General features: G+C 42.0%; 3 protein-coding genes and 1 long non-coding RNA gene across 10 annotated transcripts; 3 read left to right on the plus strand and 1 right to left on the minus strand.

The window, feature by feature from the left end:
- Positions 1-1905: 1905 nt before the first annotated feature.
- On the plus strand, positions 1906-65181 carry KLHL14 (kelch like family member 14). Of its 5 annotated transcripts, none has more exons than XM_075744168.1 (9): positions 1906-2710; positions 4302-5284; positions 20591-20712; positions 48427-48516; positions 53011-53089; positions 58614-58804; positions 58974-59132; positions 61838-61995; positions 62480-65181. In XM_075744168.1, the coding sequence occupies exons 2-9, from the start codon at positions 4347-4349 to the stop codon at positions 62618-62620; spliced, it is 1878 nt and encodes a 625-aa protein (XP_075600283.1). In that variant the 5' UTR covers positions 1906-2710; positions 4302-4346; the 3' UTR covers positions 62621-65181. The 5 variants fall into 5 exon arrangements, 4 of the variants coding, with proteins under 4 accessions (XP_075600283.1, XP_075600285.1, XP_075600282.1 ...); XM_075744170.1 differs by lacking the exon at positions 1906-2710 and adding an exon at positions 3078-3321; XM_075744167.1 differs by lacking the exon at positions 1906-2710 and adding an exon at positions 3502-3622.
- Positions 65182-84644: 19463 nt separating this feature from the next.
- Positions 84645-92384, minus strand: LOC142600380 (uncharacterized). 2 transcript variants are annotated; one of them, XR_012833837.1, is made up of 3 exons: positions 92166-92384; positions 89007-89133; positions 84645-86510 (listed from the first exon to the last, which is right to left on the minus strand). It is a non-coding gene; the product is annotated as an uncharacterized LOC142600380 (long non-coding RNA). The 2 variants fall into 2 exon arrangements; XR_012833838.1 differs by having other exon boundaries at positions 84645-85798; positions 86246-89133.
- Positions 92385-94533: 2149 nt separating this feature from the next.
- LOC104631780 (ras-related protein Rab-10) lies at positions 94534-126218 on the plus strand. Its single transcript, XM_075744171.1, has 6 exons — positions 94534-94812; positions 100918-100978; positions 102085-102223; positions 111000-111089; positions 116669-116770; positions 125841-126218. The coding sequence occupies exons 1-6, from the start codon at positions 94653-94655 to the stop codon at positions 125913-125915; spliced, it is 627 nt and encodes a 208-aa protein (XP_075600286.1). The 5' UTR covers positions 94534-94652; the 3' UTR covers positions 125916-126218.
- Positions 126219-133094: 6876 nt separating this feature from the next.
- On the plus strand, positions 133095-239497 carry GAREM1 (GRB2 associated regulator of MAPK1 subtype 1). Of its 2 annotated transcripts, XM_075744172.1 has the most exons (6): positions 133095-133534; positions 159745-159885; positions 217638-217768; positions 226646-227824; positions 232925-233091; positions 236312-239497. In XM_075744172.1, the coding sequence occupies exons 1-6, from the start codon at positions 133414-133416 to the stop codon at positions 237222-237224; spliced, it is 2652 nt and encodes an 883-aa protein (XP_075600287.1). In that variant the 5' UTR covers positions 133095-133413; the 3' UTR covers positions 237225-239497. The 2 variants fall into 2 exon arrangements, with proteins under 2 accessions (XP_075600287.1, XP_075600289.1); XM_075744174.1 differs by lacking the exons at positions 133095-133534; positions 217638-217768 and having other exon boundaries at positions 159753-159885.
- The last annotated feature ends 21497 nt before the right edge of the window (positions 239498-260994 follow it).

Consider the following 260994-nt stretch of genomic DNA (forward strand, 5'->3'; position numbering starts at 1 on the left):
TGCCCAGGACTTTTGGAAATATTTATCCAATGTATTTCATAAGTGACCACAAATCCTATACATAACTTAGACTGAACTTTATTTCAACTTGAATTAGTGTAGCAAAGTTAAATAAAAATTAACCAGGACTTTTCACTAATGAGCAAAACATACCAGTATGCTAGTCCCAGAAACTTGCTACACATTGGTACAGACCTATTTTGGCAGCTTACGACAGTATATGAGTGTGTGACACATCACTCAGTGAAAACTGATACAAAACCCCATAGGAATTACTTACAGCCACTACAGCAGTAAAGTTCAGCAGCACAAGTATGACATAAAAATTGTTCTTCCCATCTACTACAGTTGGGAGACAACTCGCATCACTGAAGACACCAGCTACTATCGAAATGGAGGCATCTTGTAATTCATGTTTCTCTTCACCTGAACAGGGTCAAAATCTGGGTGGCCAACAGGGTACAACTGGGAGGAAGGGAAGGCACAACGGGAGCAAAACAAAGAAAACGGTTTTAGAAGCAGATGTGATGTCTTTCTTTTGGGAAGAATACCATGCCTTAAAAACACCAGCTCCCTAGTTTCTCTTGGAAATTTCTTGCAGAAATAATAGATGTCCAAGGAAGGAGGAAGAGAGCTATCTGGTGAAAAAAAAGAGAAAGGTATGTATGGCAGAACTTCTATTTAAGGTTAGCAGAAAATAAATAAACGCAAAAACTGCCTTGATGCCTTTCAGTTCCACTCCTTTGCATTTGTGAGCAGTCTGACTCCAACTCTGTAAATGCATTGGCATCCTTGGCCAAGTCAAAGAGAAAGACCATGAGACCTGGCATTCAAAGTCCCACTCCTGGTGTGTATTTTAATTAGTGGGAGCCTGACTATTATCTGGGAAAGGGGATGGGGCTCATGCCTTTCACACCAGGTAAAACTTTCTGTAAGTGCTGGCTCCAGTCTCCTTTCATGTGCATTTCATTCAAGGGCATACATTCCACCTTTTTTTTCTTTTCCTTTTTTTTTTTTTTTGACAATTGGAGGTTTGACAACAGAAAAACAGAGCTATAAATGTTAGGGTGCAATATATCATGAGATAAAGTGTGGAGAACATGTCCTCTACCAAAATGCCCCTTGGTGGAAAGAAAAAGCCCCAAATGCCTACAATGACAATTCCCTCTGCTTGTTACAAGTATAAAGGAGCAAAAACCAAAACAAAGCCCCAATGCATGGGCTGTGTTGTGCACGTTTCTAGGGTATCAGCTCTGGCAGAAAGTTGAAAGGTTATGTTTGTGAAATAGCAGCTGCTTTCCTGCCATTTGATTCAGGCTTCTGCATTGCAAAGTCTCGAAACCGAAAGACAAATCTGACAATATGCTAATCTTCCAATAAAAAAAAAAGTGACTTCTGAACCCTTATCTGTTGAAGAGCTGACAGTGAAGTTCAGAGACGGTTGTCTAACCAGACAAAACGATAGAGAAAATATGCCTTCAAACAAGATCATAAATCTTGAACAGTGCAGGGGAACAAATGTAAAGGGAACGTTTTACCACTAACACCATTTAGTAGCCTCACTTTCTTTCTCTCCCCTCCACCCCTCCAGCCTCATCACACTTGCAAGGAAGGAGGATGTATCCTTTCAAAGCAATAATATAAATACAAGGGGGTGGGGGGTGGGGGTGACAATATATTGGGTACTGAAATCAGACATTATTTCCATCACATCTGGGGCTGTGGGGGGAGAGCACAGACACAAAACAAGTAGTGTGCAACCTGAATACAACAGACTTACCCCCCCCCCCAGCAACACACACACACTCGCACACAAAAAGTTTGCATATTGCACAGGGCGCTTTAAGATCATAAATCTATGCATGAGAAAGATGTAGTGGAAATTTTTGGGGGGATTAGAGTTTATTTTTGTCATCTCTGTGAGACAGCTACTCATTCATCCAGATCACAGCTAAGAAAAAAGCTGGTCACAGAAATTAGCAGTTTCAGCTCAGCAGCAAAGTCGCCAGCCTGTGAAGGCAGAGAGAAATTGACTAATTAGCAATGCGCACTAAAACTTGACGGTTCTTTATAGAGAGAGAGAAGAGAGAGGGAGAGCGAGAGGGAGGGAGGCAGAGAGGAGGGGGGGGCTCGCTTTTTCCCCTTCTTTCTTCCAAAGATGTTTGAAATCGCAGTCATTTACGCTCGACAATTTTTACAATAGCCTTGAGCCATAATTTTGCGAGTCTCTCCAGCATCCATCCCCCTGTATGGTCTCTCTCCACTGGCCATGCACGACCGTTTCTCTCCCCAACCGTGGATTTCCTATTACTCTCGTTACGACTCACTGAGCCCCAGGCCCAAGGATAATGATGTGTTGTTTCTTGGTAGCATAATTTGTCACACGTACATTTTTTCTTCTTCTTCTCTTGCAGAAAGCTCTGCGCTCTCTCTCTCTCTCTCTTTCTCTCTCTCTCCTTCTCTCTCTCTCGTACATTTTCTTGCTGTTGCTAATTCATGGTGATCAAATGATGTACGACAAAATAAATTGTAAAGAGTGACTGCTCCGAGTTGGGAACCAGAAGGTTTTTTTTTTCTTTCTTTCTTTTCTCTCCTTTTTTTTTTTTTTTTTTTTGGAAGGAGCGAGCAAACCTTTAAAAAGGAAGGACAATTGATTTTTTTTGGGGGGAGCTTAAGTGAACCTTTACTTTGGCAGCTGGTTGTGGAGCAGGTAAGTTTCTGGCCTTGTGTCTAACCGTCTCTGTGCATTTTCTTGTGTCTCCTGATTTGTTTGTTGTTGGGGGAGAGGAAAGGGGTGTCTGTGTGTGCGGGTGTGTGCACTGGAAGTGTGTGCGGGGGGGGGCAGTTGTGTAACGAACGCGTTTGCGGAATAAACTCCGATTGCAAGAAATGGGCAAAACGAGGAAGAAAGAAGGGGAGGGAGAAAGAGGAGGAGTGTATGTGTGTATATATATGTGTGTGTGTGTGTGCATGTATGTATGTGTGTGTGTGTGCGGTGGGGAGGGGGGGATTGACCGGGTCCACTTAAAGGGAGAGGCTCCGGGTGGTTTCTGTAGCCGGCGGCGGGGCGCGGAGCGGGGCTGAGCGGCGCCGGGGCAGGGGAAGCGGCTGGAGGGAGCCCCTCGCTGTGCCGATAAATGGGGCGGGGGGGGTGAAGGGAGGCAGAGGAAGCCCAGCGCTGGCGAGGAGCGACAGAGCGCGCAGCAATGGCAGGAGCAGGTCTCGGCGGGATCCCGCGGAGGAGGAGGAGGAAGAGCGGCGGCGGCGCTCCGCGGGGCGGGATGCGGCCAGCGCGGGTCGGTGGCTGCGCAGCCCCCGCAGGTGCGGCCGCAGCTCAGGGCTGCCCCGCCGACCCCCCCTCCTCGGGCCGGGCACGGGGCCGGGGCAGGGGGGTTGCGGCGGGGCCCGGCCGGACCGAGGGGCCGCCGGGCAGGGCCCTGCTACCCACCGCCCCCTCCCGCCTCCCCCGTCCTTCCCCCAACTTGAACTTCACGTAGTTACCGGAGTTACGGCAGCGGCGCCGTCGGCTGCGAGGAGAAGCGAGCCGGGCAGGACAGCAGCGGGCGGCCCCTCGCCGGGCCCGGGGCTGCCGGTCCCCCTCACGCCCCCCCGGTCCTCCACGGTGCGAAGTATTGCAACCCCCCGCGCTGGGGCGGAGAAGGGGGGGGACTCAACTTGGGTGCCGGCAAGCGCCGGGGCCCCCGCCCCGGGCACGCCGACCCCCGGCCCCGGGGACGAAGCGGGTCCCGGTGCCGCCGAGTTGCCAAAGCGACCGGAGGGGGCCGGGGGCTGGCGGCGGGCAGGGCGGCAGGGCTGTTCGCCTTCCAGGCAGAGTTTCAGTCACTCGATAGTTTTTCTGGGCACCGCGGAGTTGGGGGGGGGGGGGGGGCTTATTTTGTATGCGTTTTGATTGCTTGGGTGGTTGGTGGGGGGTTTTTTTCGGGGGGTGGCTCAGCTTTGAAAACGTCCCCGGCTTCCTCGCTCCTCCCCTGGAGAGCAGCCCAGTTTGCCCCGAGGAGGGAGGAGAAGGGGGGGGGGGGGGGGGGGAAGGCAAAAAAAAAAAAAAAAAAATCTCCTCCAGCCCTCCCAAGCTGCGGCCCCTCCGAGCGAACCCGTCCGTGCCCGGGGCGGGGGGGGCGGCTCGGCGGGCAGAGGGGAGCCCGTCCCCCGGCCGCTCCCCCCCGCCACCGGTGCGCACACAGCCGGGATGCGCCCTCCGGGCCTCTAAAGCTTTGTGTGTTTATTGTTGTGTCGTCCCGTGTGTCCCCCCACCCCGCTCTCCTCCCCACCCCTCTGCCCAGGTTGGAGGAGGGTTTAAAAGGCAGGTGTGTTGGAGGCCGCTCGCCATGTCCAGATCCGGGGACAGGACCTCCACCTTCGACCCCAGCCACAGCGACAACCTGCTGCACGGCCTCAACCTGCTGTGGAGGAAGCAGCTCTTCTGCGACGTGACCCTGACGGCCCAGGGCCAACAGTTCCACTGCCACAAGGCCGTGCTGGCCTCCTGCTCCCAGTACTTCCGATCCCTCTTCTCCAGCGGCGGCGGGAGCGGCGGGCACCCCCACGCCCTGGGGCTAGGGCCCGGCGCCCAGGACGGGCTGGGGGGCCCGCCGAAGGAGCCGCCGCCGCCGCAGCCTCAGGAGGAGCCCGGCACCCCGTCCTCCTCCCCGGAGGACAAGCTGCTGGCTAGCCCGCGGGCCATCAACAACCTGGTGTTGCAGGGCTGCTCGTCCATCGGGCTGCGGCTGGTGCTGGAGTACCTGTACACGGCCAACGTGACCCTCTCGCTGGACACGGTGGAGGAGGTGCTGTCGGTCAGCAAGATCCTGCACATCCCGCAGGTCACCAAGCTGTGCGTGCAGTTCCTCAACGACCAGATCTCGGTGCAGAACTACAAGCAGGTGTGCAAGATCGCCGCCCTGCACGGCCTGGAGGAGACCAAGAAGCTGGCCAACAAGTACCTGGTGGAGGACGTGCTTCTGCTCAACTTCGAGGAGATGCGCGCCCTGCTCGACTCGCTGCCCCCCCCCGTCGAGTCGGAGCTGGCGCTCTTCCAGATGTCCGTGCTCTGGCTGGAGCACGACCGGGAGACCCGCATGCAGTACGCCCCGGACCTGATGAAGCGCCTCCGCTTCGCCCTCATCCCGGCACCGGAGCTGGTGGAGCGGGTCCAGTCGGTGGATTTCATGCGCACCGACCCCGTCTGCCAGAAGCTGCTGCTGGACGCCATGAACTACCACCTGATGCCCTTCAGGCAGCACTGTCGGCAGAGCCTGGCCAGCAGGTGAGGGGGACGGGGGCGGGGGGGGAAGCTTCCCTCACAGGCGCCCCCTCGGCGGCTTCTGGCTGCGGGAGGTTGTGGGGGAGCGGGGAGTCCCCGCAGGGCGCGGGGCCGAGGCGGCGGCGGGCAGGGACCGCGCGGGGGCCGGGCCGGGCCGGGCGCCCTCCGGCGGGGCAGGGGGCGGCGCGGCGGCTGCGGTCGGGCCGGGCGGCGGGAGGCCGTCCGCGGCGGCGGCTGAAGGGCGGCGGCGGGGCCGAGCTGCCCGCCCCCCGGCACCGCCAAACTTTCCGCCCCCTCCCCCCGGCCCGGCGGGGCCGCTGCGGCCGGGGGCGGAGGGTGGCCGTTGGCGCCCCGCAGCGCCCCTCCGGCCGCCCGCCCTTCGGCGCGGGGGGAGGCCGCTGCGCGGAGAGCCGGCCTGGGCAGGAGCGGGGCCGGACCCCCGGCAGGGCAGCGGCGGGGGCGGAGGCCGCGTCCGAGGGCGGGAAGCGGCCTCGGAGGCGGCCGGCGGGGCGAGCGGCCGCGGGTGCCTCCCGCGGCGTGGGTCGCTCTGCTGCCCGCCCGGGGACACCGTGCCCGCCCCGCTCCCCGGGCTCCCGGCGTGCTGGCGGCGGTCGTAGCTCCCACAGCCGTCGTGCCTGCTCCGTGGGGCTAGCGTGTGAATGCGAAGCTTCTCCGTGCGTGTGGGAACCCGCGCCTTGGGAACCTGTTGTAATTATTTGTTATAGGCCATATTTATTTTTTTTTTCCCCCCCAGTGCCTACTCCTTAACAAGGAGTTGCATCTGCGGGGTGTCCTACATCTAATTAATTATTTTTGTCAATAACCGCGTTACTTGTGCACACCCTGGTCTTGCTGATGTTCGGGTGATGTCTGTATTGTGCGTGGAAACTTGTGACTTCATAGTCCTTACATCTATGACATGTCAGTTATTTTCAGTTAATAAGGTAATGAATCATGATGTCAAAGATTGACAATATGAGGTTGGTGTTAGGAACTGAAAGCACAGCATGTAGTTTAATGAGCAGTAAATATACCCAAAATGAAGGGGATATTTATTTTTGTCCTTTTAAAATATGTTTATACTTCATTTCATTCAAAAATGGAAAGATAATACCATCTTCCAAGTACAGTGGCATGGTAGCGCAGAAATCAAAGCACACTTTGTATTATTCAGCTTTTTAACTAATAGGTGGGTGTTTTTAATGACTTAGCAGCAGCAAGAAAAACTAGTACATTATTATATGTTTTAGATAATACGCTCTGTTAGCATTAATGCAGAGGATTCTTCCTATCTTCATGTAATAGGTACCCCGATGATTTAACTTTGAAAATGCTGTGTCTTCTTTTATTATCTCTGGCTAGCTCGCTCTGCTAGTGTTTTGTCGTGCTTATCACCTTGCTGTCTAACTGATTCTCGCTCCGAAATCCTACAGTAAAAAACCAAATGCCAGCATTTTGCAGTGTAAAGTATTTTTGAGACACCGCTGTTGTAGCTGGTGCGTACCCTTTTTATTTCAGTATTCAAAACTGTTGACTTTCAAAAATGCAAAACCCACCACCTCCTTCTCAGTGGAGATTCTGCACGCTGCCGGGGGGCATGCCGGGGCTCGTGTCCTGGTGGATTGCTGAGATACCAGCCGGCTTGGTTCAGTGAAGATACCTTCCAGCTTCACTGGTCCATGTCATTTGAAGGATATGTAGTGGTGTTCTGACCACTGAATGCTTACAAGTGTCATGGATGCTGCAAGAATCTGATACTCCTGGTGCTGGGAGCTGGCTTTGCCTGTAAGCGGGAGTGTACACAAAAGGATCGCACTTTAAGTAGGCCTAGATTAGATTCTGAGTTGTGCTTACTTAATGACTTATGGGGGACTCCAAATACCACAAGTGCCACGGGTTTTGTTTGTAATAGGTCTGTGCGTCTGTGCAGACAGTAGTATTTCAGAGACCCTTAACTGTAGTGGGTGAAAACGTACTGTCACCTTCTCGACTTTAACGCGTGCTTAATGACAGCGTGGTAACTGGCTTCTCTTGATTGGGTTCTTTGGTGGCCGTGAAATCGGAGCAAAAACATTTATATTTCTCTTAGTTATAAGCAGCCATTAGAACTTACTCAAAATGTTAAAATGTTGGAGATGTTGAAATGCTCTGTGATACAGCGTACAGTTGGTATATTTTCGGTTTTGGTCTTGGATGATATTCCTGGGAATTCATAAAGGTCACGAAGGCCCGTCTTTGAATTTTAATCATTTTAAGATTTCATCAGGCTGCCTAAGTGTACAAATGCCTTCTTAAACATGAATGGAGGAACAAAAGAAACATGCTCAAGACTATAGAGATTTCCATACTTGTCCTTCCTGTTACCCATAGTTTCTCTAAAGCTGCAATTTTGACAGGTAGACATTCATTCAGTAAAATTTTATTTTAAGGAAGAAAATCTGCAGAGTTTGTTAAGTTACTAATTTGCAGAAGGACATCTTAAAAGTAGCTAACAGTTAAGTACGTGTGCAAATAGATAATAATTATTACACAGAAAAGGACTTTAAAACTTTGATGACCTTCTCTGTGAGCAGTGGTGACCTTGGTAATTTGGGATTTAAAGTTTAATGAAAGGTCATTCACAAAACATTCTCATGTCTTTAGAAGGAGATTAACTGTTCCCCCAGTATGAGTTGGTGAAAATACAAGCAGCACAGTGCCATAGCCACCTGCTTACTGTGTGTTGAAGAAATTAGGAGAATTGCACTCAGAACTTGCCAGTAACTTTTCTGCATTTTTAAAAACTTTTTTTTTTTTTGTAACATGGTACTTAAAAAAGCGTGTGCACGTACATACGTACCTATCCATATGCGCGCTACTACTTTGGAGTACTTTGGAATTGGTACTGTGTAATGGGAAGTTCGCAATACAGTGATTCTCTTCTGAAATGTACCTGTAAAGATGGCACTAGTTGTTTCTTTAAGCTTATTCTTTATGTGGTAAATCACACGTGCCCGCTTTTCTGACAAACACAAGTTTTTGCTGTTGTTAGGGCTGGAAGAAAGCGATTTGGCATCATAAGAGCCAGTGTGTGCACTATGAGTGGAGTTATTTATCAAGTTTGTGCTACAAGTGCACATCCTGCAGTGCAAGCAATGCTGGGGCTAGTAGGCACCCAGTTGTATTTTGTGCTGCAGTGAAAAAGGCTGTCAGGGAGGGCAAATTTTTATTTTTTTTTCATGAAATTTCCTGAGAGAAGGTAACACTTGAACACCCTCATGCATTTTTGTAAAATTATTTTTCAAAGTACAGCAACTAAACGATCATCTTTTAAAAAGTTGAGGAATGATGGTCCTGACTTGCGAACCTTGCCGTGCACTCGGAGGTTTAGGACTTCACCGCGGGGACTGGGTGTTTTGGCCCTGGTCTGGCATTTGATCAGGTGCTCAACTCTAAGCAAAGTTAGTAATTCTGTTGACATTGATCTCCTTTTTCCAGGTTAATGCTGGAGCTTTCTGGCCGCTGTGATCCTCAGCTACAGTAGGGCCTCAGCACACAAGCTGCTATTAAAGGCTCTTGAGGCACAGTCAGTTTTGACATCAGTAGGAAAAGTCCCAGGTGATTTCAGCATGGAGAGGGTTGGGCCCATTATGGTGACCCTGAACATTAGACCTCAATGACATTTTTCTGTCCCTGAGAAACACAGGTGACTGTGCTGTGTCATGTTTTCTGTAGTTCTGGGAAGAAAACGCATTTAGATAGAGGAATGTTCATCTTCCGATTATTTATTTGACTCTCAGGACTTCACTGGAGTATTGAGTTGATTAAAATGTCTCTGTGCTTTATTGTGTAATATATTTATATAATACATGGTATGTGTTTTCAATTTTTAAAAAGTTCTAGGTTAGAGCATTATCATGTTGCTGGAAAGGATTTCACTTTTAAAGATGCGTGAGCTAGTGATAATTATTGCTTCCATGTTTACTTGCAACAATGAAAATGGTTAAAAACACATCACTGCGATGAAATGCCTAGCTTTTAACTTTAATTTTGCTTGTGCTAATGCACAATGTAGCTGTGGACAGAGAATGGAACATTATAAAACAAATATTTAAATTACGGGGCTTATTAGTAAATTTTTTACCTAAATATTGTTGCCTTTTTGTAGAACATTGCCATGATTTTATGGTTTCGCTCGCCTGTAACTATTGACAATGACTTCTGTTCCAGGCAGACATGAGAAGATAGCTAGGTGGGAAGAGGCAGCCCCTTACGGCCTGCGAGAAAATTTTTTTGTCGGCTGCAGGACACACGGAGCTCCTCTTGACATCAGCGGGTGTTTGGGCTGGTCAGGATTTGCGGGCAGAGCAGCAGTTAGATGTCTGTACAGCTGCATTAGGTACCTGACGGCAGCGGGGAGTGAGGAAAGTAAAGCTGGAAGAGAGGGGAAAATGCAGAAAAAGAAAGGAATTGAGATACCCCAGGGGAGAAATAAGATGTAAGTAGTGGAAGGAAAGAAGTACAAATGAGGGAAAAGGGGAGAGAAGAACAGTTTTGAAGGGAGAAAAGTGAAAGAATAGGATACCAGACAGGAAAGGAGACAAGCAAAACAAAAAAGACTCCAGCAAATAAAAAGAAGAGAGGGAATGAAACAAAAGGAAAACTAATTCTTGGCAGCAACAGCGTCTGTTGTCGATAAGAGCTGAGTATTTCAGTTTCTGGAAGAGCTGTTTCAGATGTGGGGGAGGAAAAGTGGATGGGGATCAACCAAGTGTCCTGAAATGGGAAGAGTTGTAGGCAGGAAATACGGAATTAAAGAGTGAAAGAGAGAGGACGGAAATAAAAAGACAAAGAGGTATAAGAAGGCTAAGCCTGACTGTGTTGTTTTCTGGGTTCAGCAAGGTCCCGGCATGTACGGACCCTGCTGTTTTCCTATACTTTTGTTCCCTGGACTGCTAGACCTTGGGGAGCTTAGAAGTACAAATTCTGGTCCCGCTGAAGTTAATTGTAGAGGTTTTTACATTTCTCTGATTTCAGTGGGGAGAGGATGTCACCCAGACTGTTCAGTGTTAGGTAATATTAGTGAAAGCGATAGCAAATTAAACAGTGACAGGTGATGAAGATGGTAAGGCCAGCTTTCACTCAGTAGGAAGGTTGTCCAGCAATTAAATAATTTTCTTCTTGAATCCACTATTTGCCTACAAATCTCACAGACTGTAGTTCAATTTGATTTCTTTTGTAGAAAATATTTTGTAAGATTTTTGTACGATCTCAGTAGGGCATGTTTGGTGGTTGTGAAAAAAATTGCTTGTTTTTTCACTAAAATACATAGTTGTGCATTCTAGTAACAGCCACCTGCCTGTCCCTTTGAGATCCTGAGACCAAGATATGGATTTTTAACTAATATTTGTACTCATGGTTAATTGCAAGTGAGAAATATTTCAGATCCCAAATTAACGTCAAGATAAAAACCATACCTTAAAATGCATGTGAATTATTAACATTTGTATTATAGTGTGAACGAAGTGAACGTGAGGCTCTGGTTTATTTTAGTGGGCTTTGGATCAGGTTTTACGTGCCTGAATTAATATCAGGAAATTGTTCCTGTGCCAGGACTCTCTCAGCTGAGCTGCAGAAGGGAGACTGACACGTTAGAGGCGGCAGGGAAGTGAACCACAGACCTGTAGTCAGTTTAATCCTAGTTAGTCTCACCTACTTGCCTTACGTGCATTCATTTGCCTTTGGAGACAGGCTAGTGCTGAAGTGTTAAGTGGGGAGATGTGGAGTATCCAAGAGGGAGGGAGGCCTGGAGATTAGGTTACGGTCAGAGGCAGCACCATTGTCCTAAAAGGACTGCTGCGGGTCAGGACAGTCCTTGGGAGCCTTCTTAAAGATATGTGTGTCCTGGCTGGTAAAATCCTTGAGAGCTGCGGTGGCATTGGTGATAGCCAGTTTCTTGGCCCAATTATTAGGAGAAACATGATTTATAAAGGGTATTTAATGGTCTTTCTTGTGGGCAACCGTCTTTCCAGCAGCTGTAGAGGAAGAAGGGGTGCCAAGTACCATGTGCAGGTACTCCCCTTGCCCTGCCAGCCAGCGTCCCTGTCAGAGGTACTAGCTGGGGTAGTCTCCTTTCTAAACTGCCAGCTCCTCCTGATTTATGTCCTTAGGTGACACGTAGTCCCAATACCTCCAGCTCGTTCCCCACCTCATTCCCTCTTTTGCTATGGAACTCCAGTTTCTCAAAGTCCTCTACTTCAAAGCCTTTTGAAACTCCAAACTACTCCTTTTCCCTCACCAGTCTGCCTCTTAGGCTCCTCCTTGCTCCCACGCCACGCTGCCAGATACAGCTTTTCCCCAGATCCAACTTACCTGAGCTTCACCTCTGCCTGTCCCTACTCTCAAATCCTCTGCTACCATGGACCCCTCAGTGCCCCTTCCACTGGGCTCCCTACCCGACACACACCGAAGCCGACAGCGCCAGACCTCTCAGCTTGGCCCTCAGCGGCTGCTGCAGCCGGATGTGCTGTGCTGCTCCTCGCCTTTCTGTCACCCTGTCCCTTTTAGCACTTGAAGCAGCTTCAAGTATCTGCATCTGCGTTTCCAAACTCTTTTTCCAAGAGGAGAAATCTTTCACTGGATTTTAAGCTGCCTTGTTCTAGAGAGAAAATTAGTAAAAAAAAATAATTTTACTAAGCCACTCAAGCTGAGGGCAAAGTGCCTGGGAAAATGGGAACTTTCTCCTGAAATGCTGTACTTCAGCAAAAATGCCCTTTTCCACCACTTGCAACAGTCTGTGCAACTCGTGTACAAATCTACATGTCCCTAAAAGAATGGAGCTGTCTCCCATGAGGTCCTGTGCTGTTCTTGCCCATGCTTTGGCAACACAGTGCAGGACTGCCCTGACAGGGACAACATGAGTCACAGGTTGTGCAGAGCCTCCTAGATAAGGAACTTCCCTCTCAGGCAAGTCCTCCCAGTATGATTTATACTTAGTGTGTACCTTTTTTCAAATGGAGTGCTGTAGGATTATGGTAAGCATCTCACACACTTGTCCTGGCTGCCTACATGTTTTGTCTGGGGCTTTTCTGTTCTCTTCTCCTGATGTGCACCCCCCTCACATGGAGAGGGGACACGGAGAGAAGAGGGTCATGCAGACCCTGCCTGCATTTGGTCTTTGAAGGCACATTGTGGCCTGGGGTCACTACAGTTTGTCCTTATAGCAGGAGAATATGGAGGTTCTGAAACTGTAACTGCTGAGCAGTAAATGAAACAGAGCTGCAATGGTGTAATTGTTTGGATTTGTACTTCAAGAGAAAGTACAGTGAGCTTGGGGGCAAGGGGAGTGAGGGGAGCAAACGTAGAACACAAAGTCAACAGAAAATAATTTGCCAGGAAAAAAGCTTTGGTTCTATTAAACTCATGTTACAGAAAAAATCCTCATAATCTGTAAAACCATCATTTTATCTTTTCAAACAGCTCCTATGTTTTAAAAATCAGAACAGTTCTCTAAATCAGAGCAAAGTTCGTCATTATCCTTTGCAAAGTATGGCCTGAAAAGATTGAGCAGGGAAGTTAATAGGAATCCTGAATGAGAGTTTTGAGCTGGACTCCACTGCTCTGTAAACAGCTCTGTTGTTGATTTTTGTTGAAACAGATCCTGTCTGGTATTACAGGTTTACCAAAGGACCATCTAAAGAAATTAAAGATTATGGGAAGTTGAAATCCATTAGCAGACACTTCATGGCATCATTCTTCCTATTTGCTGCCTTCCTGAAATTTTCTTTAAAGACGATCGTGCCTAGTACTTAGTAGTCAACGCTTCTTGCTGTATTCTTGGAAAGCAGACAATAAACTTTGAGCAAATATTATCAGCTGCCAAGTTCAATGGAAACAGACGGTTTGCACTGAAGCTGGAAGTAAATAGAAGTTGATGCCACAGTTGGTTCTTCCTCTCTTCCCTGACTGCCACCTTCTTTCAGAAAAAAATGGTAACAAGTCATAGCTTGGGTGAGGCAGCAGCAAGTTGTGTTTCTTCTCCTTGGCTTCCTAAAGAAAAGGAGCTTCAGCGGCGAAAACGCAGCCTCTGATGCAGAGACCTCCTGTCATCATGGACATTCAGTACAGAATCAAACAAAAAAAGGACCTTCCTGACTTTTCACAGTCTGAAAGTCAAAAAGAACAGTTGATTGAAATTTCCTAGGGAAAAAATGCAGATTTGACCACCCTGAAGCATTCTATAAACATTTCCATTTTACCACCTCTGTCTAAAACAAAAAAAAAGGAGGAGGTGAGGAAAGGGAAAGCAAATTTCAAAAGCACATAGCTTTGGCATTTTCTTCAGTTTTAATTTTAAAACTATTCAGGATCAAGGGAATTTCTTTAAGTTTTTTTCAGACGTTCCAACAATATGGAAAAATCAGGTTTTTGCACAGTTTTGTCAATAAGTTTCATGACACGGGAGGTTTTGTGACTCATTTATCAATACAGGCTTTGCTAGTAAAAGTCCTTTGATTCTAATCCCTTACAATGCTTCAGCTACTCACTGTGTGGCTAGTAAGGATATCTTTAGCATTCAGATCTCAGTGAATTTAAAGACTTGTGTTCAAATGATCTCTTTGCATAGATATTGTCTCCATAGAAGTATTATGATCTCACATAGGCAACACACCCATTAAAGCCTATCTCAAGCTGTAAGGAACAATGGTGTTGGGTATGGATACAGCAACTTTGGCAGGACTCTGTATGGGAAAACTACTGAATATCTTTCTGGGGAACTGTACCAGTGTCCTGTCAACATGAAGAACAAGATGGTAATACACGGAGACAAAGATGAACAGGACATTCCTGTGCGTTCCTCCCAAAGGAATGCTGATGGTAGATGCCACCCTTCCAGGATAGTTGCCTGCCCTGAAGCTACCTATTAGTTCAGAAGCTCTTATCCCAAAATGAAGGGACATTCACTTTAAAAATCTTCCAGCTAAAAAAATACCCTAATTCTTCAAGATTTACGTGGAGACCATTCTCAATTAGTAACGGCAGTGGGATTGGATTCATAAAGAAAAATCAGGTATTCAGAGCTCCAGATACTAATGCAGAGGATGGAAAATTGTCTGGCAACTGTAGAAATAAAGGAAACTTTAACTTGTCAGGTAACTTTGCAACAGTTGAGTGTAGCCTGTCAGACAGAAGATTCACTTACCCTTTGACTTCTGCTTTTTAGATAGAGACAAAAAGGAAAGATTGTTGTTGGAGCAAACAGTGACTCCGTTTTTTTTCTATGCATTTATTTTTAAAAAATGCATTGGACAGAAATTCTAAAAATTTCTGGTAGATTCAGGGGACAAAAACAACAATCAATGTCTGCAGCAAATCATTGCCAATTTAGATTTATATTCCTAAGCTTCAGTCTGTCAGTGGTCAGCAACATGTATTAAATGAGTAGGAGAACAGGTGTCTATTGGGCATCACTGCACCTGTTCAGTGAATGTTACGGTGAGCTTTGCTGCAATGAAGACTTGTGCTCAGGGCCTTCTGCTAAGCATGCACACATTGAGAATGAAAAGATGAAAACCAAAATCTTCATGGCACTAAAGTGAATGATAAGACTGGTTTTCAGGTACAGTATTAATAGAAAGATTTTCACATTCTTTCAAATGTACCTGTGGTAATAGGCATGTCTTAGAAGAGTCAGACAAAATCATAAAGCAACCTTCATACATTCAGCATATTTTGGAACGTATTTTGAACCTAAGAGCGAAATAATTTCATGGTCATTATTTGGAAGAGACCTCAGCATGCTTTAGGTTTTGACAAAATCGAGATAGACTTTTAGGTCTGTACTTTGCCCATAAGGAGAAAGATATTCCTGGTGAGTCAGAGTTCCAGCAGAAGTCTGATCTGCAGGACTTGGGCTGGTGGCTGTGAGAGCTCAGGCCCTTCATCTGGCAGTGCTGTGGGGTTAGGAAGAGATTCTGGATGCCTATTCACCCATAGGTTGTGGTGTTCATTAATTCATTTCGTGCAATAACAAAACCTCACAAAATTTCTCCATCCAAAATAAATTTTGCATTGTATCTTATGGCTCTCATCAAGTTCATAGTTAAACTCCTGGATAATGATATTTTCTCTCTATTAATCGTATGTTGCTAATCATGGCTATCTTTGCAGTCAACTGCGGAAGCCAAAATCCATTGAAATAAGGAGTTTTCATATGACACTTTTGTTGCACTGAAATGCCTGTCCAGGAGTGGGGAAGGTAATTGTCAAAGATCTCATCACATGTTCTGTGATGGCAGAACAGTTTCTTCAGTCACAAGCATATGAATGCTTGCAGCATCAGTTCAGATTTGCAGACTGCAACTAGATTCTTCATTATGTTTTTGTTGGACACAACACTCCTTCAGATGCGTTTTTAGAAGAAAAAGGTTGCTAAGGACCGTCCTGGTTTCTGAAGATTAAATTCAGTCTTTAGTGTTAACAAACAAAAGGTCTGCAACTGAAATGCTGACTGGGACAGTGTATTTCTCTCTTTGTCTATTCCTTGAGGTTGGTATCTAAACCTCACTGTGATTCTTTCTTTCTGCTGCAGGTTAATACAGCCACTTTTTCTGAGGTTCTTGCTACTGTCTTGTTTTGACGGTATCACTATGTGTTGGCCTCCAGTTTCTCAGATCCTCTGACACAATGAGATTTGTGGATGTAGGTAAAATTCACCACCCGTTCACCTGCTCCTGCTGGATCTGGGCTGGTCTTCTGTCTGGTTTTGTCTGCACCTGAATTCACTGAGCAAATATCTGAAGTTTGATTTGGCTCTGCTGCATTTAAGGACAGAGTTCAAGCAGGAGCGAGACATCCCATGTGTGTGAGGCCCCTGGTCTGAAGAGACACCTGGCTCGCTCCATACTCAAAGCCATGGTGATAGCCTATATTAAAGAGAATCAATGATCCAGGTTTTTTGTTTTATTATAGCCCTGAGTTAAGAATAAAGGGTAGTTGGATAGTCGTTTTCTTTTTTTCATTGATTACCATGATCACCTGTATGTCTAAGATGCAGTTTTCTTTCTGACGTGTAACACTACATGGAATGCATTAAGAACCACAGGATTGCCACTTCATCATTGTATTCTGTGTTTCTTTGCATTTGCTAATGCAGAGAGGGGAGCCTTAATTGCATTGTTTAAAAACTGGAAGGGTCTGGACCAAACCTGTTGCTGTTGGGGCTTGTTTTCTTGCCAGCCTTGGTAGAATGAACTTCTCCTAACTACCCAGTTAAGAAAATCCCATCAGTGTGAGATTGATGAATATACTAATAAAGAAAAACAACATACAAGAAGAGTATTTCTCATTCATGTGTTTGCCATTAACATGAGGCTATCAAGGTTGCAAAAGAGCTTTGGGTGGGAGTGGTTGTCAGGAGTATTGAGGTCTGTTAATGTCTTTTCTACTGATTCCTTGTGAGTTGATAAACTCTCTTGGGCTCAGCATTTTGCCCTGTGTATTCACAGTTAGTTTAGACTATGGACTAGTGCCCTGAGTTTTAGCACTGATGCACATCTGCTGCTACCTTTGAAGTGAGTAGGCTTTAGGTATGTTGATGGGTATTCAACATCTCTGAAAACAAAGCCACTTACATAAGTTCTCAAATTCCTAGGTTTGTGTGCCTGAAGGAAATGATACAAGTTTGAAAATGTTGACTTTAAAATATACTTTGATTTCCAGTCTTGTAAGTAGACAAAATAAATTTCACACCACATGGGGTACCCAGGAACTTAATTAAGGTGAATTAAGTGTTTTAAAATCTTTGCAGAACAGAAAATGCAAAGTGTGTGCAGAATAATAATAACACATGTATGTTCATCAATGAGAACTAGAGTTTTGAATTCTAGGTATAAGAAATGCTTTCAGGATAAGATGTAGATAAGTTTATCTCAGCTTTTTGCCATGAGATCAGCCTGCCTTGTCGCAGTTAACATTATTTTAGCCTTCCCTGACCGGGACCCACTACTGTTAATTGAACACAGGATGATCATAATAGCCTTGCTAGGAACACTGTGAACCACAGTATGTAACTGAATAGTATATTACACTGTGAAATAAGGACTATGAAGAGAGAGTGTTTCAGATATAATGCAGAGCATTTCACATGGTAATCTTGAGTTATCCAAATAGCAAACACGTAATAATGCAAGAAAGGGAGAAACTTTATCTTGCTAAGGTATTACACGTATTTTTAAATCCTGTCTTCATCATAGTGTTTCACTGAATTACATTTTTATTAATATTTGGAAAAGTCTTCTGCATATAAGCAGTGATCATTTCCATGTCTTTCATATTTTAGTATGTATTTTAAAATTTCAACAGTGCTGCTCAGTGCAATATGAAACACAAATATAATAGAGAACAGAGAAAATTTTTTTTCAAAACTTAAAATGTAGCGATTTACAACAAAACTTAAATAGCAGAACTGTCTCCAAGAAAACACATCCGTTTACAACGTGCATGTCTTTAGTCACTGTATTATCTTTACTTGGATCACTGGAAGAGCTCTCAATATAGACTAATTAGGTACTTTGAGTAAAAGAGCCTATCTCTTTGCCATGTGAGAGTTCCCTGTGCTTTCGGTAGGGACCATACTGGCTATTAAGTTCTTATTAGACTTATATTAAGGGCTTCTTCCCATTTTAAACATGTAAAAACACTAAATATTTTTTAAACATTCCCATGTAGCAATGCTGCTCTTTCTCAAGAAACAGTAGCTTCTCAGATTGTTTAGCTGAAAAAGTAATGTTAAGGATAGTTGCAGCTGCCAAAGTCTGGAAACTCAGAGTTACATCTGACATTTCATTCTTCACCTTAACTATTGAGCCTTGGCCATTCATTGGTTTTTCACAGTGCTTTGGAGTTAGAAGGGAGTTTTACAGATGAAAGATGAAAATCAAAATAAACTCCTTTATCAAGTAAACCTTGCAAGGGCATTCTGAATTTTACAACACACAGGGAGTTGATTGTGATATAACATACAACACAAGAGGGTTGGAATAAACAATTTATTCTCTATCGTTAGGGATGGCCATGCATAACTGACTTATGGCTCTCGTTTGCTCTACCACTTGTTACGTGTGCAGTCATCCCTAACTCATACCAAAAATAGTTTATCATACTCCTGTGTTGCATAGTTTTTATCAAATGTTCTCTCATTAAAAACTTTACCAGGGAGACTGAACACTTCAAGATGCTGGCAATGCTTATGAAAGCTTTCCCCAGAGCTTGGTCTCACTAAGTGGAGCCTGTGCCGACGGTGATTAGGAGATGGTTCCTGATACCCTATGCAGATACAGTCTGGTGGGCCGGTAACAGTCATCATTTGACAGTACGTAGCAGGTTCAGTATAGAGGTCAAAGGCTGGCTTGTCAGAAAGACTGAAGGACTGCAGGGGCTCCCCCCCGAGCTGGAAGCAAAGCAGAGGGGTAGGACAGTGTGGGAGAATACTGCAGTGTCACTGCCCCTGCGGTGTAGCAGCTCCTGCGCCTGCAGTGAGGGTTTCGTTTCCTCCACTGCCAATTCAGGACCTTCCCTGAGCCCTAAATCCATTTAAAAACAAACAAGGCCATCTGCCAGATAATTCCCGGGCCAGCCGTGTGATAGATGTATCTGCAGTCTGTAGCTGTCTTTTGGATAGCTATTTGAAAGGTTTTATTCCTAAGCATCGTTTGTATTGAGCCTTCAGCTGCCTGCCGCCTTCCTGAAGGAGGTTCCTTTTGGGTAGTGCGTGTTCATTTTGCCCAGTCTTCTGAAGAGAGGATGCAATCGTGGTACAAATGTAAATTGGTGGGTCCCCAAGACTGTCTAGGTAATAGTTGGAGCAAAGCCACTGGTGTGCCTCGGTGGTGAAACACCTGCTGCTTGAGTGAACTGCTGAGAATGGAGCTCCTGGGCAGGTTTTACCCCGTGGTGTGCAGTTGTGGTGGTGGGCTTTGGTTCGTGGCGTTCTGTACCTTTCTTGGCCAGGAGCGTTTGCTGCAGACTGACACACAGATCGCTACAGTGATGTTGTCGTGCTTGGAAAAATGTTGGTGCTTGGCAAGGGAGCTTTCCATCAAATGCACAATCCCCCTGCACATTCGTTCGTATCAATGCATTTTTTTTTCCAGGCTACGTCACCTTCCTACTTCAAGGGAGTATTTTGAGCATAGACCTTTATTTCAGTGTTATCACACCCAAGCTCAGTATCACTGATGAAAGTTCAATTATATGTGAAGTGACTATTAAAGCATCAGGGCTCATCTGGGGGTCCGGGCCTCCCCTCCCCTTTTCACTTACGATTGTGCTAAATCCCTTAATGTTGCAAAGAAATTGTATATTCATCAGGTGGAGCGTTGGAGGCCAGGGTGCAGATAACCGCTTTTACTGCATATGAGACATTGCAGTCCTGTTCTTAAGAACTGCCAGGCAGATTGGGAATCACGGTCACGGTTAATAGCAGCGAATTGCCAGCTCTTGATGGGTGGGTAGTCACTCCTTTCAGTGGTTGCCCCCTGGGGGAGAAGGTAGAAAAACAGAGGGAGGGAATTAGAGTGACTTTGCACAGCTGAGCAGGTTCATGCCGCTGGATCAGTGGCAAGCATTGGCAGGGCTCCACTCTGGGGAGGCTCACAACAACATCACAGTCTCATTTTTACCAATTGGTGTTGCTATAGCCAGTGGTGCACAGGGGGAGAGCAAAGAGAAGGGGGGGAGCCGGGGGGGAGAGTTAAAGCAAGAGTCTGGACTAAATTAAACAAACAAAAGTGCTTGTAAGTAGCATTTAACCCATAACCATTAGCCCAGTACTGCTAATTGTACTAAACTATATATCTGAAGTTCAGTGTGTGATTAAAGAGTTGGCTCACAAACTCTCTGCATAACCTTAATTTTTTCAAGGTTCTTTGAGTGTAGAATGGCTTATAATAATGATTTTGACTAATACGATTTTTGACATGCAACTTTAATGCTTAACCTTAGTACAACTCCAGAGCATTTCATGTGTATTCAGCTGTAAAGAGTGATGATTTAAAGGGATAATATAAGAAAAAGGTCGTTCTAGAATGAACCTCTAACAAATTGCATAAAGGAAGCTTATTATTCCATGAGTAGAGAGATATGCAGCTTTTCTGATCATTTTTCTGCTTGGTTCAAAAAATTGTTGAGACATGATTGGGGAAAGAAACACAAAAAATGAAATAGAAAACTGCAAGCAGTGAACATTCTTTTGATGGTTATGATTTTGTTACCGCTAAAAATACTCCTCAGTAATGTGGTTGTTCATCTTTCCTCTTGTTTTGGGTGAAGAATTCGTTCCAATAAGAAAATGCTGTTATTGGTTGGAGGATTGCCTCCCGGACCCGACCGGCTACCCAGCAATTTGGTTCAGTATTATGATGATGAAAAGAAGACGTGGAAAATACTGACAAGTAAGTGGTTTATTTTTGTACAGTTGTCTTGATGAATTTAAAAACATGGTTAATCAAATTAGACACTTTATTGATTTGTTTCTCTTCAGAGATTTGTTTATGTATCACAAGGGGCTTCACAATGGAGCAATAAATTGAGATTGCAGAAGATGCTAATTTTATAATAGGATAGGCCTAAATTAACATTGGCTTAAAATCATTCCAGTAAGTTTTTTAAGTAAACTTGTAAGTCTTTCATACTGCAACATGAATACATGCATATTTATGTACATATGAATAAAGTCTGGTTTAGAAAAAAACATAAGGCAGTGTTCAAGACAGTTTTCTTAGAGTCAGATCCCTGGTAAGCCTTAGTACTACAGCACATCTTTGGTTCGCTTTTGCATTTTCATTTCCTTCTTCCAGCTTTATCTGTTGTCCACAATCATTAAAGAAAGGTTTCCTCTGTACTGCTCTGCGTCCATTGCTGACAGAAGCATTGGTGGAATATAACAGCTACAATAAACAGTGCACGGAGGCTCCTATCACAAAATTCTTTTCCACCTTCTTTTAAAGGTTGATTGTGTTTTAGAGTAAGTATTTTGCCTCAAGCATCGAGATTTGGAACTTATTGTTATGTTGGTTGCGATTCCCAGTCTGACTTGGTCATGGAATCAAATCATAGCTTCTTGAGTGCAGCAGGCTGTGTGTGCATTAGTCCCCTTGTGGCTAAACTGGCTGCATTGGTCAATAAAACTAAATTTTAACTGTCAAAATTGCCCAAAGCAGTATAGATAAAATAATAAATGAGCAATTTTGATCCATAAATCAAAGCCATACTTCTAAAACTGGACAACTGGTAAAACCTGGATTTCCTAATAGACCTGCTTTTTTTCCCCCAGTAAAATACCTTTTACAGAATTCTGTTCTTCATCCCTTATCATTAATGGGATGCATCCACATTAATATTATATGCACTGGTTAGGATAGTAAAGAATTAAAAAGACTGCTATGATGCAGGACTTGAAATTATGTCTCTGCAAATAGCTTTCTCCCGTGGAAAATTTAGGAGCCTTTCTCAAAGTGCTGCAACATGCAGACCGCTTAGGTATAGATGCCTTGGACAAATAGTTGAGGGTTTTGTGTAGGAATGGCAATAACAAAGGGTCGTATGAACTGTACGTTAGAAAAGTCTACAGCATCTGTACTAGGGAACATGCTATGCTTCACATTTTTCAGAATAGCGAGATATGATACCTCTGTATGCTACTTCTAAGAAAATTCTGAAGGTGATAAGTCAGTGAAAAATCAATGATACTGTGTAAGGCAGAAGTGTTCAGGTTTTTGAATTAGTTGATCTAATCCAGTGGCTCACCAGGGTAGGCAGGAGAAACAGAACTCTTGCTTCAAGATCTGAAGTCTCCACTGAATTAAAGTAAAAAAACTGTATTGTGAATCTTACCTATCTGTAGATATGTTAGATTTTGTAAGAATTAAATTTATTCAGTTCTTAGTTACTTACATTGTGATGCTGCCTCCAAGATTGTGGGAAACCGGACACTGAGGGTTGATACCTAAAAAAAAAAAAAATTTAAAAAATCCATCACTAGTATTTGAATAACACCACCATCTATGGTGGTGTTGAGAGATGTTTCTCAATAATTTTATGTAATTTTATCAAAAGAACGTAGTCTTTTCTGTGTTACCTCTAACAAATAGTAAGAAATATTAAGCAAAAAATCTCTTTCTATTCTGGTTAATGCACATAACCTTCTGTGCTGTGATTAAAAGATAATGCATCTGTTACAGTCCTAGCTAGCTCACGTTCAAGCACTCGGTGCTCAGCACTAGAAGTCCTGAAGGTCCCAGGATCTCTCAGTGTTGGCTGAGACAGTGGCCGTCAAATACACAAATACGTGAGTAAACCTGTTCTTAAAAATGCTAGAAAGGGATGCCCTCTTGGCCCGGACTACTGTTCGAGGAACACAGAGGAGAATGCTTCTCTTTTCACACTGAAAAAGACTTAAATGTTAAAAAAATTTTACCTCTCCCCTGGTTCACAGTTTTGGAAAATAATTGGTCTGTTTATTCTTATCAAAGATGTACAATCAGCAGCGAAGAAGGAAGATTTTTTTTCTGTTTCTTTTTCACTTGTTTAGACAGTGCTGTCAGTCCTGAGGTTGCAGCTCACCCCCAACTCATCAGTGCAAATGAGAAGTTTGCTCCCTAGTGAACAGGGACAGAGCAAAAGCCATCTCCTGCTCATGAGGTTCTCTGATGAGAAGAATCTCAGTCCTTGTAGTCTGGTATTTTAGGGTGTTCTATCTTACTGTGACCTTAGGTATTTACGATTTCCTCTGGTACTAGCAAACATTTACAAAGTCTTTTCTTTAACCTTCTGCCATCCAGTAGACTCCCCACGCACCAACAAAAATCCAGGCTTTGCACTTAGAGACTTGTTGATCCAATGTGAATGTGCACAGAAATTCCTCTTTCCCTCCTCCAAACCCATCTACATTACTGATTTTCTGCTTTCTGTGCCAGTGGCATTTGAGGGTAGGGAAGGTGGGAAAGAAGCTTGCAAACACTTAGTCCTGGGTGCAGTGGCAGGTCCATTGAGGAGAAGATGGATAAGAGTAGACCGAATCTCCTCTTGTCGCCCTCCACTGAGAGAAGCCGCAGAAGTTACTCAGCAGTTTTGAGAGGGAGCTGCTCGCCTGTTGCCTTTTTCCTTCTCAGCATGGAGAAAGGCTGTTGCAACCACTCAGTTGCTTAGGGCTCTGTGTCCTGCCTGGTGTGATGCATAAGGAACAGGAGAAGATCAGCCATCAGAAACTACTGACTCCATGTAAGTCGTGGCGCTGCAGTTGGAGCTATGAAGACAGTTGCAGGTGGAACAGCACAAGCTATCGAGTATGACAGCTCAGCAGAGTAGCAATCTCATTTTGTTCCCGCGACAAGACTAGATCTATTGGCAGGGGATACTGCCCACCTCTCTCTGCCTGGCTACCCAAAGCACCAAATGCATCAGTACTAATGGGAGTAATTCTGAAGGTATCAGGAAAACAACTTGCCTTGTTCATAGATCCAGAAGAGGAGGGGAAGCATGCATCCATTTCCAATTTTTTAATGTCATCATCTATAGGCAAGAATGCTATGGCTCAAGGGATCGGTAGATTTTTCACAGTCTAGTATTACTGTGTATTTTCCCCATCTGGTATTTCTCAGAGAGTTATTTTTTCTATGTTGGCAACAAAGAATAGAGACAGAATAAAGAGAAAAAAAGGAGAAAGCAAGTGGGATTTTACAAACATTTTATGCCACCTAATTTTACTCAATGGGGCACCGTCCTAATCTGAGATTCATAATGCACGTGTTACTGTATAATTTGAAATATTTCTTAGTGCACAGTCATGCCTGAGCAAAGCAGTGGCAAAGACTGTATGGCAAACTACAGTCTTCACTGTGGTTTCTTTTCAGACTTGCTTACACATGCAGGAACACCACTTCAGTTTTTAACTGGTTGCTACCTATGGCATGTGGCAGCAGCAGCCTACCACTGCCCAGTGACGTGAACTGAATGGCTGATGGGTGTTTGACAGTCCTTAGTTAACAGTAAAAGTTCTGCTCTATTAATGGGGTTTCATTGTGCCGTGATATTTCACAGTCCTCATAACTCCTTACTGGATGTGGGGCAGTGGGGGTATCTCTGTGTCACCACCTCATGCCTCACTGCTCAGAACCAGCCACTGCTGCTTTGGTTTTAATTACCAGCTGCGGTCCTGCCAGGAGTCCTTGCTTAATCCTAGAACTCCTTTGGTTGTTTGTTTTAACTGCAACTTTTGAGATTAATTAAACTTTAAGGAAGTGAAACAATGTTTTGTTTGCTAGAATTATTCTATAATAATTGCAAGTTTCAAAATCCAGAGCCTATAAAGATTTTTTGTGTTCAGAATTGCATAGCTCTCCCAAAAACCCTACTGCTAAGGCAATGATGTATTACTTTCACTTTCATTATATGTTTTTAATCAGAGCGTGACTTCACACTAGACAAAGCGATGCTTTATGCATGGTCTCCCTTGTTTTTTGCTAAAATCTTTTGACATGATTAATTTTACTTTAATGCTTTTGTCTTGTTGTAATAGTAAGGATGATGGGAATAAACTAGGGCAAAAAATACATGCTTTTCTGTCATAATGCCTCTAAGCATTTAAAAAATATATTAAATGAAAGAAAAAATATCACAAGAGACTGATCCAACTGGAATTAAATTTCTTGCTACGTGAACAGAGAATGCAAGAAATAAATAAAAATGATGCAGTCATTGTTTTAGGGTTTTTTTGTATTTTTTCCATAGCAATGTATCCATCTGTCTGATTAGAAGCGATGAGTAGGAGAGAAATTGTGTCCTACAGGTTTCTAGGTATACAGCAAATCTTTCTTTCAATGCAAAATTCTTTTTTTTCTAAAGCATGAAAGGGTAAAATATTGGAAACGTTACTGAACTCTTACATGGCACGTTCCATCTCTGTTAAGCTGCAGCTGCAGCAGATCTTTCCTTCATATTAGTACTTTGTTTTTCAATAAGATGCTAATTGTAACATTTCTAGTTAACCACATCATCTGGGTAAAGCATGGAGAGGATCCAGTGAGCATCAAAACAGCAGCAAATACACGTACGGGCAATAACGCATTTATGCTTGGGGATTGCACTAGATTTGGATTTTAATCCAATGTAAAAGCCAACATCATTGTCCAATGAAAAGTATAATACAGGCAATGTGTTTGGATAGGAAACACAGGGAAATATCCAGAAGGTCACCAGATGGGAAAGTTTAGTCAGGATGACCAGCACCCCATTTCTGGTTACCTTTTTTCCTAGTTGTCCCTTAGTCTTATTTTAGTTACCTTGACCTTCCTGCCCTTTGCAAGGTATATGGTGCTCTGTTTGGTCCATATGTAAGGACAAACAATGAATCAGGCATTTCGATTTCCTTCTCCATCCCTTTCCTTCATGCCACAATATCAAGGAGTTGTCATTTATTTGTCTTCCCTCTGACTCGCTGATCATAACAAGCAGCCGGTAACCTTTTCATCCTCAATGCTCTCATAAAGGCAGTCTGCCTTCTCCTTCCTTCCCTAGGTTGGCTGTGCTTTCCTTTTTATATGAGGCAGTCTCCACCGAAGGTAGTCTAGTCTGAATACATCTTTTTATTTCTGTCATTTTGACTTTTGAAATTTCCCTTGAATGTGTTCCGTGACAATACAGCCTCCTGTACAGCAGTCAGTACCAACGCTTTGAGTGTCAGCCGGCACTTAGGCATACCGGTGGTTCTGGAAACCCTTTCAGCATCATTATTTATGCATTTTACCCACAGGGAAGTCAAGTAAAAGGAAGGTAGAATTCATGTCATAGTCAGCATCAGAGAACCTGGGTCACTCCACTCCCGAGCCTACATCCCTTCTGCTGGAATAAGTTGCATTTCTTTCTCTTCTTCTGTTTTGTTTGGCAATTGTGTAATGCTCAGTTGTGTTGGCCTTTCCTGTACAGAATGATACTTTGTCCTTCCTGGGCAAATTGATAGCAAAACTCTTGTTCCTCTGGTTTTCTGAAATGCCTTTAGAGTCACTAAGTTTCTTGGTCCTTCATGTGTTGGAGTGCTTTATCCAGTTTTCTCTTCTCCCGAGTTGGTTACTTGTAAGACAGACAGTATGATGTATATGCTCACATCAGAGGTTCTTGGGAGAAATTTTCAAAGGCATAAATGTCAGTTTAAGTACCACTAGATGCCTAGCACATGTTGTGCCTTTGGAAGTGTTACATCTTTTAAGTAAATAAATTCATCCACTTTTTACTTTTAGAAAAATGGTGGTGTGTTAGAAGCAAAGGTTTCGTCCTTCAATTTACCCCCAATTAATTGGTTACCGAATAAAAAAAGTGGTGTTTGCAAAAAGTTAATTGAGTCAGATGGATAAGTTAAACTTCTTGACATATGCCAGTTACAATTTCTTCCCCCTTTTTTTGTCACTTGTGAGAATAGCGCACACTTATGTTAATCAAAAATGTGTCTTGATGAACACTTCTTGGCAGCCCTGATGAATTTCATCTCTCTTACTCCATTTATCCAGCAGTCGGGGATGCTGCAGCTTCTGCTTCAGTGCTGTGTCAAGGATGGTTTCAGCACTGCATCGAAAAGCTTGAGCAAGCATTAGCATATTGCTACGGCAGAAGTCTTGATATTACCCACTAGACAGATCTAGTAAATGTGGTAGATGTACGTAGAAGTTGTAGAAGTACATGTACACATATGCACACTCTCACACGTATCCTCCTTCTTAAATAAACACACTGATTGCACTAAAAGCTAATTTTAAACACAAATTCCGTCTATATTTTCCATCCTTCTATTTAGACCCTTTTAAAAAGATTCAAAACCAGGAAAATATGGTCACAAGAGAGTTTCATATGCAGAAAAGTTGACGGATTGGTATAACTATCTAACTTCAAGTCTGGATTTAGGAGATTAATTCAAGGTGATCAGACACATTGCCAATAAGCCACATGCTTTACACATATAGGGAAGTGAGAATATAGAAGTGAGAAACAGAAATACAGTGAAGAGTATTTTTTTACGTGTGACATACCAGAGGTTAGCCACAACTCCCATTCTGAGGATGATGCATGGGAATTCAACCATGCAAGTGCCATTAATGGTGCGAGCCTGCGTATCTAAGAGCAAGACAGAGCTGTAAGAATGAGTGAAAATGTAGCATGTTCTCACAATGAACAGTGTATTTGTGCGTTAAATATTTTGTTCTGCACTACCATTTGAGATAACTTTCAAGAAATGTCAGCCCTCTTTCTGTGCATTTTTCTTTTTTGATTACAATGGTTTTAGCTTCTGCTTTTACACAGGTGTTACTTGACTGTGTGTATCTTTTGTGATAACCTCTGTAATCTGTGCCTGGCTTTACCAAGCAACCTGTTAACTTCTTTCACTTTCTTTCAGCTGAAACCCTCAGGGAATGAAGGGCTAGTGTAAGTAAATTATTCACAAAAGAAATTTGTATCATTTCAATTGAGACTTTCTGCTTATTTATAAAGCCGATTATTCTGCATATTCCCCTCTTATTTGTAGGTGTGGTGTATCATAGATTCTGGATAGCTTTCTCTTCCTATATTCCCAGTCCCTTTATGTCTTGCTACGCTGTGTCTTTGAAATGGCCAGTCTTACCACTGCATTTGGTCTGTTTGTGCTGAAGCCCTCAACAGTCTTTCAGCTTCTCTCGGCTACTTTCTGCCCTTTGTTATGGACATGTGAACACCCACCTCTCTGGAAACCAGGCTGTTCATTTTCATCCACATATACAAAGATGCTTGAATCTACTCACCTTCATCGTCAGAAAGTCCACTGGCAAACAATTACTTTCAGGTAGAGTCCAGAAGCGTTACCTAAATGTCCTGTTCCCTGCCTCTGCTCAGCCAGGACTGTTTGTGATTGAAAACCTGAAAGGGACAAGAGAACAGGACACAACCCTGTTCCGAGACATCCTTAGGCAGAGGACCGAGACAGTGGGTGGCTCCAAGTAAGAAGGCAGCAGGTGAAGATGCCTGGAAATGCCGCTCCCTGCTATATCCTTGCAAGTACATCAAAACCTTTGACTCAAAACCTTCCACCTGGATCACAAAACTTACCTTTTTCCACCTCATCTTTCAACTTGAGTTATGCATCTTTACAGATGGCTTGACGATGACAGTTCCATTTTGCAGCAACTTCTACAGCTTTGTTCCAAGGCAAAATGAAAACAAATTCCTTCAAATGTTTTTGCAAAACCAGTGTTGTATCAGAACATCCCTTCTCATCTCAACAACTCTTGTGGGGTGAGGAAGAGGCAGGCAGTTGAGGTTCAAGTCCCTGCTTTGCTCAAGTCAGGGAACAATTTTTTATCTTATGAATCCCTCCTGTGTGTCCCAATGAGTATTTCACAGCCCCACCAAAGAAAGTCTTGTCCAGTTTTGCAAGGCTAACTGCAAACCAGAAGCTGCGTAGCTATTAATAACAAGTTGCCATGACTTCAACAGTAAACCCAGGTGAGCAACAGAGCATATATATTTGGGCCTAACACAGTCCTAAAAGATCTGCAACGTTTTGAGTCATCTCAGCCTATGGGCATCATGTGTCTGCCATGAGCACACATACCCTGGTGCAGTAGGAACTGGGAGCCGCGTTGTCCTGTCTTCCGTCCAAAGCAAGTGTCCCACCTGGCTAGATACAGATTTCAGTAAAGACACATAATTTCTAGGGAAAGGAAATATTGTAAAAAATGTTCTCACCAGATCTGTTTGTGTAGGTCTCTTAATATTGTTTGGCCATTGTCTCTAAAATGTCATCGTGAAATAACTTCCACACAAAATGATGTGGCATTCTGTGAATTTAGTGCTTACTGCAAACATTTCTTAGAATATTTCAGGTAAAAATTTATGTGTTTATTTTTATCTAGTTGCTCTGCGATTTATGTAGCATTAATGGGAGCTAGGCGTGTATGGAGATGAAAAGGAACACTGGTACGTTTCTAGTTGCTTACTTTAGAAGGCATTCCCTTTTTTCAATATCTAATGTGACATTTTATTTATGTATGAATGGGTTGCAGACAGGACGGCAAAGCACTTCTAGCTGGGCAAAATGTAATCATAAAAGATTCTTATAGAAATCCTCAGACTTTTTTGAGAAATCGATACATGGTTTGTAAATTTTCTGCTCTCAAATGTTCCTAAAACAAAAGGCAGTTTCCTTCCAAGAAGTGTTTTGTACACAAATACTTGCAATACAGATTTCAGAAGCCTGCCTTAGCTTTCTCCGTTTTGTAAGTGCTATTAACGGCAAAAGGTTCACATTTTGCATCCTCAACTTTATTTGCTGTTTTATGTCCTTACTGCATTGTGGTGGCTCATTGTTTGTAGGAAGTCATTCTCTTTTCAATTTTCCTCTATTTTTTCACAGCTTGGTTAAGTTCCTTTCTCCCTTTCCTTCCCTGTCCTTTCCCCCTTCCCTATCTGCCCCCCTACTCCTGTACCTTCCCTCTGTTTAAGACAGAAATAAAATTTATTACAGACTTGAGAGGGTTTTTTTCTAAGCTTTCTGTCTCATACCAGGTGTTGTATGAGCTACTGCTTTCATTTAACTGAATGCTGGGGTAAGTATCTGCAGGAACAGACTAATACGTCTTTACAGGGATGGTTTCTGGTATGTTGTTTTGTCATATTTATATATTGTGATTCTACTCCCAAATGGGGATTGTGCTACTATAGGGTATGCAACTGCAGAATGACTGTTCACACCGAGAAAAAAAGTGTTAACAAATTGAATAGTAATGAATTAACCTGCAGAAAAAGCATTTTGCCCTAGTACACAGAAACCCTGCATAACTAGAGCATATAATTTTAAATGAAGCAGGCTCTAGGAATGCCTCAATGGGTGTGATGTCGACAGTAGCTCATAATTCATGGATATGAATTATGGCTGAATATCAGGAAAAAACTTCCTGACATTGAGATCTATTAGGTTGTGGAATAATCTCCCATGGGAAATGGTGGAAATCCCATTGCTTAAGATCAGACTGAGCACTAGGAAAGGTACAAATCCTGGCCTGGCCTCAATCTTTTAGGGCAAATGAATTAATTGCTTTAACATATGCCTTCCTGTCAGTCTAGACAAGTGATGTTCTCTAGTACTTGCCGGGCAGCAGCAGCGAAGGCAGCTGTAGTGCGAGCTACCCTAGCTTGCCCAATGACTGTGCCACCTCTGCTTGTGGATAGATCACTCCCAGGGGTAAAAACAACCTGAGTGACCTTGAGCCCCCTGAGACCTGCCCTGGAGAATCGCTGTGACGGCTTCGTGGGGGCCTTGGCTTTGGGACCTGGGGATCCCTGCTCAACTTGCAGCTCTGCTGCCGGGGGGCTCACGCCTGCCCTCTGCATGAGGTGCAGGATGCCTCCGGCCCTCCACCTGGGTCTCCTCCAGTGCTGCCCCAGACTCCTGCTGCTCTTGTGAGCTGCTTTAAGTTAATGTGCGTGAAGGGGTGGGAGGTGCTGTCATAGCCTCCCCGAGCAGTCTCTTTATAACAGGACACCAAGGCAGGGTGTCAAATGCAGTAAGTCACGGCACAAGAGCATTTGAGGGTGCAAGGACTAACTAAGCATGCGGTGTCAGTGGACTGGGGCGAGTGGCAAAAGCCTGACGTGGGGTGGTGTTGTCCGTAGCGCCTGTGGGGAGCAGCGTGTGAAATAAGCCAGGCTGTATTTTTGGCACAGAGAGGGCAGCCGGTTTCCAACTGTGGTGCCCCAAGCTCAGTGTGGTGTGATCGCGGAAGGAAATTGGGATGTTTTCCCCCATGTGAACACCTGTTTTCCATGAACTCACGTAAGCCTACCCAGACACTCACTGTGCTCAGGAAACACCCAGAGCTTCCAGTGGCTGATGTGAGCCTGTTGTTTTCAGTAACAAATTATCTGTGACTGAATCATTTTAAAATTTCCCGTTTTGTTACAAGTAGATAATATATTTAATGCACAAAATTCAGCTTTAATTTAGGGGAAAAAAATAGTATTCAACTCTGAGATGGCTGCAGCTAAAACTATTAAATTAAGCTTGTTTCCTTGTGTGTAAAAACTAGATAAATGCAAGTGAAATAACAGTTTTGCAGTGATGACTAACCAGCACCTCTAATGTATACAAGTAGGACAATGCTTTCAGTTCTGATTATTTAAAAAAAAAAAAAATAAATAAAAATAAAGAGAGAAAAAAAAAAAGTTTGACTCCAAAACTTGAAACTAGGAGATCGTGAAAGCTCCTCTCTGGGTTAAGCAGGAAAGGGAAAATTGATAGATGCTCTTGCATCACTTTCAGGTGGGGAGGCTTGGCAAATTATGTTATTAGGAGTCATTAAAATAGATTTAAATAGAATTACCATGATAAGTGATGTAAGAGCCATGTTTCTTCTCTTCTCCTCCCCCCCTCCCAGTTTTACAGGCAGAAGAACAGAGTGTATGGCTCCAGTCTTACCAGCAGCCGCTTGCTTGCTGGTCAAGAATTACAGCTGCTGTATGTGCACAGCCTTAACAAACATATATACCATATGTAAAAGATAATTTCCTGATTGAAATTATGTGAAAGGAATGTCAAAGAGCTGCCAGATCAGAAAGAAAAAGACATTTTTTTTTTTCCTAGATGAATCATTAAAGACCAACAAAAAACCCGTCCAATTAAAGATCATGGAGCAGTCTTCTGCCCTCATGCATGTGAAGGGCATTGTGCAGGCATAACTAAGGCAGAATTTGACTCCCAAATTAACTCATTTGCTGGATGCAAAACTGGAAGAAAATCCTTATGACCAGCTTATAAGCTTATATAATGAAAAATTACAACAGCAGAAAAATGTATTCGTATCATATCTCTAATTCAGCAAAGTATTAATCACACTGATGTTCAGCAGTGTGTTTAAATACATGCTGAAGTACTTTACTAAGTACTGCCTGTAAATAACTCTATATGACGGTGCATTAACATAGGACAGAGTTTATCTATATACTCTCTCCAGAGAACTACAATTATTTTGAGCACTGTGGCAGCCAGTAGAACAGAGCTGGATGATCTGTGGTGTCCAAATCCCAGCCTTCTGGCTAGTCCCCGCGCAGTCCTTGTCTCTCAGCTGCATTACCACTAATGTCTGCACAAGCTCGTTTAAACTTTGTTTTATTCAGCAGAATCACAACTGCTGGAATCAGCTGGGCATTTACTGGCTCCCATGAACTTCAACTCCAGGAAAGAAAGATAGATCCAGGGCAGAGGTGCCCCATGGGAGGGTCTGTACAGCGCTCAAGCCTTAAGTTTCGTTCATGTGCGGGATGCTTCAAGGGCTTCCTGCACTGGGGCACGTTTCACCCGGCAAGGTTGGAGCCACTGTCGTCCTGTCAGCTCTCGGGCTGCCTCTAGCACAGCTCCAAGAAATGATCATTTCAGTGCTCAGAAGTTTGATTTTTCTTAACTGCAAAGATTTACAACAGCAATACAGCCCTGACATATAGCATCCCTTTTCCTGAAGCCATGATTTGACTTCACCCCAGCTGCTTGATTTTAGCAGCCTAGCCTCCTCTCAGAGAGGCAGGACTGCTGTGGAAAGGGGTTTCCCCCCCAGGTAAAACAGCACTGGTGCCCACCTGGAGCAGTTGCTGCTGCTTGAGGGCTTTCATTTGAAACTTTCAATATTGGAAAATAATTCATTGTCCTCCGAGAAAATAACTGATTCCTTAGAAAAATGTCCTCTGGCTTTACATGGCACAAAACAGTAGTGTTCAACACGAACAAAGATACATCTTTAAATAATAGAAGAATTTGTTTGAATAATGCTAAACTCACTGTTTCAGGAGAAAATGTTTTTGTACAGAAAACTTCTATTGATCTGTCACCTTCTATTGATTTTCACCAAAAAAAATTCTTCCAGGGCTGGCCATTTAACTGTACGATACCACGGTTATTTGCATCTGCATCTGAAGTCACTAACTACCTTTTTGCAGTATGCAAAAAGTCTTCTTGAGAGCTCTGCATTTCCCCTGATGCTCAGAGGCTTTGCTGGGGTGCTGCAGGGGTTACGTAGCAGCGGGGTGCTGGAGCTGCTGGCTGGTGCATGGCCAGGGATGGAAGGCCTCTTCTTCACAGTAGCAGGGCTCTAGGGGTATCACCAAAGCACTAGAAGACTAACAAGTGTGCACCAATTCTGGGTGTAAGAACCCTCATGGAAGGTTTTGGCAGATGAAGGAGTAGCTGGGTTTGGTTGGTTGGGTTCACTGGAGGATGCGTAGTTGAACAAGGAGGGGCAGGCACTTGGGTCCGCAGCTGGAATTTGTTCTGGTGGGCTTCAGAGGCTGGTGCAAAAATGTCACAGGAAAAAAGCACGAGCAAATGAGAGTCTGGGCTATTGGAGGTGAGAAAAGTGAATTGTGTGTGGACCAAATTCATACCACTCCATGAAATCTATGGATGAAATCTATTAGAATTTTGTGTCTCTTCTGGTTAAAAATGATTTGTGGTTGCCCACGGGAGCAACCCACAGACAGATACTAAATAGCTGGAAAGAAGTATTAGATTTACCCATTTGTTGCTTGTTTCTATATGCCTCTGTAATGTGTTGTTTCTTGCCACCAGTTGAACCTGGGCCCCAGACCAACAGGGACCTTTAAAACAAAAGAGAACCTGAGAGTACACCAGTTTGGACTAAGTCAGTAGCATGAAGTTAGTTCAGGTATTGCTATACCATACCATAACAATTTCAGTACTCACAGTTCTACCCTGGGACTGTCCCCTCAGAGAGCAACAATAATACTGCCCTTTGTCATGTGTCTAAATAAAGCCTGCCTGAGTACCTAATTCTGATTATTTCAGGGAAGTTGCTGCAGAGTTACATTAGCAGCATTGCCAACAATTTTATCTCTGATCTTGCACATTTAGTATATTAAGACAAAGCTTTGTGATTCAATTGATTATTTTTTGAATGGGAGGTTTTGATCTTAAATTGAAAGTAATTTGAAGAAAGTAAATTGAAGGGGCATCAAGCATATGTAGTGTCTTGGGTTTAGTGGTCTAGATTGTAATTTTTGAAAATATTTTGGGTTATCAGCACTTGTACTGTAGAGTAGGGAGCAAATAACTAAGCCCACAAGATTTGTAATGTGATTTGAAGACAGGTTTTTGAAAAAATGCTCAATATTCATGTTTATCAAAACTATGTTTATGCACCCTGGTACTGCAATAGGAATGAATGTATTTGTGAACCTCCAGTGACATGGATCTATCTCAGCAAGTGTCCCAAACAGGTTTTTGTAATCATTCACAGGTTCTACATATTGCAGAACACAAAAAAGTACTTCTTTATGTCAGAAAACAAAATAAATCAGACAACTTACCATTTGAAAGTCTAGGTGGTTACAAATGCAAGGTAAATGTGCTCTTTTAAACAATCTAATCAGTGCTTTAAGGCAGTTTAAGATAGCGGCTTTAGAATTTCTAATTTTAAGAGACTAGAATTACTGCAGCCCAGCCGATAAGTGGTGACTTTCACGAGCACAGTGCTACACCAAACCAATTCTGCTGATCATCTGTTCGTGTTTTGTAATATGAATCAAAACTGTTTGTATCAGTGCTAACCTAATTTGTGTAAAAATACATTTATTTTTAGCCAGATGTGGATCAGCAATGTCCATATGAGTATATATGAGCAAATGCACTGCATTTGGGATTATGTTCTATCTTTATTAATTTCTAGGAAGACTGCAAATTCCTCAGACAGGGTCGGTCTTTATTAATGTCTGGTAACAATGCACTGCACCTTTTATCAGCATTTTTCCAATGAATTAAAAAAAGAACTCCTCAAGTGCACATTTTTATTTTATTTCCTTTGTGTATCTTTTTCTGCCACATTTTTTTCATCTGTTTCTCTTTGTGAAATCCAAATTTATCAGGAATGAAGGCTGAGTTGAGTTTTCACCTGCAGGGTATGTGACAGTATGTTGGGCAGCACAAATCTGTCTGCCTGTGCTGGTCTCCCAGTTCAGAGCTGAGATGCAATCCTGCCTGACCAAGTGCTGCATTGCCACGTGGGTGTACGCCGGTGTGTGGCTCTTTGAAGACTGCTTTTGAGACACTAGCAGGGATATAAGAATGGCTGTGACAGGCTGCAAAATTCAACTTATCTGTTGTTGGGGTAAAGACGAGAACTGAGAGTGTGCTTACCCCTGTCAGGACTGCTGCCCCGTGCTAGGAGCAGCCCCAGCAGCTGCCTTCAGGTAGTCTTCCTCTGCTAAATGACAGGAGGACTTTCTCTACCCTTGCCAGGAAATAAAAATAAAAGACTGACTTCAAAATTATCCTGCCTTTCTGCTGTCCTTCTCTTGGCTATGGAGAAGAAGAGGAGTCTGCAGGAGCTTGCAAGGCCGGGCTGGGTCATGAGAAGGTGCTGTATAGGGCATCTAGGATATCTGTGTTGTCATAGGAGGCTGGAAGAAGCTGGATGTTGGGAAGGAGTGCTTGGCTGTATTTTATATACAGGTTTAATAAGAAGTACTGTTAATGACATGCATGATGCCTTGAGAGGACAGTTCTTCCTGTAAGCAGTTGGGAAAAAGTGAGAGAAGGTGTCTTTCAGCAGTGGTGCGTATGCAGGTAAATACCAGTACCTTCCCACCTTCCTGATGGAATAGGCATGCTTCAGCTTCTGCGTGCCTTCCCAAAAAGATCGTTCTTTAGGGAGACAAGAAGAGAGCTGTAATCTGACCACCTTTATGCAGTTCAGTTTGGAATTAACCTTGGGTAAGGCACTGTGTTTCCATTGGAAAGCAGTGACTATTTTAGAAAGGGTTCTTTTTTTTCCTTTAATTCTGTAGGTTATTCTTTTGCATCGCAGTTTCCTCACGTCCTCTTTCCCCTTCCTTACCCCTGTAATGAGGAAGCACGCTCTTTGTCAAAAGCGAGCATGTTGTTTAACCCAGCTTCTAGATCATTATTAGAGAGGGAGAGAGATTTGGCGGCGTATTGACGGGGAAGGGAACTGTGCCTGCTATATTTCACTGGGACTGGCGCCTGGAGTAGAAAAGCAGATGTGTGTGGACTGCCAGAGGAATCGCTGACTGATCCTCGCGCAGTCTGGGTTCGGGGAGCTGAGACAAGACGAGGCAAAGCAGGTATGACTGATAACCGTGCCAGAGCCTGAGCACCCGCCCTGCCCATTGCAGGCAGCGGGAGCCGGGGGGGCTCAGCATCCGCCAGGATTGATGCACCGAGCGTTCGCTGAGGTTTGCGTACTCCGTTTCATTTCTTCCCTTTCACGCCGAACACGAGGAACAAGTAGAAGTTAACTGCTTGGGAGGAAGCTGGCTATGTCTTTTTTTGTGCTGCGTTTCACCTCTTTGTTTTTTGGTTGACTGCAAAACGTGAAGCCAAAAGATGATTGAAATGCCTCTCCCGGGGGAGGGGGGAGCCGAGCACGCTGCACCCCATCTAGCGGCTTAGTCTCAAACTGCCGGCCAGAAGGAAATGCGGCAGGAGGAGGAGGAGGAGGAGGAGTTGCTCCTGCAACTCCTGCCATGGGCTCGGTAGACTTTGGACTCTACCGCACCTACGTGGGTGATCCAGAGATGCTGAAGCAGCTGCAGGATGAGGAGGACGTTAGCTGCCTGTCAGACCTGGGGTGGATCACGCACAAGGAACTTGCTCTAAGCTTGAGAAGAGTGTTAGACAGACAGCGATACCAAGCCCTCCGGAGTTAGGAAATGTGAGAATTAAGCTGCTTCTGCAACCTTAATTTGGCCTCTGTTTGCATAAGCATTGAGATACGATCTCTAATGATATCACATACTATGTCACATGTCAGTGCACAGAAGGGACGGTGCTGAATTTCTTCTCACAGTATTTTGTTTTCTCTGTTGTTCGGCAAGTAGATCCCGTCTGTCACACACTACTAAAATCTTTTGAAAACAGAATTTTTTCACAAGGTTTCCTTGATAGTGTTTGCAACAACAGGTGCCAACTGCTTCACGGGCATTTGTTGTGGTATTTTTCACCATCCTCTTTGTGAGGAGCATAGGCTGTCATTGTTCCCTTTTTGTAGATGAAGAACTGAGGTGCAAGGAGGTTAAAGTCAAAGATATCCTTTGTTGTGGGGTGTCCATTTCAAGACCCCTCAGACCGTGCTTTCCAGACTGCCTCTCTCACCTACTCCAGTGAACAGCAGTGAGCACAGAGCGCTCCTGCATATCAGACACCGGGATCAGAGCAGGCTCTCCGAAAATGAAGCCCACGTAGTTAGTTTTCTCAGAACAGGGGAAACTGGTAGCGGTGGAAAAAATTAGCTTAAAGGACTTGTCTAGCATGATGGTAAAATCATGTGGCAAAGGCAGGGACAGAATCCTGTCCTCCAGCTCAGAGCACAGCTGCCTTCACTGTGAGAAATCCCATCTGCTCCTGCAGCCCCCGGCCTCTCCCTACACACCTTCCAGAAGTGAAGGATCCTCTTGCAGTCAGAGGTCTTGTTCACTGTCCCCTGCTTCATTCATAGGGTGGCTTCATCCCCTGCACGGGGGCTGTGGCCATATGGTAGGTGAAGCTGTTGCTGTTAAGTTCCTTTCCACCCAAACCCCATCCCATGGTCCTGTCTCCTTCATGTCAGTGCTGGAACTCATTTGACTCCTGGGTGAGCCTGCTCAGGGAATTAAACCAAAATGAAAATATACTCTCTTGTTTTCTGGGTTTTTTCTACCAGATTATTGCTTTGAAAGGGCTCATTGAGGAGTGCCGAGGAGAGACTGTGCTGGCACGAAGAGGGGCCTGGATTGCCTGGGATGTGGGAGGAGCAGGGCCACAGCAGCGCCAGGTTAGACCCATTTAAATGCTTTGGCATCGTGTGCTGAGGTTGTAGTTTCACAACCATGATAAGCTGATGAGCTGGCACTGCTGCTGATACATCAGTCCTTCCCTTCTTCTCATGGGCTCGCTGTCTGCTCCACCACTCCCTTGTCCCAATTTGTCAGGCCATGTGGGGAAGCTTAGCGGGGAACAGATCTGGGTTAAATTCAATGCACCTTAAAATAGTGTAGCTTCTTGTTGGTTTATTGCTGGACTGCATGCATGCATCAGCTGTCACAAGGAGTGGTGCAGCATGTGGGACCTGAGACAAGAAAGGGCAGAAATGTTTCTTGTAGTGGCAGCTTCTGCAGGTCTCTGGTGTTCGTGGGACTGAACCTTCTCCAAGATGGGCAGTTGGTAAGTGTCATGGTTACCTGTTTAAGGACCGTGCCAGCATAAATAAGCAGAGAGGTGCCAGAGGAGATGTGCACTGTAGCCTCTCATAATGGCAGTCCATAACTTCTGAGTGCCCCACATCTCCGCAACATTTACATAGACTTGGAGGTGAAACTGCCTTTTCAAGGTATGCTGAGAAACGATGTGTCATGTAGGCTGGCTTTGTAGATCTGCTGTACACATCTCTGCCTGAACTCAGGCAGTTGCTAGTGACAGGAGAGGCTATGCGCCCCATGAACCAGGGGGTGTAAACAGCACAAATTTCCACCCAGCAGTGCTGGCAGCAGAGGAGTGGGGGACTTGGGGCTCTGGACCAGTATTTGCTGCTGTGTTTGCAGATTTTGGCATCTCTTCCTCCAGTCCTGGTCCCTTCTGCCACATCCCCTCTGACCTGGCCTGACCCATTCCTGTCTGTTCATTCTGGTTTCATTCCCTTCTTGAATTCAGTCTCCACCAGAACCTGGTCCCAGCCATGGTTACTGGCACAGGGAGTCCCAGGTTCGTTCATGCAGACTCTGAGTCTCAGTTTTCGTTTCCCTTCACCTGACAATGATACTTTTATGAACAATACTGTAAGCCTCAACAAAAAATGGAAGCCAGCTGAGGATACTTAGTTATGCATATTTTAAGTATTTGTGATTAATCATAACAACTTTAATTTACTCTACATATCGAATCCTGCAGTCCAGGCATGGCCAGTGATTTAAATTAACCTGACCTTTCATCCTGTTTGTCAGCAGTCCATGACCATGTGGTAGTGTGTGATTTGTGAATTATTTGTGATTCTGTGTGAACATGGTTCAGCCCATGAATTTTGACACCACTTGATTTAAATAGCAGCTACTTGTGGTATGATATTCAGCTTTGTATTTGATTTTAAGAAACACGGTTTTGCTTCTGTTACCTGACTGGATGCTTTCTAAATCCGCAAAGAATTTTTGAGGAGACAGAACAAAATTTCTGGTATGAATGTTCATATGGGATGATTTTTTCTGATCTTCATGATTAGGCATCACAACACATTTTTCACAGCAGTTTTTCTGAAAATATTAAACAGTACTGTTATTATAGAAAGCAGAAGAAAATTAACATAAATTTAGCCCAAATCTATTAATGGATTTTTTTTTCAGGTATACATTCTCATTTCATCTTCTGTGTATAGATTTACAAAGTAAGGGAACTGTGCCAATTTTACGTAAGTATGTGGTTTTGCTGCCCAGGTCAAATTTCCTTCTCTGAATTTGAAAATTGTCTGTGTGCCTGCCATTGCCCTTCCTTGGGAGCCCATCTGTGGGGAAAGGTCTAGGAAAGCAACATTTCTGCCTGGTTTCTGTTGGAGAAACCAGTCTTTGGTGTTACCTAATTTATGTGGATTGATTCCTGTGTTTCCTTCTGTGTTTGTTTGCTTAGTGGTTAGTACATTTTAGAGGGGGCTCTTATTGTCCATCCTGAGCAAAAAGAATATTATAAATTATATTTAATTCTGTCCATTATGGAAAAAGTGTCAACACAAAGACACGCGTTTCCTGGTACTTGGAACAACTATTCTGGTGGTGATGAGAATGTTAAGCTCTGCCAGGGCACCTCCGAATGCCTTTTTTTGTCAGGGTGCTGGTAGGGACGTGCAGAATCAGGGTAAAGTCTGGACTGCAGTCCTTGCTCAGACTGCAACATTCGCACCTATGGCTATGTGTCAGGGCATGGCAGGGCTGGTGGCTCTGTGAGAACAGACCTCAACATGGGTCCAAAGTCCATCCAGGAGACCAGGCCAAAGACAGGACTGGAGACACACTACAGCGTACCTACATGGGATCCGTCCAGGCCAGCTCTGGGTGTCCAGATCTCAGCTGACATGGGGCTCCTGCACCCATGAGCAAGTGGTGTTGGGGGAGACCCCAGGCTGATCAGGGCCATTGGGTCCTGTTGGTGCCCTCAGCACCCTGACCGTATGTTGTCTGAGTGGCCTGTCCATTAAAGATTAACTCAGAGTCTTCTTGTGGTCCCTGGCAGGAACTCCTGAGCTTTCTTTAGGCAGCCTGAGTACATTAACATAAGACTACATGCACTTTTCTGCTTCTGCGTGCAGTGCTTGGGCATGCTGGAAGGTAGGCATATTGGAATTTCAGACTTTTCTTCAGATACCCGTACAAGGTATATATCTTCTGGGAAAGAAAGCATTTTTTAAGCTTTATTCCTGGTAGGAAGCATTGGACAGATCCTTCAACCCTCTTCTGCTTTGTGTCTAGTGCTTTAGGTATGTGCTGGACTTTTGTAAACAAAACCTTTTGTTTGTGAATACTGAAGTATTTAAAAGTCCAAAAATCCATAGCAGTGAAGGTTTCATTTTATGTGTTATGAGTGAACTATAGTGTATCAAAACTGCTGTTTTAATATGGTGAAATATGGGCACATCCCTCTTCCATGTAGAATTTTCCAAATGGAAAATCACATTTTTCTTCTTCCTCTGTAATCACTTCAAGGCTTTGTGGGAATTAAAAAAACTTTTGGTTGCTCTAAAATAATGTTAGTCATGAGTGGAGAGCAGGATAGGAAGTACTGAGACCAAGAGAGAAAATAGCGAAAGATTCAACTTTTGGGGCAGTGGGAGCCAAGTAAGATCTTGCTGCATGTGATGAATTCTTTTAAAGACATGGGTCCCTGAGTGGCACCAACAGGATCTGGCCAGGAAGACACAAGGAGTGGTTGTGGTTGTCCTGAGCTGGGAAGGCTACCTTCAGAGGAGACCAGGAGAATGTGTGCATTTCAAGGTCAGGTAGAAATAGAGCCATGAACGGATGCAACTGATCACAAGCAGTTGAGCATGAGCACCACTCCTGGTCGGAGTCTTCTGTCCTGTGGCTCTGTTAGAAAAGGGAATGGGTGTCCTTGAGATGCCCTGTTGGAGGATGTGGAAGCCTCCAGTGGGACACAATAGTATTTCTTTCTGGAGCATTCTGGCAACTCTGTGGTGTTTTTTTCCCATCGGGGACTATTCATCATTTCCTCTATGAGGAGATTTTGTTGTGCAAAATGTCACACATGAATGTTTCATCATGAGACTGTTACGATGTGACAAGATGTCATTCCCCAGTAATATATGTTGGACTCTACTTCAGAGACCATAAATCCAGGCCTGAGTAGGTACACAGCATATTCTACTGGGGAGCAACCATCACTGAGGTAACATAGCGTAACTCACGGTGGTAGACAAGTGTCTCCTGATAAACGATCTGTGGGAATCGGTAGGGCATCTGGGTGGCCAGGGGCAGCCTTCAGCAGGTTGGCAGCTAAGTAGGGGATAACAAAACCAGAGGAACTGTCGCTTTGAACCTTCCCACAGGACCATGCATTGCATCCCCCTGCTCCACATCATGCCAAGACGTTTGGTGTATTCACTTACGCGTGCTTCTCAGATGATGTATCGACAGTTTGGCTGCACGGAGTCATTTCCATGGGGGAGACGGCAGGGGGGCACAGCAGAGTGTGCGTTGGTTTGCTGTACACTGCACAGGGAGGATTGTGTCGGGATTTTGGTACAGGAACATCAGTTTCTAAGGTGGAAATGCAGTATTTTCCTACTTTATTGAAACACTGTTGATCCAAATAGGCAGCTTTATTCTTTCATTATTGAGATGAAATCTAAATGTGCTTGCAGCTTTGAACATATATGGGTATAATTTGTTCTTACAATCATCCAAATATATGTGTTGCTGAAAACCCAGTAAAACTTTCTGCCATGGAAGTAAACAGGTCTGTACTCGGAGCTTGCATCCAAGTAACTTGAAAACAATTTATTTCAGGGGGGAGCTGAGCATGCCAGCTATTCCTGATGTTATGTTTGCCTGATCTGGGGCTTCAGCATGAATTTAAGTGTCTTATTTTAGATGTTCACAAATGAAAAATTCAGCCCATTAAAACAATTAAACTGAGAACCCTGCTGAACAGGCCTGGCTGATGTTAATCCAGAGAATGTATCAAAATAATAACTCCTGACATTTGAATGAAAAATGTGATATTTTCATTAAGAAGAAATATCTTCATAATGTGAAATACCTTAATTAATATAAAACACCAGTCACTATGTTGTGAAGCATTCCAAGGACTTTCATCTGCTCAGATTAATTTTTTCTTAGAGCTTATGTTACCTTGAGTTGAGGGGAGGTTTGGGGTGGCAGTTTGCCTTTGCTCACCTGCGACCTCAGCTGTAGTCAGGGCTGTGTCCTAGATGAACTTTGCTGGCCTGTGTCCATCTTACCTGTGATGATGGCTTGAATGACGTTGCCACAAAACTGGCACGGGGATGAAGAGGTTGTGAAGTTTCTAGCTGAGCTGGTAGAGTTCTCTGGTGGAGCTGGACCAGAGCTATACCAGTTATTTATTCTCAAAGGTGAGTTTGAGGCACAGTGCTTCAGCCTGATCATTTTAGGATTTTCTGTTATGGTCACTGCTGTTGGATGGTCCCAGGCTTCCCCACTGACTTGAGCTCAGAGTCAGGACTGGCATTGCTGTGTTACTAGAAAAAATACTTCCCATGTATTTGCTTGAATTTGAGGTGGCAGGGTGTAGTTTGGCCATAGGAGTGCGAACAGCGGTATTTACCATCTACTGTTGACTATTCTGTTTTAACTTTGTTCCATTATCTTTTGAGCAGAAAATACCAGTGAGTGAAAACCCAATGCCTTTAAAGTCAATGGCAAAACTCCCACCATGTTCACCGAGGCTAGAATTTCATACATATTGTGGTCAGTCTTTCCCCACAGTTATTAAATAACAAACAATTGAAGTGAACAATTCACAGAGGAATCCTAGCTTTTATTTATATAACCTCCTTGGTGAGAAATAACAAGTAACATTCAGTAATAAATGCATAGTCTTCCTGCAAATGATGTATGAACCAAAGAAAGGTGAACAGTATCTGATATTCTGTTCTCAGGAAATAATTGGACCAGCTGTGGTCTGGCCAGCATTTTGGGGAGAGGGTTGGGAATGAAATGAATATTGTGTCTCTCTGCCATGAGCAAATCACAGTGTCCTAAAGTGAGTTTGCAGGTACCTTCTGTACTAAAGAGATATCTTCTCATGTTACTCTGCCCTCTGGAGACCCATGCAAATAATCATTTTTCAAGTAGGAGAAGTTGAATAGTATGCAGCCAACAGGTTAGGCTGTTAATATTGTGGAAGGTCATTATTGACTCCATATGTCCTCTGGTAATGACATCCTGGTTCTGGAAACACACTCTTGCGTCATCTGCACAGGTCATTAGAGGTAAGCATGGCTTCTTGGTGTGTACTGAGTCTTGAAGGGGCTATGCTCAAGCTGCGCAGTAGCTGAGGAAGAGATTTCTTGGCTTTCCTCACAGTACCTCCTGTATCCCAAGCAGCTGAATGGTTCAGGGCAGTGAAAAATCTATGGAATTTTTTTTTTTTTTTAAACTTTGAGTAGAAGAATAAAGTGCAGTTTCTGAAAGGAGTTTTTAGCAGAGCAGGGGAATGGCTATCAGCTGTATCACAGCTTTCAGATCTCCTGGGACCAGAGCTCATCCTTTCTTCTGTCTTGAGAAGTGCCATTCCTGTTCCCCCTTCTTCTCTGCTAGTTAGTGTTGAAGTGATGATAGACAGGGTAAGGTGGGTTGTAAGGAGAAGGAGGAACTGATGACCCCTTGATTAATGTATGGAGAACAACCAGATGCTCTTTCCTAACTGCACAATTGTTGGCAGAAACTAAGCAAAACTGGGCAAGACGAACAGCACACATTATTGTTTCTTAGGTGAATGAGGTGTGTCACTGTCACCCCCATACAAAAGTTGGAGGTGCCTGTGGAGCATCATTGCATCTGGCTGACCTCATAGCCATTATGGTTGAGAGTGGTTTCATGAGCGTTTGGCTATAAGCTGTAGACTTTGTTATTGACAGTAGGTCCCAGAACATTATCTGGTGCCTTTCATTAACTAAGTTTTGGCATATGTGAGGAGTTTTTGCCTGGGACAGCTATCCTGATGTGCAGAGTGCTGCTATGTCTTTTACCTCCGTCTGCGTCTGAAGAACATCCAGAAGTGTCACCTCCTGCACAATGTCACTGATGTTTGTGTAGTGAAGTATTGCTTAGCAAACACCACTGCAGTCTCAGACTCTACTGCCCTCCAGATCATTCTCAAGTATAAATCACCCATTTGGTTTTGACCTTGAAAGCTCTGCATGTTACCTATCTGTACCTCTGACTGCCTCCCACCTTATCGAGGCTCTGCTACTGATCATACATACATTGCATGGGAAGGGAGCGGATGGGGGTGTTGTCTTCTGTAGGGCTGCTTGGACTTGTTCATGCTCTTGGTCCAGCAAAGCACAAGTTTGTTAACCATGGGCCTCCCGAGCTTTGGGAAGGGGAGCTGAGGAGGTGCTTTCTGCCCACTCCAACTGATCTGTTTATGTCCGTCTGTCTCACGTAATTCTCTGGCACCTATCACCTTGGTAGCTAAGCATGTTTCTCAGATGACCATGGCTTTTTTTCATCTTCTCCTCTTTTTAATAGTCTTTTCTCCTTCCTTGTAAATCGGTCTTTAATATAAAGTTGAGAATTCTTGCACAGGGTTTTATAAACATGTGTTATTAAATTTTAAATCTGTTTTGAAAGTGCCTCTATCCTACTCCCTCCTAGTAAAGTGACCTTTTTAAATGGAGGGAAGTGGGTTTAGATGACAGTCATGATAAATGCGGTCATGTTCACTCAATAAAATAAGGCCCAGTGCATTTGAGGATAAATCAGTGAAATGTACAGCCCCACCTGTCTGTCTCCATCATTCATTTCCACTGTCACTTTCACAGTGGCTGATGGATCACAGTTGCTGTAAAATTAGACAGCCTTTAATCTCATTTCATCCTGATTAGCTTCTCCTTACCCTTTCCCTCTAACTCACTGACTGACACGCTAAAAACTCACACCGGGCTGTGTTTGAGCGTGGCGTACAAACTTCTCTTCAAATACCCTTTTTGTGGGGCAGGCAGGTGTTCCACTGAGTTGAAATCGAAAAATGAGAAGATGGGATTTTCACATTATTAAAGCAAAACAGCAGACAAAGGCTCATATAAAATTAATGAAAGCAGCAGCCTGGCCAGACTGTGCGATGGGCCAAATTCTTCCTGTTACACCCTGACAAGCGTAGTGAGTTTGAGAAGATTGTTCCTACTAGAGGCTGGATTTAGCATGCTCATTGTCCTGTAATTTTAACTGTATCTAGGAAAAGTTAGGTCCTATATGGGTGTGTCTGCATAAGGAATTACGGGTTACAGCACGAGTTTTCTGGTGCTTTCAAGGGGCATTTTCTGGCAGGGAAAAAAATATTTATTCCCATAGTTTTGATGTCTGTATATAACTCATGATTCTGAGGGACCCTGAGAATGGTCAGGGAGAAAGACTGCGATGTTGGCAATTTGACAAATTTTAATGCCAAAACTCTCTCCCTCTTAGATGTCCACAGTATTGCTCTGTCCTCCCTGTTTTCTCCAGCTCCCTCCAGCCCCGTGGGCAGATTCATGAGACCAAGAGCAGAGTTTTCCCCAAAGCTCTGTGAGAAACAAAGGTCATACTAAAGGTCTGCAGTGTTTTATTGCAGTCACCTTTCCTTCCGAGGCCCAAACGCTACCCTCCTTTCTAAGGCAAGATGCCCTTTAGCTTTCCTGTGAGTTACGGATGGTAGTTCGGGTCATTTGGGCCCAATCCCCTATCAGTGGGAATGTTGCCATCAAGTTAAGTAGGAGCCAGGATTAAGCCCTTAGTTTTCAAGGTTTAATTATCATCATAAGTGTGGGAGTCTTTTTGCATAGTTTATATGCATGGGAACAGCAGAAAAGCTTAAAATATAATTTCTTCCTCTACTGGCCCTGTTTGTGTCAATATGGAGGATAAATAAACAAAAGTGTTTGCAAAAATGAAAATACAACATGTGAAAAATATGCATGTGTGCTCCCTGCAGACAGTTCTTTTGATAAATGCTAGATCTCTCCAGATTGACCAACGGAACGAGCCTGGTTGAGGGTACAACCACTGGCTTGGACCTAACTGGGAACCATAACAGAGTTTTGGATTAGGTAAGAATTGAAGCCCCTGCAGAGTGATCCTGGGGAGTCTCTTCCTGAGAGGAGGGGTCCCAAAAAGCATCTAAGGAAGACAGCAAATTTCCCGTGAGAGACCCAAATTCCTTCTGTAGTAGAAGCATCTGCAAAATCAAGGGAAGTACTGGGTTTTTGAGAGAGAAGATTTTAAAATGGGAAAATTTCTGAGATCATAGAACGAGATAAATACAACATGGGGGCTAAGAAAATAACAAAAATCTTTTTCATTCTTTCATCCCACTGTAGGAATCTATAAGTAGTATAAAATCTTATGCAGTGCCTAGTATAGGATTACTTCTCAGTTATATAAAGTGTACAAGTAACAAATAACCTTAATTAATGAACTTTCACTGTACCTGGCTGCCCAATTTAAGAATTGCTTCACTTACATGACTTGTAAGAGCACAGACTATGAAAATTATATTCGACCTTTACTAGAAACTAAAAACGTACCTTACTTATTCATCATTGCCTTGGCAAAAACTTCAGTAAGAAGCTTAAATGAGCCCACTTGATCTTTAAGAAAATGTGTCCTAAATAACAAAGCTGTGCGTATTTCTTCTTATTATTATTTGCATATGCTATACTGCACAACTGCATTCTGAGAAAAATAAAAGATAATAAAACAAATGAAATGAGAGATATATCACCCAAAATAATCCAAGTGTGAGATAGGCTGCTTCTTTCTTTTTTTTTTTTTTGGCATTGGCAAAAGAGCACAAAGTAAGAGCTGGCCCTGAGTCATATTGATTTCCCACTGCACTGGTTTCCTAAGTGCTCTGTTGATCCGTGTCAAGCAATAAGTTCCCTGCCTGTACATGCACATCACCTCCCCATTTGTCCTCACCTAGATTTAAGGTGCCCATATGATGAGCTGAACAAGGACATCATTTTTCCTACTGGTGTCACTGGGCCAAAACTACTCTATGTGGTATGATAACTAATGCTCTGTAAGTTTACATTTACCATATAAGATCACAATAGTGCTGTATGACACACCTCAGTAATATGTACGTATTATGTATATATAAGCCCTTATTTCTGTGTCTTAGTACTTGCAGTGGAAAAGGTACATTTAAAAAAATCAATTATTGCAACTGTAGTTGGTCCACAGTAATCCCAACACCTCCAAAAAAAAGGGATGTTGCAAACCTAATGCCACTGTTTTGATCTTTGTTAACAAAGGGCTTCCTGATTAGATGAATAGAAAATGTGCGGTTGTGCTGCTAATGACATTGTACAGGAAATTAAGCGTATACATTTGGAAAAGGCATTAAATCAGCAGGACCTTAATTTAAAAACTTAAAACTGTATGGAAATGCAGCTTGTTCATTGCTGTGTAATAGAAAGCTACTGAACACACTGACTCTTCTTGTGGAAATATTACCAGCAGAACAAAGCTGGGCTGAGGTTTTTTTAATGTTTCCTAGCATACTAGGATTCCTAGCATCTGCTTATTTTCAAGGAAATATCAGGCAACTTCACCCCTTTTTACAAGTTGTTTTTAGAGCAGCATATACAGCAGTTGGGCAGGTGGAGGGACACCAAAGGACCAGAATTACAGCTTTTTTCCTCAGTTATTTGCAAGATTGAATAACATAAGATTACTAATAAGTGGCTTTGTCTGCTGCTAATTCAGTGGACATGGATACTTGGGGTGATGCATTCCCCTGTTATTTCGCACAGATTTAATCCCAGTGTTGTATTTTGTACCTTTGAAAATATATGATGGAAACAGTGCCCGGAGCTGACAAAGAATTCTTGCTTTACTTGCAGTTATGCCATATAACAGCGCCCATCACTGTGTCGTGGAAGTGGAAAACTTCTTGTTTGTGCTGGGAGGAGAAGACCAATGGAATCCTAATGGTATGTATAGAATATTAAAAGGCACAGGCAGCATTTGCCTTCCTATGTCTGTCTGTCCGTCAGGTCAGCTGATGTAGTCATTAGCAAGGGATTTTGAGGACCCTCAGCCAAATTGTTGAACCTAGTAAAGGCTACTTTTAGATATTCATGTAATAAATATCTGATACTTTAGCATTAGCATCTCCGTCATTCATCAGCTCCCACATCCCTTGGGAAATGCCACAGGCAGCAGAACAGACTCTTTCAAGTGCATGCACCAGGCAGCAGCTGTTAAGAATTTTAACCTTCATTTCGAGTCTCCTTCCAGTCATAATATAATAATGCAATTGCAGTAGATGAATGCATCTTTTCTATTGTCAAACCAGATACTCGCAGCTAAAGTTGTTAATGTGTTAATTATCTAGACTCTGAGATTCTTAAACTGGTCCTTTTTTTAGTCTTGTGCAAGAGCTTCTCATATAGATTATCTGCTGCTACCTTCTTTGATTTGATTACTTCATAAATTTACCGCAAAGAGAAATTAAACAATTTAACAGGCTTCTGAGCAAAGCAAAAGGAGAATACCATGCCTTGCGAAATTCACAAAATTGTCAAGACATTGTTAAAAAGCTTGCACACGAAGAAAGAGTTGTAGTTGTAGCAGTCTGTGTAACAGAGATAATTATGACTGAGAAACCATAAAACAGCTTGCAGGTACACATTTTTACTTTAAAACACCAGAGGATCCAGCTGAAATTACATATACTGCATATATTTTATTGTGAATGCCCCATTTCAGCATCTGCACTAAACCAAATTATAGAAAATGGTTACATCTGTTCACTTCCTAAAACCTGAGACAAACAATCCAGTCCACCCTATAAGCATATTTCCGGTGTAGTTAAAAATATCACTAAATGTCTTAGGAGGAGAGCCATTCAGTTCTATTGTTGAATCTCCTCTATATTAAACAGGAGATAGCGTGGTATCATTAATGACAATTATTATGAGGAACATCAGCCACATCCAACAACTGAGGGCCCCTGTTGTGCTTGGTGGTAGGCATACGGATAATAAGAGGCAGACCTTGTTCCAGACAGTTTGTAATTAAATGGCCATGTCACATAAAGGATAAAAGAAAAGAAGTATAATTACACACAATTTAAAGATGTGGAAACTGAGTCGCAAAGTGATGGAGAGATGTTAGAAGGGTTACATCTCCTGCATCTGAGATACGAGTTGAGCACAACTGTTCGTGAGATGGATAGCACCTTAGGTCTAAGGTCACCTAGATCAACTCCTGAGCTGAAGGTGTTGCTGAAGATGTCTAACAGCTTCCTTGTTCTGTGAACACCAGTGCTGTGATTTTTTTGTAGAGAAGATTGAAATAAAAGAGGTAGAAGCATTGCTGATACCGATCTCTTTACAAATTTACCCCAAGAGAAATGAATCTTACTTGTCACAAAAAGTGGACCTGAAATCATAAACTACATCCTGTGCTATTGCTGGGCTATTTCTTTCTTGGAACTGATTTGTTGTAATTGTGCAGCTACATGGGAACTGCTCACACTTACCTGCTTGAATTTACGTATTGTCTGCTATCCTCATAGCACAGAAGGGGCTTCAGATGGACCTAGCTGGAACTGTCTTGCCGGAGCATTACAAGGCTTTTGATTTCAATGAGAATGTGCCAGGTGTTTTTCCAGTGGACAGAATTATCCTTGAGATGGGGGCAATGGAAGGAGCGCCATACATTTCTTTAGCTATCCGCCTGGCAGATGCTTGAGAAGCTGGGTGGAACCCATGGAGTGCCCATGCTCCCTCTGCGCTGCCCCTTGACTTCCTGACAACTTAGAGAGCATGGGAGACATTTTTTCTCACATTTTTACATCCTCCTGTGGCTATGCCTTTCCAGTCACAAGAGATCCCCGCACGAGTGAACACTGATGGGAGCAGGTTGCAGAACACAGGCATGGATTTAAGACCAACCTTCATAAACTTCAGAACCCTTCACCTTTTGGCATGACTGCAGAGACCTTCCTGTAGAGAGCAGAGAGCAGCATCTGCATCTTTTTGTCCCAACATCCTGATTTGGTAATCCTGATTTCTGATCACTTGTCACAGTTTCTGTGTTCTGGCAGGTGCTTCCTAACATGTAACCTCCTGACGGATGAGCAAGGCAAAGTAATAGATACAGTTCTTTGTCAAACTGAAGTCCAAAATTAAACTGGAGTCAAACCAGTTAGACCAGGCAGCTTAAGTGGGTCATCAAGTCCTTTTCCTGCCATCACAGGCACCATATAGTCCTATTTTGTAGGTTTTCTAAGCTTCATTTGAAAAGCAGTTGGATTTTTAGTCCCCGTTACTCCTGCTGGAAAGCTGTTACAGAATCCAATTGCTCTCAGTGACTAGGAGCCTATTCTAATTTCCAGTAAAATGTATTCTTTGAGTGTCTAAATCACCTTGTTCTCATGCCAAACTTGGCCTTTAGCTTAATAGATTTTCCCTTCCTGGAGATTTGGTCCTCTGATGTATTACAGACCTATCCCCTTTCAGCTTTTGTTTCCCTAGGTGAAACAAGCCAACTGCTTTGTCTCGTGCCATAAGGTAAACTTGTCCTGTCACCGTAGTAGCTCTTCTTTGTGCCTGTTGTAGTTTGATTTCATCTGCCTTCCTGTGAAGTGACCAGATTTGTATCCTGTATTCCCACTCTAGACTCACAAAACCCTTCTCTTTCTACCCCGCGCTATACAATTTACTGTGTACGTGGTATTTGTAGTGAATATGTGTATGACACATTATGTTAGGAGGCCAAGGTGCCCAAATCATAGATTTGTATGACAACAGTTAAAAAGCTGCTGTATAACCAGTGACCACTGAAGTCCCCAGTAACTCTGAAAGATGTAGTGAATACGGCAGCATTAAAACCTCCTACTAGAAGTCCAAACTTATGATCAATGCTTCTATTGTTTTGAAATCCTGCTTTTTGAAATAGATTAAGAAATGTCCTTAATAGTGAGACCGAGAGCCAGTAAGATGCCTGCTGTTACTGTTTTACTGTTTATTGAATCTATATCTCTCAATGCCTCTTTTTCTAAATTGTCTGTATCGACTAAAGGAATTCAGGTAGGGACCAAGAGCAAAGCCTCGCTTCACTAAATCCAGTGGCAAAATGACCAGTTGCCCATAGTGTATGGGGATCTCACCCTGTGTCTTGAGATGTGTTTGAGTGGTGCTCAGCATAAAGGGCTTTGGTCCTCATTGGACACCACATTGGATTTGAAGGGAAATGCTGCATTATTCATCAGTCTTCTGCTTTACCCTTCTCGTATAGAACAGGCTTATACATAGCGAGGGAGTGAGTTTGCTTCCAGTGGAGTGGTCAACATGGGTTCTTTCTCTGTTTCCTTGTTAAACATGATCTTAAATTATTATGAATATAAATTCTAGCTGTGTCATTATTCTTCTCTACAGTCTTGATGGTCTATTTACACATGCTGAAGTAAGTGTGGAATGAAACAAGCAAAGCGAGCCAATCCTACAGAGGCTTTTCCGATGCAAAAATATTCACCTTGTAGAATACCCAGTGACCATTTATAGAACTGTGACATACGCAGTTGGGTTATTCTGCTGGCCTGTGAAGCCTCTAATTCAATTTTTTAGTCACACATACATAAACAAAGGTTTCTGTTTCTGAGATCCTTATCTGTTGAAGTCTCAGGTGTTACAGGAAATTGCCATACACTCTCTTGCTTCAGTTTTCTTGCTTTGATGTCAATCTGCATGTAAAATAAGGTGAAATCTTAATATCGTGAAGACATGAATACAGTTCTTGGGCTTGACAGCAGGGATAAGCTAGTTAGCTGGTGTATGTTGCTCATGTTTCATATTTTAGCTAACACACTTGGAATAAAACTCCAAGAGTGTATTCCCCCTTCGATGCACATGTGTAATTCCTTCTAACTTAACGCTGAAAGTACATGGTAGAATAAACCATCTAGTGCAAACACTGCATACCCCATGCTGATGGCTTATGCAGCTCCTGGTTATTTGCACAAGGTTTTTTTTACCATGTTTCACATAGAGATGATGTGAGGAGAAAGAAAAGCACATGTTCTCCCTTTTTTTTTGCGTGACACAAAATACTCCAATTGTAAAAATACAGTGGGGATGCCCTCTTTTGGGCAGTAATTTTGTTTAGTGTTGTGATTTATTGTGTCTGTGAAAGTACCACAGCATCTATAAGTAAATTTAAATACTCATTTTCAAGATCTTATTACCGAGAGCAAGAATAATCTCTTATCTGCTTTTACTGCTAACAATTGCTAATTCAAACCTTGCAGTGCCCCATTTGTTGAATTATTACTGTACACATAGTGTAATCATACATTGTTGTAAAAGGGGGAACCCTTCATAAAGGCTGTCAACTTGTGAAGTATATGTAATATATATTACAATCATGATGTTAAATACATGAAACAAACAGCTGAGTGTCAAAATAATCTATCTTTACAGGGAAACACAGTACAAACTTTGTTAGCCGATACGATCCCAGGTTTAACAGCTGGATACAACTTCCACCCATGCAAGAGAGGTAAAAACCTACTACTACATGTTGTTCAATATATGTTTTATCATCCTACGAGCAGCTGAAGTTTGTCTTAGTTCTGGGAGTAAGGAGGCCTACGGAAGCATTGAAAATACCGAGATAAAACTGCAGCATGCAGTTGTGTCTCATTTGTCTCTTAATGTTTTTAAACTTTCCAAACTCAAAACTCCTGATGCCAAATCCTGCAGTGCTAACTCATGCAACATAACCATGGACTTTGTGCAATTACTGGTTGCCTGAGTATGGTCTGAAGGATTTTTCTGAAGTCTTCATAGTGTCCTGTAATGTTCCCTGACTGAAACATCATGATGAGTTGGCAGTAAGTAAGCAGTATAGTCAGATACCTTACAGGGAACTGAAACCTTCATGTGTTGACCCCACCTTGTTTCATCGTGCCAGCCATGAAGACCTCTCCTCAACATGATTCACCTTGTCAGAGGACTCTTAATCCTAGGTGGTCTTTGAGTGAAATTGCTGTTAGCTAATGCATGTTAGGGTAGCATATATTTTAATCTTAAGTGTGTACCAAAGAGCAGAGGTGCATGTAGACTTGAGCAATGACTGGTAAAGATGATGTAAACTTAACTCTGGATCCCAAATCCTACCTTGGCAGATAAAAATTCCCCCGAAACTGAACTGAATGATGCATGTTTCCTAAGAGGAATCTCAAAGGCAGAATATCCAATGTTACAATGTTGGGTTTTGAAAGAGCATTCGATGTCCATCCTTCAATTCAACACCCATCTTCTCATGGATCTAACGTACAAGAGATCTCACACCACCTTTCTGAGACACTTTCCTTACTCCCTGTGCTGTCAGTATTATAGCTCTTTTTCTCTTGGCTCCCCCCAGCGTTCAGGTGTCTGGCAGTCATAAATATATTGAACTCAGTGCAACCTTGCGATTCAAGGGGCGTATTACTAGATGCATGGAAATGTGCAACTTCTGCCTCAGAAGGCAGAAGTAGGTAGTTAAGGGTTGGGGAAAGGAGACAGTAGGAGTTTTTCCACCTCCACAGTAGCCAGTTTCACTGGAAAATCAGTTTATAATCACAGGTGCTGAATATGACTTGCCTTGTGCTCTGATGGAAGCTGCCGTCCTCAGCCAAGAGTGAGAAACTCTGGTGCGCATTGTGATTGCTTAGCAGCTGCCCAATAATAAAATGTAATGCATTAGCATTTCGGTGCTTTACAGTGTTATTTAAATATAACGGTCCACTCATACATAGTTTCTTCTGCAAGGGGCTTTACTATGACAACGTTAATTGTCACCTCTTTTGTTCAGGATACATAGCTCATAGGCTTGCCCACTGTTTTTCTATAAAGACTCCTAAGCATTGGGGTTATTGTTGGAAAAAAGGGGTATTCAAATTACTTTCTAAAATGTTTTAAATGGTTTATTTGCTGATCCCTAATGACTTCATCAGAGTTGTTGCAGCCTTTAGAGGTAGGGTCTGGCCCAGATTTTAGAAGATCATACAAACAAGAGAGAGCATTTATGCAGTCTCCTTTCCCAGGTCCTTTAGTCAGGTAAAGTTCCCTTTAAAGTCAACAGGCCATTTTTTCCCCCTAGGAGTACAGGGTCACGCCCTGTCTCTGCTGGCATAATGCAGGCACCATTGACAAGACAGACTGTTTAATGGGGTTTTCTGAGTCATTACGGTCCATCAAGTCAAAACCTACTTAGGAATTTTAGTCTGAGAATAATTGGCTGGATAGACTATAATAGCTCCTTTGAAATGACTGCCAGGTAAACGTAGGTCTCATTCACAGGTGGTGTATTCTCAAGTTGAAAATCTGTATGAAATATTTGATGAGTAAACTTTTATCTCATATGCTAAAATCCATATCTGATTGATTTTACTGTATGAGCTATAAAGAAAAGTCTAATCCTGTTATGGATTCAGAGCTGTCAGTGTATTTTCTTTAAAGCCAAGTTTGGTTTCTTTTCATTTGAAGAACATCCCAAAAATACGTGCTTTTGAAAAGTATGTACTATTTTCAGGCATGCGTTTAGAGAAGCAGTAAATGACTCATCAGCTTTTGAAATACACATCTGCCTGATGATACAAGAACAGTGGGATGCTTTTTGGAGAGCAGTTCAGTTAAATTAATGTGTCTTGTGAAGGAGTGGTCTTTGTGGCAGACCTATCTGAACTTGTGGCATGAGGCTCAGCTGGACACCTGTCAGTACTGTTGCATCTTGCCAGCTCAGCCCAGAGCTGGACAAGGTGTGTGGAACATAATAACATTTAAAACATCTTTTTTTCTTACATTCCGAGTTAAATTTTTTTGTTTAAAGACTAGCAAAAACCACGGTGTATCAGGGCCTGAAGAAGCACAAGTGGAAGTGAGCAGGTCAGTGTCCTCACTGAGGCCGAGTGAACTGAGAAAAGAAGCTGCAGAAAAAGAGATAAAACAATTTCACTTTTTGTTTTATTCTTTGACTTTAATAATAGTAATGTTAACCCTTACTAAGATGACTTTTGCTTTTAAAAAGCAGAGCATGCACTCTAATACTGACTCTGAAATCAGGTCCAGATATTGCGATGATCAGTAATAGCATTGGTAGTTTTAAAACTCAGACTGGTAGTTGTATTTCTTGTTTGAGGGCATAAATTCATCATCTGTGGAAATCAGAAAGAAATTCTTTCCCTTTATGTGTGTGTACTTATGAGAAGTTAGTTGGGTTGATTATTGAGTGAAGGGATGTGAAGGAAAAGCATTTCAGAGACCAGTGAACGTTGAGTACTTGCAAATCCTGAAGAAAACCACAAAATAATTGTCTTATTGTCCATATTCAGATCCTGAAGTGCATTCCAGTTATCTGATTAGAGTGGGTAGTGTCTTCTCAGTTTTGTGGGGAAAGTTGTTGTGCAAAGATTACTGTATTATATTTTAATCTGAATCATATTTTACAGCAGTTTAAGAAGTCATCACTTAACAGCATGTCCCTTACACACCCTATCACTGAAAAGTAAAAAAACCAAAAAGCTTAAAATATTTGTGACAGGAGCTACTGAGTGAATATTCACATCCAAGCAGAAGAGTGAAGCATGCTGACACTTTCATTTTTGCTCCTTATAGTGACACTGTGTGGATGAAACCAGGAGTACATGTACAGAATAATGTTGGTGAAATCCTAGTTAAAATAGTAATGCCTGCAAGTTGTACCTACCTCTGTTTATTAAACCTGAACTAAAACAAAACACGGTGAGAGCAGTTCGTTGATGGTTTTGTCAGAGGAGGTGTGCAAGGACAGATGAGCAGATGTGTGAGCACCCCAAGCATTGACGACAGGCACCCTGTGGGTTGTTGCCTTGCGGCTGCCGGACACAGGAGCTTCAGAGAACGTGTGCCCACGATTGCCTCTAACACCTATACCCTATGTCAAATTAGAGTGAAATCAGCCAGCAGATTTTTGTTGAGGAGACAACACTCAGGCAAACGTGGGTGCACGTACAGTGTAATCAAATAAGCTTTGTTTCCGTAGAAAATCAGGCTAAAAACATAGATGCACAATTTGCTGCCCGACCATGCGGAGCAATATATGCCATCAGCTTCTATCTGCCCATTGACAGATAAATTAAATAGTCATATTTAATTCGTCAGCTGAGCTGGAGGCACTTAGCAGCATTCCTGTCCTCCTGCTTGCACCTTTTCTTTGGGTAGCCTTATCCCTGTGCCAATGTTCCTGCTCAGCAAGGGCTGCTGTCCCATATTGTCCAAGTTGTCCATGGGCAGGTAAGGTGAAAGCAAAGAGGTAGACAGGAGGTGCTCGGTGACGCAGCTCCTCACCATGTCAGGTGTGCACTAAATCCAAAAAGTAAGGCCATAAACAGGCAGTATTGCCTCAGGTCTGCTCCCTGAACGCGCAGCCAGCCCTGCTCTTTCCATGGCTGTATCTTCATGCTTGACCTCTCTTCCAACTTACAAACCACCAGCCAATCTCAGCCACATTTAACAAAGAGGGAAATTTCCCCAAAATGTTAAAGCATATTACAAATTTTCTGAAAATAGACAACTGGGTAAAGGAGAGAGATCTTATCTGTCCCTTCACTGAAGGAAATGCTCCTGAACGCGTGCCTGGCTAGATGGCAGGTTAGAAACATGGCACACCAGGCTTTGCTAGCTCACCTGGCCATGGGATGACTATAGGGAAGCCTTGGGAGCAGTTGGGACATAAAAGAGCTGTTGACTGCAGGGTGTTGTGCTCTATACGTGGACCACTGCGCATCCTCAATGCCTTGCAGTGGTCTGCAGGATTGAGCCCTTGATGGTGCAGGTGCCCATCAAGCCCCCAAGATTTACCATGCAATTCAGAAGCGCAATATGCAGCGGCTCCTGGATTCAAATTTGGGTGCCTGGGCAGGAACCAGAGCGCATTGTGTCAGCCATGGAGCTGGGTTGGACAAGCTGCAGCCACACTCCAGCGTGCCTGCTTTGCAGGAGCTGTCAGAGCTAGACCTTGCCATGCCTGACCCACCTGCTTGACTGGGCTCACACGCCACTCCAGTTTCACCCAGGAGAAAATTTGAGGTTTGAGACTGACAGTTATTGTCATTCGGTATTTTGTACAGGTCTTCATCCTAGCCTACCTGTGCTCTTTTGCAATTTTCTTTCTCATATCATTGCAGCTTAAAATTTGAGGCCTCTACCCTAGTAAACCTTTCTGCTGCTGAATAATCCAGGGAGCTTTCCCTGAAAGTGGGTTACACCAAACAGGATCTCTAAAAATTGTCTATTTTTACTTCAGCAACAGAGACCGTTAATTTAGGAGGCACTAGGAAGACGAATTAATATACGCCTAGCAATCCTGATCAGAAAAATTAATTATTTTCCTGTATACCTGAGTTGCATGTGAAATCGGACAGGTGGCTAAAACTTTTCTCAGAGTTAGTTGGATGTAGACGGATCTCTTTTGGGTTAAAGGGTGGAAATGTAATATTGCACCTAGCATAAGGAAAGTTGTTCTATTTGCAGTTCTGCAGAAAGAAGAAAAAAATGATAATTGAAGACAAATTTTGATGATGTGGTTCTCTTAGTAAATTGGGAACAATGACCCTTGAAGGACCATAAAGAAAGTGAATGTCAAGATAATTTATTATTGTTACATTATCTACCTCATTTTTCACTTTGTCTTACTGAGTTGTTATATCCCTTACAAGGTAATGCCCCAAACATTAATGAGCACCTTTTTATCTTTCACGGGTACGAAAAAGCAACAAACAGCTTTGAAAAGGGGTATTTTATGCCAAATTTATGTGTGCTTAATTGTTTCAACACCAAAAAAGAAGTACTCGTTTGATATGGAGCATGTATTCGATTAGCAAAGCAGCCGCCATCTCTAGGGTAGCCGTAAGCATGTGAAGCTCCTGAACACTTGTCTCTGAAGTAGCATTTGAAGGAGCAGGTATCTTAGTTCAGGGAGTCAACTGGAGAGGAAAAAACTGATGTGGCTAATTGGTTTGTTGTTGGCTTGTTTTGTTTTGTTCTGCCTTGTCCTCCAGGAGAGCCAGTTTCTATGCCTGTCGCCTTGACAAGAACTTGTATGTAATCGGTGGGAGAAACGAAACTGGCTACTTGTCCAGCGTGGAGTGCTACAATCTGGAGACAAATGAGTGGCGTTACGTGTCTTCATTACCGCAACCTTTGGCAGCCCATGCAGGAGCCGTTCACAATGGCAAGATATATATTTCAGGCCAGTGTCTTTTATAATTCCTGCTATATAACAAAAAGATAACCCAAAACCACCACCAAAAAAACCCAAAAAACAAACCATCCCAGAACCCAAAACTGTAGACCTAAATTCCTGCTGCAGTGCAATGTCTTTATTTACATTAATTAACAGAAGTGTATTTACTTTGCAGGAGGTGTTCACAATGGAGAGTATGTCCCCTGGCTGTACTGCTATGACCCCGTGATGGACGTCTGGGCCCGGAAACAGGACATGAACACAAAGCGAGCAATCCACACTTTGGCTGTAATGAATGATCGACTGTATGCAATTGGAGGAAACCATTTGAAAGGTCACATTTTTAATAGCGAAAAAGCGTTTCAGTGTCCCCCATCTCCTGATAAAGAATATTTTTGTTAGACAGTCATTGTTAAATACATTAAAAACCAGGCAACACAATTTAACAGGACACTTGAGCCAGCAATTTTAAAAACATTTTATGCAAATTATTTTAAAATTATAACAGTACATTAAATATATGAGTAATGAATGCTTTAGATAATAAAAATGGGAGCTTCCATTACTCAAAGGCATGGACAATTTGTCATTACCAAGAATTCAATGAAACAAACAGATTATTCTTTGACCCGAAAGTACCAGCAATATTTTCCTCTGTAAATCATTTTCCAAAATGTGCAGTTAGAGAAAGCTTTATTCAGAGCCACACACAAAAACAAGCTCCTGATTTAATGAAGAAAAAAACCCCAACCTCCAGCCATTAAATATTAGGACGAGGCTCTCTAGATCCCTTTTTAGTATTAAATGTAGCTTGTTAATTATAATTCTTTTTAGAGGTCTCTTGTTTTCATCTTTTGAAAAGGTCTCATATTAAAATAACTACTGCTTAAGCATCTGGTATTTTGTCTTAATACCTACATGCTGTTGCTGTTACTGCTAAAGAGATTCTGCTTAATCCAGCCACTTAGACAAAAAGCACAGCTCCTGCTCCTTTGTCCCCTGACAATATTTGACAGTTTATATTACATTTTTTTTCTTTCTCCTTTCTTGCTTAAAAAAAAAAAAAAAAAGCCTCACAACAACAAAAGAGAAAATGGTAATGCCAAAGAAAAAGTGATGTTAACTGCCAGTAACACCAGGCCATGTGCCTTGATTGACTGGGATACCTGAGTCCCTCTGAGGCTCGGAAACCACATGCTGCTTTTGAAGATCTGAATGCCTGTGGAGTATGTAGGGGGCAAAGTCTCAGATATAAATTTTCCCTGGTAATTAGTACTGGTGCGTAAACCCCTGCAGCCAGGTGCAGGGCTGCTCTGCCTGCACTTCCCACCCCCAGTTGCAATGGGTGTTTATGGACTGGACCTGACAGGGTCCAGCAAATTTTGTAGAGGTTGCAGAGCTCCACAGTGTTGGCTTTTTCTCCTACGGAAGTGAAAGTTACCATGTCACAGCCCTCCTACAGCCAAAGAAGATGCTTTGGTTTGCGTAGGTTCGAATTGTTTCCATCCTGCCTTCTCCTTCTTTCTTCACCCAGTTTTCACCTACCATCCTCTCGGAAAGAAGGAACTTCTAATAAACATTGCATTTTTGCCTCTACAACTGTTGCCCTAGGTGGCTTTGAATGTATGAATTGCTCGTTGTTGTGAGAGGTATTTAACATCCAGGGTTCTGAAAAGCTGCAGGCTGTCAGGATGAAGGGCTTTTTGGAAAACCGGTTTCTTTTGTACAGTGAAACAAAAGAAGGAATTGCAAGAAAAGGGAGGAGGGAGGGAACTGAAGTGTGGATGAAATGCTACAGATTCTCCAACTGGGTGGGACTAGCAGGGCTCCATGGCAAAACCCTCCTTTGTGAAGCTGGATCTGTATACTAGTGTCAGCAGTGCATTTACCGCATCACAGCTAGTCATGTGCATACTGCGCTTTATTACGGAGCTTTTGACAGATTCTGGGCTCACTACGGTGGCCTTTCTATGGCCCCTTGAAAAGTTTACAGCAACGAAAAATTATTTCATCACAGCTATTCATTCCTGACATAAATAATACTTGTACAAGCAGCATCATTGTGAAGCACCAATATCACCAAATGCCCTTTTCCAGAAAGTCTAGCTTCTCTTTTCTGTCATAACTAGATGGAGAAGACAGTAGTGTCAAGTAAAGCATCCCAGCATATTAAGAAGGCCACAATTTTACTGCAGTGCTCTGCTAAAGTAGTTTGAGATGATAGAGAAATATCTAAATAATGGAGCAGGAACCAGGACTCCTGGGTTCTATGTCTGTGTTCAGCTTACTTAATTGATGCTAAACATCACAGCTTGAGAGTCTTCAGCTGAGACCCATCTGCCCTTTGGTGATTACAGAGCAGTAGTCGCATGGAGCCTTTTTCGGTCTGCCAGGGAAGGATGGGACCACCATTGGGTTTTTTTGTTACGTTTTCTGTTGCCTTAAAGGCTTCACTTAGGGTACACCTTAAATCAGCTTGAAAATTGAAGCTGGTCCTGAACATCATGTCCTAAGCACCTTGTCTCTCTGGAATCAAGTGGCATCAGTTGTCTGAGGTCTACCTTGACTTGTTAGGCATTGGTTTCTGAGCAAGATTTAATCTGTTGACTTTTGAATAGATTAGATCTGCTGACCTTAGAGAAAGACTGCCAGGACAGTCTTTTCATACATGTTCAAACTCACATTAGCATTGAAGGATGAGGAGGAATATTGCTTGAATCCATTTTGATCATTGATAGGTTATTACTGAGTGTTACTTTCCGATCTGTTCAGGTTTTATATGTACTTGTGATTTGTAGAAGACTGTAGAACTACTGGTAAAAGCTTTTGACATATTTATTTGAACTGAAATAATGAGACATTAATATTACAGCAGATGGCTTAAATGTATATGGCAATATTTTCTAGAAGAAACTTTAACAATTATGTTATAATTGTAATAATATAATTATAACTTTAAGTTAATAAATTTAACAGTAAAACAAATCATAAAACAGTATGTCCTAATGCACGTTCTCCTTTCTCAATACCTTTATCCAGGTTTCTCCCATCTCGACGTAATGCTTGTGGAATGCTACGATCCAAAAGGTGACCAGTGGAATATCCTTCAGACTCCTATTCTGGAGGGTCGCAGTGGCCCTGGCTGTGCAGTCCTTGACGACAGTATTTACCTTGTAGGAGGCTACAGCTGGAGTATGGTGTGTACCTGCTTTCTGCAGTGACTCTTCCATTCCTTCTGAGCCCTTGTAGCCAGTCTATATATTACTCAAGTGGGATTGAGAGGAGATGAGGGATTAAGTAGCCGCAGGGGCAGGTTTTGGTTTGGTTTTCAACTCATGGAGAACACAGAGTATTTTTTCTCCTTTGCACTTTTTGATTTAGATGAATTATTATCAGGTTGTATTCATTGATATGGAGTGATATAAAAATCAGATATTATTGGACAAAAGTGAGTGACAGGATTGCATGCCTATAGCTCTGCTTATACGGCGCTTGTAAAGGAGTCGCTTGCAGGGGCTGGGCATCAACCCATATGAAAACCAAACCTCTTGAAGGGCTCCTGAATTAGGGCCCAAAACCGTAAGTCACTTCGGAAAAGAAGTGGCTTTTGATCTCTAAAGCTGATGTGTGACTTGGATTTAACTTAGGCCACATTTACTATGATTTTTTGTTCTATTACAGGGAGCTTACAAGTCTTCTACTATTTGCTATAGTCCTGAGAAAGGGACTTGGACAGAACTAGAAGGAGATGTTGCTGAGCCACTTGCAGGACCTGCTTGTTCAACTGTCATACTGCCAGCCTGCGTACCGTACAACAAATGATAGTCAAGGAGCACTGACATGAACACTGATTGCATTTGGGAAACTAATGACGGGTGACGTAAATATTTTATTAGAACAGGATTCCTGTTAAAACAAAGCTACCATATTTGACCCCTTATTCTATATTTATGCTTTAGGAGCAAACTAAAAGAAAACAAAAACCCAAGTGTTGTCCCATCTCAGATGATAGATGCCGGTGTCTTACGAAGCAAGCAGCTAAAACACACCGAACATTACATGCTGACAGACTGCCATTTCAGACTGATTTTAACTTTTTCCTGCTGCAGAGATATTCCTCACGTCAAATTTAACTTTAAAACAAAATGAAGGCTAAATGTTCAAATACAGCCTGAAGAGACAAGATCAGTATTGTGCATTGTATCTACCTGCATGTGATCTGTGTTGAAGTCCTGAGGATGTTGTTTTCATGAATGCTTCAGAATTCAGATAGTGAAAAGCTCACACTGCATTGCAGAATTGTCTCCTCCTCTATAATCCTAACCTACAGCTACTTCACATGCTCTGCAAGCAACACAGCATCAGAAGATTATAAAAGGTAAAGAAATATCACTCAGTTTTTGCACAGCTTGGCAACAAATACACTCTGCCTTCAAAGTCCCCATGTGTAAGTGCAGCGGAAAGCAGACTACAATGAAAGCCATGCTTTACAGAGCACTTCCTGCAATACCAGCTTAGGGATTAGGATCAAATTCTTCTAATCATACTTGTGTAAAGTCAGAGTTATTTCACTGAAGTCATGTGGAATGACTGTTTTTACGTTAGTACAAGAGAAATTTGGTCCTACATCTTCAATTCTGGGTTTGTAAATTAAGTTATTTCTATGACCACTTAACAAAGCACCAGAATCCTTACTTACTTTTCACTAGCCTGTTAGATAGGAGCATCCATGCTAGTTGCTTCCAAAGACAAGAAGCCTGCATTTAACTATAAATCTATTGCTTTGGACTCTTAAATGATTATGCACAATTTTGGAGAGACACTGATAAGTTAAAATACTCCTGTGTGGTTGATGGTGAAATGTTTACTATTGATCCAAATATGAGGCTAGACTTTCCACTGCCTTATAGCCTGTGTAATGATTTACACATTGCAAAGCGAGTTCATGATGCTACCAATGGGACCAGTAACATTTAGGACTTGCATCATACACAAATCAGGCTGTCCATGTTTTAAGCTTATGTCTTTCTGTCCTGGCTTCACAAAAACGGTGACAAAATCTGAGCCTGATTCGTCACCACCTTGCAGTTAACATAGTCATCTACGCCTCAGCAAAGTATATGCATAATTCTTCCGTTGTGATTTACTGGTGCTGCATCCGTTACCCTTAGGACCATCTTCTTTGCTGGTATAAACTGACGTTGCTCCACTGAAGCCAAGGGATGTGCTTTGGTTTATGTCAGCTAAGAATCTGGCCTTTAATTTGCCTAGTTGTAACTGGCTGCACCAGATAAAAGGCAAAGGAGACTCAGATCCTGCATTTTCATGCCTGCACGTATCTTTCACGATAGGGCTTAATGCCTGGTGCATTAAGCAGGGAGCAGGCAACTACTGGAGGTTGGTTTCTGCTGCAGAGGCAATAGACGGGAGGAAGAATTCATTATTTGCTTTGCAAAATAGAAAGAGGGTGAATGTACACAGAAATTACACTATATATTGAAGCTTGAGAGCAATATAAATAATGGAGAGCAAATACCATGGGACTGTTTCTCTCTGGCATCAGTCCAGTTTTATTGCAGTGCAACTCCCTTGCTTGCAGCAGAATTACACAGTTGTAAAACTGGAGTAATGCAGTAAAGACTGATACCATACAAATGCAATAACCCAATTGATGAGGTAGCTGCACGCCTGGAAAAAATTGTTTAAACAAAATAATTAGCTGAAGATGCTAATATTTGAGTGTGCCGTTGGGGAGTTTTCCAGTGAGCATCACTAAGGAACTCATAAAGGTGGAGTGTATATCCTGAAATCTCAATCCATTTCTACTATATAGTGCAATCTTAGTTGGTTTTGTATTTATTTATATTGTTCAGATCCAAGGGATCCCTTGTAAAATATATTTGGTGCAATCATGACTTTTTTTTTTCCTTTCCTGTTGAAAGTATATAAATATAAATATATATAAAAAGGAAACTGTTAAGATACTAAATGAGGAAATCTTGAATGACATTTAAGATCAGGATAAGGTCTGCCATTAAACACTGACTGTCACCTGTCTCTACTAAAACGTACCATTTTTAAAGGATATTTGTTGTCCTTTTAAGTGGTTCATTTTTTTACCAAGATAATTTAAAGATTTATGAGGACTGTATGTAAATCTTTCTATCTTTCAGGAAGGCATGACCAAGGAAAGTGCTATCTGAATAAGTCACACAAAGAATGTAAATTTTGTACAGTACTAGACTGTGTAAATGAAGCTTGCTTGTAGGGGGGAAACTTTAAATAAAACTTTATGTACTAATTCAACTGTCTGCCATATTCCTACTTACAAAGTGTATGTATAAATAATATCTACATTAAATTCTTTGGAACTTTTTTTATCATGTAGATGCGTAAACTCCTTTTATTTTGTGGCCATACATAACAGCCTCCTTGTTCTCCAAGTGTCATTACTCAGTGCTTGTAAACGCAGTGACGAAGTAAAACGTACTGAGTCGGAGTCTTCCCCTCAGCGGGGTGCCCGTCCTCTGCTTCCAGCAGGAAAAGCCCCACCTGCGTGCCCACAGGCAGGGACGGGCCGCAGAAGCCTGCTGATGCAATCGATCGCACGCCTGTGAAACACCTCTGCCTTGCGCTGCTCGGCCTTGTTCCTCCATGAGGTAAGTGGAAAGGACACCACCCGGTTAAATGCAGTCTCGCTTTGGGAAATTTAATGCTAGTTGTGGCAATTTCTTCCCTCTTCAAAGTGTCCCTCCTGTGGTGATTGACCCTTCCAACTATGGGTGTTTCCATTCTTGGAAGGGAAGTGCTGGCACCGGTGAGCAGTAGAGGAGTTGGGACAAGAGGTATGACCAGGGTGAGAAGACATAACAATGACGATATAAAACTGGGAGGAGTGGCCGACACACCAGAAGGCTGTGCTGCCATACAGTGAAATCTGGACAGGCTAGGGAGCTGGGCAGAGAGGAACCCGATGAGGTTCAGCAAGGACAAGTGCAGGGTCCTGCACCTAGGGAGGAATAACCCCAGGCACCAGTAGAGGTTAGGGGTTGACCTGCTGGGAAGCAGCTCTGCAGAGAAGGACCTGGGAGTCCTGGTGGACAACAAGCTCTCCATGAGCCAGCAATGTGCCCTCGTGGCCAAGAAGGCCAATGGTGACCTGGGGTGCATTAAGAAGAGTGTGGCCAGCAGGTCGAGGGAGGTTATCCTCCCCCTCTACTCTGCCCTGGTGAGGCCACATCTGGAAGACTGTGTCCAGTTCTGGGCTTCTCAGTTCAAGAAAGGGAACTATTGGAGAGAGTGCAGCGGAGGGCTGTGAGGACGATGAGGGGAGCATCTCTCGTATGAAGAAAGGCTGAGAGAGCTGGGTCTGTTTAGCTGGGAGAGGAGAAGACTGAGAGGGGATCTCATCAATGCTTATAAATATCTAAAGGGCAGATTTGAAGAGGAAGGGGCCAGACTCTTCTCAACGGTGCCCAGTGACAGGACAAGGGGCAATGGGCACAAACTGGAACACAGGAAGTTCCATCTGAACATGAGGAAAAACTTCACTGTGAGGGTGACCACTGGAACAGGCTGCCCAGAGAGGTTGTGGAGTCTCCTGCTCTGGAGATACTGAAAACCTGCCTGGACATGATCCTGTGCAACCTGCTCTAGGTGATCCTGCTCTGACAGGGGGGGTTGGACCAGATCATCTCGAGATGTCCGTTCCAACTCCTACCATTCTGCGATTCTGTGACTATGATTCTGTGACTGAGAAGACAACGGCAGAGGTTTTACTAGGAAGCAGAATCATTGTCAATACCACTTATATGTATTATTTATTCATGCCTACCAACCTTTGTCATGGACCAGAACCTTCCTTTGGTAGTCACTGATCCTGGAGCCTACAGTAAGTGTGAGCTGCACTGAGGGGTGGCTGACAGCACAGTGAAAGAGTCTGGTGTAATGAGAGGGGATCAGTCCTCTTCAAACCTTTTAGGAGGAAAGGAAAGGCAAGCCAGCAGTAACTACGATAACATAGCACAATGAACAGGAGTTTCATTAATGAGTTTATTTCAGAAGAGAAAGGAAGGAAGAGAGAATTATGCATATTTTTTAAAGTAATGTGGGAGAGGAAGGAAGAGAAGCTGGAAGCAGTGGGCAGAGATATGATTTAGAAAGGAGGGGAATAAAGCGAGAAAGAAGAGGTAAGAATGAAAGGAAAAAAGAAAATGAGAGCCGGCGAGAGGAGAAAGTGGGAAGGTCTTGTGCATCACAGGCACAGAGAAAGTAAAGGCTGGAGTAATGAGGAAGGCAAAGATGGTTTCTAAGGAGCACACATTAGAGCAAGCCTGGAAAGAAATGGCAGGATAGGTGATACAAAGAGCAGAAGAGAAACACAAGAAAATGCAATAAAAGAGGGCATGAAATAAACATGAAACTAAATAAGCACTTGGAGATGGTACTGTTCCTGTTTTCTTCAGCTAATCATTTACAGTCATCTAGCTGTCAAGAAGAAGGATCAAATCAGCAGCGTAGTTAGGTGTTGCCGTGTTCAAGCTTTCAATGCACGGACTTCAGCACAACAGAAATCATGAGGAAGATGCCCAGTGGCTGCTCTCTGCGGTGCCTGGGCTGCGGCAAGCACCCAACTAGAGCCAGCACCTGTGGCCAGGGAGGAGAGCTGCTGCTGGTGCGAGAACCAGAGGGACAGCAGGTGTGGCACAGGTCCCAGTCCCCACTGGGCTGGAGGGAAGCGTCTTCTCCATTTCTGATTCACAGATGAGAGTCGTCTTTGGGAGCTGGACACCCAGACCGTTCCTCCATTCTCCTCTGCTGTCCTTCCTGACAAAGGTTAATCTTCTCCTCTTTGTCCTCAGCCTGACAAACTTGCCTAGGTACTTTTGCAGAGCTGGGCCTGGAAAGCAATAGACGGGTGATTGGAGCCGTTGCCCTGTCCCTGAGCTGTGGTCCCATCCGCTGCCCCAGAAGCTGGGTTGCTGCTGACTTCCAATTTACATGCTTGCCCTTAAGGAGGGCAAAGATGGCATTTCAGAAATACGTTTTTCATTGATTAGAGCACTGTCTTCAGAAGTACTGTGCACCCACCTCCCAGAGGCTGGCATTGCTTTCCTTCACGTTTGTCCCCCTTTCCCGCTTTTAATGCGATGATTTACTCTGCTAGCTGCATCTGTGAGCCACTTTCTGAGAAAAACCCATGCCAAACCGCATTGTATAATCTGGTTTGTATTGTATTATAATCGCTTGCCAGTATAGTACTCTAGTTCTCTTGCTTTTAAGGGACAGACCATATTTCAGCTTGCAATTTAAATGGAGCTTTCCAGGTACAGACAAAGGAGACAATCCCAAAAAAATCCCAAACAGTGCTCAAGAGGGCAAAACAGTAGTTGCCAGCATACACACTCCTGAGCAGTTTTAAGATGCACTTTCTCATTTCAGTTGTTAGTGCAGCAGCGGAAAAGAGTCGGTGTTTCAGCCTCTCAGGTCCAGACCAAGGAAGGAGTGACGGCAGCGCTGGAGGTCAGAGTGGTTACCGGGAAGGGAAAGTACACTAATGAATTCTGGAGGGCTTGTAATGCCATAAAAGATTCAGTTAATCTGCAGCATAGATGTTGATCAGCGAAACTGAACCTAACTCTCTGGACCTTGTCAGATGTATTCTGTGCATGTCAGTGTTCCACACCAATTACAGATTTTAGAAGATGCTCTCATGCAAAACTATGTGCCCTAATATATAAGCCAGCTCAGATGTAACTAAAATTAAAATCTGACTGTGGCAAATCTCTGTGATCCTGATATATGAAAATCCAAATAAACGATTTGTTCCCAGAAATGAAAAATAACTTCAGCAGGAAATTTCAAAATTACTTATGCAGGATTAATCCAGTTCAATGAATGCATCTTGCGTTGATTAATAAAGCATTCCTGAATTGCAAAGTAAAACGAGAGGAGACTTCTGGTGCTGATATATTTGTGTATTTCTGAAGCTAGAGAGAAATGCGTGCTTGCAAGAGATGTGGTCAAGCAGTGTAAACAGAGATTGAATACAAATAGTGATTTTCTAATTGTCTGGTTTCTCCCTGCAGCAGGAAACTACCTTTGTGTCATTGATCCTTTCCTGAAGAACACAGGTACTATGTTACCTGCCACGATATTGAATGAGAACAGGGCATCTAACATGATTGTACAATGACTCCAATTAGCATCCAGATGACATCTGCAGTCTTAGCTAGCAAAGAAAAGCAAATCTTGGAACTACTGTCTGCTGGTTTTCTTGCCACACAAGAGTACAAATTTTGGTCAAGTAGCATTAGCTTTTGCGATTGCTGCCCTTGAATTTAATTGGGCTTAGAGGTGAACAGATTTAGGGAACCTATTTAGAAAGCGAAGACAAGGGAAGGAGATTTAAACAAATGTAGCATTTTCCCAAATTTTTCTTCAGCATACACACAGACACACAAAATCAATTGAATTTATTCAAAGTACTCTCATCATTTAATCTACAAACCTGTTCTTCAGTTTGGAAAACTACATTGCAGTGTTTTCAAAAGGAATATTTATTAATGGTTGAGGTATTTTGCAAAATACCTTTAAAATCCTTTAAGAAATGGTTCCTCACATCACCCTTAAACATCTTCCAGAAAACCACACTGGAAAGATCGTATTTGTAAAGCTTGCTTAGTATCTTGGTATCTTGTGTGGTGATTCTTTGCAATCTGGTTTCCATTTTTGTTTGCATTTGTGCAAAATAATTCAGTTTTCAAAAAACTTTGGCCAATCAAGAATATTTTGTATGAATGGAATAAAGAACTTTAAACATACTTCACTGTGAATAGTGAATACTGAGACTGATGATCCATTGCATAAACAATAACAGAAAAATTATTGCTTCCTATGTGTTTAGGGATTTTGAGAAAGGTGTATAAATACACACGTACACATTTGCACCCAAGAAGTGTCAAGTTCATAGGCCATAGCAGGGACTGCTGTGCCGTTGTTTTTGCTAAAACTGTAAACTCAGTAACAGCACTGAAATTTGGATGTTTTTCTTTAAAAACCACCTCTTTAACTGCAAAGATGCCATTAGTCACAGCAGGGAGCATAACCAGAAGGAGGATGTCTGTAACTATAGCAAGAGAGCATATTAAACTGTAGGTCAAAATCACGACTGACTGATTACCTTCAGGGTGAAAGTAAATCTTCAGACTTGCTGGAGTGATAGGAAATAGGACTGACTGGGGCTTGCCGAGGTCATCCCCTGCCTCCCCCACACCACGGCGGGGTCGGCGATGCCCAGCGCGCTCCCAGCAGACGTTTGCTGACTCGCCTAACCTTTGTAGCGATGTGTGACGGGATGTAGTCATCGTCATCATTAGAAAATGCTTCCTAATGTCTAGCTTAAATGTCTCATTAGTTTAAAGAGATGATTCCAGGAAGAACCTAAAAGACAAAACAAATATTTTCCAAAAATTTAAGTCCACAATTAAATCATCTAAAACTTTCACAAATGACAGAACCTTCAAAGCTGCTTTTCCTCCTCCTGCTCTCAGCGGATAAGGACAACTGTTTATTCCCACTCTTTGCAGCAGCTTTTTTTTTTTTGCAAACCCAAAGACTACCAGTCTTCACTTTTCTCTAGGCCTGTGATTCAGTCTCTCCTCCCTGACTATGGATTTTACATCTACCAGCAATCTGATTTTTCGCTTTTTAGCTGATCTCCAGCTGGCCCACATCTTCAGCTGCCTGTTGACCAGTGCAGAGAAGACTAGAATATTTCTGTCTAGCTCGCAGTAATGCAGTCCAGGGTTGCAATGAACTGAAGCTTTGCAATGAGGTCTACTCTGTTTTAGGGAATTAACTGTGCAAAAATTTTAGGACCCAGCTGCAGAGCAGAATCAGCGCCCTCGTACTTCACCAGAGGACGCATTGATAGCTATGGAGAGGATTCACAAAATCATTTTTTTTTAGACCTGGAACAACACTTAATTGATGAGAAAGAGAGTCTTAATTCTGTACTCATTGGTTCCAATTAGAGGATGAACTGTCCTCTATTTTCCAAAGCATGTTTAATTTTGAATGGATTTCTCATGGACGGTAGGCTACCATAGGCAGATCTCATTTTGACAAGTACTAATTATGGACAACGCAGTGGCAGACTGTAATCTCTGTCATGAGAGCTATCAACAGGGATGCAGCGAAGGCTTTAACAGTGGGTGGCAGTACTCTGGGTCAAATTAATCACCACCATAATGACAATGAAATCAGTAGAGCTTTGGGATGTTAAGTTTGATAAAAGAAGCCATTCTGTTCTCTGTCTGGCTATTTACATTGCAGCCTGGCCTCAGCTTGAGCTAATCCTCTGTCACGGTGTTCAGGGCTGGCTTTTTTTTTGGCACGGGGCAAGAGAACAAAGAGTAGCCCCCCCCCTTGCAGAAGCAAAGTTTTCATGTACAGATCTGAGTTGCTGCAAGTAGATTCACCTAAGTGTGAAGCAGACAGCCCCAGATTTGCACAGGCAGAAGCACATGAAAGGAATCAAAACTGTAAGTGGAATTTTGGGGGGATGCAACCTCAGAAGCGGTGATGTGCACACAGTCAGTTCTGTTTGGCTTTTGCCAAAGAGCTTTAGGAAGGTCTGTTCTGCCTCCTTTGCCTCCTTTCGCCAGGGCTCGAGGTCTGAATGAGTACGCCGTTAGAGCATCAACTGCCAGATGAAGAGACATGCAGTGTCTGCAGACACAGCTGAAAAAAAGAAGTTTCTAGCAATACCCAGGTGAGGAGATTCTGCATATAATGATGCTACACTAAACTCTGACAAATTTTAGCCCAAGCCAGCCTTGCCCTACAGCTATGGGCTTGCTCACTCAGAGTGCTTCATACTGCTTTATTCTGCTTTAGACACGTTTCATGCTCTGCTGCTAATGGCTGTTTCTATAATGCTGAGCCTTGGAACATTTCTCAGCACCCGTATCCATGTGCAAGCTTCCTCTGGACCCCCAGAAATGACACGTGCAGGGGCTGGACAGGAGCTGCCGCCCTCCCTAGCCAACAGCTCTTCAGGCTGCATGAGCAGGGCAGCGGGGCCTGAGGCATCATCCGGCACATCCCAACAGGTTCACGTGGACAGAGACACAGCAAGGGACTTTGCAGCTTGTGCACCGGTGTGGCACAAACACAAAGCACCTTCTCGTTTTGCCACGCAGGCCTCCCCCATCCCCTCTCCTACCCCACTTGAGGTTATCTCCCCATGTCCTCTATGTCTTCTGACAACTTAGGAAATACTGCTTTGATGAGGGCGAGGTAGCCCAGCTTTTTTTCTGGGGCTACAATGGAGAATTTTCATTCCTACATCCGCAGTCCCATATAATAGGAAGAATCAAATGTAAAACAATGTCTTTCCATTCACCTGTTTAGTACCAGACTGATCACAAAAACATATAACTACCCTAAAATCCAAATAAACTGCCAACCATCCATTTTGGATTCATTTTGTAACTGTGCAGAATAATCTATTCTTTTATTCGAGCGGTTAAAGGAGATTTAGAGGGAGGAAAGAGCATGGTGACTTCCAAGGGAAGAGTGAGTGATTCAGTGCAAAAAGGGTAAATTTCATCTGCACATTCTTAACTGCGAGGACATTCTGCACATCTCAGGAGTGCACTAAGTGGTGCAGTAAACCAGTAAATTAGAAGAATGTAAATTCTTTAGTAGGAATTGCACGCAAGGGAAAAATGCTTCCTCATGCTCATATTTGTTTTCATGAAAATAATGTACACTCTTCCTAAAATGATACTGGTACAGAGCTGAGTAAGACATCAAAACCAGTAATAGATATTACACTGGACTAAGAAATGGCAATGACACAATTATCTTCCATGTTTCTGATGATCACTGCGATAAAGTGAGGAGCTGGCGTATTTTAGAGCCTGGCACTGAGTAGGGAGCCTTGTAGCTCCCTTCCCCTCTCTGTCTGTCTTATTTATCTCTCATTAAACTAAATTGTATTCTTATTGGCTGACTGACCTCTGATATTGTTATTAATTGATTTATATAGTGCCTTTTGCAAGCCTCAGGGCACTTCAGAGCATTGCAAATATATATAGGGATCACTTCACCAACCCTCTAAGTGCAGCCACCTTTTAGGATGGAAACTGGTGGCCATTGCAGTGGCACTGGAAAGACTTTGGGTTAGAAAAGAAGGCGGACTAGCAGAGCCAGCACTTCTAGCGGTCCTACTGCCAAGCAGCTGCCTTGAAATTGGACTGGAAGAGTCGGAAATCTTTAAGAAAAAAGACTAGTTGTAGTAAATGATGAGTCGATAGAGCGTGTTCAAAAACAAACAGAATATTTTCATGGTGAATTCAGTGCCCGAGGTTAGTCGTGGTAAGGCCTGTATTTTTTTACGAGGTCCTGATGGCCACAGAACCCCCCCGAGCATCGGTCCCTCGGAGCTGTGCCCAGCGCCAGCCCTTCCTGCAGCACTGCCTGACCTCCCCGCTGGCTCACGCGTGCACGGAGCGTGCAGCTGCAAACCCCGCGGTGCCCCAAGGACTGCTGGAGGTGCTGGCACAAGCAAACACCACGTACAGGCGTGATCATTGAACAAGGAGCCAGGACCGGCGCTTCCTCCTCAGGCTGGGGTCACCTGGCTGCCTGAGCCGTGTTTAGCTCAGGACCCAGAGCATCCCAGACAGTGTGCAATGGCTGCTGGCACCACGTCTGTGTTTCCTTGATGTCTACAGTGTTACGAGTGAAGAAGACAAAAAAGGTTAAAATAGGCTAACACGCACTTAGCAAGTGGCCACCAAGAAAGAAAGGGATCGCATGCACCAAAAAATGGCACAGATCTCCACAGAAGAGCACCCAGCCCTTCTCTCCTCACCCTCAGCGGTGAGTCCCAGCACCACAGTAGGACATCTGTGGTCCCTGTGGGCAGCAATGCCAGCTTCTCAAACGTGGGGAGGCTGTAGTTTTTCGGTATAAGAGCTTGAGCATTCACAATAAACATTTTTAATACTTTCCCATCAATTATAGATGAGACGACTTTGTGTTTTTTTCAGAATATTATAGTTTTGTCTTCATTTGAAACATCTGAATGCCTCTAATTAAAAAAAAAAAAGTCTTTCCAAAGGTGCAAACGTAGCAGAGAATATCAGAAATATCTTTGTTATGTTAGGTCATTAAAGCTACTTAGACCTGAGTGAAACGCATTGTATAGATCTGAAGGTTTTGAACCCTTCTCCATTAACATGAACCCTGAATATGAAAAAGTGCACCCCTTTCCAAAGCAGAATTAATTTCACTGGCTCCATTAACAAGCAGGTCTGCTCTCGTCTTATCTTTCAAGAATTCTATGCCTGATTGCATTTATGTTCTCATTTAGCATCTCAAAATGGGCACTTTCTTTCAAGAAGGGTTAGTGCATGACTCACCCGCTTAGTTAATCTGACTAATTAGCATACTGTCGCCCATTAACAGCATTAGAACAACAACTGTAGCTCTCACTACCTTGCTGTCTGGAAAACAGACCTCTTCTAGTTTGCAAGGACATTGGTTGCTCCTCATCTTTTGGTAACTGTGGGGTTATTTATCACACCAGCACAGGATTTGCAGATAGCTCTGGAAGGGGCGATATAATTCTTAATATCCTGCAAAAACCCTCAGCCCATAATCTTTCCTGGTGACTTACTGGAAATTATTCTAAAATTAAGTCCTTACCTCTGCAAGAAACGCCTCTGGCATCTGACCTACTCCCATGCACCTCTTCCAGCTTCATTGAAAGAAACTAACGGTGGAAATTAAAGAAGTTTTTCTTATGTATGATAAGTCACAATAAGCATATCGATATTAAAATCTTTCATACCTCAACCAGCCACAGCGGTCTTGGACTTATTTCCCACAGCTATCCTAGGTGTATCAAGCCATGCTCAGAGAGAAGTAAGATTTGTGGGTCTTTTTTCCGGGAAGAATGCCTTGCAAACCAGGAATGTTTTTATTCATGGAGGTGACGCTGGGAACAGCAGGTTAAAAGACTGAACTAGGGAGGCCAAGGCAGCGACTGCCAGAGCTCCTTAAGACAACTGCAGAGTACCCAAGGTGCTCAGGGAGATTTACACACCTAATTTCAGCCTTCCCCAAATAGGCTGAAAAGCTGTAGGACCCACATAGGTGTGAATTTCTATTATTTATCTCAAAGGGTTGTTCATGAGAAGCCTAATTATGGTCACTTAAATGCCAGGACAGTTAATCATTTCAGCGCTGCTCGCCGTACTAGAAATACCTATCATCTAACAGCCTTCCTCCGAGCCACCAGCACGCCGGTGAAACCCGCCGGTGCCACACGCCTTTGCACCACCCTCCTGAGGGACAAACCTGCAGCCTGTGGAGGCCAGCGCTGCCTGCGCAGTCTTTGGACAGTCCTCAAAGCGCGATGGGGAAGTATTTCATCTGCCTTGCTGTTGGCATGGAGCTGTTGGACGTTGGTGTTGGGCTGGGTTATTCGAGCGGTGCTGGCTTTGTCGGGTGCTTCGGAGCCAGTGCCGGCACCGGCAAGGTGTGCCCAGAGGTTTTGTCAGTAGGGCTCCTTGCCTCCTCCTCAGCCAGCAGTGAGAATCAGCAGACATAACGGTGGAAAACATGTGTTTTCAGCATAATATCACAAGCTTTAGAAATATGAAATGTTTAGTGGACTTGCAGGTTTTACCTGATGGGAGTGTCACTGTTTGATGACAGCAAATCCTCTTGCCAGGGAAGCTCACGTCGGACAATGCCAGAGCTCATGCCGAGTGAAGTTTCCACCTGCTTTGAGTAAAAGCTGAGCAACAGATCCCCTGACCAAAACTGCCTCACAGAGTGCTGGTCCCCGCAGGAGGTGAGGCTGCTCGTACACCCCTCCCGCTGCACAGTCACGCCACCGCCACTCGTAATGACTGTCCCTGCTACAGCTGAGGCCAAAAAGCCAGAGCTCCTAGCACAGATGGAACAACACCAACACGTCTCAGGAATCTGAGTCTTGGTTTCAAAGTGCCCCTGATGGTACCGACAACGATTTTGTCCAACTCACATTAGCAGCTAAACTAGTTTCAGGACCAGTGGAGGGCAATATTGCTTTGGCTTCCTAGAATAAAGGGACCTAGGTACCAGCTAGGGCACTGAGCTGGTGAGCTCTGGGCACAGGATGACTCTTTTTGCACCACAAAAAACAGTCCCCAGGGCACACGGCCGCTGGAGCACCAGCACCGCCTTGTGAAATGTCTCGCTCCCCAAACACCAGCTTGCTGTAGGAATCGAGGCTTTTGTACAGGCACCATGACCCCAGACCAGTGCACAGGGAAATACAGAGGTAGAAGCAGCTCCAGGGTGAAACAGATTCTCTGTATGCACCAGCTGCACTATCCCCGATACAGACACACCACAAAACAGCAGTTCTGCATCCTCTTTACCATTTACCCCCCAGGTCTTTGCCATAAATAGTTTTACTGCAAAGGAACCATAGAAAGGACTCTTCCTCTTATGACTTTTGTTATTTTCCTCATTACGACCTTGACTCAGCATTTAAAAATTTCCCAGTTCTGCATTTAGCACAAGTTCAAGTCTAAGTAAATATATAAAGGAGGTCGAAAAGGGGGTACTTAGGCTGTATTTTGTGGAAATACATTCTAGGTAATGCAGGACCTGAAGGACTTCTGGACTTCAGCAAAATGTTCAGAAGGTGAAGTCACCAAGCCTGCAAAAGTAGCAGGTGATTGAAACCTTTGCCCTTTTTAAAAATAGTTCCTTAGACTCCTTCTGCAATATTAAACCCCTTATTTTAGCATTAAGAAGGAATGTTGATATTTTGTGTTGCCTCTTTAGCACTTTTGAACCAGTCCTACAGTCATATGATTTATTCTGCTGTAATTTCTCTCTCCTGTTTAAGACTTTGATTCATTAAGCATTTCCCTGAAAAGAACAACTTTGAACTTGTGCTCAGTGAAGATCTGTGGTGTTTCTCCTTTTTCGTCTTTGGCGTCTGTGGCAAGCGATGGTGGCTAATCGGTTACCCATGGAGCTGCTGGGTTACCGCCGCTGGGCTGGTGAGTGGGCTTGCCGGGAAGATGGAAGGAGAGCATTGGGGCTGAAGGCTGGTCGGATAGAGATGGCAGGGATGTTGTCCAAACTACGGGCAAAGCTGGGGTGCCCGAGGGCTCAGGGGAAATTAAAGCCTGATGGAGGTTTGCAGTGTAGAGGTGGGCTTTGTGGGGGCAAATGGTGAGGTTTTTCCTCTGCTCTCCTCACTCACCTCCTGCTGCCACCTCCCCACCCTGTCCCACTCCTGCCGTGTCCAGGGGAACCACAGTCCCCATGGATGCTCCCACAGCAGGTGCCGGTGCAGCCCCAGCACACACCACCCGCAAGCACTGATGAGTTCTGCTGTTCAGGCTCACATCAGGCAAATCTGTCAGGAGAGATGATGTTAGACCCACTGATTTGGCTGTAAAAACACAGACAAGCTTTCTAGCTTTTTCTATATACAGAGAAGTTCGTGCCTGAAAACTTGGCTATTTTTCCAGCTATATCAGTTGCTCCAAGAAAAAAAAAAAAAAAAGGCATCATTTCTTCCTGCAGTCTCTGTCTGTCATATCTGTAGATCATCACAGCTACAACACATTTAGAAATTTAGCACATGCTATTCATGTGGGCTGCAGATCTGCGCCTGCTGAAATGATGTCCAAGCGCCAGAAACTTGCACCTCAGACCATTTTTGAATTGTGACCTGTATGTATTCAACCTTGCCTTTATGGGGACCAGAATTTATTTACACAGCACAGAAAGTGATAGAAGATTGGAACTGAAGCCTGGAGAGCCTTAACATGCTATTGGGGTTCCTTTTTGCATGAGAGAAGCGTCTATATTATTTATACATAATTATTAATGATAGGATAGCAGCAAAGATAAGTGAGTCTGTGGAGGCTAAGTAATTTCTCAAAAGCCATGGATTGACAGAAAATATCTCCACTTCATCTTTAACATGTGACTGCAAAGAACAGGTTGGCAATGCAAAAATCATTCCTCTTATTGATCCATTATACATCCATCTTTCCAGGAGAGTTTTGATGTTAGAAATATTACCGAAAGCTTTAGTGAAGACCTGAAACCTTTAATCACCAAATAGGTCCTTCAAAAACCTAAAATCAATTTGGGCTTTGAACTTTTTGTCTTGTGATTCCACCAGTGGAACCACGAAGGTTCAGCTGCTTTTTTATCCCTTGCTGTGATATTTCTGTCCCAAAGAGTCCCATACTATGCATTACATATATAACGTTTCTGGCTCCAGCAGACAGGAGGGAACTCTGTTGAAAAGCCTCCACTTTTAATGACAAAGAGGTGCTCACTGGTCAGTGATCACAGACTTCAAGAAGTTTACTGGGCTTACAAAGACTTGCACATCTGCATACCCGCAACTCTGATCAAAAACGGGGGGATGCAAAGGGGCTGTGCGGTGATATGACTGTTGGCGCATCGCATGGCATGAGTATGTGTTGGGTTTACTGTACTGATACCAGTTAGAGTCTCTTGTAAATCCATGCCTGTCCATCTGCTTAGATTCACGTATCTGCCAACAGCCCTGCTGAAGCCAGGCTAAGCATGCAGGCAGGAGTGTGCAGGGTTAATCTAACTAGCCTGTGAAAAGCTGAGAAGGAAGACATTCTTCTCTTCTATTACATTTAGTGTTACATTACCAAAAATATCTGATTAGAACTTTATTTAGATATAATTATTAATTGTCACATGGGTCTTTAGCTCATTGTATCAGTGCACCCAATTATCTGCAATTGACAATCTAGTTGGCTTATAATGTGTGATCACAAGGAAGGACTTTATACATCCACAAATTCTCTTCTGAGATGTCTGTATTTCCCAGACAAAAGTGACTTTAGAGAAAGAATTGCTAGAATTTGGGCTGTTGAGAAAGTCATAGAGTGAAAGTTTATTGGGAATGGTATCTCCCTCTTCTGCAAAGCTGGCACAGGCTTCTCAACAGGGTGAGCAACACACAAGCATGTTTCTACTCCTGCCTCAGGTAAAGCAAAAGGAAAGAAAAGGACAGTGCTGGATTGGAGCCAAGCTGTTGATACACCCTCTTCTTCCATTGGATAGAGATGATGCAGATGGGAAGGGTCCTTCACCCCAGCACCAGCTCAGTCTAGCTACCTTGCCCTCTCCAGCCTGGCTTCCTGGGCTCTGGAGTAAGCAGCACAGCGAGCTGGACCGTGCTGTTTTGCTGGGCTCAGTGATCTCATAATTTAACCAGATGTCTGCACTGCCTATGCCAAGGGCCAGTCCCACTCTACTTTGCCGAGGACAGGAAATTACAACATTACAACACTGATGTTCTGCTACTGAAATCCTGTTATCACATCTAGTGGCTGAAGACTGTTGTAAGTATCTTTTATTACACTGATATTTAATCCAACATATACATAGAGTCATAAACAGGAAGGGAATTGGAGAAAACATCTATCCACTCATCAGCTATACCTAATCTTTCCTGAGTCATGTTTGCTGAGCAGATCCTAACCCTAACAATGAAGATGCCAGTATCTGCCTAGATAACCCATAATAGTGCCTTGTTGTTGCTGCTCTCAGACATGTCCTAATACCTAAACTAAATCTCTCCTGATGCAATGAAGACTTCTCACTGCTTGTTGACAGGTTATTGTTGTCCTCTTTGAGGTTATTCCTGCCCTCCTTGCCATTTATGTTTTTGAAAATGGTTAATCTGTCTGCTTTAACTTATCTCTTCTTTAGGTCAAACAAGCCTGGTTCCTTTAATCTTGCCAAAGAGTTTAAAGGAGAATAAAGAAAATGGCTGGATCCACCTTACTTTACCTGTATCTTTCTTTAAGTCCTCAAAGTATTCAAAACTGGACACCATTCTTCAGCTGAACACCACACTTGCACTGAGCAGAGGAAGAAAACTTCATGTACGTTGCAGACAAAATGCCTTTTTTTATACAGCCCAGTACAATATTTACCTTTTTGCCATATCATTAACTCATATTCTCTATAACTTCCAGATCTTCTCCATGCCTTTTCAGTTATTCCCAGTTCTGTGGGGTTTGGAGTGCAGTTTTTCCTTCCTGAGTGTAGGCTTTTTCCTTAAGAATTTGCACAGTATTTTGTTCTCATCACCTTCTCCAAGATACCAGGTATAGTCTGGATTCTAATTCTGCCTTTCAAAGTGTTTGCAGCTCTCGCAGCTTGGTGTCTTCTGCAAATTTAACACATGTGCTCTTTATTTCATCAGCAATGGTGTTACTGGAATTTACTCTGAATGTGTATTCAACACAGTATTACCAGGTCCATGACAGACCTCCGGGACATTCCCCCTTGAAACATGCTCCAGTGTGACAGTGATCTACTAAATGTTCCCTTTAGTTTTCAAAATGGTTTTGAACTGACTTATCCGAACAGTATTTCCCTTAGTTGCTGATGGGGATTCCACAAGTTACCATGACAAAATTCTCCCCAAAGTCATGATTTACGGACTCTATTCCTTCTTCCCTAATCCACAAGGCCTGTTATCCCATCATAGAAGGAAATTAGGCTGGTTTAATACAATTTGTACTTGACAAATCCAATTTGTCCTTGCAGCTAGTTTGATTATTTGTTCCATAAGTCTCTGGCTCTTCCTTTCCCTGCTTTCTAAAGATAAGCATTAGGTTTATCATTTTCCAGGCTTATCCCATGTAACTTATCTGCCACACATTTCATTACTTGTTTTCATCTCTAGCTTCTTCTGAAGATGACATTTGGTCAACTTCACCAGTCACCAAGCAGCACTCTTTTAAGCTGACACACTCTTATGTGCTTTCTAATGTGCATGATCAATGGCTCCAGAAGAGCTTTGGAGCACTTCCTCAATGGTGACTGTCCTTATTTCAGAGAAAATGTCAATGCTCACACTTGTGGATAAACAGTTGCCTCAGTCTCCGCAACCACAGCACCGCTGTTGACTTGTCAGCTCCGCTTTGGTTAGCCACAGCCTGCAGTAATTTTGTTCCTCAACCTAAACAACCACAAACTCCAAATTTCAAACAATGTCATCTTTGAGGCAGGTGACTTCTCGGATTATGATTTAATTTAAGAAAAGCCATGCCCCCCCAGTATAGCACAAACAATTATAGTCTGTAAAGGACACAAGACTCAAGTTTCACAGTCTGCTTCAATTTTCTCTCTAACAACTCACTAGCCCTAGTGTCCTCCATCCTGGCTTCTCTCACCAATTTGGTCCTCCCATTACACCAGGTCCTATCTATGCCTTGTGAAGCATAATGTTGGAGAGATAAGCAAGGTGGAAACCCCAGAAAGGGTCCAGGAGATGATGGATGAGGCAGCTGTGAAAACAGGGTAAGCAGAGTTGTACAGAGTAGCATATGGGGACAATGGGAGCTGTGCGTGGGACTGGGCAGCACATCATCAGCTCCCTCAGCCATACTCCTTTAAAAAATCTTAGCAGCAACTTCAAAATTTTGGTGTACAAATAACCAGAGAAGGCCAACAAAAATAATATTGAGCAAAATGGTGTTCCTTGAGAAAGCACCAGTTTGATACTGTTGGAGTGTTCCATGGCAATATTAAAACTTTCCAGGAAAACTTCAAATGGACACATTTTAGAAATGCGAAATGAATTATTTGCTTTCTGTTGGAAGGGGAAGTGAGGTTGTCATGCACAACCTGTGGGTCCTGCTGCAGGAATCTGTTTCACTGAACAAGGCATGTGGGCCTTTCTCAACATTTTATTACTGACTCTCCAAATGACATTCAATGCTTGATTAATATTTCAAATGATGTGCCAAATCACTCTTTCACTTTTGTGCATGTGTGTGGACCTGGATGGAAGTTTGATTTGTTTTAATTGTAATCACAGAAAATGTTCTTGATTTAAAACAAAACTTTTACTTAAGGGAGGCATGTCTTCAAGAGGATTAGGTTGAGTTAGAACTGAGGATTGATCATATCATACCTTTGTGGCACAACTGCATCCTCTGTTACACCTCTCTTCAATGCGTACCAAATATTCATATTCATATAGTTTCCTTCCCCTCCACACCTCCCTCAGGATTTTTTTCCTTTTTTTTTTTGGAGCAGAAGATACCATCCACATTTCTTCGGAAGCTGTAGAGGCCAAAAGACTATTTATTTATACCTGCTTGTTCTACAGTTACTGTTCTAATAGCTCATCAGAGGGTGTGAGCTACTTAATTACATTTCACCTTCACGAAGTGTTTTATTTCAAAGAACAGCATGAGAATACTAATCCCCAAAGTAAGGCTAACCGGCTTGTGAATCAATGTCACAAAAAAGTAAAACATGAGATAAACCATCAAATTTTCTCATGTATCTTCCACCCTAACGTTTCAGGCACTCTCACTCCAGATTCCCAAGGATCGAGTGCACCCTCAGCAAGTTTGCCGACGACACCAAGCTGTGTGGTACGGTCAACACGCTGGAGGGAAGGGATGCCATCCAGAGGGACCTTGACAGGCTGGAGAGATGGGCCCGTGCGAACCGCATGAAGTTCAACAAGGCCAAGTGCAAGGTCCTGCACATGGGTTGGGGCAATCCCAAGCACAACTACAGGCTGGGTGAGGAATGGATTGAGAGCAACCCTGAGGAGAAGACCTTGGGGGTATGGATTGATGAGAAGCTCAACATGAGCCGGCAGTGTGCACTTGCAGCCCAGAAAGCCAACCGTGTCCTGGGCTGCATCAAAAGCAGCGTGACCAGCAGGTCGAGGGAGGTGATCCTGCCCCTCTACTCTCCTCTCCTGAGACCCCACCTGGAGTACTGCGTCCAGCTCTGGGTACCCCAGTACCAGAAGGACATGGAGCTGTTGGAGCGAGTCCAGAGGAGGGCCATGAAGCTGATAAGAGGGATGGAGCACCTCTCCTATGAGGACAGGCTGAGAGAGTTGGGGTTCAGCTTGGAGAAGACAAGGCTCTGGGGAGACCTGAAGGGACCTATAGGAAATCTGGAGGGGGGCTGTTTACAAGGGCATGGACTGATAGGACAAGGGGTAATGGCCTTAAGCTGAAGGAGGGTAGATTTAGATTAGATATTAGGAAGAAATTCTTTACTATGAGGGTAGTGAGGTACTGGAACAGGTTGCCCAGAGAAGCTGTGGATGCCCCATCCCTGGAAGTGTTCAAGGCCAGGCTGGATGGGGCTTTGGGCAACGTGATCTAGTGGAGGGTGTCCCTGCCCATGGCAGGGGGGTTGGAACTAGATGATCTTTGAGGTCCCTTCCAACCCAAACCATTCTGTGATTCTATGATTCTATGTTAAACTTCTTAATCTGTATCCAAATTATCTTGGAAAAACACTCAAAACAAAAATGTTTTCTGTGGATGCATGTGGGCAAAATTATTTTCTTTCACCAGGGCAAGACGGAAGCCATCTACCATCCCAGGGTCCAGCACCAGTTAACCTACAGCTGCATAAGCGGCAGCAAGCAGAAAAGATGCCGTGACCACAGCGATCCAGTCAGCCCTTACAGGAGCACCACAGGGGCTCAGCAGTCTGTGACTGTATCTGGGCCCCAAGACCTTTGATCCTGACAGAAATTCCAAATGCAAGGAAACCACTTACTTACACTTGCGTTGCTCACTTGAGGCAATACATCGCTAAGATACAGAAAGCTACATCAAAATTGTTTAGACTTTCAGTATATTTAAATTGCTTTTAAAAACTTGTAACATTAATCTATTTTTTAAATTTTAAAAAAAAATCTAAGGCAATAGTTTAACATTTTGAAATTACTATTAAACATTTTACAATTTTGAAAAGCTTGAATACTGTGATTTAGTGAATAGTTTTATCTGCTTTCAAAGGTTGTCTCAAATAAAAACTACATAAGAACTCAATAATAACTTAAAAATCAATAATGTCTCCTTGCCAAATACTTACGACTCAAAGTTGTTTCAGTGGAAATATTGTCATCCAAGAAATAAAGAGATTGCATTTGTTCATACTAAAAAGACATTGTCTCATAAATACTAGATATCCAAATAGTGCAGGCAGTGATAACAGGATAAAGAGGACGTCCAAGAGTCAGCCTAAGCCAAGGGAAACTAGGAAGGAAGGGAGACAACAGCAAAATAAATCTAAAGAAAGAGGTGAGCAATGAAATGTATCCCACAAAAATCCTGTGTTTCAAGGGCTGAAGTTCTCACGTTTAGAATATCTGCTTCAGACCAGTGAGGAAAAACTGAAGGATATAATAGGGGGGATTCCAGAAAAGTTAATTTCTGTCTTTCTAGCAGATTATAATTTCATTTTTACAGAACTGTCAGGTTCTTCAACTTCTGTGTTGACAAAATATATTTCTGTTTAGCTGAATCATGCAGTACAATCCCAATATGTCTTCTTTCCAGGGCTGCTTTCTGCAGCCAGTGGTTTTATGGGACTTAGATGAGTTTTTGGTGATTCATAGTACTTAAACTACTCAAGAGCATTTTTTCAATTGGAAAATTCACTTGAAGTAAATGCATCATCAGCATGATTGTCCATGCATGAAAGAACTACAAGCAAAACAATGAGAACCATTTTTTAAAACCTACACTTAAGCCAAGAAAAACAGTTATCATGAACTATTAAAAGACCTTATTTTTCAGTTTTCATGAATCTCTCATGGAAAACATGGGTTATCCTTGTCTCTGCATCTCTTATTCTGAGAATCCCAAATTGCAAATGAAAAAAATATAGTGTGCACATTGTTTTAGAATCGTTAGCGTGATACATAGCAACATAAATTATATTATCTACAACAGATTAAGCTACTACTGACTTAGCCTTATTCTTGTAGCAGTCTTTTCTAGGAAGAAGCCTATAAGATCTAGATATTGAAAACTCTTATTATTCTCTTTTGTGCTTTCAGAATGCTAAATATAAATACAATGATATTTAAATCTTTTAAGGATTAATGGAAGATGCCTTGGTATCTGCCAAGTGCACTGTGGATTTGAAGAATATGTCAGGTACTTAAATGAAAACAGACGTTTGCATTTTTTACATTTATCTGAAGGAAAAAAATCTTTCTGTGGGTTATGTGTATGTGTGTGCCTATATGGCATTTTCACAGATGATTTGATAGTGATACTTCCAAAATATTTCTACTCCTAATAGCATCAATGCAATCTTTCACTCTTACTCCATTGTGGCACTGCTTATTTATTTATTCACTTAAATAGATTTATATTATACATAAAAAAGGTCTATCCACAACTCTGCTTGCTTTTGATATATAGGAAAATACAGTCAGACTGGTGAAAACAAGTATAAAACCAACAACTTCCATTAAATCAAAAAACAGTCACCGAAAAATAAATTCAAAACTATTCCCTGCTCTGGACAGTCATTCAGATAACCTGCACTAACCAAGAGCACGAGGGCAATTTGAGAAGGCAAGTTCAAATTGTAAGAGCTTTTATAAAAGGGGCCTGGTAAGCCCCCAGCTCTGAGGGCACCCAGCCCAGTCCCAGCTGTGCGCCCCATGACCGATGGGGACTGGAGATGGGTCCAGCAGATCTGAAGGTCAGAGGAACCAGGCGATTTCACAGCAGAGCGGTACAGTCTAAATGTGAGGGCTCCTCGCCAGGACCTCCCTGCCACCATCGCTTGTTCCTGATGAAAAACAAGAGGATGGGTGCTCATGTTGCCCTTTGGGTAGGGTTTGGGGGTAGCTGGGTGCTCTTGGGTGCAGAAGAAGAATCCTGCCCTGGAAAGCTGACCTTTCTGGGGAGCTGCCGGCTGCCAGACAGTTTGCTAATCAAGACTCAGAGGATCAAATGCCGCCACCAGCAGATACTGGCGTCTCTCCTCCAGAAAGAAGACTCCATTGCAGGCAGTAGGGTTGTGTCCTTGACTCTGCCTGTGACGGGCTGACAGACACCTTGGGGCTGGAGTGGCAAGTCCAGCTGAGGAAGAGGAGCATCCGGGAGCTAGTGGGACCAGCTGCATCAGGACACAAGGAGATGGGAGCAAGCAGGTGAGTTTGGTTTTACTCCTTCCAAAATCCAAGTTAATGGAGCTAAGCTAGCACCTACGGGGTAGATGGAGCATCTTTGCTGGGTTACTCCTCCACCAGCTGTGCTTGGTGAACTTGAACTGAAATATAGGTATTTCTACTAAAGGTGAAACAGATGTAGACTGTGCGTGCTCAGGCTTGTCTATAAGCAGACTACTTGCATGGTTTCCTCTTTGTTTCCATTACTAGATAAAAAAGCAGTGTGAAGAGTATGTAAAAGCTTCCCATCAAAACTGTCTGTCATGGCCTCTTGGCCTTTGGTATGTGACCTCTCTAAGTCACACACTCCATTGTGATCTTCTAAACATGCTATAGGAAATCATTCCCATAAACTGTGCCTACAGGCCCCTGCAAGGATAAATTCAGTCCCTCACCTCTACATCCACTTTAATTTTCTACTCTTCATCCCCATGATTTGGAGATCAATCAACCCCCTCAGTCAACACTGCTCCTGACACTGCAGGTGCTAAGAAAAATCAGAATAAGCACATGTACTTAGCATCCCCTTCCTAGTCCTTACATCTTGATGATAATGTACTTTTCCACCATCTCTTCCTATTCCAGGGTTCTTTTTGTGATGTCTCCTTTTTTTTTTTCCCCCCAATAGTATAGATTCCCGTGGCACAGTCCCCTGCAGACCTGTTTTCCACAAAGAAAGAACAGAGTAGGTCATTAGATGGCTGCTGCTTCCAGGTGCGTAAGTGAGGGCACTTTCAGATTTTGCTTCTCATGGACAGAGATGCCTGGAAGTCAGACATACGACACTTGGCTAAGAAAACAGGGAGCAGACCAGAAGATAGGCAATGATGCTGTTTACCAGGATGCCTGCACTTCCGGAGATACGAGAAGTAAACATGGGAAGTAACTTGCAATGTGCAAACCAAAATAAAGCATAATTTTAGCCCTAAATTATCCTTTATAATACACACACATTAGCATAAACTCTACTAGAAAATAAATTGAATTCTGCCGTAGATATCCGAGTCCAAGGACTTCCCATGGCTACAGATGACTCATACTGACCTCAAGCAAACTTTGCATTTTGAAATGTCCATGAAGCCTAACTAGAGCAACCTGAGGCCATAAAAATCTCAGCACACAGATGAATGATTTGATGAGTGTGAGCAATGTATAAAACTTGACTTTTTTCCCTTTTTTTTTTCCCTCCTGTGTCTGTCGATGCTACAAATGTAATACCTTTTTAACTTCTATGATGTAGTACCTTTACCGGGGCAGGAGAAGCCAAGGCAGGCAAAGAAGCAATGAGGAGAGGGAGGGATGAGGGAAGAAGACCAGGAAGCCACTGAAAAGACAGGTTTATGTGAATATTGGGTGCCTCTCCCTTTTGTACATCAGTCTTCTCATACTATCCATATACCTGAGAAATAAGCAACTTTCATTTACTGTGTCATATCGGAACGAATCCTTCCCAGTTGTCTTTGTAACTAAAGCATCTCTCTCTGGTTCAATCATCTCTCACTCTGGTTTCAGAAATCCTCCTAGCTTTCATTTATTCGTCTTGCCTCTCTTCAATCAGCTGACATTACCTGTTACTGTGATCATCATGCTGCCTCTTTTGAACACATTCAGACCTTGTTTTTCCTAGTTTATCAGCCTTGATTTCTTGACTTTGCCATGACAGAACTGGTCGGTGTCTCTCACCTGCCCCATTCTCGCAGCCCTTCCCACCGCCGCTAGCAGTACCTTCTGCATAAAATATTCTCCCTTCTCCACTTCACTAAGCCACTGACCTACCAAATCTCTCCTAAAACAATCACTGCTTTCACTGTGGCCAAAGAGACGTGTTAATAGCACATGGATTTTTTTAACAACACTCGCCGGTCCCTCTGAACTAGCCGAGGCCAAACAGCCTTTAGTGCCTCCTGCTCCCCCGAGCTCTCCTCTCCCCAGCATCCCTCCCGCTGCTGCTGCTGAGCCTGGCTCTGCACTGACCCGCACCCCCCTTCCCCACGCGCAGTGTGCGTACGCACAGCGGGGTTGTGTCTCCTATATACCATGGCCACGTGTCCTTGCCTCTCAGCCTGTCAACTGTCTAAATCCCGAGAAATGTTGATTTATTTTTTTCTTGTCGAGCTGAGCACATTCTCAGCACAAAGGAAATAATATCAACGTGCGCTGCATGCCTTTTGCAGCGCCAGCCCGAATTCCCTGCGTTGAACTGTTTTATCTACTCAGATTCATTTGCCTTTGAAATAAATTCTATTCTGTAAAGTTTTGCAGCAGTGCTTCTGCTAGGAATATAGTGCCTGACATTTCCCTAGTTTTGAGCCAATGATGTAATTTATTTAACCATCTAATAAAACTGGTATAATAGAGTAAAGAATCAGGACTATGATACTCCCATGCATGTTCTGTTAAAACCTTAATCCCTTTTTTATCAATTTGTCATGGTAACACACAGTTTTATCAATATTAGTTACATAATTGTCTTTCAGTTTTCTCTTGCAGTAGTTTCCTTATTTGAATAATAATTTTCAAGATTAATATAGTCCTGGAAATATGCAAAAAAAACCTCTGCATAAAATAAAAGAAATAATTTTAGCATTTCCCCCTGAAAAGATGTTTCCCCCCACTGAAATAACACCCATGTAACTTTTAAGGTCGGGTTGTTCCAAATGAATCCTATTCTTATTATAATATGTTTCAAGTTTTGTTTCGAAGAGTCATAAAACACTTATTTGGCAAATCATAACAAAACCCCTTCATTTGTATTAAATTTAGAGAAGAGACTGCAGGCCACAGGAGGAACAACCTGACGAACTTCCTGGAAACCTAGAAAAAACAGAAGCTGCTAACTGCCATCCTGCAGATGGGCAAAGCATTTATTTAAAAAAAAAGCTAAGAGTGGAATTGTGAAATTACAGACAAGTGGTCCAATGTCAACACCCAAAAAGACTGGGATAAATATTTCTTTAGTAAACTCACAGAGGTGAAAACCTAGTCTTGACAAGGACAAGTTGTATCAAACATAATTTCCTTTTCTCTCAGAGTAACTGGCCGCTTAGACTATGCCGTCTTCACTTTTTTGTGTTTTTACGCGCATTCTGATGGCTTTTGAATGGCAAAAATTGCAAATATAATATAAATGAGAGGTACAGGTAGTGCTTGAGACACCTGAAACAGCTCTGAGCGATGCAGAAACTCCGGAGCGTGCAGCTGGAGGTGCTCACCTGGGTTGCTGCAAGAGTTCGCTCCCCATGGTCAGGAACTGCCTGTCCAAAGACGTCATCTCCTTGTTCACCTGCACGGAGATAAAATTGGAAACCTAGCCCATAGAACATTTCAAACAGTTCTATCTGATAAAAAAACATGTTAATCTTGATGAAATATCTGGAGGGTAAATGCATCTTTTAAAGAATTAGCTTCTAATATCTTATTTTCTAAAGCTATATGTAGGCAACAAAATTAATTACTAAATTTCTGAGGGCCCAGCAGTTTCCATTTAGCATTTAGCAACTCTGGGAGGAGTGGATGGATTTAAAGCTCATACTTTTCAGGCTGTTCAGTGAGTAAGGTTGACAGTGAGTGACTGACAGCAGTAGATCACTCAGATACTAGAACTGGTCAAATGTTTGGTTTTCCAGACCTTTCGGTTTTCATTTACAGTGTACTGATAATTTCAGTAATAGAGATGAGGCAGGCTCAAGCTAAGAGAAAAAATAACATTTGTGACCCTGCCATAAATGTTGTGAATTTTTCTGAGCAAACTTCAGGTATAATCAGGATTTTAAGAACTGTACAGATGGCAGTCAGTATGGTCTCTTAAAACAGCTATTCCTTCTGCTGCTCCAGATTCAGAAAAAAATCATACATTGCAAAAGGCGCTGCAGAAGAAAGACGACCTTTTCTGATAGGGAACTCTAATATTTTTAATTAAAAAAGATGTTCTTAAAGTTGCTGGGTGACAATTTTATTAGCAATTTACTAAATATTCATAGCTAGCAATTTTTGTGGGTCCAGGAGCAATGATGTTGAGGCAGGGCTGAGGGCGACACTTGTTTGGTCTCCTTGTTGGTCTCGGTTCTAAGTTTTTGATGCAAGGCTTGGATTACTTCAGATTGTTCTGCTAATACTTGTCTTCCTTATCAGTAGGTCAGACATGTGACTTTGACTCCTGAGGTATCAGGGACACTCTAACTGAAGATAATAAGCTAACCCATTAAGTAATTATGACTTCTATTTTTAAGGAAAATAAAATTAAAAGCCCCTACAACTCCAAACCAGGTCATGAGCAGCTACAAGCAACGAGTAATTCATGGCAATCACTTTTCAGCAGAGTTTTCATGAGTAATCCCACATTTGAGTCATTCTGACTTGGAGAGGTGCCCTGTTCTCTGATGAAATCTTAAAAATTATATTCCAGTTTAACAGTGAATCCTGACTCTTAAATAACTAAAATATTTTACAGTTGGCCCAGAAATTTCATTTAAGGATTAGCGAACCCTGTTTCGCCTATCATGAATAATTTACCTCACTTTTGTCCACTGAGAAGTGGTTTTATCTTAACACTAATGAAAGCAAAGAGTTTCACTTCGGTCACTTGACAGAAACTATTCGGTGAGTAATCTTGACACAAGCAGTGACTTAGTACTGAGGATTTTAAATCCAAATTAAACTTCACTCTTTCCTCTCATTACCATTTTTAGCTTATACCTTGAGCTCAGGAAAACTTGCATGACTATGCTGCTAATATTTGTAATTGCATTGATATTCTAATATTCCACCAAAATAATTTCAAATGGAAATACATTTAACATCGTTGCAATTTGTAAGCTTTATTTCATTAAGGAGGCTGTAGCATCTGTAACAGTACCATTATGTTTCAGAAATGGAGCTGTACTTGAACGCTGCTGTTTCTGCATCCTTGGTTTGTAGTTACATTCGTCTCCTTAACTGTTTGGGTTTTTTATAATGATTGCTTGCAAGAATGTCCAATGCAGGCTTAGTGACAATATTATACTGGATGTTTTGCATGAAATATAGGCTGCTGATGGATCTCTCTGGTTCTGTCCTGCATTCACAGCAATTTACAGTATTTTCTATAACTGTGGTAAAGAGCCCACCTTTTGCGGGAGTTTGGCTATATGAAAAATCAGCTGCTGTAAAAATTCATTGACTCATCAGGAGAGATTGTGGTAATACACCATACTAAAGCAAATGAGGAGCTGAATCCCAAAATGTGTGTGAGCATTTTGAGAAATAAAAAATATGGCATTATCTTCTTTCCCCAAAGTCCTCTGGTACTCTGAGAGTAACCTGAGCAGTTATTCCTAAACTGAACATTTCAGATAAGAAGCAAAAATGTAAATATGATATCTATAAAAGCAACACTAGTCATCTACAAGTATTCAGTGAAAATGAATGCAATGTTGTAATAACCCTACATTTTATACAACTAAATTCTAATAATTCTAGTCATTTTTCTGTGTGAAAATGAAAAGGTCTCCCACTAAAATGCTATTTGAAATTATGTCATTATTCCTCTTTCTCACATTGTTGGAAAGATAGAGTCAAAGAAATGAAACTGAGCAATCAAAAATGAGAATGAGAGGCAAAGACATCCTTTTCCAAGGCTATCTTAATGAATATCATGGAAACTTTGTTTTGTGCTTTGCACTGATTGTCTTGTAGCCACAGTCATTATTTTCAAGTCATTAGCTTCATTAAACTAACTTTACTTACGATTCGCTCTATAAATACAGTAACATCATATAGTTTACAAAGATCTGGAACTTTTTATAAAGCATGAAACATGTATTTTAAAGAAAAATTAAATTTCACTCATTGAATGGTAGCTTTCCAAGGAGCTAACTTTTAAATGGTTTTAGTCGATGGTAAGAGATGGAAAGACTGTCCCCTTGTGGATAGGAATATGAGGAAAGTGATGCTGTAACTCACAGATAGCAGCAGTAACCCTGGGTGTTTGGAGTTTTGTTAAGAAATTACCTAGAATCCTGCCTTGCACATTGCTCATAAATCAACACTTGAATGTACAAAGTATTACATGGATTCTTTTAATTTAAATTGGTTTGCCTGACAGACAACAGAGGGTAAAGATTGAGCTAATGTAGCATCATTGCTAACACCATCCATCCAGGCTATCACCTAAATCTAAGTGCTGTAGGCAGCCGCAGTGTTGCCCTCATTTGAAGAAAGCTATTTTGTGAAGAACAGCTTCAGAGTAGAGAATGGTAGAAGGCTCCACAATAAAGACAAAGTTTGACGGTATATCTATAAACTAACGTGCTCCCCACATGCATGCATCTGCCAAACCTGCACTAGAGCATCCATGTCAAGGGAAAGGACCAGCCTTGTCCTCGCTCCTGCAGCCACACTGACGGAGGGACCAGAGCAGGACTGTTTCACGGCTGGCTGGAGCTGAAAATGTTAGATTATCCCTAAGTGTTATAGATTCCCCATACACATCGTCGCCTCTGATCCGTAGAACTACCAGAAGATGCCTGATCCATGAGAACTACCAGGAGATGCTAGCACCCCGTCATCTCTCAGAGCTGAGATAACCAACGGTAGTTTCACGTTTCTGCATGAGGAAGCAGAACTTCATGGGGCTGCTGAGATGGCAGGGGATGTTTCTCATAGGAACTGTTCTGGTTTGTGAACTCCAGTCCTTCCCTACTGCAGGCGGTTATAGCCTCCCTAATGAATTCACTATGTTCTGTCTTTATTAAGATATTTCTCCTGATTACCTCAATTGTGAGAATTTTCTGAAATATCATTATAAACCTCACAATTTTTAGTTCGGCCATATTCATGGTCAGCGTATATCTATTCGTTCTATTATCCTTTTGTTTAAGCAGCTTTTTTTCACCTTGTTATTTTTTAAACCCTGACAGAGAGTAATCGTATCCCCTCCTAGCCTTTGTTTTGTTGAACTAAGCAAGCCACCCATCTGCAGTTTTACTGTACAAGACAGGCTCCCCAAATGCTTTCATAATGTGATGTGTCAGCTCAAAATGTCCTGTAGGGTCAACTTTTTCCACCAACAGCCATTGAAGAATGTATTCAGTCTTACCAATACACAGCATTTCTCTGTCCCTAACAGAACCTTCTTTGGTAGTATTTGCTTCTTTACACACTCATGTCTCACAGATCACTCCTAAAATAACCAGCTAACTCAACAGTTGATTTTATCAGTCATTTCCTACTGATTATTTCCCAGCCTGTAGCAGAAATTCTCGTTCTTCCAGCAATGAGGTAAACTACACTGCCACTCTTTGAAGATCTTGTACCACAAAGCCCTAAAGGTTTGTGGCTAACTAACTGGTCCGATACTGGCAAGTTGAGGTACAGAATAGGGCAATGGGGAAATGAGCCTGAAATAATACTTGGGCTTTGATAAGAGGACATCCTGAATTGTGCTAAGAGGAACTCACCGAGTCATAAATTGTCCTCACAAAAAGAGAGTATGTTATATCTCCTGCTCTGTGATACATGAATCGATCGAGGAGGTGCTTGAAGGGTTGAAGTTGAAAATGTCAAAATCAGTGGGGAGTCTGTAGAGGCCTACATAGCCATGAATATTTGTAAATGTCTTTTAGCACTTTAAATTCAACCTATATCCCATTCCTAAACTGATGACACCGGACGAGTTCACTGTGCACACTGGCAAATGGCCAAGGGCCTGAAAATTTGGACAATGTGGGATTCTAGTAAAAGCATCCAGACACACATGCAGCAAGTCTACACTGTAGATAAACTTTTTTTTTTTTTTTTTTGTACACAACAGGTCACTTTGACTGTCAGATGAGAACAAATCAAAAGTGAAAAACAGGAAATTCTTAAAACCAATCTCCTCTGTGTCTGTCTTTAACGCTATGAAGTAATAAGAAACCAGACTGTTTATTTCTGTACTTCACAGCGGAAGTGTTATGGGCGGTTGTGAAAGTTCCTTCTTTCCTCCCCGGTGATGAAACTTCATGAAAAAAACCCCCACATCTTTGCATAATTTCATAACCCCAATTCAGGACAGCAGCTGAAGCGCGGCGCGTGGAAGCCTGCACAGGATCTGCAAGAGGTCAAACGCGGCCATGCTGCACAGTTCAGCGTGGTGATGGACGCTGTGTGCCAGCGGCTCCCGCCTGACGTGGCCGGCATCGAAACGCAGTCGGTGGCCACTCCGGGAGAGCGACGGCAAAGGCTGGAGAGGGTGGGTCAGCACAGGCCTGGTGCCTCGGCACAATGGAGCCGGCCACGGTGGCCACAGCATCATCAGCTTACAGCACGGCATCACTCATGTCAACCGCTTTGGTCTCAGTTTTTATCTTTTTAGCAATCATAGGAATGAAATAATTTAGAGCTTGACCGGTTTTGTATTTTCTATAGCACGTGTGCAGATTTTTGCCTGGTGTAATGACAGCAACATTCAGTCAGATTGCAAAAAAACCCCACCTGATAGATGTTCTATTCTTCAAAACCGGTTTAAAAAGCCGACTTGCGGTCCCGCGCACCTCCCCACCCCGTTCCCCCGCAGCCCAGCGTTCCCCCGCAGCCCAGCACTCCCCGGCAGCATCCGGGGCTCCGTGCGGCCCGTCCCACCTGTGCGGGGCGGGTGACGGCCCGGCGGCCCCGCCAGCACCGGCGGAGATGGCTCCCTGCCCCGCCGCCGACACCCCCTCCCCACCCCCCCCGCACACCGCGGGTGGGGGCGGCGCCCGCTCCCTGTCAGCGGGGCGGCCTGCGGCGCTGCGGCCCTCGCCCCGCCCCGGCCTGGCCCGGCCCGGCCGGCACTCGGTGCCCGCCATGGCGGGGCTGGGACAAGGCGGTGCGGGGAAGCCACCGCTGCTGGTGAAAATCGTGATGGCCGGGGAGTCCTGCGTGGGGAAGACCTCCATCGTGCGGAGGTACACGGAGCCTGGCTTGCCGTCCGCCGGGATTCCCGCCTCCTACCTGGCCACGATCGGTGAGTGACCGCGGGCCGGGGGGCCCCTGCCGGCGCTCACCCGCAGCCCCCGGCCTGGCACCTGCGCACCGGGCGGCCTGCCGCCCCGTACCCCCCCGGTGCCCAGCAGCCTGCCTCATGACCGCGGCGAGCCGCCGGCGCCCGCAGCCTTCTGCCAAGCGGGGCCCCGCCGGCGGCTGGCAGGTGGTGGTGTGGGCACACCCGCGCTCGCCACACGCCCCGAGGGACTGGCGTGTGTCCCAAGGGGCCGGAGGACGCCCGGGCGCCCGCTTCGCTCCCTCTCGTCATCCTTTCCTCCCCGGGGCCGCCTCACGGCTTTAAAACGCAACCTTCCCGGCACTGGCAGCTCGGCACTGCCTGTCTGGGGGATCGCAGATCTCCCTGATCAACTCTTCGGTCACGTCTAGCAACTTAAACCTTTGCAGAGGTTTGTGAGGGTGTGAGGAAGCGTGTCACCCTGGCTCCAGAACCTCTTCGTGCCAGCAATTGCACTGTCCTTGCTGTTTGTCTGTGGCATTTGGAACCTAACTCTTTTTTTAACTTAACGAAGACAACTTGTTTCTAATCAACTGCGGCTCCAGGCGGAGGCCTTGTTGCTGTACGCAACAAGGGTGCAGAGAAAATGGTATCTGTGTCAAATAGTTGTCAGCCATCAATAAAATGCCCAGTTCCTCTGTCTTTCATGCTAGAATGGGATTTAACTTTGTGCTAGTAATTTTAATGGTATAAAGTCCAGATATCTTCTACTGGAGGTAGCCACATGTGTGATTATTAAAGCAGAGCTGTGATGTAAATAATTAGCCCTGCCAGACCAAGGCGGTTTTGTGCAGCGTCAATCACCCTGCTGCTTCCCCGGCACCTCTGCAGATGGGGGATGATGGGGAGCTCCCCCACTGCCGTGGTACACCAGCCCCACGATGCTATGGCGAACGACAAGTTGACTGTTCGCATGCTGACATATGGGTCATCAGCATGAAAATGTGTCATGTGAGTGCGGTGCTTTGATTTGCTGTGGAGATTTTCCCAATTTCTGATTGGGAAATTTTCATTTTTAAAAGTTTGTGTGTAAGAATATTTTTTTTTTCATTTTCTGTGCTCTTGAAGAGACAGAAATTGTGTGTTCCTGCATTTGGAATATGCATGGCTCTTTTATACATTTTTCAGTGTGCGCGGAGTTGGTTTAACTGAATAAATAACAGGTAGTAGCTGTGGCAGCACTTGGTCCAGGGAACACTTAATGTATGTGAGGTGACTTGACCTGCCCACATGGGAACAGCTGAACTTAAACCATTTTTTATTTTCTCGCCCATTCTTGCAAAGCAGCTTCTGAAACCAACACAAACAGAAAGGGAAGAATGCAACTAGCAGTAAAGTCGTGAAATTCATCTTTATAACCGGCAACTTGTTACCAGGCTTAGCAGGGAGTCCCAAAGAATGGCCGTGAAATAAACATCAGCTTTGTTGATGTGTTTGATATTGAAGCATGGATTCCTGACCATAGAGTTATTATTTTGAGACACAATTTCTTTTACTCTTAATTCAGTCCAGCGTGGAGTCAAAAACTCTTGTATGGTGATGATATTAAGAATATATTTTCCAAGTTGTGGGTTGAAATAGTTTAAGGAATAGTTAAGATAAAAGAGTTTTGTGACAGTTACGGGCTGAGATTAACCTTATCAGTTTTATTACTGTTCCTGAAACCTATTCTTGAGAGATTTAAAAACTTCTTAAATGTTTATCTGAAATATAAATGAATCATCCAAATGTGGTATTTCTTACGTGAATGTGATTTTAAAGTTGTTTCTGAAATACGGTGTTCCATTCAGTTCCATTTTAGGAGATGTATTAGAGCTTAGACTTTTAAAACGAATGGGATTGTGAGTGATGGCCTCCAAAAGAGTAATGTTGGAAGTGGAAGTTTCTTTTTCACGAAGACAGCTACAACTGACAGCGTGGCCAGTAGGTCGTGGCCCATGATGGTGTAAAGGAAGAAGACACAATGCAATGTTTTTTCTGTTTGTGATGTCTTCTCCCTCTTTGTTGACATGATCAAAGCAAATAGCTGTTTTCATCTGGATGCCTGTTTCATACAAGCTCAGTCAAATATGCAGCCTATTGAATGCTCATCTGATGTTAATTGATTTTTCACCCTACCTGTCCAGCTGGAACGGTGATTTGAGTAGAGGGAAGATTATCTGGGCTGTGCAATATCTCAACCATCCAAGTTCCCTGACAAAATCATATGCCACCACCTTCCTTAGTGGCAAAGGGTTGTAGGCACAGAAGTTAAAAGTGGCTGAAAGTCTCATTTCTCATTCATGCCGAATCACAGGTTTGTGTTACTAGGAAAAATCCTAGTGTTACTGTGGGGGTGGGGGGAAGAACCCAAACATTTTGTAGTAGGCTCTAGTAGTGGTGATTTTTTCTAAAATAATGTATTTTGTGAAAAAAAGATTGCATCCACAGTAAATTTTCATTGAAAGCTTTTTATGCAGCACTTAAACACTCAAGGCTGGGTGCCCTTCCTCCTCTTCAATTATGCAGTTTGGGTAAATTATAAGCAGTTATAGTTTTCTAATTAAACTTATACGCATCATAAGGCAGATGCATTGTATTATGAATAGACTATAAAGAATAAATGTTTTTGTTTAAACAATGGCATCACATATAAAGCCATAGAGAAAGTTTATGAACAAAAAAAACCAACCCTGTATGCAAGTGAAGAGGATTGTGATCTCACAGGAGGCTGTTATTTTGCTGTATTACGGTGGCTGTGCGCACAGGTTTTCTGTGAGAAACATTTCTGTAGAGGTGTGAGTCCTCTGAAATCTGTCATAGTTGAAAGTGGTGCAACTCCCACTTTAGGATTAAAAAAAAAAAAAGAAGATAATTTTATATTGGCTTTTTCCTCAAAATGAAACCTTTGGTTTTTAATGCCTGTATTAAAAAAAAAATTATTAAGAGTGAAGTTGCAAATTCAAATGATTTACACATTTATTTCTAATGCACAGTGAATAAGAGAACCAGCTCTGAAGTCTGTGTAGATTCCCTGATACTCACTTTAGAAGGAAGTAAAGTAGAGTTAATCAACAAAAATGAACCATGTTGAAGGTAAACATGTCCTGTATTAACTATACTAGTAGTAACCTGCAACTTAATTCTTTTTATTTTTTGTTACAAGGCTGGATTTTTGTCACTCTCACTTTCCTAACCATCTTATCTCATGAGTTGCTTTTCTTACCAAACCAGTAATTATCAGTACTTGTGACTGCTCAGACACCACTCCGCTTCAGTTATTCCTTGACATGCACAGGAGAAGAGTGTGATTCAAGTAATGCACCAACGGCTAGTAAGGGCTAAGTATGGGTAAGAGTAATGCGTTGGAAACTCGACCTATGACATCTCACTGGGTGCTTGCCCTGGCCTGGGCACAGGAATTGATACCGACTGCTTCCCTGTTCCCAGAGTTGGAGACACTGTGTGACAGTTAAGTGCACTAGGGAGAACCTGCACTTGGGCGGGTACCACCCTCTGTCCATGCTGTCACTGTTGCATTCTGCTAAGCTGCTCAAACTTGCATTTTCTCTGGGTAGACATACTTTTTGGAGCCTTTTATATCAGGAACTTGCCAGCTGTATTTGGGGTGAAAAGTGTGTTGTAATTTTCTTTGAAGAGGACTTTTGCAGATAGCCAGACTATTTTATAGATATTGAGGGAAGAGAGGGGCAATTCACAGCTGAATTCCCCTGTGGCTGACTATTTTGATGCTTTTTAGATCCGATTATCTTTAAGGTGGATCAGTCCTAATATGGGCATATTTATTATTTGGAATATAAAGAAATTAATCTCATGGCTATAAAACTGGGAAATAACAACTAGAATTTGAACTTGTACCTAGCATACCCCTTCTTGGTTGTATTTGACAGCTTAAAAGAAGCAAGTACTAGCTGTTGCATTCAAATAACATTTATCTCAGGAGCATTAATCAATGCTGGCTTTGTTATGTTGATCATATTGTATAATACATGGGCCTAAAAGCATCTGAGATCTGTGAGCTGTCTTTGGCATTGTATTTCTCATTTTTCTTTTCTGTCTTTCCAATTTGCTAAGTTTGCTGGAAATTTCATATAAAGACATGAACAATTCATGCATGCAGAACGTATTGACTTCTGTTTTTCACTAACATTCATTGACCTTTTAGGTCAATAAATTTTGAAGTTGACTTAAGTAGTCAATAAGCCTTATTTTAATTTAGATTAAGTTTTAGTCTGATTCAGCACTCTGCTTCCCTTTTTGTAAATAATAATAAAAAAAGCTTATAGCAATTTATTATTAAAATGTATGTCAACTTAGAACTGTTTCCTATAGGTCTGGGAATCCCTGGCTGGATTATAATTTTTTTGCTGCATTCCCAATGCACCATTTGAAAGTGACATTCCAGTATGTAGTCTGTCCCTCTCAACTGCTCTAACATCAACTGTAGAAAGTGATACAGATAATTAAACAAAACCCTGTGAATTTCAGGAGCAAATGTTTTCCATCATGTCAGAATTTCACCTTACATGAGCAAATTTGGCTTAAATTACATTTCCATCTGACATTATTAATTCCATCAAGGAAGCTTTGTGTAATACTAATTACAGATACCAATTATATTATTTCATCTTTCCTTTCCATTGGAGCTTCAATAAAAATTCATCAAGTGAAGGACATGATTATCATAATAATTTTAAAAATCTACCTAAACTCTTTTACCACATACACACAAAAATGTTAATAGCATTGGAATCGTGCATGGGAGAGTGTGCTTAAAGTTCTGTGCACAATACATCCAGAAGTAAAAAGGAAGGGAGCATTTTCTCTACTGCATTTTTGGTTTACTGCCATGGATGCTTTCCTTTGATAAAGTAATTTGGCAGATGATAGGTTCTTGCAGAAATCAGTGCAATGGTGTTAACTTAAAATTTTTGTGCTTTTTCAATCTGTTTAGTTCTTTCAAGTGACATTACTACAGGTAAAAAAGCCACTCTGAAGTCATGTTAAGTAGCCATATTTTGACCTTAGGGAATTTTGACCGTGGAATATGGTTAGCTATCGCAATGTCACCTTCACTTAATATAATTGACAAAAATAGCCTTACTGTTTTTCAGTTAAAAAAAAAAAAGAGAAATTATCAAATGGTATTTCAAATTTCAGCAATAAAGTAATTGGGGAAAAAATAGTTAACTATGAGGAAATGCATCCATCTAAGATGGCAACTTAGAGCTGGCAGATTCTAATGTTGAGTTTGGACCTTCAACAAGCCGTAAATCCAGGTATCATCTACCACATTTGGAGTACTAATTTGGTAATATAATGAAGGAAAGCACTATAAATTATAAGGAGCATATCTTTGAGGAAAGATCTATATTGTTTGTAGAGACAACATTCTGCACAAATTTCAAATGCTAAAGCTTGATTTTAGCGTTAGCACTCTGGATCTGGGATACACAGAGATTAAGGTGGTAGAGACAGTCCTCTTCATTTTGAATGAACTCCAGTGTATGTTTGTCTTTGCATTTAGCTAGTACAGCTAATTCCTATTCCTGTTCATGTAACCCTAGATGGTTTTTTTTAGGGATCGGAAGTAAGGACAGGAAAATGGCATTGCACATGTAACAGCTTTGTAAGCATTTCTACCTCCCCATTTGTAGCTGCTATGCTGTTGTAGTGAAACTGGAAACATCTGAAATCACCAAATTGCCAAGTGTTGTTGCGCACAGGCCATGAAACTGCTGTCGTGCCACTTGCCTATTCATGGAAATATGTACATGTAGTTTCAGAGTATCTGCGCCTTTGCTTTGGCCTGCCCCTCCATTGCTTTGTATTGGCATTGCTTTGTATTGTGTTCGTGTAATGCATTGGCACATAGTTGTGTTCACCATTGAATAATTTCCTTTTACAACTTCCATTTTGAATGTATATGGTTGGCTAGTTATTCTTTGTTTGATATCATTCCTTTTCACTTTTGGTTCAAAATTGCATGATAACTAGAGCTAAGAAACAATCTTCAAAGGGAAGCCATGTTATTATGAGAAATGTTACAGATTTTCTTCTTTCTTCTAGGCATTGATTTTAAAGTGAAGCCAGTAACATTTAATGATACAAGAGTGAAACTTCAAATATGGTAAGTTTTAATTTATATCACAAATGAGAGCCAGCTAAATTACAGCATGAAAAATGTCATCTGCTTTTAATTGTGTGTCTTCCTAAAGTGCAATTGTTCCTACCTAGGTAATTTTAAAATTTTAATTTGACCTCGGGGAGGATATTTTTTGCAGCAACTAATGTAAGTTAAAAAGAGGATTGTCGCTAGGTTGCTTTAACAATACAATTTTGCTGTTGCAGCATACAAACAATACAGATCTATGATCCATATTGAATATATTTAATTGTATGGGAACATTGAGGGCAGTGACAAAGGCAGAAAATCTTACATTTCATTACCCATCAAATGCATGTTCAAAAGGATCACCGAGAGAAAGCTAGTAAGCTGAATCTTTGGGAATCTATACTATTTTTGGTTTTTGAGTTTTTTCTAAAGGCTCTGTAGGGCTACTGGCAGCCATCTCTCCAAGCATCCAATACTGAAGGTTATCTATATTCACCAGAAATTAACTTCTCAAGAAGTAACTCTGCATATGATTTATCCAGTATTAGACCACTATTAGATCTGCAGTTACTCCATCTCGGGTTTTATTACAAAAGTCTCAGAGGCTTGTTTACACCTTTCTTAAGGCATAATTATGTAGAGGAATCTCTGCATCTCTGTATTTTATGGCTTTTTCCCCCAGCCTACCTTCCATCTAAACCAGCTTACTGTCTGTGTGACTGGTTACGAAGGGCTTGTCAGAATATGGGATGTCATCTGACTCCTGCAGTGCTTGCACTCCAGGTATTTTTTTATCACCTGAGTTGTACTGATCTTAATGGTTAACTGCATATAAAGAAGCAATGGTGGGCTTGAAGTTACACTCAGACTTCAACCACTGGTTTAGCTTTCCCAGTAGGGCAGTGTTATTCAGAATAAATTTCCATTGTATTTCTTTCATTGCTGTATCTGGCAGCCAGATTTTCTCTCATCCTTATCTTTTCTTGTTCCTTTCATATTAGGGTACACCATTCAAAACTGGGACACTATTTCTTAAAATAAAGTCATTTTCCTTAGGATTTTTCAGTTTGATCATCTTTTTGTTTGTTTGTGTGTGTGTGATTTCTTACAATCTCTTTCAGGGATACAGCTGGCCAGGAACGATTCCATACACTTAGTACTAGCTATTTTCGTGGTGCACAAGGCTTTGTTCTTGTTTATGACATCACAAATCTGGACAGTTTTCAAAGTATAACAGGCTGGATGAAAGACATACATGAGGTAAATATATCTAACAGTGGTTGATCTCTTAATGAAGGTAATTAATGAATTACTGCAGTTAATGTTTTAAATCTCCGTATGAGATTTATTCTTATTCTTTGAGCTGTATGTTTCTAACTGGGATTTCCTACATTTAACTCAGCACACAGTATGATCAAAGGATTACTGTTACCTGAAACTGGAATACAATGTAGATTATGCAGAACAAGCCCATGGTGATGCAGGAGTGTTTTCTGAAGGACTTTTAAAACATAGCTTTCGATCCGGTTTTGCGCATGCTGAGTTATGGTGCTTTTTTTCACTGGTGTGGCTACGCACAAGCCAGTCTCCATGAGCTCATCCCAGGATTTTAATTGGCTAACATGTCAAAATTCCGTATCATCACAACCAGTGAATTCCCTTTCCTAATTTCCTTACTTTAGTGTAGTTACCTCATCCCAAGAATCAAATTAAACAAATCAAATGAAACGTCATCCTCATCCTTGTCGGATATCAAGAGGGAGGAACTGGGGGAGAAAAAGGAGAATCCCTTTTTGGTGGCAGTGAGCTGTTGGTCAGCTCAGCTGCTTGAGTTACTGCAGCCAGAAACACATGGTTTCATGTGACATAGGAAGTGATTCAACAGCACATGGCTGCCAGATGGGGAGTGTGTTCCCACCTCCCTTCCTGCTCCTGACTGTTCGCTCCCACCGTGCTGCTTCTGGAGCTTGTCAGAGCCCTCTGAGGTTCACTCTGACTTTCTAACATGGTAGAAAACTAACCCAGCAAAACCAGTTGGATGGTTTTCTGCTGCATCAGTGAGTCTTAAGAGGTTCATAGAAAGGTCTGACACTTATTGGAGTTGACACAAGATAAATGGGTAGGAGTAGAAAGGCCAGAAGAAGAATGTGTGAGAACAGTGTGAGGGAGGAGTGGGCAAGCCCTTAGACATTAGATCATTCAGCCACCTGTAACCCAGTACCCTGAGTCTGTATTGCTAGGTCTGTCGTGATAGGTTCTTTGTTAGGTAAAGGGAGGTCAGTTTTACAGTAGGCTAGTTCTGTTGGAAGGGACCTACAATAATCATCTAGTCCAACTGCCTGACCACTTCAGGGCTGCCCAAGTTAAAGCATGTTATTAAGGGCACTTTCCAAATGCCTCTTAAACACTGACAGGCTTGGGGCATCAACTGCCTCTCTAGGAAGCCTGTTCCAGCATTTGACCACCCTCTTGGTAAAGAAATGCTTCCTAATGTCAAGTCTGAACCTCCCCTGGTGCAGCTTTGAGCCATTCCCACGTGTCCTGTCCCTGGATCCCAGGGAGGAGAGATCAGCACCTCCCTCTCCCACTTATCAGAGAGCTGTAGAGCGCAATGAGGTCACCCTAAGTGGTAACATCCAAGTTTGTAGTTAGCATGCTTGTATGAGTTAGTGTGCTTGTGTAAGAATCCAAGCAAGATAATGCTGTTTGATTAGTATCAAGTAAACATTCAAGCATTTTTTTATAATGCTCTGTGAATTGTAGGAATATGACACGATGGATGGGAGAGTTCATCTTAGGAAAGCAGGCTCGAAATAAAACCATCAAACATGTCCTTTTCTCTCCTCACAGCTTCAGTATGCAGAAGAATGAATAAATTACCATAAAAACCTGGTCATATATCCAATAATGTATACTTGGGATATCTAATACCGTTGGTAAAATACTACATTTACATGACCTCAGTATTAAGACCATTAGTATGGTGACCTAGTTCATCATTATTCTTGACCTTAGAGCTATCTTAAAAGTCTTAGTGTCAACAGAGCCTAACTTCAGTAATGTGTTACAAAGGAGATTTGATGATATAATACTCTTACTGGCTTGTCTGCACACACTTCAAACTAACAAATATGATTCATTATTTTGCTATGAAAAGTGTGTGTCCTTTTCCTGTTAGACAACCAATAAAGCCACAGCTAGATATGCTACTGGTTGTACAGTTTCATGATTAGCCTAAGATTTAACTCAGCACATAATATGCTGATAGTAGGTTTACTGTTATTTGAAGCTGAAAATGTAGATTATATATAAATATGCATCTATCTGTGTGTATAGATTTATATATAAAATACTGATCTGTCTTCACACTGCCTCCAAAAGGGTAATTTTGTCATCTTTAATTAGATCAACAGGATGGTTGATTCAGTGGGCTACAACGCGCAACCACAAACACAAAGACAGTATCAGGACTGTGTGGCTAGGGCGGAGAGAAGGATGGGACTAGCCCTTGTAGAACTGCTTAAGTCAATCAAGAAATTGTATCTGCACAAGCCTGCTTGCTGTTTGTGATACTTAAAAGCTTTTGTGTAAACGTACTCAAGCTATTAATACTTAAATTGTTTAATCTTAACCCCTGAAGGTACTTTGTTAGTTTAAAATTTAAAAAATGGAAAAATACTCCATTTAAAACAATTTCTGGGGATGTAAATTGCATGATCGATTGTACCAATCTCAAAACTAGCAATTAGTGAGTGTTGTAATGGAGCTAGATAATAATAAAAAATTTAATTTAGTCCTAGTGGGATATCAATTTCTGAAGTGTCTTGGTGAAAATATATGGGGCCATTCACTGCAAAAGAAGTGTTTTAAAGCAATAATTGTTAAAACACAGGGCATTTCATGAAAATTAATTACTCACTGGAGGTTGGTGACATTCTCTCCATTTACTTTGGTCTGTAAATGCAAACCAGTATGTAACTCCCCACACATGCCCAGTATCAAAGTAGCTGTTGCCAGAGCACCCTTAAAAATGTGCAAGGCTAGAAAAATTAAAAAAATTTTAAAAGGGAAACAGATACAGGTTTCATTAAACATCAGACTAATAGGTAATGTAGAGTTTGCACCTGAACCAAACAAACAGGATTTTTGGAGACAATTCAGTTATTACATTACACTTTCATTTTTTAATTTTTTGTGCATAGAGATTTTAAACAGAAGGTTTTTTAAAAATCTGTTTAGTGTGTTAAGCCACTTTTACAACAATTTAAAATAACAATCTAAGCAATTTAGCATTCCTAAAAACTCCATTGATTTTATAAAAACTGACCAGTGAGTGCTATTACAGACTACCAGTAATGCTCTCATTGTATTACAATTATTTTGAGTGTGGAATACAGCAACTTTCTTATTAAAAGTGAATTATTGTTCAAGGAAGTTCAAGACAGAAATATGCTGCTGTATCTGTATTGTTGTAAAATTTGTATTCAGAACAAATTATTTTGTTTTTTATTTATTAGTATTTATTAGAAAAATATACTCAGAGATTAATATCTGAGGACATTATTGGCAAATCCAGTACAGGTATATTGGTTTTGTTATGCATTCATTAGGGGCATGATAATTGCAGGAAAATTACTTTAGAACCTGAAACCATTCTTTATTCATAGGGTTGCAGGTAATGTCCAATTTATTAAGGTGTTCCTCTTGTGTGCTGACATGACTTTTAGCTATTGTATGCAGCTGTTCTGAAAGGCTGATTCTGTTTGGCCTTTAAAAAATTAAATACAAGTAACTATGTACCAAATCCCATTTGTGGAAAATGGTTCTTTCCTGGATGTTTTGAGCAAGATTCCAACTAACGTATTGGCAAAAAGTTCCTCATGATGGTGGTCAAAGTGGTCAGATGCTCAAACAGGTGTCCAGAGATGATCTGGAGATACTTCAAACTCGATTCAACAGGGCTTTGAGCAACCTGACCTGACTTTGAAGTTGGTCCTTCTTCAAGCACAGGGTTAGACTGGATGACTTCCAGGAGTCCTTGCCAACCTAAATCACTCCATGATTCATGCACGGCATCTAGGTCTCCAAAAACTTTTGACATAGATAGTAGGTCCTAATGTGCTTTTAAATACATTGGACTGGTTTTCACTGTGCTAGTCTCCTGGTGTGGTGTCGTGGTTTTACCCCAGCCGGCAGCTGAGCACCACGCAGCCACTCGTTCACTCCCCCCCCATCGGGATGGGGGAGAGAGTTGGAAAAGTTAAAGTGAGAAAACTCGTGGGTTGAGATAAAGACAGTTTAATAGGTAAAGCAAAAAGCTGCGTGCACAAGCAAAGCAAGACAAGGAATTCATTCACCACTTCCCATGGGCAGGCAGGTGTTCAGCCATCTCCAGGAAAGCAGGGCTCCGTCACATGTAACGGTTACTTGGGAAGACAAATGCCATTGCTCCAAATGCCGCTGCCCCCCCTCCCCCCCTTCCCCCAAGCTCCTTATAAACTGAACATGACATCATATAGTATGGAATATCCCTTTGGTCAGTTTGGGTCACCTGTCCTGTCTGTGTCCCCTCCCAACTCCTTGTGCACCCCCAGCCATCCCGCTGGCAGGGCAGTGCAAGAAGCAGAAAAGGCCTTGGCCCCGTGTAAACACTGCTCAACAGTAAGTCCATAGAACAAAAACATCTCTATATTATCAATGCTGTCTCCAGCACAAATCCAAAACATATCCCCACACTACCTGCTATGAAGAAAATCAATCCTCTCAGCTGAAACCAGGACATGTGGCCATGAAGATGGCATTACCAGTTCCTAAAAATTATCTCTGTGCTGGAAATTCTTGGCTAGCACAGGATTTTTTGCATGGGTGAAGACAGATTTCTCATGCAGTAGCAAGTATTGGTGACATAATTTAGTGTTCTTGGAATATATTAGCTTTCTGTTTATGCTATCTGAAAGAAGTGACCCCTCAACCAGGTTATGAAATGTATGGGTGTGTCAGGTTGCTGCCATTTATTCATAGTGCCCCTTTCTGGTTCTGTGCATTAGATGCATTTGAGAGTTCAGTGTTTCTGCATCATACTTAAAGCACCACAGCAAAATGCTTTACAAACGGAAATTAGTTTGACTTCAAACTCTTCTGAGTTTTTTTTTCTTTAGATGGGAAAGCTTGGTGCCAAAAAGATCTAATTGTTCCAGTTCATAGATGGGTTTGTTGTTACTACTGTGGTTAGAAAATTCTTGTTCTTGTCACTCTGCTAAATTAGTTTATCTCTAACCCTAGACTAGTGTGAAGATAAATTGGTTTATATCTAATCAAGTCTAAGTTTGCTAATAGAAAAATTCTATCATTTGTAGAATTCGACTGAAGTCCTGGAAACGAGGCATTTGTAACTGAGGTCATCATGCGGCACTTTTAGAAAAATATATGGAAGGAGACACGTATAGCAATCATAATATGAACACTGCCCATGTGATGCTGTCAAAGAGATTATGGGGACAGTGTATTCCTAACAAATTATTCTTCATTAATACAAAGGGTCAATTTCTACCGTCATTGTCTAGTGAGTAGGAGGAAGAAACTTCCCGCCTTTACAGCCTTCCCCAGCTCTGCCTTCATCTTGCTGTGTGACCGTGCATAGTTGTGTCTCATCTTCAAATTGGAAAAATGATATTAATGCTACATTTCTTCCTCAGGTACAAAGTAGTTAAGCACTACTGTAGTGTATTTATCAGATCTGGGTTCTTGATTTCACTGTTTGGACCTGCAACAAACTTCTGTTCCCTTTTCAAATTGTAATCAGTGAGTATCAAAATCACGCAGCCCTGCACAGCTACGCCCTGGAAATGTGGGGAGGGATGAGGTGCTGGTTCTGGATAGATAGCTTTATACAACAAGGAGTCTGGCTGAGCTTTGGACAATCACAGTCAGTTTGCTGCAGAGGAGGCTGAGGGCAGCCATTCACGGTAGGGTCTGTGCTCACCATTAAAAAGTGAAGGGATGGTTTTCCCAAAATGAGAACAAGTGCAGAAAAAAAGACCTAACAAAAAAAGGAATTCCATGCAAAAGGGATGAGCAAGATATTTTTCCTTTTGCATTCTTGGTTTCTGTTAATAGCCTCATAGTCAAGGACTTGTGTATTTACCTGGTTGGATGCACGGGCTAGGTGAAAGTTGAGCAGTACTGTAATTTCTTCAGGGCATGGATGGATGGCTTCTCTCAGAGCGGGCTGCTAAAGCGCACCGTGGTATTACGGCATGCAAATCCGGTGTGCCTAGTCCGGTCCCTGGCACCGCTTCGATTCAGGCTCTGGCACTGCTCCCTCCTGTGGCCACTGGTCACAGCAGCCTGGCTCCCACTGCCACTGGTCACAGCAGCCTGGCTCACACCGGATCCAGCTGCCAGAGAAACCAGCGAGGTAAAAAAAACCTTTTGCTGAAACCTAATGACTCCATGCTCTTCCAAAACACTTGGTCAGTCTCGACTTAAATTTTTGGAGAGAAATACAGTGCTGATATTTCATTTTGGGACATTTTAAAAAAAAAAAGTAAGCTAGGTTTTCTCCAAGTTCAGATTATTTTTAAGTAAAATGTAAGCTTTCAAATGTTAAAACCTCAAGAAAAAAGCTGAAGAGAGTTAACAAAAAATCTGGACGTATCTGGTTTTGAGATACCAAAGCAAAACACTTTTTTTTTTTTTCTCAAAAATTTTTTTTTCTTTTTTGCCTTGACAAAATTGTTGAATTTTTTAATAGTATTTTTCCATGACATGGGAAAAAAAATGATTCCTGACTCTTATTAGCTTAGTCAGTGCTGACTTGCATAATAGCATCTTAACAACTGTAAAATAAGTATCCTCTTTTTAGCTATAGATTTTGCATTTGGAAAGCTTATTCCTGAGCTATAAATAAAAGAGGATGAAAATACACAGTGAGCTTTTGGAAGCACTGAAGAGCCATATTTTTGGCCAATTCAAATCAGTGTACCTCTGCAATTTTTGTGCCAACTGAGCACATGGTCAAACTTCTGCCTAGTCATAGTGACTTATTTTTTTAAGACTTCATCTGTATAATCAGTTTTCAAAATTTAAAATGGACGTCATTTGGTGTATATTCTTTAATTTTCTAAAAGCAAGAAATTGCAAGATATCATCTTTAAAAACCGGAGCATTTGCAGTGCCTTGGTGGAGAATCCAGTCAAAGTGAAAATACATTATTACATTATATTAATGTAGAAATAGTAGTTATTTGCTGAAATAAACACTTACTGGCCTGATATCTCTAACCTTCTTTAAATTTTGTTACTATTTGAAGCTGTTCAGAAAGAACACTCCTACTGAAAAAATTTGTGCTGTTTGTACAGACGTACATTTATAGGAAAGATTTCATGGTTTTGTATAGAAGGTGTGCTAGTATTTCCCTTTGACCTTTTACTTCAGACTAAAGTCAAATGTCCCTTCAGTTACATACAGTCTTAAAAAGTTGGTTATGTGATGAGATTAAATTGTCTATTTACCCTATTTTAGGGACTGATGTATGCAATTTTATGTAGGAGAACCATTGACCTTAATGAGTAAAGCTTCAGTGCATTCTGAAACAGCCAACATTTTGGTCTATTAATCCAGGTTAGATTGATTCATTATTTTAGGCCTGTACTTTGTACTCTTATGATGAGCTTACTTCATTTTAATACTACATTATCTTGAACATCAGCTGTGGTTATGAAATGAGATTAGCTGACTCTGAAATGAGAGTGGATTAAAAAAAATGAAATAGTGTTCCTTAATAATAAATTGTGTATCCTGCTGTATTCTTCAAATGAGGTAACTTCGTTATAAAAGTGCAAATAGACTAAAAATAATGATTCTTTCTTAATGATTAGATTTCATTTCTTAATGAATAGATGTTTTTCTTTGCATTACTCTGAAGGGAAGTACATGTTTCCTTGTGTACATGTGTGAGCTCTGGTGAAAACAATTGTCTGCGCCTGGTTTTGTCTTATGGCAAAGTTATAAAAATTAAGACTTTGGCAGAGATCAGAGATTTCATCTACATCCTTGTAGAGAGAAGATCTGCAGCCTGGGACCGGGCTTTCTGAGTCACCAGAGAAGCTGTGTGAGCATGTACTTTCAGAATATAAGCCATGGGATCAGACCATGTTAGCTTTAATTGTCTCTAGATTGAGACCCTCAGGTTCCTCCATTTAAGCGCCAAAAGTGGTTTTAAATATTGTGATTTTCACAAGAAATGTCAGTTTTCAAGTTCCACATGCTGTTGCAGAACTGTTCGCTTTCCTCGTCATTATTCCAGTCATGTATAGTTACAATGGCTTATCTTAAAATAACACTGATGTAGAGGCATTTCACAGGCATCATGTATGCAGTTGGATTAGTGGAATGAAGGATAGAGACAAGGTCAAAAAGGTAGATTTTTCTTCCCTTTGAAATCCATGAGGTTTTAAAATTTTACTTCATTAAAAATCTATTGCCTTCTTCTTAGTGTCTTGGAATAATCAAACTTTTCTGTTGAGTTTGAACATTTTGGATGTAATTTTACTGTCTGTGTGCAAAAGTGAAGCACAGAGAGGTGCTCTTTCAGGTGCAGCAACTTCCTTTTTACTCCTGAGTGCTGGATATAGGCCAGACAAATGTGCTAATCCGTGAACTCGTTACTTTAGGGAGTGCAGTGTCTGAATTCAGAGCATTTCCAGTCGCTTTGAAGCCTCAAGTTGGAGCATTCATCAGAAGATGGTGCCCATGCACCATATACTTTTTACCTTATGAAAGGGGTTGCAAGTTATGCCCTGCACTTGTAAGTGGCTTTTTTCTGCTCTTTTCAATCTTGCCATTTTCCTCCGAATCCCAGTAACTGATAGGAAATATTTCCACAGTTGAAAAGATCAGGACAGAATTTTGCCCTTACTTTCAAGGAAATGAAGTTTGAAGGTTACTGTGAGCTGAAGGTGAAGGGCTTTTGTTGTTTTGTTTTGTTTTGTTTTGTTTTCTTACTTGACACTTATTAATGCTGGTTCTCTTTTAGAAAGCAGGTGATGAAGTGGACGTAATACTGTTGGGCAACAAGTGTGATAAGGAGTCAGAACGTGTAGTTCCAAAACAGAAAGGAGAAAAGGTATCATTGATCACTGGTACTTTCTTTGGGTTCTCCTGTGTATCTTAGTATTTGACTGTGAGCTGTTACACTGAAAATTATACAAAGTTCCTTAATTCCAAAAATTCTGTTTGCTTCAGAAACAGAGTTTTGGAGTTCTGGAGTGTTGTGGGTTTTTTCTTTACATATGAGCAGAAATACATTAAGTAATTCCTAGCTGATCTCTTTAGAATACTGATTTTTATTTTAAAGGTTAAAATGTACTTTAAAAGTTTTAGGCATTATGATAGAAATCTTGTATTTTGAATTAAAACTATTTTAGAGTCTGCATTTTCAGAGTACTGCTTTAATGTGGAATACTAAATATAATGCATAATACATTCTGCATAATTTTTCTGGTACCTGATGCACCCATCAATGATTTTTTTTTTTTCTGTAAAGAACTATTGTGGCAGCCTGTGCGCTGTGATCTGCCTTGTCTGTGAATAGCCCTAAATAATACTGGACAAATACATTTAGGGAACGTCCAGCTCCCCTAGCTCTGTGTATGTGTCGTACATCTGAGACTGCAGTATAGTTTATACCTGCTCACCATGTGTAGGGGAAGAACTGGTGTTGAGTGGGGAGTGCTGTTTTAAAGGCAGTGGCAAATTACTCTGACTGAGAACTGGTGAGGAAATCCAGGAGCCATGCTATGGCAGAAGAAATTGTGATAATGACTTCAGTGTCACAGGAGAGCTTGTCCTATATACCAGTATATTTTGCAACTGCAAACTGTATGGATCTGTTGTCTGGAACTTGGAATGACTCCTTCCATTATGCTTTCAGGCATGGTGAGTCAGGCAGGATGTCTTCTGTTTGAAGAAAGGAACACTGATAATTTCTTGCCAATTATATAACCCCAGATTAGGGAACTTCAAGAAATAGCATCACCTTTTCAACAGCATTACAGATAGAAACTTTTGGAAGTTCATTGTTCGTTTGCAAGACGCTTTCAATGTTAATGTACTATATCTGTGTAGAAGGAATAAGGTTGCTGAAAAGTACATGTATCCTCTCACTCAAAGAATGAATGCACTGTTAGAAATCTAACGAGTCACTGGATGCGTGTGCACAAGAGGGCAGTAGTAGGGTTTTGCATATGGTATTAACCGTGACATTTTCTGACTTCTGTGTACTAAAGCATGCAATCAAAATTTCTCTTAATGTAGTATTTTTTCAGAAACAAATCATTACCTCCTCACCAGTGAGTCTGCTTTCTAGATTTCTCCAATGTTTTGAGGCCAGGCAAATCTTCGGTTATACTAGTTCTTTTAATGTGATTTACAAGTGCTGAAGAATCTGACTGAGCCAGCAGGAGAAAGATTCCATTAGCAGAGAGAGAATTCCTCTCTGCTAATTCCTCCTCTGTTATTCCTCTCACTCCAAAGAAGAAAATACCCTTATTGAGAGTGGAAAATAGTTTGATCCTAACTCTGTCAAAAAATAATTCATACTTACATATTTCATGTTACCCTGTGAGTATGAGCTCTTAAGTATTGTTCTGTTCAGAGTCTTGCAGAGAAGACCCCTAGATTCCCTGGGAATCTTATCATGTATGTTGGCATTTCTGTAACAATCTGTCATAACTGAGTGGCCTTCATATGCCACTTTATAGACTAATTTAATGCAGAGAATATTTTTTTTGCAATTATATAATTTTTGAAATGTTGATTGCTCAGAAATTCATATCTTTAATTTTAACACTATGAAGTATTTTCTTGTGTTAATAGCTTTTTATTCACTTTGGGAAAAGTTTGAACTCCCCAACCCCCCCTCCAATAATGTTATCTTTTTCTCTGAAAAATAAAGATGTTGAAGGTTATATGACTTGATAGAATGTGTCTGGTTTTCTCCTATCAAATCTTACTAACAGAAAGAGCTAAGTAAAATATTCTTCCTTTTTTTTTTCTTGCTGTCTTCATGTGCCTGACTGCAAAGCTGATTTTACAGGTACAATACAAGTGAAAAAGAATGCACAGTTCTAAGAATATTTCAGACACATCTCTCTGATTCAACACTAAGAAATCATAGCAGCACTTTGCTAGGAAGTAGTATATTTAGAGTTAAAAGAAATGAACAATTGGAATTAAATTTCACTTTGGAAAAGATATTGACATTACTTATTTTGTTACTGTAAGTAAGAGATGAGCTTATTTCACTCCCGATCTTCAAACTGTGCTCAAGGATAATATAACATTTCCCAGCAGCATAATTCCCATAGCTTTGTAAATGTATTTAGATATTTTATTTATGGATCTATTCAAGATGCTTCCAAAGGCAAAAAAAAGTAATTCTTTGGAGGTGCCTTTCCAGTTTCTTTATGAGAGGGAGTAGCCAAAGCTGTATTCGTCTTCCAACTGCTTTAACAGTGGACTGTTGGGTTTTTTCCATCTAGCTATATTTTTAGAGGACTTGCTTGCCACAGTACTTATCAGTATGCAAGGTGAATTGGAATAATACATACATTAATCTTCTTTGACTGATATTGTGTACATATAGGAAATGGGAGTGCATTGATAGGTGTAGTAGGCAATGTAGTAACATGATACTGACATGGCTGAAGTACTCAAGGTTTTTTAATTCAATTTTATTTTTATTTTGCATTGGTCTTCGTGGATGGAGCTTTCTCTCAGACCCCTGCATATATAGGCATGGTTTGGGAAGGAGCAGGTCAGCCAGCAGTGGGAAAGCATTGGATTAGAAACTTCTTAGGAAAGTTGGATGCATTCATAAACATTATAAAGTTCACCTGATTTTGCTGAAAGAGCTGGTCAGTGTGATCGGAGCCACTGTCAGTCAACTCTGAAAAATCATGGTGGTTGGGAGAGATCCCTGTTGACTAGAAAGAGGCCAACATGACACCTGTCTTTAAAAAAAGGCAAGGAGGAGGGTAAAGGGAACTATAATCAGTCAGCCTTGCTTCATTCAGTTCAAGGAGCATGGAGCATGTTGTCATCAAATCCTTTTCCAAGGACATAAAGGACACAAAGATAATCTGAATAATCAATAGAGGGCAAATTGTGCTTCACCACCCTGGTTGCCTTCTATGATACCAGGAAATGACTGTGTGGACAAGGGAATAGTGGTGGTTGTGATACATATCTTGAATTTAATAAATCTTTTGTCACCATCTCCCATGGCATCCTCACTTGGAAACTAGAAAGTGTGGGCTGGACAAGTGGACCATTAGGTGGACTGAAAATTGGCTGGACTACCGGTGGCAAAGGGTAGCGGTTGAAGGCTGTATGTCTGGCTGGTTGCTAGTAATAAGCAGGGTACATAAGGGGTGTGTAGTGGGGCTCACGTTGTTCAACATCTTCATCAGTGATCTGACTGACGATACAAGGAGATTTGCACGTTATGTGAGGTTAGGGGGTGTGACTGGCACACCAAATGAGAGAACACCAATTTGGGGGACCTTGATAAACTTGAGAACTGGACCAACAGAAGCGTCATAAAATTCAGGAAGAAGTGCAGCGATTTACACCCGAGATGGATTACACACTGCCCTGCTGCAAAGGACAAGCAGGTTACTATGAACACCAGCTCAAATGTAAGTAGCTGGGCTACATTAGAAGGATAATGGGTGGTAGATCTGGGAAGATTATTATCCCCTCTACTTAGTGCTGGCAAGGTCGTGTGGAATATTGTGTCCAGCTTTGACTCCCCCCTTTCAAGAAGGCTCTTGAGAAACTGCAGAGGGTTGAGCCAGACAGCTACAAAGATGATTGGGGTCTAGTACCGGTAATCCATGAGGAGAACTGAGGGAGCTGGGTAAAGAAGAGGCTAAGGAGCCTTCTCCTGGTCTACAGCAATTGAAGCGTAGATAGAAGAATGACAGAAATAGACTTCTTCTCAGTAGAGACTGACAATAAAGCAAGGGGCAGCAGACACGAGTCCTGGTTTGGGAGGATCACGTTGGAGATAAGGAGAACCAATTGCACTAGAATGGTGATGTAGCCATGGAAGAGGGTCCCATAAAGATTACACAATCTCCATCACTGGTGGATTTCAAGACTCAGATAGGCAAAGCCATGGCTGATCCCATATCATATAGGCAGTAGTGCCATTTTGAGTGGGATTATCTTTCCAGTTGATTTCTGTTTATGTTCACCAGAGTTTGTACATAGGTAGCCTCTGGGAACCTGTTACATGACACAAGAAAATAAAAGGACTATTTACTAGTAGATTCTGTGTACTTTATAAGCTTTTTTTTTAAATTGCCTTTGTTTTTCTTAATGAACCATTATGCGTCATTGTTTTGCATTGACACTTGCCAGTAGTCAGATGATCTTAACTTTCCATAACGCGTTGCTGCAGTACTGAAAACTGTTCGTAGCAATCAGCTGGAGTTTTAGAATCCCTTATGAAGCAGTCTGTCTTAAGAAACAGTCCAGATGTCATCTTTATTTTCAAAATTACATTTTCTTACAGCATTTTGAAACCATTTGCTTGCTTTTTTTTTTCTACCTTTAATATACTCTGTATTATATTTTGACTAGAACTTTGAAGTCCAATTCTTGTACCTTCTTGCCTAATTTTGGAATTTTCGTAAAGCATTGATTTGTTACTTCTAGAGCTCATTGAAAGCAAACATAACTGCCAACATTAGATTTTTTTATCCTAATGGAGAGCCTTCCAAATAAATCATTAAGTGGTCAATAATTATAGGATTTTCTATACATTATAAGCAGTAGGGTGCATTCTTTGCCTGCAATTGTCTTCTCCAGATGTGTACCGAGAAGGGATCCATTGCAGAGGGACTCTCCCACTATGTTCTTCTGGCGTATATTATTCCTGCCTTGGCCCCCTCCCTTGGGAGGCAATGATGCAACAGTTTTTCTTTTTCTCCATGTATTTAACTGTATGAAGTAGAAAAGGTTTAGGACTTTAAAAAGCTATGACTTCTGTTCTGTTTTTCCTCATGCCAGCATATCTCAAAGCTATCTGTAAGGGAAGTAACTGGAAATGAGAGAACATGAGTAAATTAAATAAAATCAACCAATGTAAAGTCTATGCTGCCCTTTTCTTCTAAGTATTTTCTCTCTTCTCCTATTACCATAATATATTTTCGCATACATATTTGTTCTTTCCTATTACCTCTGTGCTTTTCTCTCTCTGGTAAAAAGGAGCATCTCTTTTTTTACATTTCATCACGCCTCTTTTTCTACAGTTTTTGTCCCATTTTTATCTATACTTTTCTGCAGGCATTCCATTAGTTGCCTCTAAATAATTGCCTAGGAGACAGTTTATTTTCCAAATAAATGAAAACATTGAGAACAGACCCACTAGAGTTTATTCTCCTCATTTACAAGTAACGATAGGTTAAAAAAGCTGTTTTGAAAATGCAGAAATTTAAGAAGAATGTTTTAAGAGTTACCTGGAATGTGTAAACTGAGGATGAACATAGAGTACTTTACTGAGCTGACATTTACTTAATCGGTGTTTATATAGCATGTTAGCAGCTGTCAGAACACCTCTGTATCTCTTGCTATGAGTATTAGGAAGTGGTTTTTTTCTAAAGACTGTTCATCCCATCACCTACATTTGTTTTTCAGCTTGCCTGGGAACATGGAATACCCTTTTTTGAAACCAGCGCTAAAGATAATGTGAACATTGAGGATGCATTCTCAGTCTTGACTAAGGAAATACTGGAAAAGGTAGGCTCCTTCTCTGAGTAGAAAGAAAATGGGAGGTTTTTCTTGACAGATTGGGTAAACAAGGTTGTAGATACAGAATAGGTTTAGCAAAGCACAGCCAGTGCTGTGTTTGTATTATGGAGTTAATATTTTAGGGGAATCCTGCAGCAGTAGACATACACAGGAGGAGTGTGGGGGAGAATTGTGGGAGGAGAACAACAGAAGAGGGGAGCAGGTAAAATACAGTTCAGAGAGAAGGTGAAAATTCAGGAAAATTGCATTTGTGGCTTTACTTCCCACGCTTTTCTTCAAGGGAGAGGTTAACAGCTCTGGAGTAGTTCCACTTCTGTGCCAGGGAGATTCCTTTTTCCTGTAGGTTTCTGCAGAATATGCACACTGTGAGGATGCTGCATGCTGATGGAATGAGCGGACCTTTTATGTTCAGCAATCCAATGTTTTATCCAAAGTTCACAGCTGTTTGTTTGGATGATTTATGCTAGTGCTTTTGAAGTTATTAGGACCTAAAGATTTGAGTTAATTAGTGGCAGAATCAATATTGTAGCTGTCAGAGTCACCATCTCTAAATACCTACAGTGTGTTGGCTTAAAGGTCCTTAGTCCTCAGAGTTGCAATACTTTTGTAGGACTGAATTATTGTTAATTAGCTCTGAAAATGTTTTGCATCACAATTTATTTTTAGACAGTAGGATATTATTTTAGACATTAATGGATGTTCTTCATGCAATGTATTATCATTGCCATTCATCACCAATATTAGTTATACAAAACTAGCCTTCCATTCCGAATGCTCTTGAAATCATAATAAAGATAAATGAGCAAAATTACTGACAAAAAGTCACAAGTTGCAGTGTTTTGATTAAGTAGCCATAGGGGAGTGGTCAGAATAATAGCTCAGGGTTAGACTCCTTCTAAATCAAGATCCTGTTGTATTATGCAGTAACACAAGTTGTAGCTGGTTAAAAAAATTTTAAAAAACCAGTTTTGATTCCTTTAGCATTAAAATGAAGCTCAGCAACTCAACAGTCAAATATTGTTTAGAACAGGAGGATAATGGCAGGTCCTTGAATAGTTGGCCAAAAGTCTCAAGATAAATCTGATTTTCTTCTAAATGAAAAAGACATTGTCTACTGTAAATAGAGGATATATCTGTTAGTATGAAGCCTGAAAACTACGAAACAATAGCTATGATCATAAGTCCTGCAAGGACAAATATGTATGAAGCAAGCATTTCTGCACAGTGTATTTGGGTAAGATCCGAGACAATTCTCTGCAGCGTTTGGGTATTTATCACTTCAAGATTGCCTGCACTTATGTTATTTTAAGTGGAACTTCAGTATCCCTGCTCATCTTCATGAAAATTCATGGGTTTTGTCATGTGGACGTGCAAACAAATTCAAGCCATGTTAAAAATGCTATACCGCTGCATGGCTTTAATCAGAACTGCTTGAGAAGACAGTCGTATGCTCTGCGTGCATCTATGTGTGTTTGGAAAATATGTCCATGAGAATTTGTCAAGTTCGTCTGTAGTAACATTTCACCTTATCTAGAAATGTGTGCAATCCCTAGTGGGACATCACGTACCATTACTTTGGTGTATAATTTGCCATTTTTAGTGAAATGCATTTGTTGATTTAAACAAGCACTCCTTTAGCCCAATTGGTTTTGCCACTGGCCTGGTAAGAAAGAGTTCACAGTAAAAAAATAAATCTACCATACAGTTTCATCATGGTTTTCAGGTTCGACAAAATAATTTGCTTGTTCACAAAACTGTGAAATCTGAATGTAGTACTTGAATTTTAACTTCCTCTGACTGATGAAATTTTGGAGAAGGGAAAATGCAGTAGGAAGTGTGACTAGTAGCCATGAAAAATGACACGATAGATGCCAGTCTGAGATCACTCGTACATCCATTCTGTAGTGGTAAAATATGTGCTTGCTGATTGTAAAAAAGAGATACAGCTTTGCACAGAGTTTTGGCCCAAGACATCTATGTCTGAGGGCCTTGCTTACTTGTGCAGTAGGACCACCTGTCCCAGACTGATGAGATGCTTCAGTGAAAGGATGTCATTATTTTACTGGTCCCATAGAGGAAACTTGTTTTAAGGAACTCCCTAGAAAAGTCTATTATGGCCATGCTTTTGGGAAGTATGTGGAGGTCATTCAGAAGTAAGATATAAGCTGGCAAGCAGTAGACCATTTTCAGATGCATTGCAGTAGGCTGTATTAATGTGAGGACATCTAGGAATTTTTATATATAGTATTATTCATCATCTACTATGGGCATTTCTTTATTAACTAAATCTACAGAAAACACTCCTGTCCATGGGAAAGATCAATGTCCAGAGTTACAGAGCTCATACAGAAGTAATGAGCTGCTTCATTCTTTTGAAATTTAGAACAAGTTGTGGTTCAGTGGAGGATTGGGAAAAAAACATTAAAATGTGTCAGGCATAAAAAAAAAAGGGCAAGTTTGTATTGTCATTATTTGTGCTGCATTTTCCTATCTCTTCTTTTGTGGTTTTACTTGTAGTAGGCTTAAGAGAGGGAGAAGAATTCTGTATCCCAGTGAGTCGGATAACTAAAGTGCTGCTTAACCTTTCAGATATTCCTTATCTCTGCCGTTCTATGCTGGGTCTCAATCCTACAGCTCTAATTTACATGGGTATTCTCATTAAAACAATATCAGATGCTATTTGCTAAGCTAAGAAGTCATGCTGTATTTCTGAGAACTCACCATTTTCAAACCAATCAGTTAATAATAGCTGATTTGATTGTATTTGAAAGGCTGCAGTGGAAATGAATGTTAATGACACAACTTATTCCAGAGGTTTGCTTATACACGTTGACAAATAAAAACAGTATTTTATTTATCCATGATTCTTACAAGTCTCAGATATGCCTAAACCTGTTCATTAATTGATGGCAGCTGTTTCTTAACAATGCTTCTGGTTGCCAGTGAACTACTTGTACTTGTGAGTCAATCCTCAAAAACAACCAAACCCCCAAAATACCACCCAGAATGCAGTTAGTATTTGTGCTTTGGTGGTGTTTGGTTTCATGGCTGATGAGCAGTACTCTTCTCAGCTAGCTTTTTAAAAAAATATGACAAGCCTTTGTACTTCTGTCTTTGTGGGTGTGGTGGCTGGTATTTTTCTAAACTAGGAGCAGAAGGAGGGAAACTGTATTCATCAAAAAGGAAAAAAAAAAAAAAAGATGTTTTTGCCCTTTTCTGAAGACTGCTATAAAACTAACCAAAACTTACATTCTGCCTACCTCCCAAGAGTGATTGACTACTAAGATTGGTTTAATATAATATTAAATAAACATATATCTGCTGAGCAGAGAACAGTCAAAAACCATTTAGGACCTTTCTCTGTGCTGTTGAGAGTAACATTTAATGTTTAACAGCTGGATGTCATTTGAGATGAACATTCAGAAGTAGCAGGCCTTGATTCTGTCCCTCCTTGATCTCTTTATCTTCCTTTCCTATGGCAACAAGATTTTTGAGATTACACTATGTGTCCCATTCCTCTACTCCTAAAGTACCTTTGGAATTTACTAGCTGATTTTAAACAAATTTGACAGGTCAGACTAAAAGATAATTAAGCTCCCAAGGAGTTCCTTGAAAATAAGGTGCTAGGTGGAGGAGAAGGCAGAGTGTTCTGCAAAAGGAAAGTCTCCCTCATTAGTTCATTCAGTATTAGACAGGCATGACTACACAGAGAGACTGAAAAATGCTTCAACTAGCCACTTCAGCTGGAGCTTGCATCGCGGATATCAAATTTAATTCACTGCAAGACCCAAATCCATAGGAAATCGTATTTCATTATTGCCAAGGTTCATGGAATTGTTAGTTTGTCCAAAAGATCCCCGTGCACCAGCAGTGCACGTTCAGTGTTCCTTTATTATCCTCAGTCATGCATGGAGCCCCAGGCTTTACTTGCCCTTTATTTATCTTTTACTGACCACAGAATATTAATTTCTTTGTGAGGTTTTTCATAATGCTTGTAATGCTGTATTTTAGATCTATTTTAGATTTTTATCTTCATAACCTTCTTAGTAACATTAGGTAGTATATTCAGCATTACACACATGGGAACCAAGGTACAAAGATTAAAGCAAAGAGGATAAATGGTACCAACTCATTTAGTGCTGGTGCAATGTAAGGCATAATTTTACTACACTATCTTGTTTAATTAAAAAAAAAAATAGTCTGTTCTGGATGTTGAATGAGCCAGATATTCTTCTGGAAACAGTAGCATAGAATTAAGTCATGTAAATCAAAACTTAATCATAACATTTGAGTATAGGGTATGAGATTCATCTTAGAGTGCAACCTTAGCCAGCCAAAATTAACATGACTGGTCTGGTGTGGTTGTCTGGCATCATCTCTATTCAATGGAAAAACATGCATCTTTTTAGGATAAAATTGTGTTTTGGAGGTGCCTTTCTCTCCATTGATTAGAGAGGAATCCATGTCTCAGTCTATATTGTTTCATATAATTAAAGTTAAATAAATTAAACTCCAGGAGACCAAAGGAATGTTACACACTTGACTGACTTCTGTTACACACTTGCTGCTTCTGCAAGATCTTGACTTTGAAGCCAGATTGCTCTCTTAAATAGGGTTTTTGAGGTACAGCTATATTAATCCTTACATAAACAATCTGTAGGACTGAGGAATCTTAGAGTAACAGCACAGGTGTCTTCTCAAGTTTGTGATATAACTAATTGCATTATAACATTGTCACAGTCTATGTGGTATTAACAGAAGAGGGAGATAAAGACCCACACTTTGCCAGTGGGTTAGATGTTTTTGAGATTGTGGAATAGCAGGCTTTGGGAGCAAGGACTTCATCCCCATTTCTTGAGGAAGGTGTTCTGCAGCAGTTAGATCCTGCTGTGCCTGACCCCATATCCTCTCCTGGTCCTCTCCCTGCCCCCCCCAGTGATCACTTTCCCTGCTAATATATCCCAAGCTCTTGCTTGATACTGCTTGTGCCCTGTGCTGCCCATTCCTGTTGAGAGAGGACTGTCTCATATTTTGAACAAGTAATTTGAATTACAGAATACAGGGAAAACACACGTCAAGAAAATGGCAGGACTAATCTTAATAGCTGAGCTCTCTTTACTGGCAGTTCAAGCACAGAAGTCACATGAACTTGGTTGCATGAAGTTCTCCGCCATGTTTTGTCATCTATCACTGTTAAATATAAATAAAATTATTATGGTCATTAAGTATGATCATTTTGTCATTAGAATAAAAATCTCTGGAATTTCAAGAAGTTATAAATAATAGTAACTTCAGTTACAGTCCCTTTTGCTTGTTTCGCTAAAGCCCATAGTTTTCCCGCAGGCACTCCCACAGGTTTGCCTTTTTTTGAAATATTTAGCGTAAAATTCTTCTAAACCTGTAGTGAACCTCACCTTCAAAATAACTAAACCAGTATCAAAATACCACGAAGTGGTGCTGGAGTAGGTGAATCCAACTTGGTGTATGGCACTGCTAATCTGAGCAGTTTTCCAGCAAGGAATGGGCAGCTGATCTTAACTAAGACTTACGAATTTACTCCACCAGAAGCCATTCAAAGAGCCTCCCTTATTTTTTGATGTTATTTCCTTTTGTATACCAGCTTAGCTTTCTTTCCCTGATTAAAACAAAACAAAACAAAACAAAACAAAACAAAACAAAACAAAACAAAAACCCAAAACATTTGGCATCTCAGCCATTTCATCACAATTCCTGTGTCTAGAAGTTAGGTATCTATTGCACACCAGTGATAGAAACTCTACTTAGAGCTTGGGAGGAGAGACACCTGGCTGTAGAGAGCAGTTCATCCTGTCTGATTTTCTCCACTGATTAAGCAGAGAGCTTAAAACCAGCTTAAACAGATGCCTCCCTGTTAGGTGAGACATGTCTGCTGCGCTATTCAACAGGAAAAACTAGTATTTGATACTAGCAGGAGGTTTCAGCGTCTTACTAAAATCACTGCAGGGTAGAGCAGCCTCTGTCTGTGGCGGTATTTTCAAAACCCCCACTTTGCCCAAGATGCTGAAGTGGAAATCTGAGCTTCTCAGTACCATTTTGGTTCTTCTCACCTTTTCATAGTTTTCTATGGTTTGTTGGCCGGCTTGTCAGGGAGTGAGTTCCAACAGGCTGAGCTGAAATGTGAGCTGGAAGCCTTAGTGTTCAGGGCGCCCTGAAGAAGGAATGCTGCCCGCCTTGTTCTTGCAAGTGGGAGAGATTTGCATACCTTCCTGCTGGAATTTTGGGAGAGGAGGGTGCCCCACCTCTTCCAAGGCTCGGCTCAAGTTGAGCACTGCGTGGGATTGCTTGATCATTCCTTCAGAGTTTTATGCAGGACTCATAATATCTCTTCAGGTTATGAATGTGCACTTTCAAAATGTGTGTATAGCACATTTGCTTAAGTGAATCCCAGGCCTTTATTTGCTTGATGAAGATCCTGTATGGAATAGTCTTATCAAACTGAAGTGATTCTTAAAGTCCTCAACTTCTAAATGGCTTTTAAAACAAACTATTACATCTGCTTTATTTATGGAGAGGTGGTTCTTGTCTTTCTGTCCTGGCTCATTTGTTGACGAACTACTGTCAGATAATGATTTTACAGATTATACGAACCATTTCATTCTCAAATATGTTTCACCATTCTTAATTGCTTATAGTACTGAGGATCCTTGGTAAGGATACATGAACAGCTTGCTCACCACCCAAAAGTACTATTAAGTAATAAAATATTTGCAAATAAACATCTTCAGTGTTTAAGGAACATGCAAGTTTCTCCCCTTCAACTGAAAGCGTGAAGTTAGATATAACCTGCAACAGTTTCAAATTGCCTGTTTCCTCTAAAGTTAAATAAGTGAAACCTGAATTCTGAAATTGTTCAAACAAGGATTTTTCTAGAACTCTTTAAGTACTTAAACTAAATCTTCTGAAGAAAAAGCAGATGTGAAATGAAACCTACTTAGTCCACAATAATCAATGTTCAGTGTTATTTCTTGGTCTCAATAGAGTGAATTTAAATTTCTTATTGTACCGTTATCTTCCAAAGCTTTTTTTCTTTTTTTTTTCCCTTCTGAATCTTATCTCTAAACCAGAGTGGTGTCTTGTTCCTTGAGATGACAAGGTTATGGTTGTGTACTTTCGATTTCACCTTGCTCCCTCTTTTAAAAAGGTCTTCATAATTTACTGTCTAGGCTTGAAGACTATCAAATACTGTCTCCACCTAGCACAAATCGTAATGGCTAATGCTTGTACTCAAGCACTTTACACAACTATGTAAAAAATTAAATCAGAAGTTATGAAGCTACATGTTGGAATTTGTGCAGTCTCAAGGGTAATAAAAATGTTTTGTCTGTTGGTACTTGTCACTCCAACAAAAAAACAAGTAAAAGTGCACATGCTATATTTCTTCATACATGATTTATATGTGACTAATGACAAGTAATTCCTAAAATCAGTAAGTCACAGTCTTACTGTGACTAGAGTCAGAACAAGACGTGTTAATAATTTTATTGATGACAGCCTCAGCATCCGTCCTGCAGTTTAGACACTACGATACCTTTCTTGCCCTCTGCTCCTGCCTCTGTCCATCGTTCCTGATCCCCTCCCAGGTGTTTCATCCTCTCCCCCAGCAGCATGCACTGTGGAAGCCTCCCTGGGTCCCCGCAGCAGCTGGAAGAGCTAAAAATGGCTACAGAAGGAAAAAAGAAATAAATTTCATGTGTCTTCTGCAGTATTTTAGGTAGTGTTAAATATTCTCAGCCAAAGAGGCGTAAGGCTTATTGTGATGTGGGGGAACCTTTTCTCCTCCCCTCATTTTGATTCAGCTGAGTAATTTTAGGTGAACCTTTCTGGATGTAGTCAATATTCCACTACCCTGTGACATTGTACGTGTAACTTCGTGATTCTGAATCGTGATTAGCATTGTACTCCATGATGCCTTTTTTTCCCTGTGCTGTGAATTTCATGCATTCCAGCTTAGATAGCTGTCCTCTCTGGAAGCTTCTCTTTATTGTCAGAAAGGTTGTTTATGGCTGTTGGGTTTGGGTTGAGAGAGGAATGTGGTGAATCCAGTGGTTGCACTTACTTCTCTGTGTATCATTACGAACTTGGTAAACCTGCCAAGAAGCAGGCGAGAGAATGGCAAGTAGAGACATTAGGACTTTTTTTTTTTTCCTAGGTATGCGACAATATTCTTTCTGTCTTTGTGCCTGAGTTCAGGGTTCAGTGTTCGTAGTTTTCGAGTACAAGATTGCAACATGCACTGGTGCTGTATTGCACAACTAGGTTTGATTGTTTCTCTGGTCAATGCTAATTATCTAGTTGAATTTATTGCTGAAAGGAAGAGTCCTGGTTTTGCTGATTTTTTTTTTTTATTTTTAAATCTGCACTTGCAATCAGTACATAAATGTTTTACAAGGGTGGAGTGCTATTTTGATAATTCATCTTGATAAAGACTGAGTTGTTTGCATTTGGGGGTATTCTTGGTTATTAAATGGGGCAAGAAATAAGAGAATTGTAGTGAATTTCACAAAACAAGTTAGCATCCTTTATAACAATTAATAGCCTGTGCTTTTTTTAAATGGGTACTAATGTTCTCTATTTCCCTATTCCTTTCAACTGGATTTTTGCACCCCATGCTCAAAACTTAGATTAGTGTACTTAACTGCAAATTAGTAAAAATTGGTGTAGACAGCAGAAGAACCTGTACATCTAGAACAATTCATGTGAGTGAAGATGTACAGGGTCAGTTCATATGGTTTGTAGTGTCTCCTCAAAAGACACTTTCCATCATCTGTCACCTTCAGAGTTAAGAGAGATGTCTGAGGCAGCTAAAAAAATGTACATATACCAAGCTGTGACTTGCATGGACATCAGTCTCTGCCTAATTTATTAGAAAACTGCAATCTTTTAATTAAGTATTCAAAGGAAAAATATATCCAGTGACCCCACCAAATCTTTTACATATTAAAATATGTGAAAATTCAAGCTTTTTAACTGTTTTATTCTAGTTATCTTCATTAAGTGTTTGCTTTTGTTTGTTTTACAGAAATCCTGTGTATTATATGACTTAGATGTTGTGGCTCTAAATGAAAATAAGAAGAGAACCTGCTGTGCATTCTGAAATCCTGTTTCTTATTCCATTTTCTCATCAGAAAATATTAACTATTGTGAGGGAACATACAAGATTTTAAAAGGGAGTCTGTAATCCCAAAACACAGTATTTAGGCATCCTTTGTATTACACAAACTTTGTTGCCAAATGTTTTGATATGTTTATATTATATTTTCGTATTTTTAATGTGAAATTAAAACAATTGTCTGACTTTGGAATTATTAGATGCATCACAGGATGACTGTATTTGCATCAAATGTTTGCAGAAATGAAATCTAAGTGTAGTAACTTTCTTTTATTAAAAAAAAAATACCTTGACTATTTTTTGTTCCTGTGTCATTTGTACCAGATTTGTAATGTAATGAACATGGACATCATCACGCTGGCAACCTTCTGATAGATTAAATCATTTACGCTATCCCCCAGATAACATCTCTTTAAGTAGCTGATACTTACTGCAGTCCCCTAAGATAATTTTCTGGGAATTTTTGGCTTTGTTTCTTTTATATCCATTTCAGAAACATATGTGTTACTTGAATACCCTTGAACAGGGAGGCTGCAAAGGTGAGGGCTGAGAGAAAAGAATAAGCCATGTGCAAGATCAATATGTTGCTGAACCTTCCTTAGAAGGCAGAAAACATGGAACACCAAAATGCATCCAGCAAGAATTATCTTGCTAATGTGAACTTTTATCCTTCTATAAAATAATTCACGCAGGTGTTAGCACCATACTTGCATTTTCAAGTGTTCCTTTTGTCATAAATGATCACCGTATTAAAAGGTATGCAGTGCTTGTTTGATATTATGAGATATTGATGTTTTTTTCCTTAAAGTATAAATACATCAAGTATCTGATACTGCTTATTTAGATCTGTTTTATACTGCTATGTAATATCTTTAATTTCAGGGGAGGATATCAGGTTTTATTTACATTTAAATGAGGGCAGAATCAGGACGCCAGTTTCTTTCTCTTTAATCAAAAGCAACGAGAACACAAATCAGACCTGCAGGACATGCACAAAGCAAACACAATTTGGGAAATCTGAAGAATTGTGGTGATTGTATTGTTGTTTTTTTTTTTTTTTCTGGGGAGATGTGGTTCTTGCTGATTATTAAATTTAATTGTTTTATCACCATTTGTGAATGAATACTACTACTGTGCAAAATTGTGTTGTGAGCTATTCAAGCACATCCAGAATAACTAACTCCACTGGCTTATTATTCTGGAATGTCACCACCCTCCTGAAATACGCCCCCTTCTTTTTGAGGGCTGTTTGCAGATTGTCATAATATCAAATTATTATTAAATTTGGTATTGAGACGGTCAGCTCAACTGGAAAATGCTTTCTGAAGCACATGGGACGTAACGTGCCTGAGCATACTGCCAGGTGACTGTGCCACTGGGCCGTCTAGTATGCTTGCAGAAGGGACGGGAGGGGCTACGTATTTACAGCTGCTCCTCATCATGGCCAGTCACCTCAGCTAGCATTTAGAGGAAAACCTGAAAACAAGGAACAAAGGATAATCCCTACCCTAGTTACAGCCATGGCAGAGGAAGAAAATTTTGCTGGAAGGGATTTTGAGAGGCTGTCTAGCTCCTCACCTTATCTCAGCCTCAGATCAGCTGTCCCTGCTGTATTGCAGGAAGATATTTGGAGACCTGCAGTGATGGAGATTTCAGGTCTGAGTGGTGTACAGTCCTTACTTAACTGGTTTGGCAAGCAGGAAGTTTCCTAACACCTAACCTAAATGGTACACATGGAAAGCAGTTTCTCCCTTTCCTCTTTATGTAGGTGAACACCTCTGCCTGCCCTCTCTCATCTCTTTAGGCCAGAGAACTCCTATCCCTTCAATCTTCCCTTGTAGTTTGGGTTTTCTGAGTCCTTTGCCATTTTTGTCTCTCTCCTCTTGATATTTTTGAGTTGGTTCTCAGCTATCCTGGAGTGTAGACCTGAAAGCTGAGCAGACTATTCCAGTTTAAATAATAATGGCTGGATAGATTAAAATTATTTTTTTGTTTTTATTTATGATAATCCCATTTAAACATTCTAGCATCAGCATAATGCAAGACAGCCTAGCACTGCTTGTGATCCATACGCTCTTTTCTGAAGAACTGCTTTTTTATCCTGGTACATACTTGTGCAGTTGATCATTCCTTTGTAGAACCTTCTGTTTCTCTTTTTTCGATGGCATTTCAGTTTCTCCAATCTGCCAGGATCCTTCTGAATTGTAACGCTGTGCTCCAGCGTAGTTGGAGCCTCTTCCTGTAGATACAGTCTCCAAATGTGAGTAAGTGTACTCTGTTTAGTCATCAAAGAGGTTGATGAAAGTACTGAATAGTTCTGAATCCAAGACAGATCTCAGTGAAATCCCATTCAACGTATCCTTTCAGCTTGGGAGTGCTAATTATTTCCAAATAATTTTGTACTCATTTTATATACTTGCCTAGACCATTTTTTTAAAATTTTTTTTTTGTTAACAGCACATTCTATGAAGCCCTATGATCCTCATTCTTTCTACCCTATCCACAAAGCCTGTTACCATCTGATAGAAGTAGACTAGATTGATCTGATGATAGTATTTGTTTCTGACAAACCCATTTTGTTACTTCTCATATCTTTACTTTCTAGATGCTTACAAATGGTTAGATTATCTAGTGAAATTTTTTTTTGAGTAGCAATTCAGTGAACCAGTTCATAGAGCTCATTCCTCCCACCCTTTAAGAGAGATGCAATCCTTTTCGAATTTTCTGGAACCTCACTGATTCTCTATTGATTCTCAGGGATAATCAGTTGCAGCTCTAACACTGCTTGAACCTAAGGGAGTTTCATCAGGTCCAGTCTATCCAAAAATCTTTAACTTATCTAAGTATTTTCCAGTCTATTTTTTCATTTTTCTAGCATAATCTCTTAGGCTTTTGTCAGTGGTGCTAGCAGTGAAATCACATTTGCCTTCTTAAATTGAAGACTGAGGTTAAAAAAGGCATTAAGGATACTGGCATCTCAGCATCACCAGTAGTTAGGTGATGACTAAATAAATTTCACTTTCTATGGAATAACAGACCAATTTTTTCCTTGGTCTTCTCACTTTGCATCTTTCCAACATCCTCGCGATCTTTTAAATCCAATTGTCTAACATTTTCAGACCTTTTCTGGGTTTGTCCATGCATATTCTATACATTTATTCATAATTTAGTAATTTGACCTACTTTCTACTGTCTTTCAGGTCATTGAAGATCTTATGATTCAGCCAGGTTAGTTATTTCACTCCCTCTCCTTCCTCATTGTAGATCAAATTCTGCAGTTTTGCCTTCAGCAGTGGATCTCCGATGAACTTTAAGCTGTCCTGAACTCTCAGAAGTTTACCTACTAGTTCTCTGAATTTGTCTCCATGTAGTTCCTCCTCTTCCTAACAATGAAAATAGATAAAAGAGGGTCAGATTGATCCATAATTTTAATTTCTTCTCTGTATAACTCATCAGAATTTCAAATACAGGAATTTCTTCTATACATTTTTCCTTCTCGCAGTGTTTTCTACCACTTGTGGCTTAGGTACGATTCAGTCACTGGCCCACCTTAGGGAGGTGCAAATATTTAGGTTCCCATGCAACAGCAAATGTTTGCAGGATGCCTCACCCTGAAGCACGCCGTTTGCAGCCTGCTTCACCTATAACACTCCTGGAAGTGTGAGTGCTCTCCTCTTCGCATCTTTTGCTCTCCCGGAGTGAAACAATGGCCTTTTTCTAAGCATGTGCTTTATGGATTATGTTCACAGAAGTGTGCCACTGGGGAAAAACCACCACTCTCACTAGAAAGCACCAAAAAACCCTCCCACCAAACTGGAACACTGTGTTTGGAGGCATTTTCCCAACTAGAAAACAGGATGTAGGTTGAGAGCATTATCTTCATTTAGTTCTCTCCAAAGCTGGCTGGATGATAGTGTTGCACAAATTCGCACAGATGGAATTTTTAGAATAAATAAGGGATTTGACTGGAAAAAGGAGGACGCCTTTTATAGTGAAATAGAAGATGAAAGGCTGAATGTTCACACCTGGACACTCAGATTTCTCTTTACAATACCTTGCATGAGCAAAGGTTGCTTGGATTTTGCCAGTGAGACGGGAACAGTGTTCTCTTTCAAAGCGTGAGATGCAGAGACATCATCTGTATCAAATGTATTGTTCTGTGTCCCCCGCACCTCAGAGAAAGGCAGGTGTTCAGGGTCTGATTCCGAAATGATTGCTGCATCTCCTGTTGTTTCCCTTTGGACTTGTAAATATTTATTATGAAAATCAGGCCTTTGATGTAAAGGCAAATCATTTGTAGGAAGAAGGAATGCAAATTCCTGGGGGTTTATAAAGAAATACTAACTATGATGGCTGCACATGAAACTTAACTGCATAAGGCTCAGAATTTTATTTGGTGTATGCACGTTACCAGATTCATGCTAAAATCACGTTTGTTGTGAACAGCTCCATTTCAAATGTTAGCATAGATATGAACTGATGATGATCCACAGTGCTTTAAAAATCATTTTATTGGCAATGGAATAAACATACTAGAGATTTTACAGCCTGCTGCATAAATGTGTCGTGAAATCAACATGAAAGCCAGTCAATCAAAATGCATTTAAAAATAGTTTCAGGAATTATTCCGAGTCCCCCCGCCCCTGCTTATGGTTTTATGGCGACAATTTCCTGTTGATACAAAAAGCCTGTCTCCGAAGGCCGCCTGAAAGGCATGTACCAAAAACGAAGATATTGTGAAACTGATGCCTTGCTCCTGAGGTGCATCTGCTCGCAGGGATTCCTCTCGAGGTCTGATGGCTTCGTTAGCATTTTGCACCAGGAGACTGGTAAGAGATCACACTAAGGGACTAAGGCATTGCTAGACATCAGAGAAATGATTATATCTAAATTGTTAATTATACATAAGGTGCAGTTAAAACAAGAAATCATCTGAGATTTGTATGTGCTGCTGATTTGAATACTGTGTGTGTAATATTAGAATATATTTCAAGGAAGTTGAGCTATAGTACAGTTAGGACACTCTAAGAGCTCCAGTGAGACATTTAAATACTAATAAGCTTTATGATGTCTCTTTGCCTGGAAATAACTGACTGAAATAGACAGTATCTGGAAGTCACATTTTAAAAAAACGCATCTTGTTCCAGTAGGACGGGTAAGAGTGGGGTTGGGTTTCCACTGGTCAGAGAGAACACAAACATGGTTATATGAAGACAGACTTAAAAGCTGTAGGGCATCTAAAACTGTCTGAAGAATGAGAAAATCTTTAAAGAAAAATTAGCAGTAACTATTTCTGTGTGAAAGATGCATTTCTTCCCAGAAAGCAGATGTGCATGATGTCCGAGAGAAGGATATGCTGTGAGATGGTATCTATCATGAAATTAATGCTAACTACGATCATGTTTAAAAACAGTTCTTGACAGACTAGTGCTTCAAGTCCTGGTGAATCCCAGTCTGATCTGCTTTGCCTTCTACACTGCACCCAATTACCTTGACAAACCTGAATGAGTTAAAACCAGGCTTTTGCTTTCCATATTTAAAAAATAATGCTCTTAGCTATTATATTACTTTGTACTTCAATAGCTTCATTCACTTAAGTTGTTCAAAGCATTTGGTGAACTTTGAAAAAAAAAAATCCAGTGTCATATTTTTAAAGCTAACTTTTCTGGTCGGAGGGACCTAACAGCAGCGTGACCGAGTGTAGAGAACGAAGGTTTTCCATAGCGCTGGGAAATCCCAGTGCCAGACTGTGCAGCTAAAGCACAGACCCACATCAGGATGAGGTTCAAACCAACCCAGATCCATTTAAAGCAAGGTAACCTGGGTTTTCTGCAATCCTCTCGTGCCGACTGCCTTCCACAGTCTTTGTTTCATCTTGGAGAGCATGGATAAAATCCCGGTCTCTGTTTGCAGCAGAACAAGAGTGCGTCTGTCTCAGCCCTCCTGGTGCTCGTGGTGCTGCCGACATCGGCAGCTAGGGAGGCACGCAGCAGCGGCTGGGCCTTCACCAGGCGCGAGAGGAAGGGCGAGCGGCAGGAGAAGCTCTTCGTACCGTGGCTCTTCCCCGAGCTCTGCCATCCCCAACAGCCTCAAATGGTGGAAGATGGAGCCTGGAGAGAGATGTTAGCTGTGGATGTTTTCAGGGATTTTACTAAATCACTAAAAGGCACTTTTATGTTTCTAGTCAACGGTACAGCCTTAAATGCAGCCGAGTTTACTGCAATAAAATCAACAGTTTTGACACAAAAGTGAACCAAATAAACTTAAGCACAGTACAATGCAACCACTCAGGAGTTAGTTTCTCTGGTTTAGTTTCCCAGAGTTTCTGCAGTCTAGCAATCTGGAGATAAAAATGCATTAAACCCGGTAACATTAAATATGGAGATCATATTTCATCACATAAGCCACTTTGAAAGAACTAGTAGATTTTAAACTTTCCCATGGTCTGAAGTCCCTTGAATACACAACATATGTAGCACTTGCGTGATACAAATGATACAAGTAAGTCGAAGATCTTCCCTCACGTCTATGCGCTATGCTTCACTTTAAATATCCCTCTGTGGTTCACAGGTGAAAACTAAAATAATAGATTCATAATCAAAGTTGTCACCTAATTGGATTTTTCTTAATGCAGGATAAGTTTCACAGGCAGATTTCCTATGCTAAATTAGATAGCGAGAAGACGCAATGCACCCCGCTTGCCCAACATTGCTTTGATCAATGAAGCGAGGCGTTTTATCTCCCAACTGTAGATGCAAAGGCGCACGCAGACGTCTCCCCGTCCCCTTTGGCGGGGAAGCAGCACACGTAAATCCATGCGCTCGCAGAGACGCCACAGCCTCCGACCTGCGCACCGGCCTAGGGGCCCTTAAACCGCGCACCCCGCCTCACCGGCTGCGCCGCCGGGGTCTCCCCGCGCTTCCCCTGCCCAGGCAGTTCGCGGAGGGGACACCCCCCCACACACACCCACACACGCACACACCTGCGGGGCCGCCCGACGGCTCCCCCCGGCGGGGCCCTGCGAGGCGGCGGGCGGGCGGGCTGCACGTCGGGCGAGCGGTCGGAGGGTGGAGTGAGAGGGACAGGCTTGGCGGCGGCACTCCCCGCCGGGCGGGCGGGCAGCCCGGCACTTTCCTTTTCGGCGCGGGGAGGAGCGGCAGCTGCGCAGGCGTTGCTCGCACCCTGTTGATTAGTCAGTGCTGGGATGGCGCTTCCTGGGCCAGGCGCGGCGGCGGGCGGCCCCAGCTGGTCCCGGGGGGCGGCGGGAGCAGCAGCAGCCGCAGCCGCCGCAACAGCAGCAGCCGCCCGGCGGGCCTCCCCTTCTGCCTAGCCCGGCATGTCCCGCGGCGGCCGGCGCTGAGCGAGGCTGGTTCCCTCCGTTCTTCTCCCCGCTGGCTGCAGCCCCGCCGGGTGGGAGCACCCCGCCGGCGCTGCCTGTCTGGCTCCCCTTCCCTCTTCTCACTCCCCTCCCCGGGCCAGGAAGATGGACCCCGGCCCGCCGCTGGGCTGCAGCCTCAAGGACGTGAAGTGGAGCGCGGTGGCCGTTCCCCTGGACCTGCTCGTCAGCACCTACCGGCTCCCCCAGATCGCCCGGCTGGACAGCGGTGCGTGTGGCGGCGGGCGGCTGGCGGGGAGCGGGGCCGGGCGGGCTGCGGGTCGGGCGGCGAACGGCGGGGGCTGCTCCTGGGGCGGGCTGTCAGACCGCCGGTGCACCCCCTTTCCTACCGCGGCTGGAGGGAGCCGGAGAGCCCCGCGGCTCCTCGGAGTACTTTCCGTGCGGTCCTTACACCGACATTTGCCGTGACCGGGTGTCGGTACAAGGCTTCGACTCGCATCGGAGTCCGTGCGGTGCTTTGCATCAAAATACCTGGGTACTACCCGCCCCCTTACCGTGTGCGTGCAGGGGAGCTCGGTGAAGCCTGTTTGTGTCAGCTTGCCTGCCCCTGAGAAGGGTCTTTGCTATCTCAAATTAAAATGTGGAAGGGCGTTTTCAGTGCAGGAGACCCAATATTGTGATGAAGTGATGCTACACTAGGGCCAAATAAAAAGGGATATTAAATAGCTGAGTGGGCTAAATCCCAAATGTTACACCTTACTAAAAAAGCCACAGACCTGTAAAAAGAGGAGTAACGTAAGAAGCCTTTATAGTCTCCAGATAACTTTTTATTACTGTTCACTTGGGTGCTCACCTGTGGTTTCCAAGTCTGCAGCTTTCTGTTTACTCCAGGAAATAAGAAACGAGTCTGACAGAATAGCTATGACAGCAGCATTTTACCTTTCCTAGATACGTGTCTTAGAAAGTAATGTGTCAGCACAGGGAAATACAGGCAACATTTTACAAAGGTTCAGACAGCTGCTGTATAATAGTGTGTATGTGCATTGTGTGGTAGGTCCACGAAAACTGTCCAGCTCTTCCTTCTTTAAGGGAATGCAGAATATAACTCACAAATCAGGAAAAATTTCCAGGCTTTTTAATTCATTAGCTTATGAAGTCACCTTGTGCTTACACGATGTCATAGAACAGTTCTCTTATAAAGTTTTGTATTGATTTGAAAAGTTAAAAATGAGCACAGGCATTGTCCTCTGTTACTCCCCAGTGTGCAGATCAAGACCGGGATTGGTTTATTACTTAACTGCAGTTCCCATAATCTGGTGATGATTCAAGACGGGGCTTTTTTGACTTTGTCCCTTGATTATGCAGTACTTTTCCTATCCCTTGTAGTGCTTCCTCAGAGCTCTACCTTTTTAACTGCAGCTGGCTGCTTTTCATACTGTTGAATGTATGTTGTCCTGTGAGAATGGCAAAGCTGGTATGTTAAGGAGTTCCTCGTGGTAATACCTTCTGTCACTAGAAACAGCTAAGATGGCCTCCAGTCACTGCACTTAAGGTTGTCAATTTATTTGAGGTTCCTGGCAGTGATTCAGGCTTTAACAGTATTGTATGTATTGATGACTTAATTTCCCTCTCTGCGTGTTATACTTCCCAATCTCCCTACTCCTCTTGTCTTGCTTCATTGGAAGGGACCTGAAAGAGTTTTGTGGGTAGAGAAAGTTTATGGATTTTCAAGCAAGTAATTTTTTTAATTTTTTTTTTTTTTTTGGTCTTGTGTCAGACCTGGTGACAGGAATATCCCATAATTGTCAGGGAGATGAAGATGATGTGGATTTTGTGCAAAGGCTTTTTGTCCCACACTTAAAGCATATGGACAGGCAAGTGGATGTAAACAGACATGAGCTCTCTTGCCCATGCCCTGAGATGCCCAGACATGAGGCAGCTGTTGGTGTGGGTGTCCTGCGAGTAATGGTTCAACCCCACGCTAAGCCCTGCTAGGAGGCAGGCTCGGGTATAGCACTGTGCCAAGGGCTTTGGGTTGGAGCTGGTTGAGGTCTGGCCAGTTCAGAGTGTGGGCAGAGGCTCTTGGGTCTGCTTTTACCTGCTCATACAGACTTAGCTTTTAACTTTTGGGACTACAGATAGCAGACGAATCAATATTTTATAAAGAACACAGACGCCATGGTCTTGGTGGTACGAAGAGAACTTTTTTCTGTTTCCAAAGCAGGTTGTCTTGCAATAAGAGGAAGCAACCATGAATTGGTGCGTATCCTCCTAAAGGAGGAAAGCTGGGAATGTGCAATGTTTGTGGAAATGGCTGGGGCACGTGCTGTCCGGTGCTCTGTGCCTCTGTCCTTGTAAGCTGACAAGTGGAGCTCTGTCAGAGAATTTCTCGATGCAGTACCAAAGGAAATAAATGCAGAGTCCAATCCACATGCATGTCATCCAATGCTCAGGAAGTTTAAGGCTACCTCTGTTAACAAAGTAATATTTTGTGCCAGTTTTATCGGGATGCAGTTCTTGCCCCCTCCGCACCATTGCAGGTACAGCCTGCAGATACTTATTGAGGGGTCGGGGTTCATTTGCACAGAAATGGCCTCATCTCTTCTTTAGGTGCTGAATTCCTCCCCAGATCAGTGGAAGCTGCATGTGTGTCGTGCTGTTGGAAATCAAACCACCTGTAGATGTCTGTCTTCAGTCACCTTTTGATTTTGTGGTAGCAGAGAGTTGTTTCTAGGCTGGTTGTTTGTCATCATGAGGTTTTGTGAAAGCCAGAATTTCCTTCTTCTGGACAACTAGGATGTAGAAGAGGATTGAAAAGCTGGACATGTATTTTCTTCAGAAGATGCCAGCCTTCCTGTGTTGTTTCTGCATTTTCTTAATGGGATTTAGCACTCTGTGGATAATGTTCTTAGATGATACCCACACAAGATCGCCAGTGTTTCACTGTTGCTTCACCTTCAGGCCTTTCAGTTTGAAGGGGGAGCATGGGTATGATGAATGCAGTTTTATTCTTCGAGTTTGGATGTGCAGCTCCTGGAAAAATGCCCTTAAGTAGTTCAGTTTGATGTCTTGACAGGATGAAGTTATGAAATATTTATGTGCACTAAATTTGGTCCCCTGCTAAGAAGGGAGGGTTTTTCTTGATGGTATGGGATGTAGTAGTAGTCTGTCATTACATCAAGATATAGTTGGAAGTAGTTAGGTATCAGTGCCTACCATATCCATCTAGAAACGATAAATATGTCAACATCTCTTTTTTCAGATGAAATTTTAAGACTGTTTAGTTCTGTTCCAGGTTATGCTTTTGGATGCTGTTAAGTCATAAGTCAAGTTTTGTTTGGTTTAATCTGTTCATGCGTTTTAATATTATGCTGGTGAATATTGTTATATTAATTGAACAAATAGACTAAAAAAAAAAAAGCTGTCACTCTTGAGAGGAAGCAAATGGGTTTTTTTATTTATTTTTTTTTCCCCCCCAACATACATAACGGCTTAAATATTTCTAGAGGATAACTCAAATACAAAACTGCTAAAAGAGTGCTAAACACGATACCAAAGAAAATGAATGGACTTTATCTCACGTTGTGGAATTCAGTGAGTGGGCTGTTTCAGATGAAAAGAAGCAAGACTGGAAGAGCAAGAGAAGAGCAAGCTTTGTGCTGTGTTTTTCCTGTTCTTGCCCCCCCACCCCCCACCCCGCCACCCTGATCTGCATTGTCACAGCTGAATCCCACCCCGGGTGACACCAACTTGCGGGTGGGCGGATGGGTGCAGTGGGGAAAAGGTTTTGCTCTGGGAACTCACAGCAGAAAGAGATCTTATCGGAGGGTGGTTGTTGCAACGGGGCGAAAGGTGAGTGCCGCTGGGCTCTGAGAAAACACGAGTGCACATGAGGCTTGAGTTGGCTGTCTCCAGATCATCGGTAGAAAAGGCTAAAAGCAAAGCTATGACTGTATTTTGTTGCTGATGCTGAAATGATGTTGTGCGTGATTATCTCAGGGTTTTAAATTTCTGGTAGTTATTTTTCTAAGGATAGTTTTGGAGGGTAAAAGAGAAACACTATCAAGGTTAAGATCTGGAAAATACTGCTTTGCATAGATAGAACTGACCTTCAGGACGAGCTTTTCTTCGTAAGCTGACTGCTCCCTTCTGGCTCCAAGAGTCTGTCATTCTTTTTCTTAGCCAGACTCCCTTTCCCCCAGCCACTGTTGCTGTGTTTTGACAAGTAAAGAGCAGCCTTTGCTAGTAGGTGGTTTTCACCCATAGTTTGGGTATGAACTGGAAGAGTTCACAGAAATGCACAGCTTGTGTACAAAGACTATAGTTTCTGGGATTAAGAGGGCATGTGATCCTCTGATTTTTTTTTTATCTTTTTTTTCTCCACAAGAGAGAAACATATTTATACATGCTCTAAAAAGAAAAAAGACAATGTTACGGAAACTGATGCTCTTGGGATCAAACATAGTGGTACTTGTCCTCAACTCATAGAGAAGTGATTCCCTGCCATGCATGGTGGGGAAACCATGCTGAACTCTTCTGAAAGGGAGACTATGGATCACAGTGAGCCACTGAGGCTCCAATAGAAATTCTTCTCTATGCGTTGTAAATGTGTGGTTGCTGTAAGATGAAATGACAGAATTAGTGGCTATAAAGAAAGGAAAAATCTGTAAAACAGGTAACAAATTTAAAGAGTGATTTCTTCTTTCTTACCCCTGAGTGAGCTCTTGTGAATATCAGCAGCGGGTGAATAGTGAGTTTGTACTGCTATTGCTCCTGGGGATGAAGAGATTTTATTTACTTATTTCAGGTTGTCTTTTTCTTTTCCGTTTCAAAACTTTTCATGGTGATGTCAGTCTGCCCCAGTCACGTTCAGGGGACTATTGTTCCCTGCAGCACATTACTGTAGGGCTTGTTCCAGTTCCAAATATCTAGAAACTGAGCACCCTCGCAGCTTATCAAAGAACATCATACTCGATAGAACAGCGTGGCCGTGTACATAATGAAAATTTTGTATTGCGTCACTCTGCAAATGCGGGTTATCTGTGCAGCTGAACAATACTTTGAAACTACAAAGACACTTATTCTTTTAAGCTCTGAATGCTGCTATCCATGCTTTAATTGTCTTGAATGACCTCCTTCTTTCGAGAAGCTAGCGCAGGGTGTCTCAGTAGTCTGCTATTGAATAAATTTTTAAAAGGAATCATGTGGGAGTAGAGCAAAGCTCTCGAGGAGACCAAGAAAGAGATTTCAAATATGGCCGTGATCTGATTTCCCACTCAAGGTATGGCTGTCTGCGTACTGTGGTGTTATAGGTGACCGTTCTCATATGCTGGGCAGACAGACAAGTCTCTGATTTGAAGGCAAAAATCCTGCTGCACTCACATGGCTTGATTTCTTCCTTACGTGCTGAGCAGCTTTGAAACTCCAACTGTTTATAATGTGTGTTCTGCCATTAAAGTATAATCTCAGGAGCATCTCCTTTACCTTGTGGTCTACTGTTTCCATCAAGACAATTGAATGAAAAAACAATTGACAGGTTGCTGCTAACCACTGCTCCTGGGTTTTTGTTTTGGTTGTTTTTTTTCTTTTCCCCTGCTGGCAGAGATGTGTTCCAGAAACATTTTAGTGAAAAAGCTTTTAATTCATTTAAAATCTGCAGCTACCGAATGGTGTCTCCGAAGATTATAGTGCCCTCCTGGAGATGGAGGCCAGTAACTTGGCAACACCTATTCCCAGGAGTACCACAGGCTTCCAATGAGGCAGATAGAGTTCAGCAGCATACTTGTTTTACACCTAAAAAGCCATTATTTCTTTGAGTTGCTTTCATATCTGGCAATGCTTTAATGTACAATAGCGTGTCCTGCGTGTTCTTTAACGAGTATGCTGTTTGCACTATACTTGGTAGTGTGGTAGGTCTGCTAAGATGCAAAATAGTTGCCTTGCTTTTATTTCTTACGTACTTAAATGTTCATATTCTTTTCTGCCATACAAGGTGTGAAACTTAGAGCTCTTGATTTCAATTTCTAAAGTTTTGACTCTGTTGGGTGAAGCCTTTGTGTACATACCTGGACAAACTCTTCCTGGATATTTCTGTAGTTCAGGTATTGGAAGATGAAACACCATTAGTTTTTTCTTAGCTGGAATTCAAGTGCTATCAGTTTAAATCCATGGATAAAGTCCTAGAGGAAGCTTAGTGCCTTGGCTTTGTTTTTTTTCTTTCTTTTTGTCTTTTTCTCCATTTAAATTACATGTAGCTTTCAGATAAGGCACAAGATATACATAAAATCAAAGGAATTAAGGTGTCTTGAGCAGTTAGTAAACCCTTAATCTTAAAACAAATGTGGTGCGATGAATCACATGCTGCCATTGCAAGATACGGTAGTAAGGAATGGTACAAGTTTTGCATAGAAAAGAAGGGGTTTGTTGTTCTATGCTTTGTCTGTAAGTTCTGTTCTGGGACTAGGTGTTCCTGGCTTCAGTGATTATGTGAATTGGCACTCCCTGTAATAGCCCAACAAAGGCAACTCCAGGGAGTATGCCAAGACAAAGTGCTGGAGGATATTGGACAGCATGGTCTGGTGCTCCAGGATTTGATGGAAGTTGTGGGAAGAGCTACAGCGTGTTCCAGTCATTCCAGTGGTGGTTTGTCAGCAGCGACGGGCATGGATGTTGCTGTATTTCATTTTGGCCTTAGGAGTAACAAGTTGGTTGGATTAGGGAAGCCTAAGTCTCTCCTTTATAGGAAAAAAATCATCATCTTAATGTGGATTGCATATGACTCAAAACCAACCTTCATAAAACCCAGTGAGCCAATATTTAAAGTCTGAAATTTTTGCTTTTAATGGTGCTTCCCTTTGAAATGAGTTTTACATAGCATTTGTGGTCTGCAATTTTCATAGCATTTACAGTATGAAAAGCTTGTGGAGCTAACTTCACTGCACATCCACCTGTAAGACAAATCTGCTAATCTGAAGGCCTAGCACAGAAATGTAAAATTGAGGTGTATCAGCAGACTGAAGAGTGTGTCTTTGCTGAGGAACGGGGCCACGTCTGCTTTGCAGTCTCTTTGGCAGTGTGCATGTCAGCATGAAACTGCTAATATCACAGCTTTGCCAGGGCACCTGCACGCTTGGCTGAGGCATTGCATCAGCAAGAATAGCTGCTCTGTCTCCTGTACTGCTCCTGCATGGTGTATCGCCCTGTCAGGCTTGTTGCTGCGTGCCGGGGGAGCGGGGTGTGTGTGTAGAAATGTCTTTGGGGGAGTGGGAAGGGTTTGCAGTCCAGCCTCCTCATCCTGTAGTTTGCTTCGGCTTTCAGTTTGTGCAAAGGAGTGATCACAAACTTGGCCTTCGGAAAGAGATGGGTGGAGTGTCTGTCGAGGAGGGTGGGGGTAAGGAGGTAACAGTGTTTAGGTCGAACAAGGCATTAACACCAGCAGCTACTGCGGTGGCTGACTGTAGGTGCGAGAAATGAGCATAGAGATGCTACAGAGGTTGCAGATGGGGAGCAAGAATTGTCAAATCCTACGTATATTTGCAGGCCAAGTCTGTTGTATGGAGGAAGATCCTCCTGAGCCTACGAAATGCACATTGAGTGTCTGGATCAAGCTATGATGCAGACCCAAAGTGACCAGTGAGAGCTGCTGGAGCTGTGGGTTCAGGGGGCTTGGGGAACCCCGTGCCAGGGGCTGCAGCATACGTACGCCCGGGCAAGAGCTGGTGTGCTTTCAGCAGAGGAGTGGATGGTGATTTTACCAGGAATAGTAGCAAATCTTGTGGTGGGGAAGGTCACTAGGAGCTTCCTGGAAATGCAAACCTTCAGGAAATGCAAAATTGTTTGAAAAGTGCCCCCCCCCCCCGCTTTTTTTTTTTTGGTTGGCTTTTTCTTTCCTGGTGTTATAACTGGTGCAAATTGTGATCATGGAGAACACAGGCTCGTGCACGTTTCCTTGGCCTGTGAGGATGTTGCTGGTCTCCTAAAGAGAACCAAAGATAAAGATTTAAATACAGTCTTGGAGGCTGGAAGATGCCTGAGAGTTCAACCTGATGTAGTTGATACTGGAATTGCCTCATGCTAGGGCTAAACCTTAGTGAGTGACTCGATATTGTGTAAAACAAAGCATGCTACAGTCATATTTGTGAAGTGAGCGGGGAAACCTTTCTGGCAAAGTGATGGTGGTGAGGAAGTTGGGGGGTTTCTTCTTACGGTGAGAGCTGGGGGAGTGGGCAGAAAAGCTGAGTAAGGGATTAACCCCCCTTCGACAGGCCAGTGCATGCTGTGTGCTGCTCTGCTTGCTGTCTCTGTGCCTCTGCGGCAAAACGCGTACCTGGCATGGGTGAGGATGTAGCTTGGTGGGTGGCAGGTTTCCAGGGAAAGGCTGGGGGGCCGTGGCCGCCAGCCAGGGTGCAGTGCAGGGACACATGTCCTCCAAAAGCGAGGTGTTGGACGTGAGGCTGCGGGGGGACGTGACTCCCCTCTGCAAGAAGGATATGGGCTAGTTGGAGAGAGTCTAGAGATTAACTACACTCTGTCCTGAAGGGAGAGACTGTGTGCCCAAGACTGACCCGAGGGAAGGGAAGTCCCTGTTGGCCTTATCCGAATGTCCCCCCCTCGCTGTGCAGCTGCGGCTGCTGCTGAGCGCTGAAGCGAGCTGGGCTGCCGGACTGAAACAGAGCGCGCTCGCCTTACAGCTGGGTTTGTAAGTGTCACACAGTCTAAATACTCAGTTACTAAATTACTACCAGGAACTATTTCAAAGTAATCCACAAATGCTCAGATGCTCCCTCCCATGTGTTTCTCTATTTGCAGCTTTTTTTATTGCTGTTGTTCCAACTGGCAATTTTATTTATTTGCCCCGCTAACAGCAAGCACTGACTATTCTTGTTGCTTCCTGGCACCTCACCGTTTTGGAGATGAAAGAGGGAAGATTGGGGTGGCAAGATGAAGGAAACTTTTTATCTAAGAGGAGGAGGGGGGGAAAAAAAAAAGGCACGTGTGCACATATCTTTTCTTCTTGTCCAGCTTTCCTGTTTCATCTTTCAGTGGGTCCCTTCGGGGCATGGTTGGATTCAAGGAGCCCTTGGCTGCAGTCTGCGTCATTCAGTCCATCCCCCAGGCTACTGTCAGGCACTTGTGGGCTTCCAGTAGGTGTTGCAAGTTATCTGCAGTCGTTTCCAAGCTCGTTGTAAGGTAAAACACCCAGTACTGTGTAGCAGTAGCAGAATAGAGTGTTTTTTCTGTTACCTTTTCTTGCCTTCACGTAGGATAGTCCTTCCTTTCACTACTTCTAGCGTTACTGGCACATTGCTGTTGTGTTCTTGTCGTGTCCTCCAGTTTCTTACAGCTCCTGTGCAAACTCTGCTTCTCCATCCCTCCATGCCCTTGTCTTTTCCCTCAATTTGGAGGAAATAGGGGGTGTTTCTCAGACCAGACAGCAGCAGGATGTTTGGCTGTGTGTGTATCAGGCATGATAGCTGTGTATGTGCTACCAGAGGTGAGAAAGCAAGCAGGGAAGGTTATTTCACAGAATCGCAGAACAGTAGGGGTTGGAAGGGACCTCTGGAAATCATCTGGTCCAACCCCCCTGCTAAAGCAGGATCACCTAGAGCAGGTTGCACAGGATCATGTCCAGGCGAGTTTTGAATATCTCCAGAGCAGGAGGCTCCACAACCTCCCTGGAGAGCCTGTGCCAGTGCTCTCTCATTTCAGATGCTTCTAGAGACTTGAAAGTTTCTGGTCAATGAGACCAGAAGTTGGAACTGCAACTCGTTGCTGTTGGAAGGCAAGAGGTGTTCTGGGCTTTGCTGCAGAGAGGTGGTTTATATCGATGCAGATAATGTGAGATCTTCCTCTGTGGAGTCTTACACTTTGCTGTTGACATGCCATTTGGTTTTACTTCAGTAAAGGGAGTTTTGCCAGCAGGACTCAAACGTAAATTGGTAGGCTTTGCTTGTAATGCTTCCTTTTGTCAGCCAGTGCTGACTGGTTGTGCAGAAAGTGAGTGGGGATGCTGTGTACTTGTAAGAATAGTAATCCTTGTCCATTTGCTATATGATGTGACTAGCCGGAAGGAGAATCCTATGTGTATATCCTTGTTGGAAGACTGATTTCCAAAAGGCTAAATTATTCCTGCTTATTTCTTAACAGTTTTGTTCAGGCTTCTATTTATTAAAAGGTCAAAAATGCCCCTTTTCCTCTTTGAAGGGGGCCATAACCACACACATTGAGTAATATCTAAGATCTTATCTGGGTTGCATTTATGTAATTTCACTATGGTCAGATTTTTTTTTTTCTGTCTTAGTCTCTGAATGTGAAGCTACATTATACTCATAGCAGGAAAATACAGAAAGCATCGGTGTGTATGTGATTGAGAGAGATGATAGGGTTCCATATGAAAATCCAAAATGTGACTAGTTACACATGTGTGTTACTGCAGTCACCAAACCCAGGATGTGGCTGTAGACAAACAGCAAAGCTGCAACACCGCCGCAGCTGAATGTAGGGCAAGCTGGAGGAAAAGATCATTTCTGTTGCATGTTTTATGGGTTGCATTGTCAAATATAATTTGGGTTCCTGTCAATATGTAACAAAATATCTTAAGACCAAATGGCCTGCGGGCAAAGATAAATGTGCCCTCAAGGGGAAAGTGGGGCATGATGGGCTTTTCTTCACTCTGTGTTCTGCATGCTGCTCACCAAACGTAGAAGCTTTCCTCTTCACGGGAGGGGTTTTATTTTTTCTTTTTGTGCCTTCTTAAGATGATAAAAATATTATCAAAGGGATGTTATTCACTTATCCCTTATGTTTTATTAAGAACAAAGTCATTCTTTTTATACCTTACAGTTGAAGTGTAGATTTCTCTGAAACAATGGAAATAAATTGCATTCAGGATTAGGACTGTTCTTGATCAGAAGATAATTAGGTGCAGCTTTGATTGCATTCCTCTTGTTAGTATTCCCATATTGCTCAGATTCTCTTACTGTACCAGGATATAACCAAGCCAAACAAGTGCTTAATTACAGTTGAACTTCCAAAATTCCTGTGTACGTATGCAGTCAGCCCATCTTTGAAGAGGCATCACCCTCTTATTAGTGATACCTGAATTTTTTCAGGTTGAGCAGAAGGGGTAGGATGGAGATAGCTAAAATGCGAAGGCAACGGCAGCCCCAACAAGCCATGTGTGCGCAATCAGTTAGTGCCTGCACGGTCTCCAAGGGCACGGGGAGATGGGCCAGGCCACTGGGCAAACAGCCAGGTGGCAACCCGACTTCAGAGCTGAGCTGAACTTTTGCTTGTTTCCAGCTGTTTTTATTCCATCCTTAACCCAGGCTGGTGAAAAAAAAAAAATCAGAGACACAGTGAAGTGTAATGATGAGCTCTTTCAAAGCCAAAAAAAACTACGCTCGAGCAGCTCCTGCATTTGGGCTGCTTTATTTTTAATTGGGAGCTTGTCCAAGATGCCCCAAGTTCAAACAGGGATCACTACTGTGCAACACAAAGCAGCATAGTGTCTCTTTAGGACTTGGGATGTATAATGAGAGGACTGAGCATGTTTACTTGGATACTATTTTAAAATATCATCTAATTATAAATAACTGTCAATGAGAGCTCCCCAGCTCTCATGCTGTGCCCAGGAAAAGTCTGAATGAATAGGCTGCTTTTCTGTCTGCCAGGGCATTCTAGAATCAAATTCTAGGTCTTAAATCCATCAGGTTGGTAGGGTTAAAATTTTCTTTGTCGTCACCCTGAATCTGGGGAGCTTTAGCCAGACTTCCCTGATCAGACTCCCAACCATTGCCCGTGGGGAGAGATGTCTTCTGCAGCAGCTAAGGTGCGCAGCTGCCTTCGGTTTTATCAATTAAAGCAACCACTCTGTATCTGTGCTTGGAAATAAAGAGGAAGCCAGTAAAAGCATGTACTGCAATGCTAAATGCTGACCTCCCACCTCTAAGTATTAAGCTTCTCCAATGAGGCACCTGATGCTAAACAGGCACTTGGAAGTGTATCCTCCAGTAAACCTCACAATATTTATAGATGCATCTGAGCAGGAGCTTTCTCGCATGAAGAATGCTTGCCTCTAATGAAAGAAAACCTTGGCTCTCTTAATGAGGTATTTAAAGGAGCTGATTTGGATGGCAGCAGGCTGCTCAGAAGTCTCATTACTGCTGTGTTTTTCTTTTGGTCAGGTAACACTGCCATTCTATTTATCTATACCTGTCAGACTGCTTATGAAAGCTACTCTTTGCATTCCTCATTTCCAAACCTGGTGCCTTGATTGCAAAGGGCAAACAAATATTTTAAATAATTTTCTTTTTTTTTTTTTCCCCTGACTTTGGCCATGAGAATTCAAAATGGAAAATAAACCAAACATGAGACCAACATAAAAATTCCTTTCTCTTCCCCTCTATGGTAACACTAAACTAGGCTGGAACCTCTCTTGCATGCAGTGAAAAGTTATTTACCTCTTTCCTTCTCAGTATTTCTAACCTATCATTTTAAATGTAGTTAAACTTGGAGTTCTTTGCTCTTAGTGGTTCGGGTTTGTGATCTTAGGTGACTTCAAAACCAGAAAACTTTCTTCCCTAAGAATCTCAGTTTTTAATTAATTGAGTGATTCTAAGATTTTTTAAATTTTTTTTCCCCTTCAAATATAAGATACAACGATAAATAGTTAGCACTATTCAACATGTTTCATGGTATCAGAGTAATTGAAAGAATTGCTGAGACTTTCTAGGGTGGTTTGTAAGTAACCATGGTGATTGACTGTTCTGTTGGATCAATCATAGCTAAATCTGTCATGAGGATCCAGCAAATCTGCAGTTACATCTGATGATGCTCAGCATTAATAAGAAGAGTGATTATGATAGCAGCAGAAAGTTACTGTGTTTTGGAATGCAAATGTTAAGATGTTGGTTCTACTGAGTGGTGTTTTTCCCCTGCGTGGGGGTGGAGAGCAGTCTGTGTTGAAAGATGTGTTTTGGCTTGTTTGACTTGAGAAGCCTTACTTTTTATGAACTCATTGGAGATGTTTGTTCTGAAGGCTTGAAACAAACACAAACAAAGCTCAATGAAATCTGTGTTGTTGCTCTTCCCCCCCCCCCCCCCCCCACTAGGTTTTTTATGAACACAAAGCAAGCAAGATGCCAAGGTTCAAACTGTGAGATTGCTTAAGTCAGCAGAGCATTTAACATCAGTGGCAGTGGTACCAGAATTCCACTTAGTGTTTATTTAAAATATTTGTGCTCCTCTTCCCTGCAGTAGGTCAAACAGGTTTTTTTTGAAGACTCGCTGAGATGCTGTCACTGTGGATTTGCAGCTAGAAAGAAAGCTTGTCTTGGAACAAACTGGATTTTTCAGTGGATTAATCTGTCCCATAGCCTGTAACAAGATTATGGTTTATGCTGATTTGTTGCAACAGTACTGGTATATCTAGTCATTCCAATAGCAAAATGCTAATCCTAAAGAAATAAATCTGTCTTCTTGCTGGCAGGCATAAAAAGAATAGGGGAATAGGAGTCTCTGCTCTCTTGTTAGGTATTAATGGGTGATAGCTTGAGTTCAGCATCAGTTGGATTGAAGCAGTTTGATTGTATCAGGCTTTTGCAGAGGGATTGGAAATTGCAGAAGTAAAGCCTTATCTCCTTTCTCTTCATTGTGAAATATTTAATGGTCACCCAGAGCAAAGCTTGATCACAGTGCTGAAGGATTACATCGATGCACAAAGTACCGCAAGCAGTGATGTTAGGAAGTCTGAGGGTGATGCTGTCCTTGCCCCTTCCTTGCTAGGCAGGTAGGGTCAGTGAAGCAAGCTGGACGCCTTGTTGCTCAGACATGACTGAAGATTGTTGTAGCATGGCCAACTGTAGCCAACAAAAAAGTGTACAGTGGGGAGATGCTTAATCTTGGAGAAACTATTTCTTGGGTAGCTGCATCTTGCTCAGATTTTCCTGAAGCTGTGAGAAGATTCAGTGTCTCTCCTTCCACCATCCAAGGCTGAGAAAAGTGTAATTGCTGGTCACGGACCTCGCTGCAGACGAGCAGTTTCAGGCAGCCGAGTGTCTCAGTCTGGGCTGGATGGAGCTGGATGATTCTCCTGGGTGCTTCCTGCATGATCTCTGCAGCAAAGTACCAAAGAGATGGTCCAAAACTCTCAGTTTGTGAGGCACAACCTGAGCTGGCTTCGATGCCTGGGCTTTCCTGTGGCTCAAATAAAAGTTTTTTGTTTTTTTTAAAAACTATTTTGTAATGTAAAAAAGCAAAAGACCAACTGGTTGAATCTTAATTTGAGAGACAGCACACAAGATTTTCAACTAATTTTGCCTCATCTTCCCTGCTTTAGTTGTGACTTTCCCTTTTCTTGCTTTTGGCATAGGAAGGAAGAATATGTCATCTTAAAATCAAAATCACTTTGAATCCTTATGCTGTCCAGGGAAGCCTTTCATCCACTGAAAGATGTGGAGTCTGTGCAATTGATGGAAGGTCAAGTCCATATTACTTTGTACTTCTCTGAAGAGAGGGGCATTTGATTACGGTTTGAATCATGACAGAAATACTGGTTGATCCAGATAATAGGAACCACTGCAAACGAATGTGTTGTGGGAATGGAACAATTAAACAGAAGCACATATTTAAAACTACTCAGGAAATTGTTTGAGAAGGAAGAAGGGAAACTGAAGAGTGAGGCTGATTATCAACAGTCCTAGATATAACTGCATTTTTTTATTCCAGACCTTTGTGTTGCAAGCTCAAAAGGTTGTGTAGCTGGGGGCAGAGGCCTCTGCTTTCGTCTTTTCCACTGTGTTCAGACGCAGTCAGATGAGACCACTGTCAGGCTTTCCTAATGAATCTGCTCACTTTAAATTAAAAATTTAGTAGGCTACATTTTTATAGCCCTGAGATGTTGAAATTTTATCATGGGTTGGGTTTGTTCTGTTTGGGTTTTTTTTTTCCATCTTGCTTCTAGAAACTACAATATTTGACCGTTTAACTCACTGGCAGCCTGTATTTAAACTTTGTGTGATACACTCCCATGCAAGTTGTTTTGCTTTTCTTTAAACAAAGAAGTTTGTGTGATCAGCTAGATAACTTTTTTTTTAATCAACCTTTTTTTGTGTCGGTATGGAATGACAAAATGAGACTGGTAACATGGAGAGGCTTTCAAAGCAGGTTTTTCTTCAGTAGTAGTAGTGTTTTCTACAATTACGTGCTCTTTTTACTTCTCTCCCACTAGGCATTTTATGCAAGAGTAACTCTTCGAAGCATCTGTTTAGTCATAGTGACAAAAAAAACCCCATAACCTTTTCAGTCTTTGTAGATCCAATGTTTATTAATGTTGCTACAAGTAGGGTTCTTCATGTAACAAAATACCTTTGGGGTTTTCTTTCCTTCCTTTGTTAAGGAATGTTAGAAGGATGTGAAATTTTTCCATACAAATCCCTGTTGCTACTTCAAACTGAAAAATTCAGATGTTGTTCTCCTCCTAATGAACTTTTTCCTCTGACCTACATCATAGACCAGTGTAAGTTTTATTTTTGCAGAAGAAATAGCACTGGCAGTCTGAACAGCTCATTGAGATTTGACTCAGTAACCAAGTACAGTGCCAAAGCCTAAGCAAGCAAACCACCCTAATTTAATATTTATTAGTCTTTGACATTCATAGAGGTATGTCTCCACAGATACATACCCAACAGATACTCTGGTGTATGATGCAGCATGCAGAAAACAAAAGGTTTGATTTCAACCCCCACCCTCCTTCAGAGTTCAGATAGAAGTTATTCGTCATGAGGAGTAAGCTGTACAGCAGGTTACGTGATCTACTAAATAATAAAAAAATAAAATTAATTGTTCTAATGCAAATATTCAAACTTAACAAGAACTTTGTGTTTCTTTCCCCAAAACTAAATGCCACACTCGGCATTATAAAAGAAGAAAGCTTTAAGCATTAGTGAAATGATCTGTAGGAGAGGAGGCACCCACTCTGCCAGCAGGATGTTGCTGCAGTGTTACAACCGAGAATGCTGGAGGTGAGGGATCGTATGTTGATGGTGGTGTGGTGGGTGGGCAGTCGGATGGAAGCCGTCCCGTGCACTGTTGCAGTTTCAGTCTGCCTGAAAGAGCAAAACCATTAGGTGACTTCAGATGAAGTCCTAAAGGAAAAAGGGCATCTGCTCACTTGTTTTTTTCCTCCCCTTCGTGACAACTGCCATCAGATGGTCACATATGACAGCACTCCAGGTATTTGATTAACAAATAGAATATAGTGGGTTTGTCTTCTACTGAGCTGTCACATACTCATTTCTTTTCTTTCTCCTCCACTGCATGTATTAAAACCAGAGAAGGTTATTTAGGAGCACAGCCTTGCCCCCTAAGTGAAAGAATTCATACTGCTCTTTGAATTTAGACTCCAATAAAAATAGATGTTAAGCCTCAAAGCTATTGAAAAATTGACTACTTGGAGTTCTCTTTCAGTAGCCTATTGCCCATGCTAACAGTTTGGGGGGGGGTGTGTGTGTATGTTTTTCAAAGAACTTGTACTCTTACTAACATAAAAGCAACATACTCACTGCAGTGGTCCTTGAGTGTTAGCAGTGCTTCCATGTGTGTCTGCGTCAAATGAGACCAACTTGAAGTTAACAGTGAAAAATCTTTGTGATACAGCCTGGCGTACACTTTGATCTTTTTTGGCTTGTTTTGTATGGAACAAGGAGTTGCTGTCTGCTGTTTTTTGTGGACGGTTATGCCTTGTTTTTTGCTGTCTTGTTTGGGCTTCTCATCCTCTTGAAATACAACCAACTGGCTGAACAAGAACCAGTTTTGGGAGCTGTTTGAAGATTGTGTAGCGGATGAGCCCACCTGTGAAAGAAAACACGGATTCTCAGATGAGAATGGTGCTGAGTTGTGATTGATTTTAAAACTATTTTTTTTAAAGGCAAAAGAATGCTGTGTTACCCAGCCTGGTTTTAACACCTGGCAATACCACAAAGCCTACCTGGGAAAGGCAGCAGGTACCTGTGATGCTCACAGACCCTCATTGCCAAGGAGGCTGAAGTTAGTGTGCGCAGTGCCCGCTGTTAGTAGGTGTTTGCTGTGCACTGTCGGGTGTTTCTGAGGTGTTGTCCTGGTTTTCGGTTGGGATAGAGTTCATTTTCATAAGAAGCTGGGAGAGAACACAGCCAGGACAGCTGACCCAAACTAGCCAAAGGGATATTCGATACCATACGACGTCATGCTCAGTATATAAAGGGGAAGAGGGATTTCTGCTCTGAAATGGGCTGAGCATTAGAGTCCGGGCAGTGAGCAAATTGCTTTGTGTATCAGCCACTCTGCATATTCTGTTATTAGTATTGTTGTTGTTATTTTCCTCTTCCTTTGCTGTCCCAGTAAACTGTCCTTATCCCAACCCACAAGTTTTACCTTTTTCTTCTGATTCTTCTCCCCTTCCCATTGTGGGGTGAAGGGGTGAGTGAGCAGCTGTGTGGGGCTAAACCACAACAGTCCTGTTTGCACCCAACATGGAGCACAAAGAGTTGAGATAACAACAGATCTGACCAGAGCATGTTAAAACAAAGTTGTTACACACCTGTATTATATTAGCTAAACAGTTGCTGGTCGCAATGGTGTTTTGTTTGTTCACGTGGCTGTGCTATGTAAACCCTTACTTGCTGTATATATTCCCTGTGGCACTATCACCTCTGGGAGAGGGATCAGGGTTCTCATTTTGCTGTACTGTGTGATACTGACTTATGATGTGATAACATCACTGGTCGTGAGGTTAAGCTGGTATTTCTATATGGCATTGCTGTCATGCCCATACCTTGGATGACATCTCTCAGAATTGATTAATAATTGCATCCGATGTATGGTGAAGATGGGGGGATTCTCTCTCCCGATCTGTCACCTCCCCTTTTTCCTTCAGGCTGGTTACAACAGCTTTAGAGAGTTTTGAATATCCTTGGGAAGTTCAAGCCAGCATGCTCCTATTGCTGGGTCTCCTGAATGTGTTTCAGATCTTGTTTAGGGTTACAAAAAATGGTTTAAGCATACCACCCAGAGATCCGCCTTGCAGCTGGAGAGTCATGGGTGGCACAGCATGTGGGAGAATATGGGCAGGTGTCTAGAGACCTTCTCGCCTCCAGTGGTTTGGAACTTCACTCCTGAGCAACCACAGGACCCTGATGAAGTTACAGAATTTTTGAAAGGAAAATGCTGTGGCTGTTCCAAAGAGGCACAACGTACTGCGCTGTGCTGGGCCCTGGCCAGCGTCTACCAAACACAGCTCGATATTAGGCAGCAGCCTCAGGGGGAGGAGAGGGAAAACAGAGCGACAGGCACTGTGGCTACTCCAACACCGGTGACAGGCACTGCAGCTGAACCAATAAAACAACCCATGCTGGTATTAGTCACCCCTATACACAAGAAGAAATACACCAAAAAATCAGTTTGTTTAGTAAGGGATGACAATGAACCTGGACCATCAGGAGAACAGGAGGAAGAGGCAGAACCAGAGGTATCACCCGATCCCTGTCCCTGAGTGAGCTGCGAGATATGCAAAAAGGTTTCAGCCGCCATCCAGGCGAGCACATTGTTACCTGGCTGCTCCGATGCTGGGATGGTGGGGCCAGTAGCCTGGAATTAGAGGGTAGGGAAGCCAGGCAGCTGGGATCCCTGTCTAGGGAAGGGGGCATTGACAAGGTGATGGGGGAAAAAGACACAAGCCCTCAGCCTCTGGAGTCAACTTCTGTCAGGTGTGAGGGAAAGGTATCCCTTCGGTGAAGATGCTGTATGTCATCCAGGCAAGTGGACCACCATGGAGAGAGGTATCCAATACCTGAGGGAATTAGCCATATGGGAAATGGTTTATTATGACCCGGACAATGTGGAGTTACCCACAGACCCTGATTAAGTACCTGACCCATGTGGCCGAAGTTTGTACGGAGCACACCATGGTCATAAGCCAACTCATTGGCAATAATGGACAGGAAAGATCAAGAGGCACCAGCAGTGGATGAGGTGGCTGGCCAGCTCCAGCAATGTGAGGAAAGTCTCTCTTCCTCCCTTGTCTTGGCTGTGGATAAACTGTCCTGGAAGGTCCAGCAACTCAAAGAGATTATCTCCTATTCCCCACCTGTATGGACCAGTATCTCAGCTTTTAGGAGTAAGTGTTCCTCTGCTTAAGAGAGAGGATATAAACGGTACACACCACAAGGCACCTTGTGGTTTTACCTGCGTGACCACAGAGAGGACATGAGGACGTGGGATGAAAAAACCTACTTGACCCTACAGGCATGAGTATGTGAGCTGCAAGGAAAAACATTCACAAGGGTTCTTCCAGGAAAAATGCTGCTCCAGTTTCCAACAGGCAGTCCCCCAAACCGAGTGGAAGGCCTGATTGTACTTATGATCCCCTTGAAGGTACTTCTAAGTCATTTTTACAAGAAATGAGTAACAAATATGATGAACAGGATTAGAAGGGCCCTGCCTCCAGCCAGGTGGAGGAGAGGGACGACCAGATTTATTGGACTGTGTGGATCTGATGGCCTGGCAAGTCAGACCCACAGGAGTATAAGGCCCTCGTGGACACCGTTGCACAATGTACCCTAATGCCATCAAGCTGTGAAGGGCTAGAACCCATCTGTATTTCTGGAGTGACAAGGGGATCCCAATAGCTAGCAGTACTGGATCTGAAGTGAGCCTAACTGGGAATGAGTGGCAGAAGCACCCCATTGTGACTGGCTCAGAGGCTCTGTGCATCCTGGGCATAGACTGCCTCAGGACAGGGTATTTCAAGGACCCAAAAAGGTACAAGTGGGCTTTTGGCATAGCTGCCTTGGAGACAGAGAAAATTGAACAGCTGTCTATCTTGCCTGGTCCCAACCCATGAGTTTTACTTTTTTTTTCTTCAGATTCCTCTCCCCATCCCACCAGTGGGGGGTAGGAAAGGAGTGAGCAAGCAGCTGCATGGTGCTCAGCTGCCAGCTGGGGCTAAACCATGACACCTGTGTGCAGTCCTTCAGGTGTACTCTCTCGTCAGTGCTAGACCCTGGGCTCCCCATTTTTAGATGGGGAACCTTTAGCTTTTGTGCTGAGAGGAGGTCTTGTCACGGCTTTTACCTGCTGTGAATCTTCCAGTAAGTTGAAACTGATTTCATCTTAAGATGTTACCTCTCTAGATGTGACTAGCAAATGTTTGTAGAAACACAAGTTGGCCTTTCCAAAAACCAGACAGGTTTTATTAGTTGACTGTTGTACAGTGTTACAGGTTCCTTCTTTTGGAGGGGAAAAGCAGCACTGGCATTTATATTTGTGCGAGCAGTGTGACCTCCCTCTGACCTGAAACATCTCTTTGCACAGACCCATGAAGTCCATAATACTGTCTGTCTCTTTTTTTTTTTTTTTTTTTTTTTTTTTTAACAATAGCTTGTAACTTAATTTCCTGCTGGCTGGGGCTCTGCTTTGGTTTTTCTTGATGCTGTAGGATGATGCTAAGGTGTATCTTAATGCATGGCTTGCTTGGTCCTCAGGGAATGTCCAGTGAAACAGATAATGTGTAAGGCTCCTCCTCAGTGCAATGGTAGCATGATAAATAAGTAAGAACCTCGCTTCTTTCTTTTTTCTGGCTTCTGATCATTCTGCTTTCTGGTAGCTTCCAGTTGTTGCAAAATAAACCTTGGTTGCTAGCCTTCCCTTGTAATGCTAGCCACGTGTTGACAGTTCTTTGTAGTTATTTCACAGCGGATGTGCTCACCTGACCAGACAGCTACTTCTTTTTGCTGTTCCACAAATTAACCCTTCATTCCTAGCAAATGTTAGTGCAAGCTTGAGTGGGGATAAAGTTGAAGTTACTCATTTGTGCGGTTTTGCAGGTACCTGGCTGAGCATCCACTGAAATTATTTTTAATGTTGCTGAGATTTTCCTATGTAATGATATGTTATGGGATTGTGGAACATTATATGGAATAATTAAACTCACCACCTACTTAACTGACCAAGGCAGGCTGGGTGATGCACTTAATTGTATGACATCTGTTACCTGCATGCAGATGGTGTTCAGGCTTAATGAAAACACATGGCCCAAAGTCTTGATGAGTTTTCCCTGGGGTTTCACAGGCATCATCTTCACCAGCTATTTCACAAAAGCCATCTTAAGTTTCTTGTGAGCTCCTAGCTATTTTCTGTAAGCCTTTTTGTTCCAGGAAGAGCAAATTCTGCATGCTTGAACTGATGTGCAAGGGACAGCATTAAGCTCACTTTGCAGTCTTCTGTGATGAATGAGAGGAGAGGAATGTCTCCGTAACATCTTCCTGGCAGGGGGAGATGGTATCTAGTTCATCTGGCATAAGTCGTATCTGTTAGATTGCTGGAACCTTGCATGCAACTTCTCTTTCTCTGAATTGCTCGTTACCTACTATTTTAATGTCTCCAGACGCAAAGCTTATGCTTCAAGGCAGTGATGCAAACTCTTAGCCAAGATGACAAAGTGTGTGGCATTATAAAGCGTTTATATTCCTGTAGATCGCTGCTTATTTTTAGCAGTGTAGTTTCTGTGAGTGAATGAGTCATGTTGGTCTGCACATTTTGCAGTGACTTGAATGTTAGTTTCCCAGTATGAGGAGGAGAACCTTAAAAGTTGTTTTGTTTTGGGTTTGTTTTTTTTTTTTTATTTGTGTCATGATTTTTCTTTAGTAGTTGGTGTTGAAAAGTCATTGCTGTCTTTGGCAAACCAGAATATGTGGAACCTGTGTGAATTTTCTTTTATGGACTGTAATGGGCCAAGCTTTAATTGTTGATCCAGAAGGAAACAAAGAGGAGGTGGAAGTGCTCAGACCCTTCAAAACTGGAGTGGTCTTCAGTTCTGCTCCTGAGGCTTTACCCCAGACATTTGGAAACTGTCAAATGCTAAACTAAATGAAAGTGTGTGTTTTTTAGAGAGTAAGCAGTGACAACCTGCAGGGAGGTCAGTGCTTGCCTCAAGAGAAATGAGCTTCCTTCTGTGCTGCAGCATTGCCATATATAAACTCAGTCCCTGTGTGTAGCCAACCTCTGTTTTCTCATTTGGTTCCTAAAAACTGCAAGTGAAATCAGAAATTTATCTCCAGACTTGTAGATCGAGGTATCATGCTCCCAGTCTTGCTACAGTTAACTGTTAATTTGAGATTGGAGTGTTTACAATGACAGAGCCAAGATTTGCTAAATGCGGATGATCCAGTTTTGGAACTGGAAAGAATTATTAAAGAAGTATTGGCATTTAATGTAGGTGGTATTTAATAAGCATGAGACTCTTGATTAAGCAATTACTTTTTTTTTTTAACTGTACCAACATGTGAACAATTTTCCTTTTGTGGTCAGCGTTCCCTCTGCAATTGCCCTTCCACAAGAGTGGGCTTTGCAATTATTTGTAGATTTTAGGAATTGTATGGAAATGGATCGCCTAATTAAAAAATGGTAATACATCTTATTTGCAATGAACACATGATGAAGTAGCCCAAATACTGGTCGTGTTCAGAGTGCTTATAGGAGGACAGCTTGTGTATGAACATACCGGCTAACTTTTCAGTTCAGAGGTGTGAGGCTTTTTATTGTTGGGCAAGGATGGGTGCTGACGCTTTATTTAGGGTTTAGGCGCTGTTAACAAATCATGGGTTTCTTAGACTTGGGCATTATTATGAATAAACTTGACTCATATTTTGGAAAGAGGTAGGCAACTTGGGGAAGGGTGGGGAATCGCATGTGATAGTTCATTGCTTCTCTGGCTTTTATTGGGGGGGGGAAAAAACTACACAAGTATTTGCCTGTAGATTCTTTGTAGTGGTTTAATTATATTGCAGGCATGTGGGGCGGGGAGGAGAGGGTGAGAAGATAGAACTAATCCGTATTTGATCATAAGAGACTAAACTGTTACTAAAGATGAGTGGCCTGTGTTCTCTGTTTTCTCATGGCGTCTTATTTTTGTGTAAGCAGCAGTGTAGGAGTATGTTGAATAGGTGAGAACAGAGTTGCATAGTTGGTGGATGTGAAGACCGCCGAGTTCTCTCCCACATAGTCAAAATGTGATTAATGGAGGGCTTGCATAACTTGTGTTACTGAGGCAGGGGAAAAAATCGGATTGGATATGTGTGGCTGTTTTGCAAGGTACGGTTGGCTGAGAAAAGTGTAAAGGGCTAAGTCTGGGCTGTGCTTGGGCCGGGAGCCAAGTTGTGTAGCTAGGGTCAGAGGTGTCTCCTGCCTGAAAGGTGCTCCTCTCCACGAGGAAACCGTGTTAAAGGCAGTGAACAAGTCTTACGGAGGAGGCAGACTAGAAGAAAATGGAAGAAAGAGGAGAGTATGTATTGTTATGTTCTGTTGTCCTCAATCACGTTTGACTCTTCCTTGTATTTATTCCCATAGCATGGAGGCCATTATTAACTGGGTGTTTTTGTGAGTCCATTAATCCCTTTGGTGACAAGGAGCCTCTTCCTGTAAAGCAACTCCAGGAATCCAGCTCACCCGTGGTTAGGAAAGATCAGGGCTTGGTAAGGACAGACCTGCCTGTTGTGAGGCAGCCGGAGGGACTGTGAACTCCCCATTGCATCTGCCCCACCTCCTCTGCTCAGCCTCCCGTGGCAAAACATGAAATTCGTTTCCGATTTAATTGGTTGGAGCAAATAATTGGCGTAACAAGAATTGCGGTTTCCAAGGTTCTGTTTAAAAAATACAGCTACTTCCAGCTGCAGAGTTAATTACGTAGTTACTCTTAGGCCTGTGCTAGTAATCTCTTTTTACACTCACCTGTCCCACCCTGTTTTAGTGGAGTAACCACTTAAACAGATCATGGCATGTGAGCCATGACTGGAAGCACCTTTTCATAATGGATGTCTTTATTTTCCTGAGAATATCTTTCTCAGACTCTTCAAGGGTGACCCATACTATAGTTATTTCCCTGTAATCCTAGATGTAGAATCCAGCCTTCTTTTGGGTAACGTTCTGAAATTATACCTGCAGATTGTAAGGCAGAGAAAAAGTGTGCCAGAGATGCTTTGTATTTTCTTCAAAAGTTGTTTACCACTGTCAATGAAACTAGTAAAATACTAGTTCATCTCGTAGGTGTCATTGGTTTTATTTTGTCATGGGATGGAATAATTGCTTGTTGCCATGGATTATAGAAAGCATGAGTGTTACTCTCTGAACAGAAACATGAGTTTCAAATAACACCATTATTATTATTATTATTATTATTTGTATTTCCCTCAAAATTGTAAACCTCTGTTGCAGCAAGCTGAAGATCATTTTTATACGTATTAGGAGTTGCCCTGTGAGTAGAAAACAGATGCTCAAGGTCAGATGATTTGTTAAAATCTAGTGGGTGCATGACTCCTCTAGCAAATATATCTGAATTTCTTTCAAGATACGGATGGGACCAAAGAGTTCTCCAGTGCTGCAGTTTTGCCACTCTTCCCTAGGCTTTCTGAGCTCCCTTCTCCCAGCATACTGTGGATGGAGGGGTGGTGATTCCCAGGGAGCAGGAACTGGCGTTCAGCAGCCCGTCTGCCTAGCTGGGCTGCCAGGGGATGTGGTCCAAGGAGCACTTGGAAACCAGTTCTTGAAATGTCCTGCTTACCTGGGAGCTGCTTTCTGTGCTGTGAAAAAGAAGGAAACCTGGAAATGGTACCTTCATAGGAGCAAGAATAACTGGTACTAAGAAGCAACGTATACCTTTTGATTTTTTTTTAATTGTAATTTTTTTTGCCCTCTACACCCTCATAACAGCAGTTTATCCACAGTTATCAGTTAAAGCCCCAAATGTGCCAAACAGGAACATTTTTAAGGCTTAACAGGCGATTAGACAGCAGACCCAGGGAAGTCCATCTCCTGGGCTCTGCAGGTTGGGAGGGGTCTTGCCTTTGTTTAGCCAAATCCAAGTTTCTGGAGGAAAGAAACAGAATCCTGTGGCTGGAGAGTGTTGGAGCAGATGTTTGTAATGGTCTCTTCTGACTTAAAATCTACCAATTCTCACACACACCAGTTGCTGTATTTTGAAGCATGTAGGAGGGTGCTTTCTGATAGAATGGGAGCATGAAATTGGGCAGGAATGGGGTGTGTAGTAGCTGTTGCCTACGGTGAAAAAAGATTGCCTGGTGTGGGCGAAAAAAAGCTCAATGGGAAGTATCTCTCCTCTGCAGAGACTGAACAGGGGAAATGTCTGCTGCCCCAGGCTGAGGAAAGTCTCATTCTTCCACTGACTTTCAAGAATATCAGAGGACAGTGAAGAAAAAGTGCAGCTTGTTGTAGTAGCTGAAGGGGATGGGTTTTGTCCAAACTTGATTCCAGGGCTAAACTACTTGCTTTATTTTTGGTTGTAACTGCAGAGGGCTGCTTGGAGAGAATGAAACTTAAAGCTTCATTATTCTTGGCCCATGTTTAGTGTCTACTAAGTGTTCCTGAAAGTTCACATCGCTGCTTTAAAGACACCTTGAGAAAGGCTGTTTTCTGTGTGTTTAATGCAGAAGCGTACTGAGCAGGACTGCAGGTATGTAAGAGCAGTCTGCCATGATAGGCCCTGCTCTCTGAAATTTTGTTCGTTGACTGTGCTTGAGATGCATAGCTGGCGCTTTGAGTGATGTGATTCTTGCAATTGCTGGAAAGTCAAGCAAAGCACTCTAGTCCTGATCGGGCAGTGCAACTGGTAGAAGAGGGGAGAGTACTCCGCAAAAATGCAGAGGATTTGATAGGGACAGGGGAAGAGCGGAGAGCTGGATCTCTGGCTGTGTTTGGGGTGGATTTTACAAACACCAAAGTACAAGAGTACAAGAGAGGGCATTACAAAGATCAGCTGGACATTGTCTGGGGGTGCTTCTGGTTGAATTTATCTCTGAGAGAGGACTCTGGTGTGCGTTAAACATTTTCTTCTTTTTCTCCTCATTAAGTGGCAGGATTAAGTTTACAGACAGGAATGGCTAAGCAGTGACTTGCAAAGAGATAGAATGACAAAGCTGAAATCTCTGCATCTGCAGTGTGATACCCAGTTACTTCATAGTGATGAACAAAATTTAGCTTCAGGTGGTTGTAGGGTAGTGTGATACTGACCTTTCAACATATGAAAATGTACTTTTTTTTTTTCCTTTATTTAAAAATTAAGAGCTCTCAAATATTTGTATTGAGAGATTGGCAGATATAAATACAGATATAAAAAGTCTGTTTATGCAGAAAGCTGAGAAAGGAACCCCAGAGCCACTGCTGACTAATCTGGATTACATCTCTGTGGCATTGTATTCATGTGCTGAGTTGTTTTGCTTTATGTTTGCTTTCTGTAAGGTAAAGTGCTTATGTTGAAAAAAAGATTATTGTGTAGAATTGAAATTTATGTTCATTTTTAAACATCAAAATGTCTGAAAAATAAACAGCAATAAGAATAAAATATTGGTTGTGAAGTTTTCCTAATTATTCATGTAATAAGTGTGATTTTTTTTTTTTTTTTTTTTTTAAAACCCCACATCTGTTTTGCAGGAGAAACTGTAGAAGGCCTTCGAGAGAGCGATTATCTTCTGATTCATTCATGTCGGCAGTGGACAACAATTACAGCTCACAGTCTGGAGGAGGGTCACTACGTCATAGGGCCAAAGATAGAAATCCCTGTACATTATGCAGGTAAAGCTTTTGTTAACCTGAAATACATATTCAAAGAGAATGAATTGCCTACCACTTACACTGATCACTTTATTTGACAGAGTGAAGCTGAGCCTCTGATGCTGGTGTTTGTGACTTAACTTTTTTAATAATGTTACAGAGCACAAGAGATACTGACTTACTCCCAGGGCTGCTAAATAGATGTATTTCATTGGGCAGCACGTTGACAGAACGTGTAGTTACATAGAAGAATTGGTTTCAATTAGAGTATAGCAAATTGCCAGTGCTTCTCATCTGTGAATGGGGTGACAGAAGGGTGAAAGTTTGAAAATGCCTCGAAATATTTGATCAAAGATGGAATGGGTTTTACACGTCATTGCATACTCATGCTGGATGGGATTTTTTAATATTTCTATGAAAAAAGCCAGGGGCCCTTTGTAAAACTGCAGTATTATTACATTAATGCTCCTCAGTAGTTCCTTGTCACTGTCTGCCTCTTTGGATGGTGTAGTAATACTGTTGTTCCAAGTAGATATGATGCAACTAATCCATATTTATTTCATAATTTCAAATTATTTTTACTTTCCTAGGAAATTATTGTTAATACTGTTTCCTACTGCTTAATATCCTTATTCACAAGCTGAACAGAACAATACTATATGAGTGGGAAGTGCTTATCTTACTGGAGTAGATACAAAAATTTAAAAAGCTGGAAAACATGAACTGAAAGAGCCATGGCTACAAAGCAAAGATGCGGGCTTAGTGTTTTACTTGGTCTTCTGTCTAGCTGATTGTCAATTGAGTAATCTACTCAGCTGTCCTACAGTCTTCTTTAAAATGTTGGTGCAATGAGGGTGTGCTGTGTTGTACAAGAGCTGACTGAAATGTTTTATTTCAATCACACCAGTGCCGCAACTGCAGTGCTGCACCCTATTTCAGTGATGGAACTTACACCAGTTGCCTTCCTAGGTACTGTTTCTCCTTGGGGTTCACTTCTGGAAAGTTAATTTTTTAAGACGTGTTTAAAAGCTATAGTCTGACGGCATTTAGTGTCATAATATACATGGCTTTAAAACTCTCTGAATCTAACTTTCTTAGTAGAAACAGTTCTAGTGCTTGTGCTTAGTAACATCGATTTTATTTTTTTTTAACACCTCCTGGCTGCATAAGTTTCATTGCTGCAGCCAGATAAACACTTCATTTCCTTCAAACTGAATGCTGTGTTTTAAAATCCTCACTGTGATTCCTGGAAGAAGGAGAACAGAAAATAAAATGGTTCTGAGCATGAAAGAAGATCAGATGCTAAGGGGTTTATTAAAGCTTGATTCTTAATTTTTAAAGAAATTAACAAAGATCTGATAAGCAGGGTTTTCCAACTCTTCATACTGCCATTAATCCATAGCTTAAATTTACATAGATATGAGCAAAATCAAAAGCTGTCCCCTCAGATACTGCAAAAGTATCGATGTGCTTTTCTTCCCAGCTTGCGTTAATGCAGAAGCGTGTGTTTAGTTGGCAGAATACGTTTTGCTGTCAATCTCCAGAAAGTTCCCTGCCATAAACCCCTCATTAATGAGATGAAAACACATGGAAGTTCAGAAACTGCCCTGTAGTGAGGGCACTTACTGAATGTGTGATGGGCTCTGATGGCTGCCAAAGGAACTTCACAAAAGTGGTCAGTGCTAACTTGCAGTACCAGAGCACATCTGATGGGCTTGCCTACAAGCCAGGAGAGACGAGTCTAAGCATGGGAAGGTTCAGTTAGCACCCAAGCACCAGATTACAGTGCTTTGCTAACTGCATTTAGAGACTTCTAAAGATTAACTTGTGCTGCTGTGGAGTATCTACAGAGATCTATAAGCTAACACTGAGGGCGCTTTCAGTGCTTCATTGTGCAGTGCCTCACACTTGCTGCTTTAGGGACCCAGAACCCTGCACTGAAGAGGTGAAGTTTTAACATAGCTGCCTAAGAAGACTTGCTGGTCTGGGTACTGACCTGACACAGTTCCGCTGCTAGCTCTGAGCTAGCTGGGGCGTCTGCAGTGAGCACTGGGAAGGCTGGGAGGTGGAGCGCTCCAGAATCATTACCTTTCTGAGGAGGATGTGCTGCTACTGAGAGGTAGCTATTGCTGTGTGAGCTGGCTGGCACAGCCCTCTGCACCCGAGAGCTTTCCATTTTTGCAGAAAGCACAACTAGAACAGTTGGCAAAATGTTTATATGGGGTTCGGCCGTTCGTTTTCGGTTTGAGAGGAGGGATTTTATGTCCTCATAGGCAAACGTTTGTAAACTGTATTGCTGTATAAATTTTGGATTATCAGACTGACTTTTTGCATGCTTTAACTTTAAACTTCTGTCAAGTAAGATATACTGCTTACCAGAATGACATTTAGAGATGGAACATAAGAGTTCATTAAAATGACTTTCTAGGTTTGTTTTGGCTTTAATGGAATAACTTTTTTTTAACCCCTAGTGGAATTTTAATGTAGCAAATTGCAGCATGATTTTGGTTGCAATAGTTGAGCAGGAAGGGAAGTTGAAACCGATGTTACTCTCCTGAGATTTTGGGCTTAAGTACCACAAAGTCATCACTCACCTATATAAATACAAGTATAAAATAAATCTTACTTTGCTACTTGCTAAACTAGGTTTTGATACGCTTATTAAACCTAAATATAATAAAGCCTTATTAAAGAAGGAAAATGCTATATTTTACATTTAGGTGAAATCTCATTAACAGAACCTGAGTTCTGCAGTCCTGCCAACGGTCCTTTCCCTACTGGAAAATTGCTACTCTGGTTGTTTGTGTTGGGATGGCCGACATGGTTAATTTTTGCTGTTGCTGTCAAAGAACAGTCAATATGACAGCTGTTAGTCTAACCATTCCCTCTTGAATACTCTTTCCAGTCTGCTTCTCTTTAGAGTAAAAGTTCAAGTTAATGTAGCATTGAGTTCAATTTTCATGTAATTAAAGCCAAATGGCTAATGTGTTTCTGGCTCCTAAAACAAAAGAGGTTTTCACATGCCTGTAGAATGGAGAGCAGATCAGAATTACTGTCCCGATAGTGCCCTGTCTTGGCGTGAGAGTGTGGACTTCACAAGAGTCCAAGGCAAACCATCATAACAGGACATTGCTTTGGTGTCCTTTGCTTTCCTCAGGTACACAGTTCACACTTCATACTTACAGGCAAGTCTTACCAGCTTTCTGTCTGAACTAGTTTTATATTGTTCCTGGTACTGTGATATCCTTAATACTAAATTATGCACTTGCTTTTAGAGTAGAATCATCCATACCCTCCAGCTGATGCTAGTTTTGGCTTAGTACTGCTATCTTTATCTTGATAAATGTCTCCCTTAGTAGCCTCTGGAATATACTAGTTTGTGATCTGAATTTGGAAGATACAGGGCATGTTGGTATCTTGCAGAATTAGACTTCACTGTGCTGCTCCTCATCAAGAGGAATGCTTCTCATTCCTCTGTAGAGGTACCTGTGCAGGAAGATGTGTCCCAGGGGTGCTGATGACCACGTCTCAAGCGTATTCTGTGATAACTGAAAGGCATTGAAGGCACTATCTGGGTGTTGTCTGACCCTTCTTGTGTTACCTTCCAGGGCTATATAGCTCAAAACTATCAAAAGCATTTTTGAGGATTCACCAGCTCAAGCTGCAGAGGTCTTCTGCTCTGACCTAAATGGCCCAGGTTCAGTCTGTTGTAAATGCCTGTGCTACGTGGCCACAACTCCTTATGTGTGCAGATTACTGATTTGAAAGTTGATGGAGTTGGATGTGGTTGCTTAAAACATGTTGTACGGGAAAAGTGACACAGAGGGCTGTGCAGTGACCCGTGTGTGTGTGTGTACCCCCACCTACACAGCATAGTCTTCTCTTTCAAAGGCAAGTGAAAGTGAGTTAGTATTGGTGAGTGTATGCAATGAAAAAAAAAATACTTTTGGATGGGTTGGCAGTGTCTAGGTTATTTTGCCCCAAATACTCACTCCAATGTTAGATCATAACAGAACCTTTACTGTTGATTGTTAGGGCCTTATCTCTGTTGTTGCAACTGATGGCTCATTTGGTCTTCTGTCCATTTGAGGGTTTTTTCCATTCTGAGAGCAAAGCCATTCCTTTGAGATGATGTTTAAAAAAAAAAATAAAATCCAAACTCCTACGTTTTCTTTAAGCTTCTACTCAGCTTTGCCCAGAGTTTGGAGGGAGTACCTCTTGTGTCACTGCTGCCATCTGTGTGCTCATAGGAGGCAACTAATAAAGAAAATACTTTTATGAAGACATTAAAGTAACACCCTATTCCAGGGTGTGCCACACTGTAACACATCCGGGGTGTTGGAAATACTGTTCCTGTGAACTCACACCTCCCCACCACAGAGAGAGGGTGTGCAATTGCTCATACAGATTAAACGCTGGTGCCCTGTCCAGTTGCTTACCTAAGTGTGCTGATAGCTTTCTTAATCTCTTTTAAATTAGGAAATATAAAACCTTGTCATGTGAACCTTCCCCAGGTGGGGTGCCGGGTGGGAATGAGTCAGAAGTCCCTTCTCTGGTGTTAGAACTGGTGTACAATGAACGTCCTACTGAAACCTGTTTCTACTGGTTTGATTTGTTAATCGTGGAGCAGTGCCTGATGGGCCTGTTCCTCATTGCTTCCTGCTAACATGGAGGAAGACGCTCTCTGCAGGTCTTCTCAAGAGTGAACTTGCCTTTGCAGTGGTAGAGCAGGAGAGCTCCCTGAGATTTTGCAATGTGCAGCTGCAGTAGCTTCTCTTTTGTGTCCAAAGGCATGCCTGCCTCTAAGACACAGTTTTGAAGTCCCAACAGGCCTGCTGCTGCCAGCTCTGGGATGGTCAGACCTTGGATGCTGGGGGAGGAAAGCCCTGAAGTACGGTGTAGGTTAGGCATCTCCTACTTGTCTTGAGATTGTGACAGCAGCTGCTGTTGCTCAGTACCCATTCTGAACCTGATGCATCCAAGATCTGGAAGAGCTTGCGTTTTTACTTTGGTGATACTGAGATACTTTGGTGAAACTCTTAGATGTTTATAATGTGTTGCGTCTTCTGTAAGTATGCTGTACAACTCTCCTCTTGGCCCTGGAGAGAAAAGCAAACATTAGACTGGCAAACATCCTTTGCTTGATGGCTTTAGGGTATCTGCTGCCAGCTTGTGTTACTTTGGGGACAGAGGGAGTGCTTCCTTGTCTTACATTCAGTTCAGACTCTTCACTCCCTCAAGTGCATTTTAACGCAGTTTGCTGGTCAAGGGAGGTGGTGGTGGACAAAGAGCCCTTTGTTCGGGGCTTTGCCTCCGTGGGAACAGCGGGTGATGGCAGGGAGAGCTACGCCTGTTCTTCTGTGTAAGTGGAACAGTACAGCTCTGATGGGGTAATTTTTAAGTTCAAAGAGATAGGTGAGATCTAAGACAGGGAGAGACACTGCTCTGGAGTAGGGAACTTAGGTGAGTCCTTTCCAGCCAACAGGTACACCACTCCCTGATATGAAATGCATTTTGCATTTTAATTTGTGTTTTGCTTTGAACTTAAACCTGGCACCCAGCTATCACATAGTTCTCCTGGGGCTTTTGTGCTGTACAACTGAAAATAACTTCTAGAGAACAGGACCAGAATGCAGTGCTTTTGAGAGAGGCAGTCTGCCATGTGTCTATGGGCTGGTAAACAATTAATGAATGTATGTACTCAGAAAGAAAGAAAAAAGGAGAGAAAAAAAAAAAGCCAACCCACACATTTAACCCCTTGGTATCCAAGTTTTATTTTGGGGTTTTTTGCTTGGAAAAAGTTGTATGATCTGAAAAGCAGTCAGAGCTTTGAAAGATTTTCTTCATAGGTACTGCTAATAAAAGCATTGCCACCAGCATATAGTCTTTATGCTTTCAAAAGATAAATATGACTTCTGTAGCTCTGAATACTTGACTGTGTGAAGTTGCCTGAGAATTGCAACCCTTTTCTCCCCATAAACACATAGAAGAAAGTCTACTAGGTATTCATTTAAAAGTCTGATTGTAGAGTAGTACCCAGGTATTGCAGAGTGAAAGGGCCCTCATTTTTCTGAGTAGTGCATACCTCGTCAGCTATAAGTGTGAGGTCAATAATGTCTGAAGCGCTTGTAATTGCCCATATAGCATCATTCATAGAATCAGAGAATCATTTAGGTTGGAAAAGACCCTTAATATCATTGAGTCCGATCATTAACCCAGCACTGCCAAGTCCACCACTAATCCATGTCCTTAAGCACAACATCTACACATCTTTTAAATACCTCCAGGGATGGTGACTCCACCACTTCCCTGGGCAGCCTGTTCCAATGAGTGATTATCCTTTCAGTGAAGAAATTTTTCCTAATATCCAATCTCAACCTCCCCTGGCACAACTTGAGACCATTTCCTCTTGTCCTATCACTTGTTACTTGGGAGAAGAGACCAACAGCCACCTGACTACAACCTCCTTTCAGGGAGTTGAAGAGAGGAATAAGGTCTCCCCTCAGCCTCCTTTTCTCCAGGCTAAACAACCCCAGTTCCCTCAGCTGCTCCTCATAAGACTTGTTCTCTAGATCCTTCCCCAGCTTTGTTGCCCTTCTCTGGACACTCTCCAGCCCCTCAATGCCCTTCTTGTAGTGAGGGGCCCAACAGTGAACACAGCTCCCGAGGTGCGGCCTCACCAGTGCCAAGTACAGGGGGACGATCACTTCCCTAGTCCTGCTGGCCACACTGTTTCTGATCAAGCCAGGATGCTGTTGGCCTTCTTGGCCACCTGGGCACACTGCTGGCTCACATTCAGCTGGCTGTCAACCAACATCCCCAGGTCCTTTTCTGCTGGGCAGCTTTCCAGCCACTCTTCCCCAAGCCTGTAGCATCGCATGGGGTTGTTGTGACCCAAGTGCAGGACCCAACATTGAGCCTTGTCGAACCTCATACAGTTGGCCTTGGCCCATTGATCCAGCCTGTCCAGATCCCTCTGTAGAGCCTTCCTACCCTCAAGCAGATCAACGCTCCCACCCAGCTTGGTGTTGTCTGCAAACTTACTGAGGGTGTACTCAATCCCCTTGTCCAGATCCTTGATAAAGCTGTTAAAGAGAACTGGCCCCAATATTGAGCCCTGGGGAACACCATTTGTGACCAGCTGCCAAGTGGATGTAACTCCATTCACCAGAACTCTTTGGGCCCAGCCATCCAGACAGTTTTTTTAACCAGCAAAGAGTATGCCTGTCCAAGCCACGAGCAGCCAGTTTCTCCAGGAGAATGCTGTGGGAAACAACAATGTCAAAGGCTTTACTAAAGTCCAGGTAGACAACATCCACAGCCTTTCCCTCATCCACTAAGTGGGTCACCTTGCCATAGAAGGAGATCAGGTCAGTCAAGCAGGACCTGCCTTTCATAAACCTGTGCTGACTGGGCCTGATCACCTGGCTGTCCTGTACATACTGTGTGATGTCACTCAAGATGACCTGCTCCATAACCTTCCCTGGCACCGAGGTCAGACTGACAGGCCTGTAGTTCCCCAGATCCTTCTTCTAGACCTTCTTGTAGATGGGTGTCACATTTTCTAACTTTTATTCCATGCTTTTCTGTCAGGGAAATGATTATGCCTTAAAATATATTGATCTACTTGGTTTTTTAGTTTAGTTGCTACCTCCTTTTTCCCCACCAAAGACAAAATTTTTCTATTCTAGGCAATCATGGCTTTGTAGCCTGGAAGCTGTCTTCATATTCCTGGATTTTTCAAACCTGTCACCTTGAAATAATGGATGAACTGTTCTTCCATACCTGAGCAAATATCTGTATTCTTAATTTATTTTATTTTTCTCCAAGAGTTAACTTCACCAAGTTTAGTTGCTGTCAGACTTCCCCATGGTCTTATCTGTTTGTTATTCTACTCATGTGTGACTATTTAAATTTTGGCAAATGCCTCTCCATTGATCTACAGTGCAATATCAAATTACAGGATCAGAATGCAGGCACTGAAGTTGCTGGCAAAAATTGCTTATTTCTTTTGCACATGCAGGTGCACATGTTCTTCCTGTTCCTTCATCTCCCCCCGTTAGCCAGTCTGGTGAAGTAGCAGCTTTTTACCTAAGTGTAATGAAATGTTCCCCTTTTGTCTGATCACCCATATTAGAGAATCTCTTTTACTTTTTGTTCTGGTTTATAACTATTAAGGAATGTATACATATGTCTTCCCAGTTTTTTTTGCTTGTTTGCTTGCTTGCTTACTTGATTTTTGATTGAGCACTTAGTCCTGAGCCCAAGCAGTTTGTTCTGAGTGTGTACGGTACTTGCTTTTTAGTATCGTGCGCCAGCAGCTTCCCAGAATACAAGGTATGGGTCAGAAATACCTTTTCAGTATGGGGAGATGGTTCAAATTTAGCTTCTAGCGAAACGGCAGTGTGCAATTCTTCATCAGGTTGCACTGCTGAGGATCTTTCACTCTCAACTTCATCTCTCTGGAGCCTGCCAGATTTTTTTGCAGTGTCTAGTTTCCTTAAAGTTATCATCCTCATAAATTAAAATCAGCAAACTGGAAAGTGCTTTTCTCTTTGTATATATACAACCTTATGTCTATGAGAGATTTCTGAAGTTGCCTACAGAATTTGTAGAATTTGCTTGATGTTCAGTTTGGTGGCTGGATATATCAAAGTTCATATTCAGCCTCCTGGTGAAACCCCGTTCAACTCTTAGTTTGTTTCCACCTTCCAGTTTTGCTGCCTCGCCCACCTGAAATGTCTGAAACTTCTCTAGAGTTAGCAGCTCTCAAAGGCTGCTGCTTTTTGATGTCATGAGAACAGTAGTAGTTCACAGGGTAGTATTATTCCAAGTAATGGAGGAAGAGTCTGATCATGCCCCAGAATTTCATAGAAAGAAAATATCTGCATTTTTCTCTCTTGGTTTCCAACCTGGAATAAGAGGTTTTGGTTTGTAGACACCAGTTTGTACTATAAAATTTGTTTGGTTTTATGGGATTTGCTTGGTGCCTTAAAGGAAACAAAAGCTTGTGATGACAGTGATATTTTTCAGTACTCTCTCAGTGAGATACTAGATGTAAAGACGTGTATGTTTTTAGATACAGCTGTCTTGCTCTCCTCTACTTTGACTTAAGCATGAGTATAATCTCACCCTTGTTTAAAAAAACCCAGGATTTACATCAACATTGAACTTTCCATGTTTTATTTGTGAGAAGGGAAGGGGAGTAGGAGGAGAGAGGGAAAACTTGCAGCTTTTACAACTGATGATTCAAAATATCATGTGTTCCTCTCAGACTTCCACAGTTCTTGGCTATAACACTAAGTCTGCAAAGTTGCAACTCTTTGAAATTCAGCTGTGACCTTATAAGCATTCACCGTAAGGTGGCTGGTGTTTTTTTTGCTTGTTTCAGATCTCTGTGGGCAGCAGAGAAGCTGATTGGAGTTAAATCAATTAGGAAAGAACTCTAGAGGCTTGTACAAAAGAAATTAACTGGGTACTTCTTGAAAGATTGCAGTTGAGGGAAGGGTAGAATAGCAGCCAGGAAACTGGTTCCCAGAAGATCAGGAGATGGGCTAAATCACACAGGATTTGCTTGGCATTGCTTGAATTACTTTGCCTTAGCTCTTGGCTGGTACAGGGGAGCACTGGGCTCATTTGTATGATGCTAGAAAGACTTAAGTGCTTGGGAGAAGGGTCTTAAAAGCTGCCTAACTTAACCACTAGGAAGCTGAGAGGAAAAGGCTAATCCCCACTGGGAATTTGAGGTGTATTTAGGGGTGCACTCGAGGTTCCGGTCTGATCCCCCATTTCCGACCACTTGAAGCTGCCCTAAGTACTAGCTACAAGGAAATTGGGAATGTGGCTCCTGAGTTCCCAAGAGGAAGCTGTTCTCTTTCATGAGGCATAACTTAAGGATTTAAAAGGGAGGAGATGCAGGAACACTACAGCCTACCCAGTTGGTAAGCTCCTGCCAGCAAGGTTGGGGTAGGGATGAGCTGCCTGTTTCTAGGCACTGAACAAGGTATGAATTGTGAAGCTGCTTCACCCTTTCCTACTCTGAAGTAGATGTTTAACCATACAGTTGAAAAAACTTTAAGGGTAGTTAGAAGCTCAAAGAGGGTCTGTTAGCCTGTAGTCTGTAATTGTCAGTCTGGAACTTCGCTCCTGTTTTCCTAAAGTAGGAATTTTACAGGTTTAATGCCATCCATTGGGCCTCAAAGTTGACCTTTGATGGGAGAAGTCAAGAAAGAGAAGGCAGTTGCAAAGGCCATGGTCACTGTTTAATCAGTAAAAAAAAAAATATTCTTTCCCTCCTGTACAAATCTTGAGGAAGAATTTTTATAAAAATCTGTTTGAGGTGGTATGTTTTGAGTTTATAGTTCATATGGATAACAATACCTTTTGTTAATCTCTTACCTCTGGTGCGTGAAGTTGGGGTTTGTGTTTTCATATGAACAGAGCAGCAAGTGCAGAAGAAAGCAAGCACATGTTCACTGCTATGTAATCCTTACAAAGAATGATGCAGTCACAAATGCAACTATCCCATGACTCTTACTCTTTTGTAGTGCATGCTATTAGCAGATAAAGACTTTTGCAGAGAAGTACAATCCTTAATGCTTTAGGGGGTTTGGGAATGGTTTACTGCATACTACTTTTTTTGTGTGTTTTTAAACTTTGTTTGGCTGCCTCTTCTGCCTTTGGCTTCACTTTGTCTGAAGTTCATCCCCCTCTTTTTCCTTTGCTGATATTCTGACTTGTTACACGGTCTAAATCTGCATGGGAATTTGGGAGGGAAGAAATTGCCATGAGCTTCCTGTGATTAGTCTAAGAAATCTCTTTTAGACTGACTGTCCCTTTTGCTCCTTGGGGCTGGAGGGGGAACTGTTACAATTGAGATAACATGGCAAACAAGCAAGGCAAAAATTATGAATGTCTTTCCCTTTGTAAATACAGAAACCAGCTGGCAGGAATGTAGAGCAGGGTTTTTGATAGGTCGTGTGTGTTTGGGGAGGGAGCTGCAGAGAACTCTGTCACACAGGATGATGTCATCTTGTGAATTTTTGGATGCCCAAACAGACTTTTTTTTTTCCCCCCCTGGAGCCAGTGTTTGCTGCCCAAAACAACGGATAGGAAGTGCGGTAGGAATTCTTCAGTCAGCATCCTCCCCATGGAAACAAGCACACTTCATGTCTGGGAACGAAAGCCAGTCACGTCATTGCTGCCTATTAAAGCAACTGACATCACAGATGTCTTAAGCTTCGACTGAACTACTGTACCAATTGGTGCCAATAGGAAAATAAAACCACGCTATTTAAACCATGTATAACTCTGTTTATATGGAGAATGTAATTTGTGTGTTTAATTTAGCCTGTGATCCAAGACAGTAATTCTGCTGTGTCAGGGAAAGGCACTCCTGTAAGCTTTGAAACTTTGAGGAGTGGAAAAACTGGCTTTTTTCTCTGTCGTGAGCTGTTGTGCTGAGATTTTCTGTTCTCAGTTGGCAGAGATTAACTTGTTTCAGTGTGTGTGTGGGGAAGCTATTAACACTAATAGCAAAGGTGACCATTATTAACTGGATAGGAGAAACATGGGTATTTAACTTCTCATTTGAAGGACCTAAGCATTAGAGGGAAACTGAAGCCTGTACTTATTTCCCTCACAGCTTTATGTACAGACATGAAGCTCCGTTTCTTCTGCTTGTTCCCTTTACTGCAGGTGAGACTCAACTCTTCTTTTGAACTTGAGTGCCCAGTTTGATCCCAAAGGTGCGCAGAGCAGGGGCAAAGAAGGAAACAGAGTGTCTATGTCTATACTGTATGGGGGTTTTCATGAGTGTTCTCAAACTAGGAACGCCTGGCTGGTGAGCCACCTGTCACAATCTACAACACTGACAGATGCTACTGTCATCTTGGATGGTTGATAGCCTATGTAGAGTAAGAAAGACCTTTTCAATCTAAATGCTAAGAAGGTTTTAGGGGGAGTCACCTTCACAGCACGCTCTTTAAATAGTTGTCACCGGTTCAACCTTTTCCGGTTCATCTCACGTCGATTCTGTATTGTGGTAGACTGGGAATAGCCAGCCAAGGCTGGCTGGCTGCATTTGGGTGGCTGAAATAATTCAAGCCGGCTGTGTCTGTTCCTTGTTGCCTTGTTTCACGGTGCTCACCTGATCCCTCTTTTAGTCTGGGTGTGGACCAGCTCATCATGTGAAAGGTCCCTCTTTTGTCACGACCGCTGCATGCATGCATGGCAAAGGAAGAGGGACATGTGATTAGGATGCACATTCACACCTGAAGGTTTCTGAAGATCTTAATCAAAATGATGGGAAGTGCATTTGTTGTCTTCTGGTTTTTGTTTTGAGTTTTGTTTACCATTGCAGTGTGATAGTAAATCAGCTTTAGCCTTCTCTAGACATTGTTGGGATGTCGGATAGAGAAAATGGTCATTACTTGTAAGTTTTCATGGTATCAGTTTTTCCTGTGAAGTGCTTTCAGATCCTCCAGGAGAACAGTTGCTATAGAAACAACATGTGAATTTAGACAAACTTTCTAACTAAAATTAATGGAGAACCTGAGTTTGGCTTCAGACTGGTAGTGTCTTAAAATGGTATGTAAATAGAGGAGAGACTGACATTTATAGTAAGATCTAGTTGCATATGTTCCTATCTGAAAACTGCTTTATCTGATTCTAAAAAAGACGCTGAGAGATGCACTTGAAATCCTAAGGGGTTGGGATTTTTGATTTGTTGGTTGTTTTCCTTCTTGTCAATTTGATTCCTGCTGACTGACCACTGCCCCGTTGCAGGAGGACTATGGATGACTGTGAGTTACCTGTGTTTGTCTGCTGGTGTGGTTGTACCCATGCTGGTAAAGATACACAGCATGGACCCAAAGGTCTCTGAGAGCTATTGTAGATAGATGGTTGGGAGCAGATGTGCTTGTGCTGCCTTCCCAAGATGGGAGCGCAGCGCACAGACTTCTCAATGGCAGACAAGCTTGGCTGATCTTGTCAGCTTATACTCCTGTAGTCATCCTGCTGGGTGTGGGAATAAGCGGGGGAAATGCTACGGCAGTAGTAGGGAGAGAGAGGAATGAGGGGGGAGATGGTGGTGGGAGGCAGGAAGCAAGAGACAATAGCAGCAGCAGCCTGGGTGGCAGGGGAGGGCAGGAGCAGGAAGAGGTGGTGGGACTGGGGCTCCCCTATGGGATGTTGGGAAATGCCAGGTCTCGCAAGGATACTCTGCTGATCCCACTTTGGGATCAGGGCTCTCATTTCTAACTGGTAACTTACTCAGAGCATTGAGTGGTTCTCAATGCTCTGATACTTAGGAAAATTTCTGGTACCATTTTTAACAAAAAAGCTGCTTTGCTAATCTGCATTTCTGGTTAAAACTCTAATGACTAGAATTAGTCTGTCTGGAAGAAAGAGACATATGGCAAGCAAATGGCCCTTTTTAATGAGCCTCCCACTCAGCAGTTGGCTGCTCATCCAGTTTGTGTGTGGCACAGTCTTAGAGCAGCATCTTATTGCCAGGAAAAAAACCAAAACAAAACAACAACAACAACAACCAAAAAAAAAAAAAACAAAGAAAAAAATCCTGCAACCTTTTGGTGGGTTTTCTTTCAGGGAGAGGGGGAACAGATCATAATGTAAGCATTAGAGAAAGACATAGCCTCATGTTAGCTTCTTCAACACTTTGTTACCAAAACTATAAGAAAATGTTCCAGAACCTTGTTTAAAAAGCTGGAAAGCACCCAGTTCTTTATCTCTCAATGGTGGTTGGGTACCATATGTACCTTTTTACAGCATGTGGGATTCTCTAATGATAAATAAAATGAGTAACATAATGCCTGACTTTTGAAAGTCACAGTAGTCTAAAAGGCTGCAGTAAGTGATTGCAGCTGGTCTATAAAATACTATTAAAATTAATTTCATTAAATAGTTGATGGAAAATACTGTATTTGGTAGCCAGTAGTGGGTATGGAGGATTGATGGGACCATTGTTCCTAAACTGTAGGTGCCACCAGTATGGGGGCAGAAAATTTATGATGACCAGTCTCTGCTGTTAGTAACAGCTGCATGACTGATCTAAGAGAAATCAGTGGCTGAGGTGTAGCTGTGGAAGGAGTCATGCAAGAAAAAACATATTTATTTATGCCCAACTTCCTTGTTCAGCCTTATGACTTCAGATGAACTTGTAGCAAGGTCAGGCTGTCCTTCAACACTTCACCTTGCCTGCTGAAGAATATTCTGTGCTATGGCAATCACTTTTAATATTGGATCTGACATTGATGTTTATTCTTATATTGGAGTTAGTTTGTGTATAGCAAATGGAGAATACCTTGCTCTCCATCATCCTGCTACTGGCTCCCTCTGAAGCTCTGCCTCGACTGATGTGCAGTAGTGCCACTTTTCCTTCTCACTGTGATTTCTAACACTTCTTCTGGCCGCTCACGGACTGCTTTGAAAGTGCAAAGTACTTTGCTGCTCTCTGTGTGCAGTTGGGACTACCCAGCCCTCAGCTAAAGAGTGACGGCTGCTTGTGCAGGTTTTGGCTTTGAGCGCTGCCACCATACGGTGGTTTAGGTGGATCCTTTGTCTCTGTAAGAAAGAGGGTGGTTAAGTATTTCTACAAGAAAGAGGTGTAGTTCAAACCTGTTTCAGTGGGAAGAAGAGTGGGGTGTACGGGGGTGGTTGTAGCAGCAGAGTGCAACTAACCCTTCCCCTGGTACTATTTGCTCTGTCTTTAGTTGCCATGAATAAAATTCTTGTTGCCCTTTCAGGAGAGGAAGGGAAGCTATTAGCAGCAGTGATTGTGCTCATCCAGCTCTTTTGATAAGATATGAACTAGTAATTGCAACTTAAAATAACTTCTCCCAGTTCATCCTGTTAGCCACACAGTTGTTATCTAAGTAGCCTGGAAACAGAGCCGTGCTCCTGATCTCGGAACTACCAGGTCTGGTGTCTGACAAACTGCTTCGAAATCTGGGGACGAGCTTTTCAGCTGGCCAATGCAGTCTGGGTGGTTTTTTTGTAGACTGTTAATCTGCAGTCTCGCAGGCTTTCTTCCAACTGTGTGCGTCTAGCAGCGACTTGTGAAGTTCTCCCTCCCCAGACCTTGTCTGGGTACACGCCAGCTGAGCGCGTACATACAAACCCTTTCTATGTCAGATCGCTGGTGACCAATTATAGCAGTACAATATGGAAGGGAGGAGGAGGAAGGCATTTGACTCTGTATTTGCCAAGTCTTGTTATCAATAGCAAGGTGTGAGGAATAGCCACTCTATATATATATATATACACAAATGCCAGATCTCACTTTGATTTGATTTCCAAGGTATCTCTGTGCCAAAAAGCAGACTACTTCCACATACCTCTTCTTTGTGTGCAAAGCAGTAAAAAACATTCAGTGTGAGTGGATTGTACTTTTTTTTGGGGAAAAATGTAAATATATTTTAAGGAAGTTATGCTTTGATGGTCAAATAACTAAAAAAGCAATGCAGCAAAATTGTCTACCTACTTTTACCAATATGGCTGAGCTAAACTGTGTTCTTTGCTGTTGGGATGCATGTTGGGGGATATTTTTATTATTTTTTTTTTTTTAAATCTTATGTATTTTTTTAAAAAAATTTAAATTGTAAAGCATAAAGGGAGTGTACACTTCTATAGCATGGTGAATTAAATAAGATCAATCAGGAGTTGGTAGGGCCTGTGGACTCTAGAGTAAGTGGTAGAAAGTTTTCACAGGGACTCATCCTTTCCTGGGAATAAACTAGTAGGGTATCTAGTTTATTTCCATTGTCTTACATTCACCTGGAAAAGGGTAGGGTAAACTTAATGCAACCCAAAAGGAGGCTTTTGATTTTCCATATCTCTGGTTACTCAAAAAAAGCCAAAATCATTCTTTCATATACCTTTTCAACAAAACTATGGCGCTTCAGACATTGGAGTTAAAAGAAATACTTCAGTATATTAATGTCACAAATTTTAAGAACATAGAATAAAGTTAACTAGTGTGCTTGTGGGAGATGGGGAAAAAAGTCTGGAATGCTGTAAAATTCCTGTATGACAAATTGCCACAGCTTGTGTACATTTGAGTGGGTGTGCAAGGAAGCTGGTGTTTCCATTACAACGTTTCTGCAAAAGAAAGTTGCAGCCAGTCTTTTCCATTTTGAAAAAGCTCTAAAGGGAGTGAGGAAGGGGATTGAGTCCTAGAATTAGAAACCTGATAAATGTTTAAGGCCTATGAAAATCAAATTTTTCTTCCTCAAGTTTTGAAAACAAAACCAGTATATGAATGCTTCAGAGAGGATTGCTCTGCCCAAATCAATAGCACGAAGTATCCGCTGCCTTGTTCAGTACAAGGCTACTTTTTCAGGGCAAGAACGTTTTCTGCTTTAAATGCCTGTTGCGCTTATAGGCTGCTGCAATGGATAGGAGCTGTAGTCTCTATAAATAGAGACCCTCACTTTGAAGGGCCTCTATCATAGGAACCGCACGTGTGCTTTATGTGTGTATTTCTGTTTGCTGTTGTGTGTAGTGGTGATGGGTATTGATTGTTTTTCATAGTTCAACTTACTGGTCCAGTCACAGTGATCTTTAGCGGCATTTATAAAATAAAGTGGAGGAGAAAATAAGCATTACTGCCTGGGGCCTCACCTTGAGCAACAGTTAAGTCTAGCTCTTCCCAATCTGAACCCAAACTTTCAGTGGCTGCATTTTGAAAGGCAGCACTTGAGTAATACTTGATCATGTTCATAGTTTACTTGGATCAGTTTAAAACAAACCTCTTTTTAAAGGCTGGTTTAGTTGTTTGTAAAGCTCCAAACCTTGTGTGGATAGCTATTTGGAAAACTAAAATGGGGGCCCTGATTGGTTAGCATTTGCCCTAGGCTTCAGTATCATTGACTTCAAAAGAAATCAACAATAGCAAAGACTTGGGCTGGTTTTGGCAGATGAGGCTTTTTGTTTCTTGCTTTCCTTAGTTGGAGGGATGATCCTGGGAACAGAGACAGAATACTTTGACTAGCATTGCTATAAATGTTAGTCTCCCCTCCAGGAATTCTCTGTACTAAACAAATAAACAAACAAAAAATCTGTTTAAAAACTGTGTCCTTTTATGTGAGGAACCATTAAAACGAATACAAACACACCCTCTTACCTATGTCCTCAAACAGTTTCTCTGAAATGGATTTAAAAATAACCTTGTGTGTTGATTTCTTATGTTTGTGGTCTGTTTATGGTATGCAGCCACAACTCCGTATTGTTGCATGCTAGAGAATGGCATATCGTGGCTTCTTTGGCCAAATGAGTTTCACAAGTCAATTATACTTAGAATTAACAAGTGCTGTACCTCAAATTTGTCTTGAATAATTGATCAGTTTTGTAGATCTGGGGCTTAGTAACTCTCATCAGTTAATTCTCACTAACTATAGTCTTATTCTGAAAAGCTCAGCAGTCTTTCATATTGGTAATTCCTCACTGGTGGAGAAAATTCTTCTTTCTCTCCCATAGGAGGAGTGTGGTTATGGCACCTGGGTGATGTCTGAACTTTTGGGTTATGTTTGGAGTAAGTGAAAGCATAAGCAGCATCAAGGAGGGATTAGATGAATCTCTTAACTGGCCTCTCAAGTCAGAGGAAAACTCTATAGTCTCTCTGTTATAAGTAATTTTGCCGAAGTATGTAACGCGGTGGGTTTTTTTCAAGAGAGTAATGGAAGTCCCACTAATTTCAATGAGAGCAGAGCTGGATTACTGGTAAGGGCCCTTGAGAAGAGCTGAGTATTTGAAAATACTTGTATTCTCTGGTATTCTGCTGATACTACCATGGCTCAAAAAAGTGAGAAATATAAGGAAGCAATGTGGGTGACTTCTAGTTATTTGAATGCAGTGCCCTGGATCTAGGGGCTCACTTCCATGAGTGGCCTTCCAGTACCTGAAGGGGCCTACAGGAAAGCTGGAGAGGGACTGTTTATCAGGGAGTGTAGTGACAGGACAAGGGGCAATGGCCTTAAGCTGAAGGAGGGTAGATTTAGATTAGGTATTAGGAAGAAATTCTTTGCTGTGAGGGTGGTGAGACACTGGAACAGGTTACCCAGAGAGGTTGTGGATGCCCCTTCCCTGGAAGTGTTCAAGGCCAGGTTGGATGGGGCTTTGGGCAACGTGATCTAGTGGAGGGTGTCCCTGCCTATGGCAGGGGGGTTGGAACTAGATGATCTTTAAGATCTCTTCCAACCCAAACCATTCTATGATTCTGTGAGAGGACGCAGAGGCTACAAATGGCAAGGTTTTCAAATCTTACTGAGAAACAACTGAAATTCAAAAGCATGTTGCCTTAAACTTTGAAGCTTAATCTAGCGGCTATAAAAGAATATCTGTCTATATCCGTATAGAAATAAATTATAGCAAAATCAGTTTAATGCCCAAGGGTGGATGGAGCTAATAGAAATATGAGGACCTTTATATTTAACTGATTCCATATTAAATGTAGTTCAGATTTAATGGCAGCAACAACAACAAAAACGTGATTACATATTAAATGTAGTTTGGTTGCAATAGCAGAAACAACAAAAATGGATACCTACAATCTCAGGGCATATAAGTACAATCATTCATTTTAAATGCAGTAAATTGTCACTTTGAACCACCCACAGCAATGGATTTATGGGTGTTGTGTTTTGGAGTACCAAATCTTAGTTGCTATGGCTCAGAAACATCGTAGGAGTGAAGAACAGTATAAATGTGTTTTGCACTGAAAAGAGCAGGTGCAAGAGCATATGCAAAGGACTTGTATTATTTAATAAGAGCACCTCTTCTTGTAAGGGTTGGGCTGCAGACTGTTTGAACCATATCCAATCAAATATTTGGAAACAGATGCACTCAACTGTTGTTTCTCCTCTCTTCCCTTCCAGTGGATACAATTGCACATATTAAAATTAGCTGATAAATTCTGTATAATAAATAACTTCTTAGTAAAACAAAAAAAAACCCAAAACAAAACAAGAAACCCGACCAAATACCCCACCCAAACTGTTGCTTTCCATAAGTAGTCAAATCTTCTAGTTTTCACAGCCATGTAAATCTACAGAATTTCTCATCATGAATTGAATGTATATGATGCAGAAGTCAGTAACACAGTAAATGTAAAATCCCACAGTACTGTTCCCATTGATGTCTTTCAGTCTGATGGTAGATGTTTTGGTGGAGATTTTGGTTTTCTCTTTTCAATTTCTTTTACAAACTTTTCTACATGGGAGTTATCACTTATGATTTGTGGAGACCTAATAACTACAATGTTGGACTATTCCAGAACGTTTGACTAATAGAGATGACAAAATTTTGTCTGCAAACAGTTACAGATGCAAGAGTTCAGACCAACAAGGAAATCAAACTTTGGGCATCGACACCAGTATTCTTTTAAACAGTGTAAACAACCAGACAGATTATTCTTAGCAATGATTTACAAACCCACTACAGATTTGATTGCATCCAGATTATAATGCAACATTTCCCTCTGAGTTGCAAAGTCAGATTTATTTTGTCAGTAGAAGTTGATAGGTTGCCACTATTTTTTTTGCTGTTATTTGAGCCTGTGTGTGGTATCACCTTAATGTTCTTTGACTGCTCAACATTCTCATGTTAACTAACAAAAAATTAAAGTAAATATATGAAGAACAGCTAAGAGATTGCTAAACCTCTTTACAGATTTGGTAAATTCCCCCGAAAGAAAGAAAGCATTTCTTCTGTACTTGGCAAATCCTTCTATTGGAATTTTTCCCCCTTACGCTATCAGACTGATTTATCTAATTATTTATTTATTTGCTTCTTTTTTTTCCTGCAGATGTATTGGCTTCAGGCATTGGCGACTGACCCGAGTTATATTTGTGGAGTTGATGTCTGTATTGTATTGATTGTGCTATTCCTAAATATAGCAAAGTCACTTTTGGACTATTCTCTCCCTCTTGTTTTGCAGTTGCTCAGAGATGCATGTTCTTCTCTGGGCTATTAAGCACCACTATCCTGCAAGTTCCATACCTTAGTGTTTAGGTTTTGAGTAAAAGCTTTCTGATCTTCAGAATTGCAAAATGTAGTAGTTTAAAAAATATCTTTATGCTGTAATTGACTAGCAGAAATTTTTAATGATCTTTCTGAATAGCTGTTAACTGTGATAGTATATTTTAGGCCGTTTTAAAAATCTAAACACTTCCCTCTTTCATTGTGAATTAGCAAGATGTATATGTTGTTTGGCAAAAATCATTATTACTTTTCTAAAAAGTTGCTGTTATATGGTCTTAAAGGCTGCTTTGTGTTAGAATAAATCTTGCTCAGGTCCAAAATGTTGTCAATAGTTTTTCTGTGGTTTGTTTAGTTCTGTAAAGCTTTCCAGTAAGAGACTACTACTTGTTGTAATCTTGCAGGATAAGACAGTGGGGTCATCCTGCTTGTTCTTTGTGAGACGAATTGCTTTCCTGGCTATGAATGTGCTGCTGGAGGTTTTGTTCTGGATGTGTCTTAACCATTAGATCCAGCCAGGAGAAAAAGGAGAACTTCCCAGGTGAAGCAGGAAGGTGGATGAGACTGAAGTTCTCCAGGCTGGACATGTAGCAAGAGAGAGTCATAACCCATGTCTAGATAAGTTGCTCCTCTAAGATGAGAGAGGAATTCCCGACTCTGGGCTGAAGTATTCATACGGGCTTGTGCTAGAGAGACCCTCAGTTAAGGATAGTGACTAAACTAGCTTGATCCTGAACAAAGACCAGCTTTAAATGTACTTGGTATCTGCCTAGAGAGGAGCATTTGTGTGAACAGTTGTAATTTGGCACTGAGTTGCAGTGTGTTCATGTACACAGATGCAAAACTAGAAGAGCATCATGAAGTTGCAATGGAAAATGTTTGTCCAACCACTAACATCTCAAAAGTAGCAGCAGCAGCTTTTGGTTATGTAGCGCTGAGCTCCATTCATGTGCCCCACCTGTGCCTCAACTCCATAGCAGTCCTGGTGGGCTGGAGCATCATCTCCACGGAGGTGCCCCACTGCTGGCACGTGGCTGGCGGTGGCCGAACGGGATATTGCTGCCTCTGAGCAAAGTGGGACACCTGTTACAAGCTCTGCATGCTACTTCTGCTTGATAAACAAAATGTAAAGCACTAGAGGAAGTAGTAAAGACAATTATTTATGATCTTAAATTCGTGATGTAATCAGGACGCTTACAAGAGGAGATTTTGTAACCATTTTTCCTGTTTTATTAGTATTATCTTGTATTGCAAAACTCTTCCTATTACCGGATCTGTTTGTAGGTGTGTTTATTCTTAGGGGTTGGGACTGTTCTTTCATCCATTGCACTGTTAATGTCTGGTATATTTACGTTACACCCATTTTGCCATTTTTGAGTTCTTGAAAGATTCCAGTCTGCAATTTAACATTTACCACGGATCCTATAGTATTAGAACTGATTTGAGTCTGATTTACATGACCTTCTTTCAAAAGAACAACCAACCTGGATAGTCCATTTCCTCTAAAAATGCTTAATTCTGTACCCTTTTCCAGCCCTTTCTTCATCTTGCTGAAGCTAACTGGTAAAAATCTTTTCATTTGGTCTGTATGTTGACTGCTTGCACAGATTTGACAAAGCAGTTAGTTGCAGCCCGCTTTATGTCTAATTTATTGACAGAGGTTTTAAGCGGGACTGAAATCTAGCCTACAAGGGCTTAAATCATACAGCTAAAGGATATGAATGTAAATTTGTCAAGTGTTGCAACCATAATATTTAAATGGTCCTTTAAGAAAATCAGTTGCTGATTTGTTGCCAAGATTTTCTCGGGGAGTTTTTTGTTTCTGTTTCTTTAACAGAGGTGGGAAAGGTGCTTGGGCTGGATTTTTTTTTTTCCCCGCATCTTGGAACCTAATTCACCCAGAAGCACAAAAGTGTAATTCCAGCAACTTGTCTTCAAAAGTGTAGTGTTTAAAAAAATTCTAACCTTGTGCTGCAGAACATTATGGACACCCAGAAGAAATGGTTATGTAAGTTCAGAAACCTCTTACTTGAATTAAACTGCAACTGGTCTTAAGCCGTGTTTAGTGGCTGCTTCCAAATTAGAATAATACTTGCACAAGTTGGGCAGAACATGGAGCTATGAAACCATTTTTTATTACGTGCCTAGTTAATGCATGGTTGACATGATTGCGAGAAACGTGCTTCCACGTGTTTGTATGTGTGTATACGCACACAGTGATAGCTGTGATCAATCAGCAGACCACAGCTCCTTTTCTTACATCTAATGCTTTTCAAAGAAAAGTGAGTATGTGTATTGCATGTTTCATTTCAAACTTGATTTAACTAGTTAGAGAGCTTGACAATACTTTGTTTTTCTAGAGCAGCCATAATATCTTAAACACTGTTCGGATATATAGGCAAATAGTCCTTGCGGTAGAAAACTTTCATCCTACTAAAGGCAAGCAACAGAGGAGAGGGGAAGGGGAGATGGCAGCAGATTATATACATTTAGGACTCTCTTTAGAGCTGCATGGATCTTATTTGAATGGCTGTATGATTTATTTTTTTATTATTATTTATTTTTCATTTAAGCTGGCAACCTCTTCCGCGAGTGAGTGATGCTTCCTGCCTCCCTTTCTTGGTAGGGAGCCTGCGTGTTCTGCCAGAAAGCAGCTGTCACTTGACACAATCTGTTCTGTGCTCCGGCGTAGGCTGGCTGCTCAAAGGGGAGCTCTGTTGATTCTTACACATTAGGAGATTAGAGAGTGACTTCAACCTCCCTCGGTTATTAGGGCTTAAAGACCAGCTGCAGAATGAAATATTTGGAGCCTGTTTCACTAGCTTTTCGCAGCGAAGTGGGTCAGGGTTATGTGTTGAAGGAGGGAGGGGTATGCTATTCCGACATCTACAGATGCTTTAAGTGTGTCGTGGTAGATGGGGAGAGGGGGAAATCAGAGGGGAAATAATTTTTAGGAGTTTATGTAGTGGAATTATTTGTTTATTTGCAGGGATTGAAAGGTAAGGTCCATTTTTTGAAACTGATATGTGTACATGTATTATGTGTCTATGCATATATAAAATATATATGCACATATGCACGCACACCTCTATATATGAAACTATGATTACTGCCACCTCTTTTAATGACTCCTAGCATCTCAAAGTTGTACAAGGATGCTGCTGTAACAATTTCTTGTTACAGACAACAGAAAAATAGCAGGGTAGTAATATCAAGCTTCCTTAACAATAACAAGTGAAGGAAAAAATATTTCTGCAGAACAATTAAGCCTGTTGGGAAGGTAATGAACACCAGAATCACATGCCAAGGCCTGATTGTAAGGAGTTTCCAAGTTACAAGAGATATTTGTATGTGAGCTTAATTCTCTAAAATAAGTCTTAATTAATAAATGGCAGTACAGTGAATTTTGCCATCTACTAAGTCATCTGAGAGTCCTGTCTGAAAAGTTTCCTCAGGACAACCTTGAGAAAGCCAGTAGTGCTTACCCTATTTGTATATAATTACTTAATGCTCTGATTGCTGTACAGACAGTCTGATATGAAAGTAACACCTTTTGGGGTATATTAATTAAATTTAACTGAAAGGCAGCATAGCTGAAGGATATAAGAAGAACTGATTACCCTTTGGCTTTTTTTCTGTTCCTAAAGCTGAATGAAGAAAGATTATTTCTGTGTAATCTTAAGGCATCCTTACATTTGCAGTGTATATAGTCTCAAATTTCAGAGAATTTGTGATAAAGACTTCTCTTTTTTTTTTTTTTATGCGCAACACTTATGTTTCCATGCAGAGAAAGCACAATTTAAGCCTACTAGTTAAACTACAGTGATTTGAGAAGGTAATGTGAAAAATCAAACTTCAGTATATATTTAGGGTTCTCCAGTGATCTTATAGGAAAGACGATTGTATAAGATTTGATCCATTTATTTTATTAGAAAAGTTATTATAGACAATGTGTGAATGACTCCCATCTTGGAAAAAGATGGAAAATATATGAAAGAATGCAAGTTGTCTTTTAATTATCAGCCTCATGTTTAAATGACAAACTGTGGCACTTTCTTGGTTTCTTAAAGAAGTGGTCTTCATCTCCTCCAAGTTGTGAAATTGAAATTTGTCACAATAATTCAGAAAATTCATGAGTTCCACAGACACTGTCCGTGAACGTTTCAGCTGTTCGACTTTGTTAGAGATCATGAGATCAAATCTTTCTCGCCTCTCTCCCACCCCCTTCCCTCTCTTCTGTCTGTAAAGACTGTTTTGTTTGTATAGTTTCTTGGAACAAAATCCACTGACAGCAGTCTGTGCAGTAGATTTATTAATCAAATACAGTAGCTCCTTCTGTAGCTTCCTTTCCTGTATCACGCCTGTGACCCTTGGAGTTTTTCCAAGATAATGTCAGTCTTACACATGATAGTTGGATACATTAATTATGCTTATGTGGAACTGAGCGTCTTAGACTTCATTCATTCATTGCTACTCTTCACAAGTCTTGCTGAGTTAACTAGTTCCTAGAGGCGTTTGCTTCCAAAACAGAAGGTTTTTAAGTTATAGCTTGTAACCTACTAGTTGGTTGTTTCCAACTTGTACCTAACATTTGAAAGTTAAAAATCAGGACTACCCTGGAGGCTGTCCCAGTACAGAAACTCGTTATGTTGGTGGACAGACTTGTGCAGTGGAGATGGTCATTGTAACTTCACTGGAGTGGCTGGACCACTTACCTCTGTTAAAGTTGTACAGGGTTCTCCTTTTAGCATTATGTCTTTGACACATCTGAATATTTTTTCAGTGGAGAACCTGATACTTCTGTGGCCAGTGTAAGCCTAATAACATTTGCATTAAATATAGTTGATGGACCATTAAAAGGCATTTTTGCAGTGGGAACAAACTTGGAAATCTTCCATTTCCCAACTTGGAAATCTTCCTTTTCCCTCAAAAATCTCTTGTGTACTGGACTGTGCATACTCCTAACATTTCTTCTCTAAGCTCCTGCAGGAAAATATAAGGCAATTGGTAGAAAATTAAATGCAAAGCAAAAATTAAGAGTCACACCTCACTGATTAAGCATACTTGAAACAAGTACTGTCTGTTTAAGTACTATGATGTTCATCAAGCCATCCTCAAGCCAATTAAAAGACATAGGTGTGGTACTTCTCACACTGTTCTACTGTTGTAGGTGCGAGTTGCTTGGTGCTAGATAGTCCTAAAAATCTTCCCCAAAGGTGTCCATTGGGTACATTTTCACTTAGGTGCTGTATCAAAGAAAGAACTTAAATGAAAGTAGAGTTGAAATAGTGATAGAGATGGAGCAAACCTGGCAATGCTAAATGTTGACACCTTTCATGTGATGGTGAGTATAGGAAGCATGGCAGAGTAGGAGGACAGAACCAGGTTTTGGTTACTAAATATGTTGATTGCTGCCAGCTCTCTGCTAGTCTGATTTTTCCCTAGTGGGTGAGTAGGATGTACAGGGTTTGCTCTTCTTTAGGTTATTTTATGTATAAAAGCTGTAGCTGCTGTGCAGGCTGAAGTGTGCTTACATGAAGTAAAGGACTATGCTGGTCTAACTTAGATGATGAAACTTCTGTTTATGAGGATTCTTGATTGCATATTGACTCAGTTATGCCTAGCTGATTGAGATGACACTACTGAATTAAAGTGCACTAATTTGCATATTACTTCCAGGCTAATCAAGAATAGTTATAACTACCAAGTACTTGATTTTTGTCATGTCATTACTCTGAAGCATAAACTTTCTGTAGTGTGTGTTACCTTTTACTTAGCAAGAATGGAGAAGGGTACATTTCCTGGCTCAGTTTTTCTGAAAACTTGATTTGAATGGAGTTTTTGCTTAAGGTCATATTTGGGGCTAATGGATTGGCCTCATGATTTTAAAAGCAGTAGATGACAAATCAGAATCTGTGGTGGATGTTGATTGCTACCAGTAAAAGGAATTGTTGAAGGCCTGCCAAAACATTCAATTACCTAGCTTTTTTTCAGGTATGTTTTTGTTTGTGAATTCTCTTTACTAAATGCTTCTGAAGGGCTTTCCTGGAGATTCAGATGCTGTCTGTAATCATATACATCAGTTTATAAACACATTTAATTAAAATCTGTATAAGGACCTAAGGTTTATAGGTAATTATGACTGTCCTGCAGCAAATGAGAAAGATGCCTGACAATATCACATGAGCGGATAAACATAAGTAGACTTGTTGAAGCATCAAAAGAAGCTTAAACTCACTGCTTGTCCTCTGTCTAAATTGAAACTAGAAGCTTATGGCTTACATGCGTTGCATCAGTTCATGTTCTGAGGCTGGAAATTCTGCACAAATGAGCCAAACTGAGGAATATGTCCCATACTGTGTATTAACAGTAAAGCTAGCTTTGGATGGGTGGCCAGTCCTCCTTGGATGAAGTGAGGCATTTTTGACCACCTGTGATCACAGCAGAAACTCTAGCCCTAGGCACAGGGCTGAGACTTTCAGATGAAAGCTGAGGAGAGAGTTGAGGATAAAAATCTTACTGAAGTGAGTCTTGCCTGGTAGCAGTGGTAGAGACCCTACTCAGAACTACTGCTGTCCAGCTGCCTCTTCCAAGGGGTGGTAGAGGGTTTGTGTAGCCAGGTGTGAAGCCAGCCTGGCTCTGCAGGGAGGGTGCTCTCCTCTCTGGCAAGTGAAAGGATTGCTTGGGAGAGGACGAGGGCCTACACTTTTTTAAAATCTAGGTACGTAAACCCGAGCTACTTTCCTGCTGATACTGTTGGAGAGCTACATCCTCCAGTTGTGTCTGTGGAAAACAGAGGTTGGTAAATGCTTTCTAACTAAATGAACCCATTTGTAGAAGAAGCACTTTGGTCTTTCTCTAAACTATAGGGTAGTCCTCTTTTGCTGGTCAGAGACGCCAATGCAAAATCCTTTGGTGCCTGTGTCTAAGATGAGATGATCAGTGGGGGTTGGCTATCCTGGAAATCTTGGGGGACTTACAGAGCTGTTACTGTGATGGTCTGTGGTTCATCAAAAAAATGAACTTAATGGCCCAGGTGACTCTTTCCAGTCCCGTGTTTCTGTGGATGCTACATCTAGCTGGTGCCAAAAGTATGTTTGAGGTATCAGAGGGCAGAAGGCCTTGGGTATCAGAGGGCAGAAGGCCTTTGGCTAGCACTCTGGGCAGTTTCAGTCCTTTCTCTGTAAATCAAATAAATCACAGCTTTTTGGGTAGCAGTCTGAGCCCTGACTTGAAATCTTTAGCTAAGATTTAAAACCTGGATACCCTGGAGTGGCTTATTTCTTCTTTCTCTGTGGAAAAAGTAAAGGAGGAGGAAAAATGCAGGCAGAGAGGGATGGTAGCCTTCTCTGTGACAACAAGTTATATAGAGAGACATCATATTTTTGTTAGACCAGCTGGAATTTCATAAAATACAGTTTGAAAAGGCAGGCAGACTTTTGGGCACATGGTCCTTAGGGAGAAACAGCTATTTTTGCACTGCACGGGAGGGATGAGACACGTGGAGTCCTTGGCAGGAGTTAAAAATGGAGGACGTGAGTATTGAAATAGGAGGGCAAAGCAGTTTGATGTACAGCAGAAAATTATCTCAGCCTTACAGGGTTTAGTGCCCGGTTTAGTGCTCTGTGGGCACTATGTTGTTTTTGGAGTGGTGCATTCAGCTAAGACCTCTTCTGATTCTTGGTGCTTCGACACCTGGGAAATTTGTCTCCTGTGGCAAGGAGCAAGTGAGGAGAGGAGGCTTTCTTGTTATACAGGGAGGGGAAAAAGCCATGTTACAGACCTTCTTACAGGGCAGCCAGCAGTGCTCACCTGAACACAAGTCATCTCCTCTTCAGTCCACTAAAGTCCACAGCCTCCACTGGTACAGCAGAATGGAAAGCTGGACCTCTTCTGTTGCAGGTGAGCCTGTTGACTGCCTGTTTTTTGAGGCATGCAAGAGAGATGTTGTCTGTAGTCCCAAATCTAAGTGAGCTATGAGGAAAGACATTGTAGGATCTGAAATTCAGTGGTTGTAGTGGAAAAATCCAGTGAAGATTTCCTAGAAATAACAAGGTTTTTTTTGTTTGTACAGTTAAAATAGAGATTTTTTTTTAAAATGGATTCTAATAGTATTCAAAAAACCCAACACTCAGAACCACTGATATATCTCTGTGCTGTAATATGTCACTAACTCCATGTGCCTTCCTAAACTCTAATCAGTTCTCCTTTAGAAAATTGAAGATGGTTGTTTACTATGTAATTTTACACTTACCGGATTGAAAATGGGTTAAAGTGGACTTCTCAAAAGCATTCATTTACTAGCTACAAATAGAAGGCTTCAGAGAGTGAGCTAGGTGCATGATGTTATACTGCATGCGTTCACCATCTGTGATTAATCTGGAGTAGAGAGGCCACACATGCAAGAATTTAATCTAGGCACTTCAACCATGTGAAAGACCCTGTTGGTGTCCTGTAATAAATCTGAACTCAAAGCTACTGTAACAAAATGTTGATTCTCTAAATAACATCCCAGCTCTGTTTTACTTCAGATGTAATTCAAATCCTAAACGTTACAGTTACTGTAAGCATCAGGTGAGTGGCAATAAAGGCAAATATGTCATAGAATGGTTTGGGTTGGAAGGGACCTCAAAGATCTTCTAGTTCCAACCCCCCTGCCATGGGCAGGGACACCCTCCACTACGCAAGGTTGCCCAAAGCCCCACCCAACCTGGCCTTGAACACATCCAATGATGGGGCTGCCGCAGCTTCTCTGGGCAACCTGTTCCAGTGCCTCACCACCCTCACAGTAAAGAATTTCTTCCTAATATCTAATCTAAATCTACCCTCCTTCAGCTTAAGGCCATTGCCCCTTGTCCTGTTACTCCATGCCCTTGTAAACAGATTTCCTGTAGGCTCCTCCAAGTACTGGAAGGCTGCCCTAAGGTCTCCCTGGAGCCTTCTCTTCTGCAGGCTGAACAAGCCCAGCTCTCTCAGCCTGTCTTCATAGGACAGGTGCTCCAGCTCTCCGACCATTTTCGTGTCCTTCCTGTGGACTTTCTTCAACAGCTCCATGTCCTTTTTATGTTGGGGCCCCCAGAGCTGGATGCAGTACTCCAGGTGGGGTCTCAGGAGAGCAGAGTAGAGGGGCAGAATCACCTCCCTCGACCTGCTGGTCATGCTTCTTTTGATGTAGCCCAGGATATGGTTGGCTTTCTGGGCTGCAAGTGCACATTGCCAGCTCATGTTGAGGTTCTCATCCACCAACACCCCCAAGTCCTTCTGTTCTCAATGCATTCTCCGCCCAGCCTATAGTTGTGCTTGGGATTGCCCCGACCCACATGCAGAACCTTGCACTTGGCCTTGTTGAATTTCATGAAGGGCCCACCTCTCCAGCCTGTCAAGGTCCCTCTGGATGGCATCCCTTCCCTCCAGCATGTCGACTGCACCACACAGCTTGGTATCGTTGGCAAACTTGCTGAGGGTGCACTCAATCCCGCTGTTCATGTTGCCGACAAAGATGTTGAGCTGTGCCAGTCCCAATACCAAACCCTGAGGACTGCCACTTTGGTCTCTACTCGGACATCGAGCCGTTGACTGCAACTCTTTGACTGCAACCATCCAGCCAATTCCTTATCCACCGAGTGGTCCATCCATTGAATCCATGTCTTTCCAATTTAGAGACAGGGATGTCATGCGGGACAGTGTCAAATGCCTTGCACAAGACCAGGTAGATGATGTCAGTTGCTCTTCCTTTATCTACCAATGCTGTAACCCCATCACAGAAGACCACCAGATTTGTCAGGCACGATTTGCCCTTAGTGAAGCCGTGTTGGCTGTCACTAATCACCTCCTTATTTTCCACGTGCCTGAGCATAGTTTCCAGGAGGATCTGCTCTGTGAACTTGCAGGGCACAGAAGTGTGACTGACTGTCCTGTAGTTCCCTGGGTCTTTCTTTTTTCCCATTTTAAAAATGAGGGGTTATGCTTCCCCTTTTCCAGTCAGTGGGAACTTCACTGAACTGCTAGGACTTCTCAAATATCATGGAAGGTGGCTTAGCAACTTCATTTGCCATTTGCCTCAGGACTCATGAATGCATCTCCTCAGGTCCCATGGACTTGTGCACCTTCAGGTTCCTTAGATGGTCTTGAACTTGATCTTCCCCTGCAGTGCGTGGCAGTTCTTCATTCTCCTAGTCCCTGCCTTTGCCTTCTGTGATTTGGGCGGTGTGGCTAGAGCACTTGCTGGTGAAGACTGAGGCAAAGAAATCGTTGAGTACCTCAGCCTTCTCCATATCCCAGGTAATGAGGTCTCCCGTTTCCTTCCAGAGAGGGCCCACATTTTCCTTTTATCGCTGACATACCTATAGAAGCTTTCCTTGTTACCCTTGACGTCCCTGGCCACATGTAACTCTATCAGTGCTTTAGCTTTCCTAACCTGATCCCTGGCTTCCTGGACAGTTTCTCTGTTACACTAGACATGTCCTAGATCAGTGTGTAAAGATGCCTCACATGCATATAGAGTTGCTTAATATGTCCATATAGTGAAAAGTACAGCAATGTATCTGTGTAAGAAAGCAAGTGACTGGCCTTTCCAGATTTGTTTCATTAGTTGTTATTGGGAGTAGTAGGTTTAGTAGTATTTAAATTTAGGTAGCATCCTGAGAAATCAGATGAGCCAAGAGGTTCTTAAGGATGCTCGTTGTTCATAGTGAGAGTGCTAATCACTTAATTTAAAAGAGTATTGGCTGGTCATCTAGAAATATTTCTAGAATTCAGAACACATTCATATGCTGTTACCAGACAAGTCTGTTGTTGAAATGTATATAATATTTATCTTTGTGTACTTAGTAAAATAACACTGCTTCCATAAACGACTTTGAAATCCTGGGTAAAGTCAGGTCACTTTTATCCTACAGCTGAGAATGGGAGCACACCAGGCAAACTGGAAAAATTATGTTTGTAGTACAAAACACTGTTTAGTAAAATCTGGAAAATGTGTTTGGAGGAAAGGATAAACTATGTTCATTGACAGAAAATGCAGTTCATGTCTGTTGGTCTCATGTAAGACAGCAGCATCTTTCATTATGAATGAGGATGGTTTTAATGGTATTTAATACTGTTTAAAAGTACTTCCCTCCACTGTCAGATTTGAATGTTGTTATAAAATGCTATGTTTGGAGATACTCAATAAAATCTGCCTTAGTTAGAGATTCAGAAATCAGCTAGGCAGAACTGTTTCTTAAATGATGTCCCTTTCTAGAATCCAGAGGACTATGTAACTGTTAATGCTTGACAGCAGCTTTCAAGATTCAAGCTGGTTTAAGGATGGCCTCTGCACTCAGAGTCCAGGAGTTGGCTCACTTAAACTCCTTCATGCTACTCTGGTTTACAGCTCCTGAAAGAGAAATCCGGGGATTTTTTTTTTTTTTTTTCTATTTGGAAAGAAGGCTCTAGCCTGGCATATAGCAGCTTCCAGAACTTGTCCAGATATATGAGTCAAGGAAAATATTAATCATTACTTGGGAGGCATCATCAAGATGTCACATTCTGTAGTTCTTAATTTTGTGGCCTGTTTCTGCCTTTTATGGTATTACTTCACTGTTTATTTCTGTAAACTCTTACTTATTCTTAATGCTTCTTCTGACTTCTTTCCTTATGAGGGGAAAAAAATATGTTTGCCTGACACCTTTTAGAAGGACGATATTCAACAGAAGCTTCTTTATTTTCTTGGTTTCTTGGACTAATTTACTTTGAGGAATTCAAAGCCCATGTCAGAACTCTTAAACATATCTTAGGAAGCGACAAGTAAAGACATAAATTTAATTGCTTCAAGCAACAGATTGCTTTCTTCACTACCAGTCTGTGCATCCAACAGCATTTAGAAAAAAATAAGATTTTTTTATTATTATTAAATTAAGACTTCTACAGTTGTTTCATAGTGTTTGTTCATCTCTCTTTATTAGGAACTATTGGAACTTAAGACACTCACACTTGTATTGCCTAATATTGCTCCTACCTACTACTTCACATATTTAAAATGCTTCTCTTGACTCTTCCTCAACTCACTGCTCATCTTGCACTGCCCTCAGTGCTCTTGCACGTCAGCATCTCATTTGGAAAACTCCTGTAGTGATATTCAATATAAACATAATCTATTCTATCAAATGTTCGAACTCAATACAGTTTTGGAATGTATATTATTTACCAGCATTTCTAAAACATGAGTATGTGTGATGAAAACAGCTGGTTTTATATGTAAGGAACAGAAGCTGACTAAACTCAGGAATGTTTTAGAGGGTTGTAGCCTGAGTGCTCCCTTGATGGGTTTTTATAGTCTATTTTTGTATTGCTACAAGGACAGAAATATCTGTGTGCAACTGAGCACTTTGCTTGTTTGTTTTACTGATCATTGCAGGTGCCTCTTTTTCCTAACTGTGATCCAGTTCTCTTAGATGTTCTACCTCGCTGAGACTTTAAAGAATAAGATAGATAAAGAATATCTTTCTTTTCCTGTTCCATGTGACACTTGAGTTTATGCTTTTAAAATACTGCATTTGCAATTAGTAGCTCTTTTTCCCTGTTCTTTGATTGGTTTTGGGGGTTTTTATGACAGATTTTCTTTTTCCCGAAGAAGTAGCAAAGATATTGTCCATGCTGAGTTGGTACATTGGAAGGTGGTTAGGGGTAACCAAAATGAAAGCATTCCCTTTCACCCGTACAAAGATTTGAGATTCAAGCAAGTAGTATTTATGGTCCGCATCTACCACTCTGCTATGCTTTTATTTATATATTAAGAAAGCGGCCTTCTGATATGTCTGAAAATCAACCATCCAAGCTACTGATGGTTGCAGTTTGAAAATTGTTGGCAGCTGAAAGGGAATCTACGTTAGACCATAAAAAAAGGTTAAAAGCCAGGCGTCAAGCACGTTGCTGGCAACAGACATCAAAGAACTTATTTTCAGCTGGATATTTAGATATAGAAAACAAATTTAGTAATAGTTTACTTCTGTTTATAAATTTGAACATGAGTCAACAGTGTCATGATGTTGCCTCAAGGAAAGGGGAGGGGTGGAGTGTTTGGGATGAAACATAGTTTGTTGGATGATATGATTCTGCTCTCTCAGCTGTTGGTAAGGCATCAGCTGAGCTGCACGTTCACATTCGACACTGAACTTCAAGAAAAATGCAAACAACTGAAAATCCACATCACAGCAGCAAAAATAATCAAGATCTAGAAAACACAACCTCTGAAGGAAACAGTTCTAGCAAGGGAGATTTAAATGAGTTATTCCAAGTATCCCAAGAACCTTTTCCGAATGTGAGGTAGCTATATAGTGGCATGAATTGCCTAGACAGTTTGGGAAATCTCTCATGTTGGAAATTTTTAAGACAGGTCAAATATTTGCCAGAATTGGTTTAGAGACAATAAATTCTACACTGGAAGTGAGAGAGGGGAGGGAAGAATGAACCTTTGGATGTCTGCTTTTACTTTCAGTGAATTAAGAACTGAGATTGTATAAAGCTGTGTTCATATCCGTTCTTTCTCATCTGTGTCTTTTTTTTAGTATTTTTATTAATGAATTAAAAGGCTGGGAAACAGAAGGTCAGACATAAGTAGTAAATGAAACTGTGTTACATATTGATCTACATTAAAACTATTTATTTCAGTACAGACAGATATAAAAATTATATATGTAGAAGCAAAGGAATATAAGTTACATTTACAGGATAATGGAACACTATTTTAAGAAGCACCATTTCTGAAAAGGACTTGGTTATCCACTGTGAGATTTTTGTCTGATTTCTGTGATAAATGAGCCTAATATAATCCATGGATATGTAAAAGAGGCATATACAGATCTCCTCGTCTCTTTGGGACTGATGTGACTGCAGCTTATGGCAGGTTTTCACAGTGGAAGAGATACTGGGAGAAAAGCAGAGTTCCTAGAAGAGGCATAAATGTTGTGATAGGCTGGAAAATAATACTGCTTGCAAACTCTGGGGGTTTGGAAGGGAAGTTACTTTTATTCAGCTGTAGTCTCCAAGGGCTTTCCCTTATCAAAGTGGTGAAATTAAGCTATGTAACGTTAGATCTGAAGTAGCCTGCCAGGCCAAGTCACAGCAGAACTGGAATGGAAAGTAAACAAAATGGTAGTGATGAGCATGAGGAAAAATATGAGTTTGAGGGTAGAACTTCCATCCCTGGAAACATTTCAGTCAAGATTGACAGAGAAAATTTTTTTTCTCCCTTTTGGGAAAAGCAAAAACCTGTAAGCCTTAACCCAAAAGAAATAATTAATTGCAATCCTCTGGCTTCTGCTATGAAAGAGATAAGATTTAGATGATTACATTGGCTCCTTCTGGCTTCATAATTTATTTTGCAAAATGATGGGGAGTTAAAGGAGAGATTAGCAGCTCTCATGGGAGTGGAAGGAGGGTTTTCCCATGACTGGCATTTTGTAATCTCTCTCTGAAAGTGTCTTTTTCAGTGTTTGTGCCTGTTCTCTTTAGGCCATTAATATTTCTATCGATTTTGATGTCAGAGGAGCATCTTATAGCTTTTTTTCTTCTCATAGCAGGGAGGGGGCTGTTCAGTTACCATCAAGGGAATTCCTTACAACTCTTAATTTTGGGTTTTTTACTTCAATAATTGTTTCATTTGTTATTTTGTCTAACACTGCAGTTTCTGGAATTGCATAATTACTGACACAAGTTTCTTCCATTCTTAGTAAAGAAAAGCTAGAAAATACTACACAAATGTATCCTGAAACCTGTAAAATCTGAGGAAAGAGTGGAACCAAGCAGTTGGTGGTGTGGATATTTTTCGTGTTAAATATATCATGAATTTATTTCGGGGTAGAGAAGACTGGGCTTACATTTCCAGTGTTTGTTAACTCTTTATATATAGAATTATGAAACTATACATACTTCATGTTGAGGGAAATGGCAACAACATACTATATAAAGGGAAGAAGGTGATGTCAAAGGAGGAAGAGTGCTGACTTCAAAATGATCTTGCTGGCAAGCTTATTTAGCCATGAAGAGCTCTCCCCAAAATTTTAGTGTATTAGTAATTAACAGCAAAACGTCACTGGAATAGTTGGAGGCTGAAGCACATGGGATATGAGGAAAGCTGGAGGAAGTTAGGGTTGTTGGAGAAGAGAAACGTGGAGAGGGGACAGTCTTCCACCAGCCGGAGGGAGCTTGTAGAGAAAACAAGTCAGATTCTTCTCAAAGGTGCACAGTGAAAGGGCAAGGTACGCAGTGTCCAATAGGAAAAATTCCCCTTGGATGTAACTAAAAGCTTTGTCACCACGATGGTGGTTAAAGCCTGGAAGGGATTGCCTAGATGTGCCTTGGACACCTTCAAACCCTGATGGAATGGAGGTGCTGGAATCCACTTTTCAGGTTAGTGTAGCTTTGAGTGCAAGATTAAACTTCATGATTTTCAGAGATCCCTTCCAAATTAAATTGTATGATTGGTAAGGACATTACAGACTTGTCCTTTAAGGATAGAAATCCCTTACCTTTATTTCCTGATTATTACTAAAAGCTGAATCTGTAATACTGAAACCTTAGCTTAAAATGGACAATTTTATTCTGATGTTTATCTCACTTTATGAGATGCTGTTCAGAGTTGGGCAGCAAGATGAGGAAAGGAATAAACTTGTCTGTATCACCTGCAGTACACTAGTGAAATTTCTTTTCTTTTCCTTGGAAAGGAAGCTCTATGGGGTACTACAAGGTGTAGTGGTAAAAGAGTTATAGCCATCTAGTGTCTCATGTTTCTCTGGATCCCTACCTTCTGAATTACAGTATGAAATTTGGAACTGATGTGCAATGCACTTTTTTCTCCCTTTCTGCTAGGAGCTGGGGATGTGTGTGGGAGTTTGTTTTTTTGGTTTTTTTTCCCCCTCCCTTTTCTTCCTTGTATCCCTCCAAAATAGTTCTTTCTAAACTTTACAAATAGTGCCAGGAGAAAATTTGGCATATGCATATAATTTAACTGTTCATTTCTTCCTAATTGACGAGAATATGCCTTAAAAAATACTAACAATATTCTCAATTTGCAGTTTGTTGTAAGGTTTATTTGTATCTAATTTGTGACTAATTGGCTATAACATATGGTAACACTATTTTGAAATAATACGCCTCCTTTTTTTTTTTTTGTTTTAGTTGATTTAAAGGAATTTTTCTTAGCTGTTGTTTTCTGGACACTTCTATTAATGTTTGAGCCTAGCAAAGGCAGGTCTTGAGTTCATAGCTGAGGTTCACTTAACAGATGGCCCTCCTTGGCTAACTTGCTGGTTCTCCTCCCCCTCTCTTCCCTTCTCTTGAGAGAGAAGGTCTCAGCACTCATAGCTGTTAACTTGTGAAAACTGGATCCTACTGGTTTAAGTCCTTATGCATCCAAGTTGGGAATATTCAGGCTCATCTTAGCAGTTGTCCTGATGCAGACAGTTTTCTTCCTCCTTCAACCTCCTTGTTTTCTTCCTTCCAGGAAATTTTCCTCACCCCTCCAGGTTGCCTCTTAGGCTAGTCAAACATCCACATAGTTTTTCAGGAGGTGACCAGGTAGGAGCAGAAACCAAGATCTGCATTTTAGTTTTGTTTTTTTTAAGAGTAAGCAGCCTTTTGCCTATTTTTCATATCATCTCCCCAAAATTATCTGTGTGTTCAAACTTTCTTGTCATCAGACGTAATGACACTCATATACTTGAGCCACACTGTTTCCTTTTCCGTATATGTAGTTCCAGATTTCCCTTAAACCAGGGCGTAAGTTAGTTCCTCGGAAGCTCTTTGTGATCTGGTGGATTGAGGCTTCAGGCAGGGGTGGAAGGAGAAGGCTCGGTGGCTTTCTGGGACAGATGCCAAATAGCTCCTCTGAATCCTCATTTCTCTTTTCCCCCATTGCTTGGGGTACAATAGATACACTGCCACGGTACTAACTAGGGTAGAATTTCCTTTTTGTAGCTAAAGGACCATGATTTCTAAGCTTCATAATTTTATGTGAATTTAGTTCCTTGCTAGATATAACCATTAATATCACCAAGCTTTTTTTTGCTTTTTTTCCTTTTTTTATTTCCTTTTCCTTTCTTCCACAATTTCTTTGTTGCAGTGCTGGCAATGACACTTGCCAAAAATTGCTTATAAAAGATAAAATAAAATCTCCCTCTGAGTGCAGAATTTCCTACAAGACTGAATCCTGAAGTCCTGATTCGTGTCTCATAGCTCATACATATCCTTAAAAAGTTAGTCATATGTTCTCCTTGGGAGCAAGTGCGTGAAGTGCGATACTGTGCTCGGGCACGTTCAGGTTCAGAAAAATAAAGCTGGCAAGTACCACTTTAAGACAGTGAAATTCTTAAATGAAACCTTAGCATTCTGGAGGAGTTTGCAGGACGTGCTTGCTTTAGCATGCTTGAACAATTCTTTGCTTCGTCACACCTGCTTCTCACACCAACGTCCAGCTTTGCAGCAAGTGGCAAAAATCTGACATCCTAAACTTTCTTATTGAGCAATAAATTCCATCCTGTTTAATGAAGTATGAATGGACATCTTCTGCTGATCATGGTTTTCTTTGCTTGAAATTTCAGATGTTTTTCAGTTCATTGTACAATATTTGAAAGCAGCGTTCTTTTAGTGAGCCAACAATTTAACTACTTGATCCTTTACCAGCCTGAAGTGTTCTGAACTATTTAATATTAACCAAACTGTTTTACAAAAAGTGCTATCTCAAAACAAACTTAAATATAGCTTTACCCAGGAAAGCCATGGAAACCCATTTATTTTTCTGTCCTTCAGCTGGAAACAAATGTTCTGTTCTCATACCATGTGAAACTGGAATAGATTCAGATCAGGCAATGCACATTCATATCTTGAGACTCCTTGACAGTTTTAACTACAGTCACTTCCCTCTCCAGCCCACTCCTTTCACTTCTGACTATGAGAATGGGAATTCCTTCGTCTTTTGGGAATTGCGCTTGCATTTCTCCAAGCCTTGATGGATAAAAATCTGTTAAAACTGTATCCGAGAGGAACACATTTAGTATGTGAACTGTATTTTTGGGTGTTGCAATATAAAAATATCAGCATTCACTGAAAATGGCTTTCGGTGGGAAATTTTTTTTTTGCCTGGGTTATTGTGGGCACTTTTATACTTCTTTCTGTATTACTAAATTTATTATGGGAAATATTAATCCTGGTGAGTCATGGTAGATCAACAAGCCTTCCTTGGCTGTGATCTGAAATGTCACTGATAAAGCCTAAAACCTTTTCCTTAGACAAATGCAGCTATCCACTAGCTTGCAGTGGATGCTAATTAGTCATGTGCAAGCAGACACTTAATGCCTTCCTCTCCAACCTTCACCAAACATCTGATTGGAAATCTGTTCCGTGTGTTAGCAACTGTCTCTTCTTCCTGGAAAGCCAAGAAATACCCATAGGGTATGTTTGTATAAACTACCAGGCATGGAAAATATTACGTAAAAGTTTTTTACCAGCCCTTAGGGGGGATGTGGCATTACACCCAAAGGAGACTAAAATCAATTATTCATTTCAAAATTGTCCTTCTCTCGCTTGTGTACGATTTGAGGGTTCAAGTGGCAGTATAAGAGTTGAGAAGGCTGTATTGTACTGAACAAAATGAGGGCTGTTCTCTAAAACCCTGTTCTCTGCTACACAGGGTCCATCTATACTGAAGGAAAAAGAGTAAGTAACAACAGATTAGTTGTGCAGGGAATCACAAAACACATTGCCTGTATGGAAGATTTAGGCTTCTTCTCAACATCGAATTCATCTGCTTCTGAAAAGGTCCCCCCTCCTCCCCCCAGTGCTGTGTGAGCCGACACCTTCCCCCCCCCAACCCCCTCCAATGTTTGTTATAGAGGTTTAATGTGCTGGAGGTAGTTGGATATTTTTCTCATTAAAATTTGTTTTGAATAGTTACCAGGTCAGCAAACTGGCTAAATAAAAAGGAGGAGGATTTAGCAGAATCTAAGCCAGCCATTTACAAATAAATCTCTTGGGGTCTCTAATCACTAGCGAATCTAGCCATCACTTTGATTTGAAAGGAGATTAAGGATTACAAATATTTTATAAATCTATTTTTAACTTCAGGGCCATTATATGAAAATGAAAGATTCAGTGCAACTTTTTCACCCTTTCTTACCTCCTGCAGCTATCTGGAATGATTTGGTTGGACAGACTGAAAAACATTAAGTGTTTCTACCCTGTCCGTACTAAGAGCATGAAAAAGCTGCCAGTGGTCTGGTCAGTAGTGCATTGGTACAGAATTACAGAAATTTTGGTATCACAAAATGGGGCCACAGAAAGAAAGGGTTTGCCTAGTAAATTTTTAATTCATACAAATTGTGGCTGGATATTTTCAACTTTTGTGACTCTTTGTCTTAAAACAAGTCTGAGTACTTGTGCCCTGATTCCCACTGAGGAGAGGATGGCCTCCAGGGGATACTGCAAGTCCTTGACACATCGCTCCTGGCTTGCTCTTGTATCTGGTAGGGAAACATCCCTTGCTGTGGTTTGCCATCATCCTCCTAGACACAGGGCTTTCAGATGACAATAGAAGTTGCCAGGGTGAGTCTATGTAGGAAGAAAGTGTTTGGATACAAGGTGATGGACCTGCCTTCTACTCTATGTGTGTTTTGTCTCTTCCAACGCTCTGGGTAGCCTATTCCTGGCAACGAGTAACTTGGCAGGAACTCTGTGAAACTCTGTAACAGAAACACCCTGTGGGAGCACAAGCAGCATCCTTCAATTCCCCAGTGCATTACACCTTTTCCTCCATTCTCCTCTCGTCATCTGCACCAGTTGCTCAAACCGTTTTGCTCTGCCAGGTAAATTTAATTCAGTGACAAAGCAAAGTCAGGGGAGGGGGAAAGGATGAGTCCAGTTTCTCTGAAACCTTTATAATTTGGTGCTTTTTAAATATTAGAAATAAAATCTTGAAATTATACGTAGATGTTAATGAAACTTAGCTGGGCTAAAGGTGTTGAGGTTTGCCTACAAATGCCATCTGGATATCTGTCAGCACAATGTTTGTTCTTTGTATTATTCTTTCAACCTGCTATAAACAATTTCAATGGCTTCTGGATTTCCCCTTGATATACAAATAAATCTTCAGGGCTGATCCTCCCTTTGGTTCTCTGTATCAGTTCTGATGCCAAATGAAAACAAAACTCCCTTCTGTGTAATAGCTTAACTGCGTCTCTGCTCCTGTGGGACTAGTCCTGACAGGGAAGGAAACGCAGCCCCAGCCCTCTCTCTGCCACCAGCCTTCAGGAGAGTTTGTTGTCAAGTCAGAAGAGTGCAGAATGCCAAGGCGGAGACCTGATCCTTGAAACCTGTCTCCAACACATCAGCTCTGCCACCCTGGGCAAGGAGAAGAAGCAGGGCAGAGGGATGAATTGCAGCTTGCCCCTTCCACTGCTTTGTATAAAGCCTTTGAACCCATGCCCTAAGGGGAGCCAGGGTGCCCTTGCAAGGCAGGGGGCTTCTAACAATGCACCCCTTGTGCTGGCTGGCTTCTCCAAACGCTGCAGCATCTAGGATTATCCTGTAAATTGCTTGGTGAGAAGGAACCCCCTTCTGGTGTAAGAATCATTTCCTACTCTTGGTGACGGACGAAGCTGAAATAAAGCAGTTTAATTTTTAGAAAACTGCTGACCCTGAAAGGATTGCGCTATTATTTTAATTACTGTAATGAGCAAACACTACTTGGAAATCATTAAAAGAACATATACACAGCTCCAGAGCCTGCTGTCTGATGTGTATTGATGAAACTTTTCTCAAACCAGAGGGATGCAGGTTAATTTTTTCTCTGCTAAATTGATGACAGCGTGGGCAAGACATTTTGCTGTTGCTTTGTATTGCATTTCCGTCACCAGGAAATTTGTACTCAAATATGGGCTATTAGTATAAGTGTGGGTGAATGTTGTGAGCGAACATTCATAATGATCTCTTCATAGCAGTTCAAAATTAGTGTTGGCAGGATTAATTTTCAGCTATACCACTTTTTCTTGAGAATGGTGACCTGTTGAAACTATTGTAGGACCACATTGAGTTCAATCTGAAGGTGATTTTTTAATTATTGAAAGACTTCTCAGATCCACAATGGAAACAGAAAATAAAATTGTACCATACAATAACTGGTGATTTAAAACTTCAGCATATAATGTATAAGATGTTTATGCTCATATATTTTCTGCCTTGCTGGATTTGAAGCAGTGGCTTGAAACTTGCTTCCTACATTCACAGTTCCCGACCATAAGGGTGTATATAATCAGCTCCTCTGCCCAAGGGTTATTTGGAGCAGTTCACTTTTTTAATGTATGTATAGTTCTGACTGCGACAGAAAGATCGATTCCATAGCTGGGAGTAAGAGACTGGATTCAAATCGCTAGCTCAAATGAAACAAGAGTAGCATGAACTCAAGTTGCTCACCAAGGTGTAGGGTTGTCCAGCCCTAGTTGGTGGCAGTGAGTGAGCACGCACGCGGGCATCCCTTCTGTGGGCGTCAAAGTGCTGGGAAACTATCTCCAAATTGTTCTGCTGCAGAAAAGAAAGAAATAACTCTAAAACTTCAGATCTGTACCAGGAGCAGAAAAGTTAAACCAAGCTTCTGAATACAGAACTATTCTGTACACTCAGATAAAGTTTTCATAGAAAGTTGAAGATCCTTTCCTCTGGAAAGAGACTGCTGGAAAAATGGGCAAGCAAATTGCTAGCATAAGGTAAAATACAGATGCGATATGCAGGCTTGTGTTCTTTCTTCAGAAAACCATTTTTTATTGGTGTAAGAACTTTGTAAAATAACACTTACAGTAAGCCTTTTTTGGGTTAAATCCCTACTCATATGGTTCTCCTCAGCATAGATGTTGTTCAGCACTGTGCGTTGCCCAGATCCTCAGGATGGGCAGGTTTCTAAAGCTCACCGTGCTTCACATTGCTCAGTGACAGCAGGTGGCAGGTGACAAAGATGGCAGATGAGCTGATCCAGCAGAAGCATTGTGTCATTTCTTTGTCTTTACATTGCATGTTTGCAGTCCTTCCATATGGTTTTCTCAAGGAGACAGTCACAACTAATAAGATGGCACTACAGTGTCAGAGGAATTGTTTAATGAGGAATGACACCCTAACTAATTGTGGACCTGAAGGAAGAAAATGAAGAAAATTTAGGATGTATTTTTGGGGAAAAGAAATTCTGATTATTCTTGCATTGCCCTATTGCCTTCACTTGTAAATAAAGAGTTGTCATATTCTAACATTTTTATTATTTAGAGTTTTAACTCTTCTATAAGGCTCAGTCAGGTGACCCAACACTTTTTCCCTCACTTCTTTCCATCGACACTGCTTGAGTTCGGCTGTGGAGGTGGAATCAGATTTCATAAGGGAAACAAAATTTTCAGACAGATGTTGCATATCAAAAGCAGAAACATGTTCGAAAGCTTGATCTGATAAGCTGTACGTATGGTTTAATTTTTTCAGTAGAAAGTGTAATTAAGATTGTCTGGCGTTCCTGGATTAGCCCATAGAGCTTCTTGCTATAATCTTGCATGAGGATCTGAAGTGTGTGGGTTTGGTATTTCTGGTATATGTAAGCTGCTAATATTGTAGCTTTTCTGTTGTGAAGGTTTGTATCTGGCTTAATTTATTTACTAATTAATCTTCCTTTTTTCACTGATCTTCAGAGTAGTGTGCTATATGGTCATCTTCTATTATTACTCTGGGGAGAATGCTTTTTAACTTTCATTTCTTAATACTAACTCTAAAGCTTTTTTAATGGCAGAAGAAAAATATCTTTTGAGTAGCATAGATTTCTTTACTGTACATTTCATACATTTACTATGAAATTGGGGATATACTGATTCATGGCTACACTAGTTCCTAGAGGAGGACCACAGAAGATATATTTAACATATTTGTTTGCTTGCTTTTCCTTTTCTTCAGAGGGAAATAATTCTGAGTGAGGGAGAGGGAGAGTAGGGAGGAATTGGCACGCATGATGTTTGCCAGGCAAGAAGCAAGTAAGTAAAATATAAAGGGCCATGCTTAAGCCTTCAGCTCTGCACGAAGATGTGCGCAGGCTTCACAGATCGGCTGTCTGACATGGCCTTAGACTTTCCCCTAGAAACCCTGGGAAGTGAGGCACGTAGTGTCTGCCCACACCACACAAGGGACGTGTATGGTCACAGCATGTCCTGGCTTGCCCGCTTAACAATAGCGGGGAAGCAACAACAGCCCAGCATGTGATAGCAACCAAGGTCTGTGTGCCGGGAGGAAGACGCCCTGCGCTGCTGAGGATGAAACCTGGTGCTGCCGTATCTGCTTACTGCCATCAGGTGTGCTGGTTCAAGGAAGCAGATGTGTGTGATCGTGTACGTGACATTGTATGCCTTCATTCCCCTTAGATACACCACTCCTCTACTGTGCCAAATAAAAAATAGCGGCCTTTTTATCATATTGTAGACATTTGTCGCTTCATGGTGTTTGGCTATCATAAGGCTCGTTTAATGTGAATCAGATGGAAAGTGTGCAGAGTGGTTTTCTGACTCCTGTCCAAGAAAAATCTTGGGTCAGCTGGCATACAGCTTTCTGAGAGTTGGCTCAGCTGAGTCTTCCTGGAGCTGGCAACTGAGCTGCCTGGTCAGCCATGAGCAGCCTGTAGCAGGCAGGAGTGCAATGCTAGGATATGGTGAAGAACAACCTGTAGGTAAGACATTAAGTAACTTTTGTAGGTATTTAGGCTCCCAGCCACTTGGGCAATTCAGACTGAAGAGTGGCTGGGGAAGCCTGTATGTTGTGCTCAAAGAAAACAGAGTAATTGCAGGGAAGAAGGGTGAGGACCATGGAATTGCCCACTTTGACATCCCTCTGTCAGAGAAAGCCCAGCAGATAAAATGACACAGATTTAAACCAGATTGTATCTGGCTTGGCTTAGCTGGTCACAGTCTTCCCAGTGATTTCACTAAACACGTTTTGTACTAATTTAGTTAAGCAGGCATTGAAACTGTGTGTAGATAAGCCTGTTAGCTGTGGTCCTGTACGTCCAGCCAGAATAAGCCGTGCCTGTGGCTATTTTCTATGAACCCAGCATGCGCTGTTGGCCAAGTCTACTGGTGGTAAAGACCATCACTTTCAATGGCAGGGTTTGGGTGGGATGGACACTCAGTCCCCTCCAGGCAACTCTGCATGGTAGAAAGAGGTAGCAGACTGAGGGGTGAGAGAAGTGTTGGTTGGGGTGCTTCCTTGGAGCAGGTGTCACTTCTCCAAGTGATCTTCTGCAGCACGGTAATGACTGTGCCGCTGTATGTCATGGAGGCTTGGTGTGTGGGAGGCTGTGTGTGATGTTGGGTTTTGCTCTTGCTGAGTATGCAGTAGTGCAGTTGAAAAAGGAAGGACTTTTTTTGGAAATTACTGCTTCAAGGGGTGCAATTCACGTAATTTCAAAGTCGAAGTTTCGTCACTGTGTCTTTGCCTTTCTGTTCCCTGTGTTCAGAAATCACAACTGAAATAGTAATTTTCCTGAAAGGAACATTAAGCTGTTGGGAAAACTTTTTCAGTACTTTGTGATAACTCTAGCAAAGATTGATCTTTTGATGGGTTTTGGTTTTGAGTTCCTTTTAGCTTGGGATGCACCAGTTTTTCTAGTCTCTAAGCATCATCTGTCTCTCTAAATATCTACAGTAACCAATTCTAAGTATCTGAAACCCTTACATCCTTTCTTTCCATCCATGGCATCTTCACAACCTTGAATCTGTGTGCTAACACAAACTGCCCGGTATTGATTTAGTTTCATTAGTCAAGGAATAACTTTTGAACCAAAGATACTGATTTCTCTTTATCCCAGAGGTGGATTTAAGATCACCTTGTTTTAAAACTAAAGTTCTTTCACAGAAATTTAAAGCACAAAATTTCTCTGGAGCATTTGCAGCTGCTAATGTTAGCTTGCGTACTTAGAAATCAGTGTGTAATAACATACCTCATGATAATCTAACAGCTGGGGAAGACCATGTGCATTCAAAGACAAATAGGCAGCCATCCACTCTGATAATTACCACTTCACAGCCCTTTCTGTGAAAGGCTACAAAGTGGAATTGGTGCAAAAATGGCTTTCAACCGGAGATGCTCCAAACCAATATTAGCAAGAAGGTTTCACTAGAAAGACACAGAGGATAAAATATTCAATAGCATTTCAGAAAGCATTAGCAAGGCATAGTATAACTCTTTAAATCATGAATTATCATTTACATGGAGAAAACAAAATCCCCCAAGTGGTCTTCTGAAAACACTTTTGAAATTAAACCACCCCATGTATTTTAGTCTGTAGCATTTCTTTCCTGTTGAGCTCTTTTAGGGTAGGCTGCCCCCACTAGCTGGTTTCGTTTGGCTCTCAGCAAGCTGGCAGGCATCTTACATCAGGGAAAAATTGGCTGGGCGTTCTGTTTCTTTATACCTTTTGGATTCAGCTATGATCACTTGAACTACGAGAGAGGGGGTTAGATGGTACCTACCTTATTTAAGGTAATGAAACAAAACATGTGATGGAATGCATTCAAGAGAACTGAGGCAGATGCGTATCTTGCTTAGATCTGAATTTTAGATTTGTCATCTTTGTTGCCTTTTAGAGTAGCAATGAAAATTAAATGAAGTGGCAGTGCTGAAGCAGTGTGCTCTTACTCACCATCTCTATTCACCCACGTTTTCAGCTCATCTCTTTTCTTTTTTTCCCCCCTTTCATTTTTTTTGGTGACACTTTAGCACAGGCTGTGAACATATGCCACAACGCTCATTCTTAAAAGCTGCCTTCATTCATCTTGAGCTGTTATCAAGAGCTTTGTCTGCTTCATAGATAAATTGCACAACACTAAATCAATGTCCTCTTGTACTGGAAACCAGACAAACGATTCTGACAGAAGCTCTGTTGCATTCATACAGAGTGAGTGAAGAGATGGCTTACCTCATGCAGAATATGGGTAGCAAAACACCTTCTGCTTCTCAACTGAGGCGATGATATAAACGTGGCTGCTGATCCTAAACCAAAAAAATTAGAAATGTTTTCTTGCTGCAAGTTACTTTGCATGCTTGATAGATATTCCAATCTTATGGATGACAATTTTTGGAGCATAAGCTACTACATGTATTTCATTAAGGTGATTTTCAGATCGTGTATTATTCTGGCACTACACTTGATTTAAATTCTCTTTAATATAGTTTTAGCTGTAGCATAAATGTACTTAACACTGAATACTCTCCTTGACAGGAGACTTTAGCTGAATAAACCAGATCTATTGTGTAATTAAGGAGTTTCTTCGGAAGTTGGCTTTATTTCAGTTTTAAATATGTTGTCTAATTTGTTCCAGAAGTAAAGTGAACTTGTTTTTCAGAACTTGCTCATGATTGTTGGTGGTCAGAACTATAATAAATTTAATTCCTTCCTAATTTAAACATTTTGTAAATACATAACCTAAGCTACAGTCTGTACTGGGCATTGACGATACAAAGCAATAGTACCTTTCCTAAGAAAATTGTCTTTTTAAGCACACAGAAGAACAACCACCCCTCCTTTCCATTGCTGGTACCCAAATGTTGGGAATTATTTGAGCAACAGGTTCTCCAGTAATTTGAGTGCAACACTTCAGTAGATTTAAGTTGACAGGAGGAAAAAGATACAGAGACTCTGCTAGAGATTGTAAACCACAATTATATTCAGCAAGTAAATGAGATACGAGCTTTGAAACAATAAGCTGCTCTATAATGCACAGACGGTCTTTCATGCTACCAAGCCCAAGCTCTGAAGTCTCTCTACACATTGATAAAAATGTCTAACTCTGAATGAAATACGTTTATTCTGTCTCATGTAAAAGCCCTGTAAGCTACTAAGAACTGACTGAGCTGCTGACTCAGTCATTGTTCCTGGTTTTTACAACTCCTCCCATTCAGTTAATTAAAAAACCTGTTCCTGAACAGGAAACAAAAGCACTTTTTATACGGAATTGATCTATGTACATTTTCAAGATTTCTGCTCAGTGAATGCACTTTTTCTTTAGCTTTGTTTATTACAGCACAAGTGCCTGCCAGAGGCAGTACTGTCGACACGACTGTCCTTCTCGGGTGGAATATTTCACTGCACACCGTCCTACACTCGTGCCAGGGCCTGTTGAGCATGGGACGGGGTCAGAACCTGAAAGGCACAAAAGGCTGCTCAGCGAGCAAGAAAGCGATGAATGATGCTAAAGTCAGGCCATGGAAATGGGGATACTCATGTGGGAGTAGCAGGAGGAAAAAGATCTGTCAGCAAAAGAGCAGAAAGCATAAAGGGGAGTGGGTTTGTGATTGAAGAAAGTGTCTTTGCACTGTGGCAGAAACACTTAAGAGCTCGAGTTTTGGCGAGTATGACTTCGAAGCTTTTGCAAAATAAATAAATAAAAGCTGTTACTCAGTAAGGCAAAGTTAATGATTAAGCTCAGCAGTTGCTGCTGTTGTTTTAGCAAAAGCTTCGACTTGCCAAGAAGTAAAAGAATGTGTATAAAGTTGTTTGGAAAAGCCACTTTCATTCTGTCAAGTTCATTTTTTAAGAGATAGCTACCAAATCCAAAAAGTCATGTCTGGTGTAAATCCACAAGTCACTCGTGGTTAGAATCTCTGCAATTCATGTTATGACCAAAAATATGCTTCTGCACATCTTAACTTCCTCCCAATAATTGCAACTCTCTCCAGTTTTCTAACCAACAAAGTGAAGTAATACAATTCAGAGCTGGCCTGACACAGAGGTTGGGACCTGGTAGTTTCTAAATTGAAAAAATTTTATTTTTCAATGCAATCAAATTTTTGTCCCCTAAAATGATTAACCCTCTTTCCAAACTTTCTTTTTTGAATGTTGTCCAGTCTTTATTTCAACCTCAAGTAAATATCATCATTTATTTGCATCCACTGGTAATGAGGAGATAAATTAAACTGCTCCCTGTAAGTACAATCTGTTTAAAATTCCTCTTTACCTTTTTGAACAAATTTAGACACTGAAAGTAGAAGAATTCTGTTCAACCACACTGATCTTGGGTCCTGAAATATTTGCTGCCCTTAGAAAATACTCCAGTTTCTTTCATTGACACTTCAGTTGCACAAGAAACTGAAGTTCGCTCTTTAGCAATCAAAATGGGGAGAGTGAACGGGAAGAAAGGTTTCTTCTCATGTGGATTTCCCATGAGGAGGCATTCTCTGAAAAGGAGGAAGGATGGAGTTGGGTTTCTGTATTGATTCGGTACCTGGAGTCACGTAGATTATGAACTACAGCTGCACCATTGCTGGTGGGGATATCAGCCCAAATGGAAAAAATTTTTGTCACTGTGTTTTCCTCACAGTAATGACCACAAATTTTATAAAAAAAATGGGATTTTACTCCTTCTGCATTAAGGAGGAAATCTGATGTTGTCACACATTCATAATTTCTACTGAAATCAGTGTTAATGAGTGGGGGGAATCTATGGTGTAAAGGCAGAAATTTTTGATGCAGCTGTGATATAAAATCGCAGCACACTTGGCTAACCTTTAATAGGTATTCTAATATGGCCTGTTTGAACCTGCTTGAAACTAGTAATATTCATGTCAAATGTTAACTAGGAGTTTATTCTGTTACTGTCATCTTAACTTTCTTCTGTGCTTTAATTAAATGTTAATCTATTGTAGAAACCCCTGTTCTTTTGAGGAATGTCTTGGGACGAGTGTATACTGATGGGTTGGGAGGAGATCACCTAGTTAAGAATAGGTACAAAGGCAGATTAAGCCTGTGCTGCCTCTTAATTTTAAATGTATGTAATCTCTTTCTCTAAAATGGGAAAATCTACTTGGGCAGAACAATGTAAGATGCCGTTAAGGGACTTGTCTGCTATCCAGTGCAAGGTTTGACCTTCGACTTGCGTTGACGTATCTAAACTGAGTCTCTGCTCCTTAGGACAGATTTTTAGCCCTGAATCAGTGTAAACGTGTAAACGAAAACAATGTATTTGCTTAGAAGACAAGTGATTCGAAGTGCAGTAAGAACTGTAACCAAGGTACGTTTTCACTTTTGGTTCTATGTCATTTTCTTTTCCAGCTGTTCATACAGAGGACAGCAGCTTTTCATAGAGATTTCTGTTAAGTGAGGGATAAATTGGCTTTACCTTCTTATAAAATGTTCCTCTCTGATGGCAGGCGATTCCAGCAGATGTTCTCATAAGGATGCTGGATGCTGCTGTAGTAGACCAGAGTCATAAGCTTTTAGTGACTCTTACCATTTTCATAACTGAGGTCTAAGTGGGCCTCCACTCTGGTACCAAGGGAACAATGCTAGTAGTCACATAAGAAAAGCTTTTGTTAAGCTTTTGTTAAGCTGGGCACCTGTTGTTAAGCATAGTCATAGCCATCCCAACATTTCATGCAAGTTCTGGGTTGGTTTAGTTGGGCTTTCTGTAACTTTTCTCCTTTTCTTGATGCCTTTTTGTGCTGCAATCTGGATAAGCTCTGTTATTCACCAGGAGAGCATGTCATCTTCATGTGCATGTCTTTGTAGTCTTACTGTTCAACAGGAAACTAGCAACAGCTTTTTTCTAATAGTAATTAGGAAAGTCAGACAGTGCAGTAGTCATCAGACTCCTCTGCATGGTCACTTGAGCGTGTGAACTAACACGCTGCCTATGGAATATTCTTGGTGTCTGTTGGAAGCGCATGGGAAGGGAATAAAAGATGTTAATTACAAGTTAGATTGATGATAAGCCAGTGAGTAAGTTAAATCTAGTTAACTTAAAGTCCAGACACTCAAACATGTGACCCTGTAAAATGGAACATTTCATTGTGATAATCTTGTATTTGTGATGATAATAAGTTATGAAACAAAGGTTAGAGGTTAGGCTTGTTTTCCCTGTCTGTCTTCGTACATCATCTGCAACCTAAAATTCCCTCTCATGCAATATCTGTGAGTTAAATCTGCTTTAAGCTATCATCAGTCACCATTTGAACTCATTTTTCTTTGTTATGCTGCCAATAGAATCTTTTTTTTTTTGTTATGCTACTTGAGAGTCATAAAAGTAAGATAAGAGAAAAAAGAACGCTAGGCTGTACCATCCCCTTTGCTTTGCCAGCATAGGATTAGAGGTTTTGATTAGCAAGCATTGCGTTGCTGTGTGGGAAACGTGGTTGGATTCCTTTCCTTGATCTCTTGAACGGTGTCTATGCATATGCACAGGTGATGTGTCAGCGTGCTGATGCTATGCTTCAACATGTCTCACCAGGTTGTGATGCCTGACTCATTCTCTCTTGGTTGAATGGATATCTGTACCGCAGACATAACACAGAGAGGAATAAAGCCGTTTAAGGCTTCAAAATCTTCATAATACTTCCAAGAAGTAAAACTATTCATTCTGAAGGGCTCCTTCCCCATGAAATATTGCACAATCTCTACTGACTGAATGTGCCTTTGTGCCTTGCCCTCTGCTTTGCAGTGCCATAAGTTTAGCTCCAGTACACTTGATTAATGTGATAATTGTATTATGTTTACTTAGATTTGTCTCTAGTTCATGTTTCATCTGCGTTTTTTTTATTGCATTCCCAAAATTTCCAGAAGATTGGGTACAGATGGGGACACAGGAGATCCTCTTCTTCACCCCTCTCCCTCCCCTCAAGAAAAAGTACTGACAGACAGCTCTTAAAAAACAAAGGCAGTATTTCAAAGTCTGTTTAGTAGCTATTTCATGGTGATTATAATATAAGAGTCAATTGTAGGTTTTTTCCTAGTTTGTGGCCCAGTCATTACCCCTTGGAAGTTGTGTACCTAAGACTTTTGCTTTTTATTTTCCTGATGTATTCTCCACCCTTTCATAGTCTCCTGTATGCTTTCAGAAGGCTACAATACAAAAATAAACAAATAAATTCTTAAAACTCAGAAAAATTTCCTTCCTCTCTGCCCTCCCAAACCTTTTTTTTTTTTTTTTTTGGTAGCTCACAAGCTCACCGAAGATAGCAGCATGGTAGGTAAGGATGAACCTGAATTGTTGGGTTGTCTTGCTGTCTTTGACTGAGGGGATGAACTTACTATAGCACTGCATCCATGTTAGTTTGCTGCCAGGTCCCAACCTGAGGTGAAGTCAGTAGCTCTTTTGACAAGGAACCCAGAGGTGATGGAGCAGATGACTAGTTTTCCTGTCCTCTTCATGAACAGCAGGACCGTGAGCCTGTCTGCACTACTTCATTTGTGGACTACTGTCTGCTCCCGTTGTCGAAAACAGCGTTTTGTAATTCCATTTATACTTGCAGTTTCTCTCTGCAATGCGTCTTTTCTCCCCGCACTGTCCCCTCTGCAGCAGGGAGCCAGGAGCTCTGCTGCTCCAGAGCACCTGAGCACACAGCCACTCTTCTTCCCTCTGCAGAGCTATGAACAAACGCTAGGTGTCAAGCAGCTGGAAGATGACAAAAGTGAAGCCAGACATTTATTTCCCTCTCGTTCTTACTTCTGCATGTCTGCCAAACCTTTTCGCCTTTACCTAGTGATAGGTCCCCAAAAGAGCTGCAGTATTAACTTTACACCTTGATTCCAGTTAGACATGTAATAACTGTATCAAAGATTGTGATGGATTCTTTTTTGTTCTCCTGTTTTTCAGGTCTAGACACCTACAGCCACTGCCACGACAACACTTTGTCTAACAACAAAGTGCCACCTTGTAGGTTCTATGCAGAGACATTTTGGCAAATGTCAATTTAAATTAAAAAAATTATATAAAAAAATTACATGTAGGCTGGAGTATTAGGATTATGTCTTAATCTATTGTTTTAGAGTCTTTGGGTTGCTATGCTCGCTCTTGACTGACCTCCTTGTCTAAGGATTAGATAGAGACAAAATAGCTCTACCATATGATCTAGTCGATGGGGAGACAAGTGAGGACATAAACTGAGATTTCCTTCTGTCATCCCCCACTGAGACAAATTTATTTCTGCATCAGGTGTTGAGGGCAGTTGTGTACACTGTCAGCTGAAGACTATACGGCTCCATCGAAGAACCGGGTGTGCTGAAGCGTACTTTTCAATTCATGCAGCTGCATCGTCCCTGATATCTAGCAAGCCACCTCTCTGTGCCCTTCGTTATTATGTCTTAGTTATGCTTTAGGCTTATGCTCTTCAATTCTGCCCAGTTATATCAAGTATCATCTTTCTGGAGAGGAAAACAAAGTTATTTCCTATCAGCTTGATGCACAAGAATGCTGAAAAACATAGACAAAAATTGTCTTCTTCCAAAATGGTGGTATTCTGGCAGGTAGGGAGCCTTTTCTTTTTGAGTCAGCTCTGCTGTTCTTTGAAATGCTGAAATGCAGTCAGTAGTCAACAAATAATATGAAACATAAACCTCTGCAGTACTTTTCTACCCTGCTGTGCCATCTGCGCATTCTTGAGAAGTGCTGGGCTTTGCATACAGTCTCACATAGAGAGATGTGAAACTTATTAAATAATCAAAGCTGCTGAAAGACAATACAACTCCTGCCTCCTTGGAGAAACATTTAACAGCTAACGCAATTGAGCAGATGTTTCGGTGACCTTCCATGTTTCCTGCTGATGACATGTAGCTACTTTTTTTTCTTTTTACAGAATTTTTTTTTTCAGATTTTTTTTTTTTTGTATATGAGCATATACATGCTCTCATCCTTTTATATCCATGAAAACTTAACTGTTTGTTCAGTCTGTGAACCCTTGCCTTAGATAAGGACTCCCTTGGTCTAAGTACAGTACAGACACAGTACAAAATGAATGTTTCTGTCTTGGAAACATTCTGGACTCTTCGAAGCGGCTGGACTTTTTTGAGGTGACGGGTAAGTCACCAGAGGATCTTATATTACAGAAATAACCTGTGGGTTGGAGTTGTGAACGTATGTAGGCCTGCAAGAACCTAAGCAGCAGAAGCAACTCAAAGGCTGGGACAGAAAGGGCTGGTTAATGCCCCTGCTCACAGATTTCAGGGCCAGTTTCTGGCAAGAAGGAAAGTGGACCGATCTTCCTGCTCCTACTGGGTTTTGATAAATGCCTCCATAAACTGTAGGATAAGCCCTGGTCTTTCCCTGCGTTTTTATCTTTCCAGGCTCATTTCTAGCAGTAGTGGATTTACTGTCTTTGCTGTAAGTACTTTCACAGGGAAATAAGAATTCATAATCTGCAGAGATAATATATACTAGAATGAAAGGGTTCCAATACTGTGCCTGACAGAGGCCAGACTGAAAGATAAAGAGATATAAAGCTTGCAGTAGTTGTTCATTACTTCCTTGCATTTGACTGCAAAGGAGTAACCAGACCTGCTCGGTGGACCGTGTAGGTATTACAAACCTCTGATCCTTCTGAACCTGCACTGATTTACTAGAGAAACATTTCATTATTCTTTTTGTGCTAGTAAAAGAAGGATGGGGGTTCTTCTGTAAAAGTATAGGTTTAGCTTTAAATTTTCTTTACTTTTTTGTTAAATTCCTAATTAACACACAGTTAAATTGCCTTATGATTTATTTAAGCTTGCTGTCAGTTTTGTAAAGTCTGCCAATGAAATTGTGCCTCTTGCAAAGTGTAATAAAATTCCACTTTAACTTACAGTCAAGCCAGACTTATGTCCATTTAACCTGTATTTCAGCCATGCTGTCTTTTTTATGTCAGCCTGAGTAGAGACTGGGGAGAAACATAATAAGAAATTGTCTCCTTCCTCTCCATTAGTTAGTTACTTGACATCTGGCTCAAATGTGTGTTACAGGCCCCTCTTCAGCTCTTCTTTCTCTCCTTCCAATAAAAAAGTCTGCCTTTTTCAATGAGGAAATAAATTTCAAAAAACTGTCTATAGAAAATCTCGGGTTATAAACCATCTTTTCCAAAGAAGAGGCATTTTAACATCCAGCCCTGACAGCTTCCATACACAGCATACTTCTTGATTTCGTAACAGGGGGAGATTAATGCTGCCCTTCTATTATATGCTTTGGGATCTGTGTGTACTCCTCTGTAGTCAACCTCCTCGTGAACTGCTGGTTATTAGCAGGGAAGGCACAGACGGCTTTGTGTTTGCACGGCTCAGCTGAAGGAAGGGGAGGATGGCACAGATAGCGGCATAGACCGTTCTGAGCATCTCTTTGTACCGAAGCAAAGCTCCAGCTGATTTTTGTATTTTCTTTCCCAGAAACTTGTGTCATTCTACAATAGATAGCAAACCCTGCTCCCAGTTGTTTGCAACCTAAAGCATTTGTTCTGTGCTGAGGAATTCAGGACTTTTTTATGGAAGTTTGGATTGTAATAGATAACTGGCCTTTTCTTGCCACCAGACTATCTGTTGTTAAATACATAACAGGCATAGTAAAATAATGTTATTACACTTCCAAACAGTGTAACTAGAGAACCTAGAATTATAAAGACCACTGTCTCATTCAAAGTGCTGGATGAGTATTATTCATATAACTTGTTATTATTCAGTATGTTGTTTTCCTTCCTTATTCATGTGACTTCATGCTTTGTTACTGTGCCCGACTCAATTCCCGCTCTAAAGTAAGAGTTCTCACCTTCTGAACTAGCAAAATTTTATCACTGCAATATCTCATAGTTTCAAAAAACTATGTAGTTTCCATGTGGTATCATATTCAGCTCCGTTCTGTACGTCAGAGGGGAGTGTTAAATCAGAAGAGACCCCACTGGACTTACATCTGTCTGAGGTGACTCAAACTTGCTGTGTTTTTTGTGGTTTTTTTTTCTTCAGGGAATTTAAGTATGAAATGCCATTATAAATTGTAATCACAGCTTGCCTTGAATAGTAACCACAGCTGGGAATCCTGCAAATCAGAGCCGTGGATCCCAAATTGAGTAATCAATTAGCATTGCAGCCAGGTGGCTGTGTCAGTAATCAAAGAGGACAGCAATGCTCCCTGAGGAGCAGCTCAGAAGTAAGCAGGAGAGAGCAAGTCTTGGGTCAGCCCATGGAGAACAAACATTGTGTCATGACTTCTGTAAAATTTAAGAACATTTCGCCCTTCGTGACTGTCTGTGAAATACAGTCACTGGCTCTGCGCTCTAGAGTAGTAGTTTTTCTGTGTTATCAGGTGCTCCCTGGTGTAACTCATAGTCCCTGCCGCTGCGTGATGTCCTGGCACGTCCTGACTCCGTGTAGCAGAAGGTCTGACTTCACTCAGGTCCCCCCGACTCCTGAATTTCCTTTGCAGGAAAGCGGGGTGCCTGCAGGGTGAAGGACTTGTGGAGCTGGGGAATGCATCTTCCCCTTGCTTAGGCTATGGCTGACAGGGAAATCCCAAAACCAGGACTTAAATGGTCTGTATGGCAGACTGGGGATTAAAAAGCACAGTTCTCCACTCTTCATCTCTCCCCTTCCACGCCTCGAGCATCAGTCACAACACACTTTCCCTGCTTATCATCCAGATTCCCTGAGCCCAGAGGTGCCTGGCCCCTCTATTGCTTTGCACCAAGAGGGGCTCAGAGTGGACAGGCTAAGGAATTCAGCTTTAGGATGCTAGCACATTTGCATCAAATATGTGAAGTGTTTTTCCAAATGCTTGTCCACTGTCAGGTTTCTTGTTGCTACTCATAGTGTCTGCCAGGCGTAGCTTTGTCACTCCTCTAAAATTTCTACTCTTAATCCTGGAGGTACTGTAAAGTCTGTGGAAGAAGAGGTTGCCAGAATTTTTCAAGATAGAGGGTATGTCTACAATGAAAGCTTTAGATACCTGCAGTAAGCAATTAAGCAAATCTATAGGGAGGAAAACCTCTGGAGCTACTAAGCCCAAGGATACCTCTTCCCTGCTCTGGGCATCCTTGAGCTATGAGTTCTTCCTAGAGGTGTGGAGGAGACTCTGGGTGTTATTGCTAATGGTGCTTAAAGTCCTCCTTAAACAGCTGTTGTTTACTCCTGTCTAAGGTGGAATGCTGCACAAGGCAGACCTTTGGTCTGACCTGGTGAAGCCGTTCCTGTAGTCAACTACATTGCTGTAATATACTACAGGAATGGTTTCACCAGCTCAGACCAAAGGTCCTACTGCTTCTACCCCAGTGTTGGTCTTTGAAGTACAGGAATTGTCTTGGCTGAACTTCAAATAATAGTGTGTCCTGAAGCAGACACGAAGTTAGGAAAACTCCAAGACAACTGATTTTTGAAGTGTGGTGAAGGTTATTAAAAGGTTGCAAAGTGCAGTGTCGTGGTGGGAAGTACCAGCATCTTTAGTTACCCTGCTGATAATACTTCAAAGTTACTGTGGTCACTTTAGAAAGGCAAAACGTATGGAAGAGAATAAAAGGAAGTCTTCTCTCTTGTAAGTTAGTATTTAGGCTTACAACCACAGTACTTGAGCATACTGATGAAGAGTGTGTCTCTGTCAGTGGGGTGCTGGGGTTGGGTGGAGGAGCTGAGACTCTTGGTCTCGCATTTCTTTTGGTGTGCGTGCAAGTGTGTGCGCACACACCTTGCAGGGTGGCGGGACAGATCTTTCTCATGGAGCGGCAGGACTTGCTGAGCTCGCATTCGTTTCCTCCTCTGCTGCTAGGTGGCCTGAAATAGTTTAGTGTGGGTGAATTCTCCAAACGTGTCACAAAAGTCTCAAGTTTGATGGGATGTATAGGGGCAGCAGCGTTGTGCGCAAAAATGCTGAAGGAGTGGGAAAATATTTCTGTAGGTGGCTGACATCCTGATGTATTGGATGTATTTTAATGAAGTTGAGCACTGTTCAGAACAATAAACCAGTGGCTGCATGCATTGCTAATTTCACAACATGATTTAGAGGAGATGCACTAACCATTGATTTTACTTGGCCTTTTTCTCGTTTTCTGGAGTTGTTTTGTACATCAAGTCTTGCTGTGCTATTCTCTTGCTGAGACCAGCCTATACCTTAGTAGTAGTTAATGTTTCTAAATTTGGGAAGATCACTCCACTGATTTTAAGTCATACAAGCAGCAAATGTGTCCATCTAAGCTTTGGTTATCGCTGTATTTATAAAAGAAAGCTTTTAAACTTTGTGTTCATAGTGCACAGAGGTGATCAATGTACCTGGCTGTCCCTGGCAGGTCTGCCCAGGGCGGCTGCCTCCGTCTTAGTTCATGCCTTTTACAAGACTTAAAAAATAGCCAAGGTTTTTGTGCTGGGGAGAGGTAAAGTCAGGAAGAAACTTTTTTTCTAATGCTCTTCTGAAGGTGACCATCTTCAAAAGAGTTTTAAATGTGTGTGGTTTAATTTCTTACATTAGCTAAAGGTCCCAAAGGGGTTAGTTTATGATTAAGGGAAGTTAGGTGCTATTCTACTCTTAGGGAAGCCCAGAGGGAAAAGGGTTTTAGCCTAGTATTTTTTAATAGCTGTTTGATGATGCTAAAAACAAACCCAAAACCCTTATGTTTATTGTTTTGGGGTTTTAGAGTAATGGGTGTGTTGTCTTTCTGTAAAACATTTAATATTAAGGGCCAAAAAATGCTATCTGTACAGATACTATTACACTGAATTAAGTACACAAACACAAATGCCTCCATAGTTATTTACTATTTCTAGAGAGCATGTGATAAAAGGATCTTTTTTAATTTAACTTTGGCTCCCACACATTCTTTTCATTCCAACCTGGTGAAACTGGGTGTCTTTCATGGCAGGTTCAGGAGACTCTCTGCAATCTTTCGTCTTCTTGTTTGGCTGCTAATAACCGGAAAAATTGACCGCGCAAAATGGTGAAGAAGTTGAGCCAGCAGTTGCCACAGTGACAGTTGTCCAATATAAATATCTTACAACTCTTCTGTTTATCATCTGTTTTCAGGGCAGTTTAAGCTGCTGGAACAAGACCGAGATATTAAGGAGCCAGTGCAGTATTTTAACAGTGTGGAGGAGGTGGCTAAAGCATTTCCTGAACGAGTTTACGTCATGGAGGAAATAACATTCAACGTTAAGGTAGTCCCTGAATAAATATTTATCCCTGTCTAAATGATTAACTGTTACAACCTTTATATACATGGCAAGTGAACAACGGCGCTGTGTGGGAAGTGTGATTTTTTGAGACAAACGAGCCTTTAGTGTTCTGCAGTCGGTGATGGTACCCTTCGGGATCATTTTTGCAGTCTTAAATCAACAAGGACTCTAAGGGCTCTCCTGTCCTATGGCACTTTGGGGAGCACTCCTGATGATCCATCCAATAATTCATCTAATTAGGATGCTCCTGCCAGATTTTAAACAAATGTTGTTTGTTGCCCTCTTTCTCCTCCCCCTCCAGCAGTCTGAATTTTATTCTCTGCTAAGCAGCAGCTGCTCAAATCCCTGTCCAGAAAGCCTTATTCAAAGAGAGCACACAGGGTGAAATGATGGGGTTGCTTGTCTCAAAATTACTGCAGCTAAATAGCATTGTGAATAAAACAAAAAAACCAAACCAAAACAAAAGACACACTTGTTCCCTGTGTGCGTGTGTGTTGGCATGTGCACACCTCTTGGGCTCATCAAAGGGTCAGCAATTCCAGGAGTGTAAGAGGGTTTGCTATCACCAAGCACTCTGCAGTGCAGTGGCATGAAACTATGAAGACAGAACTTGTTCTTCCTTGTCCTACCTATATGTGTGACACTACACAAGGTAGGTCAGCTCTGCCAACAGAGCAGAGTGGTTTTCAGGCTCATCTGGTTTGCTTCGGTTGATACACCACCGAAGACAGGTAGAAGATCATCTTAGAGTTGGGATGCAATGGTAAAGATCCACATTGTGTACCCTACAGGGGAAGCTGGTTGATACTGCTGGTGCAAAACCAGTGTAGAGTTTTCTGATCCTATGTGTAGTGAAGTAGGGGTTGTATAACAACCTTTTAATGGCTTTTTCTTTCTTGCACTGCTAGAGTTGGGGGACACCAGCTAGTCCACAATTTTTATCAGCGTGAAACAAGATTGCTGAAAATCGCTGTTGAGTGCAAGAACTCATCAGTTAATTCATTCAGCAACACAGACTCATGCCTTTCAAGACAGTCGGTTGTTTTCTGTTACGCTCTGCATTAACCTGAACCCATAAACCAGAGCCTTTCATGAATGAAGGCTAATTGAGAAAGCTGGAACAGCTTTGTATGTTTGCTGGGCAAATCAAGGCAATAAGAAAATTTCATTTCTACCCAGGAAAATCAGTCTTACCTGGGACTGCTAGCCTTATCCAGTGCTGTGCCGTTGTTTCTCAGTTGATCAATGACCAAACCAAGAGAGTGACTCGCACAGTAAAATGTGCAGCTTTGATTTTATAGGGAGAAAAGTATTTGTCTGCAGGCTTGTTTAAATGTAAAATGTTGTATCTTGAGTTTAATATCAGTGTTCTTAAAACTCTTTGTCATATTTGGCAAACTGAGAAATAAGCATAGCTTAGTGTTAGGTATCAAATCCATTTTTAAAAGGTATTATAGTTGTACTCCTTAATGTAAATAACAGTGATAATAATCCAGGTTTAACCTAGTTACACAGTTATCTTGGCAGTATTTCTTTTGGCAGTTTTTCCAGTTTCATAGAAGTCTATTCCAAGGTTATCGTCTTCCAAAAAATAAATGAACTTAACAGGATTTATTAAAGTGCTTAATAACCCTTTACGTGCAAGAGAATTATGTACGCTAAAATTTTTATATAGGGGAGATCCTGTCAAACTGATTAGAGCAAAGGGAGGAATACTAAGTAGAGTTGATTTCTTTCCAATGCAGTGTGCCCATTTAAATTCAGGAGAGAGTATCAGAAGGTAGTTAATCTGATATAAAAAGAAAAAAAATGCCTAAAGTATCTGATGAAGCATTTAAAATGAGGAGGAACTCTGAAATCTGGGACTTCTTTCTTGTTGCAAAGACTCAAGTTTTTCATGGATAATTTTTGAAGAAAGAGCCTGTAGAGTTACAGGGTGCCACCAGACAGTTCCTGCGTGGTTTTGTCTGTGCTCACTGAGGTCTGCCTGCATGTGCCGATGTGCCGTGGTTGTGGTTCAACTTGGTGCAAGCCTTGCTCCTCTGTGTAAATCCTTTCCTGCTCCAGCAGGATTTTATGGCTAGTGTTGTAGTTTAGACAGCTGCCTTCTCACTGTGACAGGCCATAGGATCTTCTCTAAGGGGGTTACTTTATTTTTACTTTGTGTATTAGTTGATAAAGGGGAAAATAAGCCACCTTGTCCTGGGGGAGGCAGGGGAGATGGGTCTCCTTTCCATCCTTCCCCACGGTTTTGCAGCTAGGCAGGTTTTCTGGGCAACGTGCTGAGGCAGGGGATTGGGACCTGCTGGATATTTGAAGGAGGGCTGTAACACGTGCCATCAAGCAGAGCTGAGAGTGGAAGGTGGAGTCACTTTTCACAGAATAGTAATCACAAATTTTAGATTAAATCAAACTTTTGTAATGGCTAGAACTACTTCTGGTAGTTTCTTTGGATGTACATACACATCAGTATTGTGCTTGTATACCCAGTCGGTTGCCTCAGGTAACCAGTGGCCAGCAGCATCTACAGGCACAGCAATTTAGTGTGTTCTGGGGATAAGCTAATTCAAGTCAGTCAATACGTATTTAATCTATTCCTAATTTAAAATTAGACGCATTCTGTCTTTTCTTCACTGACCAGGTAGGTGATAATCTCTTTTTGTATTAATATTCAGTGCATAATTGCAGAGAATTTTGTTTAGGTAACAGCATTACACTACAAAGATGAGGATTTTTTTATTCTCTATGCTAGGAAGAAAAACATTAAGAAAGTTGAGCTACCCCAGGGCCCTAGCTTTTGCTGAAACAGCAGCAGTTGGTTTCTGTAGTTGAATGCTCTGGTCCCATACAGATGTAGTCTGTTCAAACAGCCAGGAAACTATTTGCATTAAGACTTAAAACCAGGAACAAAAGCCCCACATCGTACCGAGGGTAATTCACAAAAAGTTCTCTTAAAAAGCAACAGTATTGCCTGATAGATTGGACATTGGACAAGCCATGAATTTCTGCACTCTAAAAACCAGCCCAGTTAGTGTTGTAGGACCCTTCAAATCTTCCGGGATATCATTTTTGTCCTGATGATATCACTCGGTCTCCCAGGAGAGGTTGTGAAGTTGTTTGCAGAGCCTTTCCAGGATGCAGAGGTAGGTTGGAGAACTACCCCTTTAATGATTCTTTTCTTATCTGTCAAAGATTTTCTTATCTATCAAAGATATTGTTTGGCTGACATGAACTTTTGATACAAAATTTTATTATTTTTTAATGTAATCCTCTTTTCGCAGTGGTTTAACCATGTTGGCCCATACAGTGTGCATTCTGTCAGAAAAAAATATGTAGTGAAAACTGCGCACCTTTTTTTTTTATGAATGTTAAAGTAGCACAGGGAAGCAAAATTGATCTAATTTGATTGCAGTCGTGTTGGCTCTGATAAACTTGCCCTGAGTTTCCAAAAAGCACATATTTAAAATGCTGTAACCTATGCTGACATTTTTTAATGCTGCAGTAGCAACTGTCTTCAAAACCGTCTGTGTGCAGGTTTTAACTCCAAATTTGCAGGCAGTTCATAGTCCTTCTCACCTTGAGAATTAGTGTTTCAGGCCCCTCATCACGTTGTGGCTGGGTCCAGCCTTATGAGCGAGCGCCATTGCCTCGCACTGGCTTCATGTGCTGGTCCTCCTGACATCCCGCATGAAGAGATGCTTCATGTTAGAGCTCTGTGGTATTACCTGTCACATTTAGGGTCATTTTTTGAACGCTTTGATTTATTTGACATATCCTTAAGCAACACTGAAGCCAGCTTTTAATGTAGTAATCAGGGCGAAGTCCCTCTTAGCTGAGACGGAAACACGTGTATGCCAGCATGAAGAGTTGTACTTGCTGATTCTCTGTCCTGGGAGACAGACATTTATAAAATAAAAATGGGATGCTGTCTCACTGAATTTAGTCAACTTCTTTGAAAAAGTTTCTTATTTTTTCTGCTAATAGCTCTTCCAAACACTGTTTTATATTAAAATTCATTTTTGGGGACCTGTAAAAAAATTTTCAAAAAGTGTTCTAATCAGTCCCTTGGCTTTAAGTAAGGAACTGTATGCAGTAACTATGAATCAGAGAGCTCACAGTTAAAAAGAGCTCTACCAAAAGAAATCCTAACTGTGAATTTTTACTGTGAATGCAATCCTTGCAGTACTCTAGTAAGATCTAGCAGGTCAAACAAGCAATATGAAGCCACATATAAGAAATGGACTTTATGACTTTATAGAGTTCATGTTTGTCCAAGTGATTGAAGACTTCTACTTCAAACTATAACAAATTAGAACAGTTGGAGTCCAAGACAGGATATTGACTCAGGTGTTATCAAAATCTATTTTTCTGAGTTATGCTTTCGTATAGCAAAAGAAAAAATATGCTTGAGCTTTCCCAAAAGAACGTTTCCTAAATAATCATTAATCACTTTCCTGATGCCTGTCTTCTGCAATAGGATGTAATTGGCTTCTGAATTGTTACTGAATTGCGGGAGTCTTAAAATTTAAAACATTATAGCGACTTAAGCCACTGTTGTTTGATGTCTGTAAGCCAGTAACCTTCCTGGCATCAATAGTGAACAGTTTGTATGGATCAACATCTGGCAGTAGGGAGGTGGAGAGTAAGTACAGCACGGAGTAGGTTCCGGTTCTGTGGGTCCTCTCCATTAGGAGTTGTTCAATTTGCTGTTCACCTGCTAGTGATTTCTAGATGGCTTTGGAGTATAGTGGCACAAGCACTGATCTCCTACAGAGCTGGGAGCACTGATTGTTCTTACCTATTAACAGAAAGGGAAAATTGGCTGGGAAGGGCAAAAGAGGGACGAGGGGGAAGTAAAACTGCAGGAATCATCATCATAATGCATAAAGCATCCTTGTTATAATGTGTAAAACAGAGAGAGCAACCATGAAGATAAATTTGTTTGGGAAGGAGTTATTTCAGAATGCTCCCAAGGCTAGTAGTGTAATAACTGGAGGATACTTTGTGTTTATCAGGTAATGACAGCAACTGGAGGTATGATGGTTACTGCTGTATATTGTTGCACTGGGATTGTCCCGTGAAGAATTCCTGGTTTAAATAAAAGATGTGAGGAAAGGGCACACACAAAAAATTAAAACATGTTAGCGCAGTCTCACTATGGAGATGTTTGAGGAAATGTATTGTCCTACCTTCCTTCCCCCTATTCCTTCAGCTGGTCTCAGCTTCCTACCAGTTGCAAGGTCTTGACACCTGAAGGTTCAAAACCGAACCTGGCAGAAGTCCCAAAGGAGGCAAGAGCATTGCTCGAGTGTGGGCAAAGCAGGAGGAGGGAAGTGAGCTGGAAGTGTGGGGCAGAGTGGAGCTGCAATGGGACTGGAATCGGCCCTCCCGAGTATGTTATGCAGCTGAATGAAGGCTTCTCGGGTGCTTTCCACCTTCTGTACAGTTATCTGTTTTCCAGAATTATAAGCAGATTCTAACAGCTTGCCAGTTATTTCTGCATCAGTCTGTGTTCTGGACTACCTTAACTCTTCCGCTCTGAGTTAGCACGCTGCTGTCTTCTCTCCATCATATACCAGTGACGTGCTGTGTCACGTGCATGGGCTGGGACATGCCACTAGCCGGTCCAAGTGTTTGAAATACAAGGAAGACATTGACATGTGGGAGCAAGTCCAGTATACCAAGATAGTCAGGGGGCTGTAGCAAGCAACATATTAGGAGGGGCAGGGAGAACTGGGTTTGTCCAGCCTTGAGACAGCTGAGGGGACCTAGCGAGGAGGGTGTAAAGACTGACAGACTCATCTGAGGTGCCCAGTGGGAGGACAAGAGGCAACAGGCATGAGTTGGAACATGAGAATTCTGCTCTAATATAAGAAAAAAATATTTTTTTATTGAGGGTGGTTGAACACAGAAAGTGCTTTCCCAGAGAAAATGTGGATCTCCATCTTTGGAGAAACTAAAAATTTAACTGGACATGACCCTGAGCAGCCTGCTGTAACTACGCCTGCTTTGAGGAGCAAGTTGAACTAGATGACTCTGAGGGTCCCGCCCAACCTGGAGGATTCTACAGGTCTCACCTGATGTCCTTTGCTAAAGTCCATGGCCCTATTTGTTGATGTTTTCATAAGTTTTGTGGCCATTGATAAAGTGAAATATTTGAGTGAACAAGACAGCAAGTTTGGTTTTCGTAGGTCATTGCTACAGGGACAAAGTAAACATCATTTAGCTGTGTAATCTGAGAAACAAAAATTCAGAGATATCTGTGCATGAGTTTCTAGATGATTTTAGAGTGATTGCTACATATGGTATGAATGAGAGAGATATTTGTTGCTAATGTCCTGGAACATATATTAACCTACCATGTATGCTTTATGGATGTTAACACTCATGTGATAATGAATGAATGAACCTAACACAGGAAGAGAGGAGTTACCTTTCTTGACTTTCAGAATTGAAATTTTAAAATATACTTAGCCTGCTGAGTTGTACCAGCAGCCATGTACCCTTCACCATAGTAGGGTTAATGGATAGGGACAAAGCTGTGCAGTCTTAGACTTTCAATTTCATGATTTGATTTTTTATTACAGTTTTGGACAGCAGCTGATACCTTATATTTTTGTTCAGTGGGAAGTATGCAGAACAGTATTTTTCTCACAGTGCCAAACTAGAACCATGGTGTGATTTTCTTTTGTTCCAGCACAGTAAAATTCAGCCTCATTTCACCTATTATTATTTTGTGACTGTATTTAAAAAAAAAAAAAAAAAGAAAGAATATTTGCCAATTTTTTAAAATTTAGAATAATTTTGTCTTCAAACACGCCTGTTGAAACTAAAAATCCATTTGCTATTTGGCTGGTTGAAATGGATGCCATTAATAAGCAGCTGCTTCATTAGACCTTCGTTGTGAAGCTCGGCCAGGTAGTTACTTCCATGGTTTCACATCTGACCCACCGTTTTGTTCCACGGTGGCTTGTTTGTTTGTGGATCACCAGGGAACTGCAAGTTGGCCAAGCAGCAGCTCTCACAGCCGTAGGTTGTGACACCTCCCTTGCTCCAGCCAGTGTCCCGCAGGAAGCGACAAGAAGCTGTAACCGTACTGTCTTGAGTTGAAATTTCTGACAGCGTAGCTCTTGCTGTCCAAAGAAGCCATTTATGGGGACTTGTCAATGCTAGAAACCGATATTCTTACAGAATGTACCCTCTCAGAAAGAGAAGGGGGGGATTAAACGGTACGTGCACAGAGCCCTGTGTGTCCTCAGCCCTTATCAGCTCCACAGAAGGCAGGGCTACATGGCAGCAGCTCAAAGCAATGCTCTGTGGCGGTTTTGAGGAGAAACCAGCAATGAGCGTCACACCGGTGTTATCAGCAAAAAAAACGAGTGCTTTCTTTTCACATCGCGGTGTTTCAAAATACTGTCTGGCCAGTGGTGTGAATTGTGAATGAGTATTACGTACCATAAAATCCTAGTAATTTCCTGGATTAGACCCAATTAGTGTTTGTTTAGATAATTCAGGGCTTGAATGACTTCCTGTCTGGAAGCCTCAAGACTGAAGTGCTACGGCGGCACACCTCGGCTGAGCTGCCTGTGCCTTTGCTCTGAAGGGCTTGCAGAGGATAATCACAACTTTACAAATAAGGGTGAATTGCAGATCACATCTTACAAGAAGAAGCGTTATTCGCAGCACTTCTCAGTTATTAACTGGTTGGAATTAGAGCCTTGATTTCACCCAATGGCTATTCTGTGATGATACTCAAGTTTGAAGCCTGGAATTTGGACTTCACACAGCTCCATTGAAGTCTTTTAGGGGTTGCAGAGGTGAGGAAGGGATATACCATTTTGGCATATGTTTTCATTTGCAATGTTTTTAGTATGTTCAGTATTTCCAAATAAAGTGGTCTGTAACAGGCCAGTAGTGTTTATTTGATGCACCTTCCTTTACCAGTAGGTGTCTGCTGCTGCTGAGGAAGAGCTGGGTGGGTTCTCTTAGGTCCCTGAAAAGGGCTTTTCATGTTAAACCATTCAAATACAAAGCAAAGCAATCTTGTCTGTAAAGAGTCATTCCAGTGTTAAGGAAATAACTTTAAGAACAAATGAGCCTTGGACATCTGTTTTGCTTTTTTTTTATTTCTAGTACAATTTCCATAGTAGAAAAGCACACACATGGCTGTGCATATGTTGTTTAATCTCTTAAATTGCAATTATGATCAAAAAATGAGGAAGGAAGTCTATGAGTAGGAGAGCAGGGCAGAGGGGGAGTTAGGCATATGGGATAGACCGATATTCTTGATGACTTCTTCAGGGAATAGATGTCATCTGTCATTCCCCCTGTCCTGGAAGAGATTATATCAAGGGATATGCTTCATCTGTAATGATGAGATCACCTTTTCTGCTCCTCAGGGACCTGAAGATGGCGGAAGAAGAAGGTTTGCTTCCCTCAAGAGCCTGGCAAATAAGTTCTAGCAAACAGCAAAAACAAGGGGGCAGGAAAAAGATACCTAAGGGAATCTAGACATGCTCCGTCATAGCTGCATGACACAAGTGGCTATTCGAATTGCTAGGATATGTGGATTTGTCCTTTCTTTAAAAATTGGTTATGTTTGTTCTCATGCCTTTTTTGGCAGTTTCAGGTGGCTATTTGCCCTCAAGTAAGATGCAGGAATGTGCAGAACAATAAAAAAAGGTTACTTGGCTGAGCTTGAGGTTAAACACCTTGCACTTGACTACTCAGCTGTTCAAATAAAGTTAGTTTCGTTTCTCCCAATATATAGTCTGGTAAGTCCAGTCTCAATAGATTTGATAGGATTTGAAGTATTATCTTCAGTGAGGGTAAAGCAATTTTTTAATTATTATTTTGCAGGTGGCTTCAGGTGAATGCAATGAAGATACTGAAGTTTACAACATTACCCTTAGTACTGGGGATGAACTCACTTTAATGGGGCAAGCAGAAATCCTTTATGCAAAATCTTCTAAGGAGAAGTCACGACTCAACACCATCTTCAAAAAAATCGGGAAACTTAATTCAATTAGTAAGCTAGGAAGAGGGAAAATGCCCTGCCTCATCTGCATGAACCACAGGACCAACGAAAGCATCAGTCTCCCCTTCCAGTGTAAGGGCAAGTTTAGCACCCGCAGCCCGCTGGAGGTGCAGATGCAAGAAGGTGAGCACACAATTCGCAATATAGTAGAAAAAACCAGGCTGCCCGTTAACGTGACTGTGCCGAGTCCTACGCCGAGAAACCCTTACGACCTGCATTTTATCCGTGAAGGGCACAGGTACAAGTTTGTCAACATTCAAACCAAAACAGTGGTGGTTTGTTGCGTGCTTCGTGGCAACAAAATTATTCCCATGCATTTTCCCTTGCACTTGGCGCTTCCAAAATTTACTCTACCTGACAGTCTGGTGAAGGGAGAGCTGTGGCATGAATCCCTCATCCAGCACTGGTTTAATATATGCCAGGAACAGTTTGACATAGATGAGTATTCCCGTGCCGTGCGAGATGTGAAAACTGACTGGAACGAAGACTGCAAGAGCCCAAAGAAGAGCCGATGCACGGGACACAGCCATGTGCCGAACTCCCTCAGCTACGCACGGGACGAGCTGACGCAGTCCTTCCACCGGCTTTCGGTGTGCGTCTATGGAAACAACTTGCATGGGAATAGTGAAGTGAACCTCCATGGCTGCAGGGACTTGTGCAATGAGTGGGCCCTGTTTTCTCATGATGCTCTTCAGTATCAGGAGTCTGGTGACAGTAGCAGTGATTACCTTTTTCCTGAAGTTAGCGAAGAGTCAATGTTTCTGCCTACAAAAGCAGAACTTCCTTACGAAGAGCTGTGGTTGGACCAAGGGTCTGGAAAGGCTGGTGACAGGCCTCTCGCTCGCTCGCTAAGTGAGAAGAACAAATGTGACAACTACAGAGGGTCTTTCCGATCAAAGTGTGGTACCACATCTCTTCCTGTGCCTGCAACTGTCGGAGCAACCACAAAGTCTTCAGATGTTTCCCTACCTCCGCCTCCAGTGCCTCCAAAATCAGAAGCAGTAAGTCAGGGTTATTCATGTTGTTTTGTTTCTTTTTTAGCTGGTGATGAGTTTGCTTGAGGATTTTTATAGGGAAGACTTGCGTGGGGGGTGGTATATGGAGGGCAAGGAAGTGGTGAGACTTTGAGATGTACAATTTCAACTACTTTCCTACCAAGTCTAAGTCATGCCCTAAAAATCACCGGAGTGTATTTAATATAACTGATCTAGTAGCTTAATCCCGATACTTTTGGGTGATACATATTGGGTTTTTTTTCCTCACAAAAACAAGGTCTAAGAATTGCTAGGTCACTTCCTTCCCTTGCTTTCCATGTCATCTCTCCATGTGGCATCCATGTTTTTTCATATTTTCTGTGGCTGAAGTGTGTGGGGCATGACCCTACTGGGAACTGCCTTGGATTCACTGAGTATGTGTGTCTTCAATTAACAGGCCCTGATAATGAGGATAGCTAGAATTTTTATGGATTTGAAGTTAATGAGAGATTGTCTTCTCTGTTATGAGTCTGTGGCAGATTTTGAAGAATATTAAACGTCATTCACCTCAAGGAAACTTTATCAAACTAGACCTGAACTAATAGCTCTGTATTGCTTATTGAAAGAAAACATGTTTAAATAGGAGTTCTGCAGAGTTGATAAATGAGCCTTCTAGAGGTTTCCATTTTAAACAGAGCATGTTTCCTATCCTAGGATTTCTAATGAAAACTTGTGGGAGAAATCACTTCACCAAACCTGAAATGTCATGGAGACTTCAGAGGCAAAAATACAAATCTGTTTTATCAACAGGAGCTTATGTGGACTGGGTGGAAAATCCAACTCTTGACATAGTCCTAAACATTATATTTTAAAAAACACAAAGGAAAAAACAAAACTTCTTCCAGGAAAGAATGTCTAGGAATCTTTAGCAAAATCTGAATGATACATACCTATGTCGCGTTAATCTTAACAGATATTATAATTTAACAAATCAAATTTGCTGGGATTTAAATAAAGAATACATTGTTCCATTTGCATATCCAATGATATTTTCAAGGGTATGGCTGCACAGTAAGCTAAGGCTAATCTAAGACCAAATTGCAGCAAACCATGGTGATCCCATTCCTTTCCTATTCCCATCTTACAGTCCAGCAGTGCTGGCTGTAGCCTTTCCATCATGAGCCAGGTCACAGTCTGGTTGAAAGCTAAGTTGTATTTATTTGTGCTAGGTTAGCCTGCAGTGGATTGCTGTGGGATCCCCCTGGCCGGGCTGTGCAGCTGCTGGGGGCGTGCAGCAAGGATTGGGGAGGAGAACGCCAGTGCAGGCCTGAAACGCACAACTGCAGCCCTCGGACCGTGCCACCAAAACTTCCCCAAAAAGCAGCCACAGAAGCTTCAGCAAAGACAGGAAAGTCAAGACATTACGTCTTCTTAGCAAAGACTGTTTACGTGTAATGTCTAAGTGCAGGAACCCGAGAGCAATTCCTTGCCTCTGAGGTCAGGTACGCACTGACGCTTTGTCCAGACTCTGTTGGACAAGTGCCCGGCAGCACCATATCGGGATGAGGTTCCCTGGCAGCCTATGCTGATGTAAACCGGCGTGGGGCTGGTCCCACCCTCCTCCTGTTCCTCCTCCTCCTCCTCTTCTCCTTTCCCAGCCGCATGGTCCTGGCTCCTCTTTTGTGCTGGCTCTGGCGCTCCTGCGCCTGGGCAGGCAGCCAGGTCTGGATCTGGAAAATGATTAGTTTCCTGCTCATTTCTGCGAGCTGAACTGCTTCAGCACAGGGTCAAAGGAGTGCCGGAGCCAGCACTGGGGAGCGGGTGGGAAGGCAAGGGGGCAGTGGGGGAGGAAGGCTGCCCCCGTAGCGGGGTGAGGGCAGCCCTCCCCTCCTGGCAGGGGGCTGCCGGCCCCCCACATCATGCCTGAGGTGTGGGTGATGGGATGCGGGGAGAGCTATGGAGCACCTGCACAGCATCGGTGTGGACCTTCACACCTGGGGAAACCTCATGGCATAGCAACTCCCTTCTGGGGCAGCAGGGTGGTATTTGGGATACATGCGTATGTTGCCTTTTAAGGACATTTTGAAAAGCGTGCAATTTTGTTGTTTGGTGTCTCACATCACTGAGGTGATGTGTGAGTGCTGTCAGCAATTGTAGTATTGCTTTTTAGCTGTGCAGGAGAACTAATTTCTGGTAAAGATATTAGCTTGCATTTAGAGGTGGGCAGGGGGTGTGACCCCAGAAGAAATAAAATAAAAAAGATTGCATCTCTGTAGATGATGATAATAGACTCAGTTTGGTGGCTTCCTGGAACAGCTTTGGAATGAGTATCAGTGATCTACTGAATTCATCAGTAGGCTGAGGCCGAGGAGATGTTTGCATGCTTTCCATGTAGGGTATTTATAGAATAAGTAGATCTCAGGAGCTGCCGATGAGCATGCGGTTTAGTCATCACTCCCTCTAGAATGATATTCCATAACGTTTCTGTATAAAGGTTGGCTGGCAATTGTATTTTTGCATGCACTAAATTTAGAGTGTGTGTACGGGAGCTGTTTGTAGGAGAGCGAAAAGGACGTTCGGCTATTTCAGAAGCTGTTCTGTTTTTCTTCTCACTAGCAGGATGAAGCATTCTGATATATAACGCTTATTTTCTAAATACCTTTCAGAAAATCAAAACAGCATGAAGGCAGAAAGGGAGACGGGGAGGGAAATGACCTCTGAACTAAGGCCTGTAAATGAGAAATTGCTTCAGTCCCCAAACATTAATTTGCATAAAATCAGTTTCCTGATTGATTTAAAGCACGTCCCCGATGGAGCGTGCCGGCAGTTCAGGCTGCCGTCAGCAAGGAGGGTTGAACCGCTTTGTGTTACGCTTGTGGTCATGCCAGCGACAGGGTGGGTTTTATCCAGGCGGCCTCGGAAGTGGTCACTGCAACGGGCGCCTGCGATGCTCGGATTCAGGACTGACACCCCAGGGCCCAGGGGGTGCTGGCAGGGCTTAAGCTGGCACCAGGGAAAAGGAGCAGAGGTCTTAAAATCAGCGTAACGCCTTATGCCATCGGAAAGGGGTCACCGTCCCCGGGTCACAGGAAGGAGTGTGGGAGCACAGGAGAGCTCAGACGATGACGAATAAAAGTCCCCGGACATGCAGTGCAAGTGCACTTTATCTGTATCTGGCAGCCGCATGGCATCTAGTGCTTCTGGGTGAAAGAGTATTTCCTCCGAAGAGCAGCAGCCGTCGAGGTGATCGTCACGTTGCACCGTGGCTGTTCCCCTCCTCTCCCGCATTTATTTCGTTGCTGTTCGCTTGGACCTAGTGAGGGTACCTCTCCTCCGAAGTTTCCCCTTGCTTTTGTCCGTTTAATCTGCAAAATCTCTCCTTTTTATTCCTCTGCTGGGTTTCCTGAGGGCTGTGCCTGGCAGCTGTAATCGCGGTCTTGTGACAGGGACCAACTGGGACTGCAAACCACTATTATTTATGGCCTTGTTCTAATCTGCAGTCTAGGTCAGCAAGGGAGCTTGGCATGGTTTGTTATGCCAGCACCTTTGAATGCCAGCAGTCTTCCCGGGAAAGAATCCCTTTAACCCTTTCTTCACCATCTGCTGTGCTCCAAGAGCTCCCCTGAATGGTCTCTTCAACCCCATGGGTATATATTCAATAGCATGCAGTATTAACTTTGCCTAGTCTGACTTGGGAAAAAAAAAAATTAAGTCCTTCGGCATCCTTGGGGCACAGCACTAAAATGGTTGAAGAGTTTTATGCCTGAATTCAATAACAAACATGAATAAAATTGATTTTTTTTTTTTCTTGAAAGACCAAGTAAGACCCCTTAGAGCAAGATTTATTTCAGTGTTTTATGCTGTCAGGCATTTCCTGTAATTTTGACTTGTTTTGAATTAGGGAAAAATGTACTACAATGTCCTAGTCCCCAGTTTTCCATTTCACAAAAGTACTAAATGGGTTGTTGCATTTTGAAAGCACTGAAGTGGATTGCAAAAGGTTCCACATTTATTTTATTTTTAAATAAATTAAATCACTTTAATTGCTAATTATGTGTTGCAGAACTGCTAAGATAACTTTTAGTTCTGCAATGTTGTTAAATTTAAAAATAAACTATAACTTTCAAACGCAAAGAGAGTTTTTCTCTTTTCTGGTGCATCTAAGACTGTTTCAGACAAGGAGAACATAGAGGTTTCCTCCTGTCTGGAGGGAGGTGGTAAGGCTTTAAAAATCCTGCCTGGCAGCCTAATCCTCAGTAGCCTTGCTCACCTCTAGTTCTACTAAATAGAGTTGCTCTCCCAAAAAATGTACTGATGAGATTAAGGTCTTAATTCCATCATGTTTTCTGCTTTGATGGACCCTGATATTTTGGTCCTACGTAGGCAGACCAAACTAAATTTCAGATAAGCAGTGCTACAGTCATGTGTTTTAAGCTGCAAAGCTGGCTGGCTACAAAAAGTAGATGTAATGGCTGGGTGCGTTCTTTGAACGGGCTCTTCTGCCCACACCTTTCAACTTGTACGTTTTGTAGTTAACCTTATCCTGAACTGCCTTGGCAGCTACAGAAGGACTGAAGCTCCAGGTTTGAATCCCAGATGCATGTACTGTTCCTGGCGGGGAGAAGGCTGGGAATTACCCTAGAGCTGGGTGGCTGAGTATCACTGGTGAAGTAAGTCAGGAAACATCAAAGTCTGTTGAGAACTTTTCGTTACGTAAGCTTGGTTTATTACATCTAAATAAACAATACTAATGAAGTTTAAGCCTAATGAATTGCTCCGTACAAAATGTAAAATATCTGGAACAGTCTGTCTGATTTTGTATGTTACTAGAAGGTTCTTTTACATCATTTCGTTGCTGCTATTTTTTAAATGAGTGGGTATCAGACTACTGAAAAACACCCTATAAAAGATTGCCAGTAGCTCTACTGGTAGCAATACATTCTTTTGGACTTCCTTATGACAGCCATGTACTGTTGCAAATGTATATACTTAGCATCATTTTTCTCTTCTCCCTTTTTAATGAATTCCTTTTACAGAATAAGGCCAAACCAGATGTGTTTCATCTGGTTGAGAGTGCTGTTGCCCAGATTTTCTGTCTGCTTACTTACATGTTGTTCTTTTGTACAGGTAAAAGAGGAATGCAGGCTCCTGAATGCTCCCCCTGTCCCACCACGGAGTTCAAAGCCGTCTTCCACCAGTCCTTCCATCCCTCCTCGCACAGTCAAACCTGCACGACAGCAGACACGCTCTCCTAGCCCTACTCTGTCCTACTATTCTTCGGGACTGCACAACATGTATGTGTTTGAGCTGTGAGAGCCCCGTGCTAGCACTTTTTGAGAAAGTTAAATTTAGCAGTATTCTTTTTGAAGGTGCTTGTTTATAAAGGCACGGTACTGTGTCAGAGTTGCCGACTTTTTGTGAAATTAGCTAACCTGTCAAGTTATTTTCAAAAACTCAAGAGGAAGCAAAGTTCCAGGAGAAACTATGTTTTACTAGATAGGACATAGCAATTTATATTAAATACATGCACATATTGCTATAGGTAATCTCACTGTAAGGTGGCACTGGCTGTCTAAATGGAAAATCCCATACAGTTCTGTATAATTCTTGAAAGGCTTGAATCTTCAAACCAGAATATCTCAAAGCTATTTTTCGGGCGGGATTCCAGTGCTACATGCATGCAGTGCAGCCAGCTCTGATAAGTGGGGGCTCCAAAGGGGTTCGGTAATCCAGAAATGTGTTGTGCCAACTATATGGGAACCTACGGGTGGGTGTGATGGAGAACAGAGAGGCCAGCAGACACCACTGAGTGCAAAGTGAGCTGTAGCAGAATGGGGCCAGACAGCTTCCAGCTCAAACCCACTTCAGCACAAACCTAACCCACAAACTGGGAAATCAACTCAAGCTAGTCAAAAGTTGACAGTAAATTTTGAATCATGTGGCTGCATACCTTTTCCTAGCAATGCAGTGTTCTTCCTTTGGCTCTAGAAAGCATTACACCTTTTGAAGTCTCTCCTCCTTTTTGCCTTGAACGTCTTGTTGCCGTTATTTTTGGTATCTCTTCAATGACAAGATACTACCTGTCTGGATATTACAAATTGATCTGAAATGCCACTGAAATCTTTTCAGCCTAGATGCAATTGGTATAATAACTTATGCTGGAATTGCCTTTCTAAGCCATACTGCACATTTGCAGCTTAGTGTTGTGTATCTGGCAATGATCAGTCTAGATCAAGGCTGCTGGTTTGCTTTTATGAAGCCTGTTGGGTAGTTCTGTCAAGGTCTACTCCACAGGAGGCTGAGCACAAGACCTCCCAGCATTTGGGGCCCACCAAATGCTGCTTTCTCTCTCTGTAACTAAGAATTCATCTGCCTCCCAAGAAACCAGGAAAACAGTGAGAAGTGAAGTTTCTCAGGAATACAGGTGGTATTATTTGCCTTGAACTTCGTAGTATTTGCAAGAAATTCATCTCCAGCTTGGGTCCGCCTCCATTTTGGTAGAAGTGACCTAGTGTGGCAGAGGAAGCTGCTAGAAAATTGGCAATTTGTGGAGTAACCAGATTGCTGGTGAAGTTGCTTTTCAAATCTTGCCCTTTTTATCAATGATCTTATTTTCTGGATCGTGGAGGGTTGCAGGCAATATTTTAAACACAAATAAAACCAATGTGATTTGTCCTTATTTGCCTATAAAAATGCCTGACCACTTGACACTAGCTGTATTGGAGGTTTCTCTTGCATCCTTTGGCACTGAGTTAATTTTGGTGGAGGACGAATAAGGAAGCACTTTGAAAATGTTACTTTGTCAGTTTTCAGTAATTCCATTAATCTTTTAAATCATTAGATGGTTCCGTTTCTGTCATTGAATTAGAGAACAGAAACAGGATCAATCAATTTAATTTCTCTGTATGCTTATTGTTTACAACGCCTCACTGACTGTCTTCTCTGAATTGAGTACCCCAATGGCTTGGTCTGTGAAAAAAAGCTTTGCACTGTGTACGTTACACCAGTTGGCCTTTAAGCAGCCAGAAATGACCAGTTGACGGTGTACCCTTGTTTGGGGAGGGGAATTCTCTGCTATTGTAAACATCCAACTGCTTTAACTGGGAGACTTGTATTAGTGACATAAACAGGAATAAAGAAAAGTTTGGCGGGCATGGAGTAGAGACTGAGGGATGGTTAGATAGAGGGAAGCTGCGTCTGTTGGGGCTGTTTTATAACTAATTTTCCAGTGATATAGATTAGAGCTGCTTTTACGCATCTACGCTTGGTGTTTGAGCTGGGCAAGTCCAAGTTGGCTTCCTCTCTGACTCACTGTAAGCACACAGGGAACTAATTTTGTGTCAATCCATTCAAAACTATGCTGGTTTTTTGAAAGCCGCTGCCCTCCTCAAGCAGTTCTTACTGAGCTATCACAGAATGACTATTGAGTTTCTTTCTTGAGTAGTTTGTTTTCAGGGGAGAGAGGTGAGTAATTAAAACAACTTTTTCAACTGTTGGTTTCCGTCTGTTGTGTTAAGTACGGATTTTATAAATCTGCTAGTTGTTTTTCCAGTGTTCTGGCTTAATGGGCCAGAATTACAAAGATCAACCCAACCCTTGAGACTTTCTTTCAGAAAGTGGCATAAAGGCAGCAAGCATTTGCTTTTGATAACAGATTGCATGCTTCTGTTGGCATCTCTGTCTCTGGGGAACACCTGGATATAAACCATCAGTTCCCTCAGATGGACTGAGCTTAGTTTGCCACCTGGAAGTTAGGTCAGGGTAACTTTATTTAGGTGCCTTTGAAAAGCCTTTCAAGGATATGGACACACAGACAAATTCCTGTGGGGTAAGCTTAAAGCCTGATACTTCAACACATACAGCTAGGTCTGCTTACCCTTCCAGGTAAAACTCTGCCTTTGGCAGTAAGCATTAATTATTCTGTGTTATTGTACTGTGCAGTTTTTGCACCAGTGACCAGTGGGGAAGGATCCTGTGTGCATGCAAGTGCCGTAACAAATGAAAATGTTGGCTCCGAAAGGGCTTTTGGTCATCTCTTATGTCAGTCAAGCTTGGGTCTAGTGCAGTGGTGACCTGCCCTTGTTATGAGCTTTTGCACACCATGACACATCTGTGGTATATAAATATAAAATACAGGATTAGAACATCTTCTAGTGTATGTGAGGCTGTTCCTTTTCTATGGTGGTGTCCCTCAGGAATGCAGCAGTGGAAAAACTGAGTATTTGGGAGATGACACAGAACTGAACTGAGACATCTACTTTTTTACGGGCTTGAAAAACCAAGACGTGAGGCTTTTGGGTATATAAGCATCTTGTCAGGCTTGTAGAAGGAGTAAAAGAACTGTCAATGCATTATTCAAACGTGTTGTTAATTCAAATCTGAAAAGTTCTGCCGGAGGAAAGAAGATTCTTTCCTTGTGACAGCCACCTTCTGACTCTGTCAGACGATTTATGAATTTATTCAAATGCCACATTTTTTCGTACTAATGACATCCTTTCTGCTTTGTTCCTTAAGCAATGTCACAGATAGCGACACCACCAACCCAACTGAGAGCACACCTGTTTCCTGCTATCCTTGTAACATGATGAAAACCGAATCCAAAGAGCCCGAGAGCACGATGCCTTTGGGAAACCCCTCAACTGAAGCTCTGCCTTCAAGGTTATCTTGGCCAAACCATTTTTCAGGAACTGCTGAAGGCCCGAATAGGAGTGATTTCCTGCTCGATCCAAGCAGGAGCTACAGTTACCCCAGACAGAAGACTCCAGGTACGCCAAAGAGAAACTGTCCAGCACCTTTGACTTTTGACTTCGATGGGTGTGAACTCCCGGCAGGGTACTCCCCGCTGACCCCAGCAGAGTTCACGAACACCATCTCTAGCTGTCCAAAGTCGGCAAGTTACTCTCTAGACTGCACTGATGAGAAAACTCTGGGAGTCAGCAACACAAAGCAGAGCCATTCGTGTCCTGCCTTACCTCCTCGGGCACCGAAGTCAAGTGAAGAGAAGACGGTTACAGACATGTGTCCCTTGCCACTGAAAATAGATGGTGCCGAGGAGGAGTCGAAAACTGGTTCTCCAGACCTCTTGGAAGATCAGTATCATGTTAAAAAGGGCATGCAGGACACGTTCTCTGTGTCTTATCCCTTCTCGTCTCCCCTCCACCTCCAATTAGCACCAAGATCTTGTGGGGACGGCTCTCCCTGGCAGCCACCCACAGACCTGTCTGGACTCTCGATAGAGGAAGTGTCTAAATCGCTGAGGTTTATTGGTCTGTCGGAAGATGTCATATCGTTTTTTGTTACAGAGAAGATTGATGGCAATTTACTGGTTCAGCTTACTGAAGAAATCCTGTCAGAAGACTTTAAGCTAAGCAAATTGCAGGTTAAGAAAATACTACAGTTCATTAATGGCTGGCGGCCCAAGATGTGATGCTGACTAGTTATTAGTGAAACTGTACGAGATGTGCTCGATGCACTACAGCTAATACATCACTTCCTGTTTTTTGCACTAAAAGTCCTTCCTGTAAATAGTAGTAGAAAAATTCTTACTATGCAGATAAACGTTTTTGAGTGGTGAACGGATTTTTTTTTTTTTTGTATGTCAATAATAAAGGTAGAGAATCTGCAGTGGTGTGCCTTGTGCATCCCTGAACGTTCAACAGCTGCTAAAAACTGGACACTAAGGGAACTTTTACTCTGTAGTCTGTTAAGACTTAGTCATATTTATTACTGAACAATTTGATGCTGAAAGACACACACTGATCCAGTTTACAGTTTTGTGTTAACTGCAAAAAAATGTATTTCTTACAGGATTATTTCTGTTCAAATAATCTTTGGCAACATGCTGTGACTTTCTTCCCTTTCTGTTAACAAAAAGCATGTTCAGATATACAAAAACATTGTTTTGACACTACATCTGAAAATGTTAATAATTGCTGTGAAGTGCCACTAATACACTATTCTTGCAGCATATTTTTATTAACAGTGTCTTCTTGACTACCTGTAATGTGGATACATTTTCCATGTTACTTTGAGCAAAAAGAGTTAAATGTTTTTAAAACAAGAGTCTGGCTTCGCTCATTGCCCAGAGGGGAGGGAGAAGGGGGATTTTCCTACTGAGCCACTCTGCCCTGGCCAATTAAAAGTTTATGACCTGTAGATTTCAAAAGTTGCTTTTGTAGTCAGATGGCTGGAGTAAGTAGCATGACTTCTGATTGTGTAGCTTTCTCATGGGAAAGACAGTTCAGAGCACAGATTCTCTCGGCAGATCCTGCGTGCCGCGGTAGCCTGCTAGCACAGCCCTTGCAATAGCCTTGCTCTGGCGAAAGGCAACCCCTTATGTTTCCTCTGCAGCCACTACGATCATCTGAAAACGCGCTCGATGTGCTATCCTATTCCTGCGGTCGGATCTGTGTGGGAAGGTGATAGTACCCGTGTAGGATGCCTTTCAAATAAAGCATTAGCGAGGTGGGAACAGAAAGAGCACATGGCGCGCTGGCAAGAAGGGGTCAAGTGAGGGTTTGGGCCATGCCTTGGGAAATGCTTGTGATGTTTAAGTTCACCTGTCTTGTTTGCAGTGGGCTAGGAGGAGGTGGGTGTCAAAGTGGGAGGGCCTGTAGCATCATAAGATGTGCTAATTCAGTTGCCCAGCTGCAAAAACTCACTGCAATAGATGTCACATGGAAGTAGGAGTCAAAAGGGAGCTCAGAGATGGGAAGGGGACATTGGGCTGCCTCTGGTGACCTTTCACATTTAACTGCTCAGGCAGCTAGAAATAGGATTAACTTTTGACAGTCCGTTGCTGATTTCCTGTGCTTGGCAGAGCTCTCCAAAATGTGTCTAAATAACCCCAAGATCCTCTGCTTTTGAGGTACTGAGTGCAAGGATTTGTGGAGGTCCTCAGGAAACAGTCTGTGGTGTCCATCCTCAGCATCTGTGCGTGCCCAGGATCCTCAGGTGGTCAGAGCCAGGGATGCTGGAGCAGCTTCACCTTCACCTGCTCACCTGCTGCTCAGCAGAGCCCTGGCCGGGGTGACACCATCAGCTGCCTTTCCTACCTTTTCAAAGTACAAAAAAAATATCTCTATTTCCATTTCCCACGTAGTGGGAGCATCAACAGGAAATACAGAGGAGGGACAAAAATGAGAGGCTGCTTTTGCCTGTTTTCTCAACCATATTGACTCATTAAAAAGAATTTATTTGCAAATGGAATTTTCTGTTGCCTGGGCAAATTTCATGTCATGTCTCCTTGACAAAGCCAAGATGCATCATTTGTCTTGCAGTAATGCAAACCACCAGTTCCCAACCAGAGAGCAAAGCCCAATTGATGTGGGTACTAGAAAGCAGTGTGCCAAAACATATCCCAATAGAAAAACCCCAAGAGCTCATAATCCTACTCTTTTTCTTGATGTATTGACTTTTAGCAACAGATCAATAGCTTTCTCCGGATGCATTTTAATTAGCATCCTAAAATATTTTAGCTGCAAGTAAGACTAAATCAAATTCAAGTACTGTTCAGATGTGTATACTTGTTGGTAGGCATGTGCAAGTTGAAGTCAATTGCATTTTAACCCTCACTATGTCAAATGAGTGTTCAAACTTGAAAGGGCCAAATTTTAAATGTCAGGTGCTTCTCTTTGTTTTTCTTGGGTTGTTAATTCCAGGTAAAAAAAGTAAAATATCTCTCTCAAAAAAAAAAAAAAAGATGAGATGGCAATCTTGATAATATTAACATTAAATGTTTTGAATGCCCCCAGGGTGTTAACATCCCTGAGAAAATAGTGGTGTTTGACTACACATGGATACCTCTTCTGTTATCTCTGCTTACCTGCTTGGAACTGTTTTTCTTGCAAGCAGCCTGGTGGAATTTGCATTCATGAGTGTGCTGCATTAACATCATGTACGCATAAACCAAAATACAACTGGCCTGTCGAAAGGCCCAGAAATATGCAATGATTTCAGAAGCAGCTCCTGTGTGCAGAAGTACTGCTAAAACCTCTAACTGCAAACTTGCTATTGATGTCCTTCCAGTTGTCTTGTTCTGGCTTCACACTGCTTACTTATTTTTATGCATAATGTGTTAGCATTTGACCTTTTCTTTTGCCCTTAGCAGCTCATCACCTTTATTGTCCAAGCCTTTTTTAGTGATTTAGGTGCTCCTAACTGTTGTGTTGTGTGAATTATATGACTGCGGCATCGAGCCACCTGCTGTGATGCCCAAGCTGGACTGAAGCATCTGCTCTGGTGAAATGAGGAGAGTGATGAGCAAACCAGGCAGCTGGAGTGGGGTGGCTTGGCCTCTCCACCCCTGTGTAGGTAGCCAGGCTATGGCAGCACTGATGCTCATGGGATCTAATTTATTTGCTTTCCTCTTGAGCTTCATTGCTGTGATGTTAGGAGGTCCGGACCATCTTTGGTGGTGTAGAAGGCAATCTGAACCGGGCAGATTGATGTGAACGTGTCGGTCTCACGGGAAGTCCCTGGCAATAAAGGGATGGTGGCACCTTTGAAACAGGGCAGGAGCAGAGGAGTCCTTCAAGCCTTAGCAGAGAACCATGCAGTCTCTAGAAAGATGGGGTGTAAGACCTGGAGACTTCAACCTGTAAAAGGTTACTAAATGCTGCACTGCTGATTGTACTTGGAGATGGAGGGTTACTTTAGTGATCCCACTGTGATTAAGAAGTGTCTGAAGGGTCTGGGGAATATCCCGCTGATACAAACTTTTTGCTAGCTGACATGAATAGGAGGAGACGGCACTCGGTGTTTGATAGGACTTGCAAACCATCCTAGCAAACTGAGTAGCACCAGACATGGGCACTCTCTTGTGGGAGTCCCTTGCTGCTGCTGAACTGTCTTGCCTGGTTTGGTGCAACCCAGCCAGCCTGTGCAATGGGTGATCCCAGACAACTCCCAAGCACAGCTCAGAGGTTAGCAATGGGGGAAACCAACCTGGTTTTGGAGAGTAATGGAGTTCAACCGTGTTGACGTGAGCTGTGTTGGTTGTCCTCAGGGCCTGAGAGCAGGCTCTGCCCATTTTGTCTTCTACAGAGATGTCACCATTGAGTTCGGACAACATGTGTCATGCCAGAAGGACCTAAAATATTTTCCTTTTTGGAGGCACTCTGCTAAAATAGGCCAACCCTAACCTTGGACTTCTTTCTTCTGGTGCTCATTTAGTTATCGGTGTCTGAAGTTGTGTGTTTTCCTCGGGGGTTTTGTTTGTCTGGGTGTTTTGGTAGCAAAAAATCTGGCATGTCGGTCTGTACAGACCTGTCTCTGTCCTGCACCAATAAATACATCCTTTCTATGCAACAGTCGCATGGTGGCACCGGGACTGATGCTGCCTTCATCCCCTGGATTCTGGGGGGATGAGGAATCCAGGGGGGCATTTCTGGATGAGGAAACAGAATTGGCCAGGGGAGAGATGGGGAGGAAAATTGAGGGGAAATGCTGGTTTCCTTTAAATGCTTGTTGTGCCTAGGATTAAGATTTTTTGTACTGCTGCCTGGCTGGCTAACCAAAGTTGTATTGAAATCAACTCAAAGCACATATTTTTGTTCTTATTCTTGCCATATTGCCTATGGCTAGAAACAGAGACAGAAGACATTTGGTCCATCGAAAATTAGAAGGAAAATGTATTTTGAAGTGTTCTTTGCAGCTAGAAGCAAGGGTTTGAAGTAACTGTATTACACAGGGGTTTTTCCAATACAACAGTTTTATTTGCCACTTTAATTGACTTTATTCCACCACAACAGCTTCAAGAGAAACAGCGTAAATAGCAATGCAGTCAACCCACCATGTTTCAAATTGGTCTATAAATACATGAAGTGTTTTCTCCTATGTTTTCTTCTTGAATCAACTCCTTGATTGTCTCCCCATTAAATAAAGCGTGCCAGCACTAGCTACTTGCCTGCTGCCCAGCGGGATGCCTGCCTGCAACGCAGGTCAGCCAAGTCCTGCCTGTGGGCCAGGCAGGGGGTACGCCACGCCACGCCACCTAAAAGCCGAACACCAACCCTATGTGAAAGGACACGGGCTTAGCCCAGCTCCCTGGCTTCTCTTTTTGATGCTCTGAAATTGCAGTATTCCTGTGTGCATGCTAGAAAGATACGAATGAAATCTTAATCGAAGTGAGGGATCATTCTTTTTATGTGCAGTATGAAGGACTGCAGGGCAGTAGGGAAACGCAGCCCCTTGTTGAGACCTAGCAATAAATGACTCTTCGATTGTTATGTCTTAAACTCCTAATAGTCGGGGAGTTGTTCAGACTTTACTATTTCTGTGCGTAATAACCAAATTTTCAGCGTGAAAATCTGCAGAGTGATTCTCTTGACTTGGACAATCTTCTGAATTATATTAAAAATCTTTGTTAGTTCTTAGACCTTTAGAGTCACTTTGGGTAGGTCAAAAAAGTAACACTTGGGAAAAAAAAAAAGCCCCAAAACTTTGGCTTAGTACATTTCCGTTATAAAACGAAGCATGGTTTTTGTGGAATTCTGTGCTGTTTTGGGCTTTTGTGTAAAAGGCTGAAGGCAGATTATTATTTAAACCAGGTGCAAATAAATATCCCTGTAATGTATATGAACAAATTTAAACCATGTATTGTAAGTATATAAACTGTATATTAAAGACACTATTTTCATGATATTTCAAACGTGTACAGAATTTGTTGTGCTAAATCGGTTGGGTTGCACGTATTATATGAAATGGTTGGGTTTCGTTTAGTAATTTCACTGACTTATCCTCTTGCTCATCTCAGTATAATTCAGAAATAAGCACTTCTCAAATAGTGAATTCACAAAGTAAGATTGGGATAATTGAGAGAAGCAATCAAGAGTTTTACATTTAATCTCTCAGGACACATTACTTTTCCCTGTCATGTAATTTCACTTGATCCCCTTCAGCGAGAGTATCGAGCTGTGTGTTCCCCAAAGAATTTGTTGCCAGACAGCTTTCCTGTCTCCAGCAGACATTCACCTAAAACATTATTTTCCCAAGCCCTCAGCCTATTATCTTTGCTTTAGAGAAATGTATTCAATTATAATTTGGATATGCTTTTAAGCGCAAGACGATGCGCAAGTATTTCTGCTTTGCAAAAAGTCTCTGAAGCATTTATTGGGTGGGGAGAAAATTAGAGACAAAACAACATTGTGCTCTAGGTTGCCTGTTTGTGTTTCCTCCAATATTGGCAGTAGGGGGAAATGTCGGCTCTACAACCATCCACATGTCATGCAGATAAGTTGCTGTTGTGCCAAATTCCCCTTGGGCTGAAGCTTTGTTCGCTGATTCTAGGCCAAAAGAAAGTTTACTCCAGCACAACAGTAGTTGTGGGAGGCGCTCATTAATACATGTTTATGAGAAATAAAGCAGGGCAGAATACGCCACAGTGGTTGCCATTGGATTTGAGACAGATGGGGTTTACTTGCCTCCAACCCTCACATCTGGGAGAGGAGAGAAGTGTGTCTGGAGGCAGGATGCGCATCGTGTTGGGGGGGAACAGACAGAAGCAGAATTGCTTTCACAGGTGAAGAAAAATCCCATTCACCATGAGCAGGACTGGCTGGGGCATCTCTGCTCCGCTCTCCAAAGAGGAAAGGAAAATATTTAATTTTTTGAATGCTCAGGCTGGGGGAAAGGGTCTGCGGGAAAGCATTTGATGCATAAAGGAGAAGGGAAGGGCTACAGCCCATGTTGAAATGTGGCCATCTCCCTCTCAGGAAAGTGCTGGTCTAAGGCAGGTGTTTTCTGTTTCCATGTATTGTAGTAGCCATCAAGCCTGCCATAAATCTCCTGTCTGACTCTAGTCACCATGGCTACCTGTAAATGCAAATAAGCAATATAGTCAGGGGAGGGACCTGAAAACGCAGCTCTCTTCTCTTTGGGAAGTGCAAGCTTAACACTGGTTGATGTGCCACTCCTCTTGGTGTGATACATTTATTCACTAATTAGACCTCCCCTTGATCTGTTAGGTGTGTATTTTCCCTGTTCTCCTGCTCACTGGGGCTCCTGTCCTTGAGTTGAGTTGCTATGGGATTCAGGATACTGAGCGAGCCTGACGTCCTGTCTCGTGACGCCGATGACTAATCACTGAAGTCCTTAGTTGCAGTAGACTGTGTTAGCTCAGGTCGTCGTTAGCTTGGGGCACTCTGCACCACGCTCTGTTGCCCAGGTATAAACATGCTTTATGTCACCAGATACACACGTCATACGCAACCACTTTCTCCTATGCACAGGGTGACCAAAAGCTGCAAACCTGAGTGCAGTTTTCCTGTTCTCCCTTTGTTCCATGCCATGAGCAGATGATGGGATTCGCCACTGCAGAATGAACAGAAAAACTTGGCTGCTCGGGCAGTTGCCCGTGGTGGTTTTGCCCAGGCCCTCGCTGCTGCTAGTCCATCTCCCTAGCAGCCTTGCTCCCATGGCAGTGTGATTTTTAGGGGTTCCCTTGGCATCCCTTGCTAGCCACCACCTCTGCTCCTATGGACAGCTGTTGGAATGGCAGCTGTGGTGGCAGTGCAAAAACTCAAAATTATATTCTGTATATAGATTTTTTTTTCTTCTCTTGCCCGTTCAACAAACACCAATTTTTGTTGAAAGGTGCCAGTATTTATATTCGGTTGCCTGGATCCAGCGTTACTCCTTCCCCAGGATAAAGCATTGCGATCCATTTTCAACTGGCACAATCAAGGGCTGATGTCAAGAGTTGCTTTGAGAAGGGGGTGTCTTCTCCCCATTCTCACCATCAGATTCCAAAGGTGGAAAACTCAAGGTAAGCAGCCAGACCACCACAATGTGAGCAAGGAAATATGACCCAAATTGGTTGCTCAACAAGACTCAAAATGTCCTTAGCACCCGAGTGGGACAAAAGGAATCTAGTGCCAAACACGCTTGGATTAAATGGAAACCATTCCTCACAGGGAGTCTGGGGTAGGAGGAAGAAGAATAAAAGGAAAGAAACTAGGGAGGACGGAGACAACATATTTAAGGTGCCAAGTCTAAGGAGCTGGCAGTGAAGCGGAGGGACGTGTCCTCTTGCTTTGTGTGGCGGTGGCTGCTGTAGTACTTGTACGCACCACACCGTGTCAGACTGGCACACAGCCACTGGAAGATCAAACCGGCTGTAGGGGTTGCAGGGGGTGATAGATGGGCTCAGGGATCTCGTTAGCACTCTCTGGCAATCCCATAAAAGCTCTGCCGTGAGAAGGAGCTGTTTTAATTGCACTGTTATTATTCCATTATACAGTATCAACAATTATTCTTAATGAATATGGGGGTCAGTAAAGCAGGTCTCCAGGGGTGGATTTCCAGCGGATTAGTGCAAACAGAAAGCAGGAGGAAGCTCTAATGGTTCAACAATGTAAGAAATGGTAGAAGGTCTGGCACAGCCCAGCTCTGCAAGTGGGAGAAATGTATGACAGCTAGAAACTATCCTAAATGCTGGTCCTACATAGCCTTTGCTCCTGAAGAATGAAGCACAGGCCATCCTGGTAACCAACCCTCTGGTTTCCTCCTGAAGACAAAGGATATTTTTATCCTTTGTCCTACATTTAATCCTAATGTCTGGATTAGCATTTCATAGAATCACAGAATGGTTTGGGTTGGAAGGGACCCTAAAGATCATCTAGTTCCAACCCCCCTGCCATGGGCAGGGACACCCTCCACTAGACCAGGTTCCCCAAAGTCCCATCCAACCTGGCCTTGAACACTTCCAGGGATGGGGCATCCACAACCTCTCTGGGCAACCTGTTCCAGCGTCCCACCATCCTCATTGTAAAAAATGTCTTCTTTGCATCCAATCTAAATCTACCCTCTCATTTTAAAACCATTGCCCCTTCTCCTGTCACTACAGGCCTTGGTCAAAAGTCCCTATCCATCTTCCCTATAAGCCCCCTTCAGGTACTGGAAGGCTGCAATAAGGTGTCCCCGGAGCCACCTCTTCTCCAGGCTGAACAACCCCAACTCTCAGCCTGTCTTCATAGGAGAGGTGCTCCTGCCCTTTGATCATCTTCATGGCCCTGAAATTTCTCCTTTTCTAACAAATCAGTGAAACTGCAGTAGAGATAGGAACAGCCCTCTGTCTACATCTGTCCCACATAGGTCTGTGGTTACTCATGCCTTACTATCAAGTTCTCAAGCGGTTTTGCCTTCTGCTTGCTGTAATGAAAAGCAGCGATAATTAAACACTTTTACCTGTTTAGTAAGCTTTCCAATAACCTTTCCTTCCTGATTTAAAAAAAAAAAGGGCACGTATTGTTTCGTCTTTTGATTCTTCTCTGCTGCAGCTGGTTTACTGAATAAAGAAAGTGTCATTTCACAGGGTGTCCAATGTCCTTTTTTTGCTTTATAGAATTCAATCATCTGAGCTTCTTCTGCAATGCTAAAAACTAGGACTTGGAAACTGAGCCTTCGGCAGGAGTGTGACAGGCCAAGGATAAAAAGCAGCGCACTAATTAAAAAAAGTAACAAACAGTACAAATCCAGATTTCCCAGCTTGACCTACAAACCCAACCCAGCATATCCTTTCATTTTGTCACCTTCCTCTGCTACCTTTTGGCCTCCAGAGGCTGACTGGCTGCCTCTTGCCATGGGTGATAGGGTGATTGCAGGGTGTGGGTGGCTACTTCTGGTCCCACACAAAGCCCTACCAGTGTGTCCAGGCAAAACAGCCCATCCTTCTCCTGCCCTACTCCTGCTGTCTGCACCCCTCTTGTTCCGCGAGCTTTAACCTCTGAGCTTCCACTGCAGATACACTTGGTTTTGGCTTCCACCGTGCCTGCAAGCCCTGAAGGAATCAGGTAGGGTGATATCCACTTATAAAAGCAAGTAACTAACATTTATAATGAGCAGCAAGAACTGTTTTGAGGATCACAAACCTTTCGGTTGATGGACTTTCCTTCATTCTTCTTCCCTGGTTCTTCACGTGTGAAATGAACCCATCCCCAAGCCCAGTGTATGCCATGATATTTCTGCTCCTACTGCCCTGAAAGTGGTTTGATTATTTCCCCACTCTGGGGATTACTGAGACACCTTCACCTACCGTCCAGTTGTACAGAGTTCAGTTTCCTAAGCATGTATAACGTCACTTATATTTGATAACTGGCAGCTGGAATTTCATTTTTATAGCTTATCCAAAGGGCTCGTGTTCATATTTCCTTAACCCAGTGTCTTTACAAGAAAATTGAAATATCTACCTAAAGTAAAACTATATAAATGATCCATGAAAATTGGTGTCATCTTATTCCTACTGATGGCTTTAAACAGCAAAAACAGAGAAGGGCAAAACACAAGGAAAAGGAATTATATTTAGGCTGCAGGTTCTTACTCTTAAGCTTGAAATCTCAGGGCTGATCATGAACCTGCCTGGAGCCACGAATTTCCATATACTAGATGCAGCTTTGAAATCTTTTTCAAAGTCTTACGTTTGAACCGTGGAAAACCAGAGATGAGAAAGCAGTTTCTAGAGGAGAGGCCTCTCTGTCACATGGCACCTTGCATCTCCAAACACAAAGGACCAACACACAGAAAAAGAGCCCGCGTAAGCCGAGCCGCAGCGGCTCAGCCCGAGGTCGCAGCCCGGTGTCGCCTCCCTCGCAGCAGCCCTGAGCGACGAGCATGGCGAGGGAATGGGAACAGGACGCGCCGGGATATTTCTTGGGACTGCTTTCCCCGTCTCTGATGATTTACATCTCAGGGGCTTTCAGAGACAGAAGTGGTATTTTGTGTTTAAATGTCACTGTCTTCACTAATGCGTTTCAAAGTTTCACGCTAAAATGCGAATTTTTACCTGCAACTTATGTTGGATTTTATTCAGAAGTGCTAAGCAAAACCCAAGATTTTAGGAACAGGTGCACCCAGCGCCATGACTAAAACAGTACCAGCATGTTGTGTTTGTAAACCGTACGTGACTCTGCCTCTGATATTTTTGTTCTCGCACACTTTTCCGATGTGTTACAGTTTTCTGTTGGCACTCACAGTGCTTGAGGTTCATGCAATAACCTGTGGAGCACCTTGAATTAGAGGATGCTTGTTTCTGACTGTGTAAAAAAAAAAAAACCAAAACCAAACCTCGCAGTTCTCAGGGATGCAGTTTGCACGCACTCATTCACGAGGATCTAAAGGAAATGTGCCCAAATACCCAGAAACAAAGTACGTGTTGTCTTGGACTCCAAACCTCGGCATTTCTCAAGTTCTGTGTGAAACCAACCTAACAGCATGGGTTTCTGCATTTATTTCCCAGACAAAATTTGCCCTGAAATAAAATAGGAATTTTAGAAGCCAGAGGGGATTCCAGCCAAGAAACTAAGATAATGTTCATCAGCAAAATTTGACCCAAGGCATTATTGAGCCTCTTATGCCTGTGTTATATATCAGAAAAAGTCTTCACAGAGAGCCATTCTCCATAACAGCCACTGCTTATTGCTCTGAATTTTGCCATAAGTCAAGTTTATAAATACATTTTAAATTGATGTAATGGAAGACTTAGAATTTTTTTTGGGGAAAAAAGGACTATAATTCCTTCAATTAAGCTGAAATATTTCAGATATAGTTTTAAATGGGTATCTTCGAGAAGGCTTTGCTATTTCTTCATTTCTAATACTTATCATAAGGTATTTCAGATGGGAGCTCTTTAAAAGTCAGAGCACCAATAAAAGGTTGTTAAAAGCGGGCTAGCCTCTGGTTAGCTCTTTTTTTTTTTTTGCTAAAGCTGTGTTATTTTACTGAATGCAGGTGTGTGTAGGCACCTGTGTGTCTGTGTATATATGCATGTAACTCACATTAAATGCATGAATAAAAAATCGTCTGCTACTTGTCTGCTGCTTACTGTACTGCTGAAGTGCTTCTGCAATACCGAAACCACAAGTTTTTCCAGCATGTGAGAGTAAGTGAACTTGCCTGACAGACGGGAAGCAAAATCTGTTCGTGAAGACAGACTGACAGTTCAAGTGCAGGGAAATGGGAAAGGGGTAATCCAGGCTGCCTTTTAAGTTTGCTTAATAGCAAGGTTTTCTTCTCTTCTGAGAAAATCAAAGATTACATTCACACAGGTAAAGGGCTTTTTTAATTTGATTGTTTTAGCTGAGTTTCTTTATGCAATTTTCCATTTGATTTAATTCTATTTAGTATGATAAAAGCTGCTTAATCTGAAATTCTTTTTTGTTGTTGTTGTTGTTTTCATGTATGAAAACCAGAGATGAAAGATTAGCTTCTAGTGACCTGCATCAAAATATAATTTGGCTGGAAATGAAATGAATTTGGATTTAGCTGTATCTCCTGGATAGTTTTGCTGCAACAACAAATCTTCATAAAGTTAAGCTGCCTCTGCTCAAGGCGTGGAAGAGGTGTGTTCAGCTGAGCTGTGAGAAGCTCCTGCGGTCTTTGCCCTGCCTCTGTGTGTCTGACTGGAGTCAATGCCATCAGATCCTCAAAATGTAAAGGAATTTAGGATTTTAAAATACGATTACTGCAGCAGCTTTTCATGGTTTAATTATTTTATATTGGAGGCTGCTGAATGATGCGTTCGGTGAGCTGATTGCTTTTCAGAGAGCATTAAAAGATTTAGTTGCTCCCTGTTTCAAACATTTGGAAACTTTCACGCTGGGATTGAAGGAAGCTGTGGAGCAAATCTTGTCTCTCCCTGGGCGCTGGCAGCTCGCTTCCTTGGTAGCTTGGGCTGTGTGGAAGGAATTGTGACAAAATGTAATTATTTTGGATTTAAGCTTTGTTGTAACTTGGTCTGTGTTTTATCTCTCGGCTGTATAAAAGGCAATATGCACTGGTTGTTGGGTTTTCTTAATCGGTGAGTATTAATGGCAAGTATTAATATAGCGTTTTTCCCCGCTCTGCTGGTGGCACTGGTCTCGCTGGGTGCCCACTGCCTGGGCTGGTCCCGGCGCCTGGCTGCGGTGGGGAGCCAGTGCCCCTCCATGCAGGGCGGGCATCTCCGGGCGGACACCTCTTCAGATCCCGGTGTCTTTATTTACCTCACGGCGTTAGCTGCAGCTCAGGGTGACGCAGGCACTAGAACAGCAATACGGGCAATTTTACGTGCCATCACGTCCTCCCTTCCTCGCCATATCGTTGTGTGACCGTAGCTGCTGGAGTTGCCATCCATCCTCCTCCTCAGTGGGGAAATATCCAAATATCACATATCCCAAGAGCAAATGGTTCTGCTTACAATATTACAAATATCACATGAACTTTCTGTATTTACAGAAAAAATAATTTCTTTTGGGTAGTGCACAGGAGGGATAAGCGGTCATAAAAAATCTCCTTGCATCAGGGTACCTTTGACTGACTCCCCCCCGCCAAGTCGCTGTCCTTCCGGTTGGGCACGGCAGCAAAAGAACGTGGTATCAAATAGGAGGGACTGGCATTTACTACACAGTTAAAAAATTCTTGTCAGCATGGCTTCAAGTGCTATTAATGCTGTTGTAGTTTTCTTCTGTAGTGCTTACAAAAAAACCACGGTAGTTTTTCCCTGAGGATCCACTCAGAAAGATCCCAAGAAATAGGGCTTGCCGGTGGCTGCTGCTGCCTGCTGCTCCCCGTGCCCGGCGGGGACGTCTGCCGCCCCGCTTGTGGAGCTGAGAACAGCCACTTCCACCTATCTCTCTCTCTCCTCTTTGCCAAATTTCATCCTGTTACCTGGCCCCTGGCCAGTGACACCTGAGTGCTCCCTGAGGTTCATAAAATAGAAGTTAAGGTGGTGTTTCCCTGCTTTCTGCCTTAAAATTTAGGTTTCTGCGATGATTGTTTTTTCCTCACCCTCTGGGGTTTGCAAGGCTTGTCTGGTCGGTGTTCGAAGAAGCCCAAGTATCTGACAAGCCTTTTGAAAACAAAGCAAAAAAGGAATTGTTCTCTCTCTTTCCTTCAAAGGTAGCCCTAACGCCGAGCATGTTCTCTGGCAGGGTGTCACACCATACTGCTCCACACCGTACAAATATCCCACCCATTTGGGTCGCAGGGTAAGGAAGAAATGAAATCCCCAACCCTATAAAGCTGTATAACATAGTTTTAGTTCTTTTGATGCTGGAACTTCAGTGAATCCTCTTTTAGTGTGGATTTCACCTGCTAAGCTGTAATAAAAGGGATAAATCTAATAATTTATTTGAATTCGATTCCACTTACACTTTCTCTTTCCTAAGCAGCTTTTTGTGTTGTGAAAACAATGGTCCAGTATGTATTTAATAGTTCATCTATTTAATAGTCAATCTCATGACATTTCTCCACATCTAGAGGAAAATACTTGGGACAATAATGCTGGCTAATAATATCAAACTGATGAGCAAAGAAATAGCACCCACATTCTCAGCTGATGATGTGGCAAAGATCAAGAAATTTTGCAAAGCTCAAACTAAAGTAAGTTATAAATTGCACTAATACCAGCTAATGGATAATGAGATTCCATTCTAATGTTGATAATGTGCAATGTAAGTGTTTGCTGTTTCTTAAATAGGGTATCTTTGACCATTTAAGCAAGTCTTTAGCACCAAATGTTCATGGCCATGAGTATATTAAAAAAGCCATTTTGTGTATGCTACTGCGGGGTAATGAGAAAGTTCTCAACAATGGGACACGCATTAAAGGAGACATCAATATCTTATTATTAGGTAAGAGCATGTAGAGTTAATAGTGCATTGATAAGTTATTTTATTATCCCCCCTCCTCATCATGCCAGTGTAGTTCTGTTATGCAATATTAGCAAGGAAATAAAAGCCAACCCAGTACAAAGACTCATTTCGTCTTATACAAGAATGTTTGTTAGTGTCTTAGGATCAATTTATTTTATCCTTGGGCACATTTTTACAATTATTTCTGTTTTGTCCCGCACTTCCCTATTTACTTGACATCTGTTCTATGTTTCTAACTAGTGCTGGCACGATGTGCAATCGAGTCTAATCCTGCACTGCTCATTCGGGCGAGACACCCACTGATTTCACGACTAGGCTTCAGTTTATCGCTCAAGTTGATGGAACTATTCTACTTCTGTCACTTTTAGGCACGGTGGCTGTTCAGTTGTGACTTCATTTCTAAATGCTTTGTTTTCAGTACCCATAATTAAGTTACATTAGCCTGATGATGCTAACCTGCTACATAACAGCTCCAGGCAGAGGTGTCAGCTTCCTTACGTAAATCAAGCTCTTTATTTCTCTAAAGAGCTTCAATCGAATATTGGATAACATGCTTTAAAAATAGACTAACCTAAAACAATAATCCTTTTCAAATCTTTCTCTTTGAGTACATCCATTCACTCCTGAAGAAGGCAACTTGCACACTGATGTATTGCCAGTACCAAAACAACGCTTCATCCACACCGCACTACTGGCATTTTAACTGTGTCAATACAGGTGGGATCTGTTATCCAGCAACCCCTTGTCAAAGGCACTTGCCCAGCACCTGAATTACCTTGCTGTCTATCCAAATATAGTGCATGTGGAGCCACGAAAATTCAAAGCAGTTGTATAATGGCACTTAGTGACATGCTAATGGATCTGCTGGGCTTTCCAATCCAAAGGATTTTTCTATTAAAGCTTTAATAAAGGCAGAAGCTGGTCCCTTAATAAAATGCAAAGCTAGGTTGGACATAGGCATACTTCTCTGAAATTTGGAATGAGATCTTAAATCTAAAAAAAAAAAAAAAAAAAAAAAGATTTATTCTGGGAGCATTCTGAAGCAAGAGCTCTAATAAGGAAAGTATAGTTTGAGCATTTCTATGTGATTTATTGAAACAGCAGGATTTCTGAGGATGTCTTTAGTACCTACCTATGTTACAGTAGTGTGTGGATGAGTGTTAGGTATGTGGTTCCTTTACATGTATTTATATGTATAAATACAAACTTACTTATATTAATAAAAATTTACAGTCCTGAGCTTAGAAATGCCAGCTTCTCTTTCTTTTCTTTTCAGGTTGAGGCCAAAATGAAAAACTGCAATTCTTCTTATACACCAGTATTGTTGGTGTAACTTTACAACTACCTAAAGCAATTTAGAAGCTAATCAGTGGTGCAAGATTTCCAAGTTTGCCAAGACTCAGGAGCATTCTGGAGGGGAAATGCTGGAAAAAAAAAACAATCTACAATTCTAAAACGTGGAGGATTTCTTACCAGAGTCCTTCAACTTCGGGAACTTGAAGGCTCAAGCAGGTGTCTCTGTAATGCTTTGTCTTCTTTCAGTTGCCTGAACCTGTGCTTTTGGAGATGCTGGTGGAGCATGGCAGGCTCCGGTATGTGGAATAGCAAAAGGTGTCGAATTGATTTTCTCACAGTTTTCTCCTGTTAAACTGAAGTTGAACATTACACCTTATGATGTTTATATGGAAGCTGTGTTTTTTAATAACTTACTAAATAAAAGGCTGCAAGCTTAGAAAAAAAATGTACTGATGATGTTTCAAGGTACTTACAAGGTTTAAGTGAATGTTTTAAAGTTGGGAAGTTTTGATCTTTTGCCACTTCTCAATAGCCATCTCAACATACTCACAACATACTTGCAATCCTGTCAGAGGCATCTTCCTCCTTTTACAGGGAAAGAGCTTATAAACACTGAATAAAAAATATTTATTATAAAAATCAAATGGTAGCTTAGAAAAGCTGACTGTAGCCACCCTTCAGCTATCTGGCAAACTGTGGTTTTTGAGGCCACAGCCCCAGGCTCCCCTGGAGTTAGCAATATCAGGGTTAGCATCCCCTGACCCATCAGCAGGGACTCCTGGCTCTCCTGCTCCCACCACCTTCATTCAGCTATTGAGGTCTGTCTGCCAACAGCGATGAAGCTGATGGTTGTTGGATTTTGGGGGCCACAGGGGAAGAAGTGTCTTGGCAATGAGGTGGAGCAGCACTGGCAGAGGTCCTGGGTTTGCTCCCACCGAGTGCCGTGTCCCTGCTTGGGACTAAACGGCACCATCAGGGCAGCAAAACATCAGACCAACAAACAGGTACTGGTGGGTTGCCTTTTCTCAATCTGATTTGACAGCAATTTACCTCCTAATATTCCTGATTTAAGTGTCTTTCCAATAAATTGAGGAAACTGATTTTCCGTTTCCCAGGAGTACTTGGGCAATTAATTGTAAAAATACTTTGTAAGTGCAAGAACATTTATTTCATTCAAGTTCATTCCTGCCAGAGCTTGAAAGTACCAAGATTCAAGTTTACTGGAGCAATTAGCCCCTGACATCATCAGCAAATACTCAATGACTATCCCTAATGCCCAGCTCAGAGGTCTGGGCCTTCATCCTGCAGTCCCTGCATCTGAAAGGGGTGACCGTGATGCTCCTCCTGCCCTCGTTTCTTTTGCACATCCATGGAGAGGAGTCAGGGCTCTGGCTGCTGAGGCCCACAGCATTTCCCCTTCCATAAAAGTTTCATACTGCACACCTGTATATTTGCGTGAAGTTTGAGGTTTAATGACAAATAAGCCCTGCTGCAGCTGGGAAAAGACCTTTGGCAAGGTTATCCTGCTAACGTGTGGCTCCATCCAAGGTGATCCAGACCCTTAGGATTGCGTGGTTACTTTACGCAGTGACTCTTGGGAGGGATGTGCAAAAATTATTCTGACTTCACCAGTAGCTACCTAAATTCCAAATACTTTCAGCACCCCATCTGACAAAAGCCAAAAGTGATGAGGAAGGAGAGGATCTTTACTGCACTCCTGGTTAATAAACTAAGGGAAGTTATACACTCACAGATATCGAACAAGTTATTCAGCACAAATTAATCGCTCACACATATGCTGAATAAAATGGCAGTAAAGAAAGGTCAAGATTATTCTGCTGCTTATTAGTCTATTTAATTTTTTCCAGTGCTCTAAAACCAGTGTGCAAAAGGCTTTGGCCCTACAGGGGAAACATGGCAAAGTGTTCTGCTTTCCCCTTTAAGACGTGATCTTTGTATTGCAAAATATTCCCTAAACCGCTTCCACCATCAGCAGGGGGTCGCCAGGAAAGCAGTTGACAGCAGCTGTAACTGCTGATTAAGAAACTGATGCTCAGCCTTGCATTACCACAGATACCGAACTTTCCGTCTTTCAAACTCTAAAACCCTCCTGTCGTGCAACGGGCCCCGCACGCCCAGCTGCACGCTGCGTGCCCGTGTGCATATCAGCCAGCATCCAGCTACCCAAGCTCCTGTACCCTGGCCCGGGGTAGGGGGGGTTGGTAACAAAGCCTGGAAAAGATCTTAATGCCACCTAATTAGAAATGGGAAATTGTTTTATAGCTGAAGAATATTTGTGAAGTGGAAGAAGAAAGTCATTTTTAGCCCACCCAATCCTATCCCACCAGAGCATGGAGATGCTGTGGGAAACAAGTCAGAAAGCAAATATGGAAGTAAAGCCCAGGCACGGCCAATCTGAGAGTGGTCCGACACACCTGCGAAGTGGTTTGTGCAAGATGGGTATAAATCAAGGCAAGTGGAAGCCAAGATAACTTGCTCTTTGGAAAGCAAGTGGCACCACCTAATCTAGGCACTCGGGCATGATTAATGCATAAATGAAAACATTTCTCTGACTTTGCTAGCTCAAAGGGTGGAGTGGCTTACTCATTTGAACCTCAGGGGAAAAAAGGTAAATAAACCTCTGGGGAAAAAAGGGTAAATAAACCTCTATTCCTCCTTTCCCCACATTTCATTTCAGAAACACCTTTGAGGTCGCTGGGGCTGCATTCAAAATGAATGTGTCTGTAGCTATTTGTATTTCTCAGAAATTCAAATTTGTTCCAATGCTCAAGATTCACTCTTGGGGGGAAGGTGGTTGCCAGCCAGTGCTCTCCAAGTGTTTTGTGAACAGGGGAGGTTTGATGTCAGCCAAATGGCTATGCAGTCGTTCTCACCGTGTGATCACACAGGGACCCAGCTGGGAAAGCCAGTGAGGGGCAAAGGACGGGGCAGCCCCGGCTTTTCCTGACAAGGGGGATCGGGTGCAGGATGAGCACTTCCCTCCCAAGGAAGCAGGAGGAATCATTCAGGCTTCATGTTGCAAAGGAGCATCTGTCTGCTTGGGAGACATGGCCTGTAGACCATCATTCAGTGGCCCATAGTGGGTATTCACTATCTCAATTTAACTTTCTTTTTTCCATTAAAATTCATATTTTCTTATCCAGCAGCTTTTCTTTTTCCATTCCTCCCAATTACACACCTAGCACTTAAGCATGATCACTCTTCTTTTGGCCAAGGCAAACCTGCAGTTGTCCTGTGTGCCTGCAGAGGTTGTTCCTTAACCAGATGAGATGATAGATACATTCATTTTCTGTTTCTCTTCTTACCTTCAGCTTACAGATCTTTTCTGGTGACGAAGGCATGACAGCAGCAGCCAGAATGAAACCTGACTCTTCTAAGTGGCAACAGAGACGCCTACCACAGTTAACAAACTAAAGTTTATTAAATGACTCAATAACTACCAAACTTAATAAACAAATCGCTTACTTTACAAACTAAACTGAAGATGCAGTGTTATTTTTTGTAATTCATAATGCTCTGTTCTGAATGAGCAAACATCATTTACATGAGTGAAAGCTGCCTCCAGACCCAAGTGTTCACAACATGATGAGAAGTACGAAAAAAAAAAAGTAATCACAGATGAAGAGGGAGACGTGTTGCTGACAAGATTTGATCTGGCTTTTTGTAGCATAGACTGCATGGATCCAGATGGCGTTAAAAAAAAATCAAGGGCAAATGCACATACAGAGAGCTCTAGCAGAATAAGATGGCTGGTTTTAGTTACATATTAGTAACTGCTAAGCAGAAACACTATCATTAAGAAGGCAATCAAAATGTTCCATCAAATTATTTAGAGATTCAAATCTGATAAAGTGTACACAATCTTTTTTTCCCATGAGTATTGCACTGGAACAGCAATCATGTTTAAGCATTGTATGATTAAGCATTGCAACCTCGGGAAACAATGAAGTTTGATTTTGTTCTTTTAAGTTCCAGACATTCAAGTTAAACTTCTTTGATGCTATTTTATGTCAAAGTAGGTGAAGTCAAAGGCAGAGATCAAGCATGGACCGTTTCATGTCAAGTGGAAGGAGTCGAGGAATTTGTGAGCAAATGAAGATGAAAACTGGAATAGAAACCTGTCTGCAAGCTTTATGATACCAGTTATAGTGTTCAAGTTGTAGGTAATAAACCTTGGGGGGTAAAAAAAGAAAAAAAGCATTCCATGGAAAAATAGAAAAAGGTGACAATAGTGATGGTTTCGAAGAAGTTTAATACAAAGGAGACTGATCCATATGCAATCCAGAAAATTATTACTTTGGGAGTAGGAGGAGTAATCAGTCTGAATTGCTGCGGTCTTTTTTTTTTTCTCCCCAGTTGATTCTGTTGATGCTCAGAAAGGGGAGGGGGCAAGGAGAGCAGCCATATGGAATCTGTCTGCTCCAAAAAATTCATAATCTTCTTGCACAAAATAAATTATTAAAACTTGGCTTTAGAGCTGTCTTTTGTAATAAACTAGAATAAATGAAAGAAGTGGGAAAATGAGATCACTATATATTTAATTTCTTCATAATTTCATAGCACAATCTGTGCAAAATACAGATATTTTGCCATTACTGGATCAAATATTACAAAAGGCTGTAAGCATCAACTCTAGACTTAAGAAACAGCTATTGACTGTATGACTGTCTAGAAAATGCAGTTTATTTGGTGGTTATCTTCTCCTTTTGAGACATGAATCTTTGTCCTACCAGCACTTGAAGACAGTTTGAAAATGCAGTCCAAGTAGATGGGAGAATTAAGATCTCATTTATGAGACTCGAAGGTACTTTAACTGACATGTGGCATCTGTGTCTTGGCAAAAGGACCTGAGCTCTAACAACAGTGGAAAAAAAGAGCAGTGGGGAAAAAAAAAAAATGGAGAAATATCACTTCCCTGTTCTGATCTGCACCTAAAATATGACAACTCGTGACTCCTCTGCCCTGCACCCTGGAACCGTGTCTGCCTGGCGTGGGTGGTACGAGCCACCTGCCGTGCTCAGCTGAAACAAGAGCTGGTGTCTAGGATCAGTCCCTTCTTTTTCATTTAGACAATGCAGTGCCAGCCAGGCTATTAGACATCATGATTCAGTTAGTTGCTACTTGTGCAAAAGCTAGACCGAGCGAGCTGATCCGTGTGATGCAAATAGCAATGAAATTGGTCTCGTTTGGCTATATCAGGAATGTGAGGCTGTGTATACCATTTAGCATAGATATTAGGTGGCATGCCTAAAAGATTTTCTGCAGTGCTGAGACTCTTGAAGAAAGATGGATAAGTAGCTAGACTAACAGCCTACCTTTCTTTTTTTACTCCAAACCTGAGCTACTGACTTGAACAGTGAGGTTATTTTATTTTATTTTTAAGCCCATGCTGTGATTCCCAATAGACGCAGCAGTGGGGAATGAGTCGTGCACGCAGCTCTAAATACAATGTGTGCATACTCTGCTGGGTCCAGCTGTACAGCTAGTCCGGAGCTCAGAAAAGGAGGAGCAGAGAAGACAACATTCACTTAAGCCTGGCTCTTTGCTAGGAGGTACCAGCAGAGACTCAAACCTGGATGCAGGACAGAAACAGGGCAGTTGACCCGAGGAGTCAACATCCACAGCTCAAGCTTGTTCTGCATGTTGTGGGAACCCAATAATGAGCTTTTTACACTAGTCCTGATCTGTAGAGAGTGGAGCGTGCCGGACCTGCATGGCTCCAGGGATGTAAGCAGAGCAAATCCTTGTTGCAAATTTTAACCTGAATGAACACAATGTGAGAAGGACAGGAAAAAGAAGTGGAACTTTGTGCGTATTTTACACTGGTGGGTTTTACTATCATATTAATATCTCAGTGATTTCATACGGAGAAGCTTACATTAAAGATTTTTAGTAAAACTTTATGTGAATAAATTTGCTTTAAGTAAAGTAAACACTTGGTGTTTCTGTGAAGCGCTGCAACCCTGTGTATGGCTCTCCAACTGACCAACGCAGTTGGTCTGATCTGTGGTGAATATCCATGTTATCTGTAAATGTGTCAAATTTATGTCTCCAAAATTAAGCTGTTTCATTAAAAGTAATAGACCCAGTCTTAGTAACCATATAGAAAAATCTTTGTAAAGCAGGGAAGTCAGCTCCAGCGGAAAGCCATAGGACCTCAGCTGGTGAATCTTCATTGCTGTTTTTAGCAAGAGATGACCATTACCATGACATTGCAACTTCAACTAGTTAAATTACAAATCCAAAAGTAAAGCATCTACTCATAAGGAAGAAAACTCCAGTTGAAATGCTTCATTTCCTAAACCACATATGTATTTTTAATCTCTCACCTCCTTTCTTCACAGAAAAATACCATCACTAAGTCAGTGGTCATACAGCTTTTGTAAGAAAAATGTATTTGTTCAGGAACTTGAGCTAGTAGTATAAATTTTGTGATATACAATAAAGTCCAATATTGAATCTGATGTTGGACTTCCTGAGTAATTTTTCTGCTTTGAAAACTGAAGGAAAAAAAAAAAAATATTTTTCTCTTGAGTATTTTTCAGCCAGTTAATGACATTAATAAAACCTCTGTCTCTTCCGGCTCTGTGGAACCTGCTCACCACTGAAAAGTGAGTTGTTTTTACTGACTAGGAGATTCAGTTTTAAATTGTGCTTCTCACTGATTCCTGTTTGAAATGAATAAGCAGAAACTTAAGGTTTTTTTCCAGTGGAAGTTTACCATTTCAGTATATACCCTATGGAATTTGTATCTTACACAATGTATTCTAATACATTGCTTTACGTATTAAGCTTTTCTTCTAGTGAAAGCACAAAAGATTTTACAATTCAGGTACTATTTATGCCATATCATGTTATCTAGATTTCAAAAAATATAAATGATCTCTGCAGTCACAAATCCAGTAGTTTGCATTTGAAATTATGAAATGCTCACTGTTTATAATGTTAAGTATTTTAGCCAGGGCTGAATCTATGAACAGTCTCATTTGTGTCTTCTTAACTCCATGTAAATCTATGTGCATATCTTAATTGAAAGCACATTTGGAGGATTATTTGCATGAAAACTGCTGATGAAGACATGTCAAAATAGGAAAGTTATTTTAAGACAGCTATAGTAGGGTATCTTCCTGCCCAGGATGTTTGTTAGCTCTGACAAATCTTTGTTAATTTTGTCTGGTTGTTTTCATAAATCTTTGGGTTCCAACAAAAGCTAATAAAAACAGCTATGAATGCTTTAAATATAACTACATTTCAGAGAATATTAATCAGAGGAGAACGACGTATGTAATGTCGGTACAGAAGCATACACATTTGTAGTGTTCAGAGGAAGACTAGTTCCCTCATCAAATTTCCATACATTTGAACTGCTCTTGCCCAGAGTTAGGGTAAGTTGCACGACAAATGTTATGATCATCAACATCCATTCCAAGGAATCAAAGTAGCTGCTGACCTTTAAATGTGAACATATTCACATATCAGTCTACCAACCATCTGGTGTGACCTGACATTTCTATTACTGCCACTTCTGTCTCCTGCAGCCTCTCTCCAAAACACTGCAAATGTGATGATCTGTGCCCATGGTGACTGCCACCTTCCTCTGCAAAGGGTCCTCAGGGAAATATACTTTGCTTCCTCTGGCCCTTCTCCTATTCCCATGCCTACTGCGTTCTCCAAGTCCCGCTGAATTGTAGCCCTACTTATCAAGGGTGTTAAGGGAGCCACCAAATCCAGCAGTCCCAGGATCCCTCCTCCCCAGATGACATGCCCAGCCAGGAACAGTCCCAAGCGATCTCTCCATACCAGTCCCAGGGATGCAGCTGCTGCTCTTCCTGCTTGCAGGTCTGGCCTGTGGCAAGGTTAAATGTGTATCCAAGAGATGCGCTCGTGCACACAGAGATCCCTAGTGCTGCTGGCTGCACAGGCTGCTGTACACACACAGAGCAGCGTGGGTAGCAGCACCCACCTATAACACTACCCAAAATCACACAAGTGTGGACAGCCCCATCCTCTTCCTTCCCTCCAGCCGATCAGAATGGAGGTTCTCTGATGAAAACATGTGCACCCTCGTTCTCCACATCCCTAAGCACACCCACATTCACAGCCTCCTTAAATGTTAGCACAGCCGCTAAACCTCTTTAATATCCGTGCCTGGACCTGGCATCCTTTAACTGATATGCAGGTCACCTCCTACTTGCCAGACAGAGCAATGTGATTCTTGCTTGCGAGACGGATGCATATGCTCACACATTCATT

This window comes from Balearica regulorum, chromosome 2 (assembly GCF_011004875.1).
Source record: "Balearica regulorum gibbericeps isolate bBalReg1 chromosome 2, bBalReg1.pri, whole genome shotgun sequence".
Taxonomy (NCBI): domain Eukaryota; kingdom Metazoa; phylum Chordata; class Aves; order Gruiformes; family Gruidae; genus Balearica; species Balearica regulorum.

Bases quoted from the DNA above. Each gene is read 5' to 3' on its own strand.
- KLHL14 (XM_075744168.1), top strand. From the start codon at position 4,347: ATGTCCAGATCCGGGGACAGGACCTCCACCTTCGACCCCAGCCACAGC. The intron at 20,713-48,426 runs GTAAGTGGTTTA...CTTTACTTGCAG, and splicing joins GACGTGGAAAATACTGACAA to TTATGCCATATAACAGCGCC. The intron at 61,996-62,479 runs GTGTGTACCTGC...GTTCTATTACAG, and splicing joins GAGGCTACAGCTGGAGTATG to GGAGCTTACAAGTCTTCTAC.
- LOC104631780 (XM_075744171.1), top strand. From the start codon at position 94,653: ATGGCGGGGCTGGGACAAGGCGGTGCGGGGAAGCCACCGCTGCTGGTG. The intron at 102,224-110,999 runs GTAAATATATCT...GTTCTCTTTTAG, and splicing joins GGATGAAAGACATACATGAG to AAAGCAGGTGATGAAGTGGA. The intron at 111,090-116,668 runs GTATCATTGATC...TTTGTTTTTCAG, and splicing joins CAAAACAGAAAGGAGAAAAG to CTTGCCTGGGAACATGGAAT.
- GAREM1 (XM_075744172.1), top strand. From the start codon at position 133,414: ATGGACCCCGGCCCGCCGCTGGGCTGCAGCCTCAAGGACGTGAAGTGG. The intron at 159,886-217,637 runs GTAAAGCTTTTG...ATCTGTTTTCAG, and splicing joins AATCCCTGTACATTATGCAG to GGCAGTTTAAGCTGCTGGAA. The intron at 233,092-236,311 runs GTATGTGTTTGA...TTGTTCCTTAAG, and splicing joins TCTTCGGGACTGCACAACAT to CAATGTCACAGATAGCGACA.